The sequence below is a fragment of the Artemia franciscana genome, chromosome 15 (assembly GCF_032884065.1).
Source record: "Artemia franciscana chromosome 15, ASM3288406v1, whole genome shotgun sequence".
Classification (NCBI taxonomy): Eukaryota; Metazoa; Arthropoda; class Branchiopoda; order Anostraca; family Artemiidae; genus Artemia; species Artemia franciscana.
In genome coordinates, this window is record NC_088877.1 from 20,585,016 (window position 1) to 20,873,373 (window position 288,358).

At 35.0% G+C, this 288,358-nt stretch overlaps 8 protein-coding genes, 1 long non-coding RNA gene and 1 other non-coding gene across 18 annotated transcripts in view; 3 read left to right on the plus strand and 7 right to left on the minus strand.

Annotated features, from left to right (window-relative positions):
* Window positions 1-4,406: 4,406 nt before the first annotated feature.
* On the minus strand, window positions 4,407-5,369 carry LOC136036554 (m7GpppN-mRNA hydrolase-like). Its single transcript, XM_065718858.1, has one exon. The coding sequence runs from the start codon at window positions 5,367-5,369 to the stop codon at window positions 4,407-4,409; it is 963 nt and encodes a 320-aa protein (XP_065574930.1).
* Window positions 5,370-13,313: 7,944 nt separating this feature from the next.
* Window positions 13,314-34,110, minus strand: LOC136036162 (uncharacterized). The gene is made up of 2 exons (XR_010619650.1): window positions 33,966-34,110; window positions 13,314-13,787 (listed from the first exon to the last, which is right to left on the minus strand). It is a non-coding gene; the product is annotated as an uncharacterized LOC136036162 (long non-coding RNA).
* Window positions 34,111-45,647: 11,537 nt separating this feature from the next.
* LOC136036163 (uncharacterized) lies at window positions 45,648-71,851 on the minus strand. The gene is made up of 15 exons (XM_065718227.1): window positions 70,342-71,851; window positions 67,739-67,795; window positions 65,488-65,642; window positions 63,344-63,451; window positions 59,008-59,054; window positions 57,969-58,071; window positions 55,705-55,825; window positions 54,648-54,698; window positions 52,920-52,983; window positions 51,443-51,501; window positions 49,915-50,044; window positions 48,360-48,454; window positions 47,864-47,911; window positions 46,628-46,682; window positions 45,648-45,760 (listed from the first exon to the last, which is right to left on the minus strand). The coding sequence occupies exons 1-2, from the start codon at window positions 71,590-71,592 to the stop codon at window positions 67,748-67,750; spliced, it is 1,299 nt and encodes a 432-aa protein (XP_065574299.1). The 5' UTR covers window positions 71,593-71,851; the 3' UTR covers window positions 45,648-45,760; window positions 46,628-46,682; window positions 47,864-47,911; window positions 48,360-48,454; window positions 49,915-50,044; window positions 51,443-51,501; window positions 52,920-52,983; window positions 54,648-54,698; window positions 55,705-55,825; window positions 57,969-58,071; window positions 59,008-59,054; window positions 63,344-63,451; window positions 65,488-65,642; window positions 67,739-67,747.
* LOC136036738 (small nucleolar RNA SNORD31) lies at window positions 45,823-45,887 on the minus strand. The gene has a single exon (XR_010619784.1). It is a non-coding gene; the product is annotated as a small nucleolar RNA SNORD31 (small nucleolar RNA).
* Window positions 71,801-83,471, minus strand: LOC136036164 (uncharacterized). The gene is made up of 2 exons (XM_065718228.1): window positions 83,408-83,471; window positions 71,801-72,493 (listed from the first exon to the last, which is right to left on the minus strand). The coding sequence occupies exon 2, from the start codon at window positions 72,491-72,493 to the stop codon at window positions 72,047-72,049; it is 447 nt and encodes a 148-aa protein (XP_065574300.1). The 5' UTR covers window positions 83,408-83,471; the 3' UTR covers window positions 71,801-72,046.
* Window positions 83,472-100,432: 16,961 nt separating this feature from the next.
* LOC136036170 (adenylyl cyclase-associated protein 2-like) lies at window positions 100,433-174,078 on the minus strand. Of its 6 annotated transcripts, none has more exons than XM_065718241.1 (10): window positions 174,052-174,078; window positions 147,576-147,661; window positions 130,082-130,189; window positions 116,309-116,438; window positions 113,177-113,458; window positions 111,678-111,826; window positions 110,228-110,535; window positions 107,331-107,537; window positions 101,057-101,200; window positions 100,433-100,724 (listed from the first exon to the last, which is right to left on the minus strand). In XM_065718241.1, the coding sequence occupies exons 3-10, from the start codon at window positions 130,179-130,181 to the stop codon at window positions 100,644-100,646; spliced, it is 1,401 nt and encodes a 466-aa protein (XP_065574313.1). In that variant the 5' UTR covers window positions 130,182-130,189; window positions 147,576-147,661; window positions 174,052-174,078; the 3' UTR covers window positions 100,433-100,643. The 6 variants fall into 6 exon arrangements, with proteins under 6 accessions (XP_065574313.1, XP_065574307.1, XP_065574312.1 ...); XM_065718235.1 differs by lacking the exons at window positions 147,576-147,661; window positions 174,052-174,078 and adding exons at window positions 138,657-139,113; window positions 146,781-146,821; XM_065718240.1 differs by lacking the exons at window positions 147,576-147,661; window positions 174,052-174,078 and adding an exon at window positions 146,781-146,897.
* LOC136036614 (uncharacterized) lies at window positions 155,438-160,412 on the plus strand. The gene is made up of 3 exons (XM_065718920.1): window positions 155,438-155,742; window positions 157,686-158,007; window positions 160,015-160,412. Exons 1-3 carry the CDS (start codon window positions 155,571-155,573, stop codon window positions 160,316-160,318), a joined length of 798 nt encoding a protein of 265 aa, XP_065574992.1. The 5' UTR covers window positions 155,438-155,570; the 3' UTR covers window positions 160,319-160,412.
* LOC136036642 (uncharacterized) lies at window positions 161,169-165,245 on the minus strand. The gene is made up of 2 exons (XM_065718941.1): window positions 165,159-165,245; window positions 161,169-162,455 (listed from the first exon to the last, which is right to left on the minus strand). Exon 2 carries the CDS (start codon window positions 162,447-162,449, stop codon window positions 161,169-161,171), a length of 1,281 nt encoding a protein of 426 aa, XP_065575013.1. The 5' UTR covers window positions 162,450-162,455; window positions 165,159-165,245.
* An 11,265-nt stretch (window positions 174,079-185,343) lies between the features above and the next one.
* On the plus strand, window positions 185,344-230,976 carry LOC136036171 (proteasomal ubiquitin receptor ADRM1-like). Of its 2 annotated transcripts, XM_065718242.1 has the most exons (8): window positions 185,444-185,494; window positions 188,141-188,154; window positions 196,620-196,823; window positions 206,944-207,166; window positions 213,320-213,437; window positions 215,980-216,179; window positions 225,316-225,479; window positions 230,698-230,976. In XM_065718242.1, exons 3-8 carry the CDS (start codon window positions 196,632-196,634, stop codon window positions 230,878-230,880), a joined length of 1,080 nt encoding a protein of 359 aa, XP_065574314.1. In that variant the 5' UTR covers window positions 185,444-185,494; window positions 188,141-188,154; window positions 196,620-196,631; the 3' UTR covers window positions 230,881-230,976. The 2 variants fall into 2 exon arrangements, with proteins under 2 accessions (XP_065574315.1, XP_065574314.1); XM_065718243.1 differs by lacking the exon at window positions 188,141-188,154 and having other exon boundaries at window positions 185,344-185,474.
* Window positions 230,977-237,945: 6,969 nt separating this feature from the next.
* Window positions 237,946-288,358, plus strand: part of LOC136036167 (ATPase family gene 2 protein homolog A-like) — a 119,357-nt gene continuing 68,944 nt past the window's right edge. Inside the window, exons 1-7 of one of the 3 annotated variants that reach the window (XM_065718231.1) lie at window positions 237,946-238,033; window positions 255,896-256,136; window positions 258,842-259,042; window positions 268,033-268,494; window positions 272,800-272,983; window positions 274,533-275,022; window positions 279,456-279,665. In XM_065718231.1, coding sequence (XP_065574303.1) covers window positions 255,911-256,136; window positions 258,842-259,042; window positions 268,033-268,494; window positions 272,800-272,983; window positions 274,533-275,022; window positions 279,456-279,665 — 1,773 coding nt within the window. In that variant the 5' untranslated portion in view covers window positions 237,946-238,033; window positions 255,896-255,910. The other 2 variants (XM_065718232.1, XM_065718233.1) reach the window with 2 other exon arrangements.

Below are 288,358 nucleotides of genomic sequence, written 5' to 3' on the forward strand. Positions count from 1 at the left end.
TTTGAGGTTCGTTTCTTACTGTTCGAAAGAAGAAAAAGCCATTGTCTTTTCCTGTTTGTGATCAGGCGTATATCTAGACAAGGTCTTGACGGCAAATTTGCTCTCAAAAATCTGGGATGCAGCGGTAGCTAGCAACTTAATAAGAGACGATCACCTCCAATGTTAAGAAATGTACTAGCCCAAAACTCCTAAAAATAGAGTTAGATCAAAACAAAAAGTACACTATTAGAGCCACCTTGTCCAAAACCCTAACTAGAAAACAAACCGTCCCTTGGCTTGAACAACAAGGGAAATATAGTGGCTTGAAAATCAAGAAAAGAGGCAGCAACCATAATATTCTGCATAAACAGCATCTTTTTTCCATTTATTCTTCTTTTCCTCGAATAGCTTGGCACTGGAACATCGTAGTGCTGTTTAATGGCTCATTTTAAAGGAAATTGATAAGATTAGGAAACATTTTGTATTTAAAAAAAAAATTTTCAACAGAATCAATTTTTTCATTTAAAACTGCATTTTTCCGCAACACTGTAGTAGCTGTTTATATTTTACACTATGACAGTCGATAATATTACATTACAGTTGATATGTATCCGGGTTTACATAAAGGGTCGATATATTTTTAAGTAAACAACGAATAGTAAAGCCCATAATAACTGAATATTACTAAGAGACTGAAAGTTTGTAATAACACCTTACTTTCCTTGAAACCATGATCCATGTGACATTATTTTAAAATATTTTACAGTAAACCCATAATACCTCAAATATTAAATCGTGGTTGCAGCGATAACTGAAATCTAGTAAAAGATGATTACATAAAGGGTCGATATAATCTATCTATCTATCTATCTATCTATCTATCTATATATAAATACTAGCTGTTGGGGTGGCGCTTCGCGCCACCCCAACACCTAGTTGGTGGGGCGCTTCGCGCCCCCCAAGCCCCCCCGCGCGCGTAAGTCGTTACGCGCCATATTAGTTACGCGCCATTGTAGCAGTGTCCCTGTGTCCCACCTGTGAATAGAGATAGATATAAATATATATTTTTAACTACGTAAAACATGCGAATATACAACATTCTTCGCTGTCCCATTGTCTGTGCATATAAATAGCATTTATATTCCCTGTGTCCCGGTCGTCATTTGTGTCCTGGTGTCCCAGTTTGTATTTCCTCTTTGAGTGTCCCGGTCGTCATTTATATTCCCTGTGTCCCAGTGTCCCGGTCGTCATTTGTGTCCCGTGTCCCGGTCTGTAATTTCTATTCAAACAATCCCTGTGTCTCAGTCGTCAATTATATATCCCACTTGTGCCCCCGGCGTCCCCGTTGTAGATGTGTCCCTGCGTCCCGGTCGTCATTTATATTCCCGGTCGTGATTTGTGTCCGGGTGTCCCAGTCTGTAATTTTTCTTCGAGGTTCCTGGTCGTCATTTATATTCCCTCTGTGTCGGTCGTCATTTGTGTCCCGGTCTGTAATTTATCTTTGAGTGTTTTTTCTTTTTAGTTTTTTTTAGTTTTTTACATTTTTTCAGTTTTTTTTTCTTCTTTATTTTTCAGCGTCACTATGAAGTACATATCGCCGAACCTTCAGTCATTTTACAATTAAACATTTTTCCGTGAACGCATGTCTTAAATACCATTAATGACGTCACCGTCAAAGAAAAAATGACGACAACTAATTTCATGACGTCAGTCAACACAGAAACATGACGTCACCTGATCCACAGACAGACAGACAACTTATTTTTATATAGATAGATGTCCCGGTCGTCATTTGTGTCCTGGTGTCCCAGTTTGTATTTCCTCTTTGAGTGTCCCGGTCGTCATTTATATTCCCTGTGTCCCAGTGTCCCGGTCGTCATTTGTGTCCCGGTGTCCCGGTCTGTAATTTCTATTCAAACAATCCCTGTGTCTCAGTCGTCAATTATATATCCCACCTGTGCCCCCGGCGTCCCCGTTGTAGTTGTGTCCCTGCGTCCCGGTCGTCATTTATATTCCCGGTCGTGATTTGTGTCCGGGTGTCCCAGTCTGTAATTTTTCTTTGAGGTTCCTGGTCGTCATTTATATTCCCTCTGTGTCGGTCGTCATTTGTGTCCCGGTCTGTAATTTATCTTTGAGTGTTTTTTCTTTTTAGTTTTTTTTAGTTTTTTACATTTTTTCAGTTTTTTTTCCTCTTTATTTTTCAGCGTCACTATGAAGTACATATCGCCGAACCTGCAGTCATTTTACAATTAAACATTTTTCCGTGAACGCATGTCTTAAATACCATTAATGACGTCACCGTCAAAGCAAAAATGACGACAACTAATTTCATGACGTCAGTCAACACAGAAACATGACGTCACCTGATCCACAGACAGACAACTTATTTTTATATATATAGAAGTTGTCTGTGTGTCGAGTGACGTCATGTTTTGCCTGCCAATCTATTTATATGCACTGACAATGGGACAGCCATGAATGTTGTATATTCGCAAGTTTTACGTAGTTAAAAATATATATATATATAGTTCATTATAAATGAGTACTATGTAATTCCATAAAGGATCGATATAGTTCTTCATAAATGGTTTTAATCAAGAGGATCTCATCTAGTAGTCTAATAGAAGTTTTTTTCTACTAATAAATAACGAACTTTACCCCATAGTAACTTAAATTTTTATTTAAAGGTTTATTGCAAGGAACAAACTCAAGCCCAAAGGAACTGAACCCTGCGGCTCATTCATACAATCTTCATTATTTTAGCTAGGAGGTAACGAAAACGAGTTTCGTTTTAAATTTCTTAATTTAAAAGATATTGTTTTGAATTCAATATATTAAAAGTTCTCCCCGAAGGGGAATTAAACCCAGTTCTCCCGCGTGACAAGTACAATATAAGTTAAGTATAAGATATGATAATAAAGTCGTTAATTCATCCGGGCTGCAGCAGTAGCTAGCAACCAAGTAAGAGGCGATCACGCCCCTTAGTAAAAACTAAAATAACCCTCTACCTCCTAAAAATAGAGTCAGATCAAAACAAGAAGTACAGTATTAGAACCACCTTGTCCGAAACCCCTGTACAGAAATTTTACCGGCTCTTGGCTTGAACAACACGGAAATTATATTGGCTTGAAAATCAAGAAAAGTGGCTGAAACCAAGATATTCTGCACATACAGCATCTTTTTTTTCTTTCTTTTCATTCTTTCTTCCTCCTCAGCTAGCTGGGCACTGGAAAATCATAGAGAGCTGAACAATGGCTCATTTTAAAGAAAATTGCTACATCATTTACAAATTACAATTACTTTCGTAATTTACAAATACAATAGTTTTTAAAATAGCATCAATTTTGGCAAAAAAAACTGCATTTTCGTGTACAAGCTTGATGAATGACGTTACAGTCGTATAGGTTTAACCATATATAACGTAATAAGTGAATTCAATGTTTATACACACTGATCTTTCGACAAGATAATAATATAAGATACATAATTACAAGAATCAATTTTTTACGAAAAACTTCCTCTTTCTATAAAATTGCAGTAGCAAGTATTATTTTTAACATAATAAAAAGCATGCAGATACAGGTATATAAAATGCAATAATTCTTTTAGAGGTTTTGATAAAAATTTGATTTGTGAATTAAAACTAGAGTAATTCCTGTAAATACAAATAAAATAATTTTATTTCATCTCTCAGTTCAAAATTATAATTGTCTCCCGGAACAAACTTCAAGATAGGGTTATAACAAAAGTGATTCCAGTGTACATCGACGCTTTCATTCGGTAGACCTCTTGGAGTGAATGATGAAGAAACAAACTCAACTTCGGTAGTAGAATTCGTACAAACTAGAGATCTACCCAAACTCAAAGAAGGTAAAAACCTAAAACAAGGTGATTCAGCCTATCCTGTGAGGCCAGGTGGAATTCATCGTGTGCGACAGGAAGGCAAATATTGTGGTGCAGCTCTTTTCAATGATTCACTTAAAAAGAGTAGGGGCTCACTTAGGAAGAGAGACGACAATGTTTACATTTTGACGGATTTTTAATGTATACTAGAACCTCGGATCCAGAGATGAAAATCCTAATCAACATTTAATTTTCAACATATGGACAATATACGATAAAAGTTACTGATTGAGGTGGAAAAACCTGATTACTGCCTTAACTATGTGCCATGGGAGGGTAGAAAACTTGAGAGCCAACCTCGTGCCCAGAGATGAAATCCTAATTAGCATGTAATCTTCAACACATGGACAATCTATATATATAAAATATACTATAAAAGTCACTGATTGAGGTAGAAAAACCTGATTACTGCCACAGTTATAGGGTATGGGAGGGTAGAAAACTTGAGAGCCAACCTCGCATCCAGAGATGAAATCCTAATCAGCATGAAATCTTCAACACATGGACAATACACTATAAAAACACTAATTGAGGTGAAAAAACCTTATTACTGCCATAATTATAGGCCATGGGAGGGTAAAAAACTTGAGAGCCAATCTCGTATCCAGAGATGAAATTCTAATCAGAACGTAATCTTTAGCACGTGGACAATGCACTATAAAGGTCACTGAGTGAGGTCGAAAAACCTGATTACTGCCATAATTATAGGCCATGGGAGAGTAGAAAACTTGAGAGCCAAAATATGTAGCATTCAACTCATATTTAATTTTGTATATTCGATCTATTGCTTTCTGTGACAAGTTTGACAAGAGTTTAAACATATATGGCCGAACAAGTCTGTATTTTCGGGTGTTTATTTTATCAAATATTTCTGATATTGAATGCCATTTAATATCGATGATCTCATACGTTGACTTCTGTTTAAAGTTTGTTTCTTCATTCACATCATAAATTATAAACAGCTTGCAATAGCGGCTATGACCGTCCCGTTTGCCCCTTTCAATATAACGGTTTGAATCAAAGCACCGCATGTTGCACCTATAACCGGTTTCCTCAAAAACTTCACGCACAGCGCAATCTACTTCATTTTCGTTTTCTTCTATCTTTCCCTTTGGAAAGCTCCATTCATATTTTGATCCGAACACTTTGACAAGCAGGACCTTATCATACGTACTGTTTACTAGTATGCATCCATATGTGGGTATTAATCGACAGTATTTTTGCCATTTACTATAGATTGTGGCAATATTAGAAATGTCTTTCCTTAGAAATTCCACTTTATCGAATATATAATGCATGAACTCCTTATATTTTAATTTTCTCAGCGATGTCATATATGGCGAATCATCTTCCTTGTTTGGCGAATCATAAAGGGCCCAGTTTACTAACTGAATTTGGTTACAAACTTTGTTTAGATTCTTTGTTTCTTCTTTTGGCAAACTCAATATATACTTTTCAAGCAAATGGTTAAAATTTTCGTTCGACATTCTATTGCAGGAATCTCAACGCTCAACGACAAACACTGTTAATATGCTAAAATCATAAGTTGAGTGATTAATTTAGGAAAATAAATTCAATTGTTTCTTTTGGGAGAAAATTTATGAATTCTTCTAGTTGGCAATTAATTTCTATAGGTATTATTTTGCTTCTGTTTATTCCTAAGAAATGTGAAATTTTATAGCCAAAATAAAAAATGCCAAACTTATTACGAGTTGGAAGTTTAAAATTGTAACGCTATTTACATAATACAGATTTTACTTTGTTTCTTATGTAGTCTAAATAAACCGAGTCGACCAAGCTCTTGAGGGTCTCATACGCACTAAATTTAAAACTATAGAGCCTAAACGCAAAACCTACATTAAGGGAATCGCAAGTTGGGATGTATCTGAGAGGGGGTCGTAAATATTAGGTTAAGGTTTTTCGATCAATGGGATTATAATTGTATGTATGACTCTTAGCCTTTCAACTGTAGAAACAACACCAAAAAGTGCCAATTCTGGTGCCATATGGCGTCTTAAGGTGGTGTTATAACGATGAACTTACAAAAATCACAGAGATATTTGCAAGAACTTTGAAATGAGCCAATAAAATCTCTACGATGTTGCACTACTTTGACAGTCCAGCTGGTCAGCAGACCATCTTTGAATCGGTTTTTACTAGTTTTCCTAGTTTGATCTCATTTTCTTCGTTTTTCTAGATGGAGTGTTTAAGTCTTTCATGATAAGATTTACACCGTAGTAATTATGGTGATGCCATATTTATAAAATTTGCAGGTGCCTGCTACTTCTGTTAGTAAGCAGACCATTTAGAAATAAACTCAGAACTCATTGTGGCATTACTGCCTGCCTCGTTTTTCACCTTATTTTCTTGGTTTTTCAAGATGGAGGATTCAAAACCTCTACTAAATGGTGATTGCCCATGGAGATTATAACAACTCCCGTTTCATGCTTTCCAGTCTCTCAGCTCTAGAAATGGCACCAAAAAAGAATTGAGCAGTATCTTGCAAATGAGCCATTAAGTCTCTATGTGATACAATAGCTTGCTAGTGCTGGTAGGAAAAGGAAAGCTCATCAGTGCTCTCTTAAAAAAGAGCTCATGATATGACGATTTCCTTTCAATTGAGCCTTCTCCCAACATTCTAAGACGGCAAATCCATTACAATCACCTCTAGAGGGGAAAAGAAGAAGAAAAAAGAGACACATCGCTTGCGATACAAAAGAATGATTTTCATTGTTCCATTGTTTAGTGTTTTTTACCATGGCGATTCCAGTGGTGATGTTTTTGTTTCGATATACTCCATGTGTCCACATCTATATCCATGAATTACTTCATATAGGAAGAAACGCTGAATGTCCTTACTATTCCTTACCTTACTGTTTTCTATTGGTACATCTTACTAATAAACGTTAGAAAACATTGAAGTTAATAATGCTACTTATTTTGTGAGTGTTACTTCTTGGTGTGGAAATACAGCTTTAACAGTGGTTCGCAATAAAGTCAAAGGATGATCAATTTACGTTAATTGAGCAAAGATTAAAGGAAAAACCGACATAGATAAATGGATATCTATAGACTTACCAGAAACAACTATGATTTAAAGAGATCTGGACCTAAAGAGGTATGATTTCTGGCAGGGTGGGCGGAAGGGTTTAACCGTGATTGACCATTAATGATTTTTAGATGTTACCACTAATCCAATTACAAATTAAAAAAAAAATCTATATTGAAAATATTTTCATATATGATATGAAAATATTTCATATTTCAAATATTTTCGTATTTTCTATATGAGCTAAGAAGTTCAATATTACACAGAGAATCGATATAGTTCATCATAAATGGTGTTAGTCAAGAGTTATGATAAAGAACGAACTCTTGCCTATACTAACTTATATAGACAAGTTAACTAGAGTATAGGCCATTTCAATTATATTTAAAGTCAATATATTAAAGATTCCCTCCGATAGGGTATAAAACCCCAGTCATCCGGGTTGCAGCAATAGCTAGCAACCTAGTAAGAAACGATCACGTCCAATTGTAAAAACTACAATACCCCATAACTCCTAAAAAAAAGTGTAAAAAAATAAAGTAAGTCATAAAAAGAAATATGAAGTACACTATTAGAACCACTTTGTCCGAAACACTTATATAAGAAATTTACCGTCCGTTGGCTTGAATAACGAAGAGGTTCAATTGACTTTAGAAACAAGAAAGGTGGCTTCAACCACGATATTCCGCAACGACAGTATCTTTTTCCTATCCGTTTTTTTTTTCTCCGCAGCTAGTGGGGCACTGTAACATCGTACACAGTTGTTTAATGGCTCATTTTAAAGGAAATTGATCTATTTCAAAACCTTTTATAATTTAGCAATTAGTATTTTTAAAATAGAACCAAATTTCTAGGAAAAACCCCGTTTTTGTAAGATGTTTGAGAAAAATCTGGGTTGCAGCAGCAGCTAACATTACATAAAGGATGGATGTCGGTCAAGAGGATCTAATGTAGTAGTTATTAATAGAAGTTTTGTTTGCACTTTAAACTGATAAATGTGTAAAAATTGTTATAAAGAACGAACTCTTGCCTATACTAACGTGTATAGGCACATTAACTATACTTAATAATTAAGAACGAATTCTAACCCATAGTAAAATAAATCGTTTTTATGCTGTACTCAAGACTCGTACTCTTGACCTTGCGATTATGAAACCTACGTTCTACCGACTGAGCCACCAAGGCTTTTACTTCATGAAAGATTATTCATTTTGAGATCCGAGTTACAGCGATAGCTGGCTACCTAGTAAGAGACAATCACTCCTCACAGTAAAAATGAAACAGTCAATAACGCCTAAGATTAGAGTAAAAAAAAAAACGCAGTACACTATTAGACTCACCTTGTTCGAAACCCCTCTATAGAAACCTTACCATCCTTTGCCTTGAAGAACAAGAGATATATACTAGCTTAAAAATCAAGAAAAGTGACTACAACCATGATATTCTGCACACGCGGCATCTTTTTTCTTCTTTTTCTTTTCCATAGATAGCTTATCACTGGAACAACGTAGTGAGCTTTTTAATAGCTCACTTTCAAGGAAATTGACGGGGTTGAAAATCTTTTGTAATTAAAAAAAAAAAAAATTTTTAGAACATAATCAAATTTCTACCGAAAAATTGCATTGTTTTTATAGCATTGTAGTAGCTTTTGTTATTACAATATCATGAAATTGTCACCTCTATGTGCTTTTGTAATAAAAAAAAAAACATTTAAAACAAAAACCAATGTTTTTGAAGAGAATATCATTTTCATATACTAGATAATGAATGTCGTCATAGTTATATTGGAACTATGACGTCAATAGTAAAATACCGCATTATGACGTTACCTCTGATGCAATTGGTTAGGTCGTCACGTTTATACTATAAAGGGCCGTAAGAATACAAAGCTGAAACAGCAATATGGTTTCATCCTAGCATCAGGGTTGCATCCGTAGCTAGCAACCTAGTAAAAGAATATCAAATCCCATGGTAAAAACAAAATACCCCATAACTCCTACAACTAGTTAGTCAGTTAAGTTTATTAATTGAAATATAACAAAGTTATTGAACTAAATCTTCTAGCATGCCCGTGAACTTGCAAAGGCAAATTGTCTTAAGAGCGTGCCAGGAGTAGAAGAAAAAGAGAAAAATTTAGTACAGTTATAAGCACAAATTAAATTTACCACAAATGCTGATAATACAAAATATATACATGTGTATGAAACTTATTTAATTCTCCAATTTAAAGGAAACAATGATTTTTTTTCTTTCATCAAAGCCTTAATTTTTCCAAAAATTATTAGATTCTTTTAATATTCATAAGATACCAAAACGAAGTAAATACGCCATTTGAGATAAAAGTTGTTACACAGCTTAATTAAGAAACAGGCCGTCAAAGTATTTAACAGCCAAGACGCACAATTATTACATACTAGCTGTTGGGGTGGCGCTTCGCGCCACCCCAAAGCTAGTATGCAAAGCCTTTCATATACAAAGCTAGTCATATACAAAGCCTTATATACTTATAATGACGTCATATGCAAACCCACAAACAAACAAACATGCATACATACAACTTATTTTTATATATATAGATATAGTTTTTTTAGTTTTGCAGCTTTTTTAGTTATTTTTAGCTTTTTTCTTTTTAGTTTTTTACCCTTTTTTATAGGTTTTTTCTTTTTTTAGCTTTTTCGCGCCATATTAGTTACGCGCCATTGTAGTTGTGTCCCTGTGTCCCACCTGTGAATATAGATAGATATATATATATATGTTTTTAACTACATAAAAAAGGCGAATATACAACATTCTTCGCTGTCCCATTGTCTGTGCATTTAAATAGATTATATATATATATATAGACTGTCAGTTTACCGACTCTTGGGTCGTTATTTATATTCCCTGTGTCCCGGTCGTCATTTATGTCCCGGTCTATAATTCCGTCAGTCGACAAACAACTTCATGACGACATACAGCTCAATCCTTATAATGACGTCAGTCGACAAACATGACGTCAGTCAATTTCCCATGTTCAGAATCATTTTCCGCCGTGTCAGCCGTTAATCCCCAAGGTACGGATCTCTTTTCTGCCTTGTCGGCTGTTAATTTGACATTTGACAGAACTTGAGAGTTCAATTATGCGTCTAACACGGAAGAACTTACTTTCAAAGTTACACCCAATGTTATAATGTTATAACAAGAAAAGCTACTAGTGCTATAGAAAAATGCAGTTTTTCGTAAAAAAATTATTATATTTTAAAAATATATTATTTTAATTACAAAAAGTTTTCGATTCCATCAAAATCCGTTAATATGAGCTATTAAACACTCTTTACGATGTTCCAGTGCCAAGCTATCTGTAGAAAAGAAGAAAAACAAGAATGAAGATGGCATACATGCAGAATATTGTGGTTGCAACCGTTTTTTTTTTATTTTCAAGCCACTATGTTCCCCTTGTTGCTTAGAGCAAGGGACGGTAAGTTTCCTTGAGTTTCTCATGAGTTTCGGACAAGGCTGTTCTAATAGTGTACTTTTTTTTTTATCTGATTCTAGTTTTTAGAGTTATACGCTATTTTCTTTTTACTATGGGGCGTGATCGTCTCTTACTAGGCTGCTAGCTACCGTTACAACCCTAATTACCAGCTACCGCTACATCCTCGGAAATAATGCATTATTTTATTACATCATATATGGTTACAATCTACGATTATGATATCATTCATCAAGCTTGTACATAAACATGGAGTTTTTTATAAATTGATTCTATTTTAAAAATTATCTTCTTTTCAATTACGAAATGCACTAGAAGTACCAATTTCCTTGAAATGAGCCATTAAGCAGCTCTCTATGATTTTCCAGTGTTATTGAGGAGGAAGAAAAAGTGGAAAAAAAATTCCGCAAATGCAATGAGGTTTAGTTCAAGCCACTTTTCTTATTTTTCAAGGCAACATATTTTCCTTGTTGTTCAAGCCAAGGGACTGTAAGTTTCCTTAGGAATTTCGGACAAGGTGGTTCTAATAGTTTACTTTGTGTTTTGTTCCGACACTATTTTTAAGAGTTATTGGTTGTTGTATTTCTTAGTATGGGACGTGATTGTCCCATACTACTAGGTCGCTGGCTACCACTGCAACCCGAATTCTTTACTATGTTCTTGGTTGGTTCTTTACTATATTCTTGGTTTGTTCTTCACTATACCTATGATAACATAAACAAAACGAACTATAGCCCATAGTAACTGACGAATTAAAATAAATCATCATATACATGATGATGCAACAGACATAACTTCTGACAAGATAATGTAACACAAATACCTTTTGAAAAGCCGATTCCCTGAACCACCTTCATCGCACTTGCAGCGGTAGCTGCAATCTAGTAAAAGATGAACACAGTCCATAGTAGCCAAAAATAACCCGAAACCACCTAACTATTAAAAAAGACAATATTAAAAATAAAAAGTAAAAATTTCTTGAAAGGTTCAAAAAATAAAAAATAGTTCTAAAGCTACTGTAATTACACTGAACCGAATAAAAGTGTTTTAGCTTTATAAGGAGAACTCCCAGTATCACAAAATTAATAGTTGATCGCTGTTCCAAACCGTCCATTTTTATGTTCCACGAAAGCGGGAGACTGTCATAAATCCTTATAAGTAGCACTAGTAACTGTGTTCACTTAAATTAATGTTATGTGTACACTATTTAGAGACATAGTCGATGATATTTCTTGATCTTATACTTTTTCTGTTCCCACGATACTTACTTCTTTTATCTCGGTAACGTCCTTGGGCATTTATTACACTTGGGGGTTCAATGATATTTTTTTTTTAATTTCTGACTCCTGGTACTACCCACAGTTCTCTACTTCTGACCACTTCCGATTGATGGAGCCTCTCATAACCAACGCCTAGCACCTTTGTAAATATGCTACTTTCTAAATGTATGTTGATGTGCTTTCCTAATGAGATTCTTCAGAAGGATTTCTCTCTCTAATGGAAGAATCAAAGCCCAAAATAGTACTTGTTTATATTTTTAGCGGCTTCTCATAGAAAAGACCCCTGACCTCCGCCACCAACAAAGGGTTGGACTTGCTTGTACCTACTCTGAATATTGAACATTCCAAGATATAAGAAGGGTCCACAAAACTTAAATCAACATGCAAATTTCAACACTCAAAACAAAATTTCAGTTTTTTTTCTTGCATCCCCATCTTGTTGAAACTTCAATTAGATAATCTAACATAATAACCTAAAACGTAACCTTTATTTTAAGCTATTATGGGATACTCTAAAAAAGCATCGTTAGGCAGCCAGGTAAGTTCAGAACTATTTTTACCTTTGATGTCGTCACCCCAGGCTTCACCTTTAAAAAATTTTTTTTTTTAAAATAAAGGGCCCTAATGTTCAAGAGGCCTCTCTTAAAAAATTGAGAATAAACCCAAAATTTAGTCTAAAGAGCAAGTGGTTGAGAAGGGGGAAGCCCCCTAATATACAAAATAATTTCTGTTCAACTAAAGTTAATGTCAATTATCCTATAGTGCTGAAGTAGGGAAGCGGGTCTCCTCACGAAATATTCGTGTTGTTTCTTCTGGTATTTTTGTCAGCCTTATAGAAACCCCAATTTCAAATTTCTTTTATTTATATTTTTCTTTTCAGCCTGTTTCCTTAAACTATTGCTTTCTTATTTGGAATAAGGAATTCTGTCTATTTTCACATTTTCCTTCGGAAAATCTGAACATATTTTCTTGAGACTTTTCCCTATAGCACTAAAGAAGGGAAGCGGTTGACCTCATGAAAAATTCGTCTTGTTTTTTCTAGTATTTTCACTGGCCTTAAAAAGACCCTAATTTCAATTTTCTTTTCTTTGTATACTTAATCTATTGCTTGCTTATTTGCAATAAGGAGTTCTAGCCATTTTCGCGTTTTTGCTCAGAAAATGTGATTAACTGTTTGATTCAATTTTTAAGACTTGTTAAGATTTCATTAAATAATCAGATATCTGGTCTGTCTGATACCCCTTAAGACATCTGTTCAACATTTCGAGGTATTCATTTTGTACTTTCTCTATGGCAACTCAATTTTGCATGTAGGGGAATTTTCGGGAGGGGGAAGGGACGCCTAGCAACCTCGTTCATATGCATGGTTAATGTGGTTTCCTACCAAGATCCTTTAGATGGCCTTCTCATTCTAATGGAAAAATCAAGGCCAAAAACTCTACTTGCTTCATATTTTCAGTGGCTTTCCATAGAAAAGCCCTCTGACCACCACCACCGTCAAAAGGGCTAGACCTGCTTGTACCTAATCCCAATATTGACCATTCCAAGACATTAAGAGGGCCAACCAACAATTTCTGATCTAGGAACCACATAGATGAATCTGAACCTGATCTGACAAAAATTAACTTAGTACAAAGAAACTGTATATTTAAACAATATTACAATACAGTAATAAAATATCACAATCATGTACTATTTAGACTCTTCTTTAATTTTCTTTAGCAAAGGTGAACCTTCTGAGCCTTTAGGTTCCCAAAGAGCATTGCTTACAAAACGTTTTGCTGCCCCTTTATCCAAATGGGGAGCTTTTGGTTTATCTCGAAGTTCCTTCACTCTCTTAAAGCTTTCCTGTACTCTGTCAAAATCTTTTTTTACTTCATAAGTCTTGGGATCTACACCCTGTACTCGCAACAATCCCCAATACAGAGAAAGTAAAGTATAGACACTGGTAAGATCATGATCTGCTTTATCTAATGGAGATAAAGATGAGTAGCTTTCATCATTTAATTCCGTTAGCTTGGCTATACTTTGCTCCACATTTTTCAGTACTTCTGAGAATTTCGACATCTTAGCTGCAATTTCTGATGGCAGTGCCATAATTATACTAAAAATAAATCCTATGAATTACAAACGAAAATTAAACAGGGTTAAATCAAAAGGGATTAAGTTGAATGATTGAAATTTAACAGGACACGATTACTGAAAATTAATACAATTTTATCAAACAGTTCGTGGTAACGAACTGTAGTAAGGAGCGACCCGGCTCAATAGTAACTGAAACTCTAAACAATGGAATTTTGATACCAGTAGTAACATCAAAAGAATCGCATTTTAATGCTGATTTTAAATATATAAGTTTCATCAAGTTTAGTCTTATCCGTCAAAAGTTAGGAGCCTAAGAAAATTTGCCTTATTTTAGAAAATGGGGGGAAACCTCCCTAAAAGTCATACAATCTTAACGACAATCACACCATCAGATTCAGCGTATCAGAAAACCTTATTGTAGAAGTTTCAAGCTCCTATCTATAAAAATGTGGAATTTTGCATTGTTTGCCAAAAGACAGATCACCGATGCGTGTTTATTTGTTTTTTTCCAGGGGTGATCGTATCGACTCAGTGGTCCAAGAATATCGCATGAGGGCTAATTCTAGCGAAAAATTAAAAGTTCTAGTGTCCTTTAAGTGACCCAAAAAATTGGAGGGCACCTAGGCCCCCTCCCACGTTCATTTTCTCCCCGAAGTCACCGGATCAAAATTCTGAGATAGCCATTTTATTCACCATAGTCAAAAAACCTAATAAATATGTCTTTGGGGCCGACTTACTCCCCCACAGTCCCCGTGGGAGGGGTTGCAAGTTACAAACTTTGACTAGTGTTTACATATAGTAATGGATATTGGGAAGTGTACCGACGCTTTCACAGTGATTTTTTTTGTTTTTTTTTTGGGGGGGGGGGAGAAGTTGAAGGGGGGTTAGGTGAAAGGATCTTTCCATTGAGGAATTCGGCATGGGGGAAGAGAATTTCTATGAAAGGGGCGCAGGATTTTCTAGCATTATTAAAACAAAATATGAAAAATAAATATGAAAAGAGTTTCAACTGAAAGTAAGGAGGAGCATTGAAACTTAAAACGAACAGAAATTATTGCGCATATGAGGGGTTCACCTCTTCGTAATACCTCGCTCTTTACGCTAAAGTATTTTTAGTAATTTAAACTATTTATTATACGGCCTTTGTGATTCAGGAGTCATTCTTAAGGAATCGGGACAAAATTTAAGCTTTAGTGTAAAGAGCGAGGTATTAACGAAAGGGTGGACCCCCTCATATACGTAATAAAAACATACGAATATAGAAGTTCGCTACGTAAGTCACTTCGTAAGTTACGTATATTTTTTACTAATGAAAACGTTCATAAAAAATTAAAAGTTCTAGTTGCCTTTTAAAGTAATCAAAAAATTGGAGGGCAACTAGGCCTCCTCCCCCGCTACTCTTTTCTCAAAATCTTCCGATTAAAACTATGAGAAAGCCATTTAGCCAAAATAAAATAATATGCAAATTTAGTTTTAATTATTTATGTGCGGAGAGTCAAAATCAAAAACATGCATTAATTCAAAAACGTTCAGAAATTAAATAAAAAAAACGAGTTTCTTTAACTGAAAGTAAGGAGCGACATTAAAACTTAAAACGAACAGAAATTATTTCGTATAGTAAAGGGGTTGTCCCCTCCTCAACATCTCGTTCTTTACGCTAAAGTTTTTTTGGGGGGGTTTTAAAAAGGTAGAGTTGTGACAAAGAGTCAAACTTTAGCGTACAGAGTCAGGTCTTGAGGAGGGGACAACCCCTTTACTATACGGAATAATTTCTGTTCGTTTTAAGTTTTAATGTCACTCCTTACTTTCAGTTAAAAAAACTTGTTTTTTATTTAATTAAATAAAAAATAAGTTTTTTTTTAAATGAAAGTAAGGAGCAAAGTTAAAACTTAAAACGAACAAAAATTACTCCGTATACGAAAGGGGTTTTTCCTCCTCAATGCCTCACTATTTACGCTAAAGTTTGACTCTTTCTCTTAACTCTACTTTTTAAACAGTAAAAAAACTTAACGTAAAGAGCGGGGTGTTGAGGAAAAACACCTTTCATATACGGATTAATTTCTGTTCGTTTTAAATTTTAACGTAGCTCCTTACTTTCATTTAAAAAAATTTGTTTTTTTGTTTAATTTCTGAACGTTTTGAATTAATGCATGTTTTGATCTTGGCTCTCCGCAGACAAATAATTAAAACAAATTTGCATATTTTTTTTTTTTTTTGGCTAAATGGCTTTCTCATAGTTTTAATCGGCAGATTTTGAGAAAAAAGGAGCGAGGGAGGAGGCCTGGTTGCCCTCAAAATTTTCGATTACTTAAAAAGGTAACTAGAACTTCTGAGTTAGTTGAAATTAGCGTAAAGAGTGAGGTATTACGAGGAGGTAAACCCCTCATATGCGTAATAATTTTTGTTCGTTTCAAGTTTTAATGCTGCTCCTTACTTTCAGTAGAAAAAACTTTTCCCATTTATTTTTTCATTGTTTTTCAAATAATGCGAGAATATCCTGCGCCCCCTTCATTGAAATTCTTTTCCCCCATGAGAAGTTCCTCCATGGAAATATCCTCCCACGTAACCCCCCTCCCCTCAACTCTCTCCCCCTAAACCAAAAAAAATCCCCCTGAAAACGTCTGTATACTTCCCAGTAACCATTACTATATGTAAACACAGGTCAAAGTTTGTAATTTGCAGCCCCTCCCACGGGGACTACGGGGGAGTAAGTCGTCCCCAAAGATATAGTTATTAGGTCTTTCGACTATGGTGAATAAAATGACTGTCTCAGAATTTTGATCCGGTGACTTTGGGGAAAAAATGAGCGTGGGAGGGGGGCTAGCTGCCCTCCAATTTTTTTGGTCGCTTAAAAAGGACAATATAACTTTTAATTTCTGTTAGAAGGAGCCCTCTCACGACATTCTAGGACCACTGAGTCGATACAATCACCCCTGGAAAAAAAATAAATAAACACGCATCCGTGATCTGTCTTCTGGCAAAAAATGCAAAATGCCACATTTTTATAGATAGGAGCTTGAAACTTCAACAATAAGGTTCTCTGATACGCTGAATCTGATGGTGTGATTTTCGTTAAGATTGTATGACCTTTAGGGTGTGTTTCCCCTATTTCATAAAATGAGGCAAATTTTCTCAGGCTCGTAACTTTTGATGAGTAATACTAATCTTGATGAGACTTATATATTTAAAATCAGCATTAAAATGCGGTTCTTTTGATGTAAATATCGTTATCAAAATTCCATGTTTTAAGAGTTTTAGTTACTATTGAGCTGGGTCGCTCCTTACTACAGTTCTTTACCACGAACTGTTTGATTTTACTCAGGTTTAATAACCAAATTTTTCCTTATACTAAGGGAGTATCATTAGTTTAGGCTTCAAAGAGGTTGCAAGACAATTTCAGTTTTAAAGGCTTCAATGACCAATTATTTCAGCAGCCAATAAAGAAAACAATAAAAAAAAAAAACCTCCAATAACTTTAAAATCAAATGATGTACCAAAATAAACTTCTCACCAGACTGGATATCTGAGAGAATTCGAGTAAAATAGGCCTAAAAATCCTCCTTTTATGCTCCAATTCAAGTGTCAATGTAGCCTACCAAAAGTTAAAAAAAATTAGCAAGGGATGTACAGCCGGTCAAAACGACCATTAACCCAGTTACAAGGGTCATACAAATGATGCACTGTTTTTACAACTTTTGCTATTAAAGTTGCGAAAAATTACCATAGACCTATGACAAAATACATCAACATAGAAACTTTTTTTGAAAAAAGCTTTATTTTCAAAATTTACTGTTCATACTCATGTGTGGTGGCTGTTAACACAATTTGAATATCTTCTTTTGCTGCAGCAGATTTTGGCTGCATGACCATACCTTTTGAGTGATTACAAATCATAACCTGAGCCATGTGTTAACTTTATTTTTCCACATTAAATCCTGAAATGCGTTTGGGAAGTTCTATTGGGAGGAGGGGGGGGAACTCATCTACAACTTTAAATAGTAAAGATATCCATATAAAAGAATGCAAATCCCTCAGGCAAGGTAGCTCATGTCGGGCTTTTTGCTGATTGTAGTAGTTTGTGGTGTTTAAATCACTTTAACAGTTTATTTTGAAGCATATGTTGTGCACGTGTTATCACATTACATTAAAATAAACACTGGTTGATGGTTTCATTTTTAATATTGCATCATCAGCAATAAGAGGACGAGGGTGTTAGACCATTAGCATTGGAGATGTGACAAGGAAAAAATCTACGAGTTAAGGCCATTTAAGCCTCTACAGATTCTATAATAAATTTTGGAGATAAATTTGGCAAATGGAGATAATTTGGTTTATTACTTATCAGATGGACCTCTGATAATCTCCACCAAGAAATATCTTTTATGGGGATGGGTCTCCTAGTTGGTTAGTTTATATATGATTTTTTTCATTTACACAAAAATTACCCATGAACCTAATTGGCTAGGAATATACAGGAGGTATGCTTTTACATCCTTAAAAGCAACTGTATTTGTAAGAGTTAGACTGTGGAAAGTAACTATGTTCAACTTATACTAAGAAACGAAATCTAGAGGATCGAGGCTTAGCATTTAATCTGAATATATTGTTATTGTTTTTTTTATTAGAGCTAGGTGTAAAAGTATTTGCAATGAATTCTGGGGCCATATCTATATCATTTATTGAAGCAGAAATAACACATAAATTATCAAACACTTTCTTGTCCATTGCAATATTAAGGGAGGGAGGATACGAGTCACATGACATGTTTTCATTCATTTTTGAATCATCAACAAAAATAGAGATATGGTCTTTATACGTAATTTTATCAAATTCAACCCCTCAAAAATTCTGGACATTAGACAAGAGGAGGAAGTTTGTTAACCCTGCATTAGTGACTTTCTCCTGGGAGATGGGTTGGCTCCAGTGAAGTGTTTTGGAAGGGGGACTGGCTGCTTTGGGGGAATGGCTGACTTTAATGTTCTTAGTGTGGAACTGTTTGTTTTTTGGATTGGGATTGTGTGTGCTGGTTTTGCTTCCAGGACAGCAAATTGGTATGGCATAGCTTTTTTGGATGCGATTAGAAGAGCTAAGGCTTGCTTTTGTATGTTGTGAATAATATTTTGTTGTTAAATGTGTGTGGGCGTTTGTAAGTTTTAGCAAATCAGCTGGTCTTGGGTACAGTTTAGTGCATTATAAAGATGGGCGTTCTTGTATTTACTGCACTATGGTGGAATTTGTGGAATCGCGTTGGATGGGCGGTTAAGTCTTTCACATATTTGGCATTGGTTAGGCTTAGGTTTGCACAATTTATGCAACTTCATTTTACCAAATAGAAATATATACACAGAGGTATCTATAGTTTCTGCAAGAGTGAATTGAAAAGATTTGCTTCACCTTTGATTATTAGTATTTCTGGTTTGCCCAATTAAAGGATCTTCACAACTAGGCGATTGGCTTTCCATTTTTTTCAGGCAGCCATTCCTTTAGCTTATGATTCAGGATTCTTAGTGGGATGTTACATATGACTTTGGTGAGACTCTGAGTCTCACCTACAGACAGATTTTTTGGGGCTTCTTTCAAATTTACGATTTCGTCTGCAATCTTTGAATTATAGATCGATGGCTATTAGCAAAGAGCCATCATGGTTGATATTGTTTGAGAAAAACTGATTTTATCATTCTAAGAATTAATATTTCTATAAAAGCAATTTTTAACTTCAAAAGGAGTTTCAGTTGATATTTAAATTTTAAACCTGTGCTGTGGTTAGGTGATGAAAGGGTTCTTGAATCTAGGAGAATGGATCAGATGTTTTTCTTTTTTTCTTGAGTTTCCTGAATTGATCTCTCGAAAGGATTGTGGTAAACATGCAGAGTAACAGCTGTCAAGAAGGAGAAATACTAAAACAAAAAGAGAGCATTTTTAGATTACTGATTTTATGCTCTTTCTTTGGCTCAGGCTGAATTTGTGACAATCTACCCCCTGGCTGTTCCAAATGTTGTCTCAAGATATATATAAAAGACTAAAATAAAAGAAAACACTAAACAATGAAATTTACACTTTATAATAATCAGATTATCATGATTCCTTCCACTATAATCCACATTTAAACTAATTTCAAATAATTTTTATTCAACATTCAACACAATCACTCGCACAAAAATGGATATCTTAAGTCTACTCAACATAACAGCTTTACAACCGAAAAATAAATGGAAACTACAACGGTGAAGTTCTAGTTAGGGGAGGGAAGATATTTTGAAGCATCTACCTCCACTTCTTCCCCCTTCAGGGAGCACTGGCCTTTGATGACCCTTAACAATTTTTATGCTACTGAAATGAACTATTTACTAAATTTAGAAGATACCCTTGTTGTGACTTAAAATTCTACTGCAAAACTCAAAATTAAGGTAAAACATTTTTTGACAGAATTCAGATGGGTTTGGACCTGTCATATGTGCAATCTTTGGAATTCTTGAAATAAGGAAAAGGTAGACAAAGTAGCTTGATAATACCTTCCCATGGCATATTTATAGCCTTGAATTCATTCCTGAATATTTCATTTTTCAACTGAACTGCTTTCCAAGCAGTTCCTTATATATGTCCTGTGCATGTTGATTGAAGAATACAACGAATGGAGGCAAAAGATGTACCTTGCCTTTGTGAATTTCGAAAAAGTCTTTGACTCAATACATCAAGAGTCGCTGTAGAAAATCCTCCAATACTACGGCATTCCAGATTAAACTGGTATCCCTGATCATTGCACTTTACGAAAACACAGAGTGCTGCGTTTGGACTCATGAAGGCAATACAAGGTATTTTAGTATCATTTCTGGGGTCAAACATGGATGTGTCCTCTCCCCCCTGCTTTTTGTCCTTGTTATCGATTATGTGCAATAAGATTGCACAAGGTTTGGGATCCAAATATGCGATAATAAACGACTAGCAGATCTTGATTTCAGCGATGACATCACCCTGATTGAGGTAAAAAAGGAAAGGCTCCAGGAGCTTCTCGATATCATACGAGAGAAAGCAAGTTTTTAGGGACAGAAGATTAGTTCAGACAAGACGAAAAGGCACGGCAACGAGCGACTCACCACTTGGCATGAAGTACAGGACAATTTAGTAGAGCAGGCAGTGGAATTCAGATGCCTCAGAAGTACAGTCGAACGAACTGTATCAAGTGAAAAGGAGGTACACTCTAGGATTGGACAAGCCAATGGAGCTTTTAATCGACTAAAACAAGTTTGGCGATCAAAAAAGTACTCCCTGAAACTGAGATTGAGGCTGTTCAACAGTACCGTCCTCTCTGCACTCCTCTTTAGCTGTGAATGCTGGAAACCGAATCAACAGCAAGAAAAGAGAATTGCCGCTTTTGAGAACAACTGACTTCACAGGATACTGAATATTAACTGGAGGGACCACATAACTAACCAGACAGTTCACTCTATCATGCATCAGCCCCTGGTAACCTACGTCATACGACAACGAAGATGGCGCTACTTGGGACACGTTATCCACATGGCGGAAGAAAGACTCTCCAGAACGGTACTTGAGTGGCAACCAGGGGGAACCTGAAGAAGAGGAAAGCCAAAAAATACACTTCGTTGTACATACCAGCAGGACCTGAAGTTTATCAATTCGACAGTCCAACCCCAATGGGGAGACGTGTGGGCAGCAGCACATATGAGGGATGATTGGCGGCTCTTTCTGGATGCCCCTGGCGGCACAGGAGGAACTAAGGTCTAAGTTAAGGTTTCCAAGATATCAAAAAGCTCCTAAACTAGAGGTTTTGAGGAGTGTATCCAGAGCCTTAGTTATCTTCTGAGAAGATATTTTATAGCATTTATCTCCACTTCTTCTCTGTCTAGAAGGCACTGACCTTTGATGACTTTTACTAATTTGTGTTACAGAAGTAAAACCTTCCCAAACAAATCTTCTGCTCAACTAAGACAAAAGAAAAAAGTAGGTAAATCATTTCTCAAATTTAGAAAAAACAACCTTTGACAGGGTTTAAAATGGTAAAACCCAAGTGTAGGTTTTTTTGGCTACCCTGGAAAGTAGGTGAGTTAGTTGAATGAACCTCTCAGGAATGTTAAGAGCCTAAATAATCTCCTGGGAAGACATTTGGAAATACCTACCTCATCTCCTTTTCCAATAGAGGACACTGACCTTTAAAAATAATTGTGTTCTGAAAGTGAAACCCTGCAAAATGAAGGTTCTGTTCGAATGCAGCACAAGAGCCACATATCTTTGCTTAATCCCAACTTATGAGGTTCTAAAGATATGTAAATTTATGCGTTGAATTTAAGAAAAAACCGTTGATATGGTTTAAAGTTCTACTGATATAACAGGAATTACATTTTCAAGAACTAAAAACCAATTAAAATGAGATAAAAACAGAAAATTGAGGTAAAATGATTTTTGTCAGAATTCAGATAGGTGAAAATCTGTTATCTATGCAATCTCTTATGGCTTAGAAATCAGAAAAGAGTAAACATGGTAGCTTGACAATACCTTCTCAGCACAAATTTTTAGACTTGGATCTATTATCTTAAATTGCAGCTTGGAGCAGTCTAAGGATTTTCCTTGTGAAGCTCAAGAGTTGATGATTAAAGGTGTTTTCATAGTCGTGTAGTGACCAAATGCAGTTGCAGGACCAGTAGCTTTTTGCCCCTGATTCTTGAGGAAAAGAATGAGTGCAGACACTGGTTAGGCTAGACTACTTAAAAAGTGTCAGTCAATGACATCTGATTCTTGAATTGACCTCTGGAAACAATAGAAACTGTTGGTAATTTTTGACAGTGGTTATGTTTGGAGTGGGGTACTTAACACCCCCCCCCCAATAATTTGGAGAAAAAATATTATATAGCCCATGCCCCCTGACTCTCTGGATGCAGACCAAAATGCTAGAGCTATGTCCCTGACTCTTGAGGAAAATATTTGAGTGCAGACTCTGGTTAGGGTAGACTATATAACAAGTTTCAGTCAATTACTTCTGATTCTTGAGTTGACCTCTGGGAACAATAGGAAATATTTTTGCATTACTAACTGAAATTCTTATTCACCAAACTCAACTAGTTTTCAAGATAGCAAGGAGCCACTAAACCTGAATTTTACCCTTAAAGTTGTGGTGAAATAGCAGAAATTACATTTTCAAAGCAAAAGCCAATAAAAAAGAGATTAAAAAACGCAAATGAAGGTAGAACTTTTTTGTCAGAATTCAGACATGGAAGATCTGTCATGTATGCCAATAGAATAGAATATGAATAGGATATGATTTATTGGCTAAAATAGCACACACGCTAGCATAAGCATGTCAGAACAGTTACAATGATAAAATAGATGTTAAGGGATAAGCATAATTAAAAGTTAAATCAATTGTTAAAATGCAAAACAAAATAGGGAACAAAAGAGTTTTTGTACCTCATGGTCAACATTTGGGAATACAAGTCAAGTTGGGTATTTAGAGCTCTACAAGCATTAGGTCTTGCATTAGGAAGGATTGGGGGATTTGCTTTGAAGGTGGGAAGAAGACGTCAATGATAGTCAGAACTAAGGCACTTGTGATCAAAGTTCATGGTAAAGATGTGACATCATGATTCCAATGTAGTAAGTTTAAGTATAGCCAAACCTTCATCGTATGTAGTATAGGACGTCCCCAGTATAATTGTGTTGCGGAACAACACTACTGCTTTCGTAGTTTTTTTTTTTTTTTTTTTTTTTCACCGTGATCAGCGACCTGTAGCTCCGAAGTGGTAAGAGTTAAAAATTTGAGATTTTTCAGAGGGAAGGGAAACGTGAAACAGAGTAAAAAAGTTCCAGGGAAGTTCCTAAAATTTCTAACAGTTTTCCATATAAGAAAATAAAACCGTTTTTTTCTTAGAAACTCTGCGTTCGATGTTTGGCGTCAAGTTAAGACGACCCTAGCTTCGGAAATAAACTTGTTAGAAATACAGTTATGCTGAACTCATGTAGAACTTTCATCTGTCTCTTCGAGAACCGGAGCACAAAATTCCGTAGCTCTTACAGATTTGCCGGAAATAATTCCGGAAAAGTCCATCTCGTTCCGATTTTTTTTGGAATTTTCTCAAATTTTCGATTTTGATGTTTCTTATATTTTTATCGAGTAGTGCTATGAAAAGTATGCAAGAAGAAGTGAAGTGTTCTATATACCAAGTTGCTTCGTTCTCTAAGAAATGATTTCCGAAGTTTCGACGTTCTAGAGGTAACTTCTGTTCTGGACCAGCTAGAATTTTTTTCCAACGCGGTTCGACAGGTCTCGATCTCCTAACAACTGGAGCTTCCAATAGTTTCTCCGAAATAAAATTCCTTCTGTGGGTTTTTCTATTTGGAAGTTTTGTCATGCCCTCGGGGCAATTTAAATTTTTTGGTGAATTTGGTTTGTTTTATATTTTCCTAGTTTAGACCATCAAAAGTTAAGCAGAAAACTATAAGACGTTATTTCCGTATCTCTTTCAGATTTCCCGGAAATAATTCCCGAAATGTGCGTCTCGAAACATAATACTTCGAATTGGCGTCAAGTTAAGACGGCCCTAGTTTCGGAAGTAAACGTTTTAGAGATAAAATAATTATGAACTCATATAGAACTTTTATTGATGTTTCTCGTGTATTTCTGGACCAGCTAAACATTTTACCAAACTCAGTTTAGTAGGAGCTCGAAATAAAACCATATCAAAGATGCTTCAAGATAACAATCGAAGCCGCATTAGAAAAATGTCCTCTGAAGGACATAATGGAGACTGTTGCTCCGCAACTGTGTCCCGTAGGGCACAGTTGCAAATGTTGCTCCGCAACTGTGCCCTAAGGAACAGGGCACAGTTGCTGCAACACTTCCCGTTGCACAGGCAACGGAGGTCTAGTTTATATTGTTCTTTTATGAATGCTTTCAATTTTAGAACATTGATCTTTGGTCAACCCAGGGTGCCAGACAGGACAAGCATATTCAAGACAGGGTCTTATATATGGACAATAAATTATTTTAAGGATCTGGATTGATATGGAGAATCATTTGAGAAGGGAGAAAGATTTAAGGAGAAAACTACCAGATTTAAATAAGTGAGAAGTGTGGGACTTCCATTAAGTTCGTCGTCCAACTGCACACCAAGCAGTTTAACCACATTTAAATTTGGTATGCAAAGATAATTATTGATAGGGGGTATATTTCTTTAAAAGGAGAATAGCATTAAACTGCTTTTGGGTATGCTTAGGTTCAGTTTAGCATTGTCAAGATTATTGTTTAAGTTGTTAATGAGCGAGTCAAGTTTAACGTCCAAAGTATTAGAGGTTTGACAAAGATTGTCAAATCATCTGCAAATTTGAAAGCGTTGTCAAAACTTGATAAAACATTGTTAAAAACAATTAAAAATGCTAAAGGACCTAATTTAGTCCCTTGAGGTGCTTCACAGGAAATCAAGGTAGAACCTAATAAATCTCCGTTAGGGAGGACTATACATTGCTCATGACCAGACAAAGAACTAGCTACCATACATAAAACAAAATCTCTGGCACCTAAAGCCCATGCATTATCAATAACTGTCAGATGACCTAAGTTGTCAAAGGCTTTGCTAATATCAGCAAAGACAGCCTCAACATAGGAACGATGTTTGAAAACAATGATAAGTATATAAATTAAGCAATGTGCAGTGCTATGATTCGGCCTAAAGCCAAATTGATGGAATATCTTTGGTATAGGTCTAGATTAGGGGATATTGAAAAGGGAAAATATTAAGAAAACAATTATTACATGATAATATGCAGAGTAACTGTAGCTAACACATTTTACATACAGCCCTGCTATACCTACATTACCCCTCTCCCTAATGTACAAATATATAGCCAATATAATGAACAAATATAAATGATATATTTCCAATGCATTCTGCCATCCATTAGATACTAGTGGTTGGCAATATTCTACATCAATATATCAAATCAAATATTGACATCAGAACGTAAATATTGACATAAAGAACAACATTTGGAAATTTCTGACTATTTTCAGCATTTTTAAAAATCTGTCCATGAACATCACGCAGAAAAGATCCATCATTCAAAATTGTATGGGCCATAAAAGACCCATAGGTTAAAATGGTATTTATTTACATGATGGTGAGACTGCTAACCTTATTGTGTTATAGTAAACTAAAGACTGGGAGCACTGATACAAGATGCTTGGGTATATAGATATGATTTTAGCCATATTAAAAATCTTCATGTGTCATCTAGTAGTGTCTAGGGTTAAGCCAAAGCTGAAATTTAGGAAGGGTAACTACCTTCCAAAAAGCTATCACATTTATAGACTCCTAGATAAAATTTGAGAGAAACTTTACAGGAACCATTTGATACAAAAATGAAGTCTGTAGTTTGAACCTGGACGGAATAATTTCAGTAAAATATTTTGTGAAGTAGCTGATGGTATCTTAAGAGAAAAAAAAGCTAAAAAACACGGTTAGGAATATTAGCGACAATGGTTAATGTTTAGTAGAAAGGAGGAGGGATTTGCACAAGAATTATTTAAGGGAAGATTTAAATAAAAATAAAATGAATATAAAGAGAGTGGAGAAAGCACTAAAATGTGAATTAAGGAGATCTGAAATGGATGCCTTGAATAAAATTACTGAGGATCTGGAAAATGCAATCAGATGGCACAATAATAATATATTGCGCTAGCATGTTGAAAATTGAGAAGAAAGAGTAAATCTGGATTTGTCCCAGTTAAAGATAGGAACATTCTACAATTAGGATAGAAAAGTGCTAAAGAGAGGTGGGCAGAACATTTTGAGAATGTACCAAAGCATGCCCAAGTTACAGTAAAAGATACAGAATAGAAAAAAAAAATTGTGACCCTTTGGAAGTGAAGGAAGCTTAATTTTGTGAGGAAGAATTAATGACAATGGGCAACTAAAACGATTAAAATATAATAAAACCCCAGGTTCAGATAACGTGGCAAATGAGTCATCAATTTAGATAAACCTTAATTAAACGCCTCAGTAAGAAAGGTGATAAGAGGGAGTGTGGTAATTATACAGGCATTAACTTGGTTTCTATGTGAAGAAATATACCTACTATGATGATACCTTTTTAAACTCAGAAATGGTGTAGATAAAATTTTAAGAGAAGAACAGTGTGGTTTTAGGATGTGCTAATAAAATGTTTATTTTTAGATTAACATAAGTAAGAAGTTACCTGTCCATTAAACCGACTTAGTCCTCAGCTTTATAGATTATGGGCAAACATTTAATTCAGCTGATGAAAAAGCTTAAGTGAGGGTCCTTTTCTTTTATAGTGTACCAGTTATGTATACGAAAGTGATTAGTGGTATGTATAACAAAAAGACTGCTATAGTTATGGCAGGAAATTATGTTAGTATCTTTTTTCAAATTAAATCAGGACTTAAACACAGTTGTCATATATATATATATATATATATATATATATATATATATATATATATATATATATATATATATATATATATATATATATACAAATATATATATATATATATATATATATGTGTATATATATATATATATATATATATATATATATATATATATATATATATATATATACAAATATATATATATATATATATATATGTGTATATATATATATATATATATATATATATATATATATATATATATATATATATATATATATATATATATATGATTTTGCTGGACTTTGTCCTAAGGAGTAGAGCAAAGGCAATGGGAGACCATGGAATCACTTGGGGAAGTAGAGCTCTCTTAACGTACTTAAATTGTGCTGATGATTTGAACATTTCACATAAAATTGTTGGCAAAATGAATGCAATCATGGCTTCTTTTCCATTCGGGTGGTCCCCCTCTGGAACAGTCTATCCAAGTCTACCATCCAAGCTGAGACTCCTCACTCCTTCAAGGCTGGAGTCGACAGGGACTGGGAGAGGGCTGAGTGGAGGCTGGACTGGGAAGCTAAGCCAACATAATTACATCCCTCACCACCAGCGAGAACTACAGGAGGATCTACTACCTTATCTTGCTGGCAAATGCGATTTAAGGTAAATTTAAGGTAATGCTGTTCTGGATGTTCTGAGAGTTCAGGGTGCAAGAACAGGTTGAAAACCTAAACTGCTCATAGCCAGGGACTTTAATTTCCAGCTAATATCAAGGAGAGAAGAATTTGGTTACCATTAAGATAGTGCAAGACAACAACCATTCCTTGATTACATACATGACCTATCCCTATATCAAGTTGTTGATAAACCAACTAGATATAGAATCTTCCAAAACCCAAACCTACTAGACTTTTTTCTCCTTAACAGTCAGGACCTTTTGGAAAACACTGATTGCTTACCTCTCATTGGCAAGAGTGACCACATAGCTGTTGAAATACAGCTCTGTGTAAAGACTGTGACTAAAATAAATTTGTTAAGAAGGTCTTCACAGATTACAAATCTATCAGAAGGGAAATCATAAGCAAAGTGAAATTAAGTAGCTAGAGTGAAATTTACAGGGATCAGTAGAAGAGCAATGGCAAAAGTTCAAGTTAACTTAACTCAAAATCCAAGACAGCAATGCTACATTATCTTACAGGAGAAAGCCAAAGACTTTTCTGTACATGACCAAGAAAATTAAGAAGCAGCTGAATAAAAAAAAAAAGATCTTGGAAAAAATACAAAACAACCATGAATTGAGACCAGTAGAGGAAGTTCAAAGAGCAAGAGATAAGGTGAGAAATCTAGACAAGAAACTTTACCAGAACCATGAAGTCATGCTAGCTAAAGAAAGCAAGCATAACCCAAAGAAATTTTCACAATATGTTTCCAGTAGAAGTCCTGATTGGCAATCAATATCTAAGCTAACTACTGCTTCAGAAGCTGAACCAACGGATGTCAAAGATATTGCAGATGAATTGAACCACTGATTTCTGCCTGTTTTTAGTAGTACATCAATGGTGGGTAGAGACCTACCCACCATTGAACCCACACAAATCCACCATCCAATGGAGCCTATTGAGATTCATAGTCTTAACATCCTCAAATTGCTAGATGTTGACAAATCAGTTGGGCCAGATAGGTTACATCCACGTCTTTTTAAAGAAGTTGCTGAAACCATTGCCAAGCCACTCTCCCAATTATTCAAAGTTTTCTGATGCACCAAGAAGGTGCCAATAGATTGGAAAACAGCATTTATCATCCCTTTGTCCAAAAAAGGAAATAAAGGCAAGGCAGAAAACTACTATCCCATAAGTATAACTTTAATTGTTACTGTGTCATGAAGTATCTCAAACTTAATGGAATACTTTTGCCCAGCCAACATGTATTTCAAATAAGCAATTCAGTGGAAACAAGTTTCCTGGAGACTTATGATGTAATAATAAAGCCAAAGCAAAAAACTACTATCCCATAAGTATAACTTTAATTGTTACTGTGTCATGAAGTATCTAAATCTTAATGGAATACTTTGCCCAGCCAGCATGTATTTCAACTAGACAATTCAGTGGAAAAAAAATTCCTGGAGACTTATGATATAATAACCATCATCAGTTGATGATCATGATGAAGATTTGTTTCTCAAATCCTGGGACCTATTTACAATTCAATATTTTGATTTGCAACGATTGCATCTTTTTGTTTCATTGCATGTAGGCAGTGACCCAAGTGCCTACCTCAATTCTTAAGAAGCATTTGCCTTAATTCTAAGTCTCTGAATTAGTGACAGCTGAGAAGTTATTACAGATGTATTTATTTATTAGTATTTTATTATATTAATAATTCTGTAAACTTACAGAATCTTGCTTCAGCATCAATGGTTATAAACTATTTTTCAAATTTATTGGACCCTGATTGTAGGAGAGGAGTGGCTATTATTGTTAGGGAGGAGCTGCAGGTGGGTGTTGTTATTCCCACAAACAATTATAGACCTTGGATTGAAACAGTCTGGTTAACCATAACTATTGACAATAATATAATATGCTTTGGATGTGCATATTGTAGCCCTAGTTCCCAAAGCCAGATTATTAGCGAAAAAACCCTTTTGGAAATGGTATCTGATATCTTAAAAATCAAATGTTTTGAGACAATTATAGTTTGTGATTTCAACCTGCCAGAAATTTTATGGATTGATGGATATGGGCCATCAAAAACACAAACTACAGGTTCTCCCTCTGCACCTTGTCTATCAATCAATTATCTATACCAAATTGTAAGTGAGCCTACGAAAATTTGTAGTGATCAGAATCCATCCTTTCTTGACCTTGTTTCTAGTCCTGAGATATTGGTTACAAAGCAGTATGTAGAGATTTAGCATGTATTAACAGCTAGGACCTGTCCTGTAGAAGAAAAGCTGCCCATGTTGTTATTATCCTTGTTTCAAAATTGAACATTAGATTGTCCCTGAATTAGATAGAGGATGTCATGGGGAAAATTTTTTATGAAAAACCTGAAAACTTTTTGGTAGGTTATGAAGTGGAAAGCTTTGAATATGTTGGGATGAAGGAAAAGTGTGCATAGAAGGTTGACCTCAGGTGGCTTGGCATTGCAGTAAATTGTTAGTAGTAGTAGTAGCATACAAGATTATTCAATTTATTCAATCTATTAAGTCATACCTACTGAGACACGACAAGTATTTCTATATACATAAGTTGACAAGCCCCACTCTCAAACTATAACTATATTCAATCAGGGTGGACTCTAAAATGCTGCTGAGGGACAGCAAAAGGCTTTGCTGAACAGATTTTGCTCTTGGTTTAGAAGTCTTGACTAGGTCAGATATGAACCATGGTTCAGAAATGTGACCTTGGTTCAGATATGAACCATGTTCATATCTCCTGTGATGATCTTCTCTAAGTGGAGAATCAAATTTGTTGGCTGCTCAATCTATATTAGTAGATGCAAATGCTCTGACAGTCACTGTGATTCAGCCACAACAAAATCAAGCCAGTTTGTAGGGTTTACATGACAAAGTTTTAGTAGCCAATGCAAAGCATGCTTCACCAGCAGCTGAATCTATCATAGCTTTACAGATTTTTAATAGAGAGTCAATAGTCCCTTGAGAAACTTAACTGCTCACATCTTGTAATATGGGATGTCAGAAATACCAATACAAGGTTACCATGAAATTAATGTCCATTTCAACAATAGTATGCCTTCTGGGTGTTTTTCAAGCTAAGTCTGTTAATCATTGAAAAAACAAGAGGGAAAACATTGACACATTGTTTTTTTTTTTTATTGCCAGTAATTTGTTTTTCTTTGTCCTGAGCCAAACTAACTTACAATCTAAATTTATTTGATAATCATTTATGAGATTGAATTTGGCAAAATTCTACTTCAGCTGCTTTTAGCTATCTTGAAAAGAGGTTAGGTTAGGAAAATGAAACTTCCAGAGATGGGCCTACAGCCTAAAGTATGTCTTGGGAAGGTATTTTTACCTTCCCAATGGTTCTCCCTAGGAGAACCATTGGGTTCTCCCTAGGACCCAATTTGATACTAGTTCTCCCTAGGAGAACTAGTATCTCCTAGTTCTCTCTCTATAGGGTCCTGAAATTGGTCTACATGTCAAGTCTACCTATTGAAAATTTTGAAAAAACAGCATTTTAATTTAATTTTCAGTTAGCAGTTTCTTTTTCTCTGGCTTTAGTTCTGAAAATGCAATTCCTGTTATCTGAATAGAATTTAAGCCATATCAATGTTGTTGTTTTTTTCAAATTTTAGGAACTATATTTTCATATTTTTTAAACTTTACAAATTGGAACTGAACAAAGTTGTGAAGCTGAAAACAAGTTTGTTGTACTTTACTTAAGCAGAAGATCTACTTTGCAAGGTATCACTTTTATAACACACAGATTTTTAAAGGTCATCAAAGGTCAGGACCTTCTAGAGGGAGAAGGAGCAGAGGTAGATACTTGAAATATCTTCCTAAAACATACTTCAACCTGTAGACCCTCCCTGAAAATTTTCTGAACCTAGCCCCTTTTCAAGAGAGCCAAATACTGCTAAAAGTATAATTTTACCTTGATTTTTTTTTATTTAGGCCAATAGTTCCTTTTTTAATTTTTTAGAGTTTGAAAAAATGGTAAATTTGTTGTTGCTCATATTATTGACTTCCAAAGAAAGTGAACATACCACTTGATGTTTTTTTAAGCTCTTTATGAGTATAATAATCACTTCTATCACAAATTCAAATTTAAGCACTTTTTGATCTCTTGAAAATGACCAAAATATTTCTAGTTTTTGGGTATAAAAAAGGCTTAAAACGTTGGTTTCAAACCTACTGTTTCATTATCACCTTACCTTAATCCATCTGAGAGATTTAAGGTCTTCCAGACCTGTAGTGCTTTTGAGTTGATGACTGCCAGTCAAACCTTAGTCAAGCTTCTTCTCCTACTCTTTGTCAAGTTGGTTTTTGAAGGACTGGATGGAGGGAGCACTGACAGTTGAATCTTTCAGTTTATTCTAATGGTTTATAACTCTTCTTGAGAAGAATGTTTGGTGAGTTCTTGATCAGGAGCTTGACTTTGTTAGCTTCTTGGAGTGTCCTCTTGTGCTGAGCTGGTTGGTACTGAGATTACCACCTAAGATTGCTGACTTTTTGTTCTGCATTTTGTTAGTAAGCATCATATTGCTGGATTTGTAATTTATATTATAAATCCATTTTTTGATATTATGTAATATACACACACTGATTTTCCATGATTAAGTTGGATAAATAAATTTTACAATATTATGCTGCTTTCTCCTTCCTTGATACCAAATGTACAATTAAAGAATGTCTTTTTTATAAAATATCAAAAATATGAAAGCCAACAGAAGATGATGTAGGTAAACATCCCATAAGGTTCCAATCCAAAGGTTAGGGTATCTCAAAAAGGGCTTTAATTTGAATTTGCAATAGAAACAATTACTATATTAATAAACAGCTTAAAAAATGGCATCAAGTAGTATGTTTGGTAAAATTCTAGTGTAGTGACTCCTTGCTATTTTGGAAAGGGGTTAGGTTAGAAAAATGAAACTTTCAGGGGAGGGTCCATATGCTAAAGTATGCCCTGGGAAGGTATTTTGAAGTACCTACCCCTACTCCCTCTCCCTCTAGAGGACCTTTAAAAATATGCATGTTATAAAAGTGAAACCTTGCAAAATAGATCTTCTGCTTAATTGAAGTACAAAAAAAAAATTTTTCAGCTTCAAAACTTTGCTTAATCCCAATCTATAAGGTTTAAAAGAAATGCAAATACATTTCCTAAATTTTGAAAAAAAAACCATTAATATGGCTCAGAATTCTATTCAAATAACAGGAAATGCATTTTAAGAACTAAACGCAGAGAAAAAGCATCTGATAACTGAAAATTAAGGTAAAATGTTGTTGTTTTTTCAAAATTTCAATAGGTATAGACCTTGTCAAGTAGGTGAATTTCAGTGCCCTCTTGAGGGAGAAGGAGTGGAGGTGGGTACTTTAAAATACCTTTCCAGGATATACTTTAGCCTGTAGAACCATCCCCAAAAGTTTCATTTTCCTAACCTAACCCCTTTCCAAGATAGCAAGAAGTCACTGAACTAACTTTTTGCCATATATTTACTTTAATTGTCAGTCAATAATATGAACAATGAAAAATTTACCAAAAAATAATTGAGCAAAATAATTTATAATTACAGTAATGCTTTTGAATTCTGACAAAACAAAGAGTTAATCTGAGCAGGGCCTTGATCCAAAATATTTATTTCAATATATAAGCTATTGAAAGTAAAGTGTCAACATATTGGTTAAATAAAATAATTGCCCATCTTTATGGAACAGCCAACCATTTGATTTACAGGAAGATGGGTCAAAACAAGAGAGATGCATTGAAAGAACACATGGGAAATATCTAATTTTGGCTATGTATTTGCACATTAGGCAAAGGGACATAGCATAGTAGGGCTACATGCAAAATGTGTTGGCTACAATTAGGCCTACTTTGAATATTAGGCTATGAAATAAGAATCGTTTTCTTAATATGTTTCTTTCTGAGTAGCCCCTAATCTAGCTCTACACCCAATCTTATAAGCCCTATGAATGAGAAAAAGGTACGCATAATATCTTGGCAAAACCTTCCACAAGTAGCCTATTGCTCACCCTTAGTTATTCCAGAAAGTTTATTCACTTAAATCACTTTCCAAGATAACAAGAAGCCCCTAAATTGGAATCCTTACCCAAATTTAACTAACAAGGGTAATGAAGACTCAACATCAACAAAATTATGTAAAAAAGGGCAGCCTATTGACAAACTTCTACTTCTGGTAAAATAAGAAGAAATAACTTCTCTTTTTCTTCTTCTTCTGTTTTCCGTGTACTCGAAGGACATCACGTATCGGTTACGACCTCTTCTTCCTGTTGGCGAACGGGCCTTCAAAACTGTTTTCATCACGAGGTTCCAGAATTTGTATGAGGGTATATCCTTCTTTGTCATCTTCTCCTCCCTTATGTTTGGTTTGTTTCAAGTGCGAGTACTTAAGCTGCCTGTCCGCAGCAGTTTAAGGCCTAGAGGCCTGCTGGTACCAATACAGCTCTTCCTACTCACTCTCGCTCTGTTCTTCACAGTAGATCTACATTAATAAGCCAGCTCATTTTCTATTGTCTTTTTCAAGTGAAAATATAATGGAATCACAAGATAAGGTTAATATCCTAAAGAAAGTCCAAAATCTCCGAGAACATCAAAGTTGTAGAACTCTTTGATAACAGATTTTTAAGTGTAGTGCTGATACAGTAGGCTGCAAGCCTTGGTCTCTTATCTTAGCTAAAAGCTTTCTTCTTTTTGGAAAAAGGTCCTGACAATCAAATAGAATATATAGGAGAGGTTCCTCCCACTGGTACATAAACCTACACAATGGGTTTAGCGACTGCTTGGCTCTATATTTTTCTTCAATTAAGTTAACTGACCTAACTCGCATTCGAAAATATATGGTACTGGCCAATCTAGATTGAAATGGGGAATAGAGCTGTGGAGATAATTTGGTCCAAATACGATTCATTCTGCTCCTCATTATATCCCTTATAGTTTTTTGGTTAGAATCCGAATATTTGCTACCTGCTGCCTGCTGTGTAGTCTCATCTGCTACCTCGTTTTCTTTTATTCCACAGTGGCTGGTTACGTGCTTGAACTTAACTTCTATTCCTTGTCTGGAAAGTTGTAGAAGGGAATTCCTAATTTGCTGATAAATCATAGTCAGGAACTTCCCATCTTATTTTTGAGACCAGCTGAAGGGCATATTTTGAGTCACTAAAAATAACTGCTTTTTTATGGTGGGAGGGACTGCAGGAGAGTATTTAGAGCCGTTTCAATGGCTTTCAGTTCTGCTGATAGGACTGAGGAGCCATCAGAAAGTCCAAGGAGCAGCTCAAATTGAAATCTGATATGAATACGCCTGCAACTGTCTTTCCTTTTCTTAGCGATCAAACTGTATATACTCCAAGGTAATCTAGGAATTCATTTGTTTACTCCATAAAAAAAGCTGACTTATTAACTGTTGTGGAAGGTTATCTTTACTATTAGGGATCAGCTCGAGAATGACTTGAGGGACAACCATTCTCCAAGGAGAGGGGGGTCTGGTAAAAGTAGAGGATTAGATACAGTTTCACTTCTCCAATTCAAAATAGTTTCTTTGAACAGCCTAACTCCAGAGGGTAGTTTTCGGGATATGCTTCTTAGGTGAGACCACTTTAGGTCTAGTGCTGCCGCTCACTACACCAATAGAGTGTCAATTAAAAAAAGTGCCGAAGACAATATTAACGAAATCTTAATAGACTATGAGAGGGTCAAAGTAGCTGAGCATCTCAACCTCCCGGTGAGATGTTTCAGGCCTCAAGCTTATGGGCATATATCCAGCAGCTGCAAAAATAAAGCAATTTGCGCAGTCTGCGATGACCATGGTCATTCAAGCTCCTAAACATCTCCTAGTCAAGGGCCTAAGAAATGTGCATTGTGCAAATCACAGGATCATCCACGTCACAGCTTCTAATTTCCAGTCGCCCTAGGACTTTTAAGAAAAGTTAAGTCAGCATAATGGCTCGAGCCTTAAGGGCCAATACCTACACCTAGTTTGTGGGGGCACTTCGCCCCCCCCCCCCCGCGCACGTATGTCATTACGCGCCATATTAGCTACACGCCATTGTAGTTGTGTCCCTGTGTCCCACCTGTGAATATATATATATATATATATATATATATATATATATATATATATATATATATATATATATATATATATATATATATATATATATATATATATATATATATATATATATATATATATATATGTACATATATATATATATATATGTTTTTAACTAAGTAAAACTTGCGAATATATACAACATTCTTCGCTGTCCCATTGTCTGTACATATAAATAGATTGTCAGGTTTACCAACTCTTGAACAACCAACATATAATTGTCCATGGGAAAAACAATCCGTATTCAGATCTATACCTCATTATTCTAATGATTGCCCTTGAGCTTTGTTGATGGTGATTGCTAATCAAACATTCCCTGTGTCCTCATCGTCATTTATATATCCCCCTGTGCCCCCCGGCGTCCCCATTGTAGTTGTGTCCCTGTGTCCCAGTTTATATATATAGATGTCCCGGTCGTCATTAGTGTCCCGATGTCGCGGTCCGTAATTTCGTGAGTCGACAAACATGACGTCAGTCGACACATAAACATGACGTCACTCGACAGACACACAGACAACTTACTTTTATATATATAGATATAAAGATATTGGGTTTTCTTCCAATGTAGAAAAAACTCCTGTTGGAGCTTTCAATTTTAAAGAGACGAATGCTTTTTAGGCTTTTACCTTTAGCTAATGCTCAAGTCCCCCTTTCTCCAAAATTAGTTTACCTTGGAATACCTATTGGAAAAAATATGAAAGAAACTGTGAAATTATCCCTTGAAAATTCAAAGAAAAACTGAGAACTGCTTATCCTTCAATTGTATCTAAAATTAAACACATAGACAAATTAAATATCGCAAAAAGTTATAATAGCCTAGTTGTACTTCATCTCCTTTCTCTTTGTCCAGTTTGGCAGTTTTTTAGTGAACCTCGGAAACAATCTGTCCGTGGAGTATTTTTTCATTATGCTAAATTCCTTCTCAGTTACCCTCCTTGGACCAGAAATAGTTCCGTAATCAATAAATTCCGCCTAGTTTCGCCTATATGTGTTATTTATAAGAGGCTGCTTGATTTCCGTTCTTCAATGTCGATAGTATTTCATCCTTGGTCTGAATTATTTATTTGATTGTCTCTTGGTGTTGATTTGATTTGTATTTATTTATAGCTTATCTATTTTTTTATTACTCCATCTTAAGGGCGTTTCGCCCTCTTTTTCTAAAAGATGAGTTATAAATAAATTGAATTGAATTATTCAAGAATCTGGCGCCAAATTTTTATCAATGAAAACTGAGCTTTTGGTACTCTGAAGTAGCAGCACAGTTCCTGGAATATGTGCAACATGGTCCGAACGACTGTAATAATGAAATGTCAATTTTGTTTGACTGTATGAAGAAAGCGATGAAAGGAATTCCGAAGTAAGAATCCTCTCTGCTGTTCTACCACAGCAAGAAAAAATCACTTAAAAGTACGACCTATCATTGTTTCAATTTTGTGACTTACGGTTAATCCGTGGCAATCACAAGACGGCAAGAACGGTCGTAGTTACTATTTATCTACTATTAGTTACTAAAGTCGGACGATAAATGTCCTTTTTTCCAACAGTAAATCCTAGATATATAAATAATATAAAAATTCCTACTCCTCCAGTGGCTGTGAGAGTTAAGTCATTACCTGAGGAATTAACTATTGGATCTGTCTCTAAACGTTTTCTGAAAAAAAAAACAAAAATTCGGAACAAAATCTTTATCTCTAGATTTTTATTGGATGTCCTTGGGGGGAGGGGAATAAAAACAAAATATAAGCTGCGTTTCTTCATCGCCGTTCATTAAAGCAGTTGAACTGACAGCGTTTTTTGAATTGCAATCAACAGGGAGGTAAAATTGTTGTTGTTTTTTTTTTTTTTAAAGAGAAATACAATAAAGGTACTATTCATAAAAAAAATATTCCACAAAAAGATTTATTTCAAAGTTCAGTTAGGAGCGGGTGTCTCTTCCCAATTAATCTAGATCTAAAGCTAAGATTTTATTCAGTAGGCTCAACTGCCGGATACACATTTCCTTAAGTAGCTTAAGTTAATTAGCATAAGTTAAGTGATTTTACCTGGGTCTCTTCACATTGAAATTTTCCCGTTCACATTGGAACGTAAGTGTTATTTTTATTATTCCAAAAATAAGGGCTATGATTAAGCAAAGATTCTAATTGCTAATTTCTTGGACTGAAAATGGATAACACATTTTTCATAAATACTGCACACAAATTTGACGTTTTGAAAATTCCTAAAAGAAGAGAGGGGGTCCATTTCTTCCCAAGGCTAGCCCAACAACCTCTTTTTATGCTCTTTCTAAAAACAGAATTAACCTCGTTCTTAGGAGTCTAAATAGATAAATTCAGTTAATAATACTTTAGGGTTCTGCTATTATAATAATACTGTATGGGCTGTGAAAATTATCATCCCTCATGTCTTCACTCAAAATGGTTAAATGATGTTTTATGTTGGTATTGAGGTATCCTTTAATGAGCAAAAAAAAACTTAAGACCCACTAAATAAGTTAAAAATGAGCAAAGCTTCAATTCTGAATCTGCTTCCTTTAAACAGAGAGGAGAAGTAAGTCTCCAAGCTTTTACAAAATCAATCATTCTTTTGGGACTAGCCAGAGAGCCAAAAGTAGGTCAAAAATTTGTTGCCTAAATTAGCTTCTAGTATGAATGAGTCACTTATAAAAAATGAATATAAATCTAAAAAGTAGACAAAATGCTCTTGTAGAAAAGAAAATAAGATAAATGAATAAAGAAAAATACCATTTTACCCCCATTAAATAAAAGACATGTGCACTTATCTTCATTAAAAACAGGTGAAATGCTCCAGTGATTTTCTCTTCACAGAAAGGAAATTGGTAAAATTCTATACAAGCTACTTTTTGCTATCTTGAAAAGTTGCAAGGTCAGGAAAAAAAGCACACTCCACGAAAGTATTACCAAGCTGCTATGCTAGCCCTCTTCTGATTTCTATGTCTTAAAAATTCACCTACTTAACATGTATTCCTATTTGCCCTAGGAATGACGCATGGACGGATATTAGATAGACTTATCTATTAACAAATTAACTAACATCATTTTATACAATCCTAATAAGGGGGCTAATGCCGGATTTTCTTCTCACTCTATTGGATTATCTGTCTTGGCTTTCTCTACATTTAGCCATGGCTTGATGTCCACAACTATTCGATTTTAATTCAAAATCAACGGACTCAGTCCATTACACCCTCCCACGATGTTGCCATTTCCCTTAAATCTTTCCTTGCACCTAGAGTTTGAAATCCGGTCATTAGAGCCAGGAACCATAATCAATCCGCGGATAATTTCTCCGAAAAACATCTGGTAAATCTTCCTCCATTCTTCGGAGAGACCATGTTTTCAATCTAGGGCCAATCGTAGTTACTGAACAGCTGGTCTTCTACCTCGAATTTGCTGACGCATTGAGAGCAATGCAACCTTTTTAATGGCGACTGATTACTATTTATGACTCTTAGGCCACTGTTATGGCTTACTATTTAGAATTATAGCTTACAGCTCTATAGAGAATAATCAAGAGGTCCAGTGTTTGTATTCAATGAGTAATTTGGGATAAAAATGCAAATTTACAAGGTCAAGGCCGAGACCAAGTTGGTTGATTTTTGAATTAAAATCAAGTTCTTATCAAGACATGGCTAATTAGAAAAAAAGCCATTACAGATAGTCTGAGTGAGAGGCAAAGCTTAAGTCTTTTTCAGGATTGTATAAATATGATATCATTTTCACTTGTTGATAGATAGTCTATCATCTATGCATCCTAGGGCGGAATTCAGAATACCAATTTATGCCTCCTCTATCCGCTTTGGTCCATAGCGAGCAATTGTGCCTCGCTCAGTCTGATGTTTGCCATCGCCAGAAACTTGGACAGGCTGTTGGACCAGCCTTTCTTCTATAGCCCGTAGGGTCATTTCCATCCAGCTTTGGTTGGGTCAAAATCTTATATCATCTTCGCAGGTAGAAGTGGAGGCATTCACATCATATTTTCAAACTAGACCCCGACGATGCTCCATCCGAATCTATTAACGCCTCCCTATTTACACCTTCCCAAGAAGTTTCCATTTCCATTAAATCTTTCCTTACGCCTACAGTTTGAAATACAGTCATTCATCCAGGAGCCCAAATCAGTCCGCGAGCAAAATCTCTGAAAAACATCTGGCAAATCTTCCTGCATTTTTCGGAGACTGTTTTGAATCTAGGGCCAATCGGCGTTACTGGACAGCTGGTCTGCTACCTCATATTTGCTGAAACTTTGAGAGTAATACAACCTTTTGACTCTTAGGCCATTATTATGGCTTACTATTTATAATTGTGGCTTACAGCTTTAAAGAAAATAATCAAGAGATTCAATGTTTATATTGAATGAGTAATTAGAGATGATAAATACAAAAGTACAAGGTCTAGGCCGACTGCCGAGACCGAGTCCGTAGATTTTTGGATTGAAATTAAGTTGCCAACAAGCCATGGCTAATGGAGAAAAAGCTAAAACAGAGATAGTCTGAGTGAGGGGTATAGCTTAAGCCATTTTCAGGATTGTATAAATATGGTGTAATTTTCACTTATTGATAGACTCTCTATTATCTATCTATCCAAAGAAAATTAGCTTCTGCTTTTTTCGGCTAAATTCCAAAATTTGATTTGACTTTCTGTTGAAAATATTACTTTAAATGACCTCATAGTCAAATTTAGTACCAAACTTAATTTTAATATTGTATTCGAGAAATTTCTATCTAATAATGAAATACGAACCATTTTGATTAGTAGGGCCTATTAACGCTGAGAATTACCTTTTTTCTTCTGAAAAGCATATAAATCTTAATCATTTCAATGATTTGTTCAACTTCAAATACTAATCACAGCTTCGATAAAAAATTTATTTTTTGTACTGGTTTAAATTACGGCAAAAATTTTTATTGAAATAAATTTTTTTATAGCGAAAGCTTTGTCAACATTTTTCTTGAAATTTCTATTTAGTGCTTTCGTGACTGGGGCCAATGGAAGAGGCATATCAAAGTTTTCTCTAACAGCTAAAAGCTCGGTATTGTGGCTATTCTTAATTGACGGACAACGGAATTAAGGATCCCTCACTTTTGGACATTAATGTAAATGAGGCGAATATCACTAATAAATCTAAAATAGAACACTGTTCAATTTTATTTATTTTACTTTACTGTGTTGCAGCTGTTACTACAGCCATAATTTATCTTGGATATGGATCGATTCACGTTTAAGGGCTGTCTTTTCCGATTCTTTTGTAGAAAAGGAATTGCAATAAGGAGGAATATAATAAAGAAAATAATACAAAAGAAGAGAGGCAATAAGAGTGATTGGAAACGGCAGATAGTACTATGGACTCTTCCAATCATCTTGTACATGAATTTAAGACACGCCAAGACCAGTTCCCTGTATTTTATGAATGAGCTTTTTAAGATATAGACGCCTTATGACTCTTTTTGCACTATTTATGGCGAGGCTTTACCTCAACTTACGCATTGAAATTTAAAGTTTAAGACAAATTGGTGAATTGCTCAAATTTATAGAAATAAAATGCATTCCTAGTAGAAAGTATGTAACCGTTTTGATAACCACCGGGGATTTGCGTGTATACTAAATTTTTCTTACACTTTGGAGATGACATGACAAGAGAAAAAGATAAAAAAAAACGAGAGCAGGTTTGTTGAAACAAAATCTAAAAAAGTGGTACTCTAATAAAAAATTTGTCTTTGTAAACATATTCATTCTTGAAAGGAGCATTGAATTTGTAAAAAAAAAAGAAGTATGCATTTCCAGTTTTGATATTTCTGATCATATAGTAAGTACGTAGCTGTTTTTTGTATTATTAAACAAAAAGTTTTTTTTTAACAAAAAATAAGAACTAATATTAAAACTAAAAACGAATAGAATATATTTCATGGACGAGTGGGACTCCTCCTTAATCTTTAATACTTTTAAGACAGCTTATTATTCCAATTAAACGGCCTTTGTTTTTCAGGAGACAATCTTAAAGAATTGAGACAAAAAGTCAAATTTTAGCATAAACAGTGAGGGATGGAGGAGGGAACAGCCTTCCACATGAATTTAACAATTTCTGTTAGTTTAAAATTTTAATGTTGCTCCTTAAATTAGGTTGAACACATTTATTTAATTTCTAATTGTTTTTCAAATAATGCCAGGAAATCTGTATCCCCCTTGGTGGAAATCTTGCATACTGAAAATTTGAGACGCGTAACCCCTCTCCCTAAAAAAATATTTACCAACAATAGATACTATATATATAAACAACGGACAAATTTCATTTGCTCTTTCCCCGGCGCCTTGGGCGGGTCATGTCAACAGAGGCATAGTTGCTGAACTTATGCTGAACAATATTTCTTTCTCAAATTTTGATCGGATGTTTTTGGGGAAAGGGGGCTAGATTCCCAGCATATTTTTTGGTCACTCGGGCACAAGAATTTTTAACCTGCGTTCGAATGAGTAATTTTCCAATATTTTATGCCCACTGGTTTGATATCATCACCCCTGAGAAATAAGACAAACGAAAGACAAAAAAAATATGCATCCGTTATCTTTCTTCAGGCAAAAAATACAAAATTCTACATTTTTGCAGATAGGATCCTTAAACATTTAGTGAAGAAAAGAAAAGGTTTGACCTCGGGGAATTGTCGCAGATCGTTTTCCGAATGTTTACAAAATCAGATTAATCACACCCGGAGAGACAAATCCGGCATTTGGCCTCGAGCCCTCTCTGCCAAATTGGCTTTTTACATTGAAATTATGTAGTAATAAACAGAACTTGAACTTGATAAGTGATGTCAATTTACTTGTTGATATATAAGTCTTATCAATCATCCGTCCATACATTATTCCTAGGGCAGAATTAAGGTAGATCAGTTATAGCACTAAGGGATGAAATAACGGACTTAAAATCGAAATGATGGCAATAAAAGCTGCCATCAATTCCCTCGAGAAAAAGCCTAGATCTGGCTCTGGTGCAATTCACCGCAGCACCAAGCCAACTAAGGCCAACATATGCACACTCCTGTTCCATCCGAATCTTTTAATGCCTCCGTCTTTACACCTTTTCAGGGGGGGGGTTACGATTTCCCTTAAATCTTCCTGTACACTCTCACCCCGACCATCTTTTCGTTTTATCACTAGACGGTTAGCCTAAAACACGATTTTATCTCAACAATTAGACAAACCTAGGCCGAGATATGTTGCTGTATTTCCTGTAGATGGTCCCTTTGTGGTAAAACTTTTTGTGGCAAATATCGAAGTCCCGCTACTACATTGATCCTTCTCCCACTATTTGTGGAATTCCGACAAACTCCATGTCGTAGTGTTGATTAGAAGTTAGCTCTAGAAATTTTCCGTATTTTCTAAAATGTAATCCAAATCCCCGTTAGAAATCCTAGATAGGCCACTCAGCTAAATCGTATGAGATAGGCCAGTAGCGAACTACTTCGCCTCCCTTCTTTCTGCTTTCGCAACCATAAATAATGAAAGTTCGCACATTTCTCAAGTTAATCGAGCTGCTGAGAAATATACACTGGATCGTATAAACAGAGAAAAATGGGAGCTTGGATACGTAGATATTTTAAAGATGAACGTAGTATAAATTTCTCGAAAATGTCATCCTTCAACCACAGAACGTGACGTAACAATCTCAACCTTCTCTCATTTTAGTACTAGAGCGGGACTGACCAAATTGTATAGCCTAATTAAACATACGGGCATTCAGCCAGGAACCCAAATCAATCCACGAGCTATTTCACTGAAAAACTTCTGGCAAATCTTCCTTATTGACTCCTAGGCCACTAATATAGCCTACTATTTATAATAAAGGCTTACAACTCCTCTATCCATTTCGGCCCATGGGGAGCGATTGAGCTTCGCCCAGTATGGCATTTGCCAACTCGGAAAGGCTATTCGACCAACGTTTCTTCTATAGCTCATAGGGTCACTATTATCCAGCTTTGGTAGGGTCAAATTCATGTATGGTCTTCACGGGTAGATGCGGAGGCATTAACATACGCCCAAACTACATTCCGACGACGAATGAAGTATCAGCGGGGAGAAAAACAACCGCGATGCACTACCTGTCTATCTACATTAAAGATTGTTTTTGTAGTGATCTCTGTGTGCAGAGTTAACTTCAATATTAATTATCCAACATTAATTTTTTAATTATATATCAATATAATATTATTTAGTATATCAATTATTAATTTTTATTCAGAAAGTGCTTACTGACAAAATTAGGGAGTGGCACACTTATAGCGACATAGATTTAACTAATAAGCTTATTTTAACTTTTTCTACGCAATTGCTTAAATTAGCGATTCAACCCAAAAAAGTCAACAGTAGGAAACATTCTAGTGGTTTTCGACCTATAAAAGAAACACTATATCAACGGGTTACAAAAGTTTTTATTATATAATTTAGAAGAATAAAATTTTAGAATTCTGTTTCTTTAAAGTTGTTAATATGGTCATCGTTTTTCGGTTCTATCTGTTACCAGCGAAATCGATTATGGAACTTGCAGTGCATCGTTTGATGAGCCTGAAAAAAAAGCAACAAAATTAGAAAAAAAAACTAAAATCATTATAACATGAATATACTCGAACGGCAAAAAATCAGTTGGTAGTGCATGTTTGTGAAATCATCGTAGTTTCATTCCATAGGATTGATCATCATTAAAGCATTAATAGATAAATTAGGGGGATAATTAGAAGGCAGGCTCATAAACAACACTAATTTCAGAAATGTTGAGGCTTTCTTAACAACTAGCAGTATATGAGAAAAATATAGTATTTTAAAGTTGAATTTCTCTAATCTCTGAAAAAATTTTATTTATTCGCACGCAAATTATGACCCTCATGTTACAGGATCTGATTCTCAGCTTCTCTCCTCAAGGCTATGAGTACAATTCGTGGCTGGGGGCAAATCATCCGGCACTTCGCGGTGCGAAATGTGACTCGAATTGTTTAGTGAAGCTGAAATGAAACCTAAACTAAGTTTCCAAACATATATTTAGAACTTTTAACCTAGTTCGACAGCTTAACAATAATAGCTTAAACCTCTCATAAACTCAAAGCAGTTCGACTCTCCCCCCCCCAAAAAAAACAAGCAAAAGGGTAATGTGCATCCCACGACCAGGGAAGTTTTGATATGCTGTTTTACCGGGTAAAACCAGAGGTAATTAGCTTACTTGTGATACTGTTGTGGCTGAAAAACTTAGTTCGTAACTCAAGTAACTCAAAGTTGAGTTCTTGTCCAGATCAATAATTCAATATTTCATCTGAATACTTAAAACTGGTAATTCTATACACAAAATCCTCTCAATATTACCTTCTAGGTTCAAATTAGTACCCTAAACTGTTCCTAAGGTATAGTAAGTGTGCCGTTTTTACAATCTGGCAGCATGTCTCATTTTTTACGGAACTTTACCATGTATAATAATTAATTTACCATTAATCGTCGATCAAGACTGCCTCTACTTAGAGCTTCCTGTTTCAGCTAACTGTGAGCTTTTCAGTCGAGACTATTCGATCCTTTCCATTGACTCATTCTGTGAGTTGAAATGAGCTACTCCCTTGGTTGATCCGCATTTATCCTGAATCTGATTGAACATCTTTTGATTCTAGGAGTTTAAACATCAGAGGATATACATTGAGTTCTCTGCTACGTGTGCAGGTATGGTCAGTTATTTCTTCTTTTCTAGGGGTCCGGTTACTTCTTTTTTCTGTTTTATCATCGCTTCTGGAACAAAAAGAACTAATTCAGAGAGGAATATTCTTGATTTAAAATATCTTTTACTTGAAACTTGATCAGTTAGAACCAATCAACAAGGTTTATCAGCCTGGGGCGGTAAAAAATCATCACAAATTCAATCTATTATCTATTATAGCGTTATGCTCAGAATTTTAATAAACATTTCTAAATGAGACTGATCATGTGAGCTCAACAGCTGTCATTCATTAATGGTGCTGATATTCAGTAACTTTTGTCTGTTATTATTCGTTTCTACCCAACCTGTCATGAAAGAGCATTGACAGATTCTATAAGACATTCGAAGGCAATCAGAGACCAAGAATTTATTCATATTTATGACCAATCAATATGACTGAGCGAATTACTGGTGAGTGGACTTTTGAAGATTGCTCATACGAGATTTTGCCTACTCGGGTGACCACTTGAATTGTAATTTGGGATGTCCGAGATTTCTCGGGTTCACTCATGAGCAACAATATTGAATTTTAAAGTCCAAGGCAAAACTTAATTTAGCTTAACTTATGAAGAATTATTCGTTTGCAATGACCTAATTAACAGCTCCTTATCCCAAACCCCAGTCGAATACAATATTAGAAAAAACTTAAATTTCAAACTGTTCCAAAATACGAGTATTTTGCAAGCGAAAAGGAAATCGTTGATAAGTAATAAAATTCCTATGAAAACCACAATAATCATTTGTTTTCTTTCATCGAATTTAGCTCTTCATCAATCAAATAAGAAAATATAGAAAAGGATAGCGTCTTATTGTGAAACTTCAATGTCTATTGTAAAAAAGTCGATATTTTAAAGCCTAATAAATAAAAATACAAGCATAAAAATCATAGAAAGAATTACCTTAAGAAGGATATAATATGCATCTATGGCTCTCTTGAATCTGGCAAAAATATACCTAAAAAAAGAAGACACATTAGAAACCCAGGAACAGTGTGAGCCCAGACGCAACATAAACTGGGATTTCAGTTTCATTTATAATCATTAAGCGTCAGAGACTTGGGTATAAAAAATATCATCATCTTAACGTCAACGTAAAAATTTAAGAAATTGGCTCCAAATAAGATATTTCATTAAGGATGGAAGGAATGTATTCAAGTTTTTTTTTTAGTATTACATCAGGCCATGATCCAACGCCTCGGACTACAGCTAGCATTTAAGATCTTAAGAGCTTCAAATCATGATTGATACTTCCAAAGAGAAATATTGATGATTATTAAACTAAATTCACGTTTCCCTTTTTCTGATCTGAACTTGATAGTAAACACTGTGAACTTGGTAGTAAACATTAAAACACTGATGAAAAACATTTACTGTCGCATTCCGTAATTTCTGAACAAGAACAGTATAAAAACCTTCAATATGTAGTTAATAGCAGACAAAGATTACTTTCGATTACGGTCAACAAAAATCGGTTATTAGCTGCATATTTACTACATTTATTGAACTATTAGTTTATAAAACACAAATTCCGATTGATGAACTGATTGGTAGAAAAAAATAAAGCAAAATTTAGTAAACCATTTGGGTTTTGACTAAAAAAAGTTTTCATGTCATATTATGCATTGAGATAGGAAGACAAGTATTGAAGTCTATTTAATGATAACATATGACTATTACTACTACTGACTCATTACAGTATAAAAAGCCTTAGGGACAATAGCTACGCACGCTATTCCATCAAATCTACACGTATTCAAACCATCATCCTTTCCTTTTCTCACAAAATTTTACTTTTATTTAATTCATTCTTTACGGCCCCCTTTCAGACCCCATTCAGGGAAACCCTACTTTTCGTAAGCCAAGTAGTTTTTTTTCGTTCTATAAGTACGAACCATTATATCGTCAATACAACGTCAAATAACAGGAGTTCAGGCTCTTGATCAGATTTTTCTGCTGCATTGTGACAGCATTTGCAGTTAAGTAACAGTCATTAAATTGAAACTTGCCAACATTGTTGTTGCCATTGAAGTTATGATAAGAATATACTAGCTTAAGGTTTGAGGCTTCAAAAGTCCCCACAAAGGAAAATGAAGATAATGAGCCAATAAAGATTTATAATGAAGTTGGATAACTTACCGTAAATCATCAATACAGCAATGGCTCAAGCTAGCCATATTCAAATACCTGAAAGGGGAAATTCATTAAATACGGACACCTCCAAGGCCAAATTGACATTAAGATTAGTCAACACTGAATCAGATTAACTTATCACCATAAGGTTCAGAGACTCTAGTTCGTTTAAGTGGATATTTCATCATTTCAATTAATTAACAACCATCTTTTAGGTCAGTATTCACACTAGTTAACTTGGGATTAAAGCATTCTTGGATCTTACGTTATTTGCTTAGACAACTAAATTAGTTAAATAACTAACAATTAAATCGGTATTCTAATCCTTAATTCGTTTATTTCATTATAATTAGATTTGTCCAAATATTGGAAATAAAGCTTGAAATATTTAATACAAGAAATATCGAAATTAAATCATAACTGGCTGCCCAGATCATATTAGCGACCAATTAGCAAAAGGGAAAACATAAAACAGGAGGTAAAATTATCAGCAATAACTTACCTCAACTCCATGATTATCAACCGACTTAAATCTGTAATGGCTGAAAACTGGTGGTAGTTCTGGTTATCACTTTCGACAGCACATTTACTCGAGCCCTAAAATAAATTAAAACAATCAGATTTTTGCCACCATTTTAGCCAATGATAAAACTAAATATAACTAAGCCTCAGAAGATAGCAGCAAAAGATTTTGTTACATTATTTTTCAAACGGTAACTCCTGTTATAATCATAAGCGGGCAAAAGGTTAAGGCTTCATAACATAACTGAACTAGCCAAGCTAACACATACCAAGAAAATTTCTCCATACGATATTTTTTCGTGCTATTACTACGCTCACCCAGTAGTGTGGATTCCCTTACTCGTACAGTCTTACATGTAGGAAACGGTTTATTGAAGTACTAAAAAAGTGTTTCTGATACTGAAAGTGAGGCAGTAAGTGAATAGAAAGGACCAATAATTCCAACTATCTTGCATTTAATAAAACGGTCGAACTGGGCTCCAAGTAAAATCGGTTTTAAACAATAGATATCCTGTATTTCCTCCAACTTTATCTAATAAAAAAAATCATTATTCCTGGTAAGTATTAAATAAATCTAATATAAACTGTTGTCTTTTAATGAGATGGATCTGCTCGCCTACTATTAGCAAAATGTTTGTCATCCTGCTGTCAGTCATGAGATGACTGCATGAAGCTCGTTCCATAACCGCGATATTTGGGTACCATTTTAGCTGACACAAAGAATCCTGTTTCGGATGCATAAAATTTTGCGGGCGGTCTCAGGGCTTTTAAAGCTTTATTAGACAAATTTTTCACTTGTGCGATCTAGCCAATACTAAATCAGTGATACACTAAAAAAATTTTTTTTTAATTATCAAGCTACTTAAATCAAGTTCTTTCTCAATATTTGTTGATTTAATTCCCTTGTCTTCTTAGTCAATAAATTGATCCTCTAAATTGATTTTATTTTTTGTCAACCCTGGCCATGCCTCTAGGAAAACGCTGCGTTTAACAAATTATTTAAGAATTAACGACACTTCTTGACTACTAAGGTCCCTGCGTCGGCCCTGCAGTGCATTCCTGCAGCGTGATTCGATCTCTGGGTCCCGTATTGCCAAGCTAAGGTCAAATCCACTGCGCCACCACAGGACTGCGTTTAACAAATAGAATTTTGTATATATACATTTAAATTTAACGCGAAAATGGATCCTCTCGGCAAGACGGAAATTGGTCAGCGCCAAGAAGAAGTTTTAGGAAGAAAGATAACATATTTTTAACGTATTTTTACCAAATTCTTTTTTATTGATTTTTTTTTCCCTTTTTTTATCAAACAAAACTACCTGAGGTAATTTTTCATCAAATTGATTTCCAATTTCTAGCTTATACTGTCGTGTTTATTTGCGTTAGATCAATCGAAACAATCAGATATTATTATACTGTCCACTGTGCTTGAAGAACAAAATATTAGATCAATGGGAAATAAGAGCTTGATATGTATTGAGTATACACAAGTCTATATAAATACGCTTACAACGGCCAAATGGCAAAGTACTTACAAATGTGCATGGGACATCAGCATCAAAAAAGCAAATCCAACTTAGATTACTAGTCTTCAACACCGTCAAATCCTTGCATATCTAAGTGTGAGTAAAATGCTGAATATGCGATGGTTTGATTATCCTCAAACTAAAAAAAAAGAACTAGGCAATTAGCTTAATCAAAAGTGTTATTTATAAAAAAAGAATCTGAACTATATCAGAAATTGGATCCAACAAATAATCAGAAATCAGCACTCTAGCCTGTTAGTTTATCATCATTCAGACAAGACAAATATCCTTTTGAGGAGCTACTGTCATTACGAACAAATATTACACCTAAAAATATTTTTTCAAGTTTATTTCTGATTTTTATGACATAACCATTTTTTCTTTTCACAAGTTGCTTTTTTTTTTAGAAAATCACACCAAGATAAGAAATGTAATCTAGCAACCAGAATCAACAACTCAGAATCTGTTATTACTAACTGGTTATTCGAAAGACAAGAATAACGTCTGAGCTTCAAAAAATAAGTAAGCGATACCTGAAATTAAACCTCTGATGTGCTCTTGAATAAAAAGTTAGTGAAACTAGAAGATAAAAGAGTTGAAGAGGGTTAGAACGTTCCTTTCCGTGAAATAGCTTGTATAGGACAAGAATGCGAGGCAACAAAAAATCAAGCTGTTCTTGCTTATATTTTACTTGTTTTCCACAAGATAGAATAACATTAACTTAGAAAAATAAGTAAGCAAAAAACGAAATTGAACCTGTATTGCACTCCTGTATGAAAATTTAGTGAAATTAGATATTTACAAGTTGATGCAAATTAGGAAGTTCGTTTCCATGAAAATAAGTTGTACCGGACACAATATTTGGATTAATGTATCTCCGGATCGAAATCATTATGACAGTATTACGATATTACAGACATCTGCATAGCGAATTATCTATGCTTGCATAAAATTTCGAAAACTAGTGGATCGATGCCAACGATTCTCTAGCGTACTTTTTATTCCTAAGTAATAAGATACGAATTTCTATACCTATGGATATACTTTTCTAAAAAAATGGCAAAAAACAAGCTGACATTTCTTAAAACTATTGACCTAATTAACCGAAGCAAAGATCAACCTTTATTACCAATTCATGCCAGGATACCCATCCCCGGAACTATTTAAATTTTTGGTCGATAATGAAGATATTCGTAATTTTTATGCTTAGGCAACACCCAGCAACAAGAATAATTTAAACGCTAAAACTGTAATACGAATCAACTTTATTGTAGCTAAAGTAACAAGTTTGTGTTCAATGATACAGATTTCATAAATGATAATTAAAAAGACTTAAACCTATTCGCGCAAAGAATCTAAGTTAGTTTTTTATATTTACAACAATGTTGTTCCGAACACTTACTTCTATACTTAAAACTACTATAAATAATCGGCGCTAAATTGAAAATTTTAAATGCTCCTTTTAAAGAAGAAAATCTGATTGAACTGATATTAAATAGGGAGTTGATAGAAGAAACCTGGTCATTAATAAACTCACCCACTCTTTGGAACGTCTTACTTCTTCGCCCGACATGAGCATCTTCCATTGAACACAGCCTGGAATAGAAGTTGAACTGAGTATTTCGACTCGAAAAGTAACTACGAACAAACTAACAAAAAGGTTCAGATTAAAATACTGTTACATTATTTTTCAAAATGGTAAACTCCAAAATTTATCATCATAAGAAAATAAAACAGTTAGGATTATCTATAAAATTCTCAAATTCTCATAATGCTAAGTTTATCAAAAGAAACAAATTTTCTGGGCGCAACTTGAGACTACATTTGGGTTGCCATAGCAGCCGAAGTTACAGACCAGGACATCACTATACTACCTTTATTTTGTTAATAAGACAAATTATAATTAAAAAATAAATAAATATCCATGACGTTCATTCAACATATGAAACACTCATTTGATATTTATGAAATTTCTTTCGCCTTATATAGCAGTTCTGATTTACACATAATACTGATTAAATTCTTAAATATATCATTTTCTAAAACATCCAAAGATTAAGTATTTCTTTGTTCTATAATATCTTTGAGGTATGGTGTTACTATATACATCTATGAAAATACTTTTTCACGTTCGAGAATATTACAGTCATTATCAGTTTTTTCGCAAATTTGATTCCCGAGGAATTTTAGCTATTTAGTCATATTCAGTTTAAGTTATAATCATCAGAAATTTTGTTGCTGCAAAATCCGCAGATTTTGATACTGTATTATGTGGGACGTGAGCGACACTAAATGCCTTAAATATTTTCCAAGAGCTTTGATGTCAGGCTTCCTCGTTTCTCAGAATGGAAGATTTTATATTTAAATGGATTTTTCAACAGTGATCGTCATTGTACCAGTCGTTCTGACCAATCATTGTGAGTTACACGATTCCTTTCACATTTTCCATAAATTTGGATTCCTCAACAAGCTTTTACTAACAGATTAAAAGCAGTAACACTTTCCATTCTTTAACCAGCTTCAATAACCTGGATCATTGCCGCATTAGAAACCCAAATTTTTAAAGGTATCTGGTATCTAGAGATAATTCTTCAGATACTTCGAAGAAATTACTGCAGAATTCTATGAACATGCTGAATTCTGTAAGCGGTCTGTTTACTCCCTGGCAGCCTCCGAGGGAGTTAGTTGTTTATTTAGATGTAATTCAAAACTTTCAATGTGGTCATTAAAAAGGCTGATTAGCTGAATTAGCAGTCCATTCTTATGCAAAAACGTCTTTTGCAGTTGCAGATAAACCAGACCCAAAGCAGAAATTTCAGTGTTTTGATTACAGAACAAGCAAGATCAATGGACGCTTTTGGCTCTGCCTTTGGATAAATATAAACATTAAGATAATTTATAAATAGGAATTATGTGTTTTAACAAGAGATAACATATGAAATTATTTTTTTACTTAGTAGTTGCTGAAAAGAATTGTCACAAACAAGACCCAAACATTACGAATTGAAACTTACTCAATAAAAACGAACTTCTGTTCTATTTTCATGCTGGTATCGTCCTCCCATTTGTTATGAGATGCTATAAAGAATGAAAGGAAATCAATAACTATAAAACGAATTTGTTTCTGCAGCTAATTAAATAAGAAAATCAGCGAATATTATAATCATAAGGATCATAAACACAGACCAAAATGAGAATCATCACTTAAATAAACGAATGCTTCTCCCACTTTCCCCCTGAGAATTCTCCGAAATACCCTCTTCCCAGAAAATTCTTTTTAGTCTTTATTACACTCAGCAAGTATCTCTCAATCCCCTCTAAAAAAATTACAGCGTCAACGAATGATCAATTTTGTGAAGAAGCCTGCTGAAAAGCGGATATATTTTAAATTAGTTGAAAACTCTCTAAAATAAAATTGTCATAGATAAGAGGTCCAATAAACCTAAAATGAGCAAAAATAATCAAATCATCCTCCAATCATAAGACTACGACAAACCACTAGATAACCGAGTCAAACTCAAAACCAATTAAAGTTGGTGGGCTTTGTACCCCCACGTCTTCTGAAGACCAGAATATATTTTGCATTTATGCTGAAAACAAAACAAATATTTTTTTAGATTCGATTACATTCTTGGTTAGCCTTGAAGGACCCTAGAACTTCCCAATTTACTATTGAATGAGCACCCATCAAAGTTTAAAGATCCATAAAATAGTTATACAGGGTTCCATAAAACCTTATAACTATAGGCAGCTAGCAAAAAATAACAAACATCGTGAGGGAGGAATAAGTATTTTAAAAATGCCCAGGTAGGGCATGGCCAAATCTATATTGAGAACCACTTCTCTAATCTAACGGGTATGGGAGAGTTGACATCACCTAAGACGTTGAACAAAATAGCTCTAAAAATGCTGTTTTACAATTCTAAAAATGCTATGCTGTTTGGAGAAATAATTGTCACCACAATTCTCCACAATTCACCACAAAGGACGCCACAATTCTCCAATCACGCCATCGCCCTGCTGTGCTTTAGAACTACGACAGACATTAATGACTTCATATTCAAGTGCATTTATTGAGTGAAAAAGCTAATGATGGAAGTTTAACGAGTAAAGCTTAATTAGGAAAAAGGGGAATGATGATACACGATAGTATTGCAATGACGTTATATCGTACGTAAGTGTAGAGAAACCATATCCCCAATCATGGTTTATCACATGTAGTAAATAGTATTTAGCCCTTGAATATACAGGTGTATATATAGTTGAGGATACACTGTATAGTATGTGCAGGTGTGTGAAAAACTCGGTACAAGATCAACTGAAACTAAAACGCCCTTTGAGTGTCAGTACATAACAATGCACATTCAAAACGTGAATACAAATAAAAATATATTTCAGACGAGCAAAAAGTTGTGTAAAAGAAAAGATATTTCAATTTATAGATTAGAAGCAAAACTGTTCGAGCTACTTAAATTGGTTTAGGAATAAAAACCAACTACGAAACCAAAATACGAAGGACTACATCATTTTAATTAGTAATTAATGAAGCTAATGATCAATATCTTTAGTTAAAATAGAATTTGGTATTTTTATTGCAAAATAAAATTTGTAAAATCTAAATTAATATATTTTATGCAACATGTAGTCTAATAAATAATGAGACTAGTATGAATCGGTCAATACCGCGAAGTTTTAAATTAGAAAGCATTAACAGAAATTAATTTCAATCAAACTGTACTTACCATCTTTTCTGTAACAAGTGATTGAGTCATCCTGACAATGCTTCTTGGCAACTGCAAGAAAGAATTTGAATTGAAAAATGGATTTTCCGTTCATAAAAGTTCTTTGTAACACTAAACATGTCAGAAAGACTAATCCAAATATACACATGGTATCATTCATATAGGGGCGAAATTTCACATCATTAAAGGAGATATAAACAAGGCTAAAAACATGTAAATAGATTCTAGCCTTAAAATAAAGAATGCCAAGATCAGAAAAATACTGAACAGACAAAAAATAACTGAACAGGTCTGTTTTGTAAATGTATTTATTTATTCACCTTTTTGTGAAATTTTTGTTACCCTGTCTAAATTAAGCCATTGAAAACTAAATTTGCTTTGGTTATTGGATTTGATTTAGCTGTTTTTAATAGAAGACATTTAATCCTCAACAGCTTGACTCTAGTTCGTCATTGTGGAGAGACATGAGAGGTGTAGCAGAAGTGAGAGATGGTAACGTTGGCAATGAGAGAGGGGGGGGGGGAAATTAATGCCAGGTTTTTCTCACTCAATTGGACTATCTGTCTTGGCTTTTTCTACAATTAGCCATGACTTGATACCCACAACTATTCCATTTTAATTAAAAAATCAACGGACTGAAACAACTGTCTGAAGACAGACCTGATCATACGTTAAATGATTTGTCAAATGGGCGATACGTTGGTATCAAAATCAAACAAGCGCCAATGCGATACGAGTAAAGTAAGCAATATATAATTAGATCTAAAACAAAAGACAAGTCTGTTTTGGACTGAGGCATAAGATAAGGAAAGGAGTGTTTTTACATCATCAATTAAGCAGATAAATTTCTATGCAAAAAATAGAAAAACTTATGAAAAGATTTTGAAACTTATGGGATGGAGCCAAGACACAAATGACTTACAAAATTACTTCGATTTTATTTTGATCTAATATAAATTCAACATAATACTGAGATTCAAACGATATGCTCCGTTATTTGCGTTTCAGTCATACACCGAGAAAGAAATGTTTAAGCAGTTGGGAATATGAATCTTACTTGGAAGTTGATAGCTGAATTTCTTCTACGATATTGTCCGCCTTCATATCAAATTTTCTGGGTAAATAAATGTATCTGATCAGCTGCATAAATTCGCGTCATGACATACATTCTGTGTAACCTGAGAATATAAATAGAAATTAACTATATTTAAGAAAAATGACGGCATACACATTTCGATTAAAGAATCAGAAGACGAACGCAGTCAAAATATCAGCATCGAGATAAGAAAAAGACAAGTCATCATAAAAAAAACTGAAAATGAACCATGCACCAATCAAGCTTTTAATGTTCAATTGGATGTATCGTATGGGTAACTTAAACAAGATCAAGCAGTCCACATTTTCAAATACAGTTAAACCTCATACCACATGTCGTACTATAGAGGAAACGTTTCCCAGAAGTAGGGGTCATGAGCATTTGGGAATAGGGATAATAAAAATCAGTCAAATGTTGGTCCAATAAAAGGCACACTTACCGCCACCACCCCTCCGTTTACCCATGTCATTTAACCAAACGCCTGGAAAAATGAAATGGAATAGAATTAATTAAAATTAATTTCCATTTGCATTAAAATAGATAATCCAATTGAGTGAGGCAAATGGCACAGGTTCACTGGACTTGTATGGAAAATCTGGGATTGAATTTGCTTGGACTAACAAGTGAAACATAAACCTAAAAGAGTTGGGCACTTGTAGTTTAAAGGTGGAATACTGTGTAATAAGATTGACACATACCAACACGTCCTTTTGACTCGCAGTCGAACAGTGAAAGTTATGGTTTTCTGAGTATTTGTTTAAACAGCACGGTACAAATACTTCTTTGTTAGCTTTTAGCAAGGTACACCTACCTACAGTCTCAGGTAGATTGACCAAGAATTTAGAAATGACACAGGACCGTTTATTTGCGAGGAATAACAGATAAACAAGCGTCCGCATAAAATTTGGGCCAATCCGCAATGTGTTGAATTTATGTCAAGTGGCTGTGGGCATCAAGCCATGTTTAATTGTAGGACAAACCAAGACATGGTTGGTTTTCAAAGTATTTGGTCAAATAGCACTAGTAGATGGCTGGAATGATTCTTATCGCACCAATACTTGTTTGTTAGCTTTAGAAAGGCAAGCCCGCCTAGAGTCTCAGGCGTGTTGGCTAAGAATTTAGAATTGACATAGGATTGTTAGATTACCTGGAATGAGAAATAAACAAGCACGATAACATAACACGATAAATAAACATAAACAAGGCACGTCTACCCATGGCAGGTATTGTTTTATCTTTATAGACTAGAAAACAATCCCCGAAAATTTTTTAGCCAACAGCGAAACCTAGATAACACGAGCCCCCCTTTTTCCGTAAAAAAGCCTATATGTACTACACAAGCAATGATTTGACAAAGAAATGAATTGGCAGAGCTAAGGCAGACAGTCATAGAACTAAGGGATGAAAGAATTGATTTAAGATAAGATTTAATTGTCATAAATTATCAAAAAGATTAGATTTAGTTTAATTTTAATTAATTATTAATTAATCTAAAAATAAGATTTAATTGTCATGCTATGAAAAATTTCCAAAAAATGCCTTGAAATTCTACACAAAACTATCTACATTTAAATAAAATGATTTGCATTTCAAAGACAAAACTTCGAACTAGGTAGACTAAACCTAATGGGTCAATATCGGGATATATTCCCTTAATTGTTCTAAATGAGGATTTAATGAGATGATATCTCATTCAAGTCATAATCTCAATTCGAGTCCCAGAGAAAAATACTGAAAGGGAATTAAGGTAACACCTTTGGGGGATTAATTTGACTTCTGAAATTTTAACACTTTTAGAATAAATTAAAATTGACTATTACTAAACATTCCTAGAAGTAAAATAATGAGAATAACTCATGTCACAAACTACTGAAATGAAAATTTTCGTAAAAAAGAGCTAATATTAATTGTAATAACTTATGCACAAACAATAGCGAATAATTAATAGTACTATATTACGTCGCATCAAAATCGATTTAATTTAATTGCGATACCTTTATTCATTATGGAGGTAATTCTGAGAACTGATTTGTCGCTTAGCATTGACAGCGAGGGGGGAAGACGGATTAACCTTCCTTTGTATGAGTAAAACGTTTACTCTGCAAAAAAGTTTTTTGGTAGATTAGAACTGAAGTCTCCCCCATCACGACGCCGCAGACTTATCTATTATTTTTTTTAATAGTAGGATTGATAAATGAAGTAACAAAAGGAACTAATCGGCCTACCTGGATGATATTGCTCCAAATTTTTAACCTTGGTGGCATTGCATCTGTAGCTTCCTTTACGACTGCAGATGGAACATGAAACTCTTGAATATGTCGAGGGCAACTGTTGAGAAAACTCTTCATTAGAGAAGTTCAAAAATACAAGCTTTTAAGGTACGAATGTACCTATCAATCAGAGAATAAACAATTTAACAGCATCAGCATCAGTTGACCTATGCAAACATCATCTTTGACAAAGCAGAGAACATGTAGTTTAATTCGAGAGCGTATCATATACTAGTAAATATTTATGTTAAACCAACTTTTGTCAGATTCTCTTCAGCTACTTTAACTTATGTACCAAAAGTTCGATCAATAATCGCTTTCTTGACTAACTCAGTTTTATTTAAATGGTTCTAGAGTCATTCCTCCTAAAATCAAACTAACAGACAATTCACCCCTGCATTTGCAAAATTGAGAAGTCAAAGCAAAGTGTGAAAAAATAAAAATTAATGAATAAAAGATAAGTTCGGGTAAAGTTAACTATAACTAAAATATATGGGATAGAATATCCTATGCAGATTCTTCGTATTTATTTCTTTCATTTCTTCTTGTTTCAAAATCAGTTTCACAAAATATAACCTTGCAAAGCGAACACTAAAATGGTTGAAGACTTATCATGGCAGCCACGGTTAAAGCAAATAACGGGTTGGTTGGTTAAAATAACATAGGCCAATCTATTTTAAATCTCATAACGTGATAACATCAACACCGTTGTCCGTACCTCTCAAGAGTTAGAATAGAATCACAAAATACTACGTAAAGAATAAGCACAGATGTAAACTTTTACTTTATTCTTGAGGAAAATTAAGCAATGACAAAGTCACATCCAAAAAATATTTACTATGTTTTCCTTTAGCATTTTAACAAGTAAAAAATGAGGATAAGTTCAGAATTAGATTTGAATTGATATATTTAAATTGTAGAAACGATTGTTATATGCATTAAACTGGCTAGCGAGTTTGTATATGAAATTCAACAAAAAAGAAACCAAACTTACAGAGTAACTGAATTCATCACGTTGCAAAAATCCCATCGTCCGTCAATCTACAATAGAAAAAGTATAAACTAATTAAACTGTTAATTTCTTAGTTAAACAAAAAGTTTAGATGAGGTTATTTCAAAGCTCAGTCAAATAGGGTGGTAAGGTTGTCGTCATATTTTTTCAAGAGTAGCAAATACTGAGTAACATCATAGCTTCATGCAGATGACAAGTACACGTAATAGATGGGCTTTGAAAAATCAGCCAAAACTGAAGAAATAATATGGAATTTAATAGCAGAGATAGCGTAACTCCCGAGTCTTCTCTAGATTATTTTTGGGTGCATTGCATAATTTTGTCAATACAAGAAAAACGTTGTTTTGAACTACTTCAATAATCCGGAAGTATTTTCCAGGTGGTTGTCCTTCCAAATTAGTATTATGTATGCCTCTAACATGAATTTAACTATAACAGTCAATCCCCGACGAAACCTTAATAAAATTGAAACAACTATTTAGCAGCCTAGCTTGAAAGGAAGCATAAGAAAAATAAATCTTAAAATTTGAAATTTGGAAAAAGATAAAATTTGAGGATTCAAATATGAAAAACTTAAGAATTTCGATGCGATAGGAAAAAGCTATGCGATACAAAAAAAATGCAAAAATCACAATAGCCCTAGCAATAATTTAAACCCTTTTTCTATGTGTAACCACGGAAAAACCAAAAGCATAGATATACTACATAAATACTTGTGTCTCTACATAATAAACGCAAAACGAGTGGACATACATTTGTATCTGACAATTGGCCAGAAATTTTCTTTAACAGAACTGAAATGTTTATATTTTCAAAACTAAATTAACATATTACTTAAATTGACAAACAGTTAACATTTTCAAAAAATATATTTCAGCCTCTCCGGCTCAATTTTATAATTATTGCTATCAACTAATCCGTAAACCACCTCCAAAGTTTTTTAAAAATCCTCTTCTACACTAGGCGCCATGGAAATAACGTATAATATGATGAAGACACAATTGATTTCAGAAACACCAATAATGTCAAAATAGGCCAACTAAACAACTGAGGGTGGAACCACAGAAAGATAGACTATTAAGAAGAACAGTTGTACTCAAATTTTGAGTACAACAGTACTCAAAATTCTCACGGGTTTCTCAAGAAATGACAGAATATTTTAAACATTTCCGAGAAAAGATTAGACTTCCATAAAGGAAGAATGAGATCAACAAACGAAATAAACCTTTTTGTCTTTCATTTCCGAGATCAAGCCCAACGCAGTTTTACGATTATTAGGTTTTATGTTTTAACAGTAGGAATTGAGCCAGAAAACCCGGCCAAGAATACTCTTTAATTAAATCGATATTTACTTCCCTAGTTGGCATGTTTCAAAAATAGTTGATTTCCGCCTTTCTGGTTCAACTTTGTCTTTGATGTAAACAAATAATAGTGCCAAAAAAACTCAGTAGAGCGGGATAAATTCCTGTCTATGAATACAGGCGATTCAATGGAAGAAAAGAGCTAACAAAATTTTTCTTTTTTTCTACAGAAGTTTCTTTCAACTGTTGCCAAAAGTCCTAGAATTCATTTCATATGCTTTATATAGTTTCATAAGCTTTTTATACATTCATAATCTTTGTATAGATCCACTCCATAACCATTTCGATGAAAGAATCCGTAAGATGATCAGCCCTTCCGTTTTGATGACGTCGATGCTACAGTCGATGCTACACAATTTCGTTTGGTTCAAACTGGTTCAAATATAATAAGCCATTTGGCTGTGATGTCGATACTACACAGTTTCGTTGGTTTAAGCAACCAAAATAACCATAATACTTCGCTTAAGAGTTGAATATTCCTTCATAAACATTATATAACGAAACGCAAAAAACTTTTGACGCATGGTCTGATCAATAAAAACCAATCAAGCAACAAAACAATCATAAAGATTAATTGTTGAAATTTACATTAAATACCTTTGGAAAAGTCAGTAGTCGCACTGGGTTAGATATTAAAGGTGAAGTAGATCAACTGTCAATCACACTTAACGCAACACCTGGAATAAACAAGTTTCCATAAGAGTTGATAGGAAAAAGGAAAAATTTTTAGCCCAGAGACGATGAGATATCAGAGTGAGCTGAGTAATCTTCGTCACTGGGAGTCAGTAGCAGAACTGGATAACATCATCTTAAGTGTCATAAGAAAAACTATTATAAATGAGGCGCTAGAAGATGAGCACATTTAACTATTTCTGTATTCATCAGAGCAATAGAAAATTGTTTAAGAATGTCTATATAAAAAGCAAACGAATATAAATCAAAGCCCTTCCCTCAAAACGCAGAAAAAAAAAATAAAATTAATACCCGGGGCTGTTCCTGTTGTATTAAAGGTATGTAGTTTCGAGAACCAATATGTATGCTGTCTTTCGGTTTAGCTCAATATACCAAAATACCTTTAAAGTTCTAACACAATATAATAAGCTATTCCTGAAATATAGCGCAGACATCCTTTGTTTCAACTCCCTGAAAGTTTTAGCTTAATGCACTTTTCCAATCCTGGCAATATAGATACTTAGAACTATTTAAGCTAGTTCAATAGTAGTAGTAGTTACAAGTAGGTAAGGTCTATGTAATATTTAGCCACTGTCGCAAGTAGTAACAGTCGTTAGTCAAAATCAAAGTTCTGAGTCACAAATGCAAGTGGTTGAAGTCGCGATTAGTTCTTAAACAGTATCAAGTCCCAAGTAGTCGCTGATGCAATTCATCGCAATTGCATGTAGTGTAAAACAATAGGAACAGTAATTTTTTTAAATTTCAGACTAAATACTCCAGGTTTTTTTTTAAGATGCTTCAGATAATCTCTTTTCTTGACCTCGTCTTCTGGAATGCGACATCGTCTTTGAGTTGATAGGAAAAAGGAAAAATTGTTAGCCCAGAGACGATGAGATATCAGAGTGAGCTGAGTAGTCTCCGTCACTGGGAGTCAGTAGCAGAACTGGATAACATCATCTTTGTGTCATAAGAATAACTATTATAAATCAGGCACTAGCTGATGAGCAAATTTGACTATTTCTGTATTCATCACAGCAATAGAAGTGTTTAGAATGTCTATATAAAAAGAAACGAACGTCTATTCAAGCCCTTCCCCTCAAAATGCAGAAAAAATTTAAAATTAAAAACCCGGAGCGATTCCTGCGATATTGAAGGTATGTAGTTTCGAAAACCTATATGTACGCTGTCTTTTGGTTTAGCTCAATATACCGAACATATCCTAAAAGTTCTACGCCTCATTTATTTTGCCTTGGTGCATTCCCATCTTACGTATTGTCCCCTGATTTATTTAGCAACTTCCAAATATCATATAAAACCGATACACTCTTCAAAACCGGGATCTTTGAATTTTGCAAAGATATTTATAGTCGCCTTCTTCCTATCCAAATAAATCTAAAACTGAAACTATATATTTATTAACTAATATTTTGCCTGTTTCAGAATTATTCACTCTTCATTCTTTTTTATTCAAGGTAAAATATAACCGCTCAGAACTGCCTTCGTACTTTCGTACGAGAGAATTTTTTCCCTGAGCAACCTGACCATGTTTATGAAACCCATAATAAAAGGAGAATCCAGCACCTGAGGTTAACCACTGAGAGATCACGGTTCTCGCCATATTTCTCGATTATGGGCTCATGGCATCTTTATCTACCATATATTGACTACAGTAAATCTCTCCCACATATAAAAAAGCAACTTTATTCTATCCTTATAAATAAATTCAAGAATCAGTGATAAAAAAAAAACTTAAGGTGAATAGTTGTTTATTTGATGTTGATAAGGTGGGCTCATTTTTTTTTCTCAAATAAGTTGCCGGTCGCAGTTAGTTCATAAATAGCATAAGTCCCAAAATAGTCTCAGACGCAATTCGTCGCAGTTGCATGTAGTGTAAAATAATAGCAACAGTAATTTTTTTTTTTAATTTCAGACTAAATACTCAAGGTTTTTTTTTCTACGATGCTTCAGATACGCTCTTTTCTTGACCTCGTCTTGTGGAATACGACATCGTCATTTGATTTATTTTTTTCATTCCAATAACATTCCCTGAAATTCCATCTTAATAGACCTGTATAAAAATGATGTCATCTTATTGATGGATCCGTCCATGCGTAATTCCTAGCGCAGAACTAAGGTGTACAGTCAAGGAACTAAGGGTTGAAAATTGGATTACTCTCCGGTCGAATGAACACTACTAAGTTCCTACAACAACGCCTTTTATACTCATTAATTTCAACATTGTTGTTATGTTGATAATCTTAATTTGTTATAATGTTAATCATTACCCAACAAGTCGAGTACTTGCTACGTCTTATTGGCAACCGAAGAGTCTCTTGTCCAACAGCATTTCACGTCTATTTGTCCAACGGAATTGCAAAAAAGGATTTTCAAACCTGGAAGAAGGGTAAAACATATCAGCATTGAACAAGAGATAATTAAAACACGAGCTCGAAATTTGATAGGATCATTGGTATTGTGGAGATAGCATAATTTTCATGGGTTTATCAAGAAAGTATAATTTTTAATCATTTCATAGTGCAGATAAGACTTCCATAAGGGAAGAATAAGACAACAACAAAAAAACCTTGTGGTATATCATTACGATAAAACTAATTTCAAATAATTCCTATCACAAGCTCTGAAGGACCAAATTCGCATTTCAAGTCATGAAAACCAAAAAAGAACAAAAAACTGGCAAATAATGCCAAAAATGAGATGAGAATGACAAAAACATTCATTAGTCAAAAATATTAACCAGAATCATTTCCAGGGTCAAGTCCAATGAAGTTTTACTATTCATAAATATTGAGCTGTAACTACTGGAACTATACCAGAAAACCTGATACCATATAATGCTAACGCAAACTAATTTTCAGCAATGAAAGTAAATTTATCAGGGAAGGGTCAGAGTTTTCGAATGAAGCCATCCCAAGAATACGTTTGAAGTATATCATCCTAAAAGATATTATCAAGAACAAATCGATTAGTTGTGGGCATCAAGCCGTGACAAATTGTAGAAAAGGCTAAGACAGAAAGTCCGATTGAGTGAGGCTAATCTGGCATTAACCCCCTTATTAGTCAATGCCAACCATTTGGTAAATTCTGGAAGATATTCCAGAATCGGTTTAAAGAAATCAATGTCTACTACAAAAAATATTCGAAGTAGGGATCATTTAAACATTATTAATGGAAGGAAACTGATTTCGAAGTTCGCGACAGATGAAAAAGAAACGAGCTCAGGAAGCCTCCGTTCCGTTTGGTGCTAAAAGCCGATCAAGTCAATTTGGGTTCAACTATCCCGAGAGAATGGCAATTAAAAAATACACAAGTAATGCAACCTTTACTCGTACCAAGATAATCTTCACAGACAATGCTTGAGAATATACTAAGAAGGATACTCAAAAAAGTATGTCTGGGTGGATTGACTTTGCCGGTTGTGTCCCCGGTTTGGCATTCCGGGCTTACCTTGGATCAGTCCGATTGACTAAAAAATATCCAGAAGAGAACCCTGAGAATCATTTACGGCCAGGGCAAAGTGCCTTACATTTTCCTTCTCAAGGAATTCCACCTCCCTACCTTGGAAGCCCGACGTGTTACTCTTTGTACCAACTTCGGAAATAATCTGCGTTGTAACCCACGCTTTCAATGTGTACTCCCAGCCCATTTTTGCCCTTCTAAGCCCCGTTTGCCTTGATCAAAAGCACAAAAAATCCCAGTTTTAAATACTATTAATGCAAGAACTGAACACTACAGAAAGAGCTTTGTGCTAACATTTGTTGAAATTATAAATAAATGAAATTTGTAATGCATCATGTTAATGTGTCATTTATATTGTTAATGTATTAGTTTTGATGTTTCATTTTTATCTGACATTCTATTGACCTTATTCTATTCCTATACTCATTTTTATTCCTTTACTTATGTTACTTACTTTTATTAATTTTACTCATTTTTATTTGACAAGCCAGTCGGGCTCATCGCTGAGGGCTATGTTTATATATTGCACTTTTGTTCTTTTGTTTTTTTTTATATACAATGTAGGCTAGCTGACAGAAAGCAACAAGTTGGGCAGTTTTTTATGTTGTGAAAGTTCGCTTGTTAATAAAGTACTATTATACTATTATTATACTTATACTTTGAAAAAATTTACTTTATTGGTCTTTTCATTCAAATGACACAAAAATACCGACAACTAGAATTTATGTATGGAGAATATGCAATTCAACTGATCCCAGTTGTCATCTGAATCCCAGATGCAAACTTTGGCAAAAGAAAACACGTTCCTGCTACATGCACAAGGAAATAAAAAGTAAATATAACATCAAAAGGTAATCGTGTTCTATAATGCCTTGTTATTCTGAAGAATCTGAACAACGCTATAGTGCAACTTTCAGCTTGACTTATAATAAAGTTGAGAAAATGAACTTACAATTCAGATAATTCAATGAGAAGATCCTCTTCAAACCATTCCAACCTTAAATGGACTCTACACTCTACTGAGCTCCATCCGACCATAACATTTTGCACATGCAATATCGTTATCAACTGTTACTAAACAATTCTGCGACTTTCAGTAAATTCCGTCTGAAAAAAAAAACTATTCAGACAATATCAAAAGCAAACAAAAAACATTTAGAAAAATACAAAACATCAGAAACAGGTGTCAACAAGAATTATTCTGAAGAGGTGTCAGAAAAAAGCATAAATTTCATCACACTAGTTGATTAGGAATTCCAAACCAAAAGTTGACAGAAGAACACGAGCTCAACCAATTTCTATTGTTTCTTAAAGCAGATGCATCGATATATTTAGCACACAAAAATGCTTTTGGAATTAGAATAATTATGAATATTTACTGAAATTTTGATTTCTGTAATAAGGTCAACGTAGGATAAGGATTTAACATGTTTTTTATGGTTTTGTTAATAACAGTCAAATCCAAATCCTTTTTAAAACCATATCGTTTTTTTCTATTGTTTACAAATGCTTACCAATTTCAAAACTTGGAAGTTGGAGAAGTGAATAAACGTATGATTTCCGCAGCCATATCATTGCGGATGCGTAATTTTTTTGCGATTAAGTAAGGATAAAACATGTTTATTGTAATTCAGCTATAGCATTGTCCCACTAATTTTGAAGAATGATTTTCTTTTCTATAATAGAACTACACTTCTACAAAATTGTTCCCGTGAATACTTTCAAGACTGATTCCAAGTGTCAAAAGATGACAAATGGCACAAATAGAAAAAATCTAGAGAATAGTTACATCTTTTATTTGAACGATTTAAAAAAAAAACAAGATAACAAAATTATGTATGGTAAACCAGCAATAATAAATTTTAAATATCACCTTGTTGGAATCAAGAATTTATTATGTTTTGTCTTAATGACGATGTTGAAATGTAAGTTCACGCACAGCTTACTGGTGCTAGTACTTGAAGTCTCAACTTAATTTACGTGCAAGCTTCATCTCATCAGTTCCACATTCTAAGACTTGCTCTATGTGGATATGAGACAGGGCTTCCTAATGTAATTATCAACCACCTAGATCGACGATGTCTGACAATCAACCCCTGTCAACTGATACAATTCCTTATGGGAACCTTTCAAGATAGAAGATAATGAATTCCGAGTGTACTTTCAGGTGCATCGTGTTCGATGTATTAAAGATGCATATATTTAGCAATTGCATTTTTCAAGATAATTAGACTGATAGCAGATAATCGATTTTACAGGTCATTGTTCGGTTTCAGAGTAAACAACGTTTTCAAACAAACGTTTTTGCAATCGTTTTAGATTCACAACATGGAATAAAAGCTATTCCAATGCTTGCATAAAAGCTATGGTTGGTTGTCATCCTCGTTTAATGGAACAATTCATGCAAACGATTAAGTTATGAGCAACTCATCCCAATGTAAACCGAAACCCTAAAATATTTTCGATAGCAATATATCAAACCAATTGGCTCTACATGCCGATTCCATATATATATAAATCATGGAATTTAATGTTACCCATCAAAATCTAAAAAAGTGAAAATTTGTCTGATTTCCAAAAAAGGAGGGGAAAGCTCCGAAGAAGTGTAACGATCTCGATCAAACTCACACCATAAGATTCAGCACATCAGAAAGCCCTATTATAAAGGTTTTGAGGCCTTATCTACAAAAAAGTTGATTCTTTTTATAAAAGTATGATCATGTGTCTGTTTTTTAAGCTCTTCGCCCAGGGATGACTGTTTCAAGCCAATGGTTCTGAAAGTGGTTCCCCACAAATTTTGGAAAATATCCTACCAAGGCATTTAAAAATCCCAAGGCCCACTTGTGATATTAAAATTTGTTATTCAAAATTTTAACGATATTCACCAAGGAAGCTTAAGAAGCCATAAACATGGTACCTTAATTGGATCGTCCTTTAGGCATGGCTTATCGTTCGGTATGTTTATGGCAAATTTTTCTTGACCCATTTCTTGAGTCGAAGATTAAGGAATTGGACACTGCTTTATGGTTCATTTAAAAGCTTAAATCGGATTTGGTAGTGATTTAATTTTATAAGTCACAAAGAAAAAAAAAGACAACAGCATTATGTTCACCTTCCGCCTACGTCAGTCATAAATACACGTATATTTACACAATAATCTTCACTTCAATCAGAGCAATAAAATGCAATACAAAGATACTTACCATACACTTCTAGTTTTGGTTAATCAGGACATTGACCCAAGACGAAAAATCCAACAACTAAAAAAGGAGAAGGATTCAGAGAAAGAAACCAACTAAAGAACAAAATTGAGACTTGATCAAACCAGATCAGCAGGTTTGGTAAGTTATCCATCAAAAGTATCAGAAGCAGAACTGAACCATCATTTCAATGCTTTTGTTCAATAATTCTTAGACTTATATTTATTACCGGATATTTAAACTATACTTCAAGGTTGTGCAAGACAATATACGAGGCAATTGATACCATCTCGAAACTTAGCATTAAAGACACTAAATAAAAATAAAACAAGCGCTAAGAGCTCATACAGCACTTGTGACGAGGCCGGAATGGTCAAGAGCTCTAGGTAAATATGTACGAGCTCTAGCAAAATTCTAAGAATCAATAGAATGATTTTGAAAAAAAAGCAGAGGCACTGACGGTCGGGATTTAAAATAAAAGCTCTGAGTCACGAGGTCCTTCTAAATATCAAATTTCATTAAGATCCGGTCACCCGTTCTTAAGTTAAAAATATCTCAATTTTTCTAATTGTTCCAAATTAATATTCCTCACCTTCCCCAAAGAGAACGGATCCGTTCCAATTATGCCAATCACGTATCTATAACTTGTGCTTAATCTTCCGTTCAAGTTTCATCCCGATCTCTCCACTAAGCGTTATCCAAGATTTCCGGTTTCCAATATTTCTGTTTCCCCCCAACCCCTTATGTCCCAGGACCGGATTCGAGTTGAAAATGGAACATCTGAGAAATAAGATCCTTCTATATATCAAGTGTCATTAAGTTCCGATCATCCATTCGTAAAATAAAGATACCTCAATTTTCACGTTTTCCAAGAATTCCTGTTTCCCCCTCCAGCTCCCCCCAATGTCACTAGATCTGGTCAGGATTTAAAACGAGAGCTCTGAAGCACAAGATCCTTCTAGACATCAAATTTCAGGAAGATCTGATCACCTGTTCGTAAGTTAATAATACCTCATTTTTTCTAACTTTTTCGTATTACTCCCCCCCCCCCAACTCCCCCAAAGAAAGCGGATCAGGTCCGGTTGTGTCAGTCACGTATGTTGGACTTGTGCTTATTCTTCCCACCAAGTTTCATCCTGATCTCTCCGCTTTAAGCGTTTTCAAGATTTCCCCCCCCCCCCAAAGACACTGGATCCGGTCGGGATTTAAAATAGGAGATCTGAGTTATGAAGTCCTTTAAATATGGAATTTCATCAAGATCCGATCACACCTTCGTAAGTTAAAAACACCTCATTTTTTCTAATTTTTCAGAATTAATCCCCCCAATCCCCCAAGAGAGCGGATCCGTCCCAATTATGTCAATCACGTATCTGGGACTTTGGAGATTTTAGATTCTCCCCACCCACTCCTCCCAATGTCACTGGATCCGGTCGGGATTTAAAATAAGAGCTGAGACACGATATCCTTCCAAACATCAAATTTCATGAGATCCGATCACCCGTTCGGTTAAAATACCTCATTTTTCCTAATTTTTTCGATTTCATCCCCCCAGATGGTCAAATAGGGGAAATGACAATCTCTAATTAAATCTGGTCTGGTTCCTAATACGCCTGCCAAAATTCATCGTCCTAGCTATCCTGGAAGTGCCTAAAGTAGCAAAACTAGAACAGACAGATAGACAGAATTTGCGATCGTTATGTGTCACTAGGTAGATTCTACATAGGACTGCTGTCCTAGGTAGATAAAAAGCAATAGAAAATTAGAATTAAAACTCGAGAAATGTAACAACCCCTGGTACTTATTCCACGCAAATAGTAATACAAAGCAAACATGCTGAAAAACAGCAAGATAAAAAAAATTAATAAGCATAGGTGAATTAATAGTGCACTTCAGCATTGTAGAGCATAGGTTTAAGCACAATAAATAAGTTGGGACTAAAAAAAAACCTATTTCAGAGTTGTTCAACACAGAAAATGTATGCAGGGAAACAGGAAAATTAAGATGATATTCAAGCATCACTGTCAAATCCAGAGTTTACAAGGATTTTTACAATGTATAAAAACTGGTCAGAATACAACTGGCTAACAGCTAAACTAAGCCAGAATAGATCATAGTTAAAAACCCAATTAGTAAATCCACAATAAAAATGTTATTTTGATCAATTTTTTGTGTGCAATATACATTTAATAGGATAAAAAACTCATGCTATACTTGTCAAAATATAGGAATATTAGCAAGATCTCACGCTACAAAAATTATTTTTTATTAGATAGACATTTAGATTTAATATATAGTTAGATTTAATATATTTACAATATAGAGGTATAGATTCTAGCAAACGAGTAGCCCGAAAACCTGTTAATTGACAAAAGTATCACTTAAAAGCTTACTAAAGGATTATTAAAAGGGATTACTTAAGGATTATATGAAAGTCGAAAGTCTGGAAAGAAAGAAAAGGGTCAATTAATGCTTAGTTTCGTTGAAAGCCTGAAAAGGATTACTTAAAATCTTATTAAAGAATTATTAAAAAGCATTACTTAAGGATTATATAAAATGAAAAAGACTGTTTAAGAAATCTATATCACATAATTTTAAGGTATACTTACTGCCTTGGCCACCATTTTCCTGGTTGCCTCATCCATGCATGAAGCAACCTCTTCGTCGTCCGTGTCCCTAATTTTTTGCGGAGCAGAACATTTTTCTGCTTCTTGAGTGCACTTGTCCATTATGGCTCTGGCTGCAGCAATCCGGTCGAACGCGTAGGCTTCGTACACATTCTTTGACGTATTTTCTGTATGGCACAGGTACTCATGCACCATATCCCTGTCCTCCTTTGACAGGTTTGTCGCATTCCTATTCATAGTCGCGATTAAGTGTCGTATTGTAGTCTGAGTTGGAACACAAACACCTGGCCTCATTTCGCCTCCGAAAATTTTCTCCAGGAACCTCTTCAATGTTATGGTTGTGTTTTGTATCTTCTGTCCTGACATCGATAAAAGGAAATGTACTGGCTCTGGCAAGTCTGGCCTTACCAAAGCAGGTCGAACAAACGATAGGTATCTTCCAAAAATGACTTCTTCGGGTTCACTGAGTGCAACACCAGCGGACTTTATGCTGGCAGTCTTGTGTTTTTCAACAAGAATGACGAACATCTTTTGCTCCTCCACATAATGCCGGTTAAAAAACTCCGTCACGGTAATATTCTCCGGAACTCCAGGCCGATGACCGTACATAAATGAAACCAAAAAGCAGAGGTAGGCTGTGAGGTTTGTGTGGTCCTCTTCAACCAGCCGATTTCTTGTTAGCCGCGTGAGTACAGGGGCCATGAACTTCTCCACGCCAGCTTTCAAGTTCCTGTAGTCGTCTATAGTGAAGGAGTTTGGATTAAAAGTCCGCTGGAGCTCTCGGTGCCTCATCTCTGCCGTTGCAAGAGATTTTTGCTTCCTATCCAAGAAGCTTACAGCCGACATGACAGAGTTGACGAGGGCTATATTCAGCTCTGGCGGTGCCTCACTACCACGGGATGTGATATATTTTACGAACCTGTAATAGCCCTGAGCATATTTGTTTCGGCTGCTTCCTTTCATTCCACAATCGGCAAGCTTTGAGAAGAACAGCTCCACTCTTTCGGCAGAGTGGAAATTCAACCAATTATACCTTGTTCCCTCTAAGATAAAGTATACAATCTTCTGGGCGCACCCAAAAGGATTCTTATACTTTTTGCTACTCCTCTCTCCACATTCCGCACACCATTTCTCAAATTTCTTCATCAATTCGATGCCTTTGGCCATCTTCTTTGCCTCCTCTTTTGTTTTGACATTTTTGGTGTAGACTTCATACAGCCCGTGTTTCTGCATCTTTTTTCTGATATCAGATGTCCAATTCCATTCTTTCTTGAAGTATTCGCTTCGCAGATCCGATTTTTCCTCCTCCTCCTCCGAAGATTCATCCTCAGGGATCTCTGGAGCGTAGAGGCTTCCCCCCTCGTCGCTGTCCACAACATCTTCGGGGTCTGACTCTTCTGAGACTCTTCTCCGACGAATTTGAGAGGACAAACTTAATTGCTCTCCGGAGAAAAAATCTCTTTCCACGACAGGTGGTGATTGCTGTGGCAGCGCCGATGTTGATGGCCCTGCCACGTGTGCTGTGTGTGTGTTTGTGTGTGTGTGTGCATGTGCGCAGCCACTGGCCTGGTGTCCTCAAACGAAAGTGCGCGGTCCGGTAGATTTAGAGGGTCAAAGTATAATCCGGTCATAGCCGACAAAGCCTTGCAGAAACCGTGCAATGTTTTGGTTTCTTCCACCAAGCTGCTCACTTGTGAAGCCAGAAATATGTCTTGTTCTGAGACCTCTCTGCAAGCTCATCCTTGGCCAATTCGTGCATTTCCTTTGCTTGTTTGACTGACCAAAATTGTCCATTGGTATTCTTACTACAGCTTCCTTTCTTCGCCAGAAAGTGTTTGTCCAATTTGTAGAAGGATCTTCGGCAAAATGGGCAAATAGTGAAGAAATTCCTTGGCTTCTTCCCTTTTACATCCTTCGAAATAGCAAGGGTCATGGAAGGATTCCTAGAGTCATCCTCAGGTGCGATTAAAGAGGCCAAGTGTGTTTCAGGGGCAGTCAAAGTGGGCTTAGGGGCAGTCAAAGTGGGTTTAGGGTCAGTCAAAGTATGTTCAGGGGCATTCAGAATCGGTCCAGGGGCAGGCATGGTCATAATCGAGGATTCTTCAGAAATAATGGTTTCAATTTCTTTGGTCATCTAAAAAAGGAAACTAGTGTCAGTTTCCTTTTTTTGCTTGTGAATTCAAAATAGTATATTTAAATTATAATGAATTTAATGACTATAATAAGTTGAAACCTGACTGACTATTAAAATTATTCATTAAAATTGTTTTCTATAATTTTGACTCTTATTTCACATTTCTACGCACTTTTATACAATAGGCACAATTGGACAACGCGGCACGAGGCTAGGTGCAACATTAAGACTTAATAAGAACAGAAATGATTACGCCTACAAAGGGTTTACCTATGCAAGAGTAATAATGAACCTTGCTCTTTACGCTAAAGTGTTTTTAATTGTCCCTCTAAAATGTTCCTTCTAAAAAGGCGTTTAAAATTTTAACTTTTCCCACAACTATTCCCTTTTTTTTAAATTCAAAAATCAAAATTTTAAATTCAAAATTTAAATTCAAGTATCAAAGGCATTTAAAATTTTAACTAGCTGTCAACTAAACTAGCTTTCATTTTCATAGGCCAACTGTGGTTCTACCCAAGGACCACAACCCCTAGGAAGTCCTAGGAGGAACTTTTCTCTGATTGGCCAAGATGGTTCTCTGACCTGATTTCTGATAGGCTGATTTTTATCAGATAATTAAGGGGTTACCCTAGGGGAGCCTAGGACCTAATTGAACCAAAGCAGAGCAATTAATGCATAGTTAATGCAAAACTTTGCATTGGAAGGGTGACAAACTGTTCATTTCTAAATATATTGATGTTTTGGGGGGAGGGACATCCTTTATCCTTAAAATGCATTTAATATTTTAACTAGCTTTCAACTAAACTAGCTTTCATTTTCACAGGCCTACTGTGGTCCTCTCTTTGAGCATAGCAGTAGGCTTAGAGACCCTAATTGAACCAAAGCAGAGCAGAGAGAGAGAGAGAGTGTGTGTGTGTGTGTGTGTGTGTGTGTGTGTGTGTGTGTGTGTGTGTGTGTGTGTGTGTGTGTGTGTGTGTGTGTGTGTGTGTGTGTGTGTGTGTGTGTGTGTGTGTGTGTGTGTGTGTGTGTGTGTGTGTGTGTGTGTGTGTGTGTGTGTGTGTGTGTGTGTGTGTGTGTGTGTGTGTGTGTGTGTGTGTGTGTGTGTGTGTGTGTGTGTGTGTGTGTGTGTGTGTGTGTGTGTGTGTGTGTGTGTGTGTGTGTGTGTGTGTGTGTGTGTGTGTGTGTGTGTGTGTGTGTGTGTGTGTGTGTGTGTGTGTGTGTGTGTGTGTGTGTGTGTGTGTGTGTGTGTGTGTGTGTGTGTGTGTGTGTGTGTGTGTGTGTGTGTGTGTGTGTGTGTGTGTGTGTGTGTGTGTGTGTGTGTGTGTGTGTGTGTGTGTGTGTGTGTGTGTGTGTGTGTGTGTGTGTGTGTGTGTGTGTGTGTGTGTGTGTGTGTGTGTGTGTGTGTGTGTGTGTGTGTGTGTGTGTGTGTGTGTGTGTGTGTGTGTGTGTGTGTGTGTGTGTGTGTGTGTGTGTGTGTGTGTGTGTGTGTGTGTGTGTGTGTGTGTGTGTGTGTGTGTGTGTGTGTGTGTGTGTGTGTGTGTGTGTGTGTGTGTGTGTGTGTGTGTGTGTGTGTGTGTTTCCTAGGGCCATCGCCCCCCCCAGTGTCAAATTTTCCCTTAAAAGTATGCAAAAGGATCCATGGTCCTTTAAAAATGGCTCTAGACCTATTTAGGGGGGGGAGTCTATGTCCCTATATCAAACCAAAGAAAACCCTTTTCCCTTAAAAGGCATTTAAAATTTTAACTAGCTTTCTGTTCAACTGTTCAAACTGTTGCTATTGTGCAGAAAGAACAAGGGAGAAACCCTGGGCCCTGGGAACGCCTTGGGGGTGCCTAAGACCACTCTAGAAGGACCTTTTGTGGCCCTGGGGGAGCCTTGGACCACTCTAGAAAGACCCTTCTGTTGTCCCAGGGTAGGGACATCCTTTTCCCTTAAAAGGATGAAAAAAGGATCCCTGGTCCTTTAAAAATGGCTCTAGGGCCCTGGGGACGCCTCGGGGGAGCCTAAGACCACTCTAGAAGGACCTTTTGTGGCCTTGGGGGAGCCTTGGACCACTCTAGAAGGACCCTTCTGTGGTCCCAGGATAGGGACCAGGGTAGGGACATCCTTTTCCCTTAAAAGGATGAAAAAAGGATCCCTGGTCCTTTAAAAATGGCTCTAGGGCCCTGGGGAGGCCTTGGACCACTCTAGAAGGACCCTTCTGTTGTCCAAGCTTAGGGACATCCTTTTCCCTTAAAAGGATGAAAAAGGATCCCTGGTCCTTTAAAAATGGCTCTAGGGCCCTGGGGATTCCTTGGGGGATCCTAAGACCACTCTAGAAGGACCTTTTATGGCCCTGAGGGAGCCTTGGACCACTCTAGAAGGACCCTTCTGTGGTCCCAGGATAGGGACCAGGGTAGGGACATCCTTTTCCCTTAAAAGTATGAAAAAGGATCCCTGGTCCTTTAAAAATGGCTCTAGTGCCCTGGGAATTCCTTGGGGGAGCCTAAGACCCCTCTAGAGGGACCTTTTGTGGCCCTGGTGGAGCCTTGGACCACTCTAGAAGGACCCTTCTGTTGTCCCAGCATAGGGACATCCTTTTCCCTTAAAAGGATGAAAAAGGATCCCTGGTCCTTTAAAAATGGCTATATAGAGAAACTTGTTTAAGGATGGCAACAAACATTGGGGGGAGGGACATCCTTTGTCCTTAAAAGGCATTTAAAGTTTTAACTAGCTTTCAACTAAACTAGCTTTCATTTTCACAGGCCTACTGTAGCAGTAGGCTTAGAGACTGATCTGCAATGCAGAAAGAGTATTTCTGCATAATAGCATGTTAGGAGAAACAAACAATTCATTTCTAAATATATTGATGCACAATTTCTGAAAGAACGTTTCTGCACAATAGAGGCTTAGAGCCTATAATGTATAGCCTACAACTAGATTATGCCTACACAGAATTTACTATATGAACTTACATGGATGTCACTTCCTAATTAGAAAGTGCCTCCTCCATTTTTCATATAGCTCATCTGGTGCTAAATACTATTATAAAAACACCTTACCTTGGTAAGGTGTTAATACTTACTTGACACTTAAACACATAAACACCAATAAAATAGAAAATAAAACGAACCTTATTCAATAAGAATTTCAAGATAATTGAACTTCAACTTTCTGTGTTCCAGTATTTATGCTAACAATAAACCCTTAGGAAGTGCTAGGTGGAGCTTTTCTCTGATTGGCCAAGATGGTTCTCTGACCTGATTCTGTCTGACCTGATAGGCTGATTTTTATCAGATGATTGAGGGGTTACCTTAAGGGAGCCTAGGACCTATGGCCCTAGGGCCATCACCCCCCCAGTGTCAAATTTTCCCTTAAAAGTATGTAAAAGGATGCATTGTCTTTTAAAAATGGCTCCAGACCTATATAGGGGGGGGGTCTATGTCCCTATGTCAAACTAAAGAAAACCCTTTTCCCTTAAAAGGCATTTAAAATTTTAACTAGCTTTCTGTTCAACTGTTCAAACTGTTCAAACTGTTGCAATGCAGAAAGACCATTTCTGTACAATAGCATGTTAGGAGAAACTTGCTTAAGGATGGCAACAAACCTTGGGTGGAGGGACATCCTCCCCCCAATGTATGCAAAAAGTAAAAGTATGCAAAAGGATCCATTGTCCTTTAAAAATGGCTCTAGACCTATATAGGGGGGGGGGGGTCTATGTCCCTATATCAAACCAAAGAAGACCCTTTTCCCTTAAAAGGCATTTAAAATTTTAACTAGCTTTCTGTTCAATCTGCAATGCTGATCTGCAATGCAGAAAGAGTATTTCAAAGAGTATTTCTAAATATATTGATGCACAATTTCTGAAATAACATTTCTGTACAATAGCATGTTAGGAGAAACTTGCTTGGGGGGAGGGACATCCTTTGTCCTCAAAAGGCATTTAAAATTTTAACTAGCTTTCAACTAAACTAGCTTTCATTTTCACAGGCCTACTGTAGCAGTAGGCTTAGAGACTGATCTGCAATGCAAAAAGAGTATTTCAAAGAGTATTTCTAAATATATTGATGCACAATTTCTGAAAGAACATTTCTGATCTGCAGACAGATCTGCAATGCAGAAAGAGTATTTCAAAGAGTATTTCTAAATATATTGATGCACAATTTCTGAAATAACATTTCTGTACAATAGCATGTTAGGAGAAACTTGCTTGGGGGGAGGGACATCCTTTGTCCTCAAAAGGCATTTAAAATTTTAACTAGCTTTCAACTAAACTAGCTTTCATTTTCACAGGCCTACTGTAGCAGTAGGCTTAGAGACTGATCTGCAATGCAGAAAGATAATTTCTGCACAATAGCATGTTAGGAGAAACTTGCTTAAGGATGGCAACAAACATTGGGGGGAGGGACATCCTTTTTCCTTAAAACTAGGCTTAGAGACTGATCTGCAATGCAGAAAGAGTATTTCTGCATAATTACACCAATTGGTGTGTCAAACTTTGACTGATCAAAATTGTCACTTCTCACCCTGTATAGAGAAGTCAGGCGAGAGTTTGGCACTATCCAAAAGAAAAATTGAGCTCTTCTAGAAGGACCTTCTGTGGCCCTGGGGGAGCCTTGGACCACTCTAGAAGGACCCTTCTGTTGTCCCAGGGTAGGGACATCCTTTTCCCTTAAAAGGATGAAAAAAGGATCCCTGGTCCTTTAAAAATGGCTCTAGGGCCCTGGGGAGGCCTTGGGGGAGCCTAGGACCACTCTAGAAGGACCCTTCTGTTGTCCCAGGGTAGGGACTTTTGCGGCATTTAAATTTTTTTTTCTTGGTTACATCCAATATTTAGCAATAAACTCTTTTATTAACAACCAATCAATACTTATACAGCTTACAATTTACATGCTTATAATTTTCTCATATAATTGCTTTTTCTGTAAAGCAGGCGACAATTCACATATTAAATTAGCTAAAAGCTCAAAAGGGTGTTGGGCACAATTACAGTGCAGCAATTTACTTTCTTTGAAGTCATACACTCCTCAAAAACCTTGTGTATGTCTAAATTAAAACCCTATCAATGTTCATACCAATGTTCAATATTCATGAAAATGTTTCTACAGGGTTAATGTAGGCTATTATAAATAGAAAACGTGTTAGTTCAGTACCATGTTGTCAATATCGATCTTGCAATGACCCACCAACTTTGGACTAATCTGAATCTGTGATGCCCAATCTTGTTCTCCAAAAAAAATTCATTAGTTCTTCTGTAAGTTTTTTCTACTCCTTCTGTGGTAAATTTTACATAAATTCTTGGTCGAACTGTATTATTCGCACAAACATCCATGCTAAAAATATAATTCTTATCAATAAATCATCCTCCATAAGTAGTAAAGTGGGATATTAGAAAAACAGTCAGTATGAACATTCAACAACACAATTCTGACCGCCCGTTCTAAAAGTCATCATAAATTCAATGGGGTTCCTTAAAGTAATTAAATTACGTTCTTATTGTAACCCACCCTCTCCCGAACATAAGCTACACCTTGATCTGATTTATTAGCCTAAGTAATTAAGAGCAAATAAATAAAAAAGTTATATAAATTAAATAAATAAAAAAGTTTTTTTAACTGAAAGTTAGGAGCAATATTAAAACTTGAAACGAACAGGAATTTGTTCTGTATATGAAAGGGTTGTCTCCTCCTTGACGCCCTCGCTCTTTACGCTAAAGTTTGACTCTTTCTCACAGCTCTACTTTTTAAATAAATAAAAAACAAGCGTAAAGAGCAAGGCGTTGGAGAGGGGCAACCCCTTTCGTAAATGAAATGATTTCTATTCGTTTCAAGTTTTAATGTTGCTCCTTACTTGCAGTTAAAAAAAACTTTTTTTAACTTCTGAACCTTTTTGAATTAATTTTGATTTTGGCTCACAACACATGAATAATTAAAACAAAATTTGAGTATTAGTTTCTTTACTAAATGGCTTTCTCATAGTAATGATCAGATGATGTTGACAAAAAAGGGCAAGGAGGAGACCTAGTTACCCTCCAATTTTTGGTTACTTCTAAAGGCAACTATAATTTTTTATGGACGTTTTATATTTGTAATAAATATACTAACTTACGATTTAACTTAGGTAACTAACTTCTACATTTTTATTATGTATATGAGGGAGTTCAACCCCTTACCCTTTATACTAAAGCTTGAATTTTGTCCCAATTCTTTAAGAATAACCCCTGACTCACGAAGGCCATAGAATAAATAGTTGAATAAATAAAAAATACTTATAGCATAAAGAACGAGGTATCGTGGAGACGGATCCCCTTACATCGGAAATTATTTATGTTTGTGTTGTGTTTTAATGTTGCTCCTTAATTCCTGCCAAGAAAACTTGTTTGTAAATTTGTTTTCTCATTGTGTTTTAAATAATACTAGAAAATCCTACAACCCTTCATCGAAACTCTCATCCCCTATGGAAAGATCCTCTTACCTAACACCCTCTATCCAATCCAACAACCCCCTCAACACGAAAGTCCCCCTGAGTACATCATGTACACTTCCCAATAACTTCTGTATACTTGAAGACGTCTGTAGACTTCCCAATTCTCAATGTAAAGAACAGATTATGTATTTCCAATGTTTTCTAGTTTTAAATTTCATTGGTTTATTCAGTTTTGAGTTTTTAACCATTTCCTATAGCAGAAAAATGGAAAAGAAATGCAAAAAAAGAGAGCAGATACGGTCCAGTTATGTTAGTCACTTATCTTGGACTTGCACTTATTCTTCCCGCCAAGTTTCATTGATTTCTCCAATTTAAGCATTTTCCAAGATTTCCATCCACCCCCAATGACACTGAATCCAGTGTTGCCAGATGTAGCATACTTATGTGGAGCGTAGCATAATTAGGAACCAAAAGCATCCAATCATAATCCTTCTTAAGATAGCATAATTGTAGCATAATCTAAGACGATGTAGAACAAATCATAACGTCACATCAATAAAACAAACACCAAATATGGTTTATCGAATTTTTCGACCAAACTAAAGTAAAATTTTCGGCACAGCGACAGACTACGAACCATCTGGTATTTTCTTGTTCTGATCCTGTGGTCTATGGCAAAGAAAAGCACACGCAAGATATTTGAATTTAAAGACATGTGATTAGATGGATTGGATTGGTGAAGATGATTATTTGATGAAAGATCACTAGGTCACTAGGTGTTGTAGTGAACCGATTTCCAGGTTTCATGCCAAAACTCACAGAAATTGACTCCCAGTGGCGCAAGCTGCCATATTCTTTTAGTGACTCCGAAAAGATAGATATGACCGAAATTACTAGACTTGATGTGGAGAAAAATACGCCAAATGCAAAACTTTACCAACGGAAATTTTTCCCAGTCTTTCTGAACTTACCGAGAGGGTGCTCTCCCTGCCACATTCGAACGCAGGATCAGAAATATTTTTTTCTTGGACCAGTGATGTCAAGACAAAAAAGCGGAAAAGGTAGAAGAAAGAAAGTATTGAACCTGTGCTGGTCACAAAATTGCGACTAAGAACAAAGATTGTTAGCTACAAATGTCCCTCCAGACAATCAGATCAAGCTCCACAATTCCGAGAACCTCTACGTAGCCACCCCATCCCCTAGTCAAGAAGTTGAATCCAAAAGCAAAGATGAAGAAGATCATTAAATATGAACCACATTTTTTCCTTCCATTTTAATGTATCGTTAGTAAAATTTTGATGATGTTAAGATACCTATGTTTTTCAAATGCCGCCAACCACTTCAAAAAGAAAGACGACTTGCAAAAAGACAAAAAACGTGAACCAAGATCCTTCCCCTGGAAATAAAAAGACTTTTTTACTTATTTTCTATGCTATTTTACCTTTTTCTTTCCCTCCTTTGTTTATACCCCACTTTTGTTCCCTTAGCGGGTTAAAAATAAATTATTAGGCTATTATTATCAGATTATATTCTATTCAGAACCTTTATTAAGATAAGACATAATTCGACTTGTCTTAACTGATCAACTTTTTTGTGAAACTTGGGAGAATATAGAAGTGTAGCATAAATCTGTCCAAAAAGCATAATTTTGGGCTCAAGGAAGCATAATTTTCTGTCCAATCTGGCAACACTGTCTGAATCCAGTTGGGATTTAAAATAGGAGATCTCAGTTGTGAGATCCTTCTAAATATGAAATTTCATTAAGTTCCAATCATTTCTTTGTAAGTTAAAAATACCTCATTTTTTAATGTTTTAGAATTATTCCCCCCCCCCCCCTAAGAGACTGGATCCGTTTTTATCCAAAATTTAAGGTCCGCCCCTCCCCCAACTCCCCCCAATGTCACTGCATCCGGTCGGGATTTAAAATAAGATCTCTGAAACACAATATCCTTCCAAACATCAAATTTCATTAAGATCTGATAGCTCCTTCAGAAGTCAAAAACACCTCATTTTTCAGAATTAACCTTCCTCCCCCAACTCCTCAAAAGAGAGCAGATCTGGTCTGGTTTATGTCAATCATATATCTAGGACTTGTGATTATTTTTCCCACCAAGTTTTATCCAATCCCTTGGCTCTAAGCATTTTCAAGATTTTAGCCCCCCAACTCCCCAATTTCACCATATATGGTTGTGACTTAAAACAAGAGCTCTGAGACACAATATCTTTTGAAACATCAAATTTCAATAAGAGCTGATCACTCCTTCATAAGTTAAAAAATACCTCTTTAAATTTTCAGAACTAACCCTCACCCCAACTCCTCCAAAGAGAGCAAATCTGTTCTGGTTATGTTGGTCGTGTGTCTAGGACTTACACATATTTTTCCCACCAAATTTCATCCTGGTCCCTTTGCTAAGTGTTTTCCAAGATTTTAGGTTTACCCACCCCAACTCCCCCACAATGTCACCCCTGATCTAGTCGGGATTTAAAACAAGAGCTCTGAGACATGATATCTTTTGAAACATCAAATTTCAATAAGATGTGATCACTCCTTCATAAGTTAAAAATACCTCTTTTTTTAACTTTTCAGAATTAACCCTCACCCCAACTCCTCCAAAGAGAGCAAATCCATTCCGGTTATGTCAATCATGTATCTTGGACTTGCACATATTTTTCTCACCAAGTTTCATCCTGGTCCCTCCACTAAGTGTTTTACAAGATTTTAGTTTTACCCACCCCAACTCCCCCTTATGTCGCCTGATCTGGTTGGGATTTAAAATAAGAGCTCTGGGAGACAATATCCATCCCAACATCAAATTTCACTAAGATCTGATCACCCGTTTGTAAGTTAAAAATACCTCCTTTTTTTAATTTTTATGATTTAACCATCTGCACAGATGGTCAAATTGAGGAAATGACAATTTTTAATTTAATCTGGTCTGGTTCCTGATATACCTGACAAATTCCATTGTCCTAGCTTACCTGAGAGTGCCTAAAGTAGCAAAACCAGGATAGACAGACCAACAGAATTTGCAATTGCTATGTCACTTGCTAGATACCAAGTGCCATAAATAGCAAAAGAGGCATTGAGAGGTATTTTCACTTTATTGGTTAGTCAACTAGATGGACTATGATACATTTACCATTACTTCTATCAAATAAAGATTTGAACCCTTTTTAGCTCTTAAATGACCAAAATATTTAGTTTAGGGGTATGGAAAAGGCTCAAAAAATTTTGATTTCAAACTTACTGTTTTATTGTAAATCCATTTATAAATTTAATACTATATAATACAATTCGATAAATTTAATATATTTATAAATTTAAATACTGCTTTAGATTGGAACCTTGTTGGATATTTATGTACATCTCTATTGATGGCTTTCTTTTTTTTGTATTTTATTGAAAATGTGTCAAGAAGAAAGGAGCATACCACTGTAAAATTTATTTATCCAACTTAATCGTGGGATCAGTACACATGTGGATTATATAAAAAATTGATTTATAGTTAAACAACAAGTTTAAGACCAGTGTTTTAGGCCTTTTTATACCCAAATACTAGGAAATATTTTGATCAGAAATATTTGGTTAAGATCTTAGAAAGTGCTTAAATTTGATTTTGCAATGGAAGCAATTATTATATTTGTAAAGAATGTAAATAAAGGTATTGAATGATATGTTCAATTCATTTGTAAATCAATAGCAAGAATAACATAAAAATTCCCATTTTTGTATCTTCATATGCAGTTAAGTTGGATAATATAAAACCAAGTAGGCTAATGAATGTAGGCCAAAAGAATGATCAGGAAAATATTACCAAACTACTAGGCTATGTTTACCCTCTTCTAATTTCCATTTATAGAAATTTGTAATTGTAATTATGGTAACATTATAGGCTTAATTAATCTTTAGTTTCCTTCTCTTGTAGGCCTTTCAATTTGGAAGATACAATTCCTGTTCGAAGTAGAACTTCTATGCATAAAGTTTTTCTTTTAATTAAACTAGGAAATGTATTTACACATCTTTGAAACTTTAGCCTAATTTGAGACTGAGTTAAGTTTAATGCTTTTAATTAGGCTACTTCATTTAAGCACAAGATCTATTTTGCCAAGTTTCACATTCATATAACAAATATTTTTGCAAGAAGAGGTTACAGATCGGGACATGTAAACCTATTCCAATACATCCACCCAGTAGCCTACAAAGGTTGGACTACTTTAAGACTGTAAATCCATCCCTGATAGTTGCATTTTTATTTCTAGGTCAACCACTTCCCAAAATTTCAACTAGGAGGCAAGGCCTAGTTCATTTAAATTTTACCACAAAATTCATTCCAGAAATAATAATTTCAATAAGAAATAGCAGTCACCAAGCCTTATTTCATACATGCAAATTCACCAAATCCTCAATTAGGCCTAACCCAATATTTCGAGTTTGGACTTCATCTATTGATTTCAGTTAAAGTAAAAACTTGCGTCAAAACTAAAGAGAAAATAAAGTTAAACACTCACGTCTTGACTCAACGAGCTCCTGTGAATAAATGATAATAAGTTGATCAAGGAGCGTGATCTGGAAACTGAGTTGCAAAAAGAAGAAAAGATTTAATTGAAAAATGAAAACCCTATCAGCTAGCCGTGTTTGAGAAGAATGGCCATAAAAAGTAACATTGTTGGAAGTGCTAAAATATAATATGCTGTCGACTAGAAAGAATTTTTAGTCATTTTATATGGTTTTTAGTTGACTAGAAACCATATGAAAAAATTCGAATGACAATTTTAATTGTTTGATCTCTGCTCGTGAAACTTCCACACTCTTCTAATTTTTCTAGCTGTTTTTCGTTTTTAAATCGCTAATTCCTATTTTGGTTTCGGAACACCAAAATAAAATATTTTCAAATGATTTTCATTGCTTTATTTTATGTGGTATTAAACAAATATATGATGGTTTTATCTCTTTTCAGCATTTAACGTTCTATGTAAATGTGGCAGCCATCAGATAGTTCATGGTAACAGACTGTAACTAAGGAGCAAAGGGGCTCAATAGCCGTGGTGGATCCAGGGGAGGGGGAACAGGGGCAAGACAAGTTTGAAACAAGATTTTAGTATTGTGCAGTCTTTTTTATATTTTACCAATATTGCATACTGCCAAAAAATATTTAATGAAATTAATCTGTCCGTAATTTAAGCTTTAGTGTAAAGAGCGAGGTACTGACGAGAAAGTGAATCCCTTCATATACGTAATAAAACATGAGAATACACAAGTTAGTTACGTAAGCTAATTTGTAAGTTACGCATATCTTTTACTAACAAACATTCGTAAAAAATTAAAAGTTCTAGTTGCCTTTTTAAGTAACCAAAAAATCGGAAGGCAACTAGGCCTCCTCACCCGCTCCTTTTTTTCTCAAAATCACTCGATCAAAACTACGAGAAAGCCAATTAGCCAAAAAAATAAATATGCAAATTTTGTTTTAATTATTCATCTGCGGAGAGCCAAAATCAAAAGATGCATTGATTCAAAAACGTTCAGAAATTAAATATAAAAAAACTAAGTTTTTTAACGGGAAGTAAAGAGCGACATTAAAACTTAAAACGAACAGAAATTACTTCGTATATGAAAGGGCTGCTTCTTCATCAACGCCCCGTTCTTTACACTAAAGTTTTTTACTATTTTAAAAAGTAGAATTAAGAGAAAGAGTCAAACTTTAGCGGGGTGCTGATGAAGAAGCAGCCCTTTCATATACGTATTAATTTCTGTTCGTTTTAAGTTTTAATGTCGCTCCTTACTTCCCGTTAAAAAAAAACTTGCTTTTTTTTTTATTTAATTACCACAAAAGCCAATTGGGAGGCGAAAATCTCCATTTCTCAATAACAAGGATGAGAGTTTAAAATCCTAACTTCTTTAGGCTGTCGAAATGATATTTTAGGATTGTGCTGTCACAACGGGGCTGAAAAGAAAAATATTCAATTCTTTTTAAGAAAATTTGTTTTCGAGTCTTGCTAAGACATTGAGGTGAAGAAATTGATATCATTATTTTTTTGGCTGTTTGTTTCAGTTTTTTGGGAAGCTTTTTTTGCAAAGCAGGGTAATTTTTTTAAACAATGTTGTTTTTAGGGAATTTGTATAAGAGAAAGTAAATGTTTGAGCAGAGTTTATATTTTTATGGCGATTTTGCTTTTTATTTAAATATTTTTGGATGTATAGAAGAGGAAATGCTAACGAAGTGCTCTAAACTGACATAACTCTAGAGTGACAGGACTAGCCATTACAAACATTCAACTAAATATTGAGGTAGACATCGAACTTGTAATAAATGGATATGGCGGGGTTGGAAATTGAGAAATAGACTTTTTCTTATAAAAGTGTGAATTCTGTAATTTAAGCGAAATATATGGAACTTTAAAACATGGAAAGATACGCTACGTTGTTATGAAAAGTAGAATTTCGATGAGTAATGTTTTGACATTTCGTCAAAGTTGACACTGTTTATTAAAACACTATTTTTAAAAAGAAACAATGATTAGTTAATGCTTTATTGCCCGTACTTAAAACCCTCGTTTTAAATGTGTTCTATGCATTTCTATCTGTTACATTATAACAAAAAAAAACATTCGGTTTTTCTTGTTGCATTCTTAAAAGAACTAGTATTTAATGTTTAATATATCTTTTACGAATACACACGTTGTATCTTTATCTTCATTTCCTACTCTTCATTACTACCATAGATACTAAGCGATGCCACAAAGTTAGGCGACATGCTAAATGGTTTGACCCGTACAAATTGTCACAAAGAGTGCATGACTCGAAAAGATGGTTCAAGATCATTTTTTTTTTTTTTTTGACAGTAAAAACAAATTAACTCACTCGCTATAGTGGTCAGAAGTGTAAAGGCAAAAACTTATGTAGAAAATATTAAATATAATTTTTTTACAGATGGTGAACGGCTTTTTTCTTATGGCGGGATGGTTTTTGTAACTTACTATTTTTGTATCAATATTATTATACCATTTCAGTTTCAACAGATTTATTAGAAATTCAACCCTCGCCAGGTTTTGGATTAGATTACGACCACTTCCACTACCTGCTTACGACGCATAGTTGTCGAGGTTCTCTTTAAATTGCAGACATTTCTTTGTTCTCAAGTTTATCCGAGCAACCTATCATACACCCCCCCCCCTAAAGAAAATCCTTGATCTGCCCCTGCTCAATAGAAACCGAAATTCTAAAAAACAACAGACAAATCAAAAGGATTGGCTTATTATGCTGTTACCAAATATATAAAATACTTCAAGTCCAGTGTTACTCTTTCAAAGACTACAAGCCTGAAAAAATGTGCTTAATTTTTGAAGAAAGGGGAAAACATTCCATAAAAATCTCAAAGAACCTTAACGAAAATAACACCATCAGATTAAGCTTATCAGAGAACGCAACTGTATAGGCTTAAAGCTCCTATCTGCAAAAATGCGTACTTTCCGAGAAGATGTATTTTTCCATGAGGATGGCAACTATGCCTCCTTCGGCACCCTTTCCCCTAATTAGTTTGATCAAAATTTAGAGATACCGTAGCCATTTTGTTCAGCATAGTTGAGAGACCCAATAACTTTGCCTTTGGAGCTAATTTGACCTCCCACAGCCCCTGGGAAAAGGTATTGAAAACATATAACTTGCCCATTGTTTACTTATAATATCTGCTATTTTGAAGTACGCATTCTTTTTCCGGGTGAAGGATTGAATTTTCTGCAAGAGGATTTTCCGCAGGGAGAACTTTCCATTGGGAAGCATATTTTCGGGGATAAAATTTTGAGGGGAAATTTTACACTGGGGGATTGGCCAGAATTCCTAAACAAAATTCTTTTATTTATTTTAAGTTTTTCTATACTGTAAAATAATCTTAAAAAAAAACATTAATCTAAAAATCAAACCAAGTTATCCTTACGGAAATAAAGGCATAAGTTGAAACTTAAAGCAACCAAAGTCATTGCTTCACAATGTATGCAAGATACATCAATAAAACTAGCTGAAATAAACTGAATACTAGTAAACCGGTATTTCTGATAAAAATGGGATTGTGGAAAACTAGGGCTTAACTAAAAACACAAAATCTACCATCCAAAAATAGGTTGTGCTCTTAGAAGCAGAAAAATCCATGAGTTGCCATTATAAAATAAACGCTAACTAAGAAGGCTCTCAAAATTCTTTCACCAGTCAAATGGTCAACTCTAAAGTTTTTTACTGTTTTAAAAAGAAGAGTTGAGAGAAAGAGTCAAACTTTATCGTAAAGAGCGGGGCGTTGATGAGGAAACAGCCCCTTTCATATACGAAGTAATTTCTGTTCATTTTAAGTTTTAATGTCGCTCCTTACTTTCAGTTTAAAAAAAAACTTGTTTTTTTATTTAATCAATTCACAAAAGCGATCCTGTAAATCAATCTACATATAATTCCATTTTAAATGAGGTAAATAACACTTTAATCTCTGACCATCAAAAAAGTGCAATGTACATAAACTCAATGCATATTGATGAAGGATATAGATGATAAAACCCAGTGATACCTGTCACAACAAGTGACATAAATTCGGAGACTTAGCTTAACCTTAACCTTGATACAGACTAATTATAATAGTAACCTTGATTACCACATTACAGATGCCTAAAAACGTGGGGACATTAGCAAGGTGAATAGCCTGCATAATAAGACTTCCTATTCTGCTAATAAACCCAAATGTGCCAAAAAATTTGGTAGGTTCTTGCCAATTAGGAGACAGCTGTGTATTTGAACACATTTGTGCTTCAGCCAAGCTCCAAAAAAAAGTGTTTTCGATAGTAGAGAAATTACAGAAGAATATGCAGGAAAAAAAATGTGAGTATGCTGCCCTATACCCTCCCTACTGTGCCGCTAACTAGCAATTCCTTGACGGACCTGAATCACCATTCCCACAATGGCAATTACCAGGTAACAGCCGTTTAACAGATCATCTCCATTCCACTGCCATTCCCAGCCAAGCTAATAATATCCCCATTGAAAAAGAGCTATCTACTTACCAAGAACCAGGCTTTCTTACTTCCTTTTAGCTCCTACAGTTAGCAAACAAACAAGTGCTCGCTTTAGTAACCGTTTTTCTTTTTCCTAAGTTCCTAAAGTTACAAACGTTGAAAGCCTGAATTTCGACAAATCAAACAGTTCGTAGTAACGAACTGTAGTAAGGAGCGACCCGGCTCAATAGTAGCCAAAACTCTAAAAAACGGAATTTTGATATCAATTGCTACATCAAAAGAATCACATTTTAATGCTTATTTTAAATATATAAGTTTCATCAAGTTTAGTCTTGCCTGGGAAAATTTGCCTTATTTTAGACAATAGGGCAAAACACCCCTTAAAAGTCATAGAATCTTAACGAAAATCACATCATTACATTCAGCGTATCAAAGAACCCTACTGTAGAAGTTTCAAGCTCCTATCTACAAAACTGTGGAATTTTGAATTTTTTGCCAGAAGGCAGATCACGGATGCGTGTTTATTTTTTTTTTTCCAGGGGTGATCGTATCGACCCAGTAGTCCTAGAATATTGCGAGGGGGCTCATTCTAACGGGAATGAAAAGTTCTAGTGCCCTTTTTAAGTGACCAAAAAAATTGGAGGGCACCTTGGCCCCCTCCCCGCCAACTATTTTCCCAGAGTCACCGGATAAAAATTCTGAGATAACCATTTTATTCAACATAGTCTAAAAACCTTATAACTATGTCTTTGGAGACGACTTACTCCCCCACAGTCCCCGTGGGAGGGGCTACAAGTTACAAACTTTGACCAGTGCTTAAATATAGCAATGGCTATTGAGAAATGTACATTTTTTGGTTGGGGGGGGGTTGAGAAGAGGGGGATATGTTGGGGGAACTTTTCTATGGAGGAATTTGTCATGGGGGAAGAAGATTTCCATGAGGGGAGCACAGGATTATCTAGCATTATTAAAAAAAAAACAATTAAAAAATAAATATGAAGAAGTTTTGGATTGGGGAAAGTAAGGAGCAGCATTAAAACTTAAAACGAACAGAAATTATTTAGCATACGAGGGGTTCACCTCCTCCTAATACCTTGCTCTTTATGCTAAAGTATTTTTAGTAATTTCAACTATTTATTCTACTTACTTTGTGATTCAGCGGTCATTCTTAAGGAATTGGGACAAAATTTAAGCTTTCCAACAGTTCGTGGTAACGAACTGTATTAAGGAGTGACCCGGCTCACTAGTAAGCGAAACTCTAAAAATCGGAATTTTGATGTTAAAAGATACATCTAAAGAATTGGATTTTCATGCTAATTTTAAATGTATATGTTTCATAAAATTTAGTCTTTGTTTAATCTTACCCATCAAAAGTTACAAGCCTGAGAAAATTTACCTTATTTTGGAAAATAGGGGGAAACACCCCCTAAATGTCATAGAATCTTAACGAAAATCACACAGTCGCATTCAGCGTATCACAGAACCCTATAGCGTAGATTTCAAGCTCCTATCTACAAAAATGTGGAATTTCGTATTTTTTCCCAGAAGACAGATCACGGGTGCGTGTTTATTTGGTTTTTGTTTTTTTCTTTTTCCCAGGGGTCATCGTATCGAACAAGTGGTCCTAGAATGTCGCAAGAGGGCTCATTTTAATGGAAATGAAAAGTTCTAGTGCCTTTTTTAAGCGACCAAAAAAATTGGAGGGCACCTAGGCCCCCTCCCACGCTCATTTTTTCCCAAAGTCAACGGATCAAAATTTTGAGATAGCCATTTTGTTCCGCATAGGCGAAAACCATAAAAACTATGTCTTTGGGGATGACTTGATCCCCCACAGTCCCTGGGGGAGGGGCTGCAAGCTACAAACTTTGACCAGTGTTTACATTCAGTAATGGTTATTGGGAAGTGTAAAGACGTTTTCAGGGGATTCATTTGGTTTGGGGGGTTGGGTTGAGGGGAGGGGGCTATGTGGGAGGATCTTTCCTTGGATGAATATGTCATGGGGGAAGAGAAACTCAATGAAAAGGGCGCAGGATTTTCTAGCATTACTATAAAAAAACAATGAAAAAATAAACATGAAAAAGTTTTTTTCAATTGAAAGTAAGGACTAGCATTAAAACTTAAAACGAACAGAGATTATTAAGCATATGGGGGGTTCTAAAAATACTTTAGCATAAAGAGCGAGGTATTTAGGAGGAGATGAATACATTGCTCTTTATGCTAAAGTATTTTTAGTAATTTCAACTATTTATTCTACGGCCTTTCTGATTCAGGGTCATTCTTAAAGAATTGGGACAAAACTTAAGATTTATTATAAAGAGCGAGGTATTAACGAGGGGACAAACCCCCTCATATACATAATAAAACTATAAGAATATAAAAGTTTGTTACGTAAGTTAATTCTTAAGTTACGTATATTTTTTACTAATAAGACATTTTGTTAAAAATTAAAAGTTCTAGTTACCTTTTTAAGTAACCGAAAAATTGGAGGGCAACTAAGCCTCCTTTCCCACCCCTTATTTCTCAAAATCGTCTGATCAAAATTAAGAGAAAGCCATTTAGCCAAAAAAAGAATTAGTATACAAGTTTCATTTTAATATTTATGTGCGGAGAGCCAAAATCAAATATGCATTAATTCAAAACGTTCAGAAATTAAATAAAAAACTAGGTTTTTTAACTGAAAGTAAGGAGCGACATTAAAACTTAAAACGAACAGAAATTACTCCGTATATGAAATGGGTTTTTCTCTCCGCAATCCCTCGCTCTTTACGCTAGAGTTTGACTCTTTGCCACAATTCTAATTTTTAAAACAATTAAAAACTTTAGCGTAAAGAGGCAGGCGTTGAGGAGGGGACAACCCATTTCATATACGGAGTAATTTCTGTTCGTTTTAAGTTTTAATGTCGCTCCTTACTTTCAGTTAAAAAACTAGTTTTTTTTTAATTTAATATTGTAAAGAGCAAGGTGCTGATAAGGGGATAAACTCCCTCATATACGTAATAAAAACAAACGAATACAGAAGTTCGTTGCGTAAGCTAATTCGTAAGTTACGTATATCTTTTACTAATAAAAACGTTCGTAAAAAATTAAAAGTTCTAGTTGCCTTTTTAAGTAGCCAAAAAATTGAGGGGGCAACTAGGCCACCTCCCCCACTTCTTTTTTCTCAAAATCATTCGATCAAAACAATGAGAAAGCCATTTGGCCAAAAAAAATAAATATGCAAATTTTGTTTTAATTATTCATCTGCGGAGAGCCAAAACCGAAACATGCATTAATTCAAAAACGTTCAGAAATTAAATAAGAAAACGAGTTTTTTAACTGAAAGTAAGGAGCGACATTAAAACTTAAAACGAACAGAAATTACTTCGTATATGAAAGGGACTGCTCCTTCCTCAACGCCCCGCTCTTTACGCTATTTTTTTACTGTTTTAAAAAGTAGAGTTGAGAGAAAGTGTCAAACTTTAGCGTAAGGAGCGGGGCGTTGAAGAGGGGGTAGCCCCTTTTATATACGAATTAATTTCTGTTCGTTTTAAGTTTTATTGTCGCTCCTTACTTTCAGTTAAAAAACTTGTTTATTTATTTAATTCACCGAACTAGAGGCCCTCTCTCAATTTCAAAAAATTGATGTAATTGCTGTAACATAGGTCCAGGCGCAGAATCCTGACCTTTTAAAAATTAGTAGCTACTCCCTATTCATAGAACCTCGTCCTCATGACCACCCCCTAGGCAAAAAGGGAGGCGAAATATTATTATTTGTAGGTAAGTATCTACTCCCTAATTTAATTCATAGTCCCAACCCAATATTTCAGATTATGACGAACTCATCTGGGTAAATGTAGGACCTAAAGTTTTGCCTCACCCTTTTAATTTGATTTTTTTTTTTTCCCTTTCTTTATTATTCCCAAAATCAAAACGCCGCGCAAAGACAGCGGTTCTTCCAGCAACTGCATAGTAGGGCTGGCTTTATCGTCTGCAAATTCCAAAACACCGGTATTTTCCTAGTAGGTGGTGCTAATGAGCTAAATTTAAATTCCCATTGTTCCCTTAATTTAAAAAAGATAGTAAAAATACCCCAACAAAAGGAAATACTATTCTTGATGTGATTTGCACAAATATGCATACTTTCTGTAGCTAACCTGTTCCTTTGCCCCCTTTAGGATGAAGTTACCATTTTTGTTTATTGATGAAACGTCTTTCCAGCTTTAATCATATATTTTCTGTTACCCAATTCTCTTATCGTCCAATTTCCAATGAAGGGCTTTTCGAGTTTGGACCTTTGATCCCAATGAAAACTGGTCAACTCTTAAAGGGGAATAATGACATTAATATTAAAGTGTCTTACTTCCAAAATCTGATTAAAACCAAATACTTAGAGTCCCTCCCTGAGAAAAAAGTAAAATCGTGTCCTAGTGACAAATCTTTCATTACTAGTCAGCTAAAAAAAAACTAATTAGGCTTAAAATTAATCTTTTTCAAAATAGTAAAACATCTGAAGCTAATTCACTCCGTAAACATATAAAAAAAGAAATACGTAAATTTGCTTTTGCGTATTATAAATATAAAGTCAAGGATTTGTTATCTACTAAGCCAAAACAGTGGTACAAAAGCATAAAAGCAAATTGTGGGAAAACACATGATAATATTGATCTCAATTTACAAGAAGAGCCCCTAGCTACAGCCAATGATCTGAATAAATTTATTTCCTCTATAGTTCAAAGCCTACCCCCCCCCTCTCTGTTAATACTGCTTATGATCTACACTCTCTCAATTTCACAATTATTTTGCCCTTAGATGTTGAGGCAAAAATTAAAAACATTAAAAAGTGCAGCACCTGTCCGCTAGACATCCCAATTGTGCTAATTAATACCTTTGCAGACAATCTTTCAGAACCTTTGTCCATACTTTTTAATGAAAATACCTCTACAGGTAAGTTCCCTGATTGTTGGAAATTAGGTTTTATTACTTCCGTAAAAAAGAAGGGTAGCAAACAAGATCTTGCCGGTGTCCGGCCTACTGCTCTTACTCCGGGTTTTTCCAAGTTATATGAAAGCTTTTTAGCTGATTGATTGAAAGTAAAAATAATCCCAAATGTTGACCGAAGGCAATTCGGAAATTTGCGCTTTACTTCTAGTTCTACCACGCATTATCTTGTTCACCTTTTGAACACTATATGTAGTAAACTTGAAAAACCCAATACCTGGCTCAATGTTATCGCAGTTGACTTACAAAAAGCTTTTGATTTAATTAACCATAATACAGTAGTAAAAAAACTAACCAATGACTTTCTAGTTGACCCCTACTTAATAAGAATAATCTCGTCCTTCCTTTCTAATAGAACGCAAGTCGTCAAATACCTGAATGTATGGTCTGATCCCCTCCCAATTTATAATGATGCGCCCCAGGGAACCCTCTTAGGCCTATTTTATTTCTTACCATGATAAACTGTCTTGGTGTCGATTTCCCGGATATATAAAATTCTTTGACAATTTCACTGTCTTAGAAACATGTTTTCAAAATCTAAAAAGTAACCCAATGGACATCTTGGAATCAATATCAGATGAAGCAGTTACTAGGGATATGAGAGTCAACCCTTTAAAGTCAACTGTTTTAACTATTAGTTTCCTTAAATCTCTCCCTTCTTTTTCTTGTCCAATCCCTCCTGAAATGTCTGTTAATACTGCGAAATTGCTGGGTGTTACCATCTCAAGCGACTTAAAATGGGATCGCCACGTTGATGGTTTTTTAAAACGTACAAATGGTGCATTTTCTCTCCTCAAACTCCTTAATAAATTTAAATGTCCTAAATCGCACTGTTTGAGAATTTTTCTCTGTTATGTAGGTCCTACAACTCGAATACGCTTGTCCTGTTAGGCATCCTGGCATCTCCAATGAATTTTCGGACAGAATAGAGGCAGTTCAATAAAGGTTTTGCCCACAATGCCGTGGATAATCCTTGTACTACTTCTCTTTTCCCTAGAGAAAACTCACCTCCCCCCCTAACTTACCCCCCATGTTCTGTTCCAATAAAAATCCCCCTTCTTGTCCCAATAAGAGTTTCCACTGAAAGATATAGGATAATGTTCATCCCTCGCATAGTTGAAATTTTAAATCAATACCCCCCCCCCCCTTCTCACTCTACTTTTGTCTTACAGTTTTAGTGTTGCAATTGTAAACTGTGTAATTCTTGCTAGCTAGAATTTTGTTTAAATTTGTTTTCCCTGTTATAATTTATTCTACGAGTTTAGATCGTTTGACTTTTTTACCGATTGCAATTTTATGACACTAACCATTTCTTTTCTTTTTTTTGTACTGACACTAAAGTGCAAATTCAGCCCTTTTGGGCTTGTGATAGCCGCTTTGTTGAAATAAATCTTCTTTTTTATGATGGGGAGGCCGCTCAAAACCTCGCGCATAGACTTTTGGACCCTACATATTGATTGGCTATCTTAAACATGTTCGTCTGCAGTAGGGTATTTGTGGATATCCAGGAAATTGGAAGGTGAAAAGTAATTCTCATGGAAGCATAGGAAGGGAAGAAGAGAAGTAAAAAGCAATGGAAGCGTACCAACAAATTTAAGAAGGAAAATGAGAGTTCGTCCGTGGTTGGCTACCCGCTGATTATTCTGACCTTTAGGAGGGACAAAAAGTTCTAATTTGCGAATTAAAGACTCCTTACCGGCTGTCTGCAAATATGTCTTCTATAGATAGGGTCGCGATAGCGAAATCTAGCCCTTCAGGGTGACGAACGGTAAGTACAGCGCAACCAATGTCAATAACGAAAGAATAAAAACAAATTTCTACAACCTAAAGTCAAGGAATTAACTTTTTATGGTGATTCCATAAATGTAAAACTATGGAGTTTTCTGGTGAAAATAACAGGTTATTAGGATATGTGAAACTTTGCATTATCTTAGAAATGAAAGCACATTTCAATCTCGGCGATCTCTTTAAAAATACACCATCAAATTCAGCTTATCTGAGTATTCATGTGCCGTGTTTCATCATGTCGTTTATTCATGTTTTTTGCCAATAATGATTGTGTCCTTCTTTTTCGTATTTTTTTTTTTTTTAATTAATGTCACAAAAATCATTTTCTGCTGTAGGTTAGGTTACCTACACAAATCTTTATTCTTCGATTCAAATAAGGGTAAAATCTACTGAAGTCTGGGCGAATCTTTTTTAATTGATTTATATTTTCTTTTTTTTTTCAACGACACATATTCAGCAGAAAGCATCAAAATCGAACGTTCGTATTTTTAATTTTTCGTCTTTAATGGTTAAACTCCGGAATAATGAATGGGTTACTCTTAAAAATACTACAAATGAAAAACTGTTTTTTCTCTTTTACACTGTCGTGTTGACTATTCATACAGTAGCTAGTATCAAACGGTTCATGGTAACGAACCGTAATTAGGGAGCGACTCGGCCAAATAGTAACCAAAACTCTAAAAAAATAGAATTTTGATGGCAACAGATACGTCAAAAGAATTTTTGGCTTTTTCTGCTAATTCAAAATATATAAAATTTATTAAGTTTAATGTTTCCTATCAAAAGCTATGAGCATGAGAAAATTTGCATGATTTTTGAAAAGGGCTGAAATATCCCTCAAAATTCAAGGAATCTTACTGAAAATAACACCATCAGATTCAGCGTGTCAGAGAATCTTCCTGCAGCGGTTTCAAGCTCCCATCTACAAACATTTGGAATTTAGTATTTTTTGCCCGAAAATGACAGATAGGTGTTTATTTAGTTTTTTTTTTTCAATGGTTGATCGTACTGAGCCAATGGTTCTGGAAAAATAGGAAATTTCCGGGAAAAATTTTTCACAAAGGCGAGATTTTCGCTATGACTTGAAAAACGATCAAAAATGAAATTCCTTTATCAATTAAAGTGTGCTAAAGTGAATTTTTCAGGCAGAATCGTCCTCAAGAAATTTTCTGGGGGGAATTCGCAGCGAGGATGGAATTGACCGGAGATAATATCCCGGGGAAAGGATCTTACGTTGGAGGAACTTTCCATGGAGGGTGAGGTGGACTTCTCGCCATTATTTGAAAGACAATCAGAAATTAAATAAAAAAACACGCTTTTTCAATTGGAAGTAAGGAGGAACATTAAAACTTAAAACGAACAGAAACTATTCCGTACAAGAAGAGGGCAACTCCTCCTCAATATTCCGCTCTCTACGCTAGAGTTTGGATATTTATCAATTCAATCAGATCAGAAGCTTTTTCAATTAAAATCGGAAGCTCAATTAAGGCTTGAATAAAATCAGAAGCTTTTTTAAAAGTACTAAAAAAAAATTAGTGCATTAGTTTATTTAGTGCATATTGATGGCGGGAATTTTTCTCTTAAACGCCCTATTTGGATTTTTTTACAAGTAAGTTTTGTTGACATTCTATAGAATACTATGCTTTAGGGATGCGATAAGAATATCTTTGGTTCCCATGGAATGAGGATACCATGATTTGCTGCATTTATCAGAAGAGATGCTAGGTCTGTGTCTCCTGTCTTTGGTGTAATGTTTTGGTGGCTTGATATGGGATTTAGGTCATTAAGCTCATCCTTGAGAGTTGACTACTTCAGAATATATGCATCTGGGGAAATGTGGGTAGGCTGTAACAAATTCAAAGCTGAGACGATCACAACGCCATCTGGAAATTCGTGCGCGAAAGTTGGTTCTTCATGGTGAAAATTATATGGACTTTTTTTCGTTCTATTTTTGGGTACCAGAATTACTCATTTTGAAGCCGTCGCTGTGCCAAAAACTGACTTAATTCGCGTTTCCTTTCCACGTTTTGGTTCTATCTATCTGGTCTATGCTAAGTACATTGCACTGACTGCGAGAAGTCACAGATGGCGTATTGTCCACCAGAGGAAACAAACCGATACGAAGGAGACATGGATGCCGGACAGGGAAAAACGAAAGGAGAAGGGGTACGGGGTGCACTATATCGGTACTATTCACAAACCGTGACAATTGTCCTTCTGCAGAACAAGTGTTTGAGCGAAATCTGGTGAAAATCAGGACATCCAAAACACCTAAAATACGGAGTCTGAAGAGATTTGGTGAAACCCCCGTGCGCCCCATCCAGGACAGCCCTCCTATCCTTAAGCCGATAATTTTTCATAGGCACACCATACCTAATTTCCTTCTGGCTAACTGTCGATCCCTTTTTAAAAAGATGGAAAATTTCGAAGTCCTGCTCCGTAGCGGAAACATAGCTGTTGCTACTGTGACGGAAATTTGGAGGCTCGATGATGTTACAGGACGGATTGATTGATACAACTCATTTCTGAGTACTCAAAATGGTCGAGGTGACAACATGCTTGGTGTTGGTGTCATCTATGTGCAGAAAGACACTTCGTGACCGAAATCACAAATCCAGATCATGAGGTTATATAGCTAATTTGCAAGATCACAGGCTTGTCTCGCTGCTTTTCATTCGTGATAACGGCATCTGAAAATTACCCTCGAAGCGCACAAAACAGGCGTAACCTAGTTTTCTCCCGATTTTAACCAGACAAAGAAAGCTTGGCTAGCCTCCAGTCTTTCCCTTAATCATATTGTGAACATTCCCACTTACTCGTCTGGCAGCACCCTTCATCTGATCCTTACAAAAACTGAGAACCTATACCACCCCCGATATCGCTTGGACCAGTCGGCTTGTCTGATCCCTAAGCCCTGTTTCTCTAAGCCAATTATTCTGTGAGAAAACCCAAGCTTTCACGGATTACTACTAGACCAATAACTGACTCTGCAATCCGTGAATATGGCAGTTGGATTGCCAAATATGACTTTTCGGAGGTTTCAGCGGACTTTTCTCTTGAGTAAAGGGTGTGCGCTTTCAGTGAAAAATTGTACTCCAAGTACATCGAGATATTTCCAGCAAAGACTGTGGTTAAAAGTGAATGTGATAAGCCATGGATTATGCCCACTATAAAGGCCCTGATCCGTGAACACAGCCGCCTTTACTCGAGCGGCGAGGGAAATAAAGGAGCGACCAAAAAAAACCTATCAGTTAACGTAATCAGAACTGCCAAACGCAAGTATGGTCGAGAAAAAGCTGACCCCCTGCTCAACACTGAACCTGCAAAGTGGCACCGCTTGGTCAAAGTGATGAGTGGAAATGTTTCAAAAACCAGTGTCAAGTTATTTGACGCTAATGAGCGAATACTGGGGTCCACTGACGTTAATGCGTTTCTCATCTCAATTTGGGCCACATCTCCAGCCGTCACCCCCCTCCCCCCACCAGGAGAAAGCCTCGCTTCTTGATGATTGCCACAACAAAGGCACAATAGCATCCAGTGAATTTGAGGTGTATAGTGAAATCAGGAAAGTGAAGACAAACGTCAATCCTTTCCCAGGCAAAATCCCAGCAAAGCTCATAGGTGAATTTGGCTTGTTCCTAGCCCTGTTACTCTAGGGTTCTTATAAACCAGTGCTTTGCATCCGCGACCTTCCCTAGACCGTGGAAAAAGCCCACATCGGCCCAATTCCCAAAGTGAACCCGCCCAAGTTGTGATGATTTAAGACCAATCTCCTTAACGCCGTACCTAGCAAAAGTGACAGAATCAAGTAAGTGAGACTGTCGACAAAAACCAATATGGCGGACTCCAAAATGTGGGAAATCTATATACCTGGTCAGAATGTCCGATCAGATCCTGCAATGGCTTGAAAACTAAGGCTGTTTTGTCTACCTATGAGCCCCTGACTTTCGTAAAGCTATTGATATCCTATCACACCTAGTGGCTTGTCAAAACCTGAAATGAATGGGTGCTAAACGCCAAACGCTAGCCATTGTGCTCGATTTTCTGTCTGATAGACAGCAAAAGTATTTGCTTTGCACGAAGAGGACTGTGACTCAGAGTGGAGTAAAACAACCTGCGGTGACCCGCAAGGGACGAAACTGGCGGGAATAACGTTTCTTGCCATCATCAACTACTTGCTGGTAGAACATAACGACAAATACAAATTTGTCGACGATTTGTCGCTTTTACTCGCCTATCTTCAGCATGGCAATGACCCCACCAAGCAATTCCCCGAAATCACTTTCAATCTACTAAGTTCACAGTACTCCGATACGAAACTGGCTATTAACTCTGCTAAAGTCAAAAATACTTAGACTGAACCCGCTAAAGAGAGACTTCGGCCCCCCTGAAATTCCTTTCCCTGTTGTGAGTGAGGTGAAAATACTAGGTGTCATTTTCTAACATGATTGCACCTTTACTACCCATATTATTATTGGGACCCGTAAAGCTAACATATCTATGGAAACCTGGAAAATGCGTCCCTTTGGGTGCAACACCCACTGTCTTCTTTGGGCATACCTGTGCTACGTACGCCCCATATTCAAATACGCCTGTCCCGTCTGAGCCCGTCAGTATTAAGAACCGCCAATCTAATGCAGGAACCGGAGTCAGTTCAAAAATGGGCAAATAGGATCATCTTGAGTAATAGAGAGATTTCCTACCACGATACCCTAGCGACCCTTGAACTCCAAAGTTTGGAACTCTGTTTGGGTGACCTTATCCTGAGGAATGGCAAAATGCTTCTGTCTAACCCTGCTCACCGTGACATTTCACCCCCAAAAGCCCTGACAGTCATCAGTACGAGACGGAAGCTAAAATTTGTGTCTGTGCGTGCTCGGACAAACCGCTACTAAAACTCCTTCGTCCCTTTGTTTACATCATTATATAGTAGTACATAATAATATGTTCTGTAGTTCAACATCAAATTAGCCATTTGAGCTACGATTGTTGTTTAAATAAACCTTTCTCTATCTCTCTACACTAAAAAGGTAAAAGAGGTCTTGCCTCTTTTTATGCTAAAAATTCAAAGCGAAGCTTTTTCTCTTGCTATGGGTTTAGAAAAAAAAACAAAAACAAAAAGGAGTAGTCGTATCAAATCAAGCTGAAGCGTTCTTACAGAAAATCACTCTTCTCTCAAATAAACTTCTTCGAGAGAACCAACCACTTAGGAGACTGGAGGCATTTTAGGTTAAAATCTGGTATACAAAAATTAGAAAAAAAGATATTAGTTTAACCAGGCATATGTCCGAGAGGGCACCCTTTTCGTTCAGTAGTCTCTAAATCACAAATTCCTTCCATATTTTTCTAAAATTGCCAAATATTGAACCAAATGATTTAAAAATGCCCCCATCCTCTTTGAAAAAACTTGCGTATATGTTCAAGCTTATCCCACCTCATCATTTCTCAAAACATCACTATATTAACAAAATTTTTACTCGGAATTTTATGAGAGATTATACGTCGATTACCGCTAGCCGCAGCAATTAAAAAAAATCCCTGATTCTACCCTGAATTACAGTTGAAGGTAGAGTAAGAGTACCACGCACTTATGCAGTAAATATCTGTAAAGCTTACTAGTCTAAGAGTTCTGTAGGGAGCTTCCCTCCCCGTCCCACTTATATGACAGATTCAGAAGTCTTAAAGAGTTCTGTTTCAGACATATCCTATAAGCATACGAAAATCTAGCTAGTAAGACGGCTGTAGTTCTATCTACACTTTCCAGATAAGAATTTCAATCAGTTGAAGATAGATAAGACATTTTTATTGCTCAAATAAAAGACAAAATAAAGTCGAGAAGTTACAATAAAACTGAGTCATAAAACGGCACAAAACCTTATAGTCTAGGGTATTCACTATTTAGATAGACTAGAACTTAGAAAAAAGACACAGTACACCTCCCAAGAATGTCACAGAATAAGAATTAAATTAAGTAAAATGACCAAAATGAGTCTTATGCAATGTCAGATACGACAGTGGTCAATCCTGTGCCATTGAACGTTGTTCGATACTGCTCTGGTAAGGCATATTCAACCTAAAATATAAAACAAAACAAAAATACTGGTTGATTCAAAAGTATACGAGAAAACTAGCATCAAAAAAAAAAAAGAGAGAGAGAGAGAGAGAGAGAGAGAGAGAGAGAGAGAGAGAGAGAGAGAGAGAGAGAGAGAGAGAGAGAGAGAGAGAGAGAGAGAGAGAGAGAGAGAGAGAGAGAGAGAGAGAGAGAGAGAGAGAGGAGAGAGAGAGAGAGAGAGAGAGAGAGAGAGAGAGAGAGAGAGGAGGAGAGAGAGAGAGAGAGAGAGAGAGAGAGAGAGAGAGAGAGAGAGAGAGAGAGAGAGAGAGAGAGAGGAAGAAAAAGCTACTTACATAGTCACCATTGTCTTTTGGCACAAGAATATTCATTTCGGAAGACTTGGATGACACTACAACAACGTTCAATGAATCCTTACTCAAATAGATTTGACACCCGTCAGTTTTGTCAATACTAATTGTTGGAACAACACCGGTGACCTAGAAAACAAGCAATAAATCTGAGAAAAAACTGCATTCTAGAAATGGAACGACACCTCCAACATTTTTCTTTTTCGATTTGACTCCTTCGTCTCATTTGAATATGATTTTTATTCCTATTCTTCACCAGTTTGAATGTGCAATATTTTCAGTGTGTTTTATCAACAAAATCATGAACGAGAAAATAGATGACAAAACTCAAATATTACCTAACTTCTACTTGCCATATAACGAACTCAATACAACTCCATCATTCAACTGAGTCCCAATAACTACCGAATCACACATTTGTTATATTTTAGCGACGAAGACCACACTGCTTTTCCATAACAAACAAATACAACGTAGAGACAATAGGGAAAATTTTTTAAGACAATGGAAATTATTTATGTAGATATTTCGGCCCTATGTCCAAGGGCCGTCTTCAGCACAATACAAGAATAAGAGAGAAACTATATATATGGCGAAAAGAAGAAATGAAGAAATATAAACTCATTCAAACTAAAGAGAATAAAATGATTAGATGCAATTTCTTAAAGCTAATCTTGCTTGTCTAGCAGCCCTGTCTCAAAGGCCTTTTCGTAGTTGGTTCAGTACTATTATAAATTGGTTTAGTAAAATATTTTGTTAGATCATTTTTAATTAAAATTTGAGTATAAAGAATTTAGTGAGTATTCCCCCAAGTCCCTGTTCAAAGAAATATTTTTATTATTTTGAGATTAATTCAATTGATTCTCGAACCACCTGTTTTATTCCCAAATCATTACTAATGAGTGAAGAATTTTCAAAAAGAATCATGTGGGACGGATTATTAAATATATGCCAACCTAGAGCAGAATCAAAGGAGTTGTTGGAACCATTTGAAGTTAAGGCCTTGTCTATGTCCTTTTTATGCTGTTGTAACCTTTTGTCTAGATTCTGATGGGTCCTGCCGACATAGTATTTTCCGCAATCACAGGGTATTTGATAGACCCCTCTTTGGCGAGTAACTGGGGTCTTATCTTTACCCGAATTTAAGAAATTGATGATTTTAAAATTGTTAGTAAAAACTACGTACAGATTATTTTTTGTGCAAATATTTTTTAATTTTGTTGTAATCTTTGGGATATACGGAAGATAGACAATATTTGAGGGCTTATCAGTAGCCTCACATTGTGAAGTATCTTCTTCGATTTTACAAGAATGTCTTTTTATTCTACGGCTAATTATTTTATTTACATTCCTTTCCTTTCCTTTTGTAAATAAAATAATTAGCCGTAGAATAATTCGTTGAAGATCCTTCAACGAATCTAAAACAGAACTTCTGTTCTTCAATGGTTCAAAAAATGAACTTTCAATTAACCTCTCCGTTAAAATTGGCGACACTCTGATTAAGCCTTGTGAGTCCCTTACGTATCTTGGGCCTTCCTATTTCTTCTACATTGAAGGACACACGCTCAGCACCTGCACCAAACCACCTCTGTTCCCGTCTACGAACGTCTTACGGATTACTTGTTGCCAATAAGTATCGTTTCATAAACCGTCCTCTCGTTACCACCCGGCTATACAATGCTTTTACTACCCCCCATCTGCTTGCTCTTGTTCCTTCTGGAAAATATTCAAAGCTACCGAAAAGAGAAAGCCATTTGCAGCGCATTTTTACAGATATGATAAGTTTCTCCTGCGTCTCCCTTTGTGGCAAAGCGATGGCGACATCTCCAGGAAATATAAGGTCACCAACCCTTCCATGGCCATAGAGAGTGATAGAATCTCCAAATTCAGTAACCCATGTTTTAAAGAGCCAACCACCCCTGGACTAGTGTTATTTTATAATATTTGTAGTGGAAGTGTATTTAAATTTTTGTGCTTTTCTTTCTTTTTCTTTTATATAACTCCGTCTTTTCCGTTTTTGACGGGTAATAAATTAATAATAATAATAATTACATGTGTGCACTGCCATTTTCTAACGTTAGACAGAACGCTTGTTCAGTGCCCTCATAGATTTGAAAACAGATAAACGAAACTGTTTGGCGAAAATATCGGTTGCGTGTAGTCTTCAGTACCAAAGTGGGAATTGAAGAGACTCAATCTCAGTTCCTCTTTCTCTTGTCCTTGACCGTGAAATGACGAAGCGTTCTGTCAAATGTTAAAGCTTCTGCAACTGCTGAAGAAGCAGCTACGCTTATTTTCTGGTTTTGTGGCTCCCCCTAGGGTCGTAGGTAGGTGTGCTTTGTTTAGCTGATATTGAGCCTCTTCGTGGCAATTTTTTCAATGACATATTTTTTTTGTATAATTGAATATAATTGAAACTTGAAGGCTTTATTTTTTTCCTGCACAAGTATTAGTACGAACAAGTTTGTTGCAAATACATATTTGATCATTCGAAAAATTATTTTTGGCTCCCCCATCCCAAAATACTCCCTTTTTGGTGCAGAATAAATTGAAAAAGCTGATTTGCACTCTAGGATTTAAGCAGGCCTAAGTGTTTGAAGCTAGGTAGAACCGCCGGACCGAAAAGGCTTTTGAAACACCAGTCAAGAAAATAAAAACTGTATATATTTCAACCAATCAGAGAAAGAACGGATTGGCCAGGTATCCTAAACAAAAATTCTTTTTATTTATTTAAGTTTATCTTTTTAAACCGAATCTTACGCATGGGGACCTTTATAGTATTTGTCCGGGATAAATTTTTAACGTATTGAATTGTCTAGACGATTTTTCCTGGGAGAGGAATAATTTCTCTGTGGAGATGGAGCTGGATTTCATGGCATTTTTAAAAAACTGTTTGACATAAAATAAAAGATTTTTTCCGTCTGAAAGTACGCCCAAGGAGCAACATTAAAATGAACAAAAAAATATTACACATATGAAGGGGATAGCCCCCTTTTTCTTTACGCTTAAGTTCAGATTTAGTCCTGATTCTGTAAGAACAACTTCCAAAACAATTGAAAAATGAGAAGCTTAAGTACTAAAAAACTTCAGCATGAATAGTTGGGCGTTTAGAAGGGGACAGTCCTCTCACTATGTTATCGTTTCTATTCGTTTTAATTTTTAATTCTGTTCCTTGCTTTCAGATGATTCTTTAAAATTAAATTTCTGGTGTAAGTTCATGTCTTGCCGAAGAATATTCATTAATATCGAGAAATCATTGCACATGTTACTGCTTTGTATGAGATTTTTGCCTTTCTATAGGCTACTTTATTTTCGTCGTCTTTCTGAAAATAAATGACATAAAAATCTCGTTTTCGGGCAATGGGAATAAATCAGCAAAGATAATATAGAACCTAAAGCAACAAAATTGCAGTGTCATTCAGCCTATTTTTTTTAATTTATTTAAAAATAGTTCTGAGGTTTTGTCTGCAATACCAGCAAAAATCGTTTTTGGCTATGGGTTCCAATCCTGTACCCTAGCTCTAGAACCTATTCTGTTAAAAACTTGATTTAGTAGGCGGATCCAAGCCCTACTTGAGGCTGAAAACGAAGCTATAACCAATTTTGGCTCCCAAATTTTGTAACAAAATTCCATTTTGAACTTGCCCCCGAAAATTCCCCGAATCTTGAAGACTTGTCCCCGAAAACTCCCCGAATTTCTTAAACTTGTCCCCGAATTTTGAGATTCGAGAGTGGAAGCCCTGCATGTAATTAAAGCTTTGCATTATATGACATATCACCTCCTCTGTTCATCCCAAAACGTTAAAATAAAAGCCAAACTCTTTGGAACTTTAATAAAAGTTCGTATAAGTATATACTTAAAACTAAGTATATTAGTCGAAATACTCCTTCCAAGGTCGGATAAATCATTTAAGAAAAATCAATTTTAGAAAAATTGTTTATAAAAGAAGGCAAATAATTATGTATTTATTTTTTTTTATCTAGCTGGTACAGATGGGAATTCTCAGTTTGAATAAGTGGAATGGCATTGATTTTTCTGTCAAACTTTTACTAATAAAATGTTGATAAAAAGTAGAAATTCACAAAACCTGAGTTAACCACGGAAACGTAATGCAACTACAGTATTACTTCGGAATTTTTCACCTTCTCAATACCAACCAGTCACAAAATATAGCCATGTTTTTGTATAGGGGTAGCATATATTTGTCCATAAAACTGTCTAAAGCCATATATACCACTAAGAATTTTCATACTTCTTTTGATACATGTCATTCAATCATATTTCCACGATTAGTTGTTTATAAATCAAAATTTTTACAGGGCATTTCTCTTGCTTAATGCTGAATCTGAGTAAAATTTCAAATTTTTATTTCTGTGCTCAAAAGACGCATCGAAATTTAAACGTTTGAATTGAATATCTGAAAACCTCAAGATTAAAAAAAAATAATTAGAAATATACCAGAGCTAAAACCCTGAGAATTTAAATCACCAATTTGTACCTATCAGTCTAGTACAAAAATATCAATATCAATCTAGTACAAAAAAAGCAAACCCATAATTATTTGTTTTTTAAGGAATATTTTGACTCATATATTTAGTTTAAAGCAAATAACTACATGCATCTTTATTAGAGTTAATATTTTTCTGACGATTTTGGTCTTTATTCGAATATTTTAGGATGAATAGAAGAGGAATTACTAACGAAGAGCTCTAGACTGACAGGACTCTAGATTGACAGGACCTAGCCATTATAAACATTCACCGAAATATTGAGGTAGACATCGATGTTTAATAAATAGATATGGCGGGAGTAGAAATAGAGAAATGGACTTTTTCTTATAAAATTGTGAATTCCGTATTTCAAGCAAAATATATCGAACTTTAAAACGTGGAAAGTTCATAATAACGTTAAATACGTTATTATGAAAAATAATATTTTGATTTGTAAATTTGTGAGATTTCGTCAAAGTTGACACTGTTTATTAAAACACTATTTTTAAAAAGAAACAGTGATTAGTTAATGTTTTACTGCCTATACTTAAAACCCTCGTTTTAAATGTTTTCTATGTATTTCTATCTCTTCGTTCTGTTTTTCTTATTACATTCCTAAAAGAACCAGTATTTAATGTTTAATAAATATTTTACGAATATACAAGTTGTATCTTTATTCTCATTTCCTACTCTTCATTACTACCATAGTTACTAAGCGATGCCACAAAGTTAGGTGACATGCTAAATAATTTGACCTATACAAATTGTCACAAAGAGTGTATGACCCCAAAAGATGGCTCAAGACCATTTTTTTTTTTTAATTAAAAGCTTAACTCACTCGCTATAGTGGTCGCTATATACAGAAAATATTAAATATCATTATTTTTTATAGATGGTGAGCAGCTTTTTATTTTTATGTTTCTTTGTCGCGGGATGGTTTTTATAACTTGCTATTTTTTGTATCAAGATTTTTATACCATTTTAATTACAACAGATTTATTAGCACTTATAACCCTCACCAGACTTTTTTTTAAGACTTTTTATAAGACGAATATATGGTTTTGAGGAATTTCCTTTCTTCTTTAGCAATGAGAGAGTTATTAAGGTTTATGAGCGCTAAGTCATACCATTCCTCTAGCTTAGTCCCAAACGGTAAAAAGGAAATAACAAACTCCAACGAAACTGCGAACAGAAGTGACTGGTAAAACCAGATGGTAGGGCTTCAGTCCATGGGGAAATGCCCCTTATTCGGATTTTTGAATTTCTACTTATTATTCTAAGAAGATACTTTAATAATTAAAGCAAATTTAGACTTTAGTTTGGTAATCTTCATTTTTTTTCGCAGCTGTGTGTAGTATTTAGTTTATTTTTTTTGTTATTATTTTAATTTTTTTCAATTTTCAGTGAACACCGTCTATAGAGTTCGGTTATTTTGTCGAAAAACGACAAACGAAGACAAATTCTATGAGTTTTGGTCTTTACTGATTTCTCAGCAATTTGTCCAGAGTTTCTTTTTTCCCTTTTTTCCAGGTTTAATATAACCCTAGTAGCCAATTCTACCTTTGCTAAGGATATAACATTTCAAACCTACTGTTTCTTTTTATACTTTTTTCCTTCATGCAGTCCTGATCTGTGATCGTTGCGTAGTCCAGTTCTGACATAACTGAACTCATCGGGATAACTAGATGGAGATAACTAGGGCTACAAGAGATCATCATTCCTCAGTTAATATATATTACAACACTCGTAATTTTTAGCAAACTCTCACCTGCATTTGTGTGCTTTGACAGTTCACAAATTCCATGGACGATACTACAGAATCAAAGACGACACCCACACGCTTACATGAATCCATGACAATGGAATTGATTTTCCCCTTGACCTGGATCGTTGAATTTTCACACTTGAAAATATAAACAACTTGGTTCATTTCCGTTTCAGTTATGACTAGATTTGACTGATTCTTCTGGTATTCCTGAAAAAAAAAAACGATATTAATAGAAAACAGGCCGAAAAAAGAGAGCAAAACTGACAGAGAGAGACAAAGAGAGAGAGAGAGAGAAAGAAAGAAAGAAAGAAAGAAAGAAAGAGAGAGAGAGAGAGAGAGAGAGAGAGAGAGAGAGAGAGAGAGAGAGAGAGACCCCTATTACGTTTTATTTGACATTTCCTCAGACTTGTTTCTACTCTTTTTTCTTTCTGCTTTGTTTTTCTTTCATGATAATACAATGACCGAAAAATCAAAGTCAATACAGTAGAGTTGACTTAATAAAGAACCATGTGTCTCCCCTAAGTTACTTATTAATAATTTTCCCCTGACCATTTCGAATAGGACAGATGGGCGTATAAACTTGGGAAGCACTTACTCGTACTTGCAGCAGCACACAAGTTTCATCAGCTCTCCCTGGCGCTTAGAAGTTGACATACTTGTTGTTTTCACGTATATTTATCATGGGTCATGAGGTTGAATATCTGAAACCATGAGGATTTCAATCATCTTCCCAGTCAGGGAAAGTCACCTAAGGCTCCAGATTGTTTTTGATCGATGCTAGTAATGTTTTAACCTCATGACTCCCGAATTGCTTGTCAAAAGACGGTAGTGGTGTATAGGTTAATGATTTTTCATAAAATGTTTTGTGAGTCGTCGGTAAACCTTCCCACCCAAATAAGTAAATGTTTGCTTAAAATGTCCATTAATTCGTTTTCTTGAAAGCTACAGTTTCTGATCTCTTTATTTTGGACCTTATCGGCAAAGTACAGAGAGCAGTGGCTTCCGTACAGCAGCACTGATTTGACCATTGATTCTTAGCCCTGGATTTTGTTGTAAAGGTGAATTTGGCCAAGCGGGAAAAACGACTGCAGCCAATGTAAAGGGTGTTGTAGGATGAACCCAGATACTTGAACTTCAGTGACTCCCAAATTAGGGAAAAGGCTCATGCGATTGTGGTGCACTTTTTATGAGTCATAAATGATTAAAGGGTAACTTGTTTGGCCCTTTTTGCCACCAGACAGGCCTTGGACCCATGGCTTCGGATATAAATCGACAGCTATTTCACTTAAAAGAGTTTTTGAAAGGTGCAAAAAATGTGCCCCTCCCACTTCAGAGATCAGATTATGTACGGATACCAAGGCAGTGTAACTAGGATACTAGCTTCTGATCAAGTTCGGTAGAGATCTACCAACTTCATACAGTAGTTCCACAAATGATAATACTCCCAAACACCTCCCTCGCTTCCCACAACCTATGATCATAGCTGGTCTTGCTTCAGTCTACTTCTGAGGCAGAGCTTTACATGCCTGAAAATTTTCAAAAATATATTCAAAATACAAAATCAAATAATAGGTATTCCTACATTGACACTTCTTGAATCTTTTTCCTTGGAATTTAGAAAAAATACAGAATTCCCATGTCAAGTCCCTAAGAGATAACCATGTTCTAAAGGGAACTGAAAAGGCATGATAATTAAGAAGTTTACTTTCGAAATCAAGGCAGTTTTGTTTTTTATTTGTTTACACATTAGAATAAAAATGTTCGATTTTTTTTTTAAATTACAGCAAATTTTATAAACATTAGAGGAAATTTTGCTCTCCGTTCAATGATTCCCGCATCTGAAAATTTTCAAATTTTAATCTTTTACCGTCGTCAAGCAACAGATTGCTGATCACTAGAAAAAAAAAAAAACAGTAGTTTTAATCCATCACGCTAATACAGCCTTATCACTGAAAAAAATACGGTAAATCTTGAATAAGAAAACTTTATAAGCACTTTTTAACTATATCCTGGTGCGTCGATCTTTCCACGTTCTTTTGAATAAAAGTATAGATGTATACGTGTTATTCTTGAACCGTCCTTCCAAATTTTTAATTCATGTGGTTTCTCAGCATTTCCTACGAGATAGGAAGATAGATAGGTACGAGATAGATAGATACGATAGGTACGTGAACGACGTTAGACATGAAAGGAGACAAATAAACTAAATTTATTTTCAAAATATCAGTTCGGATATACGGCAGATTGTTCAACAGAACAAACAGAAGCGGCTCTTTCTATCAAGCTTAAACAATAATTGCCGTTAATTGACCGTTTTCTTTGATTAAAAAAAAAAAAAATTCGGTACTTGAAACATGGGATCGGCAATCGTTTTTAGCTGCAGATCGAGATCCACCAAAATACAGGGACTTCTGGGTCAATGAAAACAGTATGTTAATGAATATACGTTCATCAAATGTACTTTTGCCCCCCCCAAAAAAATCACGAAATTAAAAACTTTAACATAAATTTAAAAAAAATCCCGTGAATTGGCGTCATTACTTAAATTGTCATTACTGCATCTTTATCATCGAACTAAAAAACTTTTTTTTGATATATGTTTGCATTTTAAAATTTTAATTGAATTTTACACTTTATAACTATTTCTTTGTGTTACATTTTTGTTTCTGAATTAAAGTGGGTCACATGACCTAAAACCAATAGCCTATGGGTCATAGGTTGCCAGCCTATGCTTTACCATGATATTCTTTTTATATGGAAATGCGAATATCTAATGGAAGTGCAAGTAAAATGTCTATGTGAACATAAGTACTTTAAATGAAGACATAAGTAGAGGTGTTTAAGATGTTAAAACATTTTTATGTTGGGAAAATGGTCAACTGCTAAAATTTACTCACAACTATCCATTTTTTCCCATCCAGTTCCATCTTGGGTGGCTTAGAAGTTGGCGTGGATACTAGAGATGCTTTAGACACAGTTTCCCCCAACGGCGCTGCTTTGAAAGGTGCAGGCCCAGACCTAAGACTGGGATTTTTATGCGTTTGCATGTCCTGAGTAACCTTCTTCAGCCCGCTCGTGATCGCCTCTCCTTTGTTCAACTCTGAGAAAAGTTTATTTCGAGCATCTTCTGCTGATTCTTTAGGTGTAGATAAGTCCAAATTACCCATTGGTGGTGGAGGAGGTGGTCCTGGCATCTGCAGGGCAACTAAAAAGTTTTCTTTTCAGTAACAGTTAAGGAGATACTTTGAAGAAAAGCAAATATGTGGAAAATTTCGGAAGGGAGGAGAAGAAGAAGAAGAAGATTTCATACCCAAAATCAACTTACGATTTACTCCAAACATTTCTGATTTATAGTATTTACCTTTTTGTTAACTACGAGGTATTAAAGAAAAGAGAGAATTATAAAAGAAACAAAGGATTTTTTTTGATTATATATATATATATATATATATAGCTCAATGGAAGTTATTCGTATAGTGTTCCCTATTTTGACAGAAATTTAAAATGTTCAATTGCTGGAACATTTGCATACAATTTTTTTTCTCTCTTCTAATTCGACAAATAAATTTTTTCTGATGGATATAATAATACCCTCTTGGAACTACAGACCCCAAATCTTGTGAGTACAAAAGATTTCTCTTGCATTTTCTATTTCATAAAAAACCTGCCAATAAATTTTTTCACTTTATTGTTTGATTATTTGCTTGATTAAGGCTTTTAATCAAAATGGAGGGTTTTATATATCTTTATAACCTAAAGACCAATCGATCCAATATCCAATATATCCAATATTGATCCAATATATCCAAACCATTATAACAAAAACATACCGTACAATACAGTTTTGTTTCGGCAGCAGATTGGCAATGCGTTACTGTTTTGAAACTAATCAATGCATAGCTCATTTGGATTGAAGTCATCAAGTACAATGTGTTGAATTAGCCCTCCCCCACCTCCTTCTGGAGTTGAATCACCAGTCTATTTGCAAAAGTGAAAACAAGACTAAACCTTTTAATGAATCACAGCGTTCCATTGAAAGTTAGACACCAAAAAAAAAAAAAAAAAAAAAAAAAAAAAAAAAAAAAAAAAAAAAAAAAAAAAAAAAAAAAAAAAAAAAAAAAAAAAAAAAGGTTCTTTCCCCAACATCGATGAATCCACGAAAAAGGGCTCAGAGGGGTGTGATCATTTATAATTACCAAGAGAAAAAAGTTCCCAATGAATAGGAGGAAAATACAGAGGAATGTGTCCAACTTTGCACCAGATCCGGCCGGATTAGTTTCTACGACATGATTCAAATGACAGACATACCCACCCCTAATGAACATTCGTAACGGAGAAAGACCTTACCTTTTGGTTGAACAGATGGAACACTAGCCGTTGCCGATTTTCCAGACGGGTTCCACATCAGTCCTGTTGTATGATGTTGTTTCACATAAGCTTGAAGGTCGTTCAACGTTTGAATCCACACTTTGACCCAATCAACATGTGTTTTGTCCCTAAGATATCAGCAAAAATAACAAAGAAATGGTAAAAAAAACACTGAAAATTTTGAATGAATTCTCAGTGTAAACAACTATATATACCTTTCTTCCTATGCATGTCTTAAGAATACGAGGATTGATTTTCATTTTACTTTGAACTGCAAGAAAAATAAGAATAATAATAATGTATCAAAAATGTTGAAGAAAAATAAGGCAAGAATATTTCGAAATTTCAATAGTTTATATCCCAGCTATGCACAAATGTGATCCTATAAGGTTCCTTCAGGAATATTTTCAGCTGTACGATGCTTAGACTGGTCAAAAAAATTACTAGTAAACTAGCACCAAAAAAATTCTGATGAAGAATGTGTTTAAAACTGAAATTGAAAAACACTAAGAATATCATTTTTATATAAATAAAATTTAAGCAGCAATCCTCCTTGCAACTAGATGATTAGCAGTAAGCTATCGAATAGGCAGCACGCCATGAGATATGAAAAAGTTTTAGATGTTCCTTTAAATAGCCCATTCTTTCTTCAAAAAGTGAGTTTTTGGTGTTCTCTTTGTTACTAATTTCGTTATAATGTTTGGTATTATTATATCTTAGATTAACTGCTTCTTTGTAAGAGTTTGCTTTATCCTCATTGTGAGGTATATGAAATGAAGCAAATTTACATCCTTTTTCACTTAGAAAAGGTTTTACTAACTTCAACTCGCTTTAAATTGTGTTACAACCTGTTCACCCAAATCACGACGGTCAGCAAGCTAAAAAAAAAGTGTCTTTCCATTCTCACTCGCTACACACTCTGATGATATCTCTAAGCTCTTATCTGTATATCTGTATCTGTATATCTGTAACATACAGCTGCATATACAATTCAAAGAAGAAGGCGGAAGATCAACCGAACTGGCAGCATAGACTACTAAAGATGAGGCTGGGCATGTGATAGATAATTAATAAAGATGAGGTTCTAAAAGGAAGAGGATAGAATTTTACAACTGTCATCCTGCACACATTCCTAACTTATCAACCAACATTACATGACAACAACCAATATACCCCAGCCAACGACCCAGCTCTGGCCATACTACTACTACTGACAACTCACCACAGCACCAAGCCGCCTGACGCCAACACAGCTACGCACGCTCCTCATCCATTTGAAAAGAAATTGTGAAAAAAAATTTAGGATACTTCCTGCATTTTTTCAAAGTAAAAATACAGCTACTACCTGTTGTTAACAAAACTATATCCTGTCAATAAAAAAATTTGTATCAGTAGAATGCATAAAGAAAAATCACATAAAGTCATATAAAGAAAAATCATATAAAGAAAAATCATATAAAGAAAAAGTGCAAACATACTTTTCCTTCCAGTCTTTTAGAACACGGTTGGTATAAAATTGGCCAGCATCATTCATTTCCTTGACATAGGGTGCAGGTGCCGGGGTAACAGCAACCCATCCCAAGGCCGGAATACCTTCTGATATTGCACTTAAGTGATTAAAAAAGGCTGATTTTCGATTTTTCTCTCTGAAATCTTGGATGGACTGTATCAATTCGGAAACGGGAGCTAAAATTTTGACAAGTTCCTCCTGTGATGGCTGCTTTGATTTAGATGCAATGACCAGCACACCTCTTTCGGCGCTAAAAAGGAAATATAATGACAAGTCTTAAATATTTTAACATTTTCTAAATATATTTTTAAATGAAAATCTAAAATGGCTAAAAAATGGTCAAATATTCGGTAAGATATAAAGGAGTATTCAAGAACAAAACCAAATTAAAATTTAAATGTTGATTTTCAGTAAATGATGGGTGAGACAGAAAAGATAGAGCTAGAGAGGGAAAGACCAAGCAAATGAGAAAAGACCAAAATCCCTATAAGGAGAATACACTAACCTTTTCTTATTTAGTAATAAGGTTTATTCAGTTTCAGGTAAAAATTTAGCATTATTTTGTGTTTAGCCTTCCGAGATAATAAGACTAGATTTCACGAATGCTGCCATATTTTAATAGCGCTCTTAATTCTAAGCTGTCATGAAGTTGAAAAAATGCCTACAAGTCAAAAATAGAATTCATCTAAATCCCCCCCCCCGCGGAATATTCCCAACCCCAGTAAATTCACCTTAAATGTAAAATTGAACAGCCAAAGGGAAATTAAGACAAATAAAACGAACAAAGAAAGTGTATAACTGTATATCAGCTATTATAAACGAGAGGCGGTGGGTCCTTGTGTAAGCAATGTTCAAATCACCTAAATCTCAATGAGCCTTCTGACATACATAAGAAGGGGTATGAGGGGGGGGGGGGGGTGCAGGAATTAATCTCTCACCTCCCTAAATTTGGGTTCAGCCTCAATAAGGGTGCTGCAGGATGATACATCCTTTCTTATTGCAGCAAATGTTTCTGAAATTTATATTAAAGCTTCATTTAACTAAACTAATTTGCTTCAAATTTCATAAAAAAAATTTCAATGATGTGCGAGTGCGTATCAGCTATTATAAAGGAGGGATGGTTAATTTTATTTTTTAGGCGGAGGGGAGGGGGTAGATGCCTCAACGGGTGCATTTTAGTGCTAAAACTTATTAACCCTTCAGATAAATATAGAATTAGTTCTAGGCGACGGGGGGGGGGGAGGAGGTAAAAATTGATATTTGATCCATCTTGATTTATTGAAATATTTCTGGTCTGCGCCTTTATTATGAAAGTAAAGAGTAACATAAACGCTAAAACGAGCAGAATTTATTAGGTATGGGAGGGGATCTGACCTCTTCTCAACCCCATCTCCCCTCTAGGTTGTAGAAATCTTGGAGAAAGCCTATTCGATCAAAAATTGAAAGTTCTAGTACCTATTTGTAAAAGTCAAAAGTATTTGGAGAGCAACAAACCCCTGTCCTAGAACCCTTTTTTTATATCTGGTCCTTTTGTAACCCCTTAGCAACACTTCGAAGTTCCTACTTTGTTTCGAATAGTGGAAGATATCAGTAAATTTGCATCAAAGGATGGCAAGAACGCCCCAAGCCTATGGGATAAGGGCTGTAGATTATGCGAACTGCCAATTCTTAAATGGGTATATTTTACAGTGGAAAAAAGGGGGATCTTGGGAGTCCAGTGGCATAAAAGTTTTAGTGATTATTTTTTGGGTCAAAAACGACATCGAAATTTTGCCAAGGGAAGGGAGAGGTGTTAGAAGCCAAGAAATGAGCAAAAAAAAACCCTTTTCCTAGTCAATTAAAAAAATTTCAGCCGTAAGCCCTTTGGTCAAGGGGATTAATGTACAAAAATTTGTTTGAATCTGGTCCCTCTTCTAATAAAGGGGCATCAAAAAAGCGCCAAGTTTAATTGCCTTGGGACTTATATGAAACTTGAAACTTTGAACTAAAGGGACTCCAATGGAGAAGGAAAAGAGAATAATATATTGCTTCTCCTCAAAATAAAGCCCCAAAAGGGTCCAAAAAGTGCAAAAATCAAATGGAAGGGCTATTTTAGAACTTGGAAGTGGGATCATTCGATTGAAAATTGAAACTTCTTGTGTCCTTTTAAAGGTCAATAGCTACTGAAGGACAATCAGCCTCCCTCTCGGTTCTTTTCCGGCGAACCGGCACTCCTCTAACCCCTATGATATCAAATCAAACCTTGAGATATTTGTTTTGTTCAAAAAATTCGAAATGTCTAACAAAATTGCTTTCGAGGTTGAAATAACACCCACAGCTTTAATATTAAACTTTACCTTACCCTGCTATGATAAATCAACCCCTCCCCCCAGAAACACAAAAATATGATTGAAATAAAATATGATGCAAAAATAAATACTATTTTCAACATTACATATGAGTATTCTGCCTATATTTTGGAATTTTGGTAGAATACTCAACAAATCCCTCTTTTCATAATTATTTTTTTTTTGTCAAATTTTCTCCTCCAAGCCAAGTGAATGACGCGCTGGATTTGGAATCCTTTGTCCTAAGGGCGAAGATTCAATTCCTGGTGTCATCAGTTACTTGATTTGGGAGGGGGGTCAGTGGCGTGACTCTGTAAGCTCAGCCAGAGTCGACCCAGCTCTAAATCGGAACCGGGGAAAGGTAAACAGGAAGGGTGTGCGAAAGCACAGGGTGACTGACCCCCCCCCCCATTGCACTTCCTAACTGAAGGGCTTCGAGATGGAGATCAGCACTGCCGGTTCGGACTTTAAGAAGTCTAGTGCCGTATCATTTACCCTTTTTTCCCTCAAAGGCTGCTCTACTTTGCATTTTGGGAGAATATTACCGGCGGGATTTGTCTGCAGAATAAGCCTAGCACCGTCAAAAATTTACTACAGTTTTAAATTCTAAGATTCTACCGCCCTAAAGGAATTCAAAAACGGAATTCACGAGATGTACTTATCTTAATGGCGCAGTATGAATTGCTTCCTACCCCCTTCCTCAAGAGGAAATGATGATGGCGTAAGTACTGTTAGTTTACATCCAATAGCGTTCGAGCTTGTTTATTACTTACTTGAAAGCGTCAAAGACCATAGCTCCAACTTTACTGACATCTCCACCGATGGTATTGCTCAGTTCAACGAATTTCTTCAGTGGTCCGTTCAATAAAGTGTCGAAGGCTATAACATTAGGTGCTACCTCATCTGAAACAAATACAGCCTTTAGAAGACAATTTTTCAATGAAAACCGAAAATGAAATTTAATCTAGCAGAAATAATTTCTACATAAACCGTTAAATAAATATTTTTAAACTGTGATCCATCGTTTGTGAAAACATTAAACTTGTCTAATGAACCCTATAACAATATGAAAAAAGGACGATTTATTGCCCATTGCATTTAATACAAAAGTGTTGACTTAGTGAAGAGCGTTTTATCTTCCGTGTGTTATTTCTATAACCTTTTCTCCGGCCTTACAATTAAGGACGAATGAACAAATGAAACGTACATTCCTTAAGTGACTAAACCTGCCAAAGGACACCAAGTCACCCTTTATTTTCAATCAGCCCTAAATGGTATCACATCATAATTGTCACACAGGGTTACAGGGTTTTTGAAAGGGTTCAAGAAAGAGAGTGCTAAAAGTTCTATGAAGACTAAATACAAATATAAGACTAATAATTTCTGAGACCATGACTAATTATGATAAAACATAAAATCGCGAGGAAAGGAAGAAAACGAGGACAACAAAGAGCCAGTGAAAAAGTTGAAAAAATATACAAATATTTCGGTCAAGGCCTCCGGTTGACCGTCCTCAGTGCAAAATACACAATTTCATCTTACGTGAAGCATTCTTAAAGGCTAATCGCTTTCCAGGTACATTATTATCCGATATTCTATTTGATTGCACAACATAATTTTGTGGATGTATGTGAAAACGATCAGAATTAATAATATCTTCATAAATGGCAACCATTCGGTGTATGTGCTTTTTTTTTAAACTGCCTCCCTGAAAACTTGCATGATACCTTTAACGGGGACAATAACGGAGTTGTTGTCAAATAAAATGAAATGGTGTGGATTGTCGTACAAATGTTGAGCCAAGAAGGAATAAAAAACCTCAGCCCCATGGCCTTGTCTATTGAGGACCTATTTTCTCCCCTAATTGCTGTTTGGTTCATCCAATATAAAAACGGCCACAAGAACACGGAATTATATAAACACCACTACCCAGAACGGGCCTGGTTTTATCTTTGCCACTGTTGAAAAAGCTCTGTATTTCATTTGAATTTTTAAAGGTGACATTAAGTTTATGTTTTTTAAGGATTCTATTCAGTTTGTCACTCAATTTTGGAATGTAGGGTAGAAAAGTGAACAGTTTCTTCTCATCCACCAATGGGATGATATCTGCTGGGGTTTGTCGAGTTGATACATTCTTTCCTGCCCTTTTTCGTCTTTTGTTTATAATGGTTTCAAGTAATTTTATGGGGTACCCATTGCAAAATAATATGTCTTTAATTTAGTTCAATTTGGAGACTATGTGAGGCTCCGAGCATATTCTTATAACTCGGTCAACCAAAGAAATAACTACTCCTCTTTTTATGCAGGGAGAGTGGTTGGAGGAAAAATACAAATACCTGTGTTTATGCGTAGGCTTTCTATAAATAGAAAATTCAAGGCAAAGATCCTTATTAAAAATTAATACATCAAGAAAAGGAACTTTGTGTTTATCTTCTAGTTCTAAAGTGAACTAAAGATTAGAGCCCGAAGCGTTTAGACGAGTCAAGAAGGAGTTGGTTGAACGACTCCTTTTCATGATCCAACAGAGAAATAACATTATCCACAAACCGACCCCAGAGTCGGTGTTTCAGAAGAAAATTTTCCAAAGCTGAGGCTTCAATGAATCACCATATAAAAAGTTGCCAAAAAGGGTGAAAAATTGGCTATTATATCGGAAATATGAGGAGGAATCATTGTAAAGACGGAAGAGAGGCATAATAGTCTCTATATCCAGTGTATTGTAGTGCTGACTCAGTCAAACAAAAAATAAGTCTAAGCTGCGGGCTGAATAGATTCAAAAACAGTGTATTAAGGTTGACGTGCCTTCTAAAGACTAGAACATAAATTGTACTTTACCAAAAACAAAATATTTCTTTTTTTTTTACTAACTTTGACAAATTCTAAATTATTAAAATTTTAAGGAATGAATATCAACACCAATGCAACAGCACAAACACATAAAAAAAAAGACAGAAGGAGAAAAGGAAGACTTATTTCCTACATTAAAACACATAGGTCGAAATAAGGATAGTTTTCAGTTAAGTCCATATTACGTTCTGGTCTTTAGAAGGCACAGGGGAGTCGGCCAAACTTCCATTAGTTTCTGCTCGTTTCGAGTTTAAATCACTTACTTATTGTAATTTCTGTTCATTTCCAATTTCATTTATTTATTGATGGTGGTTAATAGTAGTTTTGCGCTTGAAAAAATAATCTGGATGCATTGCTACCGGTCTTTGGTTTAATGTAGCTCTTAAATTTTCTTTGAAAAGCTTCTTTTGTAGAAAAAAAGTTTTTCTTTCAAATTAATAATTGGAAACATCGATTCAATTTGACTGGTTTAGTATACAATTGATTTTCATTGCTGTTTTTTTCTTTTTTAATCTGTCTATTTCGAATGTATAGAAAAACAAGTGGCTAAAGAAGATAAATATAAGTAACCTGTTTAGTTTTCTGTATAATTTACTTATTTGAAATATCTCTATTCATTTATGTTTTAAATTTGCTCCCTACGTTTAACAGTTTTTTTCCTTTTATTCTTAATTCTTTAAATGACAGATAGCTGTAAATGAAACACAATGATTAGGTTTTTTTTAGTCTAGGTCCACAATGCTATTTCTATAGCAATCTCTATAGTCTCCATATTTCAGAGCATTCTCTTATAACCTGAGACCTTCCACCCCCCCCCCAAAAAATAACAACAACAAAAATTTAATTAAAAACTGCATGATGCATTAACGTAATTAAATACTAAATGGTCACAAGCTAATTACGATTATCAATCGTTATAATAGCATAATAGCATAACATGATTTATCCAGACGTGAAATTCTCGTGTTTTTGGTTGTGCTAACAATTAGCTTGACTAATAACTTTCGCTGACCATATGTCAGAAAAGCATGTCCTAGATTCCACTTTCACTTTTTCCCTCTGCTAAAACTATATACTTTTGACTAGCACAATATACGTCCCTTTTGGCGGGAACTAACTTATTTTGGCCTTCGGGGAACAATCGAGAGCGTTATTGTTAAGCGATAAAATGAACCGGAGGAGACTCGGCCGTCCTTTATACCTCCGCATGCCCCAGTGTTTTCATGTGACATCTACAACTACTACTACTACTAATAACTCACTGCAGCACCAAGCCGCCTGAGGCCAACACAGCTACGCACGCTCCTCCTCCAGCCTAATCTATTTAAAGCCTCCCTCTTTACACCCCCCCAGGAAGTTCCCATTTCCTTTAAATCTTTATTTATGACATTCTCCCAACCCAGACAAGGGCGACCTGCTTTCCGTGTAGCCCCAGACGGTTGGCCAAAAAGGACAATATTCGGTAATCTGTCATCATTCATCCATAGAACGTGGCCTAGCCATCTCAACCTTTCTTTCATTATAGCCCCAGAAAGCGGGATTGAACCACACTTTTCGTACAACCTACTGTTTGAAATACGGTCAGTCAGCCGGGTACCCAGAGCAATCCGTAGGCAATTTCTCTGGAAAACATCTAGTAAATTTTCATCTGCTTTTTGGAGTGCCCATGCTTCAGAGCCATATTTGACTACTGTCATCACTGTAGCTTCCAATATTCTAATCTTGGTTTGTACACTTATCTTTCTATTCTTCCAAACTTTTTTTTAACTGTGAAAAAACACCCTGAGCCTTAGCTATTCTACTTTTAACATCTTCATTGCTCCCACCATCTTTACTAATAATACTACCAAGGTAACTGAAGCTCCCAACCTGATCAATCTTTTCGTTACCTACAAATTTACGTCAATCTCCTGCAGACCCCCGGAAAACAATGGCACATTTTAAGTGGTCGATTCAAAATAAAAATGTCATTAATACATGTTAGCAGAAAAAATGGATATCATACACTTTCTTAGAATCAGAATGACGCAATGATTAATAATATGTAAATGGAAGGGCTCCAGGTAGAGCCTGGGGGAGCCCCTTTTCCAGCCTTGTATATATAGAAAAGTTGCACATTTTAGATCCATGATCATTCAGGGACCATATACGAAACCGTCCCCGATAATTATAAGTCAATCACCAAAAATTGTTTGAATCGAAGAAAATGTTCCAATGTAAAATATGGTAGTATCATAAAGAAATGAAAGTTGCCTTAAGGAGAAAAAATCTCGACCACTTGGTCATATAATAAATAACAAACAAACAAGATAAATATATGGACTGAGGAGCAGAGGGATCTGACAATCATAGATGAAACAGAAACAAACAAAACAGCTACAAAACTAGCTAAGTGCTTATAAGATATACACACAGGATTTTTTTAGGGGGGGGGACCAGGCTAGTAATAAAAAGCAAATATTATTTGATAATTTGAAGAATATGCACCTAAAAATTCGGAAAACCCCAGGATTCCAGGGAGAAGGGCCAAGCCCCCCTCCCGTGTTTGTCCCTGGTGCAGAGTAATTAGGTCCTTTATTTTCTTCTCACATATAATAAGAACAATCAGAAAAATTAGTATTGAAAACTGATGGGATAGAATATTTCAAACTGAATCGAGCTAATTTCAATAAAAAACGGTGGCGAAAAAGAATCTTCTACTACAAGCAACAAAAATATTAGAGACTTCACAAAAATTTTCCTCCTGCTCAAATTGGTGATACTGTAAGAATACGAATCCCTGATATCAACCGTGGTTGTACACACAGCCGAAATGTGTTAGCTGTTGTTGTTGGAATAGAACATTCCAACTTCAAGACCTTTCAATTTCCGTCCAAAGAAGTGTTCCCCTCATGTTATGCGATCACCGCAGAAAAAGAAACTGCCTTCTCGAAAGAAATATGAAATCTGGTAGTGTAAGGCTCTCTTAATTATGTAAAAGGCCCCCTAGATTTTATATTCAAGTTTAATATTAGTGAAAAAGTGGATCAAAAATTCACTCATCCAAATATTTATTAGGAGGAATAGTCTTGATACAATAAAAATGGGTTCAACATTTCAGCCGCTTTCAAAGTTCATTTCAGCCGTTATATATAAATAAATACGGAACTATTCAGCATTTTCGTTATTATGTAGAAAAAAAAAAAATCTCTGAAAACTACTACTAACCATTCACCGCAGCACACAGCCGCCTGAGGCCAACACAGCTACGAACACTCCTCCTCCATCCCAATCTATTCAAAGCTTCCCTTTTTACACCCTCCCAGGAAGTTCCCATTTCCTTTAAATCTTTCTTTATGAGGTCCTCCCACCCCAGACAAGGACGACGAAGCTCAAGATAGCATTTACCAGTCCCCTAGAAATTTTCCGGTAGCACTCACGATGTCCTCGCCCCCCCTCTCCACTTCATGCACCAGTAAGCATGCGATTGTAATGTCTTATGTTACACAGAAAAAGATTGTCTGCAATAAGAGGAAAACTATCACCCTTAAGAAGCTTCATTACACATGCAGTTCAAACATAATCATGGGAGTCAATGGGGACAACAGATTAATATCCACCCCTATCCAAATACCTCCTTCTGTATTTATCCGAAGGATAACAGAGAGTAAGCATAAAAAATACCCTAGAATACACCTTTCTTGAGTTTAAGTGCACTCCACCACTACACAAAGATCCACCCGCCCTCCTCCCCAATGCCTGATGCACAGATGAATCAAAAACCCCAAATGAATCAACTTAGGTAAATGACGCTTTAAAATAAAGTCTACATAACCATTTATTTTGTATGGACTACGCCAATCATTAGGGACGAAATGCGTCACCAAGTAGCATTACTGCCTAGCGCTAATCAATTGCAGAAAACGACATTCATTGAAATAAATCTTTTTTGCTGCTTAAGAGGGCACTAGAACTTTTAATTCCATTCAAATGAGGCTTCTCCCGATTTTTTCAGCACTGTTATTTCGACAGGATCACCCCTTGGAGAAAAAAAAAGGCAAAATAAACGCACATCCGTCAGGTTGACCCTCAGATAAGATACAAAAACAGTTTTGTAGCCAGGGGTTAAAATCTATAAAAAAAAAAGAAGAAGAAGAAAAGGGTTCTTGGATATGCTGATTTTATGGTATAATTTTCATCAATATCACTTGCCCTCTTAGGGTTTTTGGGACCCCAACTCTCTACGAAGTTCCTCTAAATTATGCAATTTCCATGTGCTAACATTTTTTGCATGGAAACCAGATTTAGACGCGAAAGCCACAGTAATCCAAACCATGAACATACGGACATTTTTCACCCAGATGGCTGCAATAAAAAGACAATTGACAATAGACTTTCCTTTTAATTTTTCTATATTTTTGTTTAATGAACTTCGTCAAATTGTACTACAAACAGGTTAACTATCATAGATAGAACTTTCATAGAAAACTCTTGAGACAATCCAAGGTCAAAACAAGAAGTATAGTAGAATGAAAAAAACAAAACAAAACAAAAAAAATAATACATCAAAGCAGAGCAAGATGCGTACGGTGGCAGATCCAAGGGGTGGCCCCCTTGTCAGGCTAGAGTTTCTTGTGTAATTTTATTTATATTTATGTGAATCTGTCGAACCCTCCTCCTGTGGCTTAAAGACAGTGTAATTCTTGAAATGCTGGATATATTAATACAAATCATACAGGCAAAAAAAATCAATAATAAAATCAATAATTGACTAAATTTCAATCATAGATGCAAAATGAACTTCAAGGTTCTAGCCTGCAAACATGACGAGCAAAACAGGCAAATAACCCAGTCAGCTGGTCACTCCCCTTCACGAAATCTTGGATCCGCCAATGGATGCATCTTTGTAAAAGCAGTAATAAAATTAATAACCTAAAGAATCCTTTGGGGGGCTAACGCAGGTTGATTCATCAAAAGTTATCCTTTTTTGGTGGCGCTTGGTTTCCTCAGTCCTTCTATCACTTTTTTTCTTCACCGAACAATAAATATCCGAAACCTTTTCTTTCTCATATCTAACCTTTTGACTCTCTAATCCTTTAATGAAAACACTTTGCAAAATTTCTTCTTCAATTAATTCAGGGCACCCTGGCCCAAGTGCACAACATCCTTCTTGAGAGCAATCTGACAAACTTCCACAATCTGAATTCATCGAAATTTTACGATGTCGATTCAACTTTCTCGAGTATACAGGCGAAGGCCTTGACAGCCCATTACCCATCTTTAAACACTCTAAGTTGAATGCCAACTACTGCTAAAAATGGATTAATTAAACATACTTAAAAAAAGCTTGATCAGATCAGCCGTAACGACACTGGAGGCAATGGGTGACCCAAAGCACCAAAAAAAGAATTATGTGAGCAAATTACGAACGCTTGTCTATGTGAAAAGAGGTGCTATTTTTGCGCGAGACTTTCTTGATGCTTATGTTTCAAATTAAAACATTACATTTTCTTACAATATAATTCTCTATAATTTTTTTGTTTTCTTACAAAATAAGAACTTTGAAGAAAACAGAGAAATTTGCAAAAGCGGGGCATGGTCTCTACTTTAATTAGTTACGGAGAATGATTGCTGATTATCTTCAATGTATGCTATTTTTCGGTGACAGAGCGGCCGGAAAAGGAGGGAGCAGCTCCTCTATATAAGGAATAATTTCAGCTCGTTTTAAATTTTGATGTCGCTCTTTACTTTCATTTAAAGCTTGTTTTTTTATTTAATTCTTGTTCCCTTTTAATTTCATACCACGGGTTACCCTAAATATGAGGAGGGCTACCACCCCCTTAAACCAGACTCTTTTCAACTTTGCAGACCAATACTTCGAGAAAAAGGACCCACTTTTTGAGTTTGCTTTTCGAAATATATATATATATATATATATATATATATATATATATATATATATATACATATATATATATATATATATATATATATATATATATATATATATATATATATATATATATATATATATATATATATATACCCATCATGCGTTGGTACGGTCTTAAGGAAAAGAAATTCAAGGAATATTCTCCCGTACAAAACTCCTCCTTCACGAAAATCCTACCACATATTACTTACGATCGTATTTTTAAATTTAAGCTATTTATTCCACCTGCGAGATTTCCCCTGTGAACGATCCTCCCCCCTCCATTCCCGCGGACAATCCCCTCCCTTCAATTGGAAATCGAGAATGCAATGAATCGACAAATACGAACATAAATTCATTTTCTAATTTTTCAAACGTCATGCTTTCTATAATACAATAAATCCAATACAGAAAGAAGTTGTCCTTTAACCTACATTTATATAAATAAATTAATTAATTAATTTGTGCTAGATGTGCGAAGAGTTGGACAAAGATATACAAATAAGTTCATTAATATGGAAAATTCCCCCACCCTCGCGGAATTACCCCCTAGAAAATTATTCACCATATGTAGAATAATGGTAGTGTTTTTAAAGTTTGTATAATAATTGATAGTGTCTGAAAACTTAAGTTGAATACCATGGACGCCGGCAGGCGGGCATGACCTGGAAATAGGGAAAAACCATGAAAAAAATGGGAGCCCCTCCATTTTTGGCTGCTGGCCAATAGATTTTGACCCTTAATAAGAAAAATACAAGTTCTAATTTATGACTGAGTGACCCCTTTCCACTTTTTCACAAACGTTTTTTCTATATGATTTGGTTAAAAGTAACAAAAAAAAAAAACAAAATTCTTCGTATTATTGAATGGTAAGTAACGGTCCTTGTCAATAATTAAATAATGTTTACTCTTAGTCTTAGTTACTTTTAGTCTTACTTTTAGTTACTCTCTAAAGTTTGACTCTGTCACAATCTACTTTTTAAAACAATTAAAAAAGGCGTTGTCGGAGGGGAGAACCCCTTTCATATACGGAATCATTTCTGTTTGTTTTAAGTTTTAATGTCACTCCTTACTTGCAGTTAAAAAAAACTAGTTTTTTTTATTTAATTTCTGAACGTTTTTGAATTAATGTATGTTTCGATTTTGGCTCACCGTATATGAATAATTAAAACGAAATTTGCATACTAATTTTTTTGCCAAATGGCTTTCTCATAGCTTTGATCGGACTATTTTGATACAAAAAAGGGGTGAGAGAGAAGCCACCACTAGTTGCCCTCCAGTTTTTGGTTGCTTAAAAATGCAACTAGAATTTTTTATTTTTTGTACGAACGTTTTTGTTAGTAATAAATATACGTACCTTACGAATTAACTTACGTAACCAACTTCTATATTTGTGTATTTTTATTACGTATATGAGGAGGTTGCTCCCGCGTCAATACTTCGCTCTTTACACTATAGCTTGAATTTTATCGCAAATCCTTAAGAATGACCCCTGAATCACAAAGGCCGCAGAATAAATAGTTGAAATTATTAAAAATACTTTAACTTAAAGAGCAAGGTATTGTGGAGGAGACGAACCCCCTATATACGTAATATTTTATGTTCGTTTTAAGTTTTCATGCTACTTTTTACTTCCAGGTGAAAAAAAAATTATTTTCTCATTGTTTTTTTAATAATGCTAGAAAATCCTGGGAAAGATCCTCCCACATAACCCTCTCCCCCGATCCACCCCCACCCCAACGCAAAAAAGTCCCCCTGGAAACGTCTGTACACTTCATAATAACCTTTACTATACATAAATAATGATCAAAGTTTATAACTTGCAGCCCCCCCCCCCCGAGGACTGTGGGAGATTAAGTAGTCCCCAAAGACATAATTATTAGGTTTTCGACTAAGCTGAACAGAAAGGCTATCTCAAAATTTTGATCCAGGACTTAGGGGGAAAATGTGCGTGGGAGGGGGCCTAGGTGCCCTCCAATTTTTTCGGTCACTTAAAAAGGGCACTAGAACTTTTAATTTCCGTTAGAATGAGCCCTCTCACGACGTTCTAGGATTACTGGGTCGACAAGATTACCCCTGGGAAAAAACAAAACAAAAAACAACAACAGCAAACAAATAAACATGTGTCCGTGATCTGTCTTCTGGCAAAAAATGCTAAATTACACATTCTTCTAGATAGGAGCTTGAAACTTCTGCAATAGGGTTCTCTGAATCCGATGGTGTGATTTTCGTTAAGATTCTATGACTCTTAGGGGGTGTTTCCCCTATTTTCTAAAATAAGGCAGATTTTCTCAGGCTCGTAACTTTTGATGGGTAAGACTAAACTTAATGAAACTTATATATTTAAAATTCACATTAAAATACAATTCTTTCGATCTTACTATTGGTATCAAAATTCTGTTTTTTAGAGTTTCGGTTACTATTGAGCCGGGTCGCTCCTTACTACCATTCTATACCACGAACTAGTTGACTAAGTATAAGAGCCGGACTATTGATAACATTCAATCAAAGAATCAGCATTTTATGTTCATCCTAAACATGTATTTTTTTTAATAGTAATTAGCACAGTTATTAGTACACAAGAAAATTCGTATAATTATGGAAAACACAAGGAAAACAACTTAATAAGGGACAACTTCGGTAAAAAAAAAAATATGTCATCAACTTTTGCTTGCATTGTAAGAGTACCCATCAGCTGATATTTGAAGCTACTATAATCAGAAATGTTTCCCCTGAAGGGAATGCTGGGAATTTCTGTATTTTCCCCCATAACGGATACGTTTTTTTGTGTTTTATTATCATTTACTTTTTCCAGGAGTTACAAAAATTATTTAGTTTTCACTTTGAAAAAGATTTAATTTTTTACAGTTATGAAGCATAGAGGTGACAATTAAATTGGTTTTTGGTATTTAAAATCAAATTACAAATATTGAATTAAAAAAATTATTTGATTTTCTTAATCTTAGTTTTAATGTTTCATTTCGAACAAACTAATTTGATAATGTGTTACTTTTTTTCTATAAACACTGATTCTAAAGGCATTAAATATTTTGGTGTTTGATAACCAAACTCAAAACTGTCGATTTTGTTAATATCCGTCCAATCCTTCGGCATTCTCAACAGAACTGACTGTTGGGAGTTCATATCTTAGTTTTTGTAAGTGGGCTATTGTTTTGTGTATGTTTTGTAAGTACTTTTTTTTCTTTTTTGTACACTTTTACTTTAACTGACATAGTTTTTCCATTGCATTTAGAATTATGTTAGTCTCTAAGCTTCATTAAATAAAAAACATATTTTTTTTCATTGAAAGCAAGGAGCAAAATTAAAACTTAAAATGAATCAAAATTATTACGTATGTGAGGGGAGGGGTACCCCCTTCCTCAATACCCTGATCTTCAAGCTACAGTTTGTCGGCACCCCCAAAAAAGTTACTCATTATTTTAATTAAATGACCCTTGTGTTTCAGGAGTTATTTTCAAACAATTGTGGCAAAATTTAAACTTCAGCGCAAAGAGCAAGGTGGTTCACATATGTAATAATTTCTGTTCGTTTTAAGCTTTAATGTTGATCCTTACTTCCAGTTGAAAAAAAAAAATATTTATTTTCTGATCGCTTTTTAAATAATGCCAGGATACACGGCTCCACCTCCACGGAAAAATACCCCTCCCCACAAGAATATCCTCCGGACAATTCAATACTGGCAAAAATTTATTCCGGACAATTACCCTTTAAATCACCATACGTAAAATTGAATCGGTAAAGAAAAAGCAAGAGATATAAAGAAATTTCGTTTAGGAATTTTAAACTGATTGCAAATTCGTCCTCTTTGGGGTAAAGTCGTAGTTTGTTGCCCTAAAATGGTAGAAAACAAGACTTTTCCCTGACTCAATCTTTATAGTCACTTAAAAAAGAGCTTTAAATTTACATTTGAATGAGCTTTCTCTCCATTATCTTAGACTTTCGGCTTGATACAACTACCCCTTGGAGAATACAAAACAAATAAAACATGCATCGACGACGTTTCTTTCTTAAAAAAAAAAAATTTGAAATTACACATTTTGAAGATTGGAGCTTGAAACCTCTACGGTCGAATTGTCTGATATGATATATCTAGTAAAGGGATTTTTGATAAGATCGCTTTCTTTTTGAGGGAGTTTCCCCTTTTTCCAAAAATCAGGCAAATTTTCTCAGATTTTTCGTGGGCAACAATAAACTGAAAGAATTTTATATATTTAGAATCAGCCTAAAAAGCCAATACTGTCGGTGTAGCAATTGTCAGGAGAATTCCATTTTAATTTTTGTGAATATTGTTCCAAGTCACTTTTTATTTCCAGTTTTGTATCACAAACTATTTGATAAGATTCTCTAGTGACGGAAATTTATTTGAAATTGTTCATTTTATTTAGTTTAATAGGACAATAAATAGAAAGAGGGTCTTAACGGCTAATATAGTAAGTCTAAATTTTGTTTTTCTTTCGCTATTTTTTTTAATATCTTAATATATAAGGAATTTTCAGAGGTACATTTTATATGGTCGTTATAAAATCAAAACTTAGTATCTATGCAGGCAAGATGATTTTGGAGTAACTCTACTCTTTCTGTAAAATATTCTAAGGCGTAGGAAATTGCATAAGGACAAGTAATCTACGGAAGCAATAAATCTTTCTGTATTTTTGGTTTGAGCTTAATTTTCTTTTAAGATCAAATGCATAATAATGAAATATATGAAACATATTTACAAAAAAATAAACTTATTCCTACGGAAAAAATATCCTGAAATATATTCACTGTCACTAAACCACCACTGCTATTTTAGCGTCCCCCCCCCCGGAAAATTTTCTGCCGGCGCCCTTGTTAAATACCAAATTAATAAAACTGATGAATGCTCAATTTAAAGAAATTCATTGGCACAATAAGTTTTACAATCGGAAGTGTGTTAGATGACAAAATTCATTATCAACTAACTTGTTAATTGGATGTCAGGATTTAATGACTTCCTTACTATCGCTTATATTTTTTCTCTTCTTAAATTATTATTACTGCATTGCTTAGAGTTCATGATACTGAGGTTAAATCCACGCTTACTTAACAAATCTGTGGAGAAAGCTGAAACTTTTTCCTAACTTCAGTCAGGTCAAATTTAGGCACCGACTTACCCAACCAGAGCGGGTATCAACTATGTTTCACCAGCTCGAGTTTCTAAATCTTTCTCTTTTAGTAGGAGGGAGTACTGGACTTCTATAATCGTTAAAAAGAATTTGCAGAATTCTTTTTTAGATGTATTCAATTTTATCCGAGTCCCCACTTGAAATGTCAAGGTGCGAAAAGGGAGAATCACATTCAAGTAGAGGATGAATAAGGAGGTAGACCTCTTTCTGAAATAAGAAGGTGGCTACACTTCTTAAGAAGCTATAGGAGGGAAACAGAAGCATTGGCTATATGGAGGACATCTAAATCCTTCTGTAGAGTCCTTTGAATGACTCCAAAGAAATTATTCTTTATAGCATGTACAGAATTGCCGCACTCAATAGCCCAGAGACAAAGAGATATGATCTGGCTTGCCAACAAAAGATGGAAGAAGTCAAGTACACCTATAATTTGGAATTCCAAACGCTTTTTTTCTTAATAAACATTTAATATTTGATATTCAGTTAGATATTTTCCAATCGAATATTCTTCAACCACACACTAATTTTTATATGTTTTTCTCAAAGTATTTCTGCGGATCCTTGGTTCTTCAATAAGGTTTAAATTGCCCTAACTCCCTGGTAGAGGCATTAAAATTTACCTTGACTTGTACTTGCCATGTCAGTTGCAGATGCAATATTTTCTAATCGACAAGTAACGGCTTCTAAACGGCCAATCAATTTCGTCAGATCTGCAGACATCTTTGAATCTAAAAAATGGTATATCGGTTAACTTAAACTATAGTAAAACCAATCTAAGAAAACGAAGCATGTTACACAACCGATAATTAGGTTGAGTTCAAATAACTTTTTGATAATTTGATGGTTGTCAGGAAGGGAATATTACCAATGTAGAAAAAGATCTATTCACAATATTTTGATCCCTGAACTTTGTGTATGATTACCGTTTTAACTCAAGGTACTGCTGTAAACCGTATTGATTTGCACGATACACACGCACGATACATACGATGAGTACTTGAAAAAAACTGGGGGAGATAAACAAGGAGGGTGTGCGAAATCACAGGATAGGTGCCCCCAGTTTCCCGCAGTACTTCCTGGCTGAGGGGCCAGGTGACAGAGATCAGCACCACCAGTTTGGACTAAGAAGTCTATTCCATTTTTTTTTTTACCTTTAGCGACTGCTGTTCATTCTAGAGGGAAGGAAGTTTTCATACACCAGCTACCTAAGCGCAGCAAGGTGAATTAGTGTCAGCAAAGCGTATTCAGCATGCATCCTTATTAGAAACCAAATCCACCTCGAAAAGATCATGAGAGCGAGAATGCACGGTTTAATTTCTGTTAAGTAGCCTTTCTAAATTTCAGTTAAGATACAGTCCGAGTTTTCACAATGCTACATACAGTAACTTTGTGATGCGAAAATAACACATTATCGTTTCTATTTTTACTCTGGAATTCCAACGATATTTTTCTACAGATTTCAAGCATCTAGGCGATGTTTTATTTTGAAAAAGAAGATGTTACTTCTCTTGAAATTAAGTTGTTTTCGTTTTTATTTTGTCTAAAATGAGTTTGACTTCAATGAGTTTCAGAGACTCAGTTACAACACGCCATTTCAAGGTCAAGTTCAAAGGGCTTACTGGAATGGTGCATTACCGCAGCAACGTCTCAATCGAATCCAATATGCTGACTTTGATACTATTAAAGCATAGAATTATTTTCATGAAAGTAGCGTTGGTTATACTTAAGCAAACGTGAAAATGAATTATACAATAAATCTTTATTTCACGTAACATTTTTAATAAAAGGAACTAGGTAAAACTGGAGCAATTAAATAATGCTGAATGAATTGGTCCATTTTCGAAAATTTGCAATACTCTTATTTAAAATTACAAAAACGTGACAGAGCAAATCTTGCAAGTCAGTAATTTCTACTTTAAACTTTCTTTGCCTTTAACATCCAGAAATATTTCTAAATTTTCTATCAGAACCAGAAAATAATAGATTATCATTTATTGGAATATGTATCGCATAGTTACTTTGAATTTCTGAAATATAACCTAGCTTGAAAAGGGCCAAAATGGAGAAGGAGCAAGCAAACATTTTGATTTTCAGACGAAAATCCGGTTTCCTTTTAATAAGCGGATCTATTTTATACAGGTTTTAGATGGACTATGAAGGGCACGATTTCGAGAGCAAAGAAATATACACTTTTTAGACTTGACAATTTTTGATAGCAAAACTGAGAAATTGGAAAAAAAAATCTCTCTCCCCCATTCAGTTTTTCTGAAAATTTTCAAAAAAGTATTTTAAAAATTGTATTTTGTCCTTGAAATATAGCACTTCAGAAAAGACGTGTCTTATAGGCAGCAAGAGTAAAAGCGAACATAAATTATGCTGTACGAACAAACGAGGATTAGCACACTGCCACATGGTATACACCCGAATTACTCTACCTTTCAGCCGAGCCACATTCTATCACACTGTTTTACTCTAAAACCGTCTACGGCAGCTCATTGCTTAGCTACATTCCAAAAACATTGACTATCGATTTCAAGATTGGCAAAACACCCTTTTTATCATAGAGCCTCTGTAGCTCCACTTGGTATCAGATCAAAATTTTAGTCAGAGTAGTAAAAGTTAGTACATGTATGAACAAGAGCCAAGAGCTCACATGGCACTTGTGGGGAGGTCGGAACTTAAAATTAGACTCGGTACTAGAGTAATCGATTTCATCGTCCAAGCACGTCCAGAAGCACCGAACTCGCCAAAGCACTAGAAATCCCTCCAATTCCCCCAAAGAGACCAGATCCGGTCCGCTTATGTCAATCACGAATCTATAACTTGTACTTTTTCTCAAATTCGCCAAAGTAATAGAAATCCCCTCAACTCCCCCAAAGAGAGCAACCCCCCCCCCAATGTCACCGGATCCGGTTGGGATCTGAAATAAGAGCTCTGAGACACGAGGTCCTTCTAAATAACAAATTTAAGACACGGGATCCTTCTAAATAACAAATTTCATTAAGATCCGATCACCCGTCTGTAGGTTAAAAAATACCTCATTTTTTCTAATTTTTCCGAATTAACACCCCCCATAACTCCCCCAAAGAGAACAAATCCGGTCTGGTTATGTCAATTACGTATTTAGGACTTTTGCTTGTTCTTCCCACCAAGTTTCATCCCAATCTCTCCACTAAGCATTTTCTAAGATTTCCAGTTCCCCCATCAACTCCCCCCAATGTCAACGGATCAAGTTGGGATTTGAAATAAGAGCTCTGAGACACGAGGTCCTTCTAATTAAAAAAAAATCATTAAGATACAATCACCCGTTCGTAAATTCAAAATACCTGCCTCATTTTTTTAATTTTTTCAAATTACTGAATTATGTCCCCCACAACTCCCCTAAAGAGAGCAGATCCATTCCGATTATGTCAATCACGTATCTAGGACTTAAGCTTATTCTTCCCACCAGGTTTCGTCCCGATCTTTCCACTCTATGCGATTTTCCGAGATTTCCGGTCTCCCCCAAATGACACCAGATCCGGTCGGAATTTAAAATAAGTTTTCCGATTCACAAGGTCCTTCTAATTATCAAATTTTATTAAGATCCGATCACTCGTTCGTGATTTTTCCGAATTACCCCCCCCCCCCCCTCAACTCCCCCAAAGAGAGCGGATTCGTTCCGGTTATGTCAATCATGTATCTAGAACTTGTGCTTATTTTTCCCACCAAGTTTCATCCCAATCTCTCCACTCTAAGCGTATTCCAAGATTCCAGGCTTCCCTCTCCAACTCCCCCCCCCCATGTCACCGGATCCGGTCGGGTTTAAAATAAGAGCTCTTGAGACATGATATCCTTCTAAATATCAAAATTTCATTAAGATCCGATCACCCGTTCGTAAGTTAAAAAAAACTCATTTTTTCAATTATTTTCTGAATTAATCGTCCCCCACTCCCCCTCCCCATATTGTCGAATCGGGTAAATGACTATTTCTAATTCAATCTCACCTGGTCCCTGATACGCCTTCCAAATTTCAGCGTTCTAACTTATCTGGAAGTGCCCAAACTAGTAAAACCGGGACAACAGACAAACCAACAGAAATTGCGATCTAAATATCAAATTTCATTAAGATCCGATCACCCGTTCGTAAGTTATAAATACCTCATTTTTCCTATTTTTTTTCTGAGTTAATCGTCTCCCACTCCCCCCATATTGTCGAATCAAAAAAACGACTATTTCTAATTTAATCTCGCCTGGTCCCTGATACCCTGCCAAATTTCAGCGTTCTAACTTATCTGGAAGTGCCCAAACTAATAAAACCGGGACCGACAGAAAAACCAACAGAAATTGCGATCGCTGTCACTTGGTAAATACCAAGTGCCATAAAAAACATGCTTTTATTCTATTTGAAACCTTGACACCCCATTGAAAACTGTAAACAACTTAAAGAGAAAAGTAAGAAAAACTACGTTTATTTACCCCAACAAATTAGAATTCTGCAATACCGTTTGGTTCAAATTTGAGACAGGTGGTACAGTTTTTAATACCTGCCATACAATTACATACACATGCGCATTGACATTGCATAAGGGTACTGGTCCAAAATAGCATTTCTGGGAGTTACACTTTTAAAATAACAATGATAAGTATGGACCATATTCGCATCCCTTAGATTGATACTTAGGCTTTAGAATGTGGAACTAGGATCAAAGGACAGTCTCCAAGTCATTGCCAAATTTCAAATATTCACCAAACAAACCATTTTTAAAAGTAAATTTTACCTCTTGGAAGAGATAAGATCTTAAATGTTTCAGATCTGAAATATTTTGACAGATCCTTATTTATTAAATAGAGGATAAAACTAAATAATAAGATGTCAAACTTTTGACTATAGCCTATGCCACACTGATGGTTATCCCAAGCAAAAAGGAAATTTAAGAAAAATCAATAAACTGTTTTTACAACACCCGAGGGGTACAGATATCCACTCTGAAACACGTACCTCTTACCTGTTTCTAGACATAATGACTCTTACACAGAAATCTCATCTACTATTATCTAGTTGGTTTTTTAAGATTCAACATGTACATAATTTCTTTTTTGACCAGAATTTACTGTCCAAACATCAAAATTCACTGATAACTAGATGTTTTAACCCATACAAACTACCTCTGGTGAAAAATGAAAGATCCCGTTTCAACCTCCGGTATATGATCCCATCAATAGCCAACAAATATTCATTAAATAAATTTGTTGAGTTACCAAAAGGATCTTTCAAGAGACGATTAAAAAGTTATATAATGGAATCTGCTTGCAAGAACGGTTGGTAAATTTTTTTATTTTTTATTTTATTTTGGCCTCACTCCACTTACTCCACCTTAAATACTCTCATTAAAGATACTTTTTTTTTTTTTTTTTTTTTTTTTTTTTTTTTTTTTTTTTTTGATGAAATAGTGGTTCATTTTTTGTTTGTTCTGTATCAATGAGGATTGTTAAATTTTGTTTATATGTCTTGCCCAGTAGTCGAGCTTGTCTCTCCATTTGGGCAAGTTGAAGATTTTGATGAATATGAATGTTTGAATAAATGAATCTGAATATAAAAATAAACAAAAATCATGAAAATACGCCATGAGACTACCCTGGCTATACATGATGTTCAATAAACCAGGGTTACTTTCAGCTCGCCAAAAAAGAAGAGAACTAAAGATTCTAGTGCCCTTTTTAACAATAAAAAGTGATTAGAGGACAAGCTGGTACTGCTACTACTGCCACTACCAACTCTTCTATGATGAAGGGGGGTTCCAACTGAAAAAGGTAGTACATTATACTACTACTGCTACTACTACTACTACTAAATCAAAACACACTATACGTATGCAGATTGTCAAAAGGGCGTATCAGCAATGTCTCAGGAACAGCTTAGTATCAAGTTGAAATTTACCAGGCATGCTGTAATGGATGTTGATCTAACCAAAGAAACTATGTGCGTGCTTTTACTACTACTTCTATAGCTACTACAATTACTATTGTCACTACTACTACTTGCAAAGCTCAGGGTATTAAGGTGAAAATTTCCGGGAATCTCAAAGGTATGTTGAACTAGGTAAAAATACACTTTGTTCATGCGGTTTATCAAAGAGGTGTATCGGCATTACCCCAGCAACACCTTATGATGTTAAGCTATTTTCAGGCTTATTAATATTGCTATTATTATCGCTATTACTTCTACTATTAATGCTGTTACTTCGAATTAAATCAAAATGGTCTAAGTGCATCTAGGTTGTCAAAGTGGCACATGTGAGGGTATTTTAGGGCTGGAATAGGGTGTAAAGCAGAAACTTTCAGGGGAAGTTCATGTTGCTATAAGCTACACCAAAAAGGATTATGCACATACTGGTTATCAAAAGGATGTGTCAAAAATAATTCTGGAACAGTTAAGGGTATTAAGTTGAAAAACTCAGGGCTAGTACTACTACTACTGCTTCTACTACTATTGAACTAAATCAAAAGGGTTTAAGTACATCAAGGTGGTCAAAGTGGCGTAGATACAACAAGATAGAAACAGAACAGGGTATTAAGTTTCATTTTTCAGTCAAAGTTGAGGGAGCTGTAAAACTAAATCAAAAGGTACTGGGTGCATCCAGATTGTCAAAAGGGCACATATGCAATATCCAAGGAACAGCTAGGGGTGTTACACTGGAATTTTCAGAGAATGTTATTGGGGCTGCTAATATAAATCAAAACAAACTATGTCTATCCAAGTTTGTCATAAGGGTGTATTTGCGTTTCTGTATCAAGTTGAGACATTCATGACATGTCGAGGGGAATATTTAACTAAATATGGAGTTAGAAGGGCGTATCTGCAATATTTCTAGAATTGCAGAGTGCATTAAGGAAAAACTTTCAGCGGACAGAGTATATTGAACCAACAACAAAATCAAAAACGCACTATACTAGAGCTACTTCAACTTTTTACTGTTATGACTGTTTTTACTGCTTGCATTTATGACTATTCGGATCTACAAATACATGCGACTTCGACTACTTGCAACTGCGGTTCCAACTACTTGTGACTGTGGCTGGCCTAGCAACAACCACTTGCGTCTGCAGCTACTTGCTACTGTGAATGCAACAAATTGCGATTGTGACTGTGACGACTTGCGACTGCTACTGTGAACCACGACTGTGATTACATGCAACTACTTCCAACTGTAACTACTTGCAACTGCTACTACAAGAACTAAATCAAAAGAGTTAAAGTACATCCAGGTAGTCAAAATGGCACAAATCCAATATATCAGGAAAGGAAAACTGTATTAACTTGAAACTTTCACAGAAATTTGGGGTGATGTAAAACTGAATCAAAGTAAACTATGTGTACCAAAGGTATACCACTGAGTTAAAATTTTCTGGGTATATTGAATGGGAAACTAAACTAAATCAAAATGCACTATGTGCATCCAAGGTCGTCAAAAGGGTGTATCTTCAATATTTTAGGAAAGGTTAAGGGAATAAATTAAAACTTCCAGGGAATGTGCAGGGGAATGGTTGATTTATATTTTTTTTTGCTCAAGGTTGCAACATGCTGGGAGCTAGAATTCAATCAGCCCTATAGAGCCCAAGAGATTATGCATATTTTCAACCGATGTATTAGAATATTTTTCTTTTTTTGATGAAATAAACACATATATTTCAACATCAAGATTATTTTCAGCAAAGTACAAATTACGTTCAGGTCTTTTGAAGACACAGGGAGCGTTAACCTTACTCCTCTTTGTAGTAGTTTCTGCTTGTTCTGAGTTTGACTTGATTATTTACTGTAATTCTTCTCATTATGGGTTTCATTTGTTTATCAATAGTGATTTATGGTAGTCTTTAGCCTGAAAAATTATTTGGTTTTGTTTCTGCTCATCTTAGGTTTAATGTAACTCTTTACTTTTCTTTGAAAACTTCTTTTGTGGACAGTTTTCATTAAGTAATAAAAGAAAAGCGGTGACCGATGTATTTCTTTATAACAAAATACAGAACCAAACTGAAAATTATCTTTGTCATCAATGACAGCGGTAAGGGAGGCAGGCTTCAGCCTTTCAGGGGCTCCTAGGCTGTATTGGTTTCAGCTTGACACATAGCCTGAGCTATGTATCAAGCTGAATCCGATTTGTCAATACTTATGAGCGACTGTGAAAAAGAACAAATTACTCGAGCTCAGCACCTTATCAAAGGAGAGCTTTAATTGGACATGGATCCCCTCAAGGAAACACCCAGAAACTTAAAATAAATACTTGGATGCTAAAAAAAAAAAAAAAAAAAAAAAAAAAAAAAAAAAAAAAATGCATTAACTTCCCTATTTACAACCAAAATCTATTGATAAAAATAACCACTGAGAAAGTCTTCAGAAATAGATTACGTTGTACAGTTTTCACAGCCAAGGCTCTGTACAAGCAATATTGAGATGGTTTTGACTTGCTACATGGATAATTCCTCAAAAAGCTCTTAAGTTTTGCTGTTCCAAACTTGAGAGCTAAGCCTTTCTAAAAAAAAAAAAAAAAAAAAAAAAAAAAAAAAAAAAAAAAAAAAAAAAAAAAAAAAAAAAACTATTGCAATTTAAGATGTGAGAAAAACCTTCCAAAAAATCTTGTTTACAATCATCGGATTATATAAACAATCACATCATATATATATATATATATATATATATATATATATATATATATATATATATATATATATATCAGAAAAGATTATCGAAAGAGTACCAGACTCAAAGAAAGGGACAGATACGCAATAAAAATTGCAATTTATGTCAATATTTTTCAAAATTTCTCCAATTTTAAATCCTCTCCGCCTATTTTCCTTGTGTTTGAAAAACAAGTCAACCTTTTAAAGTAGCTTCCATGTAAAGACTTAATGGTTCATCTGAGATTATAAAGACTACCTTAGTTAGATCACCAGGACCAGAAAAGCTGTAAGAAAGAAACTAACATACCAGAAAACTCAAAAAGCAAGCAAATCAATTGTCTACCGCATCTGAATCAGGCAGAACAGCCCACTGTTTATATATATATATATATATATATATATATATATATATATATATATATATATATATATATATATATATATAAATATATATATATATATATATATATATATATATAAATGTATATATATATATATATATATATATAACATTTAAAGCAAAACAAAGTTCCTAACCTAATTCAAGATCTCTAAGTAACAAGACAATGCCATCAGGTACATCTTGAAGTATCTCTTTCATTTCAGGGATGTTATGACTTTGAATTTTTTCCAATGAGCTAATTCCATTTGATACTCTTTGAATTTCAGCAGTATGAGAAACATTTGTAAAATTAGTAATCTCAGTAACTTTGGTAGTTTCTTTTGTTAGCTGATCATTATAAATTTCAATTTTTTCAGCTTCAATGCTCATTTCAGGTACTTTCAAACCAACATCTGTTTCAGCATTAGCAGCAATAGCAACAGATTGTTTTGTTTCTATTTTACTCTTCTCAACACGTATTTCCTCTTCATCATCACTAGCGATTTTACTTGACAAGCAGCCACATAACAAAGACATTGTATTAATCTTAAACAATCTGTCGTAGTCCCTGACTCATAGAAATGGAAAACTAAGGAATCCAAAAGTCAAAGTCTGAAAATGAATGCCAAATGAGGAACCAGGAATGGCAGTGACAATCAGTTAAACAAGACAAAAGAGCTCAAAACAGAAATTTGAAACAAGCATTAATTATCTTATCCTTTGAATTAAAGTGCAGAAATACCGACCACTCCAGTCCAGCAGGTTTTTGCGTTTTAGAACTTGGAAGAGACAAGTTCTAAATCCTGTAACAAGAATATATCCTCAGTTTATTGATAAAGTTGTATGTGAATATTTTCATTAAGAATAATTACTTGTAACTTTCGTTTATGGTCCTTTACTCACCCCTTTCCCTTTTTGTAGCTAAACTACTATCGTGTGTGAAACATTAAAGTCTTCATTGTGTTTGTGATTATTTTGGAAGAGAGGGTTATATGTATCTTCTGGGCAAGTGTTTGTTATTTTTTGTTGAGCAGGAGAAGTTCTTCACAGTTCTTCAGTAAATCAAATATGTAGATTCACTAAAAATTTACAATCCCAAACAATTTCTGTAGGTAAAAAACATGACCAGAAAATCTACTAGATAAAAAAGTAAAACCACAAATAATTATATAAAACCTTATTTATTTTAATCCTAAAACTGTGTCAAAACTTGTGCAAATACAACCAAGAAAGTTATTACAGCTAATATGTTTATCAATTTAGGTGTGTAATTCAGTAAGAAACAAATTTTTTAACTGAAAGTAAGGAGCAGCATTAAAACTTAAAACGAATAAAAATTCCTCCGTATATGAAAGTTTGACTCTTTCTCTCAACTCTACTTTTTAAAACAGTAAAAGACTTTCATGTAAAGAGCAGGGCGTTGAGGAGGGAACGACCCCTTTCATCTACAGAGTAATTTCTGTTCGTTTTAAGTTTTAATGTTGCTCCTTACTTTCAGTTAAAAACAATTGTTTTTTTATATTTAATTTCTGGACGTTTATGAATTAATATATGTTTTGATTTTGGCTCTGCACACACGAATAATTAACATGAAATTGCATATTCATTAATTTTTTTTTGGCTACATTGCTGTCTCTTAGTTTTGATAGGACGATTTTGAGGGAAAGGGGTGGGGGAGGAGGCCTAGGTGCCCTCCAATCTTTTGGTTACTTAAAAAGGCAGCTAGAACTTTTAATTACGAACATTTTTATTAGTAAAAAATATACGTAATTTACGAATTTACTTACATAACTAATTTCTATATTCGTATATTTTTATTACGTATATGAGGGGGTATGCCTCCTCGTTAATGCCTCGCTCTTTCCACTAGAGCTCAAAATTTTATCCCAATTCTTTAAGAATGACCCTTGAACCACAAAGGCCATAGAAGAAATAGTCGAAATTACTAAAAATACTTTAGAGTAAAGAGCGAAGTATTTAGGAGGTGATGAACCCCTCATATGCATAATAATTTCTGTTCATTTTAAGTCTTAATGCTGCTCTTTACTTTCAGTTGAAAACAAATTTCATATTTATTTTTTCATTGTTTTAAATAATGCTAGAAAATCCTGTGCCCCCTTCACGGAAATTCTCTTCCTACTTGAAAAATTCCTCCATGAAAAGATCCCCCACGTTCTCCCTCTCCTCAACCCCCCCACAAAAAAAAATGAAAATGTATGTACACTTACCAATAGCCATTATTATATGTAAACACTGGTCAAAGTTTGTAACTTCAAGCCCCTCTCCTGGGGACTGTAAGGGAGTAAGTTGTCCCCAAAGACATAGTTATTCAGTTTCTCAACTATGTGGAACAAAACGGCTATCTCAAAATTTTGATCTGTTAACTTTGGGGAAAAATGAGCATTCAGGGGGCTTAGGCGCCTCCAATTTTTTGTCACTTAAAAAGGGAACTAGAACTTTTAATTTCCGTTAGAATGAGCCCTTTTGCGAAATTCTAGGACCACTGGGTTGATACAATCACCTCTGGGAAAAAAACAAATAAACACACACCCGTGATCAGTCTCCTGGCAAAAAATACGAAAATCCACATTTTTGTAGATAGGAGCTTGAAACTTCTACAGCAGGATTCTCTGGTATGCTGAATGTGATGGTGTGATTTTTGTTAAGATTCTCTGACTTTTAGGGGGTGTTTCCCCCTATTTTCCAAAATAAGGCAAATTTTCTCAGGCTCGTAACTTTTGAAGGGTAAGAATAAATTTGATGAAACTTGTATATTTAAAATCAGCATAAAAATCTGATTCTTTTGATGTATCTATGAACATCAGAATTTCGTTTTTTAGAGTTTCGTTTACTATTGAGCTAAGTTGCTCCTTACTACAGTTTCTTACCACTAACTGCTTGATAGAGAAGAGCGAGTCTTAAGAAAAAGAAAATTAGAACTGCAGAAACTTGCTTGTTTTCTGAGTTACATAACAATGAAACCACTAGAAATATTCCAGTGGGAAGACGGAGCAATTTTTGTAGGAGGAGTCTGAAAACAATTGTTAAAAAAACATAAACTTTTCCCACAAATATTACAAAAGTTAATTGGTTTTTGTTTATTTTTAGTCTTTTAGGGGTATAAAGGTGGTCATTTCTCCACTTCTGTGAGAGCCCTTACTACCCACTAAAGAAATATATTTAATGGCTTAGTAAAAAGGGGTATCATTACACCTGTTCCAATTTTGCTAGCAAATTTGACAAAATTTGCATGACCTTCAAGCAAATACAAGTGTGTTTATTATGCAATTTCTTCATTATAGTCTATTCTGTGACATATCCATGGTTCAATTTTGATTCTATATTATTCTCTATAGAAAAATATGGATATAAGGGTATCAGTCCAGCAGCATACCACTTATCTGATTAGAAAATGCTCTACAATACTAAGCAAATGTTTCATTGTTATAAAGTAGCATTAATAGCATATTCAGTCTTGGTTTTGTTTGGCACTAGAAGGTTATATGGTTGCATCTACTGATACAACCATGGTGGAGGCTATAAACAATGGATAAAGGGTTTTCCGCCAAGGTAAATTTTCTTCTTGGTTAAGGATTTTCAGCCAATAGCATGGCCTATGTGAAGTATTATAGCATCCATGTTTGTTTTTACCTAGCCATTTTGTATGGAAAGAGTGGTTGTGAAAATTTCACAAAAGTCTCTTTCAATCAGAAATCAGAAGGTCTATTGTACTTTTTAGTAGTTGGAAGTTATTTAAGGGCAACCAGCCATGTCTAGCGTTCTTTCTAGCCAATCTGAACACCCAGAAGTTACCACCAATAGCCTTAATAAGTTCCTTACCTCCATTGTCCAAAGCCATCCAGTATTGTCTTACCAGTTACCAATTAATGACTTTCCCCATTCTTGACCCTTTATTTCTCCTTTGGAGATCATAAGAAGAATAGGGAGACTAATAAAACAGTGTCTGTTGACAAGAAATCCCTTTCCCATGATTAGTGCCTTTAGCAATTTCCTTTCAATGCCGTTGTTTGTCCTTTTCAATGAGATTACTTACTATGGGTAGTTTCCAAAAACAGGAAAGCAGGCAATCACAGCCCTCTTCAAAAAGAAAGATGGAAAACCTGCTTTAAAAGGTGATAACCCTATTTCTCTCACTCCTTTATTCTGAAAACTATATGAAAGAATCCTTGCAGACTGGTTTAAAAAACAAATCCAACCTTTTACAAACTACAGGCAATTTGGAAACCTCAAAACCACTTCACCTGTTATCTTGCTCATGTTGGTAATACCATTCGAAGAAACTTTTGAAAAGCTAATGCATGATTCAATTCAATCTCCATTGATCTCCAAAAAGCATTAAATCTTGTTAGTCACAATATATCAGATAAAAGAAGTAAAAATAACTTGTCAGTGAATTCCCCTAGTGAAATTTGTTACCTCGTTCTTATCAATGCAATCACAAGTAGTTAAATATCTGAATCATTATTCCAATCATGTCCCTCTCCACAATGGAGTACCATGAGGTGTCTTAGACTCCCTTCTTTTCTCAGTTATGATTAACAGCCTGGCTAAGGAATTTCCTGACAGACAAAAATTGGTCAATAGCCTTAAGACCATTGAAACTTACCACAGAAATTTAGTGAGCAACCCTATAAGCACCCTCAATGATATTGCACAAGATGCCTTGACATTGGTCATGAGAGTAAACCCCTCTAAATCAATGATTATGCCAACTTATTTCCTTAAACCTCCACAGCATTTTCTTAACCTATTCCTTGTGAAATTTCTACGTCATGCTTTAAATTACTTAATGTCATGATTTCTTCAAATTTAAAGTAGAGTATCCATGTTACAAATACCATACCATCTGTAAAGCTAATTCATCTATCTCTCTCCTTCAGCTTCTAAACAAATTTGGTATCCCCTATCCTTTGAGGAATTATACTTCCTTTGTCTGCCCATATCTTGAATGTGTTTATCTAGTTTTGCACCCTGGCATCTCCAGGGGAGGGTTAAATAAAATGAAATTGATTCAAAAAGAGCCCTGTGAGAAAAGGTACAGTACTCTTTACTCTTTCCTTCTAAAGAAAGCTGGGTTTAAAACACTTGAGCACAGGAAAGGCATGTTTTGCCTCTGTTTTAAAAAAATATAACAACAGACCCTTACAAGAACACATTTTCCCAAAAAGACACTGTCCACACAGATTTCACCTTCCTCAGGCTGTTTCTATGCCTGCCCCTTCCTTGTCTCCTTTTTGACAATGCAGCTCTAGATGTGAAAAATCTTTGTCCCCTTTAATACAAAAAAAGAATCCTACTAGTTTCCCCTTTTTAGTAATTGGTACTGGGGCTGCCCAAGTTTTAAATGTGTTCATTTTATTTGACCCACCCCCTCTTTTAATGTCCTGTTTTTTAAATTATATTTAAATTCTTTATTTTATAGAGTTTTACTGGTTTTTATCTATATGTTATGACCAACCTCAGTTTAATTATTGACTAACACATGAGGCATTCTTTTGCCTGTCTTTTAGTTTTTGTGTCTTTTTACAATTTCCTTGCCATGTCTTTATTTATTGACCCCATCCAAATTCATCCCTTTGGGGCTTGTGATAGCAGTCTTTGTCAAAAAATATCTTATATTACCCCTACCCATTAAGCCCATATGACAGTTAATGGTATTAAGTTGAAACTTTCAGGGAATGTGAAGGGGGATGACAGATAATATCAACAGACATTATGTGCATTCAGGTTGTGTATCTCAGGAATATGTAAAAGTATCAAATTAAAACTTTCAGTAGATAGGTGATTGGAAACCTACAGTCAAGGTTTCTTGGCAATAACAATGTTGATGGTGAACTATTTATTCTAATTTGATGTTGTGTTTTTGGTGTTTCAGGATTTTTTTTTTTATATATACATAATCACAATTTACTGTTCAGATGAATCTATACAAAAGCTAACATTTCCCATTAAGTGTTATTGTAAATGAGAAAATTTTATCACTGGACAGTTTCTTAGAAAGAATTGTTTCTTAATTGTCTACTATTGCCAGTGGGTGGAGGGCTAGCTGGATCTACTGCTAATTCCTTTTTGGAAGGATTTCCTAGTGACAATGTAAATTGCACCATAACTAGAGCTGTACACTAGATACTCCTGTTGGGGAGCTGAAGGAGACCTGATGAGTAACACAATTGAAGCTTATATATAAAAAGGTAAACATGCAGTTTCAATGTAATTAAGCTAGGATGAATGCAAATTTGTCACTCAAAGCCTTTTTTATGCTCTTTCTTTCATTATTTGATAATTTCTTCAGGTGATAATTCCATTTTGGTACCCTTAAAGGGATAAAAGATTTTAAAACAGCCCACAGGAACCACAAGTTTAAAAATGTTTCTTTAAAAAAGGCTAGTGAAAAAAAACTTCCATTTTTTAGCTGATTCAGGTAATTATTCAATAGTAATTATTATTTTTAATAGTTTTAATAATAAAATTTTATTATGAAAACATTTTTATAGAAATTTTAAAGAGTAAGAAAACCCTCAAAAATGATGTCATTTTGAGGTGTTTCAGGCTCTTTCTAAGAACTAAGTTAGGTTTTAGCCCTAGGCCTATTACAGGCTCAAAATGCAATTTCCCAGAAGCAATTATTGAATTATGAAAAAGTGTCAATTGATGTATTCATGAAAAAGTGTCAATTGATGTATTCACTTTTATCCTAGATAAAGTATGTTAAAAACTGCACATTAGCCAATTAAAGAAACTTGACAATTCAAGAACCTCATTTAGTAGCCTAAAAGTATCCTAGTTATTATTCCTGAGCACTTATCTTCTCACCAAATATTTTCAGTTTGACCAAATGAAAGCATTCAAGCAATAAAAAATCAAACCATTCTAATAAAGCATAAATTTGCTGTTTGCAACATAATTGAGCTAGTATGAAAGTGAAAACATCATTTAATTCCTTTTCATATGCTGTTTCATAGTTCAATAATCATTACTGGAACAAATATCAGTTTGAGCTCTTAATAAGGCCCCAAAATGCAAAACAATCTATAGTTGCCAAAAGTTTCAAAATATGTTTAAAAAAAATTGGTTAATGAGAAAAAATTGCCACTTGCAAATGATTCAGGAATGGTAACAGATGACATTTTACTGTTTAGACTAGGGAAAATAACAATTACCATTCCTGAATCAGCTACAAATGACAATTTTCTTCACTAGTCATTAAAAATCAAACATAATCTTACACTTTTGGTGGCTTTGTGCTGTTTTGAGCCCTTCAAGGGCTAAAAACAATTTACCCAAGAGGTAACTACTGAGCTATGAAAGAACACAAAAAAGGAACTAAGTGATACTTTCACTTTAGGCCTAGCTATATTATATTGTAAAGACAAATTCACCCAATGAAGGAATGGTAAATATCTAGATTAACAGAGTATTCAGATAGGCTAAGCTATAACACAAACTCTCCTCTAGAATCAGTATTTCATCTAGAATTCAAATATGATATTTGTTTCCATTGCAAATTCACTTTTAAGCCATTTACTTACTTCAAAGATGATTCCTTTTTATCTTATGGCTTATAAACCTGCATTAGTATCAATCTTGTTAAAACCAGTTTAGCCTACCTACAAATTGAATCAATTTGACAGAATTGAGAATCAATAAATGCATGAAAAACATGTAATATGGGCTATAGCCATTGTTGGGTAGGGCTAGAGAGGGAATGTTAGGTAATATCAATTTGCATTTGTAGGGCTGATATGATTGTTACTTCAGGCCAAGAAATTGCATTTATGCGATCTATTAAATTAAACCTTACTATATGAGAATCTTTGTAGTTTCAGGTGTGACTCCTAGGTAGTTTTTTTTATATGTAATGAGGGATTGCTTAGTGTGGCATTTCCATACTCTTTGAATATGGCACAACACAAGTATTCATGTGACATTGAGATCATAAGTTAGGCTATGCCTAAATGGAAATATATGGCCCTGTGTGGTCATGGTCCTATGGATCAGCTAGCACACACAAAGTGCTGTCATTGATCTCACATTTAAAAATAAACATTCAAATTATTATTTCAATTTATTTTGATTTTCTGCAGTCCTCTAAGGGACAGCAAGGAATTTAACTTTTCAGTCAAAACTTGTGGCCTAGGCTCAGCAATGAAAAGCTTAACTCACAAAAAAAGGAAGCCATTTGACATATCAGATTAGCAAAGAGGTTTAAATTTTAAGAGAAAACTATATTTATTAACAGACTAGATAAATAAAAAGACCTGGCACTCCCAAGAAGAGAACTTGTATATTCTATTTCTTCGGTTTGGCTTTGTACATGGCCGCGTTTTCTGGCAGCCTGCTAACTAGCCCCGTGTTCGTTTACTTGTCGAATGGGATTTTTACTTATCGGGGTTTAACCCCTAAAAGATAGCAACAAATACTTAGTTGCGTTTGATTCGACTCGCAAAAGTTAACTTAAAAGCTGACTTCTCTGCTGCCGTTTTATTTAGTAAGAAGTCGACTTAGCAAGTCAACACAGAATTGCCAATCGAACACTTCACTGGAAAAATTTTTTAGAAATGTGAAATCGTTTAGTCTAAAGAAAAGACAATGAAACTGTTAATAGTGGAAATAATCTTAGCTTTTCAGTGACTTCTAAGTAATATTATGCATATTCCTTAGGATTTAAAGGGTTTTTGGTGTTCTGTAGGCCATCTTGCATAGGCTAAGCTTCATAAGGAATCAGAAGAAAATTTTTATGTTGTTAAAAACGTTGGTTCTTAGGAAGGCAGCTATCACATTGGTGAGTTATTCAAATATTACCAAATCAAACAGGCCTAGTTTCTAAACCAACCCATAATTTTTAGTTGAAAAAAATTTAGAATGGTTATGTCAATGCCTATATTATATAGTCTATATTCATTGAGATTGTGTCTAAACTGGATTTTTAACAGAAAGTAGGTGTAAAATTTTACTTTAGCTATTTTTGAAAGAGGTTAGGTTAGGAAAATGAAACTTTCAGGGATGTGTCTAGAGGCTAAAGTGTGTCCCAGGAAAGTATTTAAAGTACCTACCTCTACTTCTTTTCCCTCTAGAGGGTCCTGAAATTTTTGGGTACCTCAATTTTTGGTTATCAGTTTCTTTCTCTCTGGCCTTAGTTCTGAAAAGACAATTCCAGTTGATTTAGCAGAACTTTAAGCCATAACACTGGGTTTTTCTAAATTTAGAAAGAATATTTTATGCCACCTGATTGTAGGTTAAACATATGGCTGATATTATTTATTCTCCATGAATTTTTGTTTTATTTGATTTAATTGATGTCAGTTGCTTTCTGTTAAAAATATATATATTTTTTAAAATCAATCTTCTTTTGTGAAAAAAATTTGAATTGTTTTTCTTTTTACATATTACATAAATTGTAAAGGAATGCCTGGCCCTTCATTTCATAGAATTAACTAAGAGTCTTTGGGGCATCTTATATCAAAATACATCTGACACATTTTAATATTTTTTTTTTTTAGAATACATAGGACACCATTAAAGTTTTGCATTTGCTGTGCTAAAAAATTGTCTTAAAAAGTGCCAAGTTTAGAGAGTTATTTTAATATTCTTCTTAGTGATCAGTATAATTGTTTTTAAAATTCCTTCTGTTTAAAGCATTTGAGAGGGATTCTAAGCCGACCATGGGTATATCTTTGTCACAAATGATTTTCCTCAAGTGAGCTGGTGGAAAACAAATAGAACATATGACTTTTCTTTTTTTTTATTTCAAGACTAGAATATTACAAAACTGAGCATTCATATTGCTAATTGTATCTTAAGTAAATACAATCCCTGATGGGTGTTTTGTTGATACCTGTCTCAAAATTAATTTGTCTAAATAAAATACATATTGTTTATGGGACAGCAGTGAAAAATGGTAGGAACTATGACTTGAGTTGTTTTTTTCCAATATTTTCTTTTTTCAGATAATTTTTGTTTTCTGGTCACATTTGTGTTCCTTCTTAAGTGGCTGGCACTCTAGGTTGAGAATACTTTGTCCAAAGGGCACAGGTTTAATTCCTGGCATTACCAGTTTATTTGGTTTGGTGTGACTATGGTCAGTGGTGTGACTATGTAGGTTCAGCCAGAACTGGCCCAACCTTGAAAGGCTACCTAGAGAAATCTAGGGTCAGTTAGCTTGCAAAAGCATAGAATGACTGGTCCCTAGCTTCTTATTGCACTTCCTGGCTAAGGGACCACCTGGTTCTTTACTGGGCTTCTGACTTAACCATAGAAAATTTCTTTTAAACCCATTAAATATAAGTACAAAGGAAAGAATGCCAGTAAGATGGGCCTTCCTTTTCAATGAATTGTTGATGTATAGACAATAGTGTAGGTCATAAGAAATGGCTTGTGAATGTTTTGCAAGGTTTAAAAATTTAGGATAATTGGTCAGGTTGGCAACTGAGCACAAAATTAATTGCCATGGCCTTAGGAATTTAGTGTATTAAAACCTACTTATGTCCATTCATTTTCTTTTAAACAGACAGGAGTTCTTTGTTTCCTAGCTTCAATAAATTTATACGCAATTTTGAGACAAGGGGTTACAAAGTAGGTCAAAACTTGCAAATGGAACTGTGGTGTGACTAATTAATTTGTAATAAATGTATATCAATTTAAAGATTCAAAAAAACAATCATGTAGAAAACAAACAAGACAAATAAACAAAAGTATCCCTTTACAACCATTTAAAAAAGTGTCACAAATGTAGGTCACCCTTAAGATTGAAATTTGTTGTGTTTAGTGCTTTTATGCTTATGCTTGCTGCTTATTATCTTATGATTGCTGTTTGCTTATGTAGTTTTGTTGCAGGTCGGTTGGTTTAATAAATTATTCGACTGGTAATAATACATGGTGTCAGAAGTTTCAGAAATGGACAATCTTCTTCCATGCCCATCATTCAACTGGGAATCAGCCAGTCTACAAGCATGGACAAAATTTGAACAGCATGTAAATCTCATATTCAGCGGGCCGCTGAGTGAAAAGAATGCCAAACAACAATATGCATACCTTCTTCTTTGGCTAGGAGAAAAAGGACGAGATGTCTTTAGTACCTTTAGTATTTGCTCGCTATAAATTCCATAAGCGGGATCAGTTGGAGCATGAATCAATTGAACATTACATTACAGCCCTCAAGGTCCTTGTCAAAGACTGTGAGTTTACAGACAATTTTGAGAAGGAGATGGTGAGAGACAGATTAATATGTGGACTGAAACAACATAGAATTCGAGAAAAACTATTATCTCAAGGTGGAACCCTTACTCTAGAGAATACAGTGACAATTGCAAGAGCTTCTGAGGCAACACAAGAGCAGCTCATATCCATGTCAGCCATGTCCTTGTCAACTACAACAGTAAAGGAGCCAAATGTAAAACAAGAATTAGACTATGTAAAAAGACAAAAGAAGTATGACCAACCCACAACAAGTAAGAAGTGTTACTTCTGTGGTAGGGCATATGACCCAAATCACAAATGTCCAGCAAAAGGGAAGTCTTGCTCCAAGTGCGGAAAGGCAAATAATTTTGCTCGTGTCTGCCGTAGCAAACCAGCAGATACTATTGATATGGAAGGAACAGATGGAAATCAAGAACAAGAAATTTATATTGATACATTACTTATTGGAGCCATAGCTGAGAAATCAAGCCAACCGACTGTGGCTATCAAACTGAATAATTCAGCATGGGAAACTCTATTCAAAATTGACACAGGAGCTGAAGCAAATGTTATCCAAAAATCTGTCTTTGACAGACTTAAACCCAAACCACAAGTAGACAAGACAAGTCAGATCCTTGTAGCTTACGGAGGAACTCGCATTCCAATTGCGGGAGTATGCTCTTTAAATTGTAGACATAAAGGAATTATCAACAAAAAGTATAGTTTCTTTGTAGTTGATACACAGTCGAACCCAATACTAGGATACAAAGCATCTGTAGAAATGGGGTTTGTGAAGGTAGCTACATCTATCTCTTCCTTATCTACAGAGAAGAGTGGTCAGAAGAACCCAATTCCCAAAGAGTTTGATGACGTCTTTGCTTTTGATACTAAGGCAAAATCTGTTGAGATGAAAACCGACGCTTCCAAGCATGGTCTCGGGGCAGAGTTGAGCGTAAGTGGAAAAATTGTTGCTTTTGGATCAAGGGCTCTCACATCAACAGAACAAAACTATTCTCAGATTGAAAAAGAGCTATATGCTATCCTCTATGGCTGTAAAAAATTTCATCAATTTGTCTACGGGAGGAGAATCATTGCACATACAGATCATAAGCCACTGGAGGCTATATTGTCAAAACCACTAAGCCAAGCCCCTCCCAGGCTCCAAAGAATGATGATTCAGCTACAGCCATACGATATTACGGTTCAATATGTTAGAGGAAAGGACTTACCAGTTGCAGACACACTGTCAAGACTGCATCCACCCCACTTTGATGAAGAATGTTCCCTGGAGATCGAATTCCATGTTCATTCTGTTATGAAAAGTATCCCAGTCAGTGATAAGAAGATGGGGATCATCTTAGAAGAAAATAAGAGAGACCCTATTATGATAGAACTTACCTCGGTCATACAAAAAGGATGGCCGAACCACCGACACCAGTGTTCTGCTAGCATGCAACCTTACTGGAATGCTAGGGATGAGTTGTCCAGCGTTGATGGCATCATTTTAAAAGAAAATAGAGTTGTCATTCCAAGAGCATTACGAAGGGACATTCTGCAGCAATTGCACGTATCACACCTAGGGATGGAGAAAAGCAAGCAAAGAGCCAGAAGCTCCGTTTACTGGCCAAATATGAATTCAGCTATAGAAGATCTGATCCGGAACTGCGAAGCTTGTGGGAAATTTTCCAGAAATAATCAGAAAGAACCACTGATATCGACACCAATCCCACAATATCCTTGGGAATACCTGGGTATTGGCCTTTACAAGATCTACGGAAGAGACTATATAGTAACCAGTGACTACTATAGTCGTTTCATAGAGATTGACCGAGTCGAACCGGCAACCTCTTCAGAGGTAATAAAGAAGCTCAAGGCCCATTTTGCTAGATATGGTATTCCAGAAAAAATTCGGTCTGACAATGGACCACAGTTTACATCTTATGAATTCCAGTCCTTTTTTCAGAAATGGGACATCCAGCATCTGACTTCAAGTCCGAATTTCCCGCAGTCTAATGGCCATGCTGACAAGGCCGTGGATATAGCGAGTAGGATCATGCTAAAAGCTATAGAGTCCAATACAGACCCCTACCTTGGTCTTTTAGATTATCGGAATACTCCAGTAGATGGTGAGGCATCACCTGCCCAGCTTCTTATGAGTAGAAGTTTAAGATCCATCCTTCCATGTACTCGAAAGCAACTGGAGCCAAATACTGTTCGAAAGACAAAATTCCACGAAGCAAGAACTAGTCGACAAGAAAGGCAGAAGCAGAACTATGACAAGGCTTCTAAAGATCTAATAGAGTTGAAAGACAACCAACCCATTCGGGTCAAGCTGTCAAAGGAAGCTACATGTTGGATGAAAGGTGTAGTGACGTCATGCGTATCTCCAAGATCTTATCTTATACAAGCCGAAAATGGTAGATTTTATTGCAGGAATCGGGCCCATTTGAAACCACAGTCCAGTGCTGAAGGCAACAGTGCTCAAAAATCTTCAGGACTCACAGGGGATGAGGACCTTCCAGCAGAATTTCACCCTCCTGTGACTCAATCCTCTTCTCAAAAAAGGCTGTTCCAAGAACTCCAACACCCCCTCCAGCAGCAAACAGTGAAAGCAGAAACGGAGAGGATTATTCACGACCCTAGGTAACAAGAACTGGTAGAGTGGTTAAGCCAAGGAAGATAATGGACATTTAAATTGATAGTGTTTCTTTTTTTTTTGTGTGTGTGCTTTTATAGCACAATTATTATTGCGAAAGAAAGGAGATGTTGTGTTTAGTGCTTTTATGCTTATGCTTGCTGCTTATTATCTTATGATTGCTGTTTGCTTATGTAGTTTTGTTGCAGGTCGGTTGGCTTAATAAATTATTCGACTGGTAACAATACAAAATTAACAAAGCTTCAATTATGAATCTGTTTTCTTTAAACAGACTGAAGGGGCAAACCTCCAAGCCATGACAAATTCAATTTCACTTTTGGCCTCTTTCCTTTTCAATAGGAACTTTCTTTGGATTTTTTTCCAACCAAGTAAAAACAGTAGGGACAGGATCAGGTGTAAGGGACCTTCCATTTAGCCTACATACCCAGGAGAAAATCATGCAACTCTATGCTAATAATTGGTACATTTTTTGTTGTTCATATATTTGACTTATAAAGTGAACATACCCCTTGATGCCTTTTTTATGTTCTTTACAAACATAATAAGTGCTTCAATTGCAAGTTCAAATTTATGCACTTTTTGAGCTCTTGAAAATGACCAAAATATTTCTAGTTTTTGGGTATAAGAAAAACGCTTAAAACATTGGTCTCAAACTTACTGTTTCATTCTGAATCTATTTTCTAAATGTTATACAATCCACAAGCACTGATTTTCCACAAATTAAGTTGAATTAATAAATTTTACAATACTATACTGTTTTCTTCTTCTTTGATGCCAAATTTTCAATTAAAGTATGTATTTTTGGTCATTTTTGACAAAATAATATATGTTTTTTGCTGCCAAAATTTGTTAGGTTAGGTCAAAAAGTGCTTAAATTTGAATTAGCAATATAAGCAATTATTATACTTGTAAAGAACATACAAAAAGGCATCAAGTGGTATATTCACTTTATTTGTAAGTCAAAATATGAACAAAAATAATTACTCCCAACCTACCTAATTTGCAAATATATAGCCCAAATTATATATTTTCAATGTATTCTGCCACCTTTTAGCCTACTTGTTTTTCCAGTTCTTGTTTTGCCACAGTTGCTTCAATTACCAGGTACTAGGGTTGAGGGATAGATTGGCAGAATCAATAGGAAATATGTACTTTCAGCTTTAGATTTCCATATTAGGAGGGTTGGGGCTAAAGTAGAGCAGGGATGCATGTAGAACATGTTAGCTATAATTATTATGCAAATTATAAAGTCACCCTTTTTTAACAGGTTCTCTTCTATAGGCCTACAGGTCCTTCTCTTGGCTTTTACCACATCAAGCATAGTGTACCCAGAGAAGAATAAGTAGCAACAAGCTATATATGGGCTACATAAGCACATGTTATTTAACAATGACTTTTCTAGAGCTTAACTATGAACCCTTAGTAAAATTGACAAGAAATGAGTAACAGAAAAAAAATTAAATTTTGGCTAAATGGCAATCAGGAACTGGATAGAGGCTAAAGGGGGGCCAAAAACAGGGCTGTATAATTGGAGTCCAAGGAACTCCAATTATACAGTGATTTTTAAAAAATCACTGTATACAAATAATTTTTTAGTGAAATAAACAATTCCCTTGCTAATTTAGGACTTTAAATTGATTAGCCTACTGAAATTTTTCCATCCTATGCAATTAAAATAATTTCCCTTTTCAGAGCATTAAGACAATCTATGACAATAAAAAAATATCCAAAGCATCTTGAATGGAATGACTAAAAGAAGACAAATGAAAATCACAATTTGCAATCTTACAATTAAACTTCTGGCCACACAAATTGTATTAGGCTACCCAGCTCTGAAATAATTGATCAAGTAGCTTAATAGTAACTTTAACTAATATTGCAATAGCTTTTTAAGATTTTTCTTGGTAAAATTCTAGTTAATTGACTTTATGCTATCTTGGAAAAGGTTACGGTTAGGAAAATGAAACTTTCAGGAATGGGTCTACAGGCTAAAGTATGTCCCAGGAAGGTATTTTAAAGCACCAATCTCCACTCCTTCTCCCTCAAGAGGTCCCTGAAATTTGCCTACATGACAGGTCTATACCTATTGAAATTTTGACAAAACAACATTTTACCTTAATTTTCAGTTACTAGTTGCTTTTTCTCTGCCTTTAGTTCTGAAAATGCAATTCCTGTTATTTGAGTAGAATTTTGAGCCATATCAATGTTGCTTTTTTTTATTTAGGAAATGTATTTGCATATCTTTAAAACCTTATTAAATGGAATTGAGCAAAGTTATGAAGCTGAAAACAATTTTGTTGTACTTCAATTAAGCAGAAGATCTATTTTGCAAGGTTTCACTTTGATAACACACATATTTTTAAAGGTCATCAAAGGTCAGGGCCCTCTAGATGGAGGAGTGGACGTAGTTGCTTCAAAATACTTTCCAGGGACATAGTTTAGTCTGTAGATTCATTCCTGAAAGTTTCATTTTCCTAACCTAAACCCTTACTGAGATAGCAAGAAGTCAATTAACTAGAATTTTACCTTTTTCTTAACCATTTTATTATTTACCTATCCCACCCACCCAGTAAAAGAAAATACCCATCCACCCACACAAGAAAAAATCCAGTTTTAACTAGGCTAATAATATAGTTTTTAAGCCTATTTTAGTGCAACCTACCCAACAACAAAAAATCAAGCTCAATAACTCACCACACTGGTACACAAAAGTGGTGGCTTCATCTTGGATTCATCTGAAGACATACTCCATGATTAGCTATAATTGAAATTTCTGCCTTCTTTCCGAGTTAACTTGAGACGAACGTACAAAATATAAAAGTTTTTAAAAGTCTACTTTTCATTAACTTTCAGTCAACTTTTACAAATCGAACGCTCAAAGTTAACTCGGAATCGCAAATAAAACGTCGGAACGCTGGTTTAAGTCAACTTGAAAAGTGAATCAAACGCAACTCTTGTCTGGCTACGTGTCGGTTAAAACGGCAAGATTAATTGCGAGAATAACAACATTGGTCACGTGTAATTATTGCTTTAAGCGGGGCTCAGACGACGTTCGTAAAGTTCATAAAGTGGTTGGTAAGCTTCATGAAGTTGCTTCGTTAAACTTCTTTACAACTTTACGACACCAAATATGAAAGTTAAACTTTAGTTAACTTTTTTCGTAAAGTTGACCAATAGGGAAAGAGTTTCAGAGCAAAACTTTTAAACATATTGAGAAATGTGGAATATTGAAGCTGAAGACATTCTCATTTCTCTAGTCCGAGAGAAGCCTGTCTTATTCCAGGCTTCTCAAGGAAAACACAAAGATAGAATATGCATAGAAAATATATTCAAAGAAATTAGTTATGCTATGACTGTTATGTGCCCTCAGTTTGGTGGTGAGTTTACAGGTGGGTTGAACACTACTTTTGTTGTGTGGTTGCACTTTAGACCATATATCAGATGCTATACTATCTGCAAAAGAAGCAACTATTGCTCACTCATTCCTTCAAAGCAGAAGAAACCAGCAGAGGGGTCCAGAGGTCTTTATGGGTGACCACTCATTTGAGAGGTAGCCACTCTAGGGACTGATAGCCTATTCTTGAAATCTGAATGATCTCTTGATAGAGTTATGACCTATTCTTGAAATCTAGCTGACCTCTATAGACTGATGATCCATTCTTGAATCTGAGCGATCAGTCTGAAGAGTGATGGCTCTGACTGGGCCAACACTCCACAAAAAGATCACCCAGATTTCAAGAACAGGCCTTCAGTCCCTGGAGTGGTGACCTGTTAAATGAGTGCTAACCCAGAAAAACTTGTGGACCTCACTGGGAACCAGTACAAAGCCATATGATTTTAGGTACCATATTCCAAGTGTTTTATTTTGGCTTGTCTAGTAGCCTACTTGGCATACTAGGCTACCTCACTATTAATTATTTTCACATACCCCTTTTCTGAATGGCAGACAAGTCTACCACAGACACACACTTGATATAGAAATAGATTATTTGTAACATTTGGCATACCCAGTGCATACTTTTTGCATTATGTTTCTAACATTTGGCACACCATATGCTGGCCTAAACAGGCCTAGTTTTGGTAAAATTTTAGTTAATAGACCTGTTAGGTTTAGGTTAAAAAGATGAGTCTTTCTGGGATGGGTCTATAGGCTAAAGTATGTCTTGGGAAGATATTTTAAAGTACCCACCTCCACTCCTTCTCCCTCTAGAGGGCCCTGAAATTTGCCTACATGACATGTCTATTACCTACTGAAATTTTGACAAAACATCATTTTCCTAAATTTTCATTTACTTGTTGCTTTTTTTCTGCTTTTAGTTCTGAAAATGCAATTCCTGCTATTTGAGTAGAATTTTGAGCCATATCAATGTTTCTTTTTCAAAATTGGAAAATGAGACTTTCAGGGATGTGACTACAGGCTAAAGTATGCCCCAGGAATGTATTTTGAACTACCCACATCCACTGCTTCTCCCTTTAGATAGCCTGAAATTTGCCTACATGATAAGTCTATATCTATTGAAATTGTGACAAAACAACATTTTACCCTAATTTTTTATTATTAGTTTCTTTTTCTCTGGCCTTAGTTCTGAAAAGGCAATTCCTGTTAATTCAGTAGAACTTAAGGCCATAACACTGGCTTTTCTAAATTTAGGAATACTAATTTGTGCTACCTCCTTATTGGTTAAATATAAGGCTGACATTATTTATTCCCCATGAGTTTTTTTGTGTGATTTCATTGATGTCAGTTGCTTTCTGTTAAGAATATATTTATTTTTTAAATCAAGCTTCTTCTTTTGTGAAAAAATATGGACTGTTGTTCTTTTTACATGTTGTATTAATATTGCTGATTGTCTGTATGTCCCAGGAAGGTCTGGAAAAAGAAATCTGGGGACAGTAAGCAGGAAGGGCATGCAAAAGTATAGAATGGCTGGCCCATAGCTTCCTATTGCACTTCATGAGAAGTGCATGAGAGGGTCATGAGAGATGGCTGGTGAATGTAATGGGGGTGAATGTTTTACAAGGTTTAAAAATTTAGGGCAATTGCTCAGGTTGGCAGCTGAGCATGAAAGTAAAATTTGTGATTTGTTTTCTTTGTGACTTTTATGTTTATATAATGTCATTTTTTATAAGTTAATCTTCATTGTTTTGTTTTAATTGCTATGTTCCTATGGCTTTAGTGTAATAAAACCTACATATGTTTATCCATTTCCTGTAAACAGACAGGAGTTATATATTTCCTAGTTTCATATTCAGGTTTATTTTATTTATTCTAAAAGCTTCTATCTTCAGCACAGAACCACCATGAGCTTGCTAATATTTAGTTGTCTTTTAGCTCTCTCATGTGAAGAGCAGTGGAAAAAGCTGAGGGAAACCTATTGCCGCCACAAGCAGAGCCTTAAAAAGCCTTCAGGAGCCAAAGGTGGGGAAATAAAACCTATTGCCTGGCCATATTTCCTTGCTATTGATGCATTTTGCTCAGACCAACTTAAATTCCGCAAGCCAAGAGCTGGCATAACTAATTATGTACAGGCATCTAGTGGAAGTAGCAACATAGCAACAGTCAGCCTGTCCCCAGAAGCTGAAGAAGCATCACAGAACTCTTCCCAAAAAATTGATACAGATGAAGCATCCCATGCAAGTCCAAATTTTGTGAGGTAATTTTCATCTTATTTAGGCATATGACTAAAGTGATATCACTGGATTTAATCAATATTGTGGCTTGTTTTGTATTGTTTGAGAACAAAATTTTCCATATAGTAAAAAAGCACAGATATCCTAGAAGCTGAAGACTAACTGCAATTTAAAACACCCCCAGAGACATGAGCTAAGGTTACTAACTAATTGTCAAAATACAAAATCTCTCCAAATCTTCATCTTTGTAATTTGTAGGTAAATAGGCTACACATTTATTACTATGCTCTTGTGCCCTTCTACAGTTAAAAATTTTGACAAAACAACATTTTACCTTAATTTTTTATTATTAGTTTCTTTTTCTCTGGCCTTAGTTCTGAAAAGGCAATTCCTGTTAATTCAGTAGAACTTAAGCCCGTAACACTGGCTTTTCTAAATTTGGGAATACTCTTTTCTAAATAGGCTACACATTTATTACTATGCTCTTGTGCACTTCTACAGTTAAAAATTTTGACAAAACAACATTTTACCTTAATTTTTTATTATTAGTTTCTTTTTCTCTGGCCTTAGTTCTGAAAAGGCAATTCCTGTTAATTCAGTAGAACTTAAGGCCATAACACTGGCTTTTCTAAATTTAGGAATACTCTTTTGTGCTACCTCTTTATTGGTTAAATATAAGGCTGACATTATTTATTCTCCATGAGTTTTTTGTCTGATTTCATTGATGTCAGTTGCTTTCTGTTATTAATATATTTATTTTTTAAATCAAGCTTCTTCTTTTGTGAAAAAATCTCTCCAAATCTTCATCTTTGTAATTTGTAGGTAAATAGGCTACACATTTATTACTATGCTCTTTGTACTTCTACAGTTAAAAAAAAGTATTACTTGGAAATAAAATTCTTGAATTAAGGTGTGATGCTACATAAGTAGATATGCTTAGCTGGAACTGAAATTTTTTTAAAGTTGGGACTAATGTCTAGTACACCAATGCTGTGGTTAGCCATGAAATGTTCTTTTAAACACAATATATAATGATTCTGAAGCTTATTCTCAAGAATAGGTAGATTATTAATAAGACCACCATCAATGTTGAGGATAGAAAACAAATATCCCAATAGCCTAGGTTAAAAATAAACAGGTAACACAGCAAAGCCAAGAAAGTAAAGTAAACACAGGCAGAGGGGCAGGGGTTCATTCAGTAGTAGCCTATATTAAGCAAGCAAAATAAATCATAAGAAGCCACTACACAATGTGTCCAATCAGGGTGGAAATGGGTTGAGAAGTAGTCTCAAGCAAATAGGCTACAATCAAAACAAGCCAGAATGCACTGCACACCAAGTGTAGAGACATTAGCAACCCCATAGCTAGAGCCCCTTGTGAAATAATCAACAAATCATGTCACAGAGCTATGTTCTCTGTGTTTTAACACCTTAGGTCCATGGACTTCCACAATTGCAATTTCACAATTCGTTGAGAAAGGTTTTACAACGTCATTTTTCTACCAATGCCACATTTTATTTGGTATTGTTTCAGTCTCTTTTGTGCCTTCAAAAGAAACTGATGCAGAGGAAGCATCCCAAGTAGGTCCAAAGTCTGAGAGGTAATTTCAATCTTATTTAGGCACAAGACTAAAATTATATCAATGGATTTAATCACTATTGGGGCTTGTTTTGTATTGTTCAAGAACAAATTGATAGAATGCATTTATATGAGAATGCAAAAATCTCAAGCATCAGCTTGGTTATAAATGTAAAATGGCCTACTGTATGAGGAAAAAGAGTGACCCATGGTTCTTAAGATGTCATTATGCATTAATCTTAGTATATTCATAGCTAATAAGCATACCTTTCTTGACTTAGCCCTAGTCTGACCCTGTGACCTAATCTGTCATTTTTTCATAGCTGTTGCAGCTCAAACTCATTGCCTCTTACACTAGTTCCTACATTCACTTTGTCCTGGGGTTGCTCTTTGGTTTCTTTTTGTTGTTCAAACATTCATGTTTTTTTGTTCATTTTTTTTCCTTTTTCAAGTGGCCATAAAAAGAGGAGGAAGTCTTGTGACCCAGCAGACCTGGATGCACAAATTTCTTCCGTGTCACACAAAATTGGAGACTTAGTGGATGTCATTGGGCAACAAAAAAGCAAAAAAGAACAGCCAGCGGATTGGGTCTCCATGGCCTTGGCTGAAGACTTGAAGAAACTGCCGACTGACTTAAGAGTCAAGGCTCAGGCTGAAATGTTCGGAGTGCTTGCTAAGTATACAGAGATGGCAGTAAATAGGGTTTCAGTACAAGAAAACGTTGTGAAGAGTTTCAATTTTCATGATTACTGCTAAAAACAGTTACCATTTATTCAAGATTTTATTTGTATAATGTTTGCTCAATAATACTTGTAACTATTCTGTTGTGAATAGTAGTTTGTAATTCAAATCAGATTTAATTTCTCATGGTAGTGTACAGCTTGTAGTAAATTCACATTTCCATATTATAACCATGGCAAATAGGCTAAATTTTGCCAGTACTTCCAACAAGATTGTGATATGTATACTATTTGACTGTGAACAAATTTGATACATGATAATAGTTATTGGAAGCTGCTACTATGTTGGTTGTGATGGCAACACCATACACTTTTTGGGATCCCGAAATGTAAGTAGAGGGAAGAAAGTTAAAAAAAAAAGTTTTCTGTTTCACAGCAAGGAATCTAAACTTGTAAGTACATACCAGCCAAATTTCACTTCAGTATATTGTTTTATGAATTTTCACGTGTATATTCAAGTATTGTAAAATTGAGAATCTGTTTTAATTAAAAATAACTTAAGAATGAAAAATTATTTCCACATGTGACAAAGAATGACTGTACAGCATCCAATGAATCTCATATAAAGTGTCTCATATCAAAATTTCATTTTGATTTTTAGATATGTAACCTTTCAGATACTTAAAAGTACTTATATATACTTAAAAGCTAAGAAATATTCTGAGATTGCTGTAGTCAGTCACCAATTATGCACAGTAATTGCAGTATAATCACTTCTACTACATTACCTACGATTTAGAAATCAAACTATGCAGCAAACTATGACATTTTCATTATAATTATATAACAATCATAATATATACAATAATAATATAACTATGTAAAATCATAAGGCAGCAACATAATTCTACACAAGGCTTGAACAGTTACTGTCTATTTACAATATCATTCTGCCAAGGTACTTTTCCAATACCATTGAGGTAAATGCATAGGGTATCACGAAGTTTTTTCACCTCAATAGTATAGTTATTTGCCCCAAGCCTGTTTATTCTGTCCCATGTATCAGCTGGGGCTGGGACATTTCTCCACTGGCCATTGTCCTCATCACCTTGATCCGCATCTCCAACATTAATATACCTTGCAGTGGTCACTGTCACTCCATCCCTAACTCTCAGGAAATTATGCAAGCAAACACATGACATCACTATCAGGTTCACTTTTTCAAGTGAAGTGTGAATTGGTGTAAAAAAGATCTGCCACTTTGCGGCAAGGATGCCAAAGCAGTTTTCAATTATTCTTCGGGCTCGCGATAATCTGTAATTAAATACCCGTTTTTGATGGTCCAAATATTGTCCAGGGTAAGGCCTCATGATGTAGCTTTTTAAGGGAAAAGCTTCATCCCCCACAATAAAGTTAGGAAACAGTGTTGTTGATCCTGGCAGAAAGGCATCAGGTGGTAGGCGAAAAGCACCACTGTCAAGGTCTCTGGCAAACTGAGTATCAGAGAAAACTCCCCCATCACTTCTACTACCAGGTGCACCAATGTCTACAAAAGTAAATTTGTAATCAGCATCACAAACTGCCATTAGGACAATGCTGAAGAAATTCTTGTAATTGTAGTAAGTGCTCCCAGATTTATAAGGAGCAACCACTTGAATATGTTTGCCATCAATTGCACCACAGCAGTTTGGTAAGTTCCAGCGGGAGTAAAAGTAGTTAGCAACTTCCTTCATGTTCTCAGTTGACAAGTTTGGTAAATAATCATTTTTCAGTGCATCAATAATGGCAGTCATAGTTTCTGTGGTAATCCCAACAATTGTGCTGTGCCCATGGCGGTGCTCATACATCAAAGACTTTTGGGTTTTCCCATCTGCTAAGTAACGAATTGTAACACACAATCGTTCAGCAGGAGATATGGGTATTCTCATATTTGTTGTACTCTTCTCCAACTTATTGAACACCTTACCAAGAAGGCAATTCCAACTTTCTGGAGTCATTCTGACATAATTGGCAAACATAATCACATCATTTGAGATGATTAGCTCTTTCATGAGGTTATGAGATGGCCCCTGACCTATCCTCCTTGAAACATCAAAAATTGGTCTAACCCATACACTTCTTTTTCTTTCTCTGGTTTTCTTTCTCTTCTTCAAAAGAAGCAGCTGCAGCAACTGCAGGTTTAAAAGTAGCAACAGCTCCTCTTCCATCTTGACCTGGAAATGAAAAAAAGATAAGCTAGGTTTGGCTTAATATGTAAAGCCCAAGATTTTCCAGAAATATGATCAGCTAGCTTCTATGGTTTTATTTGAAAAAAGCAAAAGGACAATAAACCAGATTAACTTAAAAATCTAGTTTAAACAACAATCTCAACAAAAATAGACTATATAATATAGGCATTGGGCTAATCATTCTGTTTTTAAATAATGTCAGCCATATATTTAATGTATAAGGAGGTGGCATAAAAAAGTATTCCCAAATTTAGATAACCCAGTGTTATGGCTTAAAGTTCTGCTCAATTAACAGGAATTGCCTTTTCAGAAACTGGCAGAAAAGAGTATTCCTAAATTTAGAAAACCTAGTGTTATGGCTTAAAATTCTACTCAAGGAATTACAACAGAATTCTACTACAGGAATTGCCTTTTCAGAACTAAGGCCAGAGAAAAAGAAACTGAAAACCAAAAATCAAGATAAAATTAGGTAATTAATAATAAAATTAAAGTAATGATAATTATGATAATGACAAAATTTGTAACATTTAAATATATTGTATTGCTTGAATATGTGAATTTCTGACAAGGAAGGGGTTGGGGCTTTGGGCCAGTTTCTAATTGTATAGACAAATACACCTTCAGCAGTTATTTCAGAACTGGGTAGCCTAAGTCATTAGTGTGGCTAGAAGCTTCATTGTAAGATTGCATATTGTGGTTTTCGTTTGTCTTTCTTAGTCATTCCATTCAAGATGCTCTGGGTATTTTTCATTGTGATAGATTGTCTTAATGCTCTGCTGAAAAATGAAAAATATTTCAATTGCACAGGATTGGAAAATTTCAGTAGACTAATCAATTAAAAGTCCTAAACTAGCCAGGGAAGTGAGACACTTCCAATTATTAGTATACAGCTCCATGATTTTCCCCTGGCTATGTAGGCTAAGTGGAAGGTCACTGGAAGCTTTGTTCATTTCAATCTTAAGTTTGACCTACATTTGTGACACTTCATTAAATGGTTGTAAAGGAATACTTTTATTTATTTGTTTGTCTTCTACATGATTTGTTTTTCTTAATCTTTATATTGATATACATTTCTTACAAATTAATTAGTTATACCACAGTTGCATTTGTAAGTTTTGACCTACTTTGTAACCCCTGGTCTCAAAATTGCATATAAATTTATTGAAGCTAGGAAACATAGAACTCCTGTCTGTTTAAAGAAAATGGATGGACATAAGTAGGTTTTATTACACTAAAGCCGCAGAGCCATGACAATTAAAACAAAACAGTGAAGATTAACTTTAGCCATCTATGATGACCCACATTCTTGTCTATACATGTCTATACAATTCATTGAAAAGGAAGGACCTTACTGGCATTTCTTCATTTGTATATATGGGTTTAAAAGAAAGTTTATATGGCAAGCCAGTAGGCCAGTAAAGGACCTGGTGGTCCTTTAGCCATGAAGTTCAATAGGAAGCTAGGGGCCAGCCATACCATGCTTTTGCATGCCCTTCCTGTATACTGTCCCCTGATTTCTCTAAGTTACCTTTTAAAGTAGGGCCATTTCTGTCTGAGGTTACAGAGTCACATCACTGTCCTAGACCAAATAAACTGACAATGCCAGGAATTAAACCTGTGCCTCTTGGACAAAAGATTCCCAATCTAGAGTGCCAGCCACTTAGCATGGAATGCAAATGTGACCATAGAACAACAATTATTTAAAAAAAAAAAATATTGAACAAAAAAAAAACTCAAGTCATTGTTGCTGCAATGTTCACTACTGTCCAATAAACAATATACATTTTATTTAAACAAATTAATTTAAAAACAAGTATCAACAAAACTCCATCAGGGATTGTATTTACTTAACATACAACCAGCATAATGACTGCTTAATTTTGTGATATTATATTATTTAAATAATAAAAAAAAGAAAAATTATATATTATATTTGTTTTCAACCTGCTCTTTGAGCAAAACCATTTGTGACAGCAATATGCCCATGCTTGGCTTAAAATCTCTCTAAAATACTTTAAACAAAAGGAATTAAAAAAACAATTATGATGATTAGCAAGCGTTATGGTTTTAATTTCTACACAATCAATAGGAATTGGTTTTTCAGAACTAAAGACAGAAAAAGAAACTTATAACCAAAAACTAAGGTAAAATGTTGTTTTGTCAAAATTTCAATAGATATAGACCTGTCATGTAGGCAAATTTGGGGACCATCTAGAAGGAGTGGAGGTAGGTACCTCAAAATACCTTCCTGGGACACACTTTTGCCTGATGACACATCCCTACAAAGGACAATAAACCAGATAACTATTTAAGTGAATCCTCCCAATTTCTGTGATCTGACATTGCTGGGACTCAGATGATAAGCCTGTTTTGTCAGCAGCAAATTAGAGGTTACAATAATGGCTTGACATCACCTTGAAAAGACTAGGAGCTGACTAAGAAGAATGGTAGGAAGTCTCTCTTGAGTATCTTTAAGTGTAGTAGACATCATTGGTTTGGAATTTAGTTTCAACGTTTTGCCCTAAATATCAAGTGTGCTATAAGACTGAATTCTTGCTAGGATTTTTGGCACCACTGTCAACTTCACAAGAAAATAGGAAAAACCAGGGAATCTGGATATTCTGAATCATGAAGGAAAACAGAATAAGTAACATAATAAGCCCTTATGCCTCATTAAACTATACTTACACCCTGAACTCCTTACTTCTTCAAATGCTAGTGAAATTTGAATAGTTTGCTGCTCAAAACTCACGTAAAGTACAAGGCTCGTGTGAGCGGTGAAAACTTTACGGAAACAAACTTTGTGAACCACTTTATGAACTTTACGAACGTCGTCTGAGCCCCGCTTTAATGCTATGTGAAGTTCTGACAAGTAAGAGGCTGGGACTTCGGGTCTGTTTCTAATTTTACAGGCAAATACACCTTCAGCAATTATTTCAATACAATTTGTGTGGCAAGAAGTTTAATTGTAAGATTTCAAATTGTGGTTGTCATTTGCCTTTTTAAGTCATTCCATTCAAGATGCTTTGGATATTTTTTATTGTGATAAATTGTCTTAATGCTCTGAAAAGGGAAAACTATTTCAGTTGCATACGATAGGAAAATTTCGGTAGGCTAATCAATTCAAAGTCCTAAATTAGCCAGTGAAGTGTTTGTTTTTTTTTCACTAAAAAATCACCACCTTCTTTGAACTCCAATTGTATAGCCCTGTTTTTGGCCCCCTTGAGCTAGTATCCAGTTCCTGATTGTCATTTACTCTAAATTTCACTTTTTCTGTCACCTATATATGTTAGCACCAGCTTTACCATTGGGTAAAACTGGTGCAAACAGTATTACTGGCTTTCATATAAAGTGAATATACCACTTGATGCCTTTTTTAATGCTGTTTACAAATATAATAATCGCTTCTACTGCAAATTCAGATTTAAGCACTTTTTGACCTCTTAAAAATGACCTATATATGGGGTCATTACAAATCTGTAATAGTTTAGAAACAAATTTGGGCTATATATTTGCACATCAGGGGGGTAGGGGTAAAGTATAGCATATATTAAATACATAAACTAACCATTGCTGGATTATTTTTTTATGTTTGTGCTTTTGCACTGTTCTTTACAAATATAACAATTGCTTATTTTGCTAGTTCAAGTTTAAGCACTTTTCAACCTTACTTAACCTAACAAATTTTGGCAGTGAAAAACATACATTATTTTTTCAAAAATGACCAAAAACACATACCTTAATTGAAAATTTGGCATCCAAGAAGAAGAAATACAGCATAATATTGTAAAATTTATTAATCCAACTTAATTGTGGAAAATCAGTGCTCATAGATTATACAACATGTAAAAAATGGATTAATAATGAAACAGTAAGTTTGAGACCAATGTTTTAAGCTTTTTTATACCCAAAAACTATTTGAGTATACTTTGGTCATTTTCAAGAGCTCAAAAACTTGCACTTGAAGCACTTATTATGTTTGTAAAAAACATAAAAAAGGCATCAAGGAGTATGTTCACTTTATTTGTAAATCAAAAATATGAACAACAAAAAATTTACCAATTGTTAGTATAGCTGCACAATTTTCCCCTGGGTATGTAGGCTTAGTGGAAGGTCACTTATACCTGATCATGTCCTACTGTTTTTACTTGGTTGAAAAAAATCCAAAGAAAGTTCCTATTGAAAAGGAAAGAGACCAAAAGTGAGATTGAATTTGTCATAGTTTGGAGGTTTGCCCCTTCAGTCTGTTGAAAGAAAACAGATTCATAATTGAAGCTTTGTTCATTTCAATCTTAGGGAAGATCTACATTTGTTACACTTCATTAAATGGTTGTAAAGGGATACTTTTATTTATTTGCCTTGTTTGTTTTCTACATAATTTTTTTAATCTTTAAATTGATATACATTTCTTACAAATTAATTAGTCATGCCATAGTTCCATTTGCAAGTTTTGACCTACTTCGTAACCCTGGTCTCAAAATTGCATATAAATTTATTGAAGCTAGGAAACATAGAACTCCTCTCTGTTTAAAAGAAAATGGATGGCCATAAGTAGGTTTTAATACACTAAAGTCCTAGGGCCATGGAAATTAAAACAAAACAATGAAGATTAACTTTAAAATTCTGGACATGACATAAATATAACATTCACAAAGAAAAACCATTCACACAATTTTACTTTTGTGCTCAGTTACCAACCTGAGCAATTGCCCTAAATTTTTAAACCTTGCAAAACATTCACCAGCCACCTCTTATGACCTACACTCTTGTCTGTACATCAACTATTCATTGAAAAGGAAGGACCACCTTACTGGCATTTCTTCCTTTGTACTTATATTTAATGGGTTTAAAAGAAAGCTTCTATAGCTAAGTCAAAAGCCCAGTAAAGGACCAGGTGATCCTTTAGCCAGGAAGTGCAATAGGAAGCTAGGGACCAGTCATCCTATGCTTTTGCATGCCCTTCCTGCTTACTGACCCCAGATTTCTCTAGGTAACCTGTTAAGTTTGCGCCAATTCTGGCTGACCTTACAGAGCTACATCACTGACCTTTGTCCCAAACCAAATAAACTGCTAATGCCAGGAATTAAACCTGTGCCCTTTGGATAAAGGATTCTCAACCTAGAGTTCTCAGCCGCTTAGGAAGGAACACAAATGTCACCAGAGAGCAAAAATTATTTGGAAAAAGAAAATATTGAAAAAAAAACAACTCAAGTCATAGTTGCTCCGATTTTTCATTGCTGTCCCACAAACAATATGTATTTTATGACAAAAATTTGTTTAAACAGGTATCAACAAAACTCCATCAGGGATTATATTTACTTAAGGTACAATCAGCAATATGAATGCTTAGTTTTGTGACATTCTAGTCTTGAAATAATAAAAAAGAGAAATTATATGTTCTATTTGTTTTCCACAAGCCCATTTGAGAAAAGTCATTTGTGACAACAATATACCCATGGTTGGCTCAGAATCTCTCTAAAATGCTTTAAACAGAAGGAATTTTAAAAACAATTATACTCATAAGCAAGAAGAATATTAACATAACTCTCTATACTTGGCACTTTTTAAGACAATTTTTAGCAAAGCAAATGCAAAACTTTAATGGTGTCCTACGTCATCTAAAAAAAATCATTAAAATGTGTCAGATGAATTTTGATGTAAGATGCCTCATATACTTTTAGTTGAATCTAGGAAATGAAGGGCCAGGTATTCCTTTACATTTTACACAACATGTAAAAAGAAAAACAGTTCAAATTTTTTCACAAACTAAGAAGCTTGATGTAAAAAAATAAATGTATTTTTAACAGAAAGCAACTGACATCAATGAAATCAAATAAAACAAAAATTCCTTGAGAATAAATAATATAAGCCATATATTTAACCTAGAATGAGGTGGCATAAAAGATTATTTCTAAAATTAGAAAAAAACAGTGTTATGGCTTAAAGCTCTGCCCAATCAACAGGAGTTGTCTAAGGCCAGAATAATTAAGAACTAAGGCCAGAGAAAAAGAAACTGATAACCAAAAAATAAGGCACCCAAGAATTTCAGGACCCTCTAGAGGGAAAAGAAGTAGAAGTAGGTACTTCAAAATACCTTCCTGGGACAAACTTTAGCCTGTAGACGCATCCCTGAAAGTTTCATTTTCCTAGCCTAACCTCTTTTAAAGATAGCCAAAAGTAGCTAAAGTAAAATTTCACCCCTACTTTACCTTAAAAATCCAGTTTAAATAGCAATCTCAACAAGTATAGACTATATAAAAAGCTTTAGGTATTGGCCTAATCATTCTAAATTTTTTTCAACTAAAAATTATAGGATGGTTTAGAAACTAGCCTGTTTGATATAGTAACATTTGACTAACTCACCAATGTGATAGCTGCCTCCATAAGAACCAACCTTTTTAATAACAAAAAAACTTTTCTTCTGACTCCTTATGAAGCTTAGCCTATGCAAGACAGGCCATTGATGTCACAATCCTAAATAATCTTTTTGACCGTGTCCGAAATCTCAAGTATGCAGAATTAATTTCGCATCCGTCTGGAATTCTTCGAAGAATTCTCAGTCCGGACTAGAATGTCATCTGTAATTATCGCAGGGTTATGACGTCAAAAACCCCACGAAAAAAATTCTATGAAATTGCAATATTTATCTGAGGTTTTTCAGAAGAAACTAAAGAAAGATAGTGGTGATCCATTTCCAAAGCATAAGGAAGACCAGAGCATAAGGAAGAAAGATTTGTTTAATGTGTAACAAAAAAAACTTCCAGTGTAAGTGGCTAAGAATATCTCAGTTTAAAAAAAAAATTATTTGTGATCAGCAGCTTTTAGATGATTATTATTAAGGATGTAGATCTTCACCTTACTCAGTGATCATAGAGCTTTAATTGTATGATAACTGCTAAATACAATGATCATTGACTTCTTATTCTGTTATTCTTGAAGCAAAAAAATTAAGCTGTTTTAAACAAAGAGAAAACACAAAATTTCTCATGCCCCGCTAAAGGATTATCTCTAAGCAGAGTAATAGATGATCAGCAGTTTTTTGATAGTTGTTTAATAAAGTGATTGTTAATATTCTAGTTGAGTGACTTCTTGTTATCTCAGAAAGGGGTACGGTTAGGAAAATGTAACTTTCAGGGGTGGGTCTACAGGCTAAAGTATATCCTGGGAAGGAATTCTAGAGTACCCACCTCCACTCCTTCTCCCTCTAGAGAGCCCTGAAATTCACCTATCTGACAGGTTTGACAAGTTTAGCAGGTTTGTCAAAATTGAAATTTTGACAAAACAACATTTTATCTTAAGTTTTAGTTACCAGTTGCTTTTTCTCTGCCTTTAGTTCTGAAAACGCAATTCCTGTTATGAGTAGAATTCTGAGCCATATCAATGTTGTTTTTTTTTCAAAGTTTAGGAAATGTATTGGCATATCTTTGAAACCTTATAAATTTGGATTGAGCAAAGTTGTGAAGCTGAAACAATTTTGTTGTACTTCATTCAACAGAAGATCTATTTTGCAAGATTTCACTTTTATAACACATATTTTGAAGGTCGGGCCCTCTAGAGGGAGAAGGAGTAGAGGTAGGTACTTCGAAATACCTTCCAAGGACATACTTTAGCCTGTAGATGCATCCCTGAAAGTTTCATTTTCCTTACATAACCCCTTTCTGAGATAGCAATAAGTCAATCAACTAGAATTTTACCAAATGATTTTCTTTGAAATAAAATTGATCTACCCTAAATAGGGTGATAATCCTGTCTTCAAGCAATCATCACATTAAAGCTGCTAACCCATTGTTAACATCACAATGTAAATAAGCTGAAATAGCAGTATAATTGACTAAGTATTAGTGCAGTATTAGCATTTTAACCATGTTCTAGCTCCTTTAGAATTATGTTTGAGTAACCTGATGTGAGCTACCTCTGCTAATCAGGACAGGGCTTTAAACTAATTTCCCAGGGATGAAAAATATGGTAGCTTTTCCTTTAACTACATATATTTAACTATATTGTGTATCATACACAAATTTATTTTTAAGCTTTTTGATCTAAAGGATTTTTTAAGACAACACCTTACCCATTCTTGAAATTATACTAAACAAATCTGATAAATTCTAGTAGGATCCAATTTGGTGATATTTTGCTATGTATATTTATTCCATCTTTCATTTTAATATGATACTCCTTTCACTAACTTCAGCAAATCAACAAAAAATTCTACTTTTTGTGTATAGAACCCCCTCCTCTTTCCCTATTTGACCTAAGGTCAATGAAAAAAACTTTAAAAGCCTTAGCCTTTTTGACCTAGGGTCATAGTCTCAGAATCTCAATCAAACAGATGGATGGACAAATAGATATTGCAATGTCTGTGTTATCTATAGTTAACACATTTGATCCCAGAAAAGATTTAACAAATTTTATCATTGTCACATCAAATTTAGCATGCTGATGAACCTGATATTTGCCTTGTAGTGTCCTTTTTCAAATAATATTTATCAAAAATAAAAAAAAAGTCTTTTATTTTTGCTGTTTAAGATGTTTATGATTTTACAGAATGTTATATTTGAGTGTGGGTGTGTGCTAGGATTAACAATGCTTATGACAGCAAAGGTCCTTCCATTTATGGCACCACAGAGTATTGAATCCCTAACCCTAAACTCCTGAGTCAACTGTCATATTTGACATAAGTGAAAAAATGTATTTAATTTTTTTTTGGCTCCTAAAGGTGTAGTTGAAAATAGTCAGAGCTTTGGGGTGTGAATCCCCTTATTTGTCCTGTTGGAAGGAGGCTAGTACTGTACTTGCAATTTTCATAGTTTCTTGTTATTCTTATAATCTCAATTTTTGCAATTTTCTTGTTTCTTTACCACTTCAATGGTATTCTATGAACCTGTTCTTGTTCTTTGTAATATGCCTTTACTGTATTTGGGATATATCTGTAGGCTTCTCTTTGATACTCTACAATAGCATACTTATTTAGATCAGGTTGCATGTAGCTTTTTCTAAATGTTGTCAAGTCTCTTAAGTCACTTATACCTGATGCTTTCCCTACTGTTTTCAGTTGGTAAAAAAAATCCAAAGAAAGTTCCCATTGAAAAGAGCCCAAAAGTGAGATTGAATGTATCAAAGCTTGGAGGTTTGCCCCTTCAGTCTGTTGAAAGAAAACGGATTCATAATTGAAGCTTTGTTCATTTCAATCTTAAGAGTGACCTACATTTGTGACAATTCATTAAATGATTGTAAAGGGATACTTTTATTTATTTATTTGTCTTGTTTGAATTCTAAATGATTTTTTTTAATTCTTTAAATTGATATACATTCCTTACAAATTAATTAGTTGCACCACAGTTCCATTTGCAAGTTTTGACCTACTTTGTAACCCTTGGTCTCAAAATTGCAGATAAATTTATTGAAGCTAGGGAACATAGAACTCCTTTCTGTTTGAAGAAAATGGATGGATGTAAGTTGGTTTAATTACGCTAAAGTCCTAGGGCCATTGCAATTAAAACAAAACAATAAAGATTAACTATAAAATACTTGACATTACATAAGTATAACAGTCACAAAGAAAAACCATTCACAAAATTTTACTTTTGTGCTCAGTTGCCCACCTGAGCAATTGCCTACATTTTTAAACCTTGCAAAACATTCACCAGCCATCTCTCATGACCCACACTCTTGTCTATACATCAACAATTCATTGAAAAGGAACAACTACCCTACTGACATTTCTTCATTTGTACTTACGTTTAATAAGTTTAAAAGAAAGCTTATATGGCTAAGTCAGAAGCCCAGTAAAGGACCAGGTGGTCCTTTAGCCAGGAAGTACAATAGGAAGCTAGGGGCCAGCCATCCTGTGCTTTTGCATGCCCTTCCTGCTTACTGTCCCCACATTTCTTTAGGTAACGTTTTAAAGTTGGGCCAATTCTAGCTGAGCTAACAGAGTCACATCACTGATCCCTCTCCCAAACAAAATAAACTGGTAATGCCAGGAATTAAACCTGTGCCCTTTGGACAAAGGATTCTCAAGCTAGAGAGCCAGCCACTTAGGAAGGAACACAAATGTGACCACAGAACAACAATTGTTTGAAAAATGAAAATATTAAAAAAAAACTCAAGTCATAGTTGCTGCCCATAAACAATATGCATTTTATTTAGACAAATCAAATTTAAGACAGGTATCAACAAAACTCCATCAGGAATTGTATTTACTTAAGATACAATAAGCAATATGAAAGCTTAGTTTTGTGATATTCTAGTCTTGAAATAATACAAAATAAGAAAAATTATATGTTCTATTTGTTTTCCACAAGCTCATTTGAGACTGCAATATGCCCACGGTGCACTTATAATCTCTCTAAAATGCTTTAAACAGAAGGAATTGTAAAGACAATTGTTCGGATCAGCAAGAAAAATATTAACATAATTCTCTAAACTTGGAACTTTTTAGCAAAGCAAATGCAAAACAAAAGAATTCAGCTAAAAGGTGGTAAAATATAGGACAAATCCAATTGGTCTAAATAATCAAGGCCTATAAACACAACTGCCTTCTAATCTCAATTCTTTGTGTTTCTGATTCTTAGCAGCAGCTTTGTAATGGAAACTTTCAGTTCTATTAGCCTACTAGATATGGTCTAGATATTTCTGGAGACATTTACATTTTATTTTCTCTAGAGATATATTTAGTGCATAAGTGGATATGCACTATGTTACAAATCTAATGATCTGCCAATTTGCATGACCACTAGATTTCAAAGGCCAGAGAAAATTCGATCCTAGAATCTAGTGATGACCTTTGATCTTGATTGCCATCATAAAAAAGTCATGGGCCTTACTTATTGTTAGGCATAGGCCTACAAAAGACTATAGTAAATGCTAGATATACCCAGTGTCTGACCTAAGCTATCCAAAATCAAAGTCTTGACAATTGTGCATGCATTATCTGTAAGAGAAAAAATTGCTCCTCCATCAGACAGAGCAAAAGAATGTCCAGTACTTTAATTTGCAGTAGTAGCAAAGTGATTAGGAGCTACATGGAAGCTGTTTTCAATCTGATGGTTGATTTCTGTTTCTTCCCCTACTACTGAGTTGCTGTTGAGTAGGGATTTGAGCTTCAAAGAACAAATGACAAAAACAGCTTTCGGACTGAGTATTCAGAATTAACCCTGAATCCGGATGCAGCATTCTTTGTGAAAGATTTCGGACACGGTCGTCATGTGCGTTTCAAAAAACGCTTGGATTAATCAGATTAGTAATCGGACAAGTAAACGAACACGGGGTAGACTGCATGATATATATATATATATATATATATATATATATATATATATATATATATATATATATATATATATATATATATATATATATATATATATATATATATATATATATATATATATTGATTTTCTGCAGTCCTCTAAGGAACAGCAAGGAATTTAACTGTTCAGTCAAAACTTGTGGCCAAGGCTCAGCAATGAAAAGCTTAACTCACAAAAAAAGGAAGCCATTTGACATATCAGATTAGCAAAGAGGTTTAGATTTTAAGAGAACACTATATTTATTAACAGACTAGATAAATAAAAAAGACCTGGCACTCCCAAGAAGAGAACTTGTATATTCTATTTCTTCGGTTTGGCTTTGTGCAAAGCCGCGTTTTCTGGCAGCCTGCTAACTAGACTGCATGATATATATATATATATATATATATATATATATATATATATATATATATATATATATATATATATATATATATATATATATATATATATATATATATATATATATATATATATAGAATTTATATTCTCAGAGTAGTGTTTTGCCAGTAGATTTTTTTTCTTCCAAGTTGTTTTCATAAAATGTTCCACACATGTCCTTAGTGCTTGTAGGTTCAGAAAAGTCGATCAAGTGATAATTGCACTATTACAGAGGAGTATAATGGCAATTGCAGATTGTTCAACCCGTGTAAGTTTTACAGGGAGTATGCATTTCCGGTTGTTCAGCCTGTGAGGGCTATAATTGTGAATCGTATGGCTACACGATTCCGATGCTAAAACTGTAACATTCTAACTCACTTTTCTATTCTAGGTGACCTGGGTTTCTAGTACATATTCGAATAAAAGACTATAGTTTTTACATGGTGTCAGAAACCTCGTAAAAAAATGAGAATCGGTGTTCCCTACCCAACAATGGACTGGACAAGTGACAATCTCAAAGAAGCATGGACAAAATTTAAAAACCATTCAACTCTGATGTTTGAAGGTCCCCTGAAAAACCTGAAAAAGTCCAGTGCACCTTCTTACTAATTTGGCTCGGAGATAAAGGAAGAGACATTTTCAGCACTTTTACATTTACAAGAGAAGAGCAAGATAAAGTTCAACCATATATTAACAAATTCACTGAATACTTTAACCCACAAAGCAACACTGTCTTCTCAAGTTACCTTTTTCATAAACGTGACCAGTGAGATAGCGAATCAGTTGAGCAATACATAACTAATTTGAAGATTCTGGCTCGCGAATGTGCCTATTCTAGGACAGCTATTACTGAGGAAATGATAAAAGACAGATTTGTATGTGGAATTTCATCAGCAAAAGTCAGAGGAATACTCCTCCAAGTAGGGTCCAACCTTACCTTGTCACAAGCAGGTACCATTGCTAGAACGCATGTAGAAACCCAGGTGCAGCTCAAAACAATGTCACAATCTGATCCAAGTGGAAGCCAACCATATCAAGAAACATACATGAAGCAAGAGATCGACTTTGTCAATAAATCAAAGAAAATAAATTGTTCCGCACCAAGTGGAAAATGCTATTACTGTGATGGAGGTTATTCAGTCTACCACAAATGCCCAGCTAAAAGAAAAATATGCAGCAACTTTGACAAATCAAATCATTTTGCCAAGGTTTGCAAAAGTACCAAAAAATTAGTAAGCCTTATAAACCAACCACAGCAAAATCACGATCACAGGAACAACAGTAGTGATAAGCTATTTATTGATATTATAAACATGGACAAAGTTGATGACTAGCCATATGTAAAGCTGTTAATCAATGAACAAAGCAATGTCACCTTCAAAATGAATACTGGTGCTCAAGCTAATATCATACCTGAAAGACTTTTCAGTATTCTCAAACCAAGACCAAGAATTAACAAGACACTACAGATACTTACCAACTTTGAAGGTCAGAAAATCCCCACACTTGGAATATGTAACCTTAAATGTACATACACAAACAAATGCAACGAAACGCAGCCCTTCTTCATTGTAAGAGATGCCCCCATACCAAACCTAGGCTTTGAATCCAGTCACAAGCTTAAACTCATCAAGCTGATCCTGACAGTAAAAATTTCAAAAGTCCAGAAACCAGACCTATTAACAAAAGAATTCCAAGACATATTCCACGGTATCGGACAACTCAAAGGAGAATGCCACGCAACACTTAAAGAAGGAGCCGAACCCAAAGCTATACCAGCTAGACGCGTCCCCATTTCCCTCCAAGATAAATTCCAAAGGATATCAATAGGATGGAAGAGCTTGGAGTAATTGAAAAGGTACTCCAGCCCATAGATTGGGTAAACGCCGTGGTTGTAATTGAAAAGCCTGACAAAAGCCTTCGAGTGCGCATCGACCCAAATGACCTAATCAAGGCTATCAAAAGGCCACACCTTCCCATGCCAACATTCGATGAAGCAATGCTTAGACACGCCGGGGTAAAGTTCTTCACAAAACTAGACACTCGTCACGGTTATTGGTCTCTTGTCCTAGACGAAGAATCATCTCAGCTGACAACCTTCAACACACCATACGGCTGTTGTAAGTTCAAAAGAATGCCATTGGGACTGATTTCAGCTCAGGACAAATTCCAGCGCCGCATGGAAGAAGCGTTCAAAGGCATCCAAGGCTTATTCTCGACAACATTATAATCTCAGGAAAAAACCACTGAGGAACATGATGCGAATGTTCGCAGTGCTCTCATAAGAGCCCGTGAAAAGGGAGTCAAACTAAACCTTCAAAAATGCGTATTCAAGTGCAATATAATAACGTATTTCGGGCATTGTGATATCAGAAAACGGAATCCACCCCGACCCACAAAAGGTCCAAGCGCTGCGTGATATGCGAAACCCCTTCTACGAAAGATGAACTCTAGACAATATTAGGAATGATGAATTACCTTGCAAGGTATATCCACAATCTATCGTCATTAAATCAGTCACTCCGTGACCTAGTAAAACAGCGACAATTTAAATGAGAAAAACAGCACAATACATCATTCACTAATATCAAAGAATTCATTTGCAGCTCATTAGCATTCTTTGATCCAACAGCAGGCAATGTAGAGCTACAAGTCAACACCTCAAAATTTGGCCACGGTGTCACCCTCAGCCAAACTGGATAGCCAATCTCCTTTGGATCACGTTCACTAAACTCCACCGAGCAGAACTACTTGCAAATAGAGAAGGAACTTTATGCTATTCTTTTTGGCTTCGTACATTTCCACCAGTACGAAGTATCTATACGGACTATCTATACCAGTATCTAGAAGTTCACGGTTGTCTCTGACTACAAACCCCTGCAAGTAGCCCTAAATCACCCAATATCAACGTTATCACCAAGCCTGCAGAGGAAACTTCTAAGGATTCAACAATACGATCTCATAATAGCATTTCGCCCTGGCAAGGAAATTCCCGTTGCCGATGCCCTGTCGTGGCTAAACCTCCCTGAAAAAGATAAAAAATGGAAAAAGAAAGAGAATCATACGTTCACTCTATCATGTCTTTTACCAATGAACAATGCCAGACTCGAGAGACTGAAACAGGCGACAAAATCCGACCCCCCCAGTTAGCTGAGCTTGCCCAAGCAATCCAAGAAGGTTGGCCATCCTGCAGAAGAAACATCCCTGCAATGCTCACATCACAACAGGAACCTCGGGCATTAACTAACAGTTGAAAACGAGATCATAATGAAAGGAGATCGTTTAGTCATTTGAAGAAATTTGCGGAAAGACATTCTTAGTTTTATCCATTCGTCACACTTGGGTATAGAAAAAAACAAGCAACAAGCCCACGAAATCGTTTTTTGGCCTGGAATGACGAAAGATATTGAAGAGTACATCAAACACTGTCATGCATTCTCCATCATCTAAATTTCCAACCGCAAAGAGCCCTTAATGCCACAAATAATTCATATTACGGCAAGCCGGAAAAACTTTACCAAGCCAGAATCGTTAAAAGAGTAGATGCAAACCCAAGATCGTACATAATTGAAACAACCGAGGGAGGAGCTTACCGACACAACAGGCGACACATAAATACGCCAAACCAGTATCCTCAATCACCAGAACTCGCTAACCATGAGGAGGACAGCCCCGAAGCCAAAACTTCACCAGCACCTATAAGTCCATCATCAATAGCCCCTTCCCACCTGTAACACCGATAGAGACCCTTCCCCAACCCATAAATCTTGAGTGTAGCTCGGCGCTCTGCACACTCCTTCCAGCACTAAGCACCATTCGCCCAACCCAAGAAGAACCCCAAAACTCCCCATACATAACCCATAGAGGCACGCTTGTGAAGCCGATACAGAGACTGGACATGTGAGAAATTCCTTAAACTATGTATATTAAGTGACAAATAAGTTGTGAATAAGTAATGAACTTATAAACGTAATGCTATACGGAAGAACCTTTGTTTAGTTAGTCTAATGTAAATGGTCAGATTTTATCAAAGTTTTGTACCAGTTATCTAGTTTTGAAAAGAGGAAGGATGTAACATTCTAACTCACTTTTTTAATTTAGATGACCTGGGTTTCTAGTACAATATTCGAACAAAAGACTATATTTTTTTACAAAACTATCAGTATAATAAATATGAATAATGCAAGACCACCCACCCCAGTGTAATTGTAAAAAAAACACAGATGGGTTTAGTTTACATGTTAGACATTGGTTCCGACGTCAACATAATTTATACTGGGAAGAGGAATCCTGCTCATGTTAAAAGTGTTCGAATATAAAGAGAAAAAAGCGATTGATATTATATAACAAATAAATAATGTAGATAAAGCAACCTAAACGATTTTTGTGAATTATATATCATTATCTTAGCATTTAATTACTGGCAGCAAACATTAAATAATTTTAAAAAGTATCTAAGTAGAAATACAAAATACTTGGCTGCGTTTTGGAAGATATAAGAGGTAGGAAATATACCCCTTCCCCCGAAGTACCAGTGAAGCTAACATCAGCAGGATATACTTAAGAATATCTTTAAGACATAAGTTTGTCGTTGTCCAAATTTATTTTTAGGCCTAGAGTTGAGTTAGATGAAACACGGCTTAATTTAAGTATGGATGAGTTACATAAGGGCTAACAATAGAACAGAAGAAGAGAAATCAACACAAAAAATAAGAGAGAAAAAACCCATAAAATACCTAATTGATATTCTTTTCAGAAACCCCACCGCTTTCTAACAGGAAGCTAATGGAGGGATTAAAATAAAAGTTATTTTAGGGGAATATCAAAGCAAATACTATAGAAAGGTTTAACCCTCACTATTTATTGTTTTCGAAATTTTACATAGAAGAAAACACTAAAATTTTATCCCTGTTTCTGCATAATGTTATGAAAATAGGTCCTGTATTTCTTCAATTTTCTTTTCAATAAAAACTATTTACAGCAATATTCCTAGAAGAGTGCAGAATCAAACAGTTTGTGGTAACAAACTGTAGTAAGGAGCGACCCAGCTCAATAGTAACCGAAAATCTAAAAAATGGAATTTTGATACCAACAGTTACATAAAAAGGAAAGCATTTTAATGCTGATTTTAAATATATAAGTTTCATCAAGATCAGTTATACCCATCAAAAGTTACAAGCCTGAGAAAATTTGCCTCATTTTAGAAAATAGGGGAAACACCCCCTAAAAGTCATACAATCTTAACGAAAACAACTACATCAGATTCAGGGTATCAGAGAACCTTGTTGTAGAAGTTTCAAGCTCCTATCTACAAAAATGTGGAATTTCAAATTTTTTGCCAGAAGACAGATCACAGATGCATGTTTATTTGTTTTTTTGTTTGTTTTTTTTCCCCAAGGGTGATCGTATCGACTGAGTGGAAAATCTCATCATCATATTCAGCGTATCAGAAACCCTACTGTAGAATTTTCAAGCTCCTATGTACAAAAATGTGGAATTTCGTATCTTTTGCCAGAAGACTGGTCACGGGTGCGTGTTTATTTGTTTTTTTTTCTAGGGTGATTGCATCAACCCAGTGGTCCTAGAACGTTGCGAGAGGGCTCATTCTAACGAAAATTAAAGGTTCTACTGCCCTTCTTAAGTGACCAAAAAAATTGGAGGGAATACAGACCCCCTCCCACGCTCATTTTTTTCCCAAAGTCAACTGGTCAAAATTCTGAGATAGCCATTTTGTTCAGCATAGTCGAAAAACCTAATAACTATGTCTTTGGGGACGACTTACTCCCTCACAGTCTCTGGGGGAGGGGCTACAAGTTACAAACTTTGACCAATGTTAACATATAGTAATGGTTATTTGGAAGTGTAATGACGTTTTCAGGGGATTTTTTCTTTGATAGGGAAAGGGTTACTTGGGAGGATCTTTCCATGGAAGAATTTTTCGAGAGAGTAGAGAATTTCCATGAAGGAGGCGCAGGATTTTCTAATAATGTTTAAAACAAAAAACAATGAAAAGATAAATATGGAAAAGTTTTTTTCAACTGAAAGTAAGAAGCAGCATTAAAACAAAACGAACGGAAAAAGTAGTTTTAAAAAGTAGATTTGAGAGAAAGAGTCAAAATTTAGCGCAAAGAGCAGAGCTTTGAGGAGGGAACAGCCCCTTTCATATACAGAGTAATTTCTGTTTGTTTTAAGTTTTAATGTTGCTCCTTACTTTCAGTTAAAAAAACTTGTTTTTTTATTTAGTATCTTAACAGATCCGTATTTATTTAACAGAGCATAAAACCAAATAATAAGATCTCAAACTTTTGACTATAGCCTATGCCACACCCATGATTTAAATCATGGGTCACCAGCAATAAAGAAATTTAAGAAAAATCACTAAAAATAAACAAAAATCATGAAAATACGCCCTGAGACTACCCTAGCTATGCATGATGTTCAATAAACAAGGGTTACATTGGAGGACAAGCTGATACTGCTACTACTGCCACTACAACCACTACTTCTATGATGAAGGGGGTTCCAACTGAAAAAGTTAGTACATGCATACTACTACTGCTACTCCTACTACTAAGATTATTAAGGTAAAAATTTTGGTTAATTTTGAGAGATGTTGAACTAAATCAAAACACACTATATGTGTGTATCAGCAATATCTCAGGAACAGCTTAGTATCAAGTTAAAATTTACCAGGCATGCATTAATGGATGTTGATCGAATCAAAAGAAACTATGAGCATGCTCTTACTCTACTTATATAGCTACAACTATTACTATTGTTACTACTACTACTTTTAAAGCTAAAGGTATTAAGGTGAAAATTTCCGGGAATCTTAAAGGGATGTTGAACTAAGGAAAAAACACTTGCTCAGGTGGTTTAACAAAGGGGTGTATAAGCATTATCCCAACAACACCTTATGATATTAAGCTAATATCTTAAGGGCTATTAATATTACTACCATTATTGATATTACTACTACTATTGATGTTGTTACTTCAAATTAACTCAAAATAGTCTAAGTGCATCCAGGTTGTCAAAGTAGCATAGGTGGGGTATTTTAGGACTGGAATAGGTTATAAAGTAGAAAATTTCAGGGGAAGCTTATGTTGCTATTAACTACATCAAAAAGCACTATGCACATACTGGTTATCAAAAGGATGTATCAAAAACAATTCTGGAACAGTTGAGGGTATTAAGTTGAAACAGCCAGGGCTAGTACTATTACTACTGCATCTGCTACTATTGAACTAAATCAAAAGGGTTGAAGTGCGTCAAGGTAATCAAAGTGGCATAGATACAACAAGGGAGAAACAGAATAGGGTATTAAGTTTTATTTTTCAGTCAAAGATGAGGGAGCTGTAAAACTAAATCAAAAGGCACTGGTGTATCCAGATTGTCAATAGGGCATATGTGCAATATCCAAAGAACAGCTAGGGGTGTTACATTGGAATTTATGAGAATGTTATTGGGGCTGCTGAAATAAATGAAAACACACTATGCCTATCTAAATTTTGTCATAAGGTTGCATTTGCAATTCTTAGGAATGGATAAATGTATCAAGTTGAAACATTCACGCCATTTTGAGGGGGGTGTTTAACTAAATACGGATGTTAGAAGGGCGTATCTGCAATGTTTCTAAAACTGCAGAATGCAGTAAGGAAAAATTTTCAGCAGATAGAGTATATTGAACCAACAATAAAATCAAAAACGCACTATAATAAAGCTACTACAACTATTTACAATTATGACTCTTTATTACTGCTTGCATTTATGACTACTCAGAACTATGAATACTTACAACTTCAACCACTTGCAACTGCGGCTCCAACTACTCGTGACTGTGACTAGCTTGGCAAGAATTACTTGCGTCTGCAGCTACTTACTACTGTGAATGCAACTAATTGCAATTGTGAATGTGATGACTTGCAACAGCTACTGTGATTACTGTGCTACTGTTAACTCGAATGTGATTATATGCAAATACTTGTAACTGTAACTACTTGCAACTGCTACTAAAAGAACTAAATCAAGAGAGTTAAAGTATATCCAGGTAGTCAAAATGGCACAAATGCAATGTGGCACAAACCCTTCTTAAAAAATGTGCAGCTTATAAATTGGGTAAAAAAAAAACAATTGCATTTATTGCTGATTATCTAAATGGACGAACTCAGCAGGTTGTTGTTGGTGAAGCTATGTCATCCTCAATTGATGTGTTAAGTGGAGTCCCCCAGGGTAGCTGCCTAGGTCCAATTTTATTTTGTTTATTTATTAATGATCTGCCTTCCTCTGTTCAGCATGTTCGCAGATGATGTAAAACTTTATCTACCAGTATGAGACCAAAACAATGTGCAACTTTTACAGGAGGATCTTGACTCTTTAACTTATTGGTGCGAACCTAATTCCATGTTCATAAGCCCTTCTAAGTGTGTTGTTCTACACCATGCTCGTAACTCCCACCTGTGCATACTTACCAGCTGTCTGGCATACAAATCCCTTCTAACAAAATAGTCCATGAACTTGGCGTTTACTTTGAAACCCAATTGAAATTTAATAAGCATGTTTCAGAAATTGAAAGAATGCAAATTATCATTTATTGTCTATAAGGAGAAGATTTAGTAGGTTTAACCTTCATAATTTCTTACTAATATACAAATCAATGGTCTGCCCTCTTCTTGAGTATAATACTTCTGTTTGGTTTCCATTAAGTCTAATGGATGAGCATAGGATAGAATAGGTTCAGAGAAGGGCCACTAGATTGGTCCCATACCTTCAGCACCTTTCCTATCTGCAGAGACTTTCTAGGCTTCAACTCCCATCATTGAAGTTTCATAGACGTTGCAATGACCTTGTAAATGTGTTTCATATAATTAAAGGAGTGGATGATGTTGATCCAAATTTATTTTTTAAATTTAGCCATTATCATTCTACTTGTCAGCATGATTATAAATTATATCCCCCAAAACCACTGAAAAAAATTGGTCAGTTATCTTTTATTAGTAGAGTTGCCAGACCATGGAATGGTTTGCCTTTGGAGGTTGTTGAGGCAGAGAGTGTTCAAGTTTTTAAGAGTGCATTAGTAAATACGCCTTTTTATTTAGACGCTTTTGTTGTGTAGTGTCTGTTATTTAGAAGTTTTTGCTGTTTAGTTTGTAGTTGCCAATTTACTTTAAATTAGTATTATGATTTTGTGTTTCTGCAACAAGCATTGATGCTTACCGCTATTCGTAATAATAAATAAATATATCAGGAACAGAACACTGTAATAAGTTGACACTTTCAGGAAAATTTGGGGGTGATGTAAAACTAAATCAAAGTAAACTATGTGTAAAACACATAGTGTCCAAAGTAAACCATTGAGTTAAAATTTTCTGGGTATATTGAATGGGAAACTAAACTAAATCAAAATTTACTATGTGCATCCAAGGTTGTAAAAAGGATGTATCTTCAATATTTTAGGAAAGGTTATGGGAAGAAATTGAAACTTCCAGGGAATGTGGAGGGGAAAGGTTGATTAATCTTTTTTTTTTTTGGTCAAGGTTGTGACATGATGGGGGTTAGAATTTCATCAGCCCTATAGAACCCCAGAGATTATGCATATTTCAACCAATTTATTTGAATATTTTTCTTTTTTTGATGAAATAAAAACATATAGCTAAACATCAAGATTATTTTCAGCAAAGTAATGTTCAGGTCTTTAGAAGAAACAGAGAGCGTTAACCTTACTCCTCTTTGTAGTAGTTTCTGCTTGTTCTGAGTGTGACCTGATTATTTATATTTTATTTCTGCTCATCCTTGGTTTAATATAACTCTTTACCTTTTTTGAAAAACTTCTTTTGTGGACAAAGTTTTCATTAAGTAATGAAAGAAAAAAGGTGACTGACATATTTCTGTATCACAAAATACAGAACCAAACTGAAAATTATTTTTGTCATCAATGGGAAGGTAAGGAAGGTAATCTTCAGCCTTTCATGGGCTCCTAGGTTATATTGGTCTCAGCTTAACACATAGTCTGAGCTATGTTTCAAACTGCATCCTATTTGTCAATGCTTATCAGCAACTGTGAAGTTGAACAAATTATTTGAGCTCAGCACCTTATCAAAGGAGACCTTTAATTGGACATTGACCCTTCAAGGAAAAACCCAAAAACTTAAAATAAATACTTGGATGCCAAAAAAAAAAAATGCATTAACTTCCCTCCTTACAGTCAAATTTTTTTGAAAAATCACCACTGAAAAAGTCCCCAGAATAGATAATGTTGTACAGTTTTCACAGGCAAGGCTCTGTACAAGCAACATTGAGATGGTTTGGACTTGCTGCATTGATACTTCCTCAAAAAGTTTGTAAGTTTTTATGTTCCAAACTTAAGGGCTAGGCCTTTCTATAAAATAAAAATAAAATACCTATTGCAACTTAAGATGTAAAAAAAAAATTTACATATCAAATTTTTTTTTGAAAGTTTTTTTTTCAAAAGTTAGGAAATGTATTTGCATATCTTTAAAACCTTATAAAATGAAATTGAACAAAGTTATGAGGCTGAAAACAATTTTTTTGTACTTCAATTAAACAGAAGATCTATTTTGCAAGGTTTCACTATTATAACACACATATTTTTAAAGGTCATCAAAGGTTAGGAACCCTTTCTGAGATAGCAAGAAGTCAATTAACTAGAATTTTACCCCTATCCTCTTTCCAATCAAACCAAAAGGAGTAAAATTTTACCCCTGTTTTCCCTTAAAATCCAGTTAAAACAGCAATCTCAGCAAATATAGACTATAATATAGGTACTGGCCTAATCATTCTATTTTTCAACTAAAAGTCATAGGGTGGTTTAGAAACTAGCCCTATCTGATATGGACATATTTGATTAAATCAATACTATGACTGCTGCCTTCCTAGAAACAAACTTTTTAAACTAAAAAACTTTTTTTCTGATTTCTTATTAAGCTTAGCCTTTGCAAGATGGGCTGAAACATTAAAAACTCTTTAAATCCTAAAGAATATGCATAAGATTGCTTACAGGTCACTGAAGAGCTAAGAATATTTCCAATATTTACAGTTTCCTTGTCTTTTCATTAGGATAAACGATTTCACATGTTTATGCATTTTAAAAAATATAAACATTGACGTCGCTTATCCTCAATAATGTTTTTTTCGGGGTTAGCAAGTGTAAGCCCACGGACAAGTAATCCTGAGCGTTCGAGAGGGTAATCCGACCAACCACTGACGTCATATGCATCTCGGATTAGTCGGATGAGTAATCGGACAAGTAAACGAACACGGGGGAGTACAAGAAGAAACAGAGCAAAACAAAGTAAAGTTGAAGCTACTCATTTAGGGTGTGTTCCAGCTGACGGTTTTTCAGTAACTGCAGTAACTGCGCGGTAACTGCCCATTTCTAACTGCGGTAGAGCCAGTGGGAACGGCACAGTAAGCTGACTAGCAATAGCGTCATTTTCGAATTAAATGCATGTGTTTAAATTTAAGGGACAGTATGATGCTGATTAGTATAATTTTTTTTATTCTTCTGTTTCAGAGCATTTAGAGAGGTTCTAAGCCAACCATGGGCATTTGGCTGTCACAAATGATTTTGCTCAAATGAGCTGGTGAAAAGTAAATAGATCATATACTTTTTCTCTTTTTTTATTATTTGAAGACTAGAATATCACATAACTAAGCATTCAAATAGCTTGATTGTATCTTAAGCATATACAATCCCTGATGGAGTTTTGTTGATACCTGTCTTAAATTGATTTGTCTAAATAAAATGGGCCTATAGCATTTACAGGATAGTAATGGGACAACTAGCAAGTTTTTTTTCAATATTCTACTTTTTTAAAAATAATTATTGTTCTCTGGTCAAATTTTTGTTCCTTGCTAAGTGGTAGGCACTCTGGGCTGGAATACTTTGTCCAAGGGGTACAGGTTTAATTCCTGGCATTGTCAGTTTATTTTGTTTTGGATAGGGGTTGGTGATATGACTAACCTCAGCTAGAATTGGCCTAACTTTAAATGAGTACAGATGGAAATCTAGGGACAGTAAGAAGGAAGGGCATGCAAGACCATAGGCTGGCTGGTCCCTACCTTCCTATTGCACTACCTGGCTAAAGGACCACCAGGTCCTTTACTGGCCTACTGACTTAGTCATAGAAACTTCCTTTCAAACCCATTAAATATAAGTAAAAATGAAGAATACCAGTATGATGGCCCTTCTATTTCCCTGAAATGTGGATGTATGGACAAGAGTGTGGGTTGTGAGAGATAGCTTGTGAATGTAATTGGGATGAATATTCTGCAAGATTAAAAAAATTTATGACTGTTGCTCAGGTTGGCAACTGAACACAGAAGTATAATTTTGTTGTTTGTTTTTCTTTGTGACTATCATGCTTATTTAATGTCCAGTATTTTAAAGTTAATCTTCTTTAATTTATCTTTAATTGCTATGGCCCTAGGGCTTAAATACAATAAAACCTACTTATATCCATTGATTTTCTTTAAATAGATAGTAGCTCTATGTTTCCTAGCTTCAGTAAATTTAAATGTAATTGTGAGACCAGGGATTACAAAGTAGGTGAAGACTTGCAAATGAACCTCTGGTATCAATAAAAATTTGTAAGAAATGGATATCAATTTAAAGATTTAAAAAACTGTTAGAAAACAAATGAATAAACAAAAGTACCCCTTTATAACCACTTAATGAATTGTCACAAATATAGGTCACCCTTAAGATTGAAATGAACAAAGCTTCAATTATGAATCCATTTTCCTTTAAACAGACTGAAGGGGCAAACCTCCAAGCTTTGACAAATTCAATCTCACTTTTGGGCATTCTCACCTTTCCTTTTCAAAGCAAACTTTCTTTGGATGTTTCCCATCCAACTAAAAACAACACAGACAGCATCAGGTACAAGTGACCTTCTACTTAGCCTACAATGTGCAAATATATAGCCAAAATTATGTAGTTCCAATGTATTCTGTCACCTGTTACCTTTTCCCCCATTCTTGCTTTGTTTACAGTTGCTTCAATTAACAGGGAGTTAAAAGTTGAGGGATAGATTGGCAGAATCAATGGGAAACATGTAACTTCAGCTATAAATATTTTTGAAGGTCATCAAAGATCAAGGCCCTCTAGAGCAAGAATGAGTAGAGATGTGTACAGGCTAAAGATATACAGGCTAAAGGACATACTTTAGCCTGTAGACCCATCCCTGAAAGTTTCATTTTCCTAACCTAACCCATTTCAGTGATAGCAAGAAGTCAATCAACTAGAATTTTTCTGGATAAAATTACCATCCTTTGGAATAGTCTCTGAATAGTCTACCCTATCCTACTTCTTCAATAGGATTAAAGACAGTCTCAGAATAATGATTTGGCAGCCCATAAATCCTCAACTTATCTGTAATACTTCATCTAGGCCTGTTTACAGAGCCTAAAAGGAGTTAATGCTTAAAATGCTACCATTTGGCAATTTCATGGAGCCTCAATGTTACCTGGAAGAAGTCAATCCTTAGAATGATTCCAAATGGCAATTTAAGGTAATAATTATGCCTGGATATGCCAGAAAACATGGAAATCTTTATATTAAATAATAAGTTTTTCATTGATTTAACCTACTTGCTAATAGATAGCCTACTACTCAGGGTGTCCTTTAATGTGATCCCAAAATATGGTGATTTACTAACCTGGCTCAGATCCCTCTTTCTTTTGCAAAATCACTGTCCCACCTTCTTTCAAGCAAATAACTTCATATTCCATTTTTGCCCATATTTATTTTTTGTTGAATGAGATTTTTATTGAAGAAGGTGAATTATGTACTTACTGCGCTAACCATTCTTTTGAGCACGGTAAGAAAATCACTTACTGCGGTTACTGCCGGCAGTAACTATTCTCGTTCCCAGTGGGTTGGGCAGTAACCATTTTCCCGCTAGGAACGGAAATAGTAACCATTCGGTTACTACAGTAAGTCCCTGGAACACACCCTTATACTTTCATAAGTGAGTGGTTTAGAATAGTTTTCAGGATCTTATAGTGTTTCTTTGTGGAGAATAGAATTTCGAATTGATAACCATCATTTTTTCAAACCTGTTAGCTGTGTTGCATAGCTTATAAAATGAAATCTTGTTTTCAAAAACGGCTTTAAAATATGGATGAAAATGGAGAAAAAGATGGAACTATGATTAATAGAATTTTTGGTAAAATTCTGGTTAAGTGACTTCTTGCTATATTTGAAAGGGTTTAGGTTTGGAAAATGAAACTTTTGGGGATGGGTCTACAGGCTAAAGTATACTTCTGGAAAGTATTTCAAAGCACCCATATCCACTCCTTCTCCCTCTAGGGAGCCCTGAAATTCACAGGTCTATGCCTATTGAAATTTTGATAAAACAACATTTTGTTATTTCCAATTACCAGTTGCTTTTTCTCTGCCTTTAGTTCTGAAGTTCTTTAGTTCTTTGGGGGTCTCTCCCCCCAAAAGAGACCAAATCACCCTTAGAGTTCATAGGACTAATTCCAGATTCCTTCCCAAACTTTTCCAATCCAACCCTAAGTTCAGTATCTTCCAGCTTTTCCACAACCCATTGTAATTCATTCCATTCTATTTTATGATCATCTGTTATTTGACTAATGGGTCCTGGACCATTTTGTTTCCCCTAAGCTCATTTTTTAGTTCTCTAAAAATTTTATAATCTGTGATTGCAGGCTGAATTTGTAAATCACATTTGTTTTTTGTATCTCTTATCTCTTCTTACTTTCCTCCCATTTCTTTGTTTCATGAAATAAATCATCTTCAAATTTTAATTGGACCATAATCTTCTTTTTCTTAGATTTCATTGTTCTGTTATAGCCTTGTTTTATTCCCAATGGGTCCTGGACCTCTTCACCCTCCCTAAGCTCTTTTCTTCACAACGTTTTTGAATCCTCCCAAAATTTTGTTTTCTACCACCAGAGACTGAATCTGCAAATTTTATCTCTTTTTAGGATTTATCTTTTCATTTCCATTTTTCTTAAATTTTCTACTTGTGTAAAATAAATCATCATTAAATGGGAATTGGACTCCAGTGTCTGCCATCTTTCACTGCATTTCTTTTTTTTTGTATTTGAGTTTTATAGGGTAAGACAACTGGTACTGGGACACTTATATCACTCTGCCTATTCTGGGACAGAAGCTTTGATTGGATTGCAACATGTCCAATACTGGGACAAAAGACTTTAATCTGGGACAGATTGGGTCTGTCCAATACTTGGTTTGGCTGTCCAAGATTAAAGTCTTTTATCCCAGTTTTAGACATGTTGCAATCCAATCAAAGATTCTGTCCCAGAAATGGCAGAGTGATACAAGTGTCCCAGTACTGGTTGTCTTACTCTATTTCTTTTATCCCTTTTAGTTTTCTTTTCTTTGTCATGGTATTAAATAAATTGTCGCTGAATGGGAATTGAATTCTTAAATTTTACTTTTTCTTTGTATCTTTTTTCTCTCTTTTAGTTTCCTTTTCTTTTTCTATTGTATTAAATATATTGTCATCAATTTGGAATTAAATTTCTACATTTAGTTTTTTATATTGGACCAGAATTTCTTGAACTTTTTGTTCTTGTTGGTGTCTTATATTTTTTGCATGTGTTTTGAAGTTTGTCATTTTCTAAAAAAAAGTCCCAAAAGGTTGATTTCACATGTCTTATTTTCAATATTATGTGGCCTAGCCACTTCTGTATCCCATATATACCAGATTATCAACATTTAGAACTGGAATACCAATTCTTTGTTTCTTAGACAGGGTGGCTTAGCCTCCCATTTTGTTTTATGGGTTGGTCCACCTCCCCGCCAAGTCAATGAAGGAGCATATTTTTGTATCTTAGCATTTAATGCCTGATATTTTTCATTCTTTCTCAACCAATCTTATTCAAATTATTGTGATTGTCCAATTGCCTAGAAGTTACTTGTAATAAAATATCACTATCCAGAATCCCCCAGTGTGCTTCTGTTAGACCTTTAATGGTTCATTTAAACACTTGGCAATCTCTTTCTTTATCTGCCTCTCTAGGCATTCTTTCTTTCTCTGTTTCTAAGGGCTTCTCTAGCCTTTTTCTCTGTTTCTCTACAGGTATCTCTTACTTTCCATTCCTCTATAAACTTTCAATGGTAAATTTCTGCTTATCATAGCTTGAGTGGGAGCTGCAACTCTTTGAGATAGATGGTCTGTGTGAGTCCAAAATTCTGACATTTTCTTGCTCAAATGGCATTTTCTCTCCTTAGAAATGTAATCAGTCTCAAATCTGAAAATATGCACATTATTTGTCAGTAATGTTGCTTAATCACTTCATCAACCAATTGTAGCAAAATCAACAACTGTCGCACAACAAAATTGACAATATGCAATAAACTATTTCAAATTATCAGCAATGGGTAATAATTTCCATTCACATTAAAGTAATTTTTCAAATGGTCAAACTGAATTCCAGTATTTTCTGATAAAAATCATGTTACATCTCAATTAGTTGACTGTCTTTGCAAGCTAATTAGTTGCATATTATATCTATATATATAAAAATAAGTTGTCTGTCTGTCTGTGGATGGATCAGGTGACGTCACCTGAAAAAACTGGATCAGGTGACGTCAAAACTGAAAAAACTAAAAAAAGGCAAAAACTACAAAAAAAACTAAAACTAATAAAAAAAATAAAAAAGCTAAAAACTAAAAAAACTAAAAAAAGGCAAAAACTACAAAAAAAACTAAAAACTAATAAAAAAGCTAAAAAACTAAAAAAACTAAAAAAAGGCAAAAACTACAAAAAAAACTAAAAACTAATAAAAAAATAAAAAAGCTAAAAAACTAAAAAAACTAAAAAAACTAAAAAAAGGTAAAAAACTAAAAAAAATAAAAAATAAAAAAAAACTAAAAAAAGGAAAAAACTGAAAAATAAGCTAAAATAAAGGTAAAAACCAATAAAAAACTAAAAAGAAAAAAAGGAAAAAACTAAAAAAAATTTTCATCTAAAAAACTAAAAAAAACTAAAAAAGGTAAAAACTAAAAGAACTAAAAAAGAAAAAAATAAATGACGACACTCAAAGAGAAAGCGACCAGGACAAAAGGAATGTTCGATTAGCAATCAACAAAGCACCGGGACACAGGGAGTATAAATGACAACCAGGACATAAGTAAAAAAAAAAAACTATCTATATATATAAAAATAAGTTGTCTGTGGATCTGTGGATCGTGGATCAGGTGACGTCACCTGAAAAAACTGGATCAGGTGACGTCAAAACTGAAAAAACTAAAAAAAGGCAAAAACTACAAAAAAAACTAATAAAAAAAATAAAAAAGCTAAAAAACTAAAAAAACTAAAAAAAGGCAAAAACTACAAAAAAAACTAAAAACTAATAAAAAAGCTAAAAAACTAAAAAAAACTAAAAAATAGGCAAAAACTACAAAAAAAACTAAAAACTAATAAAAAAAATAAAAAAGCTAAAAAACTAAAAAAACTAAAAAAACTAAAAAAAGGTAAAAAACTAAAAAAACTAAAAACTAAAAAAAAACTAAAAAAAAGGAAAAAACTGAAAAATAAGCTAAAATAAAGGTAAAAACCAATAAAAAACTAAAAAACAAACTGAAAAAACTAAAAAAAGGCAAAAACTACAAAAAAACTAAAAACTAATAAAAAAAGTAAAAAAGCTAAAAAACTAAAAAAACTAAAAAAACTAAAAAACTAAAAAAAGGTAAAAAACTAAAAAAAATAAAAAATAAAAAAAAACTAAAAAAAAAGGAAAAAACTGAAAAATAAGCTAACATAAAGGTAAAAACCAATAAAAAACTAAAAAGAAAAAAAGGAAAAAACTAAAAAAAATTTTCATCTAAAAAACTAAAAAAAACTAAAAAAGGTAAAAACTAAAAGAACTAAAAAAGAAAAAAATAAATGACGACACTCAAAGAGAAAGCGACCAGGACAAAAGGAATGTTCGATTAGCAATCAACAAAGCACCGGGACACAGGGAGTATAAATGACGACCAGGACATAAGTAAAAAAAAAAAATTAACAAAACTAAAAAGAAGGTAAAAACTACAAAAAAACTAAAAAGAAAAAAAAACTAAAAACTAATAAAAAAACTAAAAAATCTAAAAATCTAAATAAACTAAAAAAGAAAAAAAAAGGAAAAAAATAAAGGAGAAAAACAAAACTAAAAAACGAATGTATATACAGACCGGTACACCGGGATACAAATGACGACCGGGACACAGGGAATATAAATGACGACCGGGACACAGGGACACAACTACAACGGGGACACCGGGGGAAACAGGGGGATATAAATGACGACCGGGACAAAAAAACTAAAAAGAAAAAAAAAACTAAAAACTAATAAAAAAACTAAAAAATCTAAAAATCTAAATAAGCTAAAAAAGAAAAAAAAAGGAAAAAAATAAAGGAGAAAAACAAAACTAAAAAACGAATGTATATACAGACCGGGACACCGGGATACGACCGGGACACAGGGAATATAAATGACGACAGGGACACAACTACAACGGGGACACCGGGGGAAACAGGGGGATGTAAATGACGACCGGGACACCGGGACAGGGAATGGTCGATTAGCAATCACCATCAACAAAGCTCAAGGGCAATCATTAGAATCATGAGGTATAGATCTGAATACAGATTGTTTTCCCATGGACCATTATATGTTGCATGTTCAAGAGTCGGTAAACCTGACAATCTATTTATATGCAAAGACAATGGGACAGCAAAGAATGTTGTATATTCGCAAGTTTTACGTAGTTAAAACCATATATATATATATATATATATATATATATATATATATATATATATATATATATATATATATATATATATATATATATATATATATATATATATATATATATATATATATATATATATATATATATATATATATATCTATATTCACAGGTGGGACATATGGACACAACTACAATGGCGCGTAACTATTATGGCGCGTAACGACTTACGCGCGCGGGGGGGCTTGGGGGGGGCGCGAAGCGCCCCCACCAACTAGGTGTTGGGGTGGCGCGAAGCGCCACCCCAACAGCTAGTCTATATATATAAAAATAAGTTGTTTGTGTGTTGTTTGTTGACTGACGTCATGCATGTTTGTCAACTGACGTCATTATAAGGATTGAGCATTATGCCATCATGAAGTTGTTTGTTGACTCACATCATGTTTGTTGACTGACAAAATTACAGACCAGGACACAAATGACGACCGGACACTGGGACACAGGGAATATAAATGAAAACCAGGACACTCAAAGAGAAATTACAGACTGGGACATCAGGACACAAATAACAACCAGGACACAGGGAATATAAATGATGACCAGGACACAACTACAACAAGGACGTGGGGGGGGCACAGGGGGGATATATAAATGATGACCGGGATGCAGGGAATGTTTGATTAGCAATCACCATCAACAAAGCTCAAGGGCAATCATTAGAATAATGGGGTATAGATCTGAATATGGATTGTTTTTCCCATGGACAATTATATGTTGCATGTTCAAGAGTTGGTAAACCTGACAATCTATTTATATGCACAGACAATGGGATAGCAAAGAATGCTGTATATTTGCAAGATATAAGGCTTTGTATATGACGTCATTATAAGATGATGCTACAAACCAGGACACCGGGACACAAATAACGACCTGGATGCAGGGAATATAAATGACAACTAAGACACTCAAAGAGAAATTACAGACCAGGACACAAACGACGACCAGGACACAAATGACAACCAGGACACTGGGACACAGGGAATATAAATGATGACCAGGACACTCAAAGAGATTATTTTCACACCAAGAAACCTGGTGTAGTGATGGACTCTCAAATGACTGTGGCCACTCCAATAGATGAGAGCTTCAAATCCACAAGCTTTTTGAATAACACTATCTTTTCAATGGCAGTGTCCAGACAGACAGAATTAGATTCTTAACCTAAAATTTACTTATTTGCAACACCACTGACTTAGCAACAAGAATTTTGCTTGTCCTCTGAAATTATACAATAAGCAAATGTAATCTAGAAAAGGAAACGGGTCATTTATCTGAAAAGAGAATTGGTACAGCCCTAACAGTATAAACTCAGAAGAAATATCCTACTGAAAGAGTTTTATGGTCAAAACAGGACTCCTTCCTGAAAATTTTGTTTGATTTTTATGAAGCTGTTATTTGACCGAAATTGAAGTTTCTGCAGCTTTAATTTAGTAAAACATTGCAAAACTCTATTATCTACAGTATTGTAAAACTGCATAAATATAGAGCTTGTTTTAAGCTAAGAGAAATTTTTGGCTTGTGCTTCGGTATAATGCTAGAGATATTTCCCAAGATTAAAAGATATTGTAAACATGACATTGTTTTTGAATATGTATCTGAAAGTAGTGTTATCCATTTTAACATTATCTCTGCTTAGCCCAGTTTCCTTTCAGCATTTCCAATTGAAATAATGGCTATTATAGCATTTGCTTTTTGTAGATTCACTGCCTTAGAATGACTCCCCTATATTTTGGTCTCTCCCTCCTGCCTCATGACAGCTCATACTGAAGTGAGTAATTGCGAAAAATTTACTGATAAGCAAGTCCAACAATTTCCCTCACTATCTTCAAGTACTTCCTCATGGCTCAAGTAAAGGACATTAGTTGGATCCTTGGCTCAGTTTTCTTTTGTGTGAAATACCAGTTCTATAATTACTTTAAAACCATTTAATTGAAGGGCCAAAAGTGAATGCTTTGAGCCTGTGTCCCCTCTGCATGCTCAATTCATACACAGATATTTTGTACCTCTTTTGACTCTTGTTCATTTGAGAATTATTATGGGAATGGGGTAAATAGTTAGATGCTATCATATTCAATATAAACTCCCAGCAAAAAGTGACGTGTATCCCACATAACAGTTGTCACCCCTCTGCTTCACCCAGGATATTGATGTGTAAAAAAAGTGGCTGTACTAAATTGGCATGGAAAGCTGATATTTAAGGTCTTCTTATGTTGTTTATTAAAAATCTATGGCTTGTCCTTTGCATTAGTGTCAATCCCTGCAAAGAGAATGAAACAAATCCTTGCTATCAGGACCTCTACTGGGGGGGGGGAGGCAACTAGACTTTGACCAGTCTTGGTGATAAATCCTTGAATATCCTAATTGTGTTTTAGAGGAGCTATCATAATTCCAGCTATGTGAGAAGAAGGACTTGTCAACCAGGTTGGTGGATCTGAATTAAATTAGATAGAAAATTTTAATGGGTATTAAACCTTTGACATTTTGATATTTCAGAGTTCAGACCAAACCTTGCCTCTACAGGAATTGCAGGCAACTCTGCTGAATCTGAAGGTCCACTGGAATGGGGATCAGGTTTGAAAAAAAAATTGATGAAGTGTTAGAGTTGGGTTTTTACTATGAGCCTTTTTGGGGCTCAGACTTGATACACAATTTGTTTACAGATTGGGCCAATGCGTTGATGCCATCAGGATACCTATCCAAAGAAGTTGTTAGGTTTTAATAAATGTTGGGAAGAAGAATCAGGCGTTGTCCTTTTTGGTTCTTTTAGTAGCCCATCGAATTCCCAATCTATGGGGGAGGGGGGCAGGGCTCCATAAGCTCAAATTATCAGGGGATCTTCCAAAAGGGGTTGTCAGATATTGACGAGATTTAGTAAGAGAAAAGAATTGATGCCCTAGTTATACCTTCTTGGTGCCCACTGCTGATTGTACCTCTGCAATGTAAGGGGACATTTGCTATTTGTGTATATTCATCTAGTGCTATTAAAACAGAAAAAAACCGATTGTGATTGTAAATATAACAACCTTAAATCCACTAGACTATTTTTCGTTTCTTTGGGCAAAAAAGAAAATACATTTTACTTGTCTCATGCTTGTGTCTTTTCCAAAATAAAGGATTTAACCATTTTCTTGAATGATGTAAACTTGTAGCCATTTTTTTAAACTCTGGGTGGGTATTCTAGACACCAACACCTTTGTTTATTAGGAAAAATCTTGCTCATTTTATATTTCTTTTCTCATCAGTTTTCTCTAAAAAATATCTAATTTTCATAAATAATTTTTTTTTCTCGCCAAGAATGAATTTATGTGTGAAATTCTGTTGAAAGTAAGCACGTTTTATTGGAAAGAAAGTAAAAATCTAATAAATGTGCAAGAAATTTTTTTTTTTTTTTTTTTTTTTTTTTTTTTTTTTTTTTTTTTTTTTTTTTTTTTTTTTTTTTTTTTTTTTTTTTTTTTTTTTTTTTTTTTTTTTTTTTTTTTTTTTAGTTATCAGGTCATCGTGCCCTTTTACTAAGAAATTGTCTTTGGTCCGAAATTTGAGCCTGTTTGTGTCTATTAATGTCCAGTTTGTTTAAAGTTATGTTTTATTAATGTCATTTTGGTTCTTGGAATACTTTTGTAATTCTTTCGTTTTAACTTTTTCAAGGTAAATTAAAAAATGGCTGCCAGTTTGTTTGGTGGAAGATCTCAATCCAGCAAAAACCTTGTTGAATTCAGGGCTGGCAAAATGAAAATGGAAGGGAATATGGTGCATCCCATCAAAAGGAAAGGTCTTGTGTACGTCCATCAGTCAGAGGATTCACTTATTCACTTTTGTTGGAAAGATAGACAAACTGGAAATGTTGAAGAGGTATTTACTGATTTCTTTTTAGTTTTACACAGATGGTTTTTTTTTGCTGGTTGACATTATTGTAATAGCACTGATATACACCTTTATTGTTGTTATGAAGCTACTTGAAATCTGGGGGAGAGGGTACTCCTCTTGAGATGGTATAAAGAACCCCCAGATAAGTTTAGAAAACGTGAGCTATGTACCACCTCTTTCAAGACATAAGACCCCTTTTCCTGTAGTATAATCCCTCCTTTTTCGGCAAAATGATGTTATAAGTTGACAGGAAAGAATTTTAACCTTTCTTGCCAGACTCATCCAGCTCAACCTCATCATTAATGCCACTTAAGTCCTCAATCTCCCTGTTTGGTCCTTCTCGTTCAATGTTGAAATTATCACTCTCACTGTTAAGAAGATCAGGATCTCCTTGTCTCTTTATAATCACGTCAATGGGCAGACCAACAATAATTGAGCTTGGCTGCTCATGCTAAACCAGAACGGAACCAGCATGAAAAATTCTGCAGTTAACCTGATTCCAAAGTGGATGCTCCCTGTGTGGCCGTTTTGTCTTCCAGAACAGATTTTTTTTTTTTAAGGAATGTACTGTCTTTCCATGACACATAAATAGCAGTTCAAAAGGAAAAATCCTTTGTTTGACAGTGAAACACAAAAAAAAATCTTGGGATATTTTGGTCACGTACACATTAGTCTTCAAGAGATAAACTAAAATAAATACAAAAAGAACATTGACATTATACAAAAAAAAATAACAGTAATTACATACTGTTGAATGCTTTTATTTTTTTTTTCAAAGCAGTCACAGATGCAAGTTTCTCTGACTTCCGAGTATCCAGGCCATGATTAATTGATTTTATTACATGAGTAAACCAATACCTGGTATTTCACAAACTACTGAAAACACATAAGAGAACTATTAAAATACAAGAATCAACTAAAAAAAGAAAAAAACTTCTAAAGGAAACTACTAAAATACATAGAAAAAATAAACACTGATACCAACTATATATCATAAGTCCAACGACTGGCCGGGGTTCCTGCCATTGGCATAACAAAGTAATAATGATCAGACAATGTTTAACCGCTTTGTATTTGTTATATAATTCATAACGATTGTTTTAACCCTCTTGTTGTTTACTACTAAATTTAGTTTAAAGGGAAATGGAACATCTAATTCGCTAAGCCAGATTTGCTTTTCAAAACGATAACGACAAAAACAGGGACAATTAAATAAATAATGGTAACAAGTTTCTGGGACCCCATATACACACAAAGGAGAAGAAGTTTTCCCAATTTTAAACAAGAAATAATTTAGGTGGCAGTGTCGAGTAATGAGCTGAGTTTGTTGATAATTTGGGGTGTATTTTGAGATAAAGTCATCTTTATTAGTGAAAAAGTGGCTTGGTCATATACCAATATTATTTTCAAAATGACAGAACCATTTATTATAAAGAACATTTTTGGAATGAATATTATTTAACTTAGTAGGAAACTCATTATCTAAAATATTTCTACCAAGTAACTCAGCGATACATTCATCTGTATCGAAAATGTTTGAGAGAGTTGTTCAATAGAAGGGAAGTCAGCTTCACTAAAGGAGGCCAGAAGGATGGGTGACCCTTTTTGCAATAGCTTTTGACAGCCGATTCAGTAGCTCTATATTGCAAAGGTAATATGCCCGCTAAAACTTTAATTACCTCAGTCGGGGCTGAACGAAAAGATTTAGGACTCGTTATTAGAGGAACCCGCTGAGCTGAAGTAAGCAATCGTTGAACATTTTTCTTTATGTGGGCTCCCAACCAAACAGAATAAGCATATAAAATGGTACTTTCTACAACTGGTATATACAGCTTACAAAGAGCATATGGCTTCAGACCCCATGTTGTCTTTGCAACGCATAATAACTTGGCCGAATATCGCTTAGCAGTATTAACACTATCTCAAATATGCACATTCCACAATAGCTTTCTATCGAGAATAACCCCAAGATATTGAACTTTATCATGGATTTTAATTTTAATTCCTTCAAAGAAAATATTTACATCAGGTATCTTATTTTTGTTCGTATATAGAATAGGCTCTGTTTTAGATTGATCTAAAGTAAGTTTATTTTTATCTGCCCATGATTCAAAATTAGTAAAAACTTTTTTTGCAACTTTTTCGATCATACTTACACGTTTTGCAGTAATTTTAACACAAACATTATCGGCATATGCTTGAATAGTAGAATTATCATCAATTTTAATACATAAGAGATCATCCAAATTGTGCCATTATTAGCGATAGGAATGGTGATAGAATACCACCTTGAGGGCAAGATTGTTCTAATTCACGTGCTATATTGTTATTGTAGGAAACAACACAATTCGATAAACAACTATGAATTAATTTTTGACATGCCATTTGGACAACCTTTAACATAAAGTTTTCTGGTTATACCCGGATGCCAAGCATTGTCGAAAGCCCCTTTTATGTCAAGAACTAAAACTGAAGTAAACAAATTTCTCTTCTTATTATTCTCAACTAACGTTACTCTATTATCAATTGCATCTACTGTCCTTTTTCCGTTACAAAATTGCATAGAAGAAATCCACTCACACTCACTAGTCAAATTATTCAGTGTATGCATAATTGATACGTTCAAAAAATTTACCTAAGCTAGAGAATAGAATAGTAGGGTAATAAGACTTGGGGTTACCAACATTTTTCTTTCCTTTTTTAAGAATGACAGTAATATTAGCTTCTTTTCATGCTTTTGAATAATAAGACAAATTCAAACATGCATTAATAATGTTTAAAAAGGTGGGAGAAAGTATATTAGAATTCTTTGAATTACCAAGTTTAAAATATTATCAGGCCCGGGTGCTTTCATCGATTTCATGGATTTGATTGCATCTTTTAATTTATCTAGATTAATATGGTCTACACCTGTAATTCCTTCACTTAATAATACATTTGAAATATCATCTCTAACTTTACTGTGAACACGATTATCATGCAAAAGAATATCTTTCCCATGCCATTTATCAAATAAGATTTCACCCTCTTCTTTAATTATTGTCGTACTTGTCCCGTCATGTGTATTGGTTTAACATTTCCCCCTGAAAATTTACAAATACGATGAATTGTGTTCCATGGGTCTGAACTAGCTTTATCCATACATAACTTTTTCCAATAATCATTCTTAGCTCTTAATATTTTTAATTTCTTTTCTTCAATAGGTTTCTGTTTGCTTGCATTAGTCTTAAGGACTCTATTAATTCTTATTTTATGTCTATATAACCTTCTCAAATTAGGTAATTCAGGGCTCCATCATCTAGCATACTTTATAATAAAACGATTTCCTAAAAGTGGGGTTGGTTCTGAAGTTGCTAGTTGAATTAGTCAAACAGTTCGTGGTAACGAACTGTAGTAAGGAGCGACCCGGCTCAATAGTAAACGAAACTCTAAAAAACGGAATTTCGATACTAAAAGATATATCAAAAGAATTGGATTTTTATGCTGATTTTAAATATATAAGTTTCATCAAATTTAGTCTTTGTCATCAAAAGTTACGAGCCTGAGAAAATTTGCCTTATTTTGGAAAATAGAGGGGTAACACCCCCTAAAAGTCATAGGATCTTAACGAAAATTACACCATCGCATTCAGCGTATCAGAGAACCCTATAGAAAAAATTCCAAGGTCCAATCTACAAAAATGTGGAATTTCGTATCTTTTGCCAGAAGACAAATCACGGGTGCGTGTTTATTTGTTTTTTGTTTTTTTTAGTTTTTTTTTCCCCAGGGGTCATCGTATCGACCAAGTGGTCCTAGAGTGTTGCAAGAGGGCTCATTCTAACGGAAATGAAAATTTCTAGTGCCCTTTTTAAGTGATCAAAAAAATTGGAGGGCACCTAGGCCCCCTCCCACGCTCATTTTTTTCCAAAGTCAACGGATCAAAATTTTGAGATAGCCATTTTGTTCCGCATAGTCGAAAACCATAATAACAATGTCTTTCGGGATGACTTACCCCCCACAGTCCCTGGGGGAGGGGCTGCAAGTTACAAACTTTGACCAATGTTTACATACAGTAATGGTTACTGGGAAGTGTACCGACGTTATCAGGGGGATTTTTTTGGTTTAGGTGTGGGGTTCAGGGGAGGGGGCTATATGGGAGGATCTTTCCTTGGAGGAGTATTTCATGGGGGAAGAGAAATTCAATGAAAAGGGCGCAGGACTTTCTATCATTACTATAAAAAAAAAACAATGAAAATATAAACATGAAAAAGTTTTTTCGATTGAAAGTAAGGAGAAGCATTAAAACTTAAAACGAACAGAGATTATTACGCATATGAAGGGTTCTAAAAATACTTTAGCATAAAGAGCGAGGTATTTAGGAGGAGATAAATACTTCGCTCTTTAGGCTAAAAAATTTTTAAATAATTTCAACTATTTATTCTACGGCCTTTCTGATTCAGGGGTCATTCTTATAGAATTGGGATAAAACGTAACGTAAGTTACGTAAGTTATGTATGTTTGTTACGTAAGTTAATTCTTAAGTTACGTTTTTTTTAATAATAAAAACGTTCGTTAACAATTAAAAGATCTAGTTGCCTTTTTGAGTAACCGAAAAATTGGAGGGCAACTAGACCTCCTTCCCCACCCCTTATTTCTCAAAATCGTCTGATCAAAACTAAGAGAAAGCCATTTAGCCAAAAAAAAGAATTAATATTCAAATTTCATTTTAGTAATTTATGTACGGAGAGTCAAAATCAGACATGCATTAATTCAAAAACTTTCAGAAATTAAATAAAAAAAAACAAGTTTTTTTTAATGAAAGTAAGGAGCGACATTAAAACTTAAAACGAACAGAAATTACTCCGTATATGAAAGGGGCTTTTCCTCCTCGACACCCCGCTCCTTGCGCTAAAGTTTGATTCTTTCTCGCAACTCTACTTTTTAAAACAATAAAAAACTTTAGCGTAAGGAGCGGGGTGTCGAGCAGGAAAAGCCCCTTTCATATACGGAGTAATTTCTGTTCGTTTTAAGTTTTAATGTCGCTCCTTACTTTCATTAAAAAAAACTTGTTTTTTTTTATTTAATTTAGTAAAAGAATCCACAGCTAAGTCAATATCTTCGCAACTATTAAAAGGAAGCGAATAAACTTGATCAATTCCATCCAATAAAACACTACTGAACATATTCCAATTAGTTTTCTTAAAATTATACCTTGGAGTATCATTAACTAATTTTGATCCTGAATAAAAAAAAAACTAGACTATACATTATATAATTGTGATCTGAGATTGGTGGTATATAATCTAAAATCCTCCAATCTCTTACAAACTGATGAAGCTGAGAACTAACAGCTGTTACATCTGTACTAGTACTAGCACCATATGTAGTAGCAAATGCCATTAATTACAAGCAATGATTTATTAACTAAAAAATTTTCAACATCTTTACCTCTTCTGTCCATAGAATAATTATCTATCCATAAAGGGCTTTTAGCATTAAAATCACCACCTATAACAAAACTATTAAAATCTTTAACATTATGCAAAATCCCAAGATTAGCGAAAACAGACAGAGCAGAGGGTGGGACTTAAATAGAAGAGATAGTAATTATTCTACTTTTAAGGTAAAGCAAAACAGTTACACACTCATTACAAGAAATATTATAATGGATCACAATTCAAATTCTTTTTTGCTAGAATTTCCGTACTATAAAGTTTCGTACGTAAGTCAAATTTAGAGAAAACTGCATAGTTAGGTGGTATGCATGACATTTTCCTAAAATTATTTAAAATATGGGTCTTGAAGTAATATAGCATCAAGCTTCAGGTCGTCTAAAGGTTTCTGAAGTTGTACCATAGCACTGTCTGAATGTTGCACATCAATTTGTAAAACTTTCGATGAACCGGAATCATTATTTACACATAATACACAGTTATTAGAACTTGACATCACTAATGGCAAGTAACGTTTAATTTCAGCTTTTCCGTAATAGCCCTGGCAGGTCGTACTTTTAACGTGTCCATACGCTGCGTGCGGCTGGTACCTGATATTCGCCTTAACACATGCATGACTAGACAGTTTGCTGGAAAAAGGCTTCGTACAATTTCCATATGGGTGATCTTCTGTACACTGAGAACATTTTTCACTACATCTACACTGTGATTTCATATGGCCATAGAGGCAACACTTGGAACACCATTTCAGATGGACATAATTTGCACAATGAAATAGCAGAAAGCTGCATTTTATACCACCCTGTGCAATAATCTCCCCACGAACTCCCGTGCTCACTTCTATTATCAAATTGCCGAAATCAGAATCAGTATATCTCTTGGAGGAAATTACTTTCAAGGTTTCTCCATCACTAACTAATCTGTAGATACTTGGATTAGAATCCAGAACACTTGACCAACATTCATCATTTGAAACGAATTTTGAAATTTGTAACAAATCATCCTCAGATAGTGTTTTTTTGTTGTTTTTTTTTTGTTTTAATTTAGTCAAGTCCTCATTTTCGCTGAAAGTGGACATGGCGCAGTCGCGATCTGGTTTAGTGGACATTTCTAGGATTATCTTTCTGTTTCTAACATTCGAGATGCTTTTAGCTGAGAATTTTTTGCTATCAGTGGAAATTAAATTACTGGTATCACGATTAAGTGTCTCTGCTTTAAAGTGGGGTTTCTTATCCTTGTTCAATGGCTCTAAAGTCATCCAAGATTTTTCATGACCTTCGACAGTATCAGAATACGAACGTTTGTCATGGTATTGAGTCAAGAAGGCAGCACAGGGACGATCACAGCGATTTTCTCTTTTATCACTGAGATCTTTCGGTTGTCGTTCTAAACTCAAAATTTCTAAAATTCTTTCACTTTCATTTTTCAATACGCTTACATGTTTTTCCAGTAACTTCATAGCTCTAGGGCATTTTTCTTACCACAGGGAATTTTATTAACTCTTATTAAGTCTTTCAAAGTGTTAATGGAGCTGTAAAAGCACTGTTGGTTAGAGTTATTCAACCCATTTTCATTTGCATCATCCATTGTATATCAGTCCAAATTTCTCTGGCAAACTTCAATACTTCGAGTAAATTATCTTCAGCCCTCTAATTTAAAATATGAAGCACTGGTTAAATCTCATTAAATTGGCAACGCTGTCACCAAAATTGTCCTCGTCAGAGAGTATTGGTAACTCATAAGAGTGGAAACTGGCGCTAGTGTACAAAAAAATATTGCCAACGCCACCTGGCGTCTGGCGCAATTTGGCATTTTTTAAGCCTAATTAATTAGCCATGATTTGCCCTCATCAAACCTAGGCCTACTAATAATTAGGCCTAGTAATATGTACTACGCCTAATTATGTTAACAAGGCAATTAGGCATAACCCTTTGCCATCATAGACAAATAGGCTAGACCTTATATATGTCTTTTAAACAGAAGGTTAGCCTACCCTGAACAGCCAAATACTTGATTTTTAAGACGTACACAGAGACTACACCTTTAAGTGATATAAATATACAGATCAGGCCCAAACAGCATGGGAAACTATGAGTTTTTAATACTATTTGGTTAGGCCTTTACCAATTATCCAGTTCGACTTGAATTTTTTCTACTTATTCAAAGATATTTTAATGATTTTGCCTGCCACTACGCTGCGTCTGGCGCTAGTAGTTTTCAACTCCTATCTGTCCATATTAAATTGCCGATGTTTCCACTCATATAGTTTCCCATGCTCTTTGGTCCACGCTGTAATCTGGATGGCAGTATTGAATAAATTAACTTTTGAGACTAGATACAGGAAAACACGGAAAGTTTATGAAGGAACTTTCAGTACTCCTCTGGCAATAAGATATCCACTATCTATTAAACTGATAGATATGGAAAATTTTTCATTAATTCCAAACTATTACTGATTAGTTGCTGGGGAAACCAAACTAGATATATATTTAATGCCATCTCGTAATACTACCATCCGGGCCATTGACTTGATTTTTATGTAAAAAGTTCATTATCAGGTAAACAAAGGTCATTAAATTTTGGATAGTGTGCCCTACATATAGCTTCTGCATGTATATGGAATTTGATAGACTCCACTTTGATGCTCTACTAAAGTTCGGCCCTTCCAGAACTTAAATTAAAATGAAAACTTGAAAACCAGAACTTGAAACTTGACTACTTAAATTATTGTTACTTCTTAAATCAACCTTTAACCATTGCTTTGTAAAATTCTTTTTAGGTTTACAATCAGTCCTAAAACATAAGTTAAAGCACAAAAAACATACTTCTCAGTTGTCTCTATAACTTCCTTAGAAATGTCATGATTTTCTTCTTCTTGGACTAGCCTGATCAATTAACCAATTTGGATAACTTTTACTTATTAATAATTTTCTCATAAAAGACAACTTCTCCTCTATAAATTTCAGAGAACAGACACTAAAAATATGGTCTGTTAAAGAAATTATTAACCCAACTTTAATTTATACGCCAGAACAGATTGAGTCTTCAAATTATAATCCCTCCTTAGTAACTCTTCACTTTCTTAACTTTCCCTATTTTCTTTGGGAATAATATACTCATAATGAAATGGAGACTGCACCAGCACATTAGGAAACCCATACTTTTGATCCACAGATTAGTACCTATCAATTTCTTAAGTCTTTTTAGTGGAAGCAACCTAGTCATTGAACATCTTGAAATCAGATATCATTTTGCTTAGCAGGGGTAATCAAGGTGACTAACAGAATCCAAAACCCAATGTAACTGAAATAATAAACAAGAATAGAAAAAAAAACTTCCCAAAAAATATTAAGTTAATTAAACGTTGCAAATTTGACTGGATGATTGATGAAAATCTCTTTAAACCATCAAATCGACCAATAATCCACATAATGTGCCATGTCAGTATAAATTACTCTTGACAACTCAATGTGCAAAGAAATGGATGGGGGGCATGCTCAAATTTATAAATCCGTAACAAGAATAGGCTTTTGTTGATCAACTAGACTTAACACAAAACAGGACAAGCTACTCCACTTATTAAAACATACCAAGTGTCTCTGAAATATTAGCTCGTCAAAGTTATAGCAAATTCAACCACCTTGCTTTAATGCAATCTCTTACATGACAGGTTACACAAACAGGGAACTGAATTTCACAAAAGCCTGAAGCCCAAATTTCTTGAAGTTCCTTGTGCCTATGCACTTGTGACTCTATAAAATAGACCTTCTTACACAAAGAAGTAAACAGGTTGCATAATTATGCAAACTCTCCGATAATCCCCTAATTTCTTTTAACAACCGCCAATGTACCAGGCTAATTATTTAACTCTAGCTCAAGATCCAAAATATGTGGCTACAAGTATTGTCTTGTCTATGCAAATTTTTCGTTAATTTGCTTTCAGTTCCTCAATTGAAAGCTAGCTGAAATCTATGAATGATTTATTAGCAATTGAACTTCATATTCTGTTTCCTTTTTCATAAATACTGATGCTCAGTGTTCTTCATTCTATAATTCAGTTCAAGTTCATAAACGGCTGTTACTCCTTGACAACATCTAAAAATAATAACAAGATCTTATGAAGTGCATGGCAAGCTATTCCTTGCTTTTCAGGTATTAAGTGGGCTCTAAATTGAGCAGAATAATTTCTGTTATAGTAATATTTACTTTTAGTTTCCTAATTACAAAACATGTTTAGATATAGGGGCCATTAAAGAATACCGAAACTCACAGATGAAAATCCCCTAAAACCTACAATCTGCATTCAGACTGGCTACCTATTTTCCTAAGCGTCTGGGAAAAAGTGTTCATGTACCCATTCAAAAAAAAAATCACTCTTTGTTGTGTGAATAGTACAACATCAAAATGGCCGCTAAATGAAATCATAAATTAAAGAAAGAATGTGAATAACATGATTTTGAAACTGGTTTAATTAAAAAGGGCTAACAAATTACTTTTGTGATTCTAACATGATCCTGGTATGGTTTATTAGGTCATGGTTATTGGTGAGCAGGTGACTGAATCCAGCATGAATGCTAATAAATTTTGCTGTTATACTGTATTATCATTTTCTTGCTCCCAGAAAAATATTCTTATCTGTATGCCTGATGAGGATCATTGGTAATTATTTCTAGGACTTGATCATATTTCCGGATGATTGTGAGTTCAAAAAAGTTCCTCAGTGTACGACTGGAAGAGTTTTTCTGCTAAAATTTAAAAGTTCAGGGAAGAAAATTTTCTTCTGGATGCAAGAACCAAAAGCTGATAAAGATGATGAATACCTGAAAAAAGTGAATGAAAGCTTGAACAACCCACCTACTCCTGGCTCTCAGGGGCAAAGAACTCCTGGTACTCCAGGTAATTGTGTATATATTTGAAAATTTCAGTCAAAATTGGTAGGTGTATGCTTCATCTTATATACCAATAACACACATTATATATTGATATCATTTTAGTATTCAATTTTCTGTTAAAATTATCACCAAGTTAAAGAAAAACTTATTTATAATCGTTGGCTTATCAACATCAGTTAGATGTAGATAAGTGTGACCCTTCGAGTCTTTGTCCTTAGAGGCACGTCAGATGCTTCTCAGAGAAAGGGGGGCTTCCCCGTGTCTCTACGTGTTTTTTAGAAAATATTTGATAGTGATCAAACACTAATAGAAAAAATTCAATCCAAAATTTTTGGTGACTTTTATTCAAAATGTTTGGTATTGCTTTTAGTGGAACATATTGACTAAGGTTGCCCGAAAAGTCTTTTACTGGTAAAATGCTATCTAGTAAAATATTTGAATTAGTCCCGACCGTCAAAAGTAAACCCATGATCGATAATTTCACTATTCCTTATTCTGCTAAAATTTAAAATTTCTTTGACGCGTGTCCCGATAATTTTTTTTCCATTTTTTAGCCCTCTAGCTACTGAAGGACAAGCTTTAGAGTATAGAAAACTGTTGAAAATTTTAATAAGCTTAAATGTAGTTGACAACATAAAAACAAAAAACAAGACAAAGAACTGGAAACATGAAAAAAAGCAAATAGCCTAGTGCATTGCACTTGAAGCAAGACCGGGAGTTTTTGCCTCACTTGGAATGTAAACAAGCTTTTGAATGAATCTTCCACAATGTCAAGTCTCGTGCCAACTCTTTAGCAAACTTGCCATTATTTGTCGCAGCTGTGTCTGGATTTAGCGAAACCTCACGGTGACTCAAGATCTTATTTAGTGGCGCCACCAATACTTCAGCTGCTCTGCTTGTCTTCTGCGCCACCTTGATAAGTATCTGTATGTGTTTGAAAACAGTTAGTGTTTAATGAAGCGGTCTTCAGGGTGCGCTAAGGCGTATCAAATTAAGCGCAGCCGACGGATGGCTTGGATGGGACAAGAACACTTGAATAGGGATACTCTCACTGTCGATTTATACTATCCTCGGCTTGTTTGTAAGCTGATCTTTGGACTCAGTTTGGATCCCAGATAGAACTGTCGTCTTTTTCGAGAGACTGACCACAAAGGTTAAGTATGCATAGACCAGGTTATCAAGAATTTTCATTTTCTTTGTATTTATTTGTAAGCTTATGTAGGCTGAGAAATGTTATCACTTCGCCAAGTATTTGTTGGGCTTGGTCTAGATTTGGCGAGGGAATATTTATATCTTGGTCGTTGTCATGGTCCGCTAGGCTGAAGTTTCTACCAACTAATATTCCTTCAAATTTCGAGATGTGTTGTCAAGGATGAAACCGATACAGTAATTGACAACAGCCGATGAGGCTATATGGCCTTGTTTCAAAACCCATTCTACATCAAACAAAGGGATTCCACCATAGTATTTAACTCAGGATGCGTTTTCTCGGTAATAAGCTTTTAAGATGTCGAGGAGTTCTTATGGCATACCATCCAGTGATATCAATTCACGAAAACATAAAGGTGTGTGGCAAAATTTATTTTCCAAAACCCAAAGGAGGGAGGCAAATTTGCCGTTTTTCAAGAAACAAAACAGAAAAAGCAATTTTTCAGTGAAAATACCTCAAACATGCATTTTTCAAAATCTAGGAGAAAACGGCAAAACAATATAGGGGCGAACGTCTACTTTCCGCATTGATGCCAGTGATTTTAACTTGAAGGTGAAGCTTCTACAATGTGTTTTGTCCTGTTGAACGGCAGGTGGCAACGTAATCAATGAAAATTTTGATGAGTTAACATTGTATTATGATTTTAAAAATATATAATTCTAAATATCATCTGCCAGGCTGGAAATCCGACTGGTTTCTGGTGTTCATGTAACTAATAAAGTTCGAAATTTCTACAATAGAATTTTGGTGATAATTCGACTGCAAGCTCAATGAATGATACACCTCAATAATTATTACACTTTGCCTTTTCGCCTTTTTTGAAAAATAGGAGGATGACTGAGATTTTCTCATCCTTAAGGAATTTCTTCGTTTTCCATATCCTTATAAGTTATAAATTAGTGGAATGATTTGTAAATATCAGGTAAAATACCGTCCTCGCCAGGGGGCTTGTCGTCTGGGATTTCTGATGGCTTTGTTCATTTTCTCAAGGTCTGTGGAGACGTGTTAATGCTGTACAGATCTTTCAAGACTGAGGCTTGTTAGAGTGTATTTTCCATTGCTCTACTTTATGGTTATAGTTGATTTTGGTATTCCATGTATTATCATTGATAGTGTCGGGTATACACAGCTTCTTTCCAGTAGATCTCTTAATAATTTAGAATGTGGGTCTTGAGCCATTTTTTTTTTTGTGCTTCTAAATCACGTTTACGTTACGTTTACGGTTTTCACGCTTTCTAAATCATGAACTTCCTCTTGGTGACGCCCTTGGTCTTGTGTTGTGATTTGGTTGATGTGTTCTCTCAGTTCAATCTCATACGGTTTACCTAGATAGCTTGAAGCTCAAGATTATTTCCATGTCCAACTCTGTCTGGAAAGGTGGTAGCACCAGTGCACTCGGGAGTACCCGAGTGCATCAGATACTATTTCAGTAGTGATGGTCTTAGACCGCAAGCTCATTTCTTCTGGGTCTTACTCATTGGTGAGCTGGGGATCGTATCTGTTTTGGATATGAAGAAAAAATCTATGTTTCTTTTTATTGTAATCCAGTTTGGCAATGTTGCCTGTGCTGTCTGCTTGATCCTTGTGCAAAGGTGGAGAAAAAGCTTTGTTCCAGTGAGGGCATGATAACTGCCTGGTCAGGATCCAGCTCAGGCTCCCGTTTAGGCACGGCCATCTTGAACAGAGCTTCACCATATTTCCTAACTAGGATATAATCAATTTGAGCTTTGATGAAATTATCATTTGACTGTCATGCGATGCTTTGTGAACTCTTGTGTAAAAGCAGGGAGTTAGTAACCGTTTTAAGTTTAGAGTTGCGAGTGAACTGGATGATGCACTCACCATTATCGTATCTCTGTTCGTATGTGCAGTGTGCGATCATGCGATGGACTGACTAGTCAGTAGGTCCAACTTGCTCATTCCATTCTTGAGCTCATTCCATTCCGTAGTTGTGAGACAACTACGATGTTGTCTCTTATTGGACTTCAAAAGTGGCATGAGTGGGAGTACATTTTTCTATGATGCTAATGCCTGATTTGCCTTAAAACTGATGCTAATTTGCCTTGTATTTGTTCAATTTATGGACCGTAATTTTGCAGGTTGTCACATTTTTCATGAGTCTTACGTTCCAGCAGAAAATCCTAAGATTCTACTTCATCTGATTAAAATGTGTTAAGATGGTTTGCTCATTTATTGGCCTTGGCACTGTTTTCTGAGACGAAGAAGTGTCCCTTAAAGCTAGGAACGGTATAATAGAAGGAAAACGATTGAGACTATTCGATCTTCATTCAAATATTGCATGGGAATTGTTTTTAACCGTAAGCTCTCCAGACTCCAGTGCCCTGTGTGTGGTAGCGTTCCGACTTTGTCAGGCTCATGACTCATCGGAAGATCCACGATAGTACTTAGTCGAGGTGCACATTTGGGTCTCCCGTGAACGGTTAGGAGCGGATGAGTTTGGCCACAAAGCACTTCACCGCCAAATACCGCAAAGACCAATATTGTGCAGCTGCAAGGGACGTTCGGAAGGTGATTATATAAAGAGGATCTTTTTAGTGTAAAAGCTTTGACTTCTCTACATTTCGATGGAGTTTTCAGTCTGGTTTTTGCTGAGATTTTATTATATTTAGCCAGGAAGTTACCCATTGCGACAGAAAAGGGCTTAGTAGTAGACAAACTTGTGCTATTCCAGCTATGTGGTTTTCACGTTTAGCCTGAAAGGATTGACGATAGGTGAAACAGTGTGCAAGAGATAAAAACAAGCTGATTCAACTAGTTCTCGGTGCAACTGAATTAGTTGAACTACAAGACATATCTAAAAGTGGAAAGAGTGAAGAAAGTGAAAAGCATTTAAAACTTCTAAAAAGAGGAAGACGAGAAGATGTTAGCCAGTGAAAAAGTTAAACTGCGTAAGCTTTATAAAAAGAAGGATTATCAGGATAAGCAGAAAGTTATGGAGAAGCTAGTTCAGGAGCTACTGGGAGGGTGCAAAAAGCCATTAAGAATAAAGATCACCAAAATAGACCTAGCCCATCTTGTGCTAGAGGTTGCTTCAAAACAACTTTATAAGAGAAAGTCCGTGCTTGTATATGCGCTGTTCAAAGGAATCAAAGGTTGATTAGCGGTTTCAAAATTTCTACTAACGATCTCTTTCATAATATTGCTTGAAGTGCGTCTTTTTGTTGTTTGTCATTCATTTGGCAAGTAAATCAAGAAAAAAGAAAAAGAAAAAATGGGTAATCTGGCACTTTGCTTATTACGAAAACGGATGAAGTAAGTATAATTTTGGAGCTGTGGCCAAATATCCTAAAAATATTCTGAAACTAAGCAAGAAGCTATTGGGCAATGTCTTCTGATGTATTAAGTTTAATTTTTTCTTTTGCAGAAAGCACCTTATTGTGTCAGTTAATATCTACCTTGTCTGTTTTAGTCAAATTTTCCACCCGTTTAAGGGAGAAAAGTTGGATCGGGTCTGAATTTCTCTGGTTGCATTACTGGATCATCCAAGCTTGTATGCAGTCGTACAAGATATGCCAACAAGTTTACACGGGTCTGCCTATGTTGAGTTGGGATTTTCCCTCTCTGTAGGAATCCTTAGTGAAAAAAGAGCTTCTAAGAATGAGTAAACTTAGACTGCAAAAGCACTTGTAATGAATGGGCTAGGCAGACTCTTTGAGGGCATGCATAAGATATAGCTGTCTCTGAAGAATGGCAAAGTTCGTTTGAATGAGTTATGATTTGTACTTAGAATGATAAAAAACGAGAAAGAGTGATTGGGTGTTGGGGCAGAAGAGCGGTTGAAAGAGCAGTAGCTCGCAGATAATGATTTGAAAAGATAGGCCATTGATACTCGGAAAGAGTCTTTAAAAGTAAAATACAAGAAGCCTTTGCTTTCGAAAAATTGGCTGCAAACGAGTTTCTGAAGCAAGCCCAATACCAGCTGAAGAAAGGTATTAAAAATAACGATGTGGTTGAGATAATTTGGCTCAGGCAATGAATAAAAGGATTCTGTGCATAAGCAAAAAGGCACAAGCTACTCATGAATCTGGTCAGAAGCGGAAAGTCAAAGGAACAGCTGCAGACCCATTTTCCAGCTGAAGGCAGCACGAAATGGAAAAAAATCTACCGTATTTTCTAGTGCCAATATTTTGGTTGGTTTATGTTCAAGATTGAAAAGCTCAAATTTGGAAATGAACGGTAAAAAAAAAAGTTAAATAAAGAAACAATCATAAAATGACTGGAAAAGCATCCTCCTCTTTTCATTGCATTATCTTTCTCGGGTTCTCTGTTTCATTTTTATTTGCTGAGTCTCTGTTCTTGGAAATGTTTGTACAAATCATCATGTCAGTTATTTACTATGGATTCAAGTGACATATATCAGCGCGAAATTGAGGAAAGTTTCAACCGAGTTTTGTGTCTGAAATGGGCTCCTTCGGGTCATCTTTGATTTTTAAAATGAAGATTACAAATAATAAAAGGCGAAAAATAATTAGGAATTATTTTGAGTCAGTGAATTTTTTTCTGAATGAATATTTTCGCTCGGTTTCTAAGAGCTCTCATCAGCAAAGCACAGATAAATATAGAATAAGATTCACAATAAAATATATAACCATTAAAACTTTTGAAAAAAGCATACAATTAAAACGTGTTTGCTCTTTTTTTCTTTTTTTTCTTTTTTTTTTTTTTTTTTAATGGTTACGTATTTTACTATGGTTACGTATTCAAAATAATTGATGTCTCAGGTGAATAAATTTTATAATGATGGCCCTTCACAACTCGCGGTTGTGACAAGCGTCTCAACTTGAAGGGAGACTATGTTGGAGTGTATATTAATTGTACTTGACATGGGTTATTCGTCATTTTAGGCCTTGTTGACATGAAGAACTTGAAAAATTTTGAGTAGCTCTTAAACAGACGAGTTCGTTAAAAATTGTTGTTTTTTCACAGGTGATCGAGATTTGCAAAGCCTACTTAGCAATATGTCACAGCAACAATTGATGCAATTTTTTGGGGGTGTTGGTGGACTTCCAGGCATTTCTTCGCTTCTTTCCACGCCTGAAGGAGGGTAAATATGTTTTAAAGCCATTGAACCTGAAATTTGATTCACCTCTTCGGAACAGCCAAAAAAGATCTGAATTCTCTGATGGCAAAGAAAAAAAAGTAAACTATAAGACTCTACAAATACTTCAAAAGATTTGCTTTACGGAATAAATAGAATTAAGGCGTAGTTTTTGTCTTTTTTGTGAACTACTGATTTGCAAAACTTTTTTTTTTTTTGTAGCTCCCATTTTTATTCGGTTTTGTAAATCTGTTCTAGGATTTCGGTTATACGGAAATATTTCCGTTTGTCCGACAAGCTTAAGTGACATAGAAAACAGGCAACTTGTCGGATGCGTTTTTAGCACGTAGCAAAAATGTACTTGTGTAAAAATGCTCCTGTCAAATTATGGGGTTCAAGACCTTTGTAAAAGTGCTTTCTAAGATGATTCATGCTATGATAACATAGCTTAAATATGTGTAGTATGCATGTATATTATTCTATGTATAAGCCTAAAACTTCTGATAGGACTAGCTCGCTCACTAACTTCATCCTTAGCCAGTTTATTATGTAGAGTAGATCGGGTGCCTTAAAGCAACAGCCGATACAAATAGCTACAGTCACTTTCCTAGCCGATGTAAAAACAGTTTTTGCTTTTTTGGGGGGCTAATTCCCCCTTTGCAGGCCGCTGTGTTGAATATTTTGTATTGAACGTATAGTGGTGTTTCCATTCAGCACACCACTCACCTAAAAGATTGTCAAACGGCATTTGTGCGCACTGGAATTTTTGAGTTACAGTCAAAAGCAGCGCAACTAGATGTTCTAAATTTTTATTGATTGTTGCTGCCATCTTCACATCAAGGATGGAAACTTTTCAGACCACTATCGTAGATGACAAAATCTGTTCAACCGCTTTGTAAAGATGAATAAGGGTTTGGTACATTATTTGAGCCAGTTTTAGAAGTTTTCTTCGTTGAGGACAATCATTTTTGGGAATACTGGGTAGTTGCTCCCAGATATCCTAAAGAATATATGGCCACAGTTCATCAATAAATGAGCAAGATATCTTATTTTTTGGCTAACATTTACTCCTGTAAAAGCAGGAAAATGACCAAATAAGGGGGGGGGGCCTTATCTCCGTAAGTTACAAGGCATGTGTGTTGAAACTTAATGCAGTTGTTGTAAAAAGTCTCATGATCAAACGTTAGATTTTCTAGATCTATCCATTTCTTAAAGAATTTTATTGCACTATGGCAATCGATGATGAAATTGTTTGTCACGACATTTTGTAAAATACAAGATTTACTTTTGAGTGAGCAACTGCCTCTAGTTTTAATTTGGTTTTTAGCCAAGGAAGTGTACCTTGGCTGTTTAAGAATAGTAAAAGATTCTAAAAATCATGGGTTGTATTATCCTTAATGAAGGGGCTGAAGTTTCTCATATATATATATCTGTTTCGTCAGGTTAAATTGTTAAAATAATCATGGGATTTTGAACTGTTCAGCTCATTCAAGTTCAGAAACAGCAAGATTTTGTCACTGTGTTACTGCCTCTTTCTGTAGTCAAGATTTCCTGAGAGAATATAGTTGAAATCGAGATTCTCTGTCAGTTGAACATGGAGAGTAAAAAAAAAGGATGGGGTATACCCCTCTTCGCTTACGGGGTCAAGAGTCTGAAACTCCTTAACACTGGATTATCCAGCTCTGTTCAATTCTGAAAGAATTATGTATTGCCACACTTGATGCATAAAAACTTTCGTCGTGCTGACTACTGAAACTTTTAATTTGCTTTTGGTGTCCGCGGAAAAAAACCCAAAGTAAATGCTAAAAGGAAAAATTCAAGTGCTACCTCCGCCAAAATGTGATTTACGATAATATATTTTTTAGGATAAGATATTACTGTTTCGATTTTTGATCTCAATAAGGTTTTCGAATTAAAAAATCTAATGGAAGTGTTTTTATTCAGGTTTTTACTCCCTTCAAAACATGCATGCTTCTTACATATAAAAATTGAAGAATACAGGTTACGATGAAAGTTATTGTAATTATTGTATTTATTTTGTTATCTTTACGTTTCTTGGTTTTATATATATATATATATATATATATATATATATATATATATATATATATATATATATATATATATATATATATATATATATATATATAACCAACCCATTCAAGTCTTTAGGCAATTAAATGGTAGATGACCCCCTTTAAGAAATTTTTTTTGCTAATTTCCGTCAATCGACCAAACTCCTTGCAGTTTTGACGCATACCTGTCTGAATGTGCCATATATTTTATGATAATCAAGGACGGTAAAAAGAATCACAACAAGATATGTCATGACCTTTCGAATTATCGTCAATACAAAATTAAAGTAATGATTTTCTGCCTTTTTTTTGTTATTGTTTAGTCTTTTCTTTGGGTATGAACAGGTGATAAACACTATTTCCTTGTGTTTTTCTTTTTTATATTAAGCAGAATTCTTACTTGCAATATTTCTGACAGGTTGCTTATTTCCTCACTGTGAGTGTTCTTTGCAACATAATCGATATCTTTGCAGCGCTAGAAGTCGTCGAGAGCAGCGTGCCACTTCAGTAACGCCGGCTGGAACTCCAGTAACAACTCCAGCAGCCCCATCGACGACAACAACTACAACCTCAGCAACTCCTCAACAATCTACAGGTAGTGGTGTACAGTTGAGCACTCTTCAGTCTATATTATCTGGGATTGCTGTTCCAACTGAAGAGAAAACCCCTCCTGGTAATCTTTTTCTGTAATTTTTCTTTATAAGATATGGATTTGACATTATGGATATATATTAATATAATAAAGATCCAATATGGATTTAATAGATGTATTTATTAGCGTCGCATAAATTAATTGAGACCGTCATGCAGAAGCCATTACTCTCTCCCCCTCCCCACAGAAACAATATTATCTTAGGTCTCTTTCTGGAAAACACTTTGTTTTTCGAGACAACGGTTACCGCTTTTTAATAACCAGAATTAAACGTTGCACGAAACGTTTTCCAAAAATTAGTTACTGTGTCAAGAATGAAGCACGAGAAGAGTATTTACCAAATGTATTTTCTAAAAATCATTTTAAATGAAAAATTAGTTGAACAAAAAGAAGGAGAAAATTCTAGATTATATTGTCGAATGCGAAGGTTAGCTTAAAATTTTTTATCTTAAACTTAGTGTATGGCAATACTGACAGGAACTAAAGAGTTATTTTGAATTTTCTAGTTTTGCAAACTACGGTCATGAATTTTAATGTCTGCGGATTGATATATTACAAGACTAAAGCTGAAATTACGTGGGATTAATTTTGCCTCTTTTTCTTCTTTTATGTATGAAGGGAAATTGTGCAATAATTGCTCGGATATTAAGTTTTTTTATCTTCTAAGAATGCCTCAGTGACCACAATAAAATGGCTTAAATTAAATTTCTAGTTATCATGAAAAGTTCGAAAATTGTTATGTTTACCAATCGATTTATCGTAGAAAAACACGATACAGTACATAATTTGCAATTAATTTATCATAGGCAGCGCAATAGAGCTGCCTAATTAAAGAACGATGTTGGCACAATGTATTATTTATTTTTTGTTCAGACATGCACTTTGTATCGAAGGAGTTGTCGTAGAAACTTCAAATAGGGCTCGTTTGATTGGAAATTGAAAGGGCTAGTGCCGTTTTCAATAGTCAAAAGTGATTGGAGGGCAACTAATTCCCCTCCGACGCCCATGATTTCCCCCAACACATTCAATCAAAATTTTGAGATAGCCATTTTGTTCAAAATAGTTGAAAGATCCGGAAATTATGTCTTTGAGGATGACCCCCCCCCCCACAGCCCTTGGGACAAGGGTTGTAATTTATGACCTTGGGGCATACAAGATTGCCATAGAAAGTGTTGTCGTAGAAACTTCAAAAAGGGCCTATTCGATTGGAAATTGAAAGGGCTATTGCCATTTTCAATAGTCGAAAGTGATTGCAGAGCAACTAACCTCCCAGTTCGCCTACCATTTTCCCAAACATATCCAATCAAATTTTTGAGATGGCCATTTTGGTAAACGTAGTTGAAAGGTCTAGAAATTATTTTTTTGAGGTTGACACCCCCGCCCCAACAGTCCTTAAGGGCAAAGGTTGTAATTTATGCCCTGGGGGCATATAAGCTCTTTTATAGAAACTGATGTCGTGGAAACTTCAAAAAGGGCTCATTTGATTGGAAATTGAGAGGGCTAGTGCCCTTATTAAGAGTCAAAAGTGATCAGAGGGCCCCTCCCCATGCCAATCATTTCCCAATCACTTCCGATCAGCATTTTGATAGAGCCATTTTGTTTAACGTAGTTAAAAGGTCTGGTAATTATGTCTTTGAGGAGAATCCCCCCCCCCACAGCCTTCAGGATAATGGTTGTAAGTTTTGCCCTTGGGGCATATAAGGTTTTTATAGAAAGTGTGTTCGCAGAAACTTCAAAAAGGGCTCATTCGATTGGAAAATGGCTTGTCTTTTCAATTGTCGAAAGTGAATGGTGAGCAACTAACCCCCCTCCCACGACTACCATTTCCCCACACACTTCCAATCAAAATTTTGAAATAGCCATTTTGTCCAACCTATTTAAAGGGTCCGAAAATTATGTCTTTGAGGATATCAGATCCCCCCCAGCCCTCAGGGCAAGGGTTGTAAGTTGTGTCGTGTGTGTACATAAGGTTTTTATAGAAAGTGTGGTCATATATTCTTCGGAGGGGGCTCATTGGATTGGTAATCAGAAGTTTTAGGGTTCTTTTTAAGAGTCAAAGTGATCGGAGGCAGCTATCCCTCCCCCCCACACACATGTCGTATTGTTCCTAATCTAATAGAAATTTTGAGATATCAATTTTATTCAAAACAGTCTAGATACCATATAACAAGGCTTTTGGAGTTGAAACAAACCCCGGAGCCTAGGGACAATAGTTGTAAGTTATGTCCAGGAGGTTTTTATGGAAGGGATGGTTGTATAAACTTAAGAGTAGGCTCATTTGGCTACAAATTGGAATCATTAGCTCCCTTTGAAGAGTCAAAAGTGATGGAGAGCAGCTAGTCCCCTCCCCCTTCCGATAACCCCTTCTCACCAAACGAAACTGATTAAATTGTGAGATAGCGAGTTTGCTCTAAATCTTCCAAAGAACTAAAACAATGCCTTTAAAGTTGACATAACCCCCATTATTGTGCCCTTTTTTAAGAGTCGAAGTGATTTGAGAGCAACCACCCCCCTTCCCCCACGCTCACCATTTCCCCAAAGACATCCAATCAAAAATTGGAGATAGAAATTTTATTCATTGTAGTTAAAGAGTCCAGAAATTATGTCTTTCAGGAAGACATCCCCGCCCCCACAACTCCCGTGGTAAGGGTTATAAGTTATGACCAGGGGGGAGCATATAAGGTTTTTAATGCAGTTACCCCCTCCCCCCTCCAAACGATGGGTTTTCCCGAAATACATCGAATAAAAAATTTTGAGACAGTCTGTTTACTCAAAATAGTCCATTTTGAGGTATTTACTCAAAATAACGAGGCTTTTGGGGCTCATACAAACCAACAGAGTCTAGGGACGAGGGTTGTTAGTTATGCCGCGGGGTATTTAAGTTATTTCTGGAAGGGATGTTTTTTTAACTTTAGAAGAGGCTCGTTTGGCTGGAAATTGGACATTCTAGTTGCATTTTAAACGTCAAAAGTTATGAAGGGCGTTTAGCCCCCTGACAGTTCCTCTTTTCACCAACTGCATTTGATTGAAATTATGAGATAGCGATTTTGTTAAAATAGTTCAAAGAACATATAATAATATCTCTAGGGGTGAAACAACCCTCCAGCGCCATGGGGATAGGATTGTAAGTTATGATATGTGAGCACATAAGGTTTTTATGGAATGAACGGTCGTATAAATTCAGATTGGGCCTATTTGAACTTGAAGTTATTGTGCCATTTTTAAGGGTCAAGCTGATTAGGAAGCAACCAGCTCCCCCCCCCCCTCTATGCTCATTATTTCACTTAACACCTCCAATGAAAATTTGAAAATAACAATCTTGTTCATCGTAGGAGGGTTTCAGAAATTATATCTGTGAGGAGGACACCCCCCCCTTAAATCTCTCTGGGAAAGGGTTTAAGTTATGCCTTGGGGACATAGAGGGTTCTTATAGAAAGGTTGGTCGTATATGCTTTGGACGGGACTCATTGGATTGGCAATCAGAATGTCTAGTGCCCTTTTTAAGAGTCAAAATGATAAGAGCGCAGCTAGATCTCCCCCCCCCCACACACACACACACACAACACGTTGTTTTTTCCTGAGATGTATTCAATAGATATTTTGAGACAGTTTTTGTATTCAAAATAGTTCAAATATCATATAACAAGGCTTTTGAGGCTGATACAAACCACCAGTGCCTGAGGGGGAGCGTTGTAGGTTATGCACCAGCGAAAATTAAGGCTCTTATCGAAGGAATCGTTGTATAAACTTTAGAGGTGGCTCAATTTGTTGAAATTGGAAATTCTAGTTCTCTTTTAAGAGTCAATTAGTGGTGTATGTCAAGTAGCCCCACCCCCACCCAACTACCCCTTTTTTCAATGTATCTGATTGAAATTGTGCAATGGTAATTTGGTTTAAATTAGTCCAAAGAACATATAACAATGCCTCCAGAGTCAGGAAAACTGCCCCCCCCCCAGAGCCCTAGGGAAAGGGCTTAAAGTTATGCCCTGGAGGCATATAAGGTTTTTATGGAATGGGTGGTCGTATTTAATTCATATGGGTCTTATCTTATTTTGAATTGGAATTATAGTGCCCTTTTTAAGAGACAAAGTGATTTAGGAGACCCCCCCCCCTTCCCACGCCCATTGTTTCCCATAACAAACATCCAAACAGAGTTTTGAGACATCATTTTTTTTTAGCATTGTTGAAAGAATCAGTAATTGTAGCAATAGTTGTAGTTGCAGTAAGCAAATAGCACCTTTTTTTCAAAATCTCTTTCAACACACGATGATTTTTTTTTTAACTTAATACCATCAACTGGTCCTGAAGCATTGCTGATACGTCCTCTTAACAACCTATATGGGCATAGTGTGTTTCGATTCATTTCAGTATAGTTTCAATATTGCCGAAAATGTTTGCCTTAATACCCTTAGGTTTATTAGTAGTAGCAGTAGCACCAGTAATTATAATAGTAGCAGTAGGAGTACAGCTAATAGTAGTAGTCTTAGCTTTAGTGGCAGTAGTAGTAGTAGTAGCAGCAATAATAATAGTAGCTGTAGTAGTAGTTGTAGGAGTAGAAGCAGTTGTATTATGATGCAAATACTGTTTTTTGGTGCAGAGTTCAGAGTTTTATTCACAAATAAATAGAAAATGGAAATACAATGCTCTTATTTCCCCTCGAAAGGCTCCATGGCCAGGGATACAGGGGGGACACAAAAAATACAATATAAGCAACAACCAAAAAAAGAGAACAATAGCCAAATAACATATAAGATGAAAAAGAGAAAATACCTGAGGCCTGGGAGTCAAAGCACAGGAAGACAACCATACGCCATGAAACCAACACTCAGGGGACATCAACTCCTCAGAGGAAAAGGAAAAAAACAAAATGCTATTTTGTTTGATTCTTTACTAAATGATCTTTAAGAATACTTTAAAAGTCCCAAACGAGTATCCCAATCTCTGTACTGAAGAAGGTAGTGAAAACATCCCAACAACAAGCGTTATAAGTTTTAATTTCACACACGGAACTGTTCCTAAGATATTGCTAATATGCCCTTTTGACAACCTGTATTCGGATGGTTGGTTGTCATCCGTACAACAGAAATATTCTCTGAAAATTTCACCTTCATACTTTCATAGGTTGGGGGTTCCAAACTAGACAGAAGACACTTTGTGTATAAATTTAATGCTGCTTTTACGGTCACTGTAACTACCGACATTAATGCCACTAAGTTGAAACTTTTTGGGAATGTTTAGGGGGAATTTCAATTAAACGGAAAAACTATATGCATGCAGGTATTAAAAGGGCATATAAACAATATAGAGCATATAAGGAAATAGGCAGTGATGCTCTATTATAGCTAATAATATCATTGATATTTTAAAGGTGCTAATTGGATTGAAAATTAAAAGTTCTAGTGCCCTCTTAAGAGTCAAAAGTGATTGGAGGGCAATCAGCCCTCCTCTTTAGCTCATTATTTTCCAAACAGTCCCAATCAAAATTTTTAGACAGCCGTTTTGTTCAGCATAGCAGAACAGTCTAGTTTAGGATTATTGGGTAGTTCAACCCCCCACTATTATGTAATTTGCTCAGTATGCTTAAAATCTAAATGTTGCTTTAAAATTAAATCAAAACGCACTGTTTGTGTACTGGTTGCCAATAAGACATCTCAGCAATATACCAAGAACGACTGAGGGTATTAAGCTCAAACTTTCGGGGCTACTTCTATCACTACTTCCGCTCTTAATATTTTACTGAATCAAAAGAGTGTAAGTGTATCTAGGCTGTGAAAGAGCATAGATATAATTTTTTGGGAATGGTATTAAGTTTTGTTTATCAGGTCAACTAGAGGATGTATATGACTAAATTAAACATCACTATTTGTGTCATGATTTTCAAAAGGTTTTGTGTTGTTAAAAATTGCTGGAAAAGTTTCTCCAGCATGCAAATACCATGCCAAACTATAAATTCGTATAGAAAAACCAGAAAGATTCAAACTATTATTTTATTTTTCACTGAAATAGACTATGTCAATATAAAACGAACATAAATTAATTAAAAAACTTTCCGCAAAATAAATTTTTCATCAAAAGTAAAGAACTCCATTAAACCAAAAATGAACAAAAACAGAATCAAATAAACATACAACTTCCACAAATCAGCATCAATAAGTAAATGAAACCCAAAACGGAGAGAAATTACAAGAATTAACATGGTCAAACTTAAAACAAGCAGAAATTAACATGAGTAGGCTTCAAAACCCTTATACTTTCTAAAAGCCAGAATATAATTTTCATTTTCCTGATTTTTTTTTTATGTTTTCACTTTTATAACTTTAAGAAATCAAAAAGTAATTAAGATTTAAGGTAATAAATATCAGCATATGTATATTTAAGTGGCAATGCACATTCATTTGAAAATTTTCAGTAAATTGCAAATTATATATTCTGGAGTTCTAGTTTAATGGAGTTCTTTACTTTTTTTTGAAATTTTCATTTTTTGGAAAAAGGTTTTTTAGTTAATCTGAATAAAAAAACATTTTTTTGCCTACAATAAACTTTTTTACTCTTTTCTGTCATAAAATTTTGAAAATTTCAGTTGTTCCCTTTCTGTTTGGGCATTATGATTTGATCAATACCCAGACGCTTTGTCTTACTTTCAACACTAAGTTTTAGCATTACAAAAGGTGTACATTACTGTGTGCTTTAATAACCTTCAGTAATTGAATATTCTAAATGATAATGTTGAAGAATTGACGAATTTTAATTTTGGAAAAAGAATTCTAAGCACTTGATACCATAGACAGAATCGCCAATTTAAGCAACGTGTACTGGAATTAGGGCACAAAGTCTTCTGTGTGTTTCAGATTTTGGTAGAATCCTGCTTTCGAATTGGTTTTGCTAATTTTTCTTAGAGGACACTTTTTTTGGTGACTATTTTTCATTTTGATTCAATTGTCTTCAAAATTGTAGAACAGTGATCTGCAAATGATGCCTTAGAACCTCAACTGGTAATTTTTAAAGCAATTTTTTTTTTATTTGCCATTTAATTTTTCATATATTGTAAAGAAGGAAGAGAAGATAATGATGACAACTTATTGAATCTTGGACCAATGAAACTAAATTGAATGCTTCGAATGGAATCAAACCCTTACTATGAACTTTCTACTTTCGATTAGTTCCATATTTTTAGCAGTAAAAATTTTGGATAAAAAATTAGAACTCAGTTATAGTCAGAACATATTTTATCAACAAGCTAAAAACTCGGATTAGAACCTGATTTCATCGATTACGTTCATCTTGTCTGCTAGAACCGCCCACATGCGCAGTGTCGTAGTGGGCTAAAATGTCTCTACCAGTATGCATCTGAAATAAGGCTAAACTAGATGTTTGATATATAATGATGTCAACTGCTGAAAAGCCAATCAGTCCAAAATTTGATTTTACTGTAATTTCATTTTTTATTTTCAATGTTGTAATAAGTACGTAAGAAAATGTTTGTAACAAAGCGTCATTTCCATTAAAGCGCCAATGACGCAGTAGGTTTTAGACTTTTACAGTTATGGAAGGAGGCAGTACCCATACTCTTCTTTGAATTGATTTTTGTTTGTTTCAATCTTGATTCGCATATTTAATGAAAGCTTTATTCGTTTTAAGGTTTATTTATTCATTTATGTTAGTGCATGTTGTATGTTTGTTTGCTGAGGTGGAGGTGTAGATAAGAAGGGGCAATCACCCTCCTCTATGGAATAAATTCTGCTCATTTTAGGGTTGGATGTTATTCTTTACTTTCATAATAACCGCGTAGACCAGAAAAATACCCAGAAATCATAATGGAGTAGATATCAATTTCACATTTTTGATGCGTTTTTAAAAGTTTCTTTTGTATCCCTCCCCTCCCAACCCCAAAAAAACCTTTGCTATAAAATACCCTTTTACTGGCTTTTGTTGGGAAACTTTTCACGGATGGGTCACCGATATGATTTTAAAAACAATCGTAAATTAAACTTTTTTTTCAAATGAAAGTGTGCAAGAAACATTTTAATCTGAGATCGTCCGCATGAAAGTTTCTAGGTGGATTTTTCAGCTAGAATGGAATTGTCTTGGAGGAATTTCCCTGGAGAGGGGGGATATTTTTACGAATGTTGATCCTTACTTTCAGTTGAAAGAACTTGTTTTTTTTTTGTTTAATCACTCAAAGCCACAAACTTTTCCCAGGGAAAAATATTGAAATGCCGCTTTTACGCTTTGGATGCTTGAGCTAATTGCCTATAGGTTGTTAGATTGCCTCTGCATCGCCTTTGTCAACGTATCGTTAATCAGCTATTCAAGGGTGGAATGTGACGTAAATTATGCAAATAAGTTACAAAATTTTCCTTGGTTTCTTACCATAGCTGAACTGAAAAGGACAGAGAGGTTCAAAAAATACAACGTAATACCAAAATTTTTACCGAGAATACATTAAAAAGGTGGTGTTCAATAATGCCTTGATAAGTAGTTAAAGAAAACACCTGAAAGTACCTGAAAATGTCTTGTTAGCTTGTATTGTGTATCATATTGATTGTTAGATAGTGCAAATAATAGTGTTTGGTAAATAGTTTTTGTTTTTACTTCCTTTTATTTGTGAACGTTTCGATAGTTTCAGGAATCAATCATGTTTGAAGTTGAGGACTCGCTGTATATTAAAACAAAAAAAGTCTTGGAAAATTGGGCTGTATTTATTTTTTTCTGAGGTGATAATTAAAATGAAAACTCGTTCAAACGACTATTTTTTTTTCTTGTCAATTTGTGGTAATTTTGTTTGTTTCAAGTTTGGCATGAATTGTTCACCTTAGTTTCCGCTCGTTTATTTGGCTTCATTTCTTTTAGCTTTTTTTAGGTTTTAACATTGCTTTTTATATTTCTTTGAAAATCTGTCATTCCGAAAAGTTGTTTCAAATTAATTTAGGTGTTATGGATGTGGCATATAGGTCAGGATGATGACCCATCATGGTTGCGAGTTCAGATGCAACGTAGTGAAGAACGAACTTTAGCCCATAATAACCGACTTTGATTTTCACTTTGTGAAATCTTGTATAGATTGTATTATATGATTATTTCGTGTTTATTATACGATTATTATTTCATTTCAAAATATGATTATTTTTTTTTTACTATTTGCTGTTTCATGTTACAGTAAATCTTTCTGAAGGCCTCTCCTTAGAAGCATTACAACCGATACTGTCAAATTCAGAGTTCGTCCAGAAGCTCAAAGAATACCTTCCGTCGGGAACTCCAACCGGTAGCATAGATGACGCTGAGGCAATTCGTTCGACGATTCACTCTCCCCAGTTCCAACAGGTTGTTTCTTTTTTTTACTGTTAAATATTTCTAAATAACTTTTTGGTAGTCGGACCGCCAAACGAATTATGGTATCACCTTGAATGATGTGAAAAGAGGCTACTAGAAATTTTTAAGGGAAATGAGAGCTTTAAGGTTGGTGGTTGAGGAAGCTCTGAGTAGGGTAGAGGAAAATGTGAGGCGTTGCTGGTGTCAAATTTCTCCTGCTGAAATGTCAGTAATGTTTAAATATCCCAACTTTAGTTTGTCTCAGATATAATATGCAAATGGAACTTAAGCAAATTGAAACCTAAAAAAGAGTTTTGGCACATTTTTTGGACACTTCTCATTTATGAGACAAACCTGTAAACAGGGTGGTTCATGACAGTTTTGGAATAAAATCTCATGGTCTCTATCCCCACCTTAGAGTTTTCGCTAGATACTGTCAAGAAGTCCGTTCAAGTGGGACTATCGTTTGAGATATTTCAACATGGTCGATGAACTCTTATGGTGCATAAACTATTAAATCAAAAACAAAAATTAAAGCTTTTTTTTAGGAGTTGGTAATCATCTTCAGTGTCATGAATGAAATAAGCTCTGTTTCTTTTTTCGTATTTTCTTGTTTGTGTAATTAAAATAGTGTGGTCTTTGTACTTATTTACGCATCAACCTGTGACTTAAACGGCTAGAATTAGGTGCAGAAACTTAAACTGACCTTTTTACGAAAGTTTTTAATAGTTCTTAAACAGAAACAAAAATTAATTATATACAAACGGGCTTTCCCCTCCATTATGACTTCGAAAAAGAAGGTAAAAACAGAAAAGAAACATTCGTCAAATAGTAAAACGTTGCCCTATGACTCAAGTGTAGTTGAACTGAGATTGCGCTTCAAATCTTTTTTCTTTTATTTTAATTGGCAAGTATAATTTTCGTGAATTGTAGAAAAAGCCAAGACAGATAGTCCAATTGAATGAGAGGCAATTCTGGAATTATTCCCCATTATTAGGATCGTATAAAAATGATGTTAGTTCATTTGTTAATAGGTAGATATTATTCGTCCATGCGTCATTCCTAGGGCAGTAGACAGTCATAGAGCTAAGATTGTCATAGGAGCTATAGTTATCCAAGTGTTTGGTTAAATGGCACGGGTAAACGGCGGGAGTAAGTGTGCCTCTCTTACTGGACCAATACTTGTTTGTTATCTTTTTAGCAAGTAACGCCTGCCTAGAGCCTCAGAAGGTTTACCAACAATTTAAAATTGATATTTTATTTGTTTTGAAAGACTCTATTTTGAAAAACGACTTAGACTAAAAATGTTAATCAGCTAGTGAAGACTGTTGTTTTAAAATAATGGAGCTTTTCCTCCCATATAGCTTCGCAAAAACCTATAAAAGTTAAAAAGAACTAATCAAGTGCATAAGGATGCTACTCATTGAGAGCCAAAATTATTAGCATGAGATTGATCCTTTTTCCAGAAAAAAAAAACCTTGAAAAAGAAAAAATAGAATATTGGTCAAGTACTTGAGCAAATTTTTTCGAGTTCAAATAATTACTTATATACAATTATTTCAAATACAATTAGTTACTTTAAATGCAATTAATTGTTTATCTAAGGATTTTTTCACCAAATGTGGCCTCAAAAGACCATAAAAAAATTGATTAAATGGGTCAGGTCTTTTTAATGGAATTGTTTTTTAAATGGTAAGAAAATTACATACCAGAGATTAAATTTTCCGTCTGTTGTAGATTAGAGAAGGAAACCTATAAAAAGAAAAAGTATATTGTTTAAACCCACTAGTAAATTATTTGCAAACGGTCAACAATTGCTTATCTGAGATTCAATCAGCCAATGTAACAAAAAAAAGAAAACAAAATCAAAACATTGGTCGATGTCAAATACTCTTTTGCTAAGAATGGGTTTTTTCATCTAATGCTTTTTTTATCATTTAAATGCTAAAATATTGCTTGCCTGAGATTTAAATTGTTCCTCCGTTGTGAGTTCATTCACAGTGAGATTTTACTATTGCCACCATCTAGCTATTATCAAGATTTAATTACATTCCTTAGCTATCTAGAGCCAGCACTATTGTCATTGTCATTGTCTCATACTTGGCTAATGAACTTACACCTCCCCAGTATATCCAGAAAAAGTTCGATGAATTTGATAAAATGACGCATAAAAAGTATTTCCTTTTTTTTTGATGGATCAAAAGTAAATGAAGACGTGTCATATGGAGCATATCTTTCCTCCTTTAACATTTCAATTGGCGAGAAACTGTTTCATAATGTACATATTGTTTTGCTGAAACAAATGCCAGGAATATGGCCCTGAAATGTGTCATAAATTATTTTCCGCTTAGTTTTGATTTAAAATATTATAATTTATCCAGATTCTATGCCAAGTCTTGAGCTCCTGGGTTTGACCTCACAATATAAGTTAATTATAGATACTTTTCACTGTTTAACAGTTGCAAATGCTCTTGCTTCTAAGGGTATAAAGACGTATCTCCAGTATACTCGGGTATAAAGACGCACCTCGCCACTCCGGCATTGTGGGTTATCATCGTGCATATGAAATTGCGACAAAAAAAATGTGAAATATTGACAAGCCTTGTAGGAGACCCGTCCTCCTACGAAATATTTCTCGATCGACATTATCAGAGGCCGCTCTAATAACGACAAACTAAATTTATCTCCGTTTCCCACCGAATGCCACTCCAAAATAGGCCATAGAATCCGTGTAGGCTAAAATAGCCACATGCTGAAGGTTTTACCTATCAAATCCGTAATGCTACTGGTCTCACGCCCTCATCCCCATATTGCAGATCCTGTAATATAAAAATTAAACCATTGATCGTTGCCTATTTGAATGTAACGTGAACACGCTAACACAGCATACTCTTCAAAGTAAATTTGTTAAAGTGCCTCAAATAACTCTAACTACCATTTTCAATTAAAAGCCTGGCTGAACACACCTTCACAAAGTGTATTGAACTAGAATTATACGCCAGGATTATTTACTGTAACAAATACGTAGGTGTCAGTAACTGCAAGTATTTATTTACTGATTGTCTTTGAAAAGATTTGAACTGAAAATGTTATTTTTTTTTAAACTAATTTGATTAAATAAACAATTTCACTCTCCAAGCAATGAGAAAAAAAGTAAATTTTTTTCGCAAAAACAGGAAGATTAAAGAAGGAGTAATTCTCCTCGTCTGTAAGACAATTTCTGTTTGTTTTAATTTCACTCTTTACTCTCGTTTCAAAATTCTTTTGTTTAATTTTATTTCTGTTCGTTTTTATTTTTAGAACTTGGGGAAATTCTAAGTATGATTAGGGGCTGCTATTCCGTGAACCGTCTGCTCCTTACGCTAAAATTTGACTTTTGTATAACATTGCTTCGAGAATGAGGACTCTATTAGTTGTAGGCTATATCTTCATCCAATCAAATATGATTCTTTCAAATATGAGGGAGCCCTGCTGCGTACGTTCAAGCTCAACTTTTCATTACAGTGCTCCTATATTTGAAAATGAATGATCTTTTAAAATTATGTCTCTAAAATTAGATGGGCTAATTTTATCGGATACATTTTAACAAGCCCTCTCACACCCAATATTATATGTTTAATCCAGGTATATTAACCTCTAAATGAAGACAGGTTAGGGGATTAAATCCTCCAGACGTCTGTATAAAGAACTTTTCATGGAAATCTAAAAATGTAGGCCTAAAGATTGACGTGGCCATTCTTCTTTGGAAAACTATGAACTTTATTACCCTTACTGTTTATCTATCTACCTTAGTTCTGCCCTAGAATGGATGAAAGACTATCATCAAGAAGTGAATCATTTTCATGCAACTCTGAAAATGTTCTGCCATCTTTGCCTTTCACAGAGACTATCTGTCTTGGCTTTACGCTATTTAGCCATGACTCTCAGGTCTTTCATCACTTCCACCAATTTGATCATTCAAAAATCTATTTCTTTAGATAAGAGCTTGAAACCCCATCCTAGAGTTCTCGGAGACGTTCAATTTCATTGTTTGGTTTGTAGTAATGTCACATATTTGGAATCAGCATGCAAAGCATATTCTTTTGACGCGTGTTATGTTATCAAAAGTTATTTTTCTTTTAGTATTTTGCTTTCTTTTGAAAAGGGTTTTGCTCTTTACATACTGTTCACTACCATAAGTCTTTTTGAAAAAAAACACGACACTTCGTATTTGTGTAGATAGGAATCTGAAACCTCTGTTCAATCAATCTCTGATGTCCTGTGTTTTATGGTACAATTCCCATCAAGATTGCCCACACTCCTCTTTTGTCCATCATTTTGGGCGAAATGGCCATCTCAAAATTTTTATCCGATACAATGTAGAAGGCATGGACACATGATGAAGGAGGGTCTATGTTGCCTTCTGTCACTTTTGACCCTTTTGTAAGGCTATATAACTTTAAATTTCAGTTTAATGAAACCCCCTAACATTGGATGGTCTAACAATATTCATTATGTACAAAGGGTCTGGGAAAAAATTAAAATTAACAATACAATAGGAGACACATAGTCTCCTATGTGTCTATATGTGAACAATACAATACGAGTGCACTTATTTATCAACTATATTATGCGTGGATTCTGATGCTCCATATGAAGCTTTGACAATTACATGTAAGGACGAGTGCACTCATGGACAGAAATCGTTGTTTTTAGCCATGGCACAAAAGTGGTCCTGTTACATTCGTCGATGTGACGAAAACAGAGAGGACGTGCTTTCCAACAACACTGATATTACAAAGCTCCCAAATAAAATCTTAGGAACTAAAATCCTTCCAATCTGTCACAATAATTGATTAGCCAAATCTACTCGAGAAAATTTTCTTGCCAAAAAATTTGAGCTCTTATCAGATTTCCTATGTTTCGAAAATCCATACGGAGTTCAAAAATCCATCATTTAATGTTTATAGCCTCTTTAAGTTGCCTATTATGTATAAACTGGGTGAATTGGCCTTTCCTTTCTTTAACTTGTAAAGTTAATGCCAAATATGCAGGAGTTTTGACTTATGGAACTTACATCACTATATGTTGCATCTAACTCGAATTAGTGTATATTGAACTTGCATAAGATGATTAGTTGTGGAACACCAATTACAAGGTAAAACGTTTGAATGAAGTGGGTCTAAAGTAATGTCAAACTTGTGTTCAATTTTGCTTTGCTAACGGTAGTTAATAACAAAATATTTTTTAGGCCTTTGCTCTATTCAGCTCCGCTATTCAATCAGGACAGCTTGGACCGTTAGTCCAGCAGTTTGGAATGAGTGAAACCGCTGTTGCTGCTGCGGATGCAGGCAATTTAGAAGCTTTTGTCAAAGCTCTACAAGAGCAAAAGAAGAAAAACAAGGACGGCGACGACGATATGAATGTTGATTGAATAGATAAATGTTTAATATATGCTTGCATGGATTTTTTTTGCAGTATACTTAGCATTGGGTGTTCTTGGGAATAAAAACTGTTTGTTTGATGATAATTTTGTACAAAGTAGGATGTGCAGCTAGGTTGTGAACTATGTATCCATAGGTGCAGATGGTCTTACCTCAGGGCGGGGGGAGGTCTGCAGAAGACTTTTCTGGAGGGTAGAGGACCAAATTGCGACGATTTTTCTGGGGGGGGGGTTCTTTCAGACCGATTTTGGGGTGTTTTCTCTCTTCTCTTTTTATGGCACTTAGTATCTACCAAGTGACATTTAGTGATCGCGATTTTTGTCTGTCTGTCAGTCTGTCTGTCGGTCCCGGTTTCGCTAGTTCGGGCACTTCCAGATAAGCTAGGACGATGAAAGTTGTCAGGCGTATCAGAGACCAGACCAAATTGAATTAGAAATAGTCATTTCCCCAATTCGATCATCTTGGGGGAGATGATTGAATTCCCCCAAGATGATCGAATTGGGGAAATGACTATTTCTAATTTAATCTAGTTCGGGCACTTCCAGATAAGCTAGGATGATGAAAGTTGTCAGGCGTATCAGGGCCAGACCAGATTAAATTAGAAATAGTCATTTCCCCAATTCGATCATCTTGGGGGGAGTGGAGGGACGTTTAATTTGGAAGAATCAGAATATATGAGGTATTTTTAACTTACGAACGAATGATCAGATCTTAATTAAATTTGATATTTAGAAGGATCTTGGAAAACGCTTAGAGTGGAGAGATCGAGATGAAGTCCTAAATACGTGATTGACATAACCGGACCAGATCCGCTATCTATGGGGGAGTTGGAAGGGGGGGGGGTGGTAATTCGGAAAAAGTAGAAAAAATGAGGTATGTTTAACTTACGAACGGGTGATCGAATTCTAACGAAATTTAATTTTTAGAAGGACTTCTTGTCTCAGAACTCTTATTTTAAATCCTGGCCGGATCCAGTGACATTGGGAGAAGTTGGGGAGGGACAGCGGAAATCTTGGAAATGAAATCGGGATGAAGCTTGGTGGAAAGAATAAGCACAAGTCCTAGATACGTCATTGACATGACCGGACTGGATCCGTTCTCTTTGGCGGGGTCGGGGGTAGGGAGTAATTCGGTTAATTCGGAAAAATTAGAAAAAAAGAGGTATTTTTAACTTACGAACGGGTTATCGAATCTTAATGAAATTTGATATTTAGAAGGACCTCGTGTCTCAAAGCTCTTATTTTAAATGCTGACAGGATCCGGTGATATTGGGGGGAGTTGAAGGGGGAAACCAAAAATCTTGGAAAACGCTTAGAGTGGAGAGGTCGGGATGAAATTTGGTGGGAAGAATAAACACAAGTCCTTGATACGTAATTAAAATAAATGGACCTGATCTGCTCTCTTAGGTGGAGTCGGGGAGGGGAGGAGATTTACAGTGCATTGGTGAGTTCGGTGCTTCTAGACGTGCTAGGACGATGAAAATTGGTAGGCGTGTCAGGGACCTGGACAAACTCACTTGATAACAGTCGTTTTCCGATTCGACCCTTTGGGGGGGGGGAATCGTGAAAATGAAGGTAGGTTTATCTTACGAATGGGTGATTGGATCTTAATGAAACTTGATATATATAGAGAGATCTCTTGGTTCAGATGCTTTATTTTCAATTCCGATCGGATCTGGAGACATAGGGGGGTGGAGGGGGGAAACGTGAATTGGAAATCTGGGAAAACCCTTAGAGTGGAGATATTGGGATTAAACTTGATGGGAACATTAAGCACAAGTTCTATATGCTTGATTGACATAGCTGGACCGGATTCGCTCTCTTTGGGGGATTTCTAGTACTTTTGCGAGTTCGAGAATGGGTACAAGTCATAGATACGTGATTGACAATAACGGAGATGATCCGGTCTCTTTGGGGGAGTTGGAGGGATTTCCAGCGCTTTGGTGAGTTCGGTGTTTCTTGACGTGCTAGGAGGATGAAATCGGTAACTCCAGTACCGAGTCTAATTTTAGGTTCCGATCTCATCACAAGTGCCATGTGAGCTCTTGGCTCTTCTTTTTATATTTTTTTTTCATCTTAACAAATGCAGAATATGTGGCTTTGTTCCTAAGGAGAAGGTCATGCCTCAATCAAGATCAATCTAAAATTTCGAACAAAATAAGATGCAATGGTTTATTAAAATATACTTCACCAATGCTAGGATATGCTAGAGACATGAAAAATTGATGTCGGACAATAAAATAGCTGGTTAACGTGACAAATAAGCTACTCTTCAAAGAATTGCCGTATTTTCTGTTCTCGAACCATAATTTTTCTCTTAGTCTTCTTTGACATCTTTGGATTGCTATGGAGACGCTTTCGCATAATCTCATCACCAAAGCCAAACTCCGGGCCCTACGGTGAGTCGGTGCTGCTGAATTCGACCCCTGGGTCGCATCTTAGCAAGAGGAGATCAATTCCACTGCGTTAATACAGGACAATATTCTGGAAGTAAGATTCTATTACTATTCTTCCCATTTACTCTAGTTCTTAGTTGGAAAGTTGTAATGCTTGGGAGGTGGAATGTGATGGTGAAAGTCGGCGTTCGATGCTCTAGTGCCATCTCATTTCCAAAGAAGTCAAATTAAGCATCTGACCATGTTCATAAGTAGTAAAGGAAGGGCATGAAAAAATTTTGGATACTTCTTAAACATTTTAAATTTTGGATGTTGCGTCTTTGATAAGGTATGGAAGCCAAATGGGACAAGGTTTATCACGTTACGATGAAACATAAGAACGTAAAAAGTTACGATGAAACATAAGAACAGAGAATACTAAACCTTTTAGGTTGAGATATAATTTTTTTTTCAAAATGCTGCACGTTTGAGACACCTACACACATTTAGACATTAAATATCTGACCACACTCATAAGTATTAAAGGAACGGCATGAACAATGCCCTTCCTTTAAATGCTAAAAACGTTTTTAATTTTAGATGCTGCATCTTTGGTAAGGCATGGAAGCCGAATAGGACAAGCATGATCAAGTTACGATTGAACATAGGGAGGATAAATAGTTCTTAAACTAATATTAAAATACTGAACCTTTTAGGTAGAGATATAATTTTTGCGAAAAGCTACATAATTTTAATTAAATTTGAGATCAATATCCATCCAAACATTCTTCACCACTAAAGAGTCGTTGGCCCTAAATCTTCAAATACTGCAGCCATTTTTATTAGCCTTAGTTCTGGATTGAAGAAGGTATCACTCCCTCAAGGGCCCTTGAAGGGCGGAATGCCATTTGATCTTTACTAAATGAAAAAAAAATATTTTCAACCGAATTTCTTTCTCCTTATCTCATTTGAAAATTAAGCAGTGCTGAAAATCTAAAAAAAAATTATATTTTCGACTTAATTTTTGAATTTAAATAATTGCTCTAATTTGTGTATATTCTTATTATTTGTGTTTATTTTTATCAATATTTTATTTCCTTTAAATGAATAGATGGAACCTTAATTAGAATATTTGATTTTCTTTATATTCAGTAATTATAAACAATTAAAATCATCTATTTATTAGCCACTTCAAGATGTTGTCCTTAGTCTAAAAACCACTAGTCAATGATAATCATTTAATTTCTGCTCGTTTTCCGTTGTGTTTTTTCATTTACAGTAGTTTCGGTTTGTTTAAGTTTGATAATTGGACTTTATTTCTGTTTGTTTTAAGTTTTGGCATTGCTGTTTGTTTCTCTTGAAAAATATTTTCTTTATTAATCGTTATTAATTCAACCGTGTGAAATATTTTCGTATGTATTTATAAAGCACAGTCCTGAAACATTTTAATGGTATAGTGGTAAGACACCTGCCAATTACCCAGATATGGCTGAAATATTCAACGCTCTTGGTATCAATTACCTCCTGCTATTATTCTCTTTCGAATGATATAAAATTTTAATTTCTTTCTCTTTTGGTTTAAGCGGTACTTTCAAGGTTCGAAAAATCCTGTTTTAGCAACAAGATCCTTAAGCCGCACTGTGTTTTTGCTGGGAATCTATCAAAACATTGGAGCAGAAATCCAAAAATCTTCTGAAAAGTGTGTTGAGTGATTCAGACTACAAAATATAACTATCGCCATATACATTTTTAGACCAAATAATTTTATGCCATTGAAATTGGGTGCATTCTAGGTTCGACGAAAAGCTAGTAAAAACTAACTTTTCAATTCAGCTGAGGTTGTATTAGCTGAAACGACAGAAAAGTAAATTTAAATGTTCTTTTGTAGTGAATTTTACTAAAGATGGATAATGGGCATCTTCAGTGAAGTAAATCTGCATTGATATAATCATCGGTACTACTGTCAGTTTAAGATTAAGGCAGCACCTTGCTACCTTAATTTTTTGTACTGCTATTTTTTTTCTTATCCTTGTTTTGGGTTCTTTTTTTTGTGTCATGACACGCTCTCGTTAGCTCCAGCTATGGTAGTGAATAAAATATATTATATTCTAAAACATTCTCAAAATTTTATTAGGGTGAAAGAGAGATGAATGCATTGCTATTATTGGAAGCCCGTCTTCATTATTTTTGGAAACCCGTCTTCGCACACACAAAAATGACCGAGAATTGCGGAAAAAAAAGAAGCAAAATACTTTCTAGGGCGAAAGACAATTTGACAACAAAAAAGCACACAAATAAAAAAGAACACCGGCACTTGTAACAAAATGGAGGAAGACTAGGTATGACAGAATAACTATTGCAGAAGGAATTTTTCGGTGGATTTAAACTTAAAGAGTTTGATCCCAGTGGAGCAATTTATTTTGTGTCTGCTTTAAATTTGATACGAATTAACAGAGAACCTGAAACAGTTTATTATCTAATGCCTCAATACACATTATAACGATTACTAAAAATGAGCTACGTATTAAAGTTTGTGAATACAGTTACCTATTATCTTTAGTGCATTAACTTCTGTACGATTATCATCAAATTGGGAAAAATGAACACAAATGACCAATCTAACAAGAATCAATTAGTAATAAGGCATCAACCATCATATATTAAATATTTTTCTCATTTGTCATTACAATTAATCATATTCTAATAGTCATGATAATGCATATTAAAGCATTAGTTAATAAGCACTTCTAGGTCTACAGTTAATGCGCATCAAATTTGAATATTTTTTCTTGGCTTCTAGACTTTTATTTAGCCTATTCTTACGCATATGCTTTTTAAATATGTCGTAGTGTTTTTGTGCTGCAACGGCTGTAGTGAACCGTTTCTGCGTGAACATGTTTGCGAATTTCCCGCATCCGCTGAGCCGTTTTCCGTTAAAAAAAATCTTACCAGCCAAACAGTTCGTGGTAACGGGCTGTAGTAAAGAGCAACCCGGCTCAATAGTAACCGAAACTCTAAAAAATGGAATTTTGGTACCAATAGTTACACTAAAAGTTTGCATTTTAATTCTGATTTTAAATATATAAATATCATCAAGATTAGTCTTATCCATCAAAAGTTACGAGCCTGAGAAAATATGCCTCATTTTAGAAAATAGGGGAAAACACCCCCTAAAAGTCATACAATCTTAACGAAAATCACGCCATCAGATTCAGCGTATCAAAGAACCTTATTGTAGAAGTTTCAAGCTCCTATCTACAAAAACGTGGAATTTCGCATTTTTTTTGCCAGAAGACAGATCATAGATGTTTGTTTATTTGTTTTTTTTTGTTGTTTTTTTTTCACAGGGATGATCGTATTGACTCAGTGGTCCTAGAATGTCGCAAGAGGGCTCATTCTAACGGAAATTAAAAGCTCTAGTGCCGTTCTTAAGTGACCAAAAATATTAGAGGGCACCTGGGCCCCCCTCCCACGCTCATTTTTTCCCAAAAGTCATCGGATCAAAATTCTGAGATAGCCATTTTACTCACATAGTCAAAAAACCTAATAAATGTCTCTAGGGACGACTGACTCCCTCACAGTCCCCGTGGGAGGGGCTGCAAGTTACAAACTTTGACCTGTGTTTACATATAGTAATGGTTATCACGAAGTGTACAGATGCTTTCAGTTTTTTTTTGGTTTGGGGAGGAGAGTTGAGGGGGGAGTACGTTGGATAATATTTCCATGGAGTAATTTGTCATGGGGAAGAGAATTTGAATGAAGGGGGGGGGCAGAATTTTATAGCATTATTTAAAAAAACAATGGAAAAATAAATATGAAAAGTTTTTTTCAACTGAAAGTAAGGAGCAGCATTAAAAATCAAAACAAACAGAAATTATTATGCATATGAGGGGTTTACCTCCTCGTAATAACTCGCTCTTTAACCTAAAGTGTTTTCAGTAATTTCAACTATTTGTTCTATGGCCTTTGTGATTCAGGGGTCATTTTTAAGGATTTGGGATAAAAATTTGAGCTTTAGTGTAAAGAGTGAGGTATTAACGAGAGGGTAAACCCCCTCATATACGCAATAAAAATATTACGAAAATAGAAGTTCGTTTCGTAAGTTAATTCGTAAGCTACGTATATTTTTTACTAATTAAACGTTCGTAAAAAATTAAAAGTTCTAGTTGTCTTTTTAAGTAATCAAAAATTGGAGGGCAACCAGGCCTCCTCGAACGCTCCTTTTTTCTCAAAATTTTCCAATTAAAACAATGAGAAAGCCATTTAGCAAAAAAAAAAAATTCGTTTTAATTAATTATGTGCGGAGAGCCCAGATCAAAACATGCATTAATTCAAAAACGTCCAGAAACTAAATAAAAAACAAGTTTTTTTAAACTGGAATTAAGGAGCGACATTAAAACTTAAAATGAACAGAAATTACTCCGTATATGAAAGGGGCATTTCCTCCTCAACGCCCCGCTCTTTACGCTAAAGTTTTTTTACTGTTATAAAAAGTAGAGTTAAGAGAAAGAGTCAAACTTTAGCGTAAAGAGCGGGGCGTTGAGGAGGAAATGCCCCTTTCATATACGGTTTGATTTCTGTTCGTTTTAAGCTTTAATGTCGCTCCTTACTTCCAGTTAAAAAAACTTGTTTTTTTTTTTTTTTTTACTTAATTGGAACCAAAGGTTACTTTCAAAAAGTAGTTTAAAAACGATTTGGCTGACATCTATTATTTTTCTGGTGCTTTCGTCTTTAATAAATCAAATCGAACATTAAAATTGAAGTTTCTAGTAAGTTCATAGCCTATTAGGGTAACTAAGTTGTATTTATTCACACATTTTGAATTGATCCGAATTTATTAATGAGTATGATAACCTCGGTGCAAGATTCTCTTACCTAGACTAGCTGAAATAACAACTAAACAGTAGTTTAATTGATTCCCATTGTAGGCTAGTTGTATGGCCTAGGCTACTATGACAGTTAAGGGAAAACATGTAGTTTACGACACAATTTAGCTAGGGAGAAAGTGAACATGGTGAATATTAAGCAGTTCATATTATCCACCTACAAATAAACTGAACATAACACTAGATGCCATTTTTATGCTCTTTCTGTAGGCTATATAATAGGATAATTGCTTTGGTAAAATTCTAGTCCATTGACTTCTCGCTATCTTGGAAAGTTGTTGGGCTAGAGAATTGAAACTTTCAGGGATGTGTCTACAGGCTAAAGTATATCCTGGGAAGTGAGGTCTCTAACTAAACCCTTTCCCCCTCATCTATATAACGCAGCTTTTTGTGCATTACAGCTTATATTTTGGTCAAATTTGATCCTATGTTACTAATAAAAGTGTAAATCCTTGCTCACCTTAGAAACATTCAACTTTTCACTGTTTTTTAAGCTATTATATTCCATAATTAGTTCACCAGCATTGAGAAACAATTATTACCTTTTATGGTATAGTTCAAAATGGAATGTAGGCATTTAAAGGCACCCCATGTTTGAAAGTCTTATCTTTAAATGGCTTTTCACAGGGGTAATACAGATAAGATATTGAACTTTTAAGGGGCTTCTCACTCAAAATTATGATTTTTTGCTACAATTGGGTAAGGTTTATGTTATATGTGTGTCAATAACATCTATTTTGTAAATCATGACAACATAGAGAAAGTCAATTTCTTCAAGAAGGCACAATAATGATTCTTAGAAACCTGAAGAGAGGCAAAACAGAAATTTAGTGGGAAAAATAAGCACAAGTCCTAAATACATGATTGACATAATTGTAACAGATATGCTCTCTTTGGGGGAGTCAATTTCAAAAAATTAGAAAGATGTATTTGTAACTTACAAATGGGTGATCAGATCTTATGAAGTTTGATATTTAGAAGGATCTTGTGCTTTTGAGCTCTCATTTTAAATCCCGACCAGATCTAGTGACATTGAGGGGAGTTGGATGGGAAAACTGGAAATCTTGGAAGACGTGAAAATTGAGGTATCTTTATCTTGCAAATGGGTGGTCAGATCTTAATGAAACTTGATATATAGAAAGATCTTATGTCTCAGATGCTTCATATAGATGCTTATACAGAAATTACTCTGTATATGAAAGGGGTTTTTCCTCCTCAACACCCCACTCTTTATGCTAAAGTTTTTTACTGTTTTAAAAAGTAAAGTTAACAGAAAGTGTCAAACTTTAGCATAAAAAGTGGGGCGTTGAGGAGGAAAAACCCCTTTCATATACAGAGTAATTTCTGTATAAGCATCTATATTAAGCATCTCAGACATAAGATCTTTCTATATATCAAGTTTCATTAAGATCTGACCACCCATTTGCAAGATAAAGATACCTCAATTTTCATGTCTTCCAAGATTTATTTTCAGTTACTAGTTGCTTTTTCTCTGCCTCTAGTTCTGAAAATGCAATTCCTGTTATTTGAGTAGAATTTTGAGCCATATCAATGTTTTTTTTCAAAACTTAGAAAATGTATTTACATATCTTTAAAACCTCATAAAATTGAATTGAGCAAAGTTATGAAGCTGGAAACAATTTTGTTGTACTTCAATTAAGCAGAAGATCTATTTTGCAAAGTTTCACTTTTATAACACATATTTTTCAAGGTCATCAAAGGTCAGGGCCATCTAGAGAGAGAAGGAGTAGAGGTAGTTGCTTCAAAATACCTTCCTGTGACATGCTTTAGTCTGTAGATTCATCCTTGAAAGTCTCATTTTCCTAACCTAAACCCTTTCTGAGATAGCAAGAAGTCAATTAACTAGAATTTTACCAGATATTGAAATAGGTTTCAGCCTTACTATTTCATTATAGGTTAAATCCATTTTTCAAAAGTTGTATAATTCACAGACATTGATTTGTCAAGATTAAGTTGAATAAATGAAATTAAAAACAGGTCCACCATGTTTCATTCTTATTCTGTTAGGCCACTTAAAAACTATTGTTTGACCTATACTCAAAAAAATATTAAAGTCAACTGAAGAGACATGGCAGATGGAATGATGGAGAAATTGTTTTGAATATTTTATCCAACTTAACTGTGACAAATCAATGCTTGTAGATTACATAAATTTAACAAGGCAGGTTTTATAATGAAGTAATAAGTTTGAAACCAATGTTTTAACTGTTCTTCTTCTTTCCTTATGCTTTGGTTGAAGGACTTCACTTGTCCATTACACCCTCTTCTTACTGTTGGTGAACAGGCCCCCAAAAATGTTTTCATCACAAGGTTCCAATTCCAGAATTTCTTCTCCTCTCTTCTGTTTGGTTTGTGGAAAGTGCAGGTACTTGAGCTGCCTGTCCCCAGCCGTTTAAGGCCTAGAGGATGGCTGGTACCAATACAGCTCTTCCTAGTTCCTACTCACTCTAACTCTCTACAATAATGAGCCAGCTCATTTTCCAATGCCTTTTTCATGGTGAAAATACAATGGAATCATAAGGTAGCATTGATATCCTTTAGAATCTCCAAACTCTCCATGAAAATCGGAGGTGTAGAGCTCTTTGATAATGGATTTTTAAAGTGGAGTGCTGCTACAGTAGGCTGCAATCCTTGGTCTCATGTCTTAGCTAAAAGCTTTCTTCTTTTTGGAAAAAGGTCCTGGCAGTCAAATGGAATATGTTGGAAAGATTCTATTGTGTAGCAAAACCTACACAATAGGCTTTGCAACTGCTTGTCTATATTTTTCTTTATTTAAATAAACTGACCCAGCTTGGATTAGAAAATATATAGTGCTGGCCAATCTAGATTGAAATGGGGAAGAAAGCTGTGGAGATAACTTGGTCCAAATACAATTGATTCTGCTCCTCATTATATCCCTTATATTTTTTTGGCTAGACTTTGCAATCTGCTGCCTGCTGTGCAGTCTCATCTGCTACTTCATTTCTTTTGATTCCACAATGGCTGGGTACATGCTCGAACTTAACTTCTATTCCTTGTCTGGAAAGTTGTAGAAGGGAATTCTTAATTGCTGATAAATCACAGTCAAATTGAAATCTGGTATAAATATGCCTGCACCTGTCTTCCCTTCTCTTAGTGATCCATCTGTATATACTTCAAGGCATTCTAGGTAATTCATTTGTTTACACTTTAAAAATAGCTGAATTATTAACTATTGTAGAAGGTTATCCTTACTATTAGCAATCAGCTCAAGAATGACTTGAGGGGCAACCATTCTCCAAGGGAGGGAATCTGGTATAAGTAGACTATTAGATACTGTTTCAAATCTGCAATTCAAAATAGTTTCTTTGAACAGCTTAACTCCAGAGGGTAGTTTTTGGGATATGCCTCTTAGGTCTTTGAGAAGTGTAAAAGTGACAATGTGTTTAAGGCTGAAAGCTTGGATCTTTGTGAAGTACTTTGTTGATAGAATCTTCATTCTCTCTTCTATTTTTGGGACCTTAGCAATTCCCCTCAGTGTATCAACTGGAGTTTGGCTGGGAAGACCAAAGGCTATCCTAATAGCAGAATTCTAAAGGGTTTCAAGTAATTTAAGGTGCTTTTGTAATGTTGTACCATAAGCCTGGATTCCATATTCAATTATCCCTTGTAGATATGATTTATAAAAAACCATCAGAGTTTTTGAGGAGGATCCCCAAGAGGTTCCTGCCATTTGCTTCATTAGAACCAGTCTTATCGAAAAAGAGGTTTTGGTGGCTTCCAAATGTGTTTGCCATGTCAACCTTTTGTCAAAATGGACTCCAAGGTTCTTTGCTGAAGTTGCAGCTTCTAGAATTTTTCCACTTACCCTGATCTCTGGATTGGCAAGGGTATTTCTTTTCCTATGGAAAACTGTGACCTTGGTTTTTTTGGTGGACAATGGGACTCCATTATTCTTGGAATACTGGCAAATTTCTTGAAGAGTTATCTGTGCTGAATTTGAGGCTTCCTCTATGCTGGAGCTTTTGTGGCATGTTAGTAGGTCATCAGCAAACATGCTTCTAATATCAATGGTTGTGGAGGTTTTAAGGTCAGATATAAATGTAAGGAAAAGAAGAGGGCTTAAAATTGCTCCCTGCAGAAGGCCACGTTTTATTAATCAAGGGGATAAAAGTTCCTTCTCTACTCTTACATAAAAAGTTTGCCCTTCTAAATAACTTTCAACAAAAAGGCTTATTTTTTGTGGGAATCCAAACTTTAGCATTTTTGAAGTCATCCTTTTATGGCATACATTATTGTAAGCTCCTTCAAAATCATACAAGACTGCCACGGATATTTTTCCTTCTTCCAATCCTGTTTTTATAAAATTTTCTAATCTGACTGTATTATCTAGTGTGCTGTGATGTTTCCTGAAGCCTGTCTGCTCAGCCTGAATCAACTCGTTCTTTTCCATGAATCACTCTAGCCTTTTGTAGACCAATTTCTCTAATAATTGTCCCAGGTAGGGTAATATAGAAATAGGTTGGTAGGACTTAGGGTTGTTGCTTGGCTTCTGCATTTTAAGGACTGCTTTAATGATGGTGGGTTTCCATGAAAGTACTCTTAAGCCAACACTGGTTAAATACCATTAATATTCTTGTTCTGAATTTTTCAGGGCTTTTTATTAACCCCAGGTTGTCTAAATTGTCTATTCCAGGTGTTGAAGGGGTTTTCAAATTCTGAATAGCCATATTTAATTCATCTTTTGTGAAGGGTTTCAGTAATCTTTTCTTTCTACAAGTATACCAACAACATCGTTGTCTTGGGTGAGATTAATGTTAATAAGGCTACTATGTTTAGGGTATTCTCTAATAAGAACAACAACTCCTCCTCATCTTCTTAAAGAGCTCCTATCTTTCCTGTATATTTTATACCCTTGTATTTCCAATCTTTTGGCTTCATTTAAATTTGTTTCTTGGAGGCAGATTATATCCACTCTTCTTTTATTCATAAATTGTGTTAGTTGAGCTATTTTCTTTTTATTTGGTGAAATCATGTTCCTACTTGACTGCCATCTTGTTGGGGTTTGGGAGTTGTAGGGTGATTGCTTAATTGGTCATTATTCTAAGCCATTTCGGTAGTGGAGTCCCTGGAACTTTCTTTACTGCTTATAGATAGGATTGATTCCAGGTTTCTTGCTCTTGAGTTCATCTCTTGAAATATATTATTTGCAGAAGGGGAAATGTCAGGGTCAAAGAACATTTGAATAACTTCCATTTTCAGGAGAGCTTTCACTGACTCCTGGAAGTTGCTACTTTTAATAAGTTCCACTACAGCAATTGCTATCATCATTCCTTCTAATCTTTCTTTTATCTCTCTCACCAAGGCGCCTAGTCTTGCATTCTGGGGGTAATTTTGATGATGAGTAACTGGGGAAATTTTTGGTTGGGTTGTTGGTCTGGATGTTCCAGAAACTGAGGTTGAAGTAAGGGTTGATGTTACTGAGGCATAAAAAGTTTGATTTTAGATTTATGTGGCTGAATTTCAACTCCGGCAGGTTTGTGTTGCTTTTCAGATCAAGGTTGTAGGTTTAGGTGTGGGTCTATTAGTGGTAAGGGTTTGAGGTGTTAGTATATGTTTTTGCTGTTGTTTTTGAATTGGCCCTGTAGGACCAGGTAAGGGGCGCCACAGGATTGGGTCTTGAATGGGGTGTAAAGAGGTTGACGTTTTTAGAGCTTCTGTGGGGCCAGGAAGGGGGAGTTCTTTACATCATTACTGCTTCTGCTCCAATGGAAATCTGCTGTGTCTCTGCTATTCTTAAAATTTGGCAACGTTTTACATATGCTTTGCAATTAGTAGTTTCTATTGGTTTATGTGCTCTTTTGCAGTTTTTGCAAAAAGCTGATTTTGTGCAGCTTGTTTCAGTATGATCTTTCTCAGAGCATCTTATGCAAAAAATTTCAGTGGCTAAACATCTGTTTTCTGTATATCCAAATAGAAAACTTTTTTTCACTGCATCAGTTTTTCTTTGTATATCTTTATTGGCTTCTGATCTCCCATCAATTTTTTTTGTGGAGGAGTCTGTTGCTTGAGGATTAATACAACTGACTTACTTTCAAGCATCTGGTTGGCTACTTTCCTTTTTAGTCTTGTCACCTCTAGTACTTCAAGCTGATTTCCTCTCTCATGAAAACAGCTGCTTTTGATTTCTTCTGGTGAATAATCAGATGTGATATTGTATACCACCTTACAGGATTGCTTCTCTTTGAGTTGTATTTCTTCTGCCTTTACTGTAAAGTTAAGGACTTCTTTAATCTGCAGGGCTTGTTGTGTAAGTTGCCTATTCTACAAATAAATGTCTATGTCACCTGATCTGAGGACATTTACTTTAAAGTTAGACCTCAATTTGCCAAAGATGCACTTACATTTTTTTTCAATATCTTTTATTGAGAAGTGAATATCCTTATCTTCCCCTGAAAGCTGACATTTCACCCTGTAAGTAAGAAGGCCTTTTTTGGAGTTGTCTTGTTACTGGGGAAGGGAAGGGGAATCTTCAGGTCTCTCTCTCTTATTTCTTTTTGGCTGTTGGCCTATCTGAAAGCCATCTTTAGCGAGGTAATCAGGTGGTTGTGGTGTTGGTCTTTCTGTCCTTGGTGAATCATTTCCAGTTCAATATGTTACTATTTCTGAATCAGCTTCATCCATAGGTTGCTCTGGTGAGAGATGATTGACTATATATAATGGGGAAAATCCAGGGACACGCAGGGTCTTAAAACAAGTGGAATGACTTATCTGTGCAGTAGACATATGCCTGACACTCACAGTTTATATTCACAGTGGTATATCGCAAAATAAATAATTCTCTCAAATTTTTAGGAACCAAGTGGAACCAAATTTGAAAAATATCTACATTTACTATATTCAGAAAGAACATAAAAAATGGTATCTAGTGGTGTGTTCACTTTATTTTTAAGCCAATAATATGAACTACTCAATATTTACTTTATGCCAATATTACAATACACCACTTGATGTCTTTTCTTATGCTCTTTCATGGTATTGTCTTCAATTGCACTTGCCAGCAATAGGATCTTCCTGTAGATGCTGGTCAGTGATGATAGTGTGCTCAGGTGAGGCCCAAACTAATTGCCTGGGCTTGTTGTACCATTCTTTGTCAACTAATTATTATAATGACTCAAAGAAACTCCATCCTGATCAAACAATTTCCATAGACTCACCATCTAATTAGAAAATAATCTGCTAGGGTAAAAGACTTCTTTTTGGGAAAGATTGCTCTTTGTCAGCATTCCAGAAAATAAGATGAGTTTTTGGACCACCCCTATTTTACTACAGTATGATGCAATGCAAGTGTAGTAACAAGATCCCACCTTTTATCTGCTTTGTCTGTGGTCTTGTTCATATGAGCAGTTTAAAAGCAAAATTTTAATTTAAAATTTGTGAATTATGGAATAAATGTCAAGCAATTAAAGTTAAGTTTTTAGAATCAGAAAAAAATCAGCTTTCTGTTAATATGTGAATAAAGCTAAAACATTGAAAGGATATATACATCAAAATAGATTGTTGGTATTTCTAAAAAGAGGTCCTTGTAGATAAGTCAATAAAGTAACCTATACAACCTTGAGTTGGCATACGTCTTGAAAAGTTTTTGGTCATGTCCTCTTGTTTCTGAAGACATATCCAGTTGAATGATATTTTGATGTTTTTAAGGTTGAGCAGCTTGAATGTCATAATCATATCCCCTCTCTTTCTGTAATTAGCTAGTATGGACATATTCAATTTTTCAACCCAAGAGGGGTAAGGATTGTCATAGAAACCTCTGATGCATTTATTTGTACACCTCTGAATTGATTCTAGAGTTATTTTTTTTTGGTCTGATGTATTACTTAGGTTGGCAATACACATACCAAACTCTAGATTAGGCTGAGTTAAACCCTTAAAAGCTTTGAAACAACAGTCAGGGAGATACTTCTGAAATACTCTTAAATGTACCAAGAGTCTGACTAGCTTCTGCAGCAACAGTGTAAGTATGCAAACTAAACTTTAACTCTGCATCAACTAATAGACCTAAGTCATGTTTGGGATCGCACTGACAATAGGTTGTTTTGTTTTGTCCACTGACTCAATTGAGTACTGGTGTCTTAAGTTGTTTTTTTTTACCAAGGTAGATAACTTTACGTTTCTGGATTTTGAACTTCAGCTTCCGTGTCTCTGTCCAGCAAGTAAATGAGTCTAGGCCTGCTTGAATGGTTTCTATTTTTTTCTGCATTAAGGCTTATTTATTTTTGATGATAGAAGGTGATATATAGAAGGTGATGATAGAAAGCTGATGCAGATCACCAATGAATATATTGAATAAAGTTGGGCACAGGACTATGCCTTTAGGCACTCCATTTCTCAATTCTACAGGATCAGAGAGGAATGTTTGCCTATTTCCCCCAAAACTTTTAACTGCTTGTTTTTTATCATTTCTGTATTGAGATCAATAGCTCATAGCTTAATATGGAGCCTACTGGGAAACCCTGTTCTATAAGTTTGGTGACATATTCATATGCATTAATAAGGTTGGTTTCAACTGAACTAGCAGAATGGAAACCATGCTGGCACAGGGACAACAGGTTAACTTGAGCTAGATGTTGATTGACTTTGGAATTGACTGCTTTCAAGTATTTTCCCTACAGCAAGGGTAATACTGATTGGTAGCTAACTGTCTCATCTCTGTTATCACCTTTGTGCATTAGGGTAATATATGCTAGCTTCTATTCTGCAAATATGCACTTTGAATCTAGAGACTTCTGGAAAAGCTGGGTACATGGAAGAGACAGTTCAGAATGTGTCTCTTTTAGAAGTTGAGGGTGAATGCCACCTGGTCCAACTGATTTATTTGGGTTCAGGTTTTTAAGGTGGATTTGAAGGTCAACTTAACTGTTAGTAATAGGTGACATTATACTTAGGATGTCATGCTTAGGGAGATCTGGGGATGGAGCACTGTCTACAGGTGTGAAAGCAGAGACAAATTCATCACTAAGGGAATTTACTGTTGCTTGGGGATAATCAATTTTTACATCCATTTTGTACTAGTTGGGCAACTGAAAGTCTTCCAGGCGTTTTATCTGAGATATATTTCCAAAATTTCTTTGGACTTGATTTAGCTGATGCAGATATTGCCTCCTCTTGCTACTTAGAAATCTTTCTAGAGATTTTTCTCACCTGGTTGCAGGCATGTTTGTATCTTTCGTACATCATTTTGAGACTCACCTGATCAGTCAGCACACAATCTTCACTGACTGGCAAATACAGGATCATCCCTATTACTGGCAAGTGTGATTTAAGGTGATTTTAAGGTAATGATCTGCATTATTTACATTCTGTGAATGCAACCTCCAATGCTGTTTTTTTTTTCTGTTCCTGGCCATTTTTAATTCTTTTAACATAAATAGGAGTGTTTTGGGTTTGCATATCCCCTTTGTAGAAGAATATCTATTGACAGCATCAAGCAATAAACTTTTAATAGCACACCATGGATCTTTGACACTCATTGCATCAATGAAGGAACAATCTTTTTCTGCTAGTTCCTTTTGAATTAGACTATAATCCAAAGTCTGTATATAGGTGTTTTCTAAAGAATGACCTCTTTGGGTATAGTCTAAACCTACAGCTTATGATGATACAGCTTATTATGGTAGTAAAAGTTCTATACTCAGGACTGACTCATGGTCACTAACCAGGATAACATCTAGTAAGAAAGGCATTTGGCCATCCCTGTATCTAGTTCGAAAATTTAAAATCTGGTATAAAGAATGTATTTTTAGACATTTAAGGAAAGGCATTACCTAGTCAATTGTGGAGTCACCACAACCATCTATCTATTGAACTAATTGGATGTTAAAACCACCAACCGCAATCATGCCCCCACATTTGCTGCGATAGAATTAAATAAAGCAAGGATGGGGGAACTAGGACTTCTTTATAAGCCCTATATTCTTTATAAGAGTTATCCACACTTGTTCTATGTGTGGTTCATAATCAGAATTAATGTTAATGTTTTCTACCTTAAGTGATTTCCTTACATAAGTGGATATGCCTCTTCCATCCTGTTTACTTAGGTTGGAGTGCAATTCATATCCAGGTAACTGCATCTGAGTATTGTTATTGTGAATACCTGTCCACATAAATATCCACCCTGCTAGTTGATGTTGAACACTCAATTTCCTGCAACTTTGAGGTTAAACAGTCAGCACTACTAAAACTATTTTCAATGTACTATTCTTTCCATGTGTGCTCTGAGAACTAGTCCTAGACAATTCATCAATGCCTTCTACAGCATTTAGCTGAAAACTCACAGGATCATCAGAGTTAGAAGCGTGTCATCTAGCACTGTTGTAAGTTTTGTCTGACTGCCCATTATAAACACTGGGGTACTAACATCTAAAAAGGTTACACTAGACCGAGGGCTATATATGGTAACTGAGAAGCAGCTAGTTTCTTTGCATTGCAGCTGCTACTAAATGCTCCAGACAGTTTTTTGACACAATCTTATTTCCTTGAATCACTAGATCTCCTTCACTATTTGCTTTTCTGGAATGAAGTTCCTCATAAAGCTGTGTTCTTTTGATATGGTCTGATCTTGAAACATCGTTACAGAACTGTATTTGTCCAGCTTCTTTTTTTTCATACAATTTCTGCAAAATCCTTTCTGATTATTTTCCAAATCATACCCAGGCCTAACCAGGATATAATTTGAGGTACCGGTCCCTTAAATCCTTGATTAACTGCTTTTAAAATGTGTAAATCACTAATTGTACGTTGATTAGAACCGTCCTACGTTCAAATTTGCAACATCAATTTTGGATAAAATTTGAATATACTTAAAAAACTGGCCGTGAATAGTAATTTTGGTGAAAATTCCTTGTTAATATTACTACTAAAGAATTTCAGTTGGATAAAAAGGAGTATCGTTATTAGTATGGATGGAAATTGTGTGAGGCTTTTGATCTTCTATATAACTGAAGCCATCACAACCTCTACAATAGGATTTTCTTATCGTTCATACAAATAGAAAAAGAAAATAACGCCATTTGAAATTGCTGAGAACTAAGTTACCAGCAGTATTTGCCATCCCAAAGATGTTTTTTGGCGGGGCTAATGGTCACCTGCCTTGCCTTTTCCACCTCTGTGCTGGTAGATATGGGAATTTAACATTTTAGCTGATAGAGAAGCAATTTAATTCATTCCTTCTCCTGCCCTACCTCTGTCAACATTTATCTGAAGCGTCATAAAGAGTAAGCAGCTTTTCCATTAAAATGTTCTTTTTAGGAATCTACACTGCTCCCACCTAAACAATGACTCAACCCCTCCCCTCATTATAGCTGATAACAATTATAGATCACCAAAAGTAACCTAATTTCATTACAAATAAAGCGAATCAAGTTGGTTGAATCCAGTACTGCAACTGTTAGTTTCTCAGAATTTAAAATTGATTTTAAATTCATCTTCTTTGGGATAAAGTCGTAGTTCGGTGCCCTAAATTGTTGGAAAACAAGACTTTCCCCTGACCCAATCTGTGTGGTCACGTAAAAAAGAGCTTTAGATTTACGTTTTAATGAGCTCATTCCCAATTATCTTGGACTTTTGGTTTGATACAATGATCCCTGGAAAAAAAGAAAAAAACAAAAAAAAAACAAATACACATGCATCGATAATGTTTTTCAGAAAAAAGTGAAATTCCATATTTTTAAGATTGGAGCTTATTTGGTTAAAAAAAAGTGTTTTCCTATTTTAGCAATTGAGATGATATTTACGATTAAGGTTGGACACTGTTTCTTCCTGCTTGTTGTCAAAGGGTATTAAAAGGCTGTATTCATGCCCGAGAACGGGGAAAAATGTAAATAACTTGCTCATATTTGTTCAACATACCTCCTCCTTGGTATGATGGATTAATAAGGAAACCTTTCTTCTAATTAATCAGGAGGCCTTTCTTTGCAAAAAATTAACATATTGAAATCTAGTCAAGTTATGATATTTCTGGTTAATACTATCGTTTTTGGAGCCTACTTTTTGAAGGAGCTAAATAAATAATAAATAAATTTTACATGAAACTATCGCAAAGTTGGAAACTGGTTATTTTAATATGGAATTATGTTTATTTGTGTGATATACAAAAATAAAGTGATAATACAAAAAATGGCATTAATAAATATTAATAAACATAATGAACATGTTGATCCTTTTCGCTTTTTTGTAGTTAGGTCTGAAAAACTACGCACGAATTCAGGCATGTCTACACCTGATATAACAGTATAATAACGAATTTGTGTTTCCTTGAACGATACAATAACATACCGTTTAACTAATGCATGATTGGACGAATGTCCTAATCTGCAAACAATTACGCTCAGAGATTGACTCCCCTCTGCAGTAAGTGAAACTCTAAGAAACTGAAATATGAAAATAGCGTGTTCTTATATATAAAAAATAACTGCAATTTTTGCGCTGTTTCCGAATACATGGCATATATTAGGTTTCAAGTTATCTATCAAAAGTTACTAACAAATGAAAATTTGTTTGCTAACAAAATAGGAAACTGCACCATCAAATTTAGCTTATCTGAGAAGTCTTGAATTGAATTTCAATCTTTTATAATACTAAATCTCAAATGTCGTATGTATCCTGAGAATGAGTGACGGATGTATGTTAACTGATTTGTGAAGCAAGCTTTTTTTTTCTTTTTTTTTATGCATATAGCAGGAGTTTTAGGGAAAAGCTATTCTCCTTCTATCCAGGGTAGTCTAAATAAAATATTAATAATAGACGTAAATTAAATCTAAAAAATGTTCTTACGACGAAAGAAAAAGTTCCCTAGGGCCCTCTCTCTTTACGCTAATTTTTACCTTATCCTTTCTTGAAAGTTTTGCCAACGTGAAGTATTGCAGTAGCGTTTGGAAGGCCACTGAAAAAAGGGTTGTGGCAGCAACACTGTATGTTATTGTGCTTGATTTTTTCGCCATCAATCAGAAACTATAGCTGTCAACCCCTTAAATGGTATGGAAAAACGATAAATCACCAGAAACTTATTTTAGAAGAAATGCTCACATGTTCCTTAAAGACAGTGTCAAAGTAAACTGTTTGAAATATAATCCTGAACAGCTAGGGATGGATGCATAGTGATAATTAAAAAGGGTAAAAATCCTCCAGAGCCATTGCTGGCACATAGAGCGTCAAATCGACGTTTTAGTTGCTGGGTCTTTTTTAAAGGCACAATTAGTAAGCATGTCACCCAACCTTGCTGTGACGGGGATTGAACCCTAGACTATGCATTGCCAAGCAGAGCATCAATCCATTGTGCTACAACCCAATTATGGTACTAATTAGGCTATATCAAACAATGCTGCAAGTTTAGATACCTAACATTGCAAATGATTAGGTTACACTGGCTACAAAGTCAATAAAACTGATACAGTTGTCAAACTCCTTCTTATATACTATGGCCATCTTCCGTGATGAGGAGTCGATATCTTTTGCTAGTAGGTATACCCATTATTGGCTTCTGATGCATGAGAGGATGCGAAAAATTCGGTTCAGTGTCTGCTACGGACGGGGACGTGCAAGTAAGAATATGTTGTTAGAGACTAGTCAACTTCAGAGGGAAGGTGTAAAAACTTATTCAAATTATTTTGGCCTTTTTTAGTATCCCCGCAGGATTTAGCCTCTGTTGGGGAAGTTTAAAAGGGTATTAATGTACCCTTTCTAGTGAAAATTCCCCCTGAAAAAACTCAAGTCCTCGGACTATTCCCCCATGGAAGAATCTCCCTATGAATCTAATAATAGCTATCATTCTTGAATCCGTATTAGCGGTAAATTTTTCTTACAGGGCAATTTTTTTTAACGTGTATTTAAGTTTTTGGCTATTATGGGCCATGACTTTCTCTGTGCTAAGTTGCAGCTCAATGTTGCTGGTGCAACCATGAGATTCAAGTGTATTTGGGCCTTGACATGAAAAGTTTTGCTAATTTCAAATATATAAGACATAATGAATAATTTATTGTTTATAAAGGGGGGGGGAAGGAAGGAAATGTTTATCATTCAAGCATTATAAAATAAAACACTTGAATAAAAATTAACCAATGAACAAAGATTATTTCATTTGAGTCACTTTGATTCACTTCATACAGAAAAGGCTGGATTACATTTTCTAGTAATGTTATTGATTTGAAAAGAATTAAACTGATCAGGCTTGAATTGAATGAGGGTTGAGCCAAACAGAGTTGGCCTAAACGGAGGTTGAGTTGAATGAGGTTTGAATTGCATAGGGGTGGATTTAAATGGGAGTTCAGTTAAACATGGGCTGAGTTTTATAAGGGTTCAATTGCATGGGGCAAGGTTGAATGGAGGTTCAATTAAATAGGTATTGTGTTAAATGGGGGCTGAGATACAAAAGAATTCAGTAGCTTAGGAACTGAACCACAGGAACAGGATATTTATTCCTACCCTTTCCCCCCATACCCTGTTCTATATTTGCCTTTAGTTCCATGGAGAGTTAGACAATTTGGGCATTGAAATGCACTCTTTGTGGTATCTGTCACCCCCTATCTATACACTGACCCAGAACCCCCCTCCCACCCCTTTCATAATAGCTGATGCTAAATTATACATCACTGCACATAATCTTATGAAAGACAAAGTGAATTAGCTTAGTTCAATCAAGTTTTAGATACATATTCATATTAACCATTTATCATTTATGGACTTCGTGGCTTTTCAGGAATGAATGTGTCACCATGGGGTGCTACTTCCAATGCAACTGGGAAGCTGAATACATGGTTATTTGATACTTTTAAATTGACTGGCTATCTCAGAACTTCCAATCAATAGCAACTTGGTCCCCTTTTGGCAAAATTGTAGTTTGGTGCCACCAAATGGCAGGAAAAGCCACTCCCATGGCACAATCTTTTTGGTTACTTAAAAAGGACAGTGGAACTTTTGATTTCTGTTTCAATGAGCCCTCTCCTGATCCTCTAGGATCATTGGTTCAATACAATCACCCCTGGAAAAAAAAATCAACTTGCATCCATAGTCTTTCTTCTGGGAAAAAATGCAAAATTTCACATCTGTTTGGGGCTGTTTTCCCTCTTTCTTGAAACTAGACAAATTTTCTCAAACCTGTAGCTTTTGATGAGTAACATCAAACTGGATAAATTTTAGATATTTGGAATCAGTATAAAAAGCTAATTCTTATAATGTGTCAATTGTTGTCAAAATTCTGTTTTTTAGAGTTCTGGTTACTATTAGCCTGAGTTGCTCCTTACTTAGATTTTGTTACCACAAACTTTTTAATAAATTTGTGCCTTGAAACACTTGACAATAAAATATCAACCTAACATGAGATTTAGAACTAATTAGCCTATGTTTCAAGGGCTTCGGTGGAAACTTTTTCACGGGAGGGGGCAATACGCCAAAATATCAGTGGTGGTTGGATGACACGAAATATATTTCAGGAAATTTTGTCGTAGAAATAAGATTATTTTTAAATACTTTTAGGTAAAAACTCGAATAAAAAGAGCAATTAAATTGAATGCAAAATGAAACAAAATACAGTAAATTTTAAACGACAAGGAATTCTGGCAAAGGGATCAGTTTATTTCATTAATAAAATATTTAATTATTATGCATTTAATCTTGAAAGAAAATCAAACTCAGACCAAAATTACAGAAAGATTTATTGCTTCCGTAGATTACAACAGATGGTGACTTGTCTTTATGCAATTTTCTACGCCTTAGAATAGTTTACAGAAGGAATTGAGATACTCAAAATCCATCCTGCCTGCATAGGTACCACGATTTAATTTTAAAACGGCCATGTGAAATGTAGCCTACCTCTTTCAAAACAGGACAATTTTCCTGTTTTTGTTGTCCTGTCCTTTCAAAACAGGACAGAACAACCCCCCCCCCCCCGAACTTAAATCCTTTATGTATTCAGACATTAAAAAAATACAATAGCGAAAGAAAAACAAAATCTAAACTTACTACCCAGTTGTCAAATTAACCCTCTTTGTTTTTATCGTCCTATTCATCTAAATAAAATGAACAGGTTCAACAAAAAATTTCGTCATAAGAGAATCTTATCAAATAGTTCGTGATAAAAAAAAACTGGAAGGAAAAGGTGATTTGGACCAATATTCACTAAAACTAAAGATGGAAACCTGTACTATGTTATATGCTCTCTTAGTTTTAACTGACAAATGCCTTATTCAAATATTCATAGTATTTTCTTAAAAGCTAGAATATCATTCATTCTTTATTAAAAATATCTATATTTTAAACAGTTATGATTATTCTTGTCAACCTTACAAATCTAATATTCGATTTTAGTGAAAATGAAGAGCAGTTGGGTACATTAGTAAAATTATTTTGACAAAATATGAAGGTTGTCGTACAAAATAAAGTGTTAGTACTATTTGAACGCACTGAAGGCTCTTATTTTCAATTTGAAGGTTGGCATAATTCCTCAGTAATACCAAATTAAAACATTAACTATTCAGATTTTTTTTCGTTTTTTTGGTAATTATTAGTTGACAGAATTATGTTTATAACCAGGGAACCGAGAGGTCAGACTTCCTCTTTTTAAGAAGCTTACTAGGATTCTTTCCCATAAGGAACTGTGAAAAAAGTAGGTTTCTACTTTACATGAAGTATGTTTACTGAAGATACAGACATAAATGGGTACTTATTTAAGCTGCATTTTTTTTTTCAAAGAAGACCTTTCATTGCTTCAAGATGGCTGTATTTTCAGATTTGGTAAGGACAAACAGGAAATCTATCAGCAGCCATGTCCTACATGCTTCAGCATCTTCATAATGGTTGGCAGGTGGATCAGGCCATCTTATCTGAAGAAGATAGAGCTGTAGTTATCCGATTTGGACATGATTGGGATCCGCAGTGTATGAAAATGGACGAAGTGCTTTATAAAATAGCTGAAAAAGTTAAGAATTTTGCAGTTATTTATCTGGTTGACATTACTGAAGTCCCAGATTTTAATAAAATGTATGAACTGTACGACCCGTGCACAATTATGTTCTTTTTCCGGAATAAGCATATTATGATAGATTTGGGAACTGGTAACAATAACAAAATTAACTGGCCATTAGAAGATACTCAAGAGATGATAGACATTATTGAAACTGTTTATAGGGGGGCTAGGAAGGGCCGTGGTCTAGTGATATCTCCCAAGGATTATTCAACCAAATATCGTTATTGATTTTTTCTTTTGTATTTTCTTTTGTGATCAATAAATGCTACTGTCACTTCAACTTATCTCGTGTATTTCTGTGTAGGCCTATGAGTAAACGGACCAAGAAGGTTAGCTAAACTGGAAATTTTCTCTGTTTTAGTTTGTTTAGACAAATAGAACTAATAAGCTAGAAACACGAAAATTTATGTTTATATTTTATAAGCTAAAAAAAAACAACAAGTTTATAAGCTAAAAAAAAACAACGGGAATTCTCTGTCATAGCAACAAGCTTGCGAGTTACAACCAGGCTCGGGCTGTGGAGAGTAGCGAGCAAAGTAAGGAAAGGAGGTAATGTCAGGCTGTATATGTGAGGGGGAAAGATTGTGTGAGCAGAGAGAGTTGGAAAAATCTGGCTTTTGAAAGTATGCATGCATACATGTTTTTTCTCCCTCATGGTTTAATGTGGATGAGATTTGTTGGATGTAATCGGAGGCTAATTTTGTTTTTGGAAGAATTATTTTAGTACTTTGAGGGTTTTTTAGGTACTGATGTGAAAAATGTCGCAACAGGGAAAGAAAACTCCAAAAAGGCAGTCAACTGGTGGGGCTACACTTAAGGCAAATTACCCTGAATGGAAAATTTGTTCTCAATGTGGTGCTGCGTTCATTAGTCAAGATTTCCCCAAGCATACAACTTGTATCCGCAATGAGGATCTTAATTATGAAATTGGATATATACTGCGAGAAGACTTGTTTGGATTTTTTGAAGAAATAGGTGATCACTGTAAGGATTTATGTTTTACCTTTTTTTTTTCTCTTGTGGTATCCTTAATATAATATTTGTGTGTCCACTAAATTCTGATCCTAGTGCGTCAACATGAATCTATGTCGGAGAAGGGGATGTGAAGCTTTTTTAACGAAATGTGCAGAAAATAAAAGAATTTCCAGGAGAATGATGAAAGTTTGTAGATTCCAGAGGGGAGGGGGGGGCTTGCCAGAAGACAAATAAAGCACGGTATCTTAGCTTTAGTTTCTATGAAAGGAAATTACATATTTTTCAAATCTTTCAGTAACTGCTGAAATGCTCTCAACAGATTTACCAACTAGAACTATACTAATGAATGTATATATATATATATATATATATATATATATATATATATATATATATATATATATATATATATATATATATATATTTAATTTAATTCCAACTAATTTGCATTATTTGTCAGTTGTTTCATTTTAAAACTGAAACCTTCTAGATCCAACTACCTAAGATTAGACTTCTTCCGTCTTGCAGTATGGGCAAAAGTAATATCAAATTAGAGCCGATTTTCTTGTTAAAGCATGCTTTTTCTGTACTTATGAGAGCCATGAGAGCCGTCCTGGCCGAGTGGGTTGGTGCGCTGGATTCGGGATCCCTTGTCTGAGAGGACGCGGGTTCGAGTCCCAGTGTACCCAATTCTTCAGTTTGGGACGGGGGTCAGTGGCGTGACTTTGTAAGCTTAGCCAGAGTCTACCGAGCTCTAAATGGGTACCTGGAGAAATCTGGGGAAGATAAACAGGAAGGGTGCGCGAAAGCACAGGATGGCTGGCCCCCAACCCCCCATTGCACTTCCTGGCTGAAGGGCCAAGAAACGGAGATCAGCACCGCCGGTACGGACTGTAAAGTCTAATGCCATATCCTTTACCTTTACCATGAGAGCCAACAATTTCACAAAAGTATCTGCTACCAGGTTCTTGCCATGATGAAATTAGGTATAGGCAAAAGTAATATCAAATTAGAGCCGATTTTCTTGTTAAAGCATGCTTTTTCTGTACTTATGAGAGCCAACAATTTCACAAAAGTATCTGCTACCAGGTTCTTGCCATGATGAAATTAGGTATAGGCAAAAGTAATATTAAATTAGAGCCGATTTTCTTGTTAAAGCATGCTTTTTCTGTACTTATGAGAGCCAACAATTTCACAAAAGTGTCTGTTACCAGGTTCTTGCCATGATGAAATTAGGTATAGGCAAAAGTAATATCAAATTAGAGCCGATTTTCTTGTTAAAGCATGCTTTTTCTGTACTCATGAGAGCCAACAATTTCACAAAAGCATCTGCTACGAGGTTCTTGCCATGATGAAATTAGGTATGGGCAAAAGTAATATAAAATTAGAGCCAATTTTCCCGTTTAAGTATGCTTTTTCTGTACTCATGAGAGCCAACAATTTTACAAAAGCATCTGCTACCAGGTTCTTGCCATGATGAAATTAGGTATGGGCAAAATTAATATCAAATTAGAGCCGATTTTCTCGTTAAAGTGTGTTTTTTCTGTACTCATGAGAGCCAACAATTTCATAAAAGCATCTGCTACCAGGTTCTTGCCATGATGAAATTAGGTATGGGCGAAAGTAATGTCAAATTAGAGCCGGTTTTCTCGTTAAAGCATGCTTTTTCTGTACTCTTGTGAGTCAACAATTTCACAAAAGCATCTGGCACCAAGTCCTTGCCGTGATGAAATTAGGTAAGACAGAAAAAAGAAGCAATAATGCCATCTGTTCTAGCAGACATTTTTTTGTGTGGAAGATTTCTTGAATGTAGTATTTATAATCAAAGCTTCTTGCAGTAATTTTGAACTTCATTTTAGTTTTTATACGTTATTTAACGTTCCATCAGTAGTATATATACCAGATTTAGAACTTTGGCTTTTGAAGATTCTTGCGGGACCAGCTATTCTAGGTTGACAACATGAAAAAAACTATCGAGTGTTACTAAACAGTGTGGCCTTGTTTGGGTGTTTAGCGAATAAAATTATGTCAGGCAACTTGTGAGCTTGAGTTAAGGAAATATTTATCGTTTATTTTCACAATCTTGACTAATTTCCTCAGCCCTTTATAGAATTTTGCAGATTTTAATTTTTAGTTTGTTATTCATCGTCCTTTTTTTAGTTTTGAGTTTTTAATACTTGTTTTTGTCTACGGTTTCTACTCCCTTTTCTTCAGTGTTTTTTGCTATTATATTGATTTTATTTTTCATTGCTGGTATTTTCCCACACTCTCATTTTTTTTTTAATCCGTGTCAGTTGTTCTATTTGGTTCTCTCTGCCCAAAAACGAATTATTGGATGTCCTACCCGAAATTTCTCTTCTTTCTTTAAATTTCTTATTGCCTGTAAATTTTCTTAATTTTCATTACTTTTTTACGTCTAAGAGTCTTTGAAACCTTTGATTTTGAAACAAAGCTATATGAGTCTTGCATAGTAAGATATATTGAATAGGATTTATTTTCTTTTTCTTTTTAGTGTTACAAATTAGTGGAGCTCTTAGCCGAAATCTCTCTGCTTTCTTTAAATTTGTCATGGCCTGTAAGTTTTCGTCATTTTTATTCTTTTTTTTACGTCTAAAAGTCTGTGAAACCTTTGGTTCTTGAACACAACAACTATATGAGTTTTCATAGTAAAATACATTAGATGTGATTTATTTATTTTTGGTCTTTTCTTTTAGCGTGCTTACAGCACCTCCCTACAAGTGAAGTGTCTTCTATTGTTTTAATGCATCCTCGAACAATAAAACGCTGTCAGCTATCGATCGGTACTTTAGTTTGTCTAAAAACACTGGGACCGAGCTGTAAAGCACAATCAGCCGTATTAACTTGTTGGCCTTGTACCCATCTCTCAGTGACAGGAGTTTCCCTTCTTTCAAACAGTAGGTATTTGATTCTTACTTTAGTATACTTCCACTTTTGGATGCGAATAGTTTTTATTTATAAGGAATTCTGACAACAAAAATACAAAAAGTGTATCTTTTTAATCTCTAAATGGAAATAAACACATTAAAATGGAGAACAACAGGCTCATAGATTGCTTACCAGTCAAAATTCAATCAGCTGAAGTGCTTCCCATCTTTAATAAAAGGATCTGTTGGTTTCCAGCATTTAAAGGTACATGGTTCTGACATTTGGGAAAAATGTTTATGTAGCAATTGAGTCACATTAAGTAATAAGGATTTATATCCTACCTAAGAAAGTGAAATAAGAAATGAATGCACAATATACCTGAAGTGTATGTAAAGTTGGTAGCTAGACTATGCTTCTAGCTATAACAGTCAATGGTGTTGATAAAATCGCAATCAGCAAGAATTCCAATTTTTCCAGCTAGTAAGAAAACTTTTCGAAGGTTAATTAGTAGCATTGAATCTATGAAAATTAAATTCGATGTGGTTAAACTTGCTCTAAACTCGAAGTTACGTGGCTACAGAAATAAAACAACTAGTTACTGATACTGTAACACTAGAAATAGGGTTGTCTTAAGCAACCAAGAACTTATATTTTTAATTTACACCTTTTAGAAATTAACAAAGACCAGAAGAAAATAAGTCGTAGTATACACGAACTCCAGTTCCATACGACGATAAAGCATGTTTAAATACTGACTCCGTGTTCGAACGTAAGTAAATTCCTATTTGTAAACTTAAAGCGCTTTGTAGACGTTAACGAATCAGTAAAGAGACCTACCGTCGACTGTCCCATCGTTTCTTTGAATAAATGCAGCTCCTGTCATTTATTTACAAAGAAGATATACTCAAGAATTCATTTGAGCGAAGATAGGATATTCGTTTCCGAAAAGGCATGATTAAACGCACGACTTTTATTCCAAAATTCAAATTGAGAACGGCAACACAAAAAGACACTTCCTAATTCGAAAAGGATAGATTCGTGAAAACCGGGAGTTTAAAAAGAACCAATTGCCTCGCTCCTTCCCAACCAGCCCTTTTGAAAACGTAAAAAGTCATTCACAGCATCCTGCAAATAACTTAAATAGATGTTAAGTAGTTTTACTTAAGTAGTTAAGTAGTTTAATAGATTGTTAAGTAATTAGATGTTAAGATGTTTCTGCAATTATATAAGAAAGAAAGACTGCTTTGTCAAGTGTAGAAGGAGAGCTGCATAGAGAAAATAAAGAAATATGACACGACAAAAATAAGTAACCTTTTTTCCTCTTTATAGTCACAAACTGTTGTGTGTCTCCAAAATAAGTTAAATGGGCTTTAAATGTTGGTTACAAACCAGGTATGGTGCACCGTGTCTGAAAATTGCCCTAAAACACAATTTATAAGGATGAAGAGTATCATGTGCTTTATCCTTGACGGGAGAACCTTCTCGAGTCCTTTTCGGTTTCTTTTCGGCCTCTGATCTTGATTCTTAATTATCAGAAATTAAATGTATTGGATTCGATATACTTAATTCTATCTTTGAAAAAGTGATTCTTCTTAAATTAGTGCGTATCTACAGGAACCCATCGTTTGAAACGGAAAATGCAATTGCATGGGTTTTTACAATGACCCCAAAAGGCTGTCCCGGTATTATTTTTTATTATTTCTTAATCAGAACTGGTCTGGTCCGCGCAATCCCCTAACAAATGGAAATGAAAATATATTGTTAACAGTACTATCAGTTGTAAAACTTGAACAAATAGCCAACAAGAATTGGCCTTAATCATCCATTTTCGATCTAGGCTTTACGAAGGATACAGGTACAATTGAATCAGTTGTGTCACATTGTTCTATCAAACAGTTCGTGGTAACGAACTGTAGTAAGGAGTGACCCGGCTCAATAGTAAACGAAACTCTAAAAAACGGAATTTCGATGCTAAAAGATATATCAAAAGAATCGGATTTTTATGCTGATTTCAAATATATAAGTTTCATCAAGTTTAGTTATTGTCATCAAAAGTTACGAGCCTGAGAAAATTTGCCTTATTTTGGAAAATAGGGGGTAACACCCCCTAAAAGTCATAGGATCTTAACGAAAATTACACCATCGCATTCAGCATATCAGAGAACCCTATAGAAAAAATTTCAAGGTCCAATCTACAAAAATGTGGAATTTCGTATTTTTTGCCAGAAGACAAATCACGAGTGCGTGTTTATTTGTTTTTTTTTTTTTTTTTTTTTTTCCCCAGGGGTCATCGTATCGACCAAGTGGTCCTAGAGTGTTGCAAGAGGGCTCATTCTAACGGAAATGAAAAGTTCTAGTGCCCTTTTTAAGTGACCAAAAAAATTGGAGGGCACCTAGGCCCTCTCCCACGCTCATTTTTTTCCCAAAGTCAACGGATCAAAATTTTGAGATAGTCATTTTGTTCCGCATAGTCGAAAACCATAATAACTATGTCTTTGGGGATGACTTACCCCCCACAGTCCCTGGGGGAGGAGCTGCAAGTTACAAACTTTGACCAATGTTTACATACAGTAATGGTTACTGGGAAGTGTACCGACGTTATCAGGGGGATTTTTTTGGTTTGGGTGTGGGGTTCAGGGGAGGGGGCTATATGGGAGGATCTTTCCTTGGAGGAATATTTCATGGGGGAAGAGAAATTCAATGAAAAGGGCGCAGGACTTTCTAGCATTACTATAAAAAAAAACAATGAAAATATAAACATGAAAAAGTTTTTTCAATTGAAAGTAAGGAGAAGCACTAAAACTTAAAAAGGAACAGAGATTATTACGCATATGAGGGGTTCTAAAAATACTTTAGCATAAAGAGCGAGGTATTTAGGGGGAGATAAACACTTCACTCTTTATGCTAAAATTTTTTTAAATAATTTCAACTATTTATTCTACGGCCTTTCTGATTCAGGGGTCATTCTTAAAGAATTGGGATAAAACAAGATTTAGTGTGAAGAGCGAGGTATTAACGAGGGGACCAACCCCCTCATATATATAATCAAAAATATAAGAATATAAAAGTTTGTTACGTAAGTTAATTCTTAAGTTACGTATTTTTTTTACTAATAAAAACGTTCGTTAAAAATAAAAGATCTAGTTGCCTTTTTAAGTAACCGAAAAATTGGAGGGCAACAAGACCTCCTTCCCCACCCCTTATTTCTCAAAATCGTCTGATCAAAACTAAGAGAAAGCCATTTAGCCAAAAAAAGAATTAATATGCAAATTTCATTTTAATAATTTATGTACGGAGAGCCAAAATCAGTCATGCATTAATTAAAAAACTTTCAGAAATTAAATAAAAAAAACAAGTTTTTTTAAATGAAAGTAAGGAGCGACATTAAAACTTAAAACGAACAGAAATTACTCCGTATATGAAAGGGGCTTTTCCTCCTCGACACCCCGCTCCTTGCGCTAAAGTTTGATTCTTTCTCGCAACTCTACTTTTTAAAATAATAAAAAACTTTAGCGTAAAGAGCGGGGTGTCGAGGAGGAAAAGCCCCTTTCATATACGGAGTAATTTCTGTTCGTTTCAAGTTTTAATGTCGCTCCTTACTTTCATTTAAAAAAACTTGTTTTTTTTATTTAATTGGTAGAAGGGATTACGTGGCTGTTATAGTCAAAGGAATGCATTTGATCCTGGAAAACCCTCCCTAATATAGCTTGAGATATTAACAGACTAATTCACCAACAAAGAAGCTTATGGAAAAGCTGCGTGAAAACTAACTTAGATACTCCAGTAACTACCTAAGGTTTGTTAAAAACCGAAACAGATTAAGAATCAAAGCTGAATAATATTATGAGAAATTCAATTCCCAGAGACTCAGACTGCCCTAATAGGTTTGTCTCTTGCCTAATAAGTTTTCTTGTCCATTAAAAACCACAAAAAGAAATGGTTTATGAGCTTAGCGATAGCTCAGAAGCCCTTGCCATTTTTGCCATTGTCCTTATTTCTCAGTTTTCATCAATGTTTTCAATTGAGCCAACTGACGCAAAATTATCATGGCAGTTGAGCATACCCTAGGAAATTTTCAAAAAGTAGCTTGAGAGAGTTAGATCCTGGTGGCTTAATGCCCCAGCTGCTACAACAAATTACTTCCCCCTATGGTTGTACGAGTAAAAAACAGTGCTACTTCTCACTTGGTACCAACCACGTATCTGAAGAGTAGAACATTGCATATATAACACCAATTTTTTAGACAGATAGTAAGATGAAAGTAAAAAAAAAGTACAGATCTATCAGCCACACATAAATCTTTATCAAGGTATTTGAATTCTTACTAATGAAGCCTAGTTGACGAATCTTTTGAATAATTAAATTGAAAAACAAGTTTTCTTTTTAACTGAAAGTATGGAGTGACATTAAAACTTAAAACGAACAGAAATTACTCCGTATGCGAAAGGGGCTGTTCCCTCCTCAACGCCCCGCTCTTTACGCTAAAGTTTGACTCTTTCTCTCAACTCTACTTTTTAAAACAGTAAAAAACTTTAGCGTAAAGAGCGGGGCGTTGAGGAGGGAACAGCCCTTTTCATATACGGAGTAATCTCTGTTCTTTTTAAGTTTTAATGTCACTCCTTACTTTCAGTCAAGAAGCTTGTTTTTTTTTATTTAATTTCTGAACGTTTTTGAATTAATGCATGTTATGATTTTGGCTCTCCGCACATGAATAATTAAAACAAAATTTGCATATTAATTTTTTTTTTTGGTTAAATGGCTTTCTCATAGTTTTGATCGGACGATTTTGAGAAAAAAAGGGACAGTGGAGTAGGCCTAGTTACCCTCCAATTTTTTTGTTACTTAAAAAGGCAACTAGAATTTTCAATTTTACGAACGTTTTTATTAGTAAAAATATATGTAACTTAAGAATTAACTTACGTAACGAACTTCTAAATTCGTATTATGAGGGGGTTCGCCCCCTCGTCAATACCTCGCTCTTAACACTAAAGCTTAAATTTTGTCCCAATTCCCTGAATCACAAAGGCCGTAGAATAAATAGTTGAAATTGATAAAATTACTTTAGCGTAAAGAGCGAGGTATTAGGAGGAGGTGACACCTCATATACGTAATAATTTCTGTTCTTTTTAAGTTTCAATGCTGCTCCTTACTTTCAGTTGAAGAAACTTTTTCATATTTATTTTTTCATTGCTCCTTAAATAAATGCTAAAAAAATCCTGCGCCCCCTTCATGGAAATTCTCTTCCTCCATGGAAAGTTCCCCCCGCATAAACCCCTCCCCCAACCAAAACCCCCCTGAAAGTGTCTATACACTTCCCAATAGCCATCTCTATGCGTAAACACTGGTCAAAGTTTGTAACTTGCAGCCCCTCCCACGGGGACTGTGGGGGAGTAAGTCGTCCCCAAAGACATAGTTTTTAGGTTTTTTGACTATGCTGAATAAAATGACTATCTCAGAATTTTGATCCGGTGACTTTGGGAAAAACATGAGCGTGGAAGGGGGCCTAGGTGCCCTCCAATTTTTTCTGTCACTTAAAAAGGGCACTAGAGTTTTTAATTTCCGTTAGAATGAGCCCTCTCGTGACATTCTAGGACCACTGGGTCAATATGACCACCCCTGGGAAAAAACAACAACAAATAAACACGCATCCGTGATCTGTCTTGTGGCAAAATATACAGAATTCCACATTTTTGTAGATAGGAGCTTGAAACTTCTACTTTAGGGTTCGCTGATATGCTGAAGCTGATGGTGTGATTTTCGTTAAGATTATATGGCTTTTAAGGGTTGTTTCCCCCTATTTTCTAAAATAAGGCAAATTCTCTCAGGCTCGTAGCTTTTGATGGGTAAGACTAAACTTGATGAAACTTATATATTTAAAATCAGCATTAAAATGCAATTCTTTTGATGTAACTATTGGTATCAAAGTTCCGTTTCTTAGAGTTTCGGTTACTATTGATCCGGGTTGCTCCTTGCTACAGTTCGTTACCGCGAACTGTTTGATCAGGTTTTATTTGAGAACTGACTCGAATCTCGCCTTGCCAAATCAGTTGAAACAGATCTTGCCACTTTCCAGCACAGGGGACGTAAAATTCCATTGTCTTTACAATTAAATTTCATAGCCTAGCCACAAATTCTAAATGTCTCTCGATAGTGGGAAGCCCCCTTGGAGAATTCTCTAATATTCCATATGGCTTGAAACGGTCAGCCAAGAATTATACTCGCTAATGATTTTAAAATGTCAAATCGCCTTGAATCACAATTCAAAGCAATATCATAATTTGATAGTAGTAGAAGTGTTAATTTATTATCCAAAAGAAATAACAGAGGGTGCTACTAACAAAAAAGAACGAAAAATAGAAGAGAAAAAATAATAAAAATAAAGAAAAAAAAACAAAAGAAACAAGTTAATCTATAATAAGCAGAAGGGTGAAACCGTGTACCGAGAAAAAAATTACATAAATAATTCATACACAATAAAACAACATAATATCATCATCCGAAGCAAAAAAAAAACAAACAATAAACAATTATTGTCAATATCAATTCCATCAGTCACAATCTGTTTCAAAGGTGTACCTATCAATTCTTTGGTACTTGGGACAAGCTTATTCCACAGTTTAGCCCCTATATAAATAGCTGAAAAAGCAGTCCCACTTGAAAGTAGGCAAGGAACCTCAATATCTCCACTAGTTCGAGTTCTGTGACTATGAACATTAGATGTTTCCCGAAATATTCCTGTAAAACATTCTGGAACACACCCATAATAGTACTTGTACATAAAAACCAGTATATAAAAATCATGCAATCCGGCTGCAGGCATTATATTAATCATACTGTACATTGACCTGACCGAATCTCGGTTCCCTATTCTACAAAATGATCTAATGGCATTATTCTGCAGCACGCGGATTGGGCGAAGTATTGAGGGGAAAGTCCCAAGCCATATAGACGACCAATACAAAATATACGGATGTATCAGAGAAAAATATAATAACCGTAAAACATTTGAAGGAAAAAAGTGTTTTAATTTCCGGATAATCCCTAAATTCCGCGATAGTATTCTACTTATAGCTTTTACATGGTATTTAAATGATAAATTTTCATCAATAATAATCCCAAGGTACTTAACGGAACTTTACCGCTTAACAATTCTCTTCGGTAAAGCTATTTCCGTAATCCAAGAATAATAATTTGGGGACCGTGAAAAGATAACAAAATTTGACTTATTTATATTTAGGTCAAGCCGGTTTATCTTCAACCAAAGACATGTCATAGTCATTGCTGCATTAATTTTTGAGGTAAGGTGTTGTTTCGTTGAAGCAACACACATCAAAGTCGCATCATCAGCAAATAAGGGTGTAGTGATCCTGGATCCCGAAGGTGCAGGATCCACTAGATCCCTAATTATAGAAGTAGTTGCAATAGCACTTGGTAGATCATTAATAAAAATCAAAAAAAGAGTAGGCCCTAAGACAGAGCCCTGGGGGATACCAAATTTGACAAGACTTTTACTTGAAGAAAATCCATTTATGTGAACATACTGATGTCTATTTCGGAGGTAAGCACAAAGCAAAGCCAAAGTAGCCTCTCTTAGTCCATAAAAGTCACATTTTCGAAGTAGTAATTGGTGGTCAACAGTGTCAAATGCCTTAATCAAATCAAGAAACAGACCAGAAGATAGAAGATCAATTCGCAAGAGTAAAGATGTTTTCATTAAAAAAAACTTATGTATTGTTGCTTATGTTTATGTTGCTTACATTGTTTCCATGGGAGAAAAAACACATACAAATTTCACGGTACATTATACCATATTTTCTAGATACAAATCGCGTTTTTCAAAGAATATTTAACCCAGATTTCCCTCTTTTCAAATATAAAAAAAATATATAAAATATATATTCAAATATATAAAGAAAGGTACATACCTTTCTGGTCTTGCGGATGTTTCTTATCTTGCGTATGCTGACGACTTGCTTCTGATTAGCCGTTCCAAAAAGGGTCTTTCCAATATGGTTTCTATAGTTTCTGATGCTTTCTCTGATATTGGCCTTTCAATTAATATAAATTAATATAGATAAATGTGAGTTGCTACTCCCCTTCACTGTAATAACTTCACTATCCCTCTTGTTGATTGTATTCGTTGGCTTGGTATCTCTATTACTAACAATCTTTCGAGCTTACGTCAGCGTACTGTTTGTGATATAAGTAAAAAGATTCAGATTGGTTATGCAAAAATTGTTGCAAATAGAGGGAAGTATAATAGACGTGCGCTGGCTAAACTTTATTCTACTTTCTGTGATCATTCTGTCCTTTATGCTTCAGGTCTTTTCCCCCTTCTTAATAATGGTAATTTAAAAAGAATTCGGATAAATTATTTCAAATTTTGCAAATTTCTTCTGTATCTTCCACCTTGGACAAAAAACCGGACTCTTGTTAAAAAATTCTCAGTTCCTGACATAACTTTAAAGTTGGAGATTCTTCACAGACAACTCTCCAGTACAGCTTCTGCGCGCCTATCCCCTCACCACCGTCTTATCCGTTTTTTAGTTGACTTTTTGTGTATATTTGTTTTTCTCTTTGTGTTTTTTGAATTTCATTTTTTGTGTGTATCTAATGTTCATTTTTTTTTCATAGTTCGTTCTTTTGTGTGTTTATTTAATTTTTTGTATTAACGTACAAAATTTCTATTGTCATTACTTTTCATTTTTTGTATGTTTTGCTTTTTTTGTGTGTATTTAATTGTTTGTACTCCACATTTTAATACTTTTATAGTGTTGTTGTGGGTAAGAAATAAATTATTATTATTGTTTCCACGGGAGAAAAAAAACATACAAATTTCACGGTACATTATACCATATTTTCTAGATACAAATCGCGTTTTTCAAAGAATATTTAACCCAGATTTCCCTCTTTTCAAATGTTTTCTAGATATAGTCTTAACTTTCAAACAAATTTTGTTTGGCCTTTAGCGATCCATTTTCTTATGAATATAATCGATAAAAACCGTTCTTTTTTTCAGGAATTATAGCTTTAGATTCAACACCAGGAAAGCCAGCATCTATATCTCATTTTGTGCCGTCATCTCGTGTGGCTACTGCTGTCAAACTAGAAGCCATAGATAGTGTTAACAAAGAACTCATCCCAGCTTTGGAAAATCAGTTCAATCTCCAGTTTTCTCTCAAGTATTTGAGGACAGGATCCATTATTAACCTTCGTTATCTTGGAATGAATGTATCTTGCATTGTTCGGTTTTTAACGACTCAGTCCGATTTAATTGATGAATTTAATTCTTTGTCGGTGAAAGATTTAAATGACGATGGTTTTTGTATGATCTTGTCTAACGTTGATGTTTCGTTTTTGAATTTTGAGGAGAAAGATTTGCCAGAAAATGTGGTAAAACTGGAAGATATTGGAGGGTTGTCTATGGTGAAAAATGAAATGAACAAGCTTCTAGGAAGATTGAAGAAAAAGGACTCTAGTAGTAAGTTTCAGAGTACAGATTTTTATAAAAAAAAATATGTAATATTAAGAGAAATACTGAAAAAAACTTCATGTTTTTTTTACCGTGGCCATGAAAACATGCTTGGGGAAAGGTTGATACATCAAAACCTTCCTACAATACGATAAAATAGTTTATTATGTGTTACTCTACGATAAGATAGCTTAATTCTTTGAAACGGGGGGCGCCAATTGTGGGGAGGGGGTATTGGGGCAAATTTGGTTCCGATAGTTTGAAAATACCCTTTTATGGTATCTTCATTGAAAAAAAAGAAAGAAAAAATGCCCCCCCCCCCCCACTCCCACCGTTGATTGCGAAAAATAGCGTTCCTTTGTATCTTCATTAAAAAATAGAAGAAAAGGTTCTTGCGCTCCTCCATACGATTTTGTTACTTGGCGCTTATGTTTTGAAAATAAATTAGTTGATAACAGTTAAACTTCAATCCAAAAGAAGAAACTTCAGTTACTGTGATTTACAAAAGGAAATGAAATACAACCATCATTGAAGGACAGGGATCAAAATAATGGACTGGGCTATTAGTGCTGTGACCTCTTTGTAGAAAAAAAGAGTTGTGATCTTCATTATTAGGAATGAATATAATTAAAAAAATGCAATCATTGCCAACTCATATCCAGTAAAATAACTAATCAAACAGGAGCGACCCGGCTCAATAGTAGCCAAAACTCTAAAAAACTGAATTTTTATAACGATAGTTACATCAAAAGAATTTCATTTTAATGCTGATTTTAAATATATAAGTTTCATTAAGTTTAGACTTACCCATCAAAAGTTACGAGTCTGAGAAAATTTGTCTTGTTTTAGAAAATAGGGGGAAACACCCCTTAAAAGAAACAATAGAGGGAAACACCCCTGAAAGAAATAAATTACAGGGAAATACCCCTGTTCCCTCCTCAACGCCCCGCTCTTTACGCTAAAGTATTTTACTGTTTTAAAAAGTAGAGTTGAGAGAAAGAGTCAAACTTTAGCGTAAAGAGCGAGGTGTTGAGGAGGGAACAGCCCCTTTCATATACGGAGTAATTTCTGTTCGTTTTAAGTTTTAATATAGCTCCTTACTTTCAGTTAAAAAAAACTTGTATTTTTTATTTAATAACATAATTAGGGATAATAACATTTGATACGTATACAAAAATAGAATAAGAGAGAACGATAGAAAGAGAAACTAAGTTAATTGTCTTCCATATTAACAAATTATGAAAACGGAGCTCTTTTCATGTGGTACGAGGGTAAGTTCCATGAATTATCAGCAGCATATCCAGAGCCAAAATTCGACATGCAAATGGAGTTGGCAGACCCAGAACCTAAAGAATTTCTGATATTGTGGAAGCTCTCTATTTAGCCACTGCAAAGCTAAGATACATAAGACATGAAATTGGAAGCATGAACTATGAAGAATAGTAAAAAACTAAAGATAAGTAATTCTGCAAAACCATAAAAACTCATTTGACTGATGATTTTAAGAATATTAGATGGGGAATATTTTTGAGCACGTACTCCTGTCTCTAATTAACATCAACACAAAATGATTTCTTTGAAAATAACGTTTTGAATTCAAGTAAATTCATCAATCTGAATTCGGCTTCGAAAGAAGATTAATTCTTTTGTAAATTGTCATTACACTTATGCTAATATTGCGGCCCATTTAAAAAGCAGTCGAAAGTTACTCGTTTATGGAATCGAAAGGTCTACCAGAAAAAAGCCTATGAACTTTCTAAAAATTAAAAGTGTAGGCACACAATATCAATATTCTTGGGGATTATGAGAACTTTTCCACTGGTTGTCTGATACTTAAAAAAAAAAAAAAACATATTTTAAGGGCCAAGTTTCCGGACTCTAGTGTATTGGAATATGGCCTTTTTATTTGGAGTTGTTTCGAAATTAATCCTAATTCAATAAGAGCTGGGATTCTGCCAATACGAAATTATAATTAATAAAAAAAGGAAATTGATTTTGGAACTAAAACGCAAGAGTCAGGGACTGTATTATGCCTTGAAAATCTAGAAGAATCGGAATGGGCTCTCCTAAAATTCAAAGACTGGAGTCAGGGTCATAGAAAATTCTTGGAGTCAAAGTCGACAAAGTGAGTCTGAGTCAAAGGGAACTGGTGTAGTTTACCAGCTCCTCAATCCCGATTGTAGTACCTTTCGTATGGAATTCTTTCAAGGGGTGTACAAAAAATTGTACGTTGCCTGGGAAGAAAAGAGTCTAGCTGACAATTACGCTCTTCAATTGTGCAGAGTCAAAAATAAAAATCTCTTTTTACACAATTAGTGTCTTTTTGTGTCTATTAATCACTGTTATCAGATTTTGTCTAATATTATTCTCTTTTTCAACTCAACGTCGAAAATCCATGTTGTTCCATTGGTTTCAAATTTGTGAAAAATAACAATTCCTAAAAAATAATAATAATAAATATTGAAAAATACCAAAAAACCAAAACAAAAAGAAATAAGGGTTGATGGCTTGGTGGCTTAGTTGATTTTTAATTGGTTATCGCCCAAGATTGAAATATATTGCATATATTAATACGTATCGTGATACCTGTTGTAACAGCATCGTAAATATTTCAATCTTTACTAGATCTGAACCATTCTAGACTAAACTAGACTGAATGTGACATAAACAATTTCATTGAAAGATCGTAATATTACAATGTTTCATTTATAACTGGTGCACAGGAGCAACCCAACAACGGTACCTGCAGCAACTAAGTCAGTTGTCCTCCCTTTCCCCTAGGAATGGCTCATTTGGTGCGTGTTGATCAAGAGCTATGTAGTACCTGCCATAAGTGCATATGACTTTGTGCCTCCGGTTCTGCTTCCTTTGCTTCTGAAAATCTACCCTGTACCTCTCATTGTGTATCCAGTGCTCGTTCAATGATTCTAGCTCTGTTTCCATATCTCTGACCTTCACCCTTATGCTTCTCGATAGCTACCAATATCATTAAGAAACTATTTCTTCTTGAGAAAAGCTAGCCTGTGTCAGTGAGCTTGCCTCTGTCACCGGGGTAGTCTGAAATCTGATATCTTGGTAAATGGTTAAGCCATAGTAGTTCTAAACTTCAAAATATGTAATTAAAAAAGGTGATATCTGCTTGTAATGTCCTCCAAATTTGAGTTCTATCAGAAGCTGCATTTTGGTTGAGAAATACATCCTTCCCTTTCTTTGCTCTCCTGTAAAATTCGGTGTTAGCCCTTTGGACTGCCTTTTGGTTAATGAAAGCCCACTCCTCTGAGCCTACATTTATCTTTTACTACTGTCATGCTTATGCTCCTAGATAGCAATTTGATGTCCATCCTCTTCTATGCTAGTGAATGCTGGAAATTAAACGTCTAACTGGAAAAACGTGTCCTAGCTTTTGAGAATATATGCCTTATTAGCATCCTGAACATGTCGCGGCAGGAAAAGGTCACCAGCATAGATGTCCGTTGGCGGACCGGTCAGCCATTAGTTAATGACCTCTCGATGCATAGGGAATGGACTTTCCTTGGTTACGTCCTTCGTATGCCAGAGGATCGACTCCCAAAAACATAACGTGAGTGGCGCCCCGAGCTGAGACGCAAAAGAGGCTGAACAAGACACACCCTATGACGGCAGTACGACTGGAGACCTGAGAAGTATGGAGCTGTCTCTTCAACCACAGTGGGAGGATGTCACAGCTGCAGCTCAGTTCCGGTATGTCTGGCGAGACTTTGTAGACACCCTATGAGCAAGTCTTGGCTCTGGAGGATCTAAGGTAATGCTTATGCTGCAATCTTTTCTTTAAAACAATATTTGATAGGCAATCTCTATACTATTTTCTTTGTTTAAAGTTAGAAAGTAGTGGCACAGTTTCCGTTCGAAAATACTATTTCCTCAGCGAAAATCACCCCGTCAATAATGTTCACTTTGAATTCTTTGTATTCGCTTATTGTATAAAATCAACCCCGCTTAAGTGCTTTAAATATATTCTTAAAAAAAGGAAGAGCCATCTATTATGCAGACATAAAACCTGGTGTCTCAGTCTGGTGTTAGACATTCGAATGCAAAGGTATACTGAGCAAAGACAGCATATATATATAGTTCTGTGGTGGCGCAGTGGATTTGACCTTAGCTTGGTAATACGGGACCCAGAGATCGAATAACGGTGCAGGAATGCACTGCAGGGCTGACGCAGGGACCATAGTAGTCAAGAAGCGTCGTTAATGCTTAAATAAATAGATAATAATAAGACGGCGTATAGTCATTCGAATCAATGTATATTTTTAGAATTTACATTATCTTTTTTAGAATACACTATTAGATCTGTGATATTCTATGGACCACCTGGCTGTGGGAAAACTATGCTTGCAAAGGCCCTGGCAAATGAGTTCAACATGAGTCTTGTTGAAGTAAGTGGATCCGAGTTATATAGCAAATTCTATGGTGAAACAGAAGGGAGATTAAGAGATAAATTTGAAGAAGCAAAAAGGAGGTACAGTCAAGACTATATTGTTTGTATTGTTAAGACAGAACATATCTGGTTTTAAAAATTTAAAACAGGCGGAAAAAACTAGTCAGGAAAAGTTACAAACAAAACAAATTTTTTTAATTGAGCCCATGCAAAAGAACACCTAAGTGCCATCTTTGATTTATTTTCAATTGGAGATTTTTATTATTGGACATTATTGGACTTCTTTCGAACCTAGCAAGAAAAGAACAAAGTATACGTCTAAATGTTCTAAAAATACGGTTGATTCAATCGAAAAACGGGATATTAATCAAATGGAAGTAATGGATTTTGCAGACTTAAACTAAGAACAAAGTAATTAATAACATACTAATAGAAAAAAAATCATACCTTGAATGCAAAATTATTTGTCTGTGTTCTATTTTGCGAAGAGGTTTGGAGGTTTAAGCTGACCAGTAACCTTTTGGATTTAACCAGGAATTATAACTGTTTCAGAGAGCCAATTGTCCAACAAGGGCTCATTGAATTGCTTTTTGGGATCTGGAATTTATAGGATCAATTTTGTTTGTATTTGACTATTTGATTTTGACTATAAAGAATACATCCAACTTTGAAAATACGTGGACCGAAACTGGCCAAAAATTTGATATTTCGTTGTCGTTGTAGTATGTAAATTGTTCGAACATTAGGATAGGCCATTGACAGGGATAAAGCATTTTTCTCCAGCCAACACTTTAGTGAAAAATTTCAGATAACCTAGGCATGTGCCAGTTGAATAAAAAGAGACCTTTATATAGATAAAAAACAATGAATAGTGTTAATTGGATGTGAGTGCTGTCAATACTGAGTGTACAATGACAAGATATAAAAACGTGACTTTGCAAAAGCGTCATTTGTCGAAAAAGGCTGATCTAGAGCAAAATCTGAGGGGGGGGGACTATGCAATAAGGGCACCAATAATTGACCAAATTGCTAGGTTTACTTAAAAAAACAGTAAAAAAACCGAATGAGGGTGCCATAAAAATCTTTGGGTTGGGAGGGGGCGGCCCTCCTGGATGCGTCTCTGTCTGTAAACAAGATTGTTCCAACCGTGGAAGAAACGAAACTTCATTTGGGTAATCCCAGAAGTTGCTTTAAAATGTTGCTGTTACTTTATTCACTAAAAGAAAAACATATTTTCCCAAATGGAATTAGAAGGACAAGAAAAAGAGATTTTTTTTTGTGTAATGTGAGTAAGCATTTATAAGATTAATTTGATATAGTGAGCGTAATGAATTACCAGTGAAATCTGAGAACGATCTTTACCCTTGGCTGATTTGCTTTATTTTTGCAATAGGAATGTATAGCAACTGTATAGAAACCTTTAGCAACTGACGAAATATTTTAGAAGGTACTGTTTGAACTTGGCTCATGAGCATGCTTGAAAATATTGATTCTTGGCTGATTTGAAGTATAGAGACCTCGAGAATGTAAAAAATACGTCTTGCTTTTCAATTTCATCTCGCTTCTGTTGAGGATTGGCAATAATGTTTGCCTTTTTTCTCACTATTAACAATATGACAATTTTTTTCAGAGCTCCGTCCCTTTTGCTGTTTGATAATATCGATACGTTGTGTTCTCGACAAGATGATAGTAACATGAGCAGTGATCAAGAACGGCGCGTCTTAGCAACGTTAATCAATGCCTTAGATGATCTAAATTCGTCAGAAACCAACAGTTTCTTAATAGCAACAACAAATCGTCTAGAAAACCTTGACCCAGCTATTAGAGGGCCTAGAAGGCTTGATCGAGAGTTAGAAATAACAGTTCCTAATGCAGAAGATCGCGTAAATATATTAGAGAAGAAACTAAGGAAGATGGACTGTGAAATTACTGATGCTGAAATTGTGTTATTAGGACGTGCAACGCATGGTTATGTAGGAAGTGATATTGATGCTCTAATTGCTGAGGGGTTCCTGCATGCTAGATCAAGAGGTGGTGCTTTGTGTTTTTCTGATTTGAACGCTTCGTTGAGAAAGGTGAAACCTAGTGCTCTGCGGGAGGTTCAGATTGAAGTTCCTAATGTAAGTTTGGTTAGAATTGGAAACAATTTTTCTCATTTTGTTTACTAGTTAGAATATTACCGGTCGAACCTAATTTAAACTTCACATCTTCACTATTTTGCATTTTAAATGAATCATTTTAGCTTATTGTTTCTCTATCAGTAATCAGACTTGCCCAGTTTTGTGTTCTTGTCTTGTAGTACAATTCTCATTTGATTATTTAAACTTACTGCAGGTATCTTTGAGATATTTCAACATTAACATAATTTGTCTGAGGAACAGATTCCAATTACATTGCATCCTCACTGTCCCACTTTTTAGAGCTATGTTCTAGCATTAGTAGAACATTGTGTTGAATCTGTAATTGAATCCATGCTTTTTAATAGCCCACTATTAACACACTTAACCCACTCCTTAATAGTCCTTCATTATTAACCCACTTCCGAACATCGTAATATAGGTGCCTCCCCATGATGGCAAACTTCTTGATGAATTATGTGTTGCTAAGGATCTTTTTAGTCAAGAATTGTTGTTAACCCATGGACTAGGACAATAGATACCCTATAGAAGTTGGATCCTTGGTAGTTTAAAATGGACACGTAGGATTAAAACTACTAGTGCCATTTACAGTGCACTGGCGACTACGTTAAAAAAAAAAAAAAAAAAAAAAATCATGATAATTTCTTAAACCACATTGGCATGCCATAATATATAAAAAGTAAACGATACGAAAATGGGGTTTTTAAGGCCAAACGAGAATACACAAAGCGAATATTTCGAGAGAACAACCGCCACTCTTCTTCAGCGCGAAAAACCAACGTAACAAACGCGGGAAGTCAATGTGAAAAAACAAAAACCAATGAAAAAACCAAAAAATTAAAAGATGAATAAAATTCAATAAATGCCAAAAAAAGTATAGAATTTAATGTAGATATACAAGAATTAAAACCAAATACCCAAAATTTATAGAATTTAATGTAGATATATAAGAATTAAAACCAAATACCCAAGAACCATAAAGCGAGTCACACATCTTTGATCACCTGGAACATACTATTTTATTTTATCAAGCTAGTTTAATTTCACATGACAAAGGTATTGTCTAGAACTACAGGGAAGTTGTTTAAATTTTTAAATACCAACATTTAGGTCTAGCTTTGATACCGGTGATTTAAGAATAAATGAGTCATATTTTGGTTTTCTCAAAAGATCCGCTAGTATCCGTCGATGGCAGTTCATAATTTTTTGGATTTTGTGCGATTCGCGGATATTGGCGAATGGCTCGCTTTATGGTTTTTAGGTATTAGATTTTAATTCTTATAATTTTTTTTTTGGCTTTTATTGAATTTTATTTCATCATCTGATTTTTACTTTTTTAATTAGTTTTTGTTTTTTCACATTGACTTTCTGTCTTTGTTTTGTTGGTTTTTTCTTCGGCACTTTTCTTGAATATATTAGTTTGTTTCGAGCGGAAAAAGAGAGGCAGCTGTCCTCTCGAAATGTTCGCTTTGTTTGTTTATTCAATATTCTCTTTCGGCCATAAAAACTCCTTTTTTGATCGTTTCCTTTTTTTAGATAGCGACATTGATGTAGTTTTCTGTATTATTGAAATAAAGATGAAATTTCACTATAAATGATAATTAATCAGATTTTTTCAGGCATTTTTTAAGTTTAAATTATGTGTACGAATTAGGCCTAGACTAGCTTGGGAAAATCTTCATGGGGCAAGTAGTTATGACATTTGTTTTTTCTCAATGCCAGTGCCACTTTCCACTTATAAGTTTTCCAGACTTTTTATAGACCCATTCAATGCCAAAAGAGAACTGAATATGTTTAAGCGTAACTAAACTGAGCTAAATAGAAACTAGACATCTTTTTTATTCTAACTATGCTTTCCTCAATCAGTCTATTCTTAACACTTGCCAGCTTTTATGGACTAGGATTAAAAGTCTAGTTAATTATTTTCCCAAGGGGTCCTGTATCAGTCTAGAAAGAAGCTGTAGCATGGATTTCTTTTGGTCAGTAGAAAAACGGGTGTGTTTCTAAAAATAATTTCCTCTTTGTTATCTTTTTTTCTGGCCTGTCGCGTATGATTGTCTTTACAATTCTACGGGCTTTATTTCTTCTTTGAAAGTTCATTTTAGATGATTGCTTTGACTATATCGCCGTTTCATTTATACCTAAAATGAAGTGAAAATATAACCATGGGCAAAACTTTTAATTAAAGACAGGGAAAACCTCACAAAAGACAATACTCGCTTTTCTATTTTTATTTCACTGTGTTGCAGTGCAATACTACTTCTTACGTAGTTTTTTTCTTATGAAAAAAACTACAGACTTCTTCGGAGTCTGTAGCTCCGAAGAAGTAAGAGATGTAAAATCAAAGTTTTCCTGTGTATGGAAATCATGAAACAAGGCAGAAAAGTTCTAGTGAAAATTTTCAGTAGTTTTGAGTATAAAAAAAAACTCTTTTTTATGCTTTGACTGGTATGCTGTGACTGGTGTCAAGATAAAACCATCGTAGTAGGGGAAATAAATTTTTCAGAAAAACTTTATGTCGTGCAGAATATTGCTTTTGAGAAACGTGGGACAAAGCACTGCGTTGCTTCTAGATGGCTTGGAAATAATTCTGGAAAAGTTGAACTCTAATGCCAATTCGGTTTTTTGGGATCTTTTCAGAATTGTTTGATTTGATGCCTGTAGTATTTTAATCAAGTAATACTATGGAAAGTACACAAGGTGGCTTGATTTTAATTGTATATACAACATTGCCTAGTTTGCTTTGAAATAATTTCCAAAGTTGTCATTTTTAATATCCTAGAGGTAATTTTTTCTAGGCAACGTGACAAAAATTAACAACGCGGATAGACAAATTTTGATCTTCTAAGAACTGAAGAGAACATTAGTTTTCCTAAAATGAAATTCCTTTTCTGACTTTTTTTATTTAAAGTTTTGATTTCCGGAATTTTTTGCATCTTTTCTGCGTAAAATCTTACTACTTTCAAAGCTAAATTTTTAGAAATCAAATAAATTTGAATATTGACAGAACTTCATATTTCCTCTTCGGAAATCCCAGCAAAATTTCCGTATCTCTCATGAATTTTAGGGAATAATGCCATAAACCCTGATTTCAAAACCGAACTCACAATTTTTTTTATTTTTTTAAAATTTTTGATTTTCACGTTTATTCTATTTTATCTTCTATTTCCGAAATAGAAATTTACACTAAGCAATAAAAGCTTACACAATGAACCTTCTTAAGAATGTTCATTAATTCCAGTAAATAGTACACAGTTGTAATACAGAAAAAAAAATAAAATAAATAAAAATCCAGATTCAGAATTCGATGCTTACTTCATGCGCACATAACTTATTTTTTAAGTTTTCTAAACGCACGTGGGACCTTGCAAATAATAACTTACAATAATCATAACGCATGTGCAACCATGATACGGGAGCATACACATATTGCCCGTGAGATATATTTGCGTATGTTCCTCTGCACTGCATTGGTCACTGTCGTTGAAGACTCTACGGACCTTGGCAACAGAGGTCTAGTTTCATTTATAAATGGAAAGTTCGTTGCTTAGTGTTTTGCCAATTTTTATAATTCTTATTTTATGTTACACGTTTTAATTGTAAACTTTGTTAGCAACATCTTTTGTTCATACAATTTGGAACAACTTACAGTAGGATTAATATCCTGAGAAGAAATATAATTCAACTAAGCAAGTAAAATGACTTGATATTTTAAGTTGAAGTAGCAATTACAAAGCAAAAAAACAAAAAAAAAAAACGCAAAGATGAGTTAATTTGACGTATTCTGTCCTATCTCAAAATACACTTTTTAATTGTAAACTTAGTTAGTAATATCCTTTGTTCATACAATTTGAAACAACTTACCGTGGGATTAACATTCTAAGAAGAAACGTAATTCAACTAGGCAAGTTAAAATAACCTGATGTTTTAGGTTAAAATACACAAAGATAATTTAATTTGGCGTATTCTATTCTATCTCAAATTATTTACTGTTCAGAATTTTTCTTGGCATAAGCTATGGTGAGGATTTCCAGTTCCTGAAGGTCCCTTTGTGATTGATCCATCTGGACTTTAGTAACTGAGTTGAATAAAAGATGTCCTCCAAGACCCGACAAAAATGCAAACGTGTTTGTAAATGAAAAAGCTGGAAAACCAGAAAAGGCTTTGTAAATTGAGTTTTAGAAGAACAATTCGAAAAAAGGAAGAAACTGCTCCTTTTATTGACACCACCACAAACATATATTTGAATCAAAGCTTACTTTTATATTATTGCCCTACTATCAAGAAAACAAACCCAATTTTTTTTGAATAGTCTACCGACTAAACGTTGTCTGGGAAATTATTTTTATTTACATTGCCATGAATTTACGCCTATCTAAGAATTTAATCTTACATGGCATTATTTGACGTTTCAGGTCAGATGGTCTGACGTTGGAGGTCAAGAAAAACTGAAAGAAAAGTTGAAACAGGCAGTTGAGTGGCCAATTAAACATGGGGACAAGTTAAGAAAACTTGGCATTTCTTCTCCCAAGGGTTTACTCATGTTTGGTCCTCCTGGATGCTCTAAAACGTTGATTGCTAAGGCTCTAGCCACTGAAAGTGCGCTTAATTTTATTGCTATAAAGGTAAATTGTATCAATCTATTGTTTGATATATATATATATATATATATATATATATATATATATATATATATATATATATATATATATATATATATATATATATATATATATATATATATGCTAGCTAGTTGGTGGGGGTGCCTCGCGCCCCCCTAGCCCCCCCGCGCGCGTAAGTCGTTACGCGCCATTGTAGTTGTGTCCCTGCGTCCCACCTGTGAATATAGATAGATATATATATATATATATATATATATATATATATATATATATATATATATATATATATATATATATATATATATATATATATATGTTTTTAAGTACGTAAAACTTGCGAATATACAACATTCTTCGCTGTCCCATTGTCTGTACATATAAATAGATTGTCAGGTTTACCGACTCTTGAACATGCTACATATAATTGTCCATGGGAAAAACAATCCGTATTCAGATCAATACCTCATTATTCTAATGATTGCCCTTGAGCTTTGTTGATGGTGATTGCTAATCAAACATTCCCTGTGTCCCCATCGTCATTTATATACCCCCCCCCCCCTGTGCCCCCGGCGTCCCCGTTGTGGTTGTGTCCCAGTCGTCATTTATAGTCGACAAACATGACGTCAGTCGACACACAAACATGACGTCAGTCGACACACGTCCCAGTCGTCATTTGTGTCCCGGTGTCCCAGTCTGTAATTTCTCTTTGAGTGTCCCGGTCGTCATTTATATTCCCTGTGTCCCGGTCTGTATATACATTCATTTTTGAAATGGTATATGATGAAAGAAATTTTTTGTTTTTTTCCTTTTTTTTCTTTTTATTTTTTTTTTTGGTTTTTACCTTTTTTTAGCTTTTTTAGTTTTTTTCTTTTTTCTTTTTAGTTTTTTTTTCTAGTTTTTACCTTTTCTAGTTTTTTTTTATTTTTCTTTTTCTCCTTTATTTTTCAGTTTTTTCCTTTTTTTAGTTATTTTTCTTTTTCAGTTTTTAGTTTTTTTAGTTTTTTTATTAGTTTTTAGTTTTTTTTTCTTTTTAGTTTTTTTCTTTTTTCTTTTTAGTTTTTTTTTGTAGTTTTTACCTTTTCTAGTTTTTTTTTGTTCTAATTTTTTAGTTTTCTTTTTCTCCTTTATTTTTCAGTTTTTTCCTTTTTTTAGTTTTTTTCTTTTTCAGTTTTTAGTTTTTTTTAGTTGTTTTATTAGTTTTTAGTTTTTTTTTCTGTTTAGTTTTTTTTTGTAGTTTTTACCTTTTTTTTAGTTTTTTTTCTTTTTTAGTTTGTAGTTTTTTACTTTTTTTTTTTAGCTTTTTTAGTTTTTTTAGTATTTTCTTTTTAGTTTTTTTGTAGTTTTTACCTTTTTTTGTTTTTTTTCTTCTTTTGTATTAATGCTAAAGCCAAGGTTCGAACCTGGAACCTCTCGGTCCTAGAACCTGGAACATAACGCTTTATCAACTGAACTACTTCGGCTTGAATACATTCGTTTTTGAACTGGTATATGATGAAATAATTCAGACGTCATATGCGGACAGACAGACAGTCACACAAACAAACAACTTATTTTTATATATATAGATTTTTTGTAGTTTTTACCTTTTTTTTAGTTTTTTTTTCTTTTTTAGTTTTTAGTTTTTTATCTTTATTTTTAATTTTTTTTTTAGTTTTTTAGCTTTTTTAGTATTTTCTTTTTAGTTTTTTTGTAGTTTTTACCTTTTTTATTTTTTTTCCCTCTTTTGTATTAATGCTAAAGCCAAGGTTCGAACCTGGAACCTCTTGGACCTAGAACCTGGAGCATAAAGCTTTACCAACTCAGCTACTTCGGCTTGAATACATTCGTTTTTGAATTGGTATATGATGAAATAATTCAGACGTCATATGCGGACAGACAGACAGACACACAAACAAACAACTATGTAGTTTATCAGTGATTTCAACTTTTGCCGGAAGACACGGGCCGTAATGTCATGTCTATGAACCGCCGATTGTCCTTGAAGCATATGACGAAGGTAAAATCGTTAATCTTCCAACGTTTGTGGTATTACCGTCATTTACAACTGCATCTCGCAAATGAATGTATTGTTCAGAGCGGAGCTTGGTCTGATTCAGACGGATAAATAGCAAACGTTCTAATTCAATTTTTGCATACATATCAACGATGTATTGGTGAAACAATTGACGGCATTTTAAAATATAATTGTCTTCATCCTGCCGAATCATTAGCCTATAGGAATAATATTGCATTGCGTTGCATTTCTTATTCATTTCTTTGTTAGTGGCTGGATTTATCAATTTAATATTAAAGTGATAGCCGTCGGCTCCATCCCAAAAAATGGTAGGATATTGTAGGGCATCGTAGCATCGATGAATTTCAGCAATTCTTTCCAACTGAGCGTTTCGCTTGTGAAGAATAATATCTCGAGGTAAAAGCTGATCACCGACCATAACGATTGCCACTTCGTCGATAGTTGGAGCATTGTATCTACGCACATGTTGGCCAGGAGGCGTTTTGTCAGCGGAAATAACAATTTTATCCGTATCAGTAGGCATCAAATCGATAGCTGTTTTGAACAGACGCACTAAATTATTATTTTCGTGGAAAAGATGTTGCCATTGGGAAACGATAGTCCTTTCGAACGTCGAGACGCTCGAGAATTTATGATTCTCGCCTGAGAATGGTAGAAGGGACCCTGCTCTGTGATAAATTTGCCCTTTTACTTTGAAAGTAGGCATAAATTGATCTGGATTTTCGATTTGGGCACCAAACGACGTCATTTGGAAACATAAGTTATATTTTCTGATCTGTGATAAAAAACGCTTAGATTTGGACGTAGTTCCAGTAAGAAAAGTCTTTAATAGCTCTGGTGGTGCCGCCAGTAGAGGAAGTTTAAATTTTCCTGAGGCGCAACACATTCCCATTGTTTCACCATTGAATTTCAAGGCCTTGCAATAGCGACAAATTTTAGACATAGTCCCGATTTGAACACATCTACTCAAGCTATAATCATCGACTGGGCTGTCCTGAATGCCAAGCGAAAATTTTCAGGTTGCTCTTGTGATTCCTCGGCACGCTTTCTTTTGGTGATTTCTCTTTGAGACGCAAGCCTAATTTCACGCTGTTGCTGTGATTCCTCGGCACGCTTTCTTTTCTTACTTTCTCTATCAGCCGCAAGCCTGTTATCATGCTATTCTTGGGATTCCTCGGCACGCTTTCTTTTCTTACTTTCTCTATCAGCCGCAAGTCTTTTGGCATAGACTCTTAGAGTAGCTTCCTCGGCTGTTGCCATTGTAGGTTCTTCAGTCATTTTACAATTAAAAATTTCTCTTTCAACGATCTTCTTACAATTAAAATTTTGTCTTTGAACGATTTTCTTAAATACTTATAATGACGTCATATACTAAGCATCGTCATAACAAACATGATTACAACTAACTTCATGACGACATAGAGCTCATTCCTTATAATGACGTCGGTCAACAGACAGACAAACAACTTATTTATATATATATATATAGATAGACTAGCTGTTGGGGTGGCGCTTCATGCCACCCCAACACCTAGTTGGTGGGGGCCCCCCTGCGCGCGTAAGTCGTCACGTGCCATATTAGTTACGCGCCATTGTAGTTGTGTCCCTATGTCCCACCTGTGAATATAGATAGATATATATATGTTTTTAACTACGTAAAACTTGCGAATATACAACATTATTCGATGTCCCATTGTCTATGCATATAAATAGATTGTCAGGTTTACCGACTCTTGAACATGCAACATAAAATTGTCCATGGGAAAAACAATTCGTATTCAGATCTATACCTCATTATTCTAATGATTGCCCTTGAGCTTTGTTGATGGTGATTGCTAATCGAACATTCCCTGTGTCCCCGTCGTCATTTATATATCCCCCTGTGCCCCCGGCGTCCCCGTTGTAGTTGTGTCCCTGTGTCCCGGTCGTCATTTATATTCTCAGTATCTCGGTCGTCATTTGTGTCCCAGTGTCCCAGTCTGTAATTTCTCTTTGAGCGTCCCGGTCTTCATTTATATTTCCTGTGTCCCGGTCGTCATTTGTGTCCCGGTGTCCCGGTGTCCCGGTCTGTAATTTATTAGATTTTAGTTAAAAAAACAAAGGCTCGGCGATATTTATTTCATAGTGACGCTGAAAAATAAAGAAGAAAAAGAAAACTGAAAAAAGAAAAATGGTAAAAAGCTAAAAAAAAACTAAAAAGAAAAAACTAAAAAAAAAAATTAAAAAAAGAAAAAACCTAAAAAGAAAAAACGTAAAAAAAATAAAAAAGGTAAAAAACTAAAAAGAAAAAAAAACTAAATAAAGCTAAAAAACTAAAAAAAGAAAAAACTAAAAAAAAACTGGGAATTGCACAAATATTTCAATATATTTTGACAATAGATTAAAGTAATTCGAAAACCTTAAAACAGGTGCCCAAAATTTGAGGTTTATTATAGATTGTTGGAGCTCTAGCATGCTTGGCACGTAAAGATTTTTCCAAGTGTCAATCTTAGTATGAACATTAACAAATTGAAGAAAACAAATCAATAAAAAGAAGAAACTAAAAAAAAGAAAAACTAAAAAAGAAAAAAACTAAAAAAAAACTAAAACGAAAAAACTAAAAAAGAAACTGTATCTATATATATAAAAATAAGTTGTATATAAGGCTTTGTATATGACGTCATTATAAGATGACACTACAGACCGGGACACAGGGAATATAAATGACGACCGGGACAGAGGGAATTTAAATGACGACCGGGACACTCAAAGAGAAATTACAGACTGGGATACCGGGACACAAATGACGACCGGGACACAGAGAATATAAATGACGACCAGGACACAGGGACACAACTACAACGGGGACGCCGGAGTCACAGGGGGATATATAAATGACGACGGGGACACAGGGAATGTTCGATTAGCAATCACCATCAACAAAGCTCAAGGGCAATCATTAGAAAAATGCGGTATAGATCTGAATACGGATTGTTTTCCCATGGACAATTATTATGTTGCAAGTTCAAGAGTTGGTAAACCTGACAATCTATTTATATGGACAGACAATGGGACAGCAAAGAATGTTGTATATTCGCAAGTTTTACGTAGTTAAAAATATATATATATATATATATATATATCTATCTATATTCACAGGTGGGACACAGGGACACAACTACAATGGCGCGTAACCAATATGGCGCGTAACGACGCACGCGCGCGGGGGGGGGGGCTTGGGGGGCGCGAAGTTTCCCCACAAACTAGGTTTTGGGGTGGCGCTTCGCGCCACCCCAACAGCTAGTATATAGATAGATGTAAGTTTCATCGGTATCAAGGCTGTAGAGATATCTGAAACCTATTGAACAACAACCCACAGCATATACTGGAGTTACTTCACTGCCTGATTCTCTGAGGTTCGTTTCTTACTATTTCAAAGAAGAAAATGCCATATGCTTTTTCCTGTCTGTAATGATTTACCTAGCTAGTAACCTAGTAAGAGACGATCACGTCCCATACTAGGGAATGGCACTCCTAAAACTAGTGTCAGATCGAAACAAAAAGTGCAATATTAGAACCGGCTAAAACTCCTATTAGGGAACTTAGAGTCTCTTGACTTGAACAACAAAGGCAATATGTTGGCTTGAAACGAATAAAAACGAATTCTAGACCATAGTAACTTAAATATTTTATATAAAGGTTATATTAAAGAACGGAATATTGCCCGTAGTAAATGATATGCTTAACTAAACCGATCATTTATCTAATTTTACTAGTTGCAGCTATAGATGCAACCATGGTTTTGAATTTGAAAGATAAATATGTATAAATGTTGCATTCACTTATTACGTCATATATGGTTACAACCCACGATTATGAGGTCATTCATCAAGCTTGTACATGAAAATGTTTTCTTTAAATCTTTTTATTTTAAATATATTGTTTATAACAAAAGGCATTAGATGTGGCAATTTCCTTTCAAATGAGCCATTAATCCGCTCTCTATGATGTTCCAGTACCCTGCTAGCTAAGGAGGAAAGTCGGAAAGAAAAAAAGATGCTGTTGGTGCAAATATCGTAGTTCAAGCAAATTTTCTTGTTTTTCATGCCATTTTTTTGCTCGTTATTCCAGCCAAGGGACGTTAAGTTTCCTATACATGGGTTTGGGACAAGGCGGTTCTAATAGTGTTCTTCTTGTTTTGATATGACCCTATTTTTAGGAGATATGGGCTATAGTATTTCATAGTACTGGACGTGATCGTATCTTACTAGGTCGTTAGCTACCGCTGCAACCCGGACAAATGGGAATTATGTAAGTTTAATTGGTATCAAGGTTGTAGGAATGGCTAAAATCTGGTATAGAATAGACCATGGTGCGCTTTGGATTTAGTTATAGAAAGGGTCGGTATAGTTAAGTATTATGAGTTTCATGTCTTACTGTTGTAACTTGCAACCTAGTAAGAGACGATCACGCCCATACTAAGAAATTCAATAACCCGTAATTCCTAAAACTATAATCAGATGAAAAAAGAAGTACAGTGTTAAAACTACCTTGCCTATACCGCTATATAGGACACTAACGGTCCCTTGGCTTGAATAACGAGGAAAATTTATTGGCTTGAAAAACAAGAAAAGTGGTTCCAAGCACGATATTCTGCATCGACGGCATCTTTTTTTTTCTGTGCAGTTAGTGGGGCACTTGAAAATCATAGAGAGCTGTTTAATGACTCATTTAAAAGGAATTGCTACATCTAGTGCCTTTTATAGTTAAAATAACAAAAAAAATTTGAAAATAGAATAAATTTTGTACGAAAAACTCAATTTTTGTTCAACACTGTAGTAGCAAATGTTGTTAACAACGTCTTCCATGTGAAGATCAAAACAATATTTTTAAACAATATTTTTGAACCAAATGCAGTAATTTTTTTAGGGTTTTAACCGAAAAGCTGATTAATGAATTGGAACTAGAGTAATTCCTGAATATTATAAATAAAATAATTTTATTCCATTTGTCCGTTCAAAGCTATATTTGTCTTTCGGAACCGAACCTTATTTGGCTTAACTCCTAAAGTGCGCATCTCTATAGCGCTGTGCTATGTTTACATAGCAAAAATGAAAATTTCAAAATAAGTTATATTTCATTTTGGTTCGCAGTTCTAGATCGCTTAAGTTATTATGTAAGCTGCAAAAAATATTTATGGTGTCTGAGCCATAATTTTAATTTTTTAATTCAAATTAGAAAAATACCTTAAATTTTAAGATTAGTTTTGTTTTTTGTTACGTTCTAACTACTTGCTGCGTGATTTTATATCTGAATTGATAAGGATAGACATGAAATCACTGAAATCATGGCATGAGAGATTTCTTATTATAGTGGGATTGATTACAGCCCATTTATGGCATTTAAGAGCTTCCATAGAAAAAAAGACACTTATAGAAGTGATATTTGAACCATATACAAAAATTAAAGAGTTTATAGTTCCAAGAATTATCGCTCCTCTCCAAAATTTCGAGGGAGTACTTCCTAACATTAACGTTCCTGAAAATACATGTTTTGATTCATCCATATCAGATACCACGTCTCAAACCTCAAAAAAATCTTCAGGATTTTTATCTAAGGTAATTAAAAAAGCACCAATATTTTTTGAAGAAATCAGAAAAGGGAAAGAAAAATTAGAAAAAGAAAATAAAAGAACTAAGGAAAGGCAAAAAGGACCTATAAAAAGGGAGATGACTAGTTCTGTGGATGTGGCTAGCTCTGTGTTGAGAAAAACAAGTGCAATTCAAAAAAATAATAAGAAGGAGACAGGACTTAGTGAAATATCACTAAAGAACTTGGGAGGCAGTAATGGTGATGACGAAATGGAAAAAGAAAACAGCGAAATCGACATAAATTCTGATGAAGCCTTTTTCTCTTTTTGAAACCAGCCAAACGAGATTTCGTATTAAAGGACGACTTCTTGCCTTAGAGTGTGTTGAACTCAAATCATTCAGTGCTAAAAAAAAGTGAAAAAGGTAAAAAACTAAAACCTAAAAAAGAAAAAAAAACTAAAAACTAATAAAATAACTAAAAAAAGATAAAAACTACAAAACAAACCAAAAACTAAAAAAAACTAAAAAAAGGTAAAAAACTAAAAAAAGGTAAAAAACTAAAAAAAAACTAAAAACTAAAAAAGAAAAAAAAACTAAAAAAGAAACAAACTGAAAAATAAAGGAGAAAAAGAAAACTAAAAAAATAACAATAAAAATAAAAAACGAAAAAAAGGGTAAAAACTACAAAAAAAAACTAAAAAGAAAAAAGAAAAAAAACCTAAAAAAGCAAAAAAAGGTAAAAACCAAAAAAAAGGCACAGGGGGATATATAAATGACGACGGGGACACAGAGAAGGTCCGAGGTTCTAGGTCCGAGAGGTTCCAGGTTCGAATGTTGGCTTTAGCATTAATACAAAAGAAGAAAAAAAAACTAAAAAAGAAAAAAAACTAAAAAAAAAGGTAAAAAGAAAAAAAAACTAATAAAAAACAAAAAAACTGAAAAAGAAAAAAAACTAAAAAAAAGGAAAAAAACTGACAATTAAAGGAGAAAAAGAAAACTAAAAAAATAAAAATAAAAAAACTAAAAAAGGGAAAAACTACAAAAAAAAAACTAAAAAGAAAAAAGAAAAAATAGACGACCGGGACACTCAAAGAGAAATTACAGACTGGGAC

Coding starts and splice junctions, on each gene's coding strand:
- LOC136036554 (XM_065718858.1), bottom strand. CDS start 5,369: ATGTCGAACGAAAATTTTAACCATTTGCTTGAAAAGTATATATTGAGT.
- LOC136036163 (XM_065718227.1), bottom strand. CDS start 71,592: ATGCAGAAACACGGGCTGTATGAAGTCTACACCAAAAATGTCAAAACA. Junction 67,796..70,341: donor GGAAAATGGTGGCCAAGGCA/GTAAGTATACCT, acceptor CTCCTTTTTTAG/TTGTTGGATTTTTCGTCTTG.
- LOC136036164 (XM_065718228.1), bottom strand. CDS start 72,493: ATGACCAAAGAAATTGAAACCATTATTTCTGAAGAATCCTCGATTATG.
- LOC136036170 (XM_065718235.1), bottom strand. CDS start 139,038: ATGTCTTTGTTATGTGGCTGCTTGTCAAGTAAAATCGCTAGTGATGAT. Junction 116,439..130,081: donor CATGGCAAGTACAAGTCAAG/GTAAATTTTAAT, acceptor TATTTGTTTCAG/ATGAGGTAGCACCTAATGTT. Junction 113,459..116,308: donor ATGGTCTTTGACGCTTTCAA/GTAAGTAATAAA, acceptor TTTCCTTTTTAG/CGCCGAAAGAGGTGTGCTGG.
- LOC136036614 (XM_065718920.1), top strand. CDS start 155,571: ATGTGGAATATTGAAGCTGAAGACATTCTCATTTCTCTAGTCCGAGAG. Junction 155,743..157,685: donor GTTTGGTGGTGAGTTTACAG/GTGGGTTGAACA, acceptor GTTGTCTTTTAG/CTCTCTCATGTGAAGAGCAG. Junction 158,008..160,014: donor GCAAGTCCAAATTTTGTGAG/GTAATTTTCATC, acceptor TCCTTTTTCAAG/TGGCCATAAAAAGAGGAGGA.
- LOC136036642 (XM_065718941.1), bottom strand. CDS start 162,449: ATGGAAGAGGAGCTGTTGCTACTTTTAAACCTGCAGTTGCTGCAGCTG.
- LOC136036171 (XM_065718243.1), top strand. CDS start 196,632: ATGGCTGCCAGTTTGTTTGGTGGAAGATCTCAATCCAGCAAAAACCTT. Junction 207,167..213,319: donor AAGAACTCCTGGTACTCCAG/GTAATTGTGTAT, acceptor GTTTTTTCACAG/GTGATCGAGATTTGCAAAGC. Junction 225,480..230,697: donor ACTCTCCCCAGTTCCAACAG/GTTGTTTCTTTT, acceptor AATATTTTTTAG/GCCTTTGCTCTATTCAGCTC.